The sequence below is a fragment of the Scyliorhinus torazame genome, chromosome 21 (genome assembly GCF_047496885.1).
Source record: "Scyliorhinus torazame isolate Kashiwa2021f chromosome 21, sScyTor2.1, whole genome shotgun sequence".
Taxonomy (NCBI): Eukaryota; Metazoa; Chordata; class Chondrichthyes; order Carcharhiniformes; family Scyliorhinidae; genus Scyliorhinus; species Scyliorhinus torazame.
This window is the reverse complement of record NC_092727.1, coordinates 122,109,254-122,397,611: the sequence shown is the minus strand read 5'-3', so window position 1 is coordinate 122,397,611 and position 288,358 is coordinate 122,109,254. Positions and strand designations below refer to the sequence as shown.

Sequence of the window (288,358 nt, the reverse complement as noted above, 5' to 3'; positions counted from 1 at the left end):
TGCTCCCCAATTGTTACCATGTTAAGGGGCAAAAGAAAAAAAATCCTTGCGACTGAGAAGAAATGGCTCCAAGGGGTTAAAAAGTTAGATTCTTGGATCTCTAATTCAGTCAACGCACCTGCTTTCTGACACGCAAACATGTGCGGCAGGAAGTTACTGGGCCAGCAGTGTTAGAAAGTCCAATGCAGACCCAAGTATGAATTTATATTCTTCAGGATATGCTAATTGGTATGACAGGCTACATCTGTACAGTGCCACCTTGAGAAAGGAATGAGACATGAGCAACATCCATCAATTAGGATCAGGCCTGTGTTAATGGAAGGAAAAGAACAATGGTTAGGTTGTCTTCTAGTGAATTTAATGACTCATTAAAGAGAAGGTCTGGCAGGAATAAAAGAAGCTGATGAATGTAGGCATAGTTTTAGGTATCATAGCGGCTCAGCCTTTGTTTTTTTTTCAAGTAGTCTTCGCCATTGTTCATACTTAATCACATGCTATGGAAGCTTAATTGGCCACTTATTATTCTGGTCAGCTGATCAGAGTGCACAAATAGAGGCTAATAACCCCGTGCAGTATCGAGGGAGTGTTGCGCTGTCAGAGATGGCGGGCTGGATTCTCCACCTCGTGCCACTAGTGGCAGACCTCCTGACGCGGCGGAGAATCCAGTTTCAGGGGGAAAAAACAGCATTGGCGCCGGGTGCTGATCGATTTCCAATGTTCTGGGCACAGCTGCCGTCGTGATTGAGGTCCGAGCCCTGCACCAGTGAGAGGCTGGGTCATTAAGACGTATTTGCATCTAATTACCAGGCCAGGCACCATATTCTCTGGGCCCTTGTGATTCTCCAGTCCACTGGGCTGGGAATCACATGGCCAAGAATTAGTGCTCGTCCTGACAAGCGTCTATTTGACGCTGTGGACCTCATGGTGGGCCAAGGGAGTAACTCTTAAAGGGAGCTGTCCCCAAAGCCCTTCGAGGTCCACACTCCTCCCATAATGCAATTCCTGGAAAGAAGTTTTAAGTGTTGTTAGTTTCATAGGCTGACCACTTCAAAGTCACTCAACCTTGAAATGAAAAGATTGGAAAGCACTTAATTCTGTTTGAAGTGGTCCAGGTGCTGTCAATCAAGGTTTGATGTTTATAAACATTGCTGTTAATTTCACAGCTGACCATTTCAAAGTTACTCAACCATGAAGGGAGATGAATGGAACAATGCTGACAGCTGGGGGTGTGTGGAAGCTGTCAATCACAGCCCAGTAAAATCGATATGAAAGAGACATAAATGAGTGGGTTGCAAATCAAAGATCTGAGCGGATTTCAAACCAGCTGACTGATTTTCTCTTTCCAGGAATTGTCATGTGGCTACTTCCTCTGCCTGAGGCAGCAGGTGTATTGCTCAGGTGAGTGTTAAAGCAGTGACTTTTTTTCACTGCATCTGCCTGGACTGCTCTCTAGCTTCCAGACAGGGGTGGGGGTGGGGTGCTTCTTGACAGGCATTTCTCTTCGAGGGCATCTGTGGGGGTCTCTTTATTTAGGGGATCTGTGAGGAAGTCTCGTTATTGAGATGGTCTCTGTTGGGTGGGGGGTGGGGAGAGGGAGATGACCCAGAAAATCCCAGGGGGTTGGGGCTGAATTGCATTGCGGAGGGTGGGGCAGCTGTGGGACCTCGCTATTGGGCCATCTGCTCAAAATGGCTGCTCATTGGGGAATTCCCTAAGGAATCCCTCGCAATCCTCGCTATACTTAAATTTACATGGCTAAGGATTGGGAATCGCTGGGAGCGCATATCAGGTGCAATTCAGCCTTGGCAGGAGAATAATAATAATCTTTATTGTCACAAGTAGGCTTACATTAACACTGCAACAAAGTTACTGTGAAAAACCCCTAGTCGCCACACTCCTGCGCCTGTTCGGGTCCACAGAAGGAAAACTCAGAATCTCCAAATTACCTAACAGCACGTCTTTCGAGACTAGTGGGAGGAAACCGGAGCACCCGGAGGAAACCCACGCACACACGGGGAGGATGTGCAGACTCCGCACAGACACTGACCCAAGCCGGGAATCGAACCTGGGACCCTGGAGCTGTGGAGCAACAGTGCTAACCACTGTGCTACCATGCCACCCAATGTCTCCCAAAACAGAGAATCCTGCCTGCTGTCTTTCAGTTGTAATTTTAAACTGAGACCCACTCTGCACTCTCAAATCATTGCAAAAGATCCCATGCCACTGATTTGAAAAAAGGTCAAGGAATTATCCCTGGTTTCCTGGCCAATGTTTATTCCTCAATCAATATCACATAAAACAGATGATCTGGTCATTGTCGCATTGCTGTTTGCGGGATCTTGCTGTGTGAAAATTGGTTGCCTCTTGCTCACACTATCTGAAAGCACAGTGCCAGTTTTCACACATACGATGATGGGACACAGTGCCTGGTGTTTTACAGGCAAAAATTGATTTACTGAATTAGGCAACAGAAGGCATTTTGGTGATTCACACTGTTTTATTGTGACACTACAATTCAGCGCAATCACTGGTTTCAACTCTTCCCTTCCCTTCTGGAACCCCCAGCCAGGGAAACCCTAACTCAGAATTACGTGTTTTGATGCGCCTCACCTGCTCTCAAATCACTTTGAGGCAAGGCCTCTTCTACTCTTAAAGGGACCTGCATTTCTAATGTTGTCACCCATTAAGGGGGCTACAGATGGTGCCAAATAGCGGGGCCCGCAGTTTGACGGGGTGCCTGGGGCCGGAGTTCTCAAGTTGTTCGGCCAGGCCTTAAAGGCCAGCTTCAAAACTCCAGAAGTGTCAGGCTGTACGTTTTGTTTCTTTTTTTTTTTAACAGTTTCAGGTTAATCTCACCAGTTGCTGTATGGCTGCTTCCAACCTTCAGACAGCACCAAGGTAAAGCCTGCCAGAAAAAACACGGAACTGGCCAATGGTCAGGAGCAGCAGGGCAACAGCTGTCGAGAAAGTGCTTTCAGTTCACAAATGGCAAGCAGATTTTCGAACCAATTGGTGCTAGGTGTGGGGCGGAGGAGGGGGGAGGTTGCAGAATGGGGGGAAATTGGAGGATGGGGGAGGTTGCAGGGGAATGGCTGGCGTTTGGGAAGGGGGCAGTTGGAGGGCACCTGAGGGTGCGGGTGCCCCCTTTAAGGTTTACGACATCCAGGACTGGTGCAAGGTCAATCCCAGCCCCACAGACCCCGGAGTCCCAACACAAGTGAGTTAACCAATAATTCGGATGCAACTCCCGAAGACTTTGGCCCTTGGCTAGCCAATAATTTACGGTCACCCGGTTTGTAATTTGAAACACAATTAATGTTTATTAATAACAGAAATAAAGATGGAATATGCAGTGATTATAATGGTTTAATGGCAAGCTAACCCATTCCAAACCCCCCAACCCCCCCACCCCCCACCGTTTAACTGTCCCACCCTCTACCCACCCACATCCAAGACAGAGTCAACAGAGGGGTGGAAAGAGATGAAAATAATAGGGGTTAAGGGCAAAAGATAAAACTCCTTGCTTCAGTTGAGGATTTCTTCAGTGCACCTTCTTCCCAGTAAAAGTCTTTAATGTTGGAGCCTACACTGGCTTACATGCAGTTTTTAAAAACACTGAACTCTCAATTTTCTGGAGTGACAGAGGCTTTGTTCCTTCAGTCATTGCTCTCAGCTCTCCTCCAGGCCCTGTTTTAGGGAAAAAAACATTCACAGGCTTATTGCAGGGAAAGAGCTGGCTGGATCTTTCCATGCAGAGGCCTGGCTTTCGTTTTCCTGGCGAGAGTTCAGCTGGGGTCTTTCACCTCCCCTGCCACAATTCAAACTGAAAATAAAAATAGAACCTTACGGCTCTGAAGAACAGTCCAGAGAAGTCAGAACCAATCACCACTGGGAACAAAGCCCCACCTTTTTGAGCCAGCTCATTGGCCGTCAGCCAAGTCCATCACTCTGAGTCATCACTGATGTCAGTCAAATCGTTCTGGAATCTGCTGTTTGGAATTACAGACTGAGTTCTTGTAGACTGCTTTGCCTTAGGGCCAGAGGTCAATCTTCAGTATAAACCAACACAGGTTTCTGCTCAGATTAAAGGCAAAGTCTGCATTAAAGTCTGAGGCCCATTAATCGTCCATGGAAAAAAATTGTATGAACAAAAATAAAAGAAATAAAAGAAAGGAGAAAACGGGGAACAAATAGGGTTTAAACAGGAGGATTCTTACATAACACAAAATTAAATAATGTATGCTTCTCAAAATTCTCTTCTGAGTGGAAACCAGCATATAAATAGCAGTCTAAATTTCCATTACGCCCCAAGTAGACACATTTCTGATTGCATGCTTGAGAACCCTGGGCCTCATCGTGATATTTTTAAGAAACTACAAACTGGGAATGATGCAAAAGAGGTTGATGACTCACTAGCGCCCGTTTTATTACTGGTGCAAAGTCTGGGGTTTAAATCCTTACTTCGACACATTAACAGTAAGCACTTAAATTGCTCAAGATTGGCAATTCAAAAGCCTCTGTTTCCCCATAACCCCTCCATTCCCCAAACAACATCACAAATCTATTGTTCAAATCTAGCAGTGCCTACCACACCGGGCAGCTTAGGTGACCAGGACTTGGGAGTGATCTTCGGTTCAGTGAAGAAAACAGTCTTTTGCATAAACTAGCTTTTGCCTTCAGTGTTTCATCTCTAGCTGAGCTGTTTCATGAGGTATGCTGCCTCTCTCCCCCTCTCTCTTCCTCTCTCTCTCTCTCCTGCTTTTGCTTCTTCAACCCCTCAACAGTGACTAACCCTATTTCCTGGCTCACAGCAGTCTGATGACTAATTGTATCAATTACAAAGTACACCCTGTTCCCTATTCTTTCCTAGTCCTCCCTTTGTCTTAGTGGCTGCCCATAAATGGTTTACAAAATACATAGCAGTTTGATTTTACTTGTGCAAAAAAAAAAATAGTTTTAATAATTTCACCAATACTGCAGTCACCCTGTCCATGTGTAATGAAAGAAATGCAAAAACCTACACTTATACAGCACCTTTGACAATGCCCAGAATCACTTTACAACCAGTTAACTACTTTTGAATTGTAGTCACTGGTATAACATATGCAATGTTATCGAATGATGGAGCAGGCTTGAGGGGCCGAATGGCCAACTCCTGCCCCTCATACTTATGTTTGTATGTCATTCTGGATGCATGAGATAACTATGGATAAAAGCAAATTACTGCGGATGCTGGAATTTGAAACGAAAGAGCAAAATGCTGGAAAATGTCAGCAGGTCTGGCAGCATCTGTAGGGAGAGAAAAGAGCTAACGTTTCGAGTCCGATGACTCTTTGTCAAAGCTAACACAGAGAAAGTGGGAAATATTTCTACTGTGGAGTGAGAATGAAAGAAATGAACTCATAACCATATTTATCTTTTGAATGGAGGGCGGAATCATAGTTGAAGCTCTGTTTATTTTGTTGCTAATGAAGGTTTACCATGAGCAGTCTTTGTCGGGTGAAATTCTCAAGACAGGAGTGCATAATGGGCACATAGTGAATCAGTAACTTACTGCACATGATTCTCAAGAGTCTTTTCCATTGACTTGAACCTTGTGCCTTTGTCTACTGTCATGTGAGGGTCCCTTTAAGAAAAGTGTGTTTATCAAATGGCTGCAGTGATGTCATTGTGTGGGTGGAGCTGGGCTGTGATTCTGTCTTTTCCGTTCGTATTGAGCTGGAAGCTGCTTTACGGCTTTGAGTTTTTTTGGTTTCGTTTTCAGTTGGGAGCTGCATTCAAACAAAGAAGGTGTATTTTTGGTCTCTCTCTCTGCATGCTAAAGAATGTCTCCAGACCACTTGATAACTTTAAAGTAATACCTGTTTTCTGTAAGGAATTCAAACCTACTGTTTTTGTAGAAAAAGGGTGTTTGGCTTATGGATGTTGTTAGGAAAGTTACGAAGGGTTACCTATGGAATACTGTATCTTTGGGGGGGGGGGGGTATTTGTGTTGGTAGTTGATAAGATGTTTACTGTGTGTTTGTAAAATGTTAACTGGATTCAGAGAATAAACATTGTTTTGTTTAAAAATACTTAAGATCTCTGTTGCATAACACCTGGAAAGTGGGCCCTTGTGCTCCTCATAACCAAAATCTCTTAAAAGTTGTGGGTCAGGTGAACTCCATGATATACTTTGCTGTTCTCTAAATCTTGGCCCATAATACTACTTATCCGACTATATCTTTGTCCTTTTTTGAATTTTTGAGGTATTGAAATATTGTGACAAAGTCATGTTGCATAGTAGACATTGAAAATACATTGCAGTGCGAAACTGCAATCAGCAGAGTTTTCAGACTTCCTGATCAAGATAGCATAAAATTGTGAACCATTAAGCCTTTGTCCTCTGGCCTCTTAAAAGTTATGTCACAGAGACACCCAAGGGCTCCAATGCTTCTCACTGACAGTGACAATCTATGTTGTTCAATCATTCCACTTTGTTGCTCAGGCATCATTTGACCTTTCTATTCTGTGAGATTACTGATAAAATAGAATCCAATTACACCCCCTGTATGAAATAATTATGTGGAATAATATCATGCACACAGGCAGAGGAAAGTCTTCTAATTCTTCTACAGAATGGTAAAATGTTGTGCAGTGTTAGGACAAATAAATAGAATTAATTAAAGTGGGGGTTAGAGCTAAAACCCTTGCATTATAATAAAATCACATGCTAGTCAAATGCTTATACCGAGTGAATTTTACACATCCCAAGAATTTGAGATCAGCAAGAACCCCCCAGCAAAGCCTTGGCTGTTTACGTCAGAGCAGATAGTCTCCAGCCAGGAGGAGTTAGCAATCCTGCTTTTGGACAAAAGATTTAATAATACAAGATTGGAAATTAAACAATGTTCTGTGTACTGTTTAAACAGTGTGCATCTGTGACTTGGAGCTTAGCATGCTCTCCCTTTGAGAGGTGTATTAGAGTGCTCTCTCCCTGTGAGAGCTGTATTCGAGGAGAGTGCTGCTTCTGAGGTTTCCCTGGGATGGTGCGCTCCATGCTTGAATCATGAATAAACAATTGTAGCCTGTCTCTGTGGTTAGTTGTAAGAAGTCCACCGCAACATGCAGTTTAGCTGAATTGGAAGGATTGAATCTTTCCCTCAAATATGAATTTACTGTCACCGTGTCCATGTGGAGCAATGTGGCCGAACATGTTAATGAGGCTGAGGCGGTCACTAAAATCAGTGTTACCATCTGCACAGTGTCATAAATAACTAATGGCATATTTTCCTGTCAAATTAACAATATTGCACGACACTGTTAAAGTACAATTTGTACTCTCTGGTTTGTTTAATAGTTGCACTGGGATCACCTATAAGGCACTTACAAGCTAATATTGTATTATATTATTCCTGCTCCTAATATTAACGACCCATGCAGCAATTATATTTGACTGTATTAGTAACCAAGGGCTGGACTCTCCGTTTGGAAGACTATGTTCTTCCGGGAGAGTAGAATCGTTCCTGGTCGTTGGTGTTAGGAGCGGCACCCGGGAGCCATTCACTCTCCCTTGCCATGTAAATTTATGCATGGCGGGAACTCCTGAAATTCCATTCCGAATCCTGCTATTGGACCACCATTTTGAGCGGGCAGTCTGATACTGTGACCTGGCAGCTAGCCCGTCTCCCACAATGCAAATCCTGCCCCCTCCCACCCCCCCACTGACAAGTAGGGGCACCCTCCGCCCGCCCCCGCCCCAACACAACAAGAATTGCTGCGTCATCTACTCCCACAGCACGCAAGCATGAGAGTGACCCGACCCCCTCACCAGAGAATCCCCACATCAGACACCCCACCCCCCATATCAGAGATGCTCCCCATGTCAGAGACCCCATCAGTTACCCTTGCCTGAAACTAAAGAAAATGATTTTAAAACAACGGGGGGGGGGGGGGGGGGGGTGTAGCTTCCAGACAGTCAGGTGTTGGGATTGTTTATTTTCATCTTCCTTCACGCTTGAATGCATCTCATATACAGTGAATGGTAGAACCCTCAAGAGTATTGAAAGTCAGAGAAATCTAGGTGTACAGGTCCACAGGTCACTGAAAAGGGCAACACAGGTGCAGAAGGTAGTCAAGAAGGCATACGGCATGCTTGCCTTCATTGGCTGGGGCATTGAGTATAAAAATTGCAAGTCACGTTGCAGCTGTATAGAACCTTAGTTAGGCCACACTTGGAGTATAGTGTTCAATTCTGGTTGCCACACTACCAGAAGGATGTGGAGGCTTTAGAGAGGGTGCAGAAGAGATTTACCAGGATGTTGCCTGGTATGGAGGGCATTAGCTATGAGGAGAGGTTGAATAATCTCGGTTTGTTCTCACTGGAACGACGGAGATTGAGGGGAGACCTGATAGAGGTATACAAAATTATGAGGGGCATAGACAGAGTGGATAGTCAGAGACTTTTTCCCAGGGTAGAGAGGGGCATAGGTTTAAGGTTCGAGGGGCAATGTTTAGAGGAGATGTACGAGGCAAGTTTTTTACACAGAGGGCAGTGGGTGCCTGGAACTCACTGCTGGAGGAGGTGGTGGAAGCAGGGACGATAGTGATGTTTAAGGGGCATCTTGACAAATACATTAATAGGATGGGAATAGAGGGTTATGGACCCCGGAAGTGTAGAAGATTTTAGTTTAGATGGGTAGCATGGTTGGCGCAGGCTTGGAGGGCCGAAGGGCCTGTTCCTGTGCTGTACTTTTCATTGTTCTTTGTTCTGAGTACCCTGCTATGAACCTAACCACAATTTTTATAAACATCTGGCTATAATTGACAGATCGTCACCAGTTAAGTGCTGTCTTCTTAGAAAAAGAAAGTGAAAGCACTTTACCCGAATAGGCGCTGGAATGTGGCGACTAGGAGCTTTTCACAGTAACTTCATTGCAGTGTTAATGTAAGCCTACTTGTGACAATAATGATTATTGTTGTTATTATCTCTTAGCTGCTGATACTAGGAGTGACACAGATGTCCATAGAACATAGAACATACAGTGCAGAAGGAGGCCATTCAGCCCATCAAGTCTGCACCGACCCACTTAAGCCCTCACTTCCACCCTATTCCCGTCACCCAGTAACCCCTCCTAACCTTTTGCACACTAAGGGCAATTTATTATGGCCAATCCACCTAACCTGCACATCTTTGGACTGTGGGAGGAAACCCACGCAGTCACGGGGAGAACATGCAGACTGCACAGACAGTGACCCAGCAGGGAATCGAACCTGGGACCCTGGCGCTGTGAAGCCACAGAGCTAGCCACTTCTGCTACCATGCTACCATACCATAGCACTTCAAATTTTTTTTTTAACCAGTATTGGTCTTTTCATATCATTGCATGGCACTTAGTAAATAATTTAGAGAGGATTGGAATTTGTGCTGGGACCTGAGGCTTCTCCAATAGGCCCAGCTCCTCCGATATCGGGCGCCACTTTAAAAGGCCAGCTCGATCTGGGAATACTGCTGCAGCAACCCCCTCCTACAGTATTCCCCTCTCAGCCCACCCCAGATCACTGGCAAGGCCCCCATCAGTCTCCCCCTCCCCCTCTTGGTCTAACCCCCTCGGTCCCTGCACAATTCCCCCTCTCAATCCCTCCCTCAGCTCCACCACTCAGTTACACCAGTCGCTCCAGTCTCCCCCCTTTAGACTCCACCCCTTGGCATTGCCAATCTGGCTCCTTGCATTCTGAGGGCTGGCAAGAGGGTGAGTACCTTCCCTGCACGTGTCTACAGGGTACCAAGGGGGGTCCTTCATGGGAGGTGAGGGCCAGGGGGTTTGAGCTGGAGGGGCTCAAATCAGGGGTGTCGTTTGGCTGGTCTTTCCACCAGCAGCCTTTAAACCCTTTAAACTGTCAGCATGCCAAGTTCAAAGATCACTGAATTGCAGAAAACGCTGTGCGGACGAGGCCCTTGGACCCATTGAGTCTGCACCGACACATCAAAAACACCTGACCTGCCTACCTCATCCCATGAGCCATAACTGGGCCCATAGCCAAGTTCTCATCCAGGTACTTTTTAAAGGACGTGAGGCAACCTGCCTCTACCACCCTCCCAGGCCGTGCGTTCCAGACCCGCCTCTACCACCCTCCCAGGCCGTGCGTTCCAGACCGTCGCCACCCTCTGGGTAAAAACTTTCCTCAAATCCCCTCAAAACCCTTCAACTAAGAGGAACAGCTGTTCCCTATCCACCCAGTCTATGCCCCTCATAATCTTGCACACTGATATGATTGCAATTACAAGGCTGGAAACTGAACATCTAAGGGGAACATTTAGGATGGACAGGCAAAGATGGAAAAGGAAAGTGGGGTGGCGCTGTTAGTTAAGAATGAAATCAGTACAATAGAAAGAGAGGATTTTGGCTCAGAAAATCTAGATGTAGAATCAGTTCTTTCCCTTTTGATCTCTCATTATCTCACGGGGGCAGCAGGATAGCACAAATGGCTAGCACTGTGGCTTCACAGCGCCAGGGTCCCAGGTTCGATTACCCACTGGTACACTGTCTGTGCAGAGTCTGCACGGTGATGGGGTGGAAGTGAGGGCTTAAGTGGGACGGTGCAGACTCGATGGGCCGAATGGCCGCCTTCTGCACTGTATGTTCTATGTTATGTTTTATGTTCACTTCGATCAGGTCACCCCCTCAGCCTTCTCTGCTCCAATGAAAACAATCCCTTCTCCAGCCTCTCTTCATAACTTAAATGTTCTATCCCAGGCAACACCTTGGTGAATTTCTTCTGCACCCTCTCTAGTGCAATCACATCCTTCCTATAATGTGGGGACCAGAATTGCAAACAGTACTCCAGCTGTGGCCACACCAAAGTTATATACAACTCCAACATGGCTTCTCCGCTTTTGTAATCTATGCCTCGATTGATAAAAGCAAGTGTCTGTGACATGAAGATAAAAGTATTCTCTTTAATGTGGTGGAAATATTTGAAGTATTTTTTCACTGTCAATTCCATTGCCTTATATGTTTTTCAAACAAATGTGCATGCCTAGAAGTGTAAAAGCTTTGAACTTCATTGTTTACATTCAATTTCACAAGCTATTGCCTTTTAAAAGTCTTTTGATTGACAGGTCCAGGCAGTATCAAAAGAATTTTACCATTGTTTGGTTATATAGCTCTACAGGGATCCATTAACTCTAAGGAGCAGCTGTTTTTCTAACCCCAGTGTTTTAAAGAGGCTGTCTGCTTGTTCTGAAGAGTTATCCTGGAAAAAAGCTGGTGCGGAGGAACATTCATATATGCCGACGACATCTGCCTCACAACTCAAGGCCCTGATTTGGACCGAACCCGAAACAAGATTTATCAAAACGTGGACAATACTGCAACACATGCCAACCCCAGCAAGGCTTGCCAATCAGTATCCAGCTTTTTCTATCTGAAGCCACTAAAGAGCATAACTTTAAAACGAATGGCTACAAGTTAAAGCACCACCCAACTCCAGCATACCTTGGAGTCACCTTAGATAGGAAACTGACTTTCTGAGTTTGGTCAAGGCACACACAGACACACACACACACCTTCCATGCAAATTCCACCTGGACAATAAATGGGAATCATTGGACATGATCAAACCTGCGATCAAACCCAACCTAGCAGCTAACTGGTTTTAACTTCAAAGAGTGGTTCATCCTTAACAGGCTCAGGACTAGCCATGGTCCCTGCTTGGCCAACCGTCACAGATGGGACTTTAGTGCCAGCCCCCTCTGTGCCCATGGGAGAGAGCAAACTACGTATCACATCATAGAAGGATGTCTAATCCACAGACTAGTCAGAGGCCTATCTGCATTCAACGCAGCAGGGCTGGGAGAAACTGCTTGGCTTAGGGGCTTTGCATTTGTTAAATAAATAAATAGTGACTTGAGCACCAAATGGGATAACACTCCTGCATTGTGGGACTCCTGTATTATGGGAGTGCTACACTGTCAGTGGTGCCTTCTTTCGGATGAGAAATTAAACACACGTTCCCATCCCCTATCAGCATTTCATGAGCACCATTCTCTCTGCAACACCCTCGTCACCTTCCCATCTATTCATAGGATGTGTAACACCTGCCCTTTCACCTCCTCTCTCCTCCAGGTTCGAGGCCCCAGCTATTTCTTCCAGGAGAAGCAGCGATTTACTCGTATTTCTTCCAATTTAGTATATTGCAGCTCACAATGCGGTCTCCTCCACACTGGGAAAATCAAAAGCAGATTGGGTCACCACTTTGCGGAACATCTTCACTCACTCCACAAGCCTGACCCTAAGATGCCAGTCGCTGGCTATTTTAATGCACCACGTGGCCCTCTCCCTCACATCCCTGTCCTCGGCCTGCTACACTGTTCCAGTGATGCTCAATGCAAGCTTGAGGAACAGCAGCTCATTTTCCATTCAGACACTTCACAGTCTTCTGCACTCAAAATTGTGTTCGACAACTTCCGATCATGGAACTCTGTCCCCCATCTTGAATCCATTTTTATTTGTTGCCTTGTGCCAGCCTGAATGTTGTTTTTCATGTTTTTGCTTTTGGGCAGAACTGGTTCTGACTCTGGCATTTACGCTCACTCTGGACAAATGCTTTGTCCCTTTATCACAGACATCACCATTCCCTTTGTCACTCGTTCCATGAAACTGTCATTTAATCTCCCCCGTCCTGTACTTTCCCCAGACTTTCCCTGATTTTCTTCCTCTCCTTTCCCCTTTCAAAGCCATATAGCCCTTCACATTTCTCCCCTCCTGCATGCCTGAAGAAGAGTCATATTTGGCTCAAAACATTAACCCTATCTCTCTCTCCACAGGTGCTGCCAGACCTGCTGAGTATTTCCAGCATTTTCTGTGTTCATCCCCCTCCCATTACAGGATGTAGAAATTCTCTTCATTACTTTGAAGAGCAGGCATGATGTGGAGATGCCGGCGTTGGACTGGGGTGAGCACAGTAAGAAGTCTTACAACACCAGGTTAAAGTCCAACAGGTTTGTTTCAAACACTAGCTTTCGGAGCACTGCTCCTCCCTCAGGTGAATGAGGAAGGAGCTGTGCTCTGAAAGCTAGTGATTCGAAACAAACCTGTTGGACTTTAACCTGGTGTTGTCAGACTTCTTACTTGAAGAGCAGAGGAGTGCTGTTTGGCATCCTGGCCAATAGTTATCACCGAATCTACATCACGCATACTGCGTGAGTTCACAGTTCCTCAGATACTGAGCAGTGTGCAGAAAGACCGAGATGACATTCAGCTTTGGGCTGATAAGTAGCAAGTAGCACTGGTGCCACACAAGTTCCAGACAATCACCACCTCCAGCAAGAGAAAATCTAACCATCTCCCCTTGACATTCAATGGCATTGCTATGGCTGAATCCCCCACTGTCAACATCCTGGGGGTTGTTATTGACCAGAGACCGAACTGGACTTGCCATATAAATACTGTGGCTTTGTCAGAGGCTGAGAATGCTGCAGGGAGTAACTCACCTCCCGACTCCCCAGCGTCTGTCCACCATCTACAAGACACAAGTCAGGGGTCTGATGGAAAGCTCTCCACTTGCCTGGATGACGGCAGTTCCAAAAACACTCAAGGAACCCAACACTATCCACGACAAAGGACAAGAGCAGCAGGTGTACGAGAACACCAACCACATTCAAGTTCCCTTCCAAGCCACACCATCCCAACTTGGACATATATCGCAGTTCCTACACTGTTGCTGGGTCAGATTCTCGGAAATCTATTCCTAATTGCCCGTGGGTGTACCTACAGCACATAGCCTGCAGCGGTTCAAGAACGCGACTCACCACCACCTTATCAAGGGCGATTACAGGCGGAAAATAAATGCTGGCCTTGCCCAATGCTTACATCCCATGAAAGAATAAGAAAAAAGATTAGTTGGTCACATACTTCACTGGGTTAATTAACAGCTTGCTGTAAGCTAATTGACTGCAGCATTTTTTTACATTACAACTTCAAAAGCCCTGGAGTCATGAAAAGCATTGCATAAATCCTTTATTGCTGCTGCATTGTGATAATGACATGCTAAGAACCAAGTCTACCATCACTCTCAAAGTAGTTTCCGTTTTAAACCTTAACTAGTTCTACAAATACCATTGTATCAATATTATGGCTATTTTTGTAGTGCAGTTTCACCTGTTTGCTTAAGATTTCATCTACTACTATTCCAAACATTTATGGATTTCTTCTTTTGGTCCCTGACTTGAATTTACCTTCACTGGTGTACAGGAATCTGTGGAATTTAACCAATTTGTGTTGTGTATTCAAATCCAAGTTTTCATTATGAGTTAAGAATAGCACCTCTGCCCTACCTCAGTCTAGTCTAAACCACACTGCATCGCTAACAAACACCATAATAATAATCTTTAATAATCTTTATTATTGTCACAAGTAGGCTTACATTAACACCGCAACAAAGTTACTGTGAAAAGCCCCAATCTGTTCGGGTACACTGAGGGGGAATTCAGATTGTCCAATTCACCTAACAAGCACGTCTTTCAGGACTTGTGGGAGGAAACCGGGGCACCCGGAGGAAACCCACGCAGACACGGGGAGAACGTGCAGACTCCGCACAGGCAGTGACCCGAGCCGGGAATCAAACCTGGGTCCCTCGTGGTATGAAGCAACAGTGCTAACCACTGTCCTCCCGTGCCAGCATCATTGTCAATACCTACCCCACAAAATAAAATAAAATTGCTTGTTGAGAGAGCTTGCTATACACAATATTGCTGCCAAATATCCAACATTGCAAAGTGTAACTACATTCCAAAAGGGTTTAATTGATTGTAAAGCATTTTGGGACATCCCAAGATCCTGAGAAGCACTGTACAAACAAAAGTCTCTTTTTCATTCTTCCCTTTAGGCAATCTTTTAAAATTTAGATCTTGAATTTCTATTATTTTTCAGCTTTAGAGGCAGCCTGCATGAGTACGCTGCTGAAGACCTTCTGGGATTTAAGAAAAAAAATCATTCTTGGGGACCGTCTGGGAATTGACTTGTACCTTGGCAGATGGCTTTCCACCATCCATCTGGGAGCTCGCCTCACCAACATTTTCTCTTACTTCGGAAGTGAAATTTCAAGCGGCTAGTTGGAATCTACTCTCTGTGTAACGCCCAGCATCTATTATTTCCTTCAATAGAAGTTCAAATAACAAAATTTGAAAATTGTCCCCTTTTGATTACATAATACTTTAATTAACACTTAAGATGTATAAGCAACATTATTAATCCAAAAAAGGTCACAGATCAGTCCGGCTCTTGATGTGCCTATGGCAATATTGGAATAGAGCAATTTGACAAGCTGTAGAGAATTGCATGCTTAATATTTAATTGGTTTTATATCTTGTAGCATCAGGGAATTGAGTGTTTTCTAATTAATATTTTGCTTTAATTTTACAGTTATTAATAAGTTTAATCACTAATGATTATATTCATTTAGTGCTTGCATTTTTCAATGTCATATATTCAAGACTAAATTTCCTACCCTAGTGTCAGCAGTGTCGATAACAACAATTTCTGTTCCTATAGCGTGTTTTAACACCATAAAACATCCCAAGACGCATCAGAGGAGCATTTTGTAAAAACTGTTTGCTAGAGAGGCTCCTGCAAACAATCTACACCTCGCAGAGCTCACGATGTATCAATAGCAGCAATCATTTGTCTTTCTATCGTAACTCAGAGAATGTCCCAAGGCATTGAGCCACATAAGGAGCTATTGGGTCAGATTGCCACAAGTTTAGTCAGAGAAGCAGAGTTAAGGTGTGTCTTAAAGGAAGAAAATAGGGGCAGCACGGTGGCGCAGTGGGTTAGCTCTGCTGCCTCACGGCGCCGAGGTCCCAGGTTTGATCCCGGCTCTGGGTCACTGTCCATGTGGAGTTTGCACATTCTCCCCGTATTTGTGTGGGTTTCGCCCTCACAACCCAAAGATGTGCAAGGTAGGTGGTTGAACACACTAAATTGCCCCTTATTTGGAAAACAACTAATTGGGTATACTAAATTTATAAACAAAAAAGGAAGAAAGCGTAGTGATATCATGGTTGTGTTGTAATTCACCAACTGACCACTAGGAGTCTCACTAGTGTGTAAGTGAATGTTAAAGTCAGCTGATCTCAGACTGGTTGGAGGATGTTGAAGGGAAAGGTTGCTTGGCATGGTTTTACTGTTTTTCATCTGTTGTCTTGAATATAGTTTACCCACAGTTAATGTTAATAAATTGTTTATAGCGGTAGCTACAAGTGTTCTTGTAATAAATCAGGCCATCCAACAAGAACATTACAGAAAGCGAGGCAGAGAGTGGAGAAACATAGGGAGGGAACTCCAGGACTTGGGGCTTAGATAGCTGAAAACACGGTCACCAATGTTGAAGCAATAAGAATCAGGACTGCTCAAGAGGCCAGTATTAGATGAGCACAGCTATCTCAGAAGGTTATGGGGCTGGAGTGGATTATAGAGATGGGGAAGAGTGAGGCAGTGGAAGAATTTGTAAACAATGATGACGTAGCCTGACTGGGAGTCAATATAAGTCAGTGAACACAGGGTGATAAGTGAATGGGACTTGATGTGAGTCAAGACGGGAAGAGTTGTCAATGCCTGTAGGTTTCTGGGGTATAGAATGTGAGTGTCCAGCCAAGAGTTGCGATGGAAGAGTCAAGTCTAGAGGTAACAAAATAATGAATGGGAGTTACAGCAAAATATGGGATGGGGAGATGTGGGCCGGGATTCTCCGAGCCCACGCCGGGTCAGAGAATCGCCGGTAACGAGGGAAATTCCTGACACACTGCTCCAACGCCGGGACGCGATTCTCCGGCGACCAGAGAATCAACGGCAATCACGCCCGCGCGGTTGGCGCGGCACCGGTCGGGAGGCCACTGAAAGAGGCCTCCGCGGCGATTCTCCGCGGTCAACCGGCCGAATTCCCGCCGAGTCCCGCCGGCGTGGTTCCAACCTGGTACCACCCGGCGGGAGCTCGGACCCGTGGGCACGGTGCCCATCCTGGTGGGGGGGGTGGGGGGGATCAGACTCCGTGGAGGACCTCCACGGCGTCGAGGCCCGTTGTAGGGCTCCGCCATGTTGCGCGGTGCCGGCGCGGAAACGGCTACCACACTCATGCGCCAGCACGGAGATGGGCGGCGGGTGCACGCGCGGACTCACGCCGGCAGTGCAGGGCCGTTTATTGGCGGCAGAGCAGCGTGGAGCACTCTGGCGCCGTGCTGGCCCCTTGAGGGCCGCTGAATCGCTGAGCTAGGGGCTCCGTTGACGCCGCAGCGCACTACTCCGATGCTTACGCCGGCCTCGACACTTGGCCGGGATTTCAATTACAGAGGTGAAAATAGACAGTTCTGGCAATGGTCTGAATATAAGTCAGAAGCTCATCTTGGGGTTATTGCAAACTGTCCAGCTTAGTCTGAGGCCGTTCACAGGGAGAGGGATGGAATCTGTAACTAAGTAACAGAGTTGGGAGTGGCGGCTGAAAACAATGGCTTCAGTGTTCCCAAATTTAATTGGAGAAAATTTCTCCTTATCTAGTTCTGTGTGTAGCAGTCTGATAATTTAGCAATAGTGGAAGAGCTGATAGAGGTGGTGATAAGGGAAAGCTGGGTGTCATCAGGACCACGGAGAGAAATCATGGGTTCTGATGCTTCTCCTGTTTTTGGATCCATTATTCCACCTCCCCATTTTGACCCCCATCCTCAATCGTACACAATACCTTTTCCCCATCTTAAGATTCACCAATCAATTCACCAAACAGAATCACAGAGGACTGAGTAAAATGGTAACACCCATTAGGAGGGGTTTAAAAGTCTCTCCTTGTTTTGTTGACTCTTGACGGCTTTCTGGGATGGTCTTCACCCACTGCTCAATAGATTTGAACACACAGCATGGAACAATCGTCTGACTCCAGATTGGAAACTTACATGAAGGATGGTGTGACAGAAAAATGTCAAACTTGGTCCAATTCATTCTGATTTTTGGGGCCATGTCGCATTAATGTGGCAAAATAGAAAGAGCATTATTCTATATCTGTGCTTGATCCGGAAGATAACAGATGACAATAATGCGCCTTCATACTGACACTGCGTGTCTGAAATGGAAAAACATTCAATACACTGTAGAAAATCTCCCTCGGCTTGATCAGTAGAAATTCACCCGTACACAGAGAATGTGGCTAGAGATTATACAAAGAGAGGGCGGCACAGTGGTTAGCACTGTGGCTTCACAGCGCCAGGGTCCCAGGTTCAATGCCCGGCTTGGGTCACTGTCTGTGTGGAGTCTGCACGTTAGAACATAGAACATACAGTGCAGAAGGAGGCCATTCGGACCATTGAGTCTGCACTGACCCACTTAAGCCCTCACTTCCATCCTATTCCCGTAACCCAATAACCCCTCCTAACCTTTTTGGACACTAAGGACAATTGATCGTGGCCAATCTACCTAACCTGCACGTTTTTGGACTATGGGAGGAAACCGGTGCACCCAGAGGAAACCCACGCAGACACGGGGAGAACGTGCAGACTCCTCACAGACATTGACCCAGCGGGGAATTGTACCTGGGACCTTGGCGCTGTGAAGTCACAGTGCTAACCACTGTGCTACCATGCTGCCCACGTTCTCCCTGTGTCTGCGTGGGTTTCCTCCGGGTGCTCTGATTTCCTCCCACAAGTCCCGAAAGATGTGCTGTTAGGTAATTTGGACATTCTGAATCCTCCCTCAGTGTGCCCGAACAGGCACCGGAGTGTGGCGACTAGGGGATTTTCACAGTCACTTCGTTGAAGTGTTAAAGTAAGCCGATTTGTTCCAATAATAAAGATTATTATTATATGGGGAGTAGGAAGAGTGTGTGTGAATGAAAACAAGGGGAAAGAAGATATCAGGTTTGTTGGAGTAATGACCATTGTGGTATTGATTAACAATAGAAACAAGTTAAATTTGTGTAGGGGAGTAAAAGGCTTGAGGCTAACAATTTAGAGGATGATTACATGGTAAAATAAGAGAAGTTTCAGGAGATCATAAACAGGAGCTAGATTAAACTGATAGAATGGGAGGCCATAGAAAGACACCATCCGGGTTACCCTGAAAGTGCGATCAAATACTCCCACTCCCCGGCTCTTTCCGAGCCGCCATGCAGTTATCTTCATTATAAATAGAGATTCAATTCCCTTTTGAAAGTTACTGATTCATTCTCTTCTTCCATCTGTTCAGGCAGTACATTCCAGACCAACGCAACTCACTGAATAAAAATTATTTCTATCTCCCTGCCTTTTCCCAATGATTTGTTACTGATCCTTCTGAAGGTGGTTTCCCCTATCTACGCTATCAAAACCACTTATAACTCTGTTAAACCTCCCCTCCACTTCCTCTGGTCTAAGGACAACAATCCCGGCCTATCTAGTCCGTCCACATGACTGAAGTCCCTCATCACTGGTACCATCGATCATAAATCTCCAATGTAAGCTCTCCAGTGCCATAAAGTCTATTCCACATTGCAGTGCCCAGAATTGGACACAATACTCCAACCAATGATCTATACAGATTTGGCAAAGGGTCCTTAATTTTGTACTTTATGCTTCAGTACATGAAGTAATCGGGTTTTGGCCAAATTAATAGGGAATCAGCCATTTTAGGTGGCTACACCTCCTGTGGTGGTGTCACCTCTATGTGTATCGTGAATGCCCATTGGTCGTGTCCTATCTTACTGACCTAATGGTTGACTGTCTGTGTGTCATGTCTCTGGTGTTCCCTCTAGTGTCTAGCTAGGTGTAGAGTATGTACATTAACTCTTTGTGTACTTACAGTGATGTATATCACCACAGGAGTGTCAGTGGTTAACACTGGGTGCCTGAAATTGAAACTATTCTATTCTGCTTTCTAGCGAGGACAAAATCACCCCGCCAAAATTAAAAAAGTATATTCAAATAATGGTGACAGAACACCCTTTTGCTTGGAAAATTAAGTGCAATTATTTCAATGGCAAGAAATATGTCTAAATGAAATGGTCCTACTTCTGACCTTGATGAAGCAGTGAGACACGTATTGCTGACATTTTAAAAAATATAATGTAAAACTTTAAATAGTGTGACCGACTTCAACAATGTCACTTACACAAGAAAGGCTATTGTAATAACTGGGACCTCATTCTAATCAGCACTCTTGCCTTGAAGGGCATTCATAAAGGGGCTTTCGGGAATGTCCAGTTTTGCCCCCAGGCCCCTGTTATTATTTGATAATTTGATAATTTTCAGTCCGGGATGATTGAGGGTAACTTAGAACCTCGCGCTTACTGTCCCCCCACTCTCAGTGCAGATAGAGTGCAGTATCTCCTCGTGACTGATCAAGGATTCACTGTCTGGGAAGCTGATGCTGGTTTTCCTGCATCTTGCTGTAATGCAACATAAAATGCACCAATCTACAACATCCTTGCAGAATTGCACCATGTATCCATAATGCACCAAAATGCAAAATCTCTGTTTCATTAGGAAGTCAAAGAGAGTGGAGATTGCCCCAAACTGTAGAGGGAAACCCAGCCATAGTGAATCAACAGTTCCATGCAATGGAAATCAGACGGGGTTCAAAAGGGGATCACGGAAATGCCACTTCCCACTTAGTGCTTCCAAACACAACACATTTCGACCTCAAAACCGATTTACACACCATTGTATTTTTCAGGATCTGTTATGACGCCACACGCGTTATTAGGACTCACGGTACAGGCGTAGAATCAAACAACAAAGGAAAGGCTATTCGCCCCATTGCTTCTGTGCTAGCTCTCTCAAAGAATTACCAATAAGTCCCACACCCCTTCTTTCTCCCTGTAGCTAATGAAGGAGGTGCAGACCACACAAAGTTGGGTAAATTGGCAAATAACACAGAAGAGGTAAATTTAGAACACAGCTTTAAATTGAACCAAGGGCGTACAAGTTGAAACTAGTAAGGGGCTAATGTCAAGGTGATTTTCCACAGAAAGAGTGGCTGACGAATTTACTAAACCTTCAGAGAAACCATTCTAAAACAAACTTTTAGAAATATTCAAATAGGGATCAAAGGAGGGACTGAAGCTAAGAAGAATACATGGCCATGGGGCAGAGGGAGGGAGTGGGAGTAGATTTCTTCAAACAAAAGAGTTAAGGATAGACTGACTGACCCCCCACATTCATCTATATAGTGTCTTGGCTAATTGACCAGGATGGTTAACGGGCCAATTGGGTCATTCATTGGAGTGGTTAGAGGGTCAAGGGTCATTGATCAGGGAACGCAAAGGGACTGTGCCAACCTCAGGGAGTTTATTGCGGGAGGAAGGCGGTATTATTTGGTACACCATATTGCTTCAATGAAAACAACAATATGATTTGCAACACCCAATGCTCAAAGAGTTACACAGATTACAGGAAGAGTAACAGTTAAACCAAATTAATTTTATTTAAATGTAATCCTTAAATTTAGGAATTATGTTTTTCAGCTTTATTAAATTTGTGATTTATTTATTTTGTCATTGTGTGCAATACAATAATGATGCATGAAATTAAAATTAAAATACCCCAGGTGTCTCGAATGATTTGTATCATGTACAATAATTAAGATGCTCTGTGCCTGCAGAAGGTAAGTCAATAAAGATTCAAGTACTGTTAACAATGGATAGCTTTGCATCAATAATATTTTGCTCAGCGCCCTAAAAATTGATTTTATTTTGTCTGCGTGAATGCATTTTTGAGCTGATATAGAAATAAAGAAACCCAGTTCAAACGCAACCTAAAACTAGGCACGTAGCTCAGCGATGGAGCATCTGATTACAGGTCAAGAGCTCCCTGTTTCAAACTCAAGAGCTTTTTGCAACCAAGAGATTAACATTGGGCTAAGTTAGTGGAACCTGCCAGGGTGGCCATGATGGCAGAGGTCTGGGAGAATCGGGCAGGTTCAACCCGCTTCTGATCGGGTTGGTAACGGTTAATGTGTGACTGGGGAAAGATTATCACCCACATCATGATGTAGAAAGTCACAATAGAGTAGACTGTTTCTAGAGAGTCTGTGAGAAGTCGGCATGAAGCTAGCACCCAGCCTGGGCGATATGTGTTTTGCTCTGTATTAACAATAAACAGTTTATGTCCACCGACATAAGCCTCTTAGTGAGACACCGACCAACCTTACAGCTGTCCCCAATTTAATCGGGGGCAGGAACAGCCCAAAGCAGAAATTCCACCTGGTATCAGTTTTGCCTGACACTTCCTCCCCCTCCACTGGCAAACTGCTCCCATTGAATCCATCCCACCCCATTCACCTGTCTCCAGGACCCCAGCGTTGACCCTCTGGGTTAGCCTTGGAGAATTACTGGCGATAGCCACATCTCCCAGTGGTGTTGGCTGCAATGGAGAGCTGCCATCAGCTCTTGAGGGCAGGCTTTCTACCCTCCAGGATCCTCAACCGCATGGGAAGCCTGTTGTTTTGTCTTGGGTTCAGGGTTTGGATGGTCTTTCTTTAGGGTTTTCCTGTTATCCCAGGATTGCTAGGGTAGACTGTTATTAATAAAACCATTATTATTTATTTACAGAGACATATACATCTCAGCACTCGCCATGAAATTGTACTTCTGCTTCCCGCCTGATATCAGTCTCTTAGTCATGTGACATTGCATCAGAATCGTGCTCCTGGTGGTAACTCTTTACTCTACTGAATTCTCCCGCCGTAGAGGAATCGCTCCTGGTCTGCACTGACGCTAGGAGCGATGCCCAGGAACGATTCCCTCTCCCTTGCCATGCAAATTTCTTCATGGCAGGAATCACAGGATTCCATTGGAATCCGGGTATCGGGCTGCTATTTTGAGTGACGGCCCCATACTGAGTGCTGGCAGCTGGCCCCCTCCCCCCACAGCGCAAATCCTGCTGTGGATTTGCAAATCCACAGATTGCAAATTTGTCCAGCGCAAATGCCTCCACTGACAAGTGGAGGCATCCTCTCCCCTCCCCCCCCCACCACCACCACCGGAGTTATGGGTCACTCACCCCCCCCCCCCCCCCCCACCACACATGCATTAAGGTGACCCGACCACTTCCCCATCAAACCCCATCATAGGCTCCCATCAGTGACTCCCATATCAGAGACCCTCATATCAGAGATCCCCATATCAGAGACCCCCATATCAGGGACCCCCATATCAGGGACCCCCATATCACAGACCCCCATATCACAGACCCCCATATCAGAGACCCACATATCAGAGACCCACATATCAGAGACCCACATATCAGGGACCCCCATATCAGAGACCCACATATCAGAGACCCACATATCAGAGACCCACATATCAGAGACTCACATATCAGAGACTCCCATATCAGAGACGCCCCCACCCATCAAATACTCCCCCATCCAAGACCCCCCCCTCCGCAAACAGTCACCCTTGGCTGGAAGATAAACAGCAGTCCAGGCAGAAACAGTTTAAAATCACTGCTTTTTCACTTACCTGTCCCTTACACCTGCTGCCTCAGACAGAAGTGTTGAAATCAGCAGCTGTTACTTCATAGAATGTGAAATCATTTCACAAGACGGTAAACCCCCACAGATACTTTGATTTGTTAGTCTCTATTCACTTTCAAAAATAAATTGTTTTTACCAGGCTGTAATTGACGGGGTAATAGTTTCCAGACAGCCAAGTGTCTAGATTGTTTATTTTCATTTCCCTTCATGTGTGAAAGCATCTCAAACACTGTCTATAAAAATCTAGGGGGATAAGTGCTTTCACTTTCTCTTTTTCTTAGCAGAAGTGATGAGACCTGTCAATCATAGCTAGATGTTTATAAACATGGTGGTTAGATTTGCAGGGTACTTGAGAAGCATTCAAGAGTATATTTTGTTCAAACCTGGGGCCAACTACATGTACTATAATGGCCATTTCTGGTCCTTTGTGTCCCTATTAAGACCATGAGAACTCTAAATAGGGTGGATAGAAATAAATTGATTTCATTGGCGGAAGGGTCAAGAATTAGAGGACACTGATGGTAGTTGGCAAAGGAACTAAAGTCAATATGGGGAAAGACTTTTTAATAATAAGAATAGGAATAATAATCTTTAGTGCCATAAGTAGGCTTACATTAACACTGCAATGAAGTTACTGTGAAAATCCCCTAGTCACCACATTCCAGCACCTGTTCGGGTACACGGAGGGAGAATTCAGAATGTCCAAATTACCTAACAGCACGTCCTTCGGGACTTGTGGGAGGAAACCGGAGCACCCAGAGGAAACCCACATAGACACAGGGAGAATGTGCAGACTCCACACAGACAGTGACCCAAGCCGGGAATCAAACCTGGGACCCTGGCGCTGTGAAGCAACAGGGCTAACCACTGTGCTACCATACCGCCCTAAGATTCCCCATGGCGCCCTATACTTTTTATATAGTGGATAGCTAGAATCTTTCCTGAGAGGCTACTGCAGGCAGATTTAATCATGGCTTTCAAAGGGAAATTGGATTAGCATCAGAAGGGAAAATATTTGCAGGGCTATGGGAAAGGGTGGGGTATTAACCATTCCACTAAGATTGCATGACTTTATTGTCTGGGCAGTAGACCAAAGTAACCAAACACACAGCGTCCGATTTTCACGGAGTTGGGACAACTCCAGAGTCATTTAAAATGGCAGGCGGGAGCCGATTCCAGAATTCCTTCCCTCATTCCCGGACCCACTATTTCTTGCTGGCACAGTATAAGAGTGTGGGTGGGGAGCCCAAGCTCTACACTCCTAGATGACCAGCTCCATTGTGGGAATAGGCACCTCCTAGCCTCCTCGAAATTGTCATAGAGCCAGGCCAGCTTTTCCATGGCTTACAAGGAGCAATGAACCAGAGTCTGGATTCGGGAATCATTTAAGAAGTCAGTTCAAAGAGTCTCACCCAAGCACCCCAGCCACTCCCCATGGCCTGTCATCTACTCCGTGCTAACTCAATGCCAACTCGTGCATTCCCCATGGCCCCATCATACTCTCCATCCCAATTCAATGCCAACTCCTGCACCCCAGCCCCTTCCCGTGGCCCCTCATACTCTGAATCACAGCTCAATGCCCCTTCCATGCCCATTCACTCAGCATGCAGTATGTACATACCGAATGAGCCAGATAATACCAGTAGCAGTGTAGAACTGTTGAGAGAAAAGCACCTATTCAGAAATGTTCTTTGGGGGAAAAAAACTGCCATTCCTGCAATGCAATGAAAGTGTTAATCAGACAGACCAAAGTGTCAGTAAGACACTTAATACCTAACACTAACAAACATTAACTCCCTCCACCACCGACACAGTGGCAGCAGTGTGTACCATCTACAAGATGCACTGCAGGAACCCACCAAGTCTCATTAGGCAGCACCTTCCAAACCCATGACAATTACCATAAAGAAGGACAAGAGCAGCAGATACCTGGCAACATCACCACCTGTAATTTCCCTTCCAGGCCACTCGTTATCTTGACCTGGAAATATATTGCCGTTCCTTCACTGTCGCTGGGTCAAAATCTGGTTTTTGGGGCTGGTTTAGCACACTGGGCTAAATCGCTGGCTTTTAAAGCAGACCAAAGCAGGCCAGCAGCACGGTTCGATTCCCGTAACAGGCGCCGGAATGTGGCGACTAGGGGCTTTTCACAGTAACTTCATTTGAAGCCTACTTGTGACAATAAGCGATTTTCATTTCATTTCATCTTGGAATTCCCTCTCTCACAGCTTGTAGTTGTACCTGCACCACAGGGATTGCAGCGATTCAAGAAGGCAGCTCGCTACCACCTTCTCAAGGGCAATTAGGGATGGTCAATAAATATTGGCCTAGCCAATGATGGCCATAACCCACAAATGAATTTGAAAAATCTTGCCCAAATAACCATTGAAACATTGACGAAAGAGATCACAGAAACAATTTATTCTAACCACTTTGTATCAAGACAAGCTAACAATTCACTTCACTTGACAGGCAGCATGGTGGCACAGTGGTTAGCATTGCTGCCTACGGCGCTGAGGACCCGGGTTCGAATTCCGGCCCTGGGTCACTGTCCGTGTGGAGTTTGCACATTCTCCCCGTGTCTGGGTGGGTTTCGCCCCCACAACCCAAAAGATGTGCAAGATAGGTGGATTGGCCACACTAAATTGCCCCTTAATTGGAAAAAAAAATAATTGGGTACTCTACATTAAAAAAAAATTCACTTCACTTGACAAAACAGATTCCTGCTGAGCTGATGATTTTATTGGGCTCGACTCTCAGTCAAGCATGTGTGACAAGGACAGATGAAAACCTGGATGGGAAAAAGCACGGACAAAATGATAACATTTCACACAAGGCGGAAATAATTTGTGCAGCATAACATTGAGGAAAATGGAGATAACCAAAGTGATCCTGTTACAAATAGAGGAAATAAATCTGTTATTTGTGTCTCCTTTTCTGGAAATTTACAGCAAAATATACATGCGTAATTCACATTTAAGTATATATGTGGATGTAAATATACATTACACATGTGCAATATTCAATGGAAATTCTCATTCTTTCCTGTAGATCAGATTTTCACCGGCAAAGAATTCTTCCTCTACATATGTGCTGTTTTTCATGGCTAATCTGCTGTGTTTGTACACAAGTGTGAACACTCTAAAACAAATACAGGAAACTGAAACGCAGGACTTTTCCTCTCGCTCGTCTGCACAGATTTTTAAAACACCATATAGATTTTTAATAAATGATAAGGTTGGATTTCTGTTCAGCAAACAAGGAGAAGAATACCATTGGAATTCACTTCTGTCTATCCCTTTCTACGGTTTTTGGTCTGGGACAAAAAAGTATTCGGCAAAGATTTTGCAGTTTATTAGGCACGGTAGCACAGTGGTTAGCACAGTTGCTTAACAGCTCCAGGGTCCCAGGTTTGATTCCGGGCTTGGGTCACTGTCTGTGCGGAGTCTGCACGTTCTCCCCGTGTCTGCGTGTGTATCCTCCCAGGTGCTCCGGTTTCCTCCCACAGCCGAAAGATGTGCACGTTAAGTGGATTGGCTATGCTAAATTGCCCTTAGTGTCCCAAAACGGTTAGTTGGGGTTATGGGGAAAGGGTGTAGGTGTGGGGATAGGGTGGAGGTATGGGCTTAGGTAGAGTGTTCTTTCCAAAGGCTGGTGCAGACTCAATGGGCCGAATAGCCTCCTCTGTGCTGTAAATTCTATGATTCTAGGATTCTAGGAGGGGGACATGGTAGAGTTGAGATGCAGGAGGTTGTTTTACATTGTTATCTCAATGGAATGGCAGACGCAGCATGGGTTCATAACTAATTTAGTGGAATTTTTTGAGGACATTACCAGTGCGGTAGATAACGGGGAGCCAATGGATGTGGTATATCTGGATTTCCAGAAAGCCTTTGACAAGGTGCCACACAAAAGATTGCTGCATAAGATAAAGATGCATGGCATTAAGGGGAAAGTAGTAGCATGGATAGAGGATTGGTTAATTAATAGAAAGCAAAGAGTGGGGATTAATGGGTGTTTCTCTGGTTGGCAATCAGTAGCTAGTGGTGTCCCTCAGGGATCAGTGTTGGGCCCACAATTGTTCACAATTTACATAGATGATTTGGAGTTGGGGACCAAAGGCAATGTGTCCAAGTTTGCAGACGGCACTAAGATGAGTGGTAAAGGAAAAAGTGCAGAGGATACTGGAAGTCTGCAGAGGGATTTGGATAGGCTAAGTGAATGGGCTAGGGTCTGGCAGATGGAATACAATTTGGACAAATGTGAGGTTATCCATTTTGGTAGGAATAACAGCAAAAGGGATTATTATTTAAATGATAAAATATTAAAACATGCTGCTGTGCAGAGAGACCTGGGTGTGCTAGTGCATGAGTCGCAAAAAGTTGGTTTACAGGTGCAACAGGTGGTTAAGAAGGCGAATGGAATTTTTACCTTCATTGCTAGAGGGATGGAGTTTAAGACTAGGGAGGTTATGCTGCAATTGTATAAGGTGTTAGTGAGGCCACACCTGGAGTATTGTGTTCAGTTTTGGTCTCCTTACTTGAGAAAGGACGTACTGGCACTGGAGGGTGTGCAGAGGAGATTCAGTAGGTTAATCCCAGAGCTGAAGGGGCTGGATTACGAGGCGAGGTTGAGTAGACTGGGACTGTACTCGTTGGAATTTAGAAGGATGAGGGGGGGATCTTATAGAAACATACAAAATTATGAAGGGAATAGATAGGATAGATTCCACATTGTTTCCACTGGTGGGTGAAAGCAGAACTAGGGGGCATAGCCTCAAAATAAGGGCAAGTAGATTTAGGACTGAGTTTAGGAGGAACTTCTTCACCCAAAGGGTTGTGAATCTATGGAATTCCTTGCCCAGTGAAGCAGTTGAGGCTCCTTCATTAAATGTTTTTAAGATAAAGATAGATAGTTTTTTGAAGAATAAAGGGATTAAGGGTTATGGTGTTCGGGCCGGAAAGTGGAGCTGAGTCCACAAAAGATCAGCCACGATCTCATTGAATGGCGGAGCAGGCTCGAGGGGCCAGATGGCCTACTCCTGCTCCTAGTTCTTATGTTCTTATGAATGGAAAGCCCTGGTGAGCTGGGTATTGGCAAATGGAATCATCCAGTTCCCCCCATGCACCCCATCCAATTAATAGGGTTGCCATTGGTTCTTGAACCTACTCCTGGAGCTGTCATCACATGACCTCCTGTCTTGGACCATCCGGCCCCCCACTACCTGCCACCACTGGTCAGGCAGCTTGTGTACCCTTTGTGCCACACTGCTTCCCCAGCCAACTGGGATGTAAACAGACCCTTCCTTGTTTACAGCCCCCAGTCAGTCAAGCAACCTTTTTTTCTCTGCCCCTGCCTCCGCCATGTCCAGTATTTTTAAAACTAGCAATCAAAAGGCTCCAATAGATCTCTACGCCCAATTCGTCTCTCAAGTGGCTCGCAACAGTGCCCTGGCCATCGCTCGTTAATCCCTGGAGACTTCACGACAATCCTCAAGGGTTGACAAGCCTACCATTTGAACTGAACCTGCATTGCTTGGTGAATGGGCCTGTAACCTGCTGAGTACAGAAAGAAGCATCTGAATACAGACAATCCTGCTTTGTACATCAGTGGGAATGGTTTCCAAGACTGCTGCATAAGGGAAGGGTTGCCCTTAGTAACAAGTTAAAATGGCACAAAAGTTAAGGAAGCAAACGTAATAATGAATTCAGCAGGAATATCATACAATCAGGTGGTGGTCATTAATTATGAAACTGTGATAATTTTCTGAGGAAACAACGGCCGATTAATCAAGCAACCAGCTGCAGGCACAATCAGGTATTTCCAGATTGAGTAATCATATTTTCAGACCAAGAGAGAGATAAAAGGAGAAAATTGCACAAATGGAGGAATCATCGTTTTTTAACGCTATCCTTCCGGACATTTCACACTTTAACATTAAAGGCATATGCCCTCTAATAGTGACGAACCACTCTGAATTGTTTGGAAAGGCACATAAAATTAGAACATAAGAAATGGGAGCACCATTAGGCCATTCAGCCCCTCCAGTCTACTCTGCCAGTCAGTAAGGTCATGGTTTAAAAGAAAATATTTATGGGATGTGGGCGTCGCTGGCTGGATCAGCATTTATTACCCAGCCCTAATTGCCCTTCAGAAGGTGGTGGTGAGCTGCCTTCTTGAACCGCTACAGTCCCTGAGGTGTAGGTACACCCACTGTGCTGTGAGGGAGGGAGTTCCAGGATTTTGACCCAGTGACAGTGAAGGAGCGGCCGATATATTTCCAAGTCAGGATGGTGAGTGACTTGGAGAGGAACCTCCAGGTGGTGGTGTACCGAGGTATCTGCTGCTCTTGTCCTTCTAAATGACAGCGGTCGTGGGTTTGGCAGGTTATATCTAAGGGGCCTTAGCGAGTTCCTGCCGTGTCTCTTGTAGATGGTACACACGGCTGCCATCGATCGTTGGTGGTGGAGGGACTGAATGTTTGTGGAAGGGGTTACCAAACAAGCTGGCTGCTTTATCCTGGGTGATGTTGCACTTCTTGAGTGTCAGAGCTCCACGCATCCAGGCAAGTGGAGAATATTCCATTACACTCCTGACTTGTGCCTTGCAGGTGGTGGACAGGCTTTGGGGAGTCAGGAGGCGAGATTCTCGCCATTACATGGCTGGTCCAGTTTCTGGTCAATGGTAACCTCCAGGATATTGATAGTGGGGGATTCAGTGATGGTAATACCATTAAATTCCAAGGGCTGATGATTAGATAATCTCTTGATGGAGATAGTCATTACCTGGCACTTGTGTAGCGTGAACATTGCTTACCACTTGTTAACCCGAGCCTGGATATTGTCCAGGCCTTGCTGAATTTGAGCATGGACATTCTTCAGTATGTGAGGAGTCACGAATGGTGCTGAACATTGTGCAGATATCAACGAACATCTGGAATCCTAACCATATGATGGAAGAAAGGTCATTGATGAAGCAGCTAAATTGATCATAGAATTATAGACTTCACAGTGCAGAAGGAGGCCATTCGGTGCATCGAGTCTGCACCGGACCTTACAAAGAGCACCCTACTGAAGTCTATGTATCTACCCTATCCCCCGTAACCCCCACTTAACATTTTTTGGACACTAAGGAGACTTTAGCATGGCCAAGCCACCTAACCCGCAACTCTTTGGACTGTGGGAGGAAACCGGAGCACCCGGAGGAAACCCACGCAGGCACGGGGAGGATGTGCAGACTCCGCACTGACAGTGACCCAGCTGGGAATTGAACCTGGGACCCTGGAGCTGTGAAGCAACTATGCTAACCACGATGCTACCATGCTGCCCTACTATGCTACCGTGGCCCTAAGTCTACTTTTCTGTCTGCCCTTGTAACCTTTGACACCCTCGACAATCAAAAGTATGTTGAACTCGAATATATTCAATGACCCAGCCTCCACTGCTTGCTGGGGGAGAGGATTCTAAAGATTAATGGCTCTCACTGAACAACACTTTGTTACTCACTCGTGTCAGACACCATTATGCCGCAGGGAGGAGCAGCGAGAGCGATGGTTGTGAAATACCCCTGTTCTGATTCATTCTGTTCCGCTCCATCCTAACCTCACAAACAAGTGAAGTGGCCTGGTTTTCAAAGCTGAAACTATAGAACCTGAAAGGTTGTTAATCCAAACCCTATAACTCTGTGTCTCTCTCCACAGATGCTGCCAGACCTGCTGAGCAGTTCCAGCATTTTCTGTGTTTTTATTACACTAATGAATCTGTATCTGTTGGACAAGCAAAAAGTTTGGCAAGGACTTGATGAGCGCAAAGCAGCATCTGCCAAGCTGTGTTTTGCTTGAATCAGCATACTGAAGTCCCTAAGATAACAAATTGGCAATTTGCAGCATTTGCACATTCTGAAACTAATTCTAAACCACAACAGTGCTTCCACTGTACTAGAAGCCAAATGATTCTCACCTAAAATGCATTAACATTAGACTAATGCGTGCTGAGACCTTTTGAGGACATTAAGGAACAATTTTTACTGCAGCCCTTCCTGCAATCAATGCCGAAAATATGAAATAGATTGAAGTTGAAAATGTCTCTTGCTGCGCCCATCTCAGCTGGACTACTACAATTTGCCTCGATTTCCCTCATTGTGCAAAGGTGGGGGGGGGGGGGGGGATAAAATTATTCAGCGTATCAGGCCCTGATTGTTCTCCAGTGAGGCTCGCTGGCAGGAAAGAGAGGGAAGTGCAGAGAAAACTTGCCCAAAGTTTTTGGGACATCAACAAGGCCCGTATTCAAACCGCTTCTTTCTGAGACCACAACCATTGTCAAGACGCCTGGACTGCCTGCCCCTTTAAGATGCTGCAGGTAGTCATTTTCTATCAGAGCGGCTTTTCCTACCCCCTCCCCCATTGCTCTTTTGCCAGGAGGGGCATCACAGCTGACCTCAATTCTTTCCTCCTCTCGCCTAATGTCCAAAGTCATACAATTGCCTGTGGGTTTGGTCAGATAATGATTTTGGGCGGGGACACTATCTAGTTATCCCTCCCTAGTCCTGGAACACTTAAGCCACTCAGAATGTCCCATCACCAGCAGAGCCTGGATTGACCTCAGACTAGAGATTGAACCTGCAGCTTAGAACCACAATCACAAACTGCACAGAACAATCGATGGCAGCAGTAGCGAATGCAAGACGGTAGCACAGGGGCAGCATGGTAGCACAAGCGAATAGCACTGTGGCTTCACAGCTCCAGGGTCTCAGGTTCGATTCCCGGCTTTGTCACTGTCTGTGCGGAGTCTGCACGTTCTCCCCGTGTCTGCGTGGGTTTCCTCCGGGTGCTCCAGTTTTCTCACACAGTCCAAAGATGCGCAGGTTAGGTGGATTGGCCGTGATAAATTGCCCTTAGTGGCCAAAAAGGTTCGGAGAGGTTATTGGGTTACAGAGATAGGGTGGAAGTGAGGGCTTAAGTGGGTCGGTGCAGACTCGATGGGCCGAATGGCCTCCTTCTGCACTGTATGTTCTATGTTCTATGTAAGACAGGGTAGGTGTTGGAAATCTGAAATAAAACAGAAAATGCTGGAAGAACGCAGTAGTTCTGATTTTCCAGCACTTTCTGTTGCATTAAACATGGTGGTTCACCAGTTTCTTTATTTAATTCACTCTGAAATTTTGCAAAGCAGTGAGAATAATAAATGGGGTCCAAAAGTAAACAATTTAGTTGTAGGGTTAGAGAGCAATTTTGTGCTGGCTTGCAGTGAATTTGAGCAATGCACATCAAACCTTCAGCAGAGCTCAGCTGAATGGGCAATAGCTTTTTGTGTCACTTCACATCATAGGAACAAACCTTTTACTTATTGATAGCGGTCCCTGTGTGAGGCAGGAAGTGCAGGGCTTAGATAGCCTGAACAAGTGAGAAATGGAGCTCCAGGAGCTTTGAACTTTGGGTTGGTTTACAATGGGATAAATGTTCAGCGAGTGTGGACGCCATACCATATCGTGGGGACTTGAGTGCCCATAAATCCCCCTCACTGGCCCATTAGTTGTTGCAAATATGATTACTTGCATAGAAGGTGCCAAATGACCCCCAACGCAGCCACCTTCTTTTGGAGTCTGTACCATATTTCCTGTACCATTACATTCTGGTCAGAATGTTCTGACAAATCCCCTTTCCAAAGGCATCATTGAACTAAAAGAGTACATTTTCATAAAACCCAAGGGCGTGAAAGGATTAATGTATAAAAGCTAACATCGCAAAATTGAACTTAAACCATTTGTTTATCAAACAGAACATTCTCAAGGATGCACCAATGCCCATTAAATTGTGGAGAATATAACCCCAGGTTTCAACAACAAAGAGTAAAGAAACTTCTATCCAGCCTCCCCGTACCAGCCTCCCCGAACAGGCGCTGGAATGTGGCGACTAGGGGCTTTTCACAGTCACTTCATTTGAAGCCTACTTGTGACAATAAGCGATTTTCATTTCATTTCATTTCATGTTTGTAACTTGCCAGCTTTAATCTTAGAACTGAGAATTGAATTTTACATTACCGAAGATGGCCATTTCATAGAATTTACAGTGCAGAAGGAGGCCATTCAGCCCATCGAGTCTGCACCGGCTCTTGGAAAGAGTACCCAATCCGAGGTCAACACCTCCACCCTATCCCCATAACCCAGTAACCCCACCCAACACTAAGGGCAATTTTGGACACTAAGGGCAATTTAGCATGGCCAATCCACCTAACCTGCACATCTTTGGACTGTGGGAGGAAACCGGAGCACCCGGAGGAAACCCACGCACACACGGGGAGGATGTGTAGACTCCGCACAGACAGTGACCCAAGCCGGAATCGAACCTGGGACCCTGGAGCTGTGAAGCAATTGTGCTATCCACAATGCTACCGTGCTGCCCCAAATTGGCCCATTGCGTCTGTATTAACCCTTTGAAAGAGTTCCATATAGCCTTGCAGGTCTAAGGCTCTCTTTCATTAATCACTGTTGATAAATGAGCCTACTCTCACCTTCAGATCCAGTATATCATAGAATTTACAGTGCAGAAGGAGGCCATTCGGCCCGTCGGGTCTGCACTGGCTCTTGGAAAGAGCAGCCTACTTAACCCCAAACCTCCACCCTATCCCCTTAACCCTGCAACCCCATCTAACCTAAGGGCAATTTAGCATGGCCAATCCATCAAACCTGCACATCTTTGAACTGTGGGAGGAAACCGGAGCACCCGGAAGAAACCCACGCAGACACAGTGAGAAAGTGTGGACTCTGCACAGACAGTGACCCAAGCGGGAATTGAACCTGGGACCCTGGTGCTGTGAAGCCATAGTGCTAACCACTATGCTACCGTGCTGCCCTTGAGGTCTGCTGCTTTGCATTTCCTTGCCACGTTGCTCCCATGTTTCAAACATGCCATCCTTACACACTCTTCCTCTTCCCTACGAAACAGCTGTTGCGCTTCAAAGTCATCCATCGTGTAAAGTGCTCCAGAGATGTTTGACACAACAGAGAGCTGAATAAGTGCGGGCATTCATTTTATCTATCTCACTGTGTTCAAATTGAAGTCTATCACACCACCTCCTGCCGTAATGTTTGGACCTAGTACCTCCGACAGAGTGTAGCCAATTAAAACCCACCCATTAGGCATCCCCCCAATGGTACATTTCAAGTTACCTAATCTCTCTTGTTCTTCGCAGCTTTGGTGGATGTCCTGCACAAACAGGACTTGTCATTTTGATTTTTTTTTAATGTTCTAATTACTGTCCTACGCAATTCGGAATAAAGGCAACGGTGGCTGCCACAACAATGAGTCATGCATTCAAACCACACAAAGCAGAATAATCGGCAACACGTTGTGCTTTTTTGGTGCAAGTTGAACCTGCTGTTCGCCCTAAAGAATGAATCATGATTATGCATTGCTCCTCAATATGACACAATTTTTCCCTTCAGAGAGCGAAAAAAATAATTCCAAACACCAAGAACTTTCCAATATGATTTTCAATATAATTTCAGTCATGTTAGCCGAGCCAAGGTGAAAAGATTTGAGGCGCAATTTAACGCACTCAACAGTTGCAGTCAGATATAACTCACTGTCATCTTGCCCTTCTTGGACTCGGAAATAAAGGTTACGGTGCCAAAGCCTATGTTGTTCTTTCATTCACAATAGTCACGCATCTTGCTTTGTGCCGCAAAAGATGTAAACGGAGCCTTTTAGATTGCAATGGGATCTGTCACCTGTCTCACTCACTCAGTTCACCATTTCCCTTCTGGCAATGGCGGCTTCTCAGCACTCACACCCGGATCTGGAGAAGAAAATAACAATTCGAGAATCTCTTTGGTGTTTTCTTTCATTTGAAGCATGGGGCGGGGGGGGGCAAGGATGGCAGAGTGATGCTGCCAGCTTCACCACGTTTGCCCTCTGAACCGAATCCGACCTCTCGCAACTCCCGAGGCACTTGGGGGATATCCCCTATTCTTCCAGTTCACGCTGTGAGCAAGCAACACCTCTAAAATAAACTCTGACAGCTGGTTACGTAACCTACGATGTGGCAACCTGGTTGCCGCTTGTTCATACTGTGAGTTAAGGCAAAACCCTCGAAATCATCCTCCCACAAGTCCCAAAAGACCTGCTGTTAGATAATTTAGACATTCTGAATTCTCCCTCTGTGTACCTGAACAGACGTCGGAATTTGGCGACAAGGGGATTTTCACAGTAACTTCATTGCAGTGTTAATTAAGCCTACTTGTGACAATGAACATTATTATTAAAGAACACAAGGGAGATGTGAAGCATCTCCTCTTATCAATAGATTTACCCCCAAAATGTTTGTACTCGTTTATTTATTTTTTCCTGGGAGATTTATTGAGAGAATTCCACCCCAAGGTGATTATTCCTGACCCTTTCCCGTCACCATTCCACCAACTAATCTTGCACATATTTCATAGCTTTATAACTGCCTTTTCTGGGCACCAGGATTCGCACTAAAGTGAAGCTTGCTGCAGACGGGTATTACTCCTGAGGCCTCCTTCCATAAACTGTCACTCCTCAAAGAAGCTGCTTGGAACTAGGAAGCAGTTTTCCCTTCAAAATGGATCAATCAAACATTGGACAGATAATATTGCCGAGGTCCTATTGACCTTTGTGCAAATTATTTGTTATTTTATCACAATTTGATTAACAGAATCAGATTCGACGTCTTTTACCCCCATTCAATTCAAGCTCCCGCTGCCTCAGCAAGGCAGACAGCATTGTCAGAGACCCCTCCCACCCAGGCATTGCCTTCTTCCAGGCCCTTTCATCAGACAGAAGATACAGAAGTCTGAAGACCCGCACATCCAGACATAAGAACAGCTTCTTCCCAATAGCTACTAGACTCCTCAACGACTCCCCCTTGGACTGATCTGTTCCCTGTAAGAACACTATTCACAACGTCCAATGCTGTTCTTGTTTGGCCCTTGTTTCGCATTGTAACCAATCAACAAAATCCAAAATCACTATTTGTTGATGCACCACTGTCAATGTGCTCTGTCGATTATTCTTATGTCTACTATGTAGATATTGCGTACATGCCCTCGGCCGCAGAAAAATACTTTTCACTGTACTTCGGTACATGTGACAATCAATCAATCAATCAATCAAGCTGGCTTACATTGTTTTATTTTTTTACAGGAAATGGGTGTTGCTGACGAGGTTAGGGTGAGGCCAGTATATGTTGCCCATCCCCCATTGTCCTTGAGAAGGTGGTGTTGGGCCAACATCTTGAACTGCTGCAGTCCCTGTGGTGTAGGTACATCCACAGTGCTTTTAGGAAGGAAGTTCCAGAATCTTGACCCAGAGACATTGAAGGAACGGCCGATATATTCCCAAGTCTGGAAGGTGTTCCCATGTGTCTGCTGTCCTTGTCCTTCTAGCTGGTATTTGTCATGGGTTTGGAAGGTGCTGTCGACGGAGTCTTGGTGAGTTGTTGCAGCACATCATGCAGATGGTACACACGGATGCCACTGTGAGCCGTTGGTGTAGCAAATGTGTGTTGAAGGTGGTGGATGGGATGCCAATAAAGCGGACTGCTTTGTCCTGGATAGTGTTGAGTTTCTTGTGCTTTGTTGGAGCTGCACTCATCCGGGCAAGTGGAGAGTATTCCATCACACTCCTGACTTGCGCCTTGTACATGGTGGACAAGCTTTGGGGAATCTGGAGGTGAGTTACTCAGCACAGAATTCCCTGCCTTTGACAAGTAGCCTCAGTATTTATACAGCTCGTCCATTTCAGTTTCTGGTCAATGGTAGCCTGCAGGATATTAATCGTGGGGGGTTCAGAGATGGTAATGCCATTGAATGTCAAGGGACGATAGTTAGATTCTCTCCTGTTGGAGAATAGATCTCCATCTTACACATGGCACTAGATTTGGTTCTGCCATTATGGCACCAGCTGACAGGACTGGAGGTTATTGCGACCTGACATGAGTCCCAGGTGAACCGGATTATTTGGTGGCAAGTTCATGAATGAGTGCGGGGCTGCCACTGGAACAGCAAGCCAGTTCTGTGTTGAAGTTGGAAATTATCTTGTTGGCTTTTTAAGATAAGTCTGCAGTTTAAATCTTCAGCATCTGAACTTGTGTTATTCCAGCAGAAACAGACATTCCAAAGTCCATGGAGAGGAATTCTCAACCTTCACACAAGATCATTTAGTGGAAACAATTAGTTCACGTGATGTCTGGGATGTCACACTCCGTTGACCACATCAAAGTGAGGTACGTGCAGTGCTATCACACGCTTGAGTGATTGGAATGCACTCAGTGCTTGTAATGCACTTACCTCTCTTTGATGTGGTCAATGTTTGTAAACATTGGGGTTCACCACTTAGGCCAGTTAACGTGAAGGGATATTAATGAATCAAAGCTGCAGATGGTTTATCGAAGCTGTCAATCACAGACTGCCACAAGAAATCTATGAATGGCTTGCAGGTAATGGATCAAGTTAAGTGTTACAGCTGTGATTCTTCTCATTGCCATGTCTGGACTGCTCTCAAGCTTCCAGACAGGGGACTCTTTTCTGGGGAGGGCATGTCTGTGTGTGTGTGGGGGGGTTCCCTTTCAGCAGGGCGTCCCTGTGGGGGTCTCCCTATTACAGGGGTTCCTCTGAGGGGGTCCCCCTATTACAGGGGTCGCTGTGGGAGTGTCCCTATTACAGGAGTCCCTTGGGGGTTTCCCCCTATTACATGCATCCCAGGGGGTCCCCTATTACAAGGGTCCCGGGGGACAGGGTGGGTCGGGTCACCCCCCATACTTGGGGGTAGGGGGGACACCCAGGTAATATGGGGATGGGGGCAGCAGTGTAGTGGGGGTTCAGGGCCGATTTGTGGTGCGGGGTGCTGGCTGGCGGTGGGACCTCACTATCGGGCTGCCCACTCACGAATACGGCCCGATAATGGGATTCCTCTGGGAATCCCTCATATTCCATGCCATGGGTAAATTTGAGTGAAAAGGAATACCGAATTGCTTTCTGATTTGTGCTCCCAGGGGGATCGTAAACCGGTTACAATTCACCTCCGGTGGGAGAACATAGTCTCCCAAATGGAGAACCCAGCCCTTAGTCACTAATACCACCGGGAGTCTGACCCCCTCCTCCCCTGCAGCCCTTGGAACCTCCTGGGAGGAGGAAAGGTTATGGAGGAAACTAGCCCAGAAAAGTTCTCTCCAACCCCCTCGGGTGATCAAACCTAGAGCAGGAGATGATCACATGGATCATATGTCGTTTGTTAATCCACCTGCCTTCTATACGATGCACTTTCTGCCCTGGTCAGGAACCGGTTCATCCCCCTCTTGAGGACGCGAGTCTGCGCCAGTCTACAATGCATTCCATTCCCTATGTGCATCCCACAAAATGGCTCTGACTGAACCTTGTGCTGAATATAATGGCCACTGTTAAGTCTTGGCTCATTCCTTACTGGTGCTCCCCATTCAGGTGGAAGTGGAAGCCATTATGGCAGAGGATGCTGCATCACTGAGGGAGACCAAAATAACGTTGTGCTGAATTATTAATCTGCTCAATGCTCGCAATCAGACAATGGGTGAGGTGGCACTAGTCCCATTGGCCAGAACACTGCTCAATTGTCTATCAGTGGGCCTAACTATAATCTCCACTGATCACCCATCAAAACATGAAAAAGCAAAGAGCAGAAGGAAAGTTTAAGGCCCGTAAAATATTTGCCGGCACTATCTGCCTTTCCTTAGTTAAGCAGTCCCCACCCCGATTTCTACTCCACCCCCCTCTCCCCCGCCCCATTCTCATGATTGACTATCAGACACTGGTCATCATTTGCAGTGCAGAACACCCCTGTACCTCCAACCCTTACTCTTCCTGATATATCAGCCTGCTCCCTATCCTGTCTGAGGTCCATTCATCCTCAGCCTCCTCTACTCAGCCTATGAGCAACATGGCAGGAAGATGCGCCTGTATTATTCAGCAAAACCGCTCTACTCGACAACATATAGATGCCGAGAGGTTGTATCACCCGACTGACGAGCCCAGAACTGAGGGTCACTGTCTCAGGGTAAGGGGTGGGCTAGTTAGGACTGAGATGAGGAGAGGTTTCTTCACTTGGGTTGGGAATCTTTGGAATTCTGTGCCCCAGAGAGTTGTAGATGTTTAATCATTAAATATATTCAAGGCTTAACTCGATAGGTTTTTGGAAGCTAAGCGATCAAGAGATACAGTCAAAAAAAGCAGTAAAGTTGAATCAAGGTGTGCCTTCTGTTGACTTGGTCCTGAGCTCTGAATATATCAATCTGCCTCTCTATGTCTTTGAGATGCCCCTCATAGAGTTCAATTCTTTCTGAATGGTTGGCCAAAGCATGTCCTCCTGCAACTACTCCAATCCATTTCTCTTTCTGGACCCAGTGGTGCTCTCAGGCAGACTTTTTGTCCGTTTCCATGGCTGGTAATCCCTGGAACAGGCCGCTAGGGGCTCATAGCTTAAGGAGCGCAGCTCCACAACAAGTGTGGCCGACCAGGGGTCTCTCCTGTTCTCACCACGTGTTGGCAAGGACTTTCAGCTTGAGCACCACCGGTTTGAACGCACCTTTCTGAGCTCTCAAATTCTGGGGTGGGATTCGAACACCGAAGCCTTGACGCTATCCACCGGCCCATCAGACCTCCCTCCTGCAACTATCCCTTACGTAATATTTATTGACAATTTTGAACTACACAGATCAATTTTGCCGCGGACAGCGAGGAAAATGCTGCAATCTAATCTATCACACCCAGCCGACTGTTAGTGCAGGCGCTGGGTCAGGTATAAATGTATGCTCTATTTATTATATCAGTGACGAGAAAGGTTAAAGCAAGACAGCTCCAGAAAACACAAGCCTAACCACAGAGCTACAGCCCTGAAAATGTTTGCTTTTATCATTCTAAGAAAATAATGAAGCCTTTCTTTTATTTTTTTACTCCCACCCCTTTAGTTTGAATTGAAGATTGCTTCAACATTTCCTGTCATATTCAGCTGCATTTCCACAGGTCATGAAATCAAAGCGGGGGTATTTTTCGATCTGAGAGCTGTCGGATGCAATAAAAACGTACATCGTGTCGACACAGCCCCTGAAGTGATTCGACGCAGATGATGCCCGCTGAGAACTCATTTTCTTCCCAGTCTCCCGGAGTAAATCAAATCTTCCATCCTCCTGTTCTTGGCAGCGTTCTGTCTCTCTGTCTGTCACGCGACGGGTCAGGTTGGGAAATTCACCGTGCAGAATGTGGCTTTAACATTAGGAGAGTGGGGGGTGGGGGGACCTGGGAGTACTGCTACATAAATGCTTCCTCGAGCACTAAAATGACTTTGCTGACATTTGACAGTGACTCTCAAGCAGGCCAGCTTCAGTGGCATTGCTAGTATTGCGCTGATGTAGCAATACATTACAGTGTAGCAATACGGTGACCAGGGGAATAATGCAAACTTGTTCACACCAACTCCTCACTTATCACCCCTATACACATTGGTCCACATTGGCCTCTTGTCTGGCAACACCTTGATGACAAAATTCTTATTCTGCTTTTCCAATCCCCCTCCCTCCCTTTCCCAGTAACAAAGAAAAAGGAACAAAGAACAATACCGTGCAGGAACAGGCCCTTCGGCCCTCCAAGCCAGTACCGGTCATGATACCACCCTTGGCCAAAACCCTCAGCACTTCCTTGTGCCGTATCCCTCTATACCCACCCTATCCATGTGTTGGTCGAGATGCCCTTTGAACGCCTTTAATGTAACTTCTTCCACAACCTCCCCTGGCAACGCGTTCCAGGCGCTCACCACCCTCTGTGTAAACAAAAACCTGCCTCGCACATCTCCTCTAACCTTTGCCCCACGGACCTTAAACCAATATCCCCTAGTGACTGGCCCCTCCTCCCTGGGAAAGAGTGCCTAAACATCCATATTGGATTTGGTACTGGGTAATGAACCAGGACAGGTGTTAGATTTGGAGGTAGGCGAGCACTTTGGTGATAGTGACCACAATTCGATTACGTTTACTTTAGTGATGGAAAGGGATAGGTATATACCGCAGGGCAAGAGTTATATCTGGGGGAAAGGCAATTATGATGCGATGAGGCAAGACTTAGGATGCATCGGATGGAGAGGAAAACTGCAGGGGATGGGCACAATGGAAATGTGGAGCTTGTTCAAGGAACAGCTACTGCGTGTCCTTGATAAGTATGTACCTGTCAGGCAGGGAGGAAGTGGTCGAGCAAGGGAACCGTGGTTTACTCAAGCAGTCGAAACATTTGTCAAGAGGAAGAAGGAGGCTTATGTAAAGATGAGACATGAAGGTTCAGTTAGGGCGCTCGAGAGTTACAAGTTGGCTAGGAAGGACCTAAAGAGAGAGCTAAGAAGAGCCAGGAGGGGACATGAGAAGTCTTTGGCAGGTAGGATCAAGGATAACCCTAAAGCTTTCTATAGGTATGTCAGGAATAAAAGAATGACTAGGGTAAGAGTAGGGCCAGTCAAGGACAGTAGTGGGAAGTTGTGCTTGGAGTCCGAGGAGATAGGAGAGGTGCTAAATGAATATTTTTCGTCAGTATTCACACAGGAAAAAGACAATGTTGTCGAGGAGAATACTGAGATTCAGGCTACTAGACTAGAAGGGCTTGAGGTTCATAAGGAGGAGGTGTTAGCAATTCTGGAATGTGTGAAAATAGATAAGTCCCCTGGGCCGGATGGGATTTATCCTAGGATTCTCTGGGAAGCTAGGGAGGAGATTGCTGAGCCTTTGGCTTTGATCTTTAAGTCATCTTTGTCTACAGGAATAGTGCCAGAAGACTGGAGGATAGCAAATGTTGTCCCCTTGTTCAAGAAGGGGAGTAGAGAAAACCCCGGTAACTATAGACCAGTGAGCCTTACTTCTGTTGTGGGCAAAATCTTGGAAAGGTTTATAAGAGATAGGATGTAAAATCATCTGGAAAGGAATAATTTGATTAGAGATAGTCAACACGGTTTTGTGAAGGGTAGGTCGTGCCTCACAAACCTTATTGAGTTCTTTGAGAAGGTGACCAAACAGGTGGATGAGGGTAAAGCAGTTGATGTGATGTATATGGATTTCAGTAAAGCATTTGATAAGGTTCCCCACGGTAGGCTACTGCAGAAAATATGGAGTTCAGAGTGATTTAGCAGTTTGGATCAGAAATTGGCTAGCTGGAAGAAGAGAAAGGGTGGTGATGGATGGGAAACGTTCAGACTGGAGTCCAGTTACTAGTGGTGTACCACAAGGATCTGTTTTGGGGCCACTGCTATTTGTCATTTTTATAAATGACCTGGAGGAGGGCATAGAAGGATGGGTGAGTAAATTTGCAGATGACACTAAAGTCGGTGGAGTTGTGGACAGTGCGGACGGATGTTACAAGTTACAGAGGGATATAGATAAGCTGCAGCGTTGGGCTGAGAGGTGGCAAATGGAGTTTAATGCAGAAAAGTGTGAGGTGATTCATTTTGGAAGGAATAACAGGAAGACAGAGTACTGGGCTAATGGTAAAATTCTTGGTAGTGTGGATGAGCAGAGAGATCTCGGTGTCCATGTACATAGATCCCTGAAAGTTGCCACCCAGGTTGAGAGGGTTGTTAAGAAGGCGTACGGTGTGTTAGCTTTTATTGGTAGAGGGATTGAGTTTCAGAGCCATGAGGTCACGTTGCAGCTGTACAAAACTCTGGTGCGGCCGCATTTGGAGTATTGCATGCAATTCTGGTCACCGCATTATAGGAAGGATGTGAAAGCATTGGAAAGGGTGCAGAGGAGATTTGCCAGAATGCCTGGTATGGAGGGAAGATCTTATGAGGAAAGGCTGAGGGACTTGAGGCTGTTTTCGTTAGCGAGAAGAAGGTTAAGAGGTGACTTAATTGAGGCATACAAGATGATCAGAGGATTGGATAGGGTGGACAGTGAGAGCCTTCTTCCTCGGATGGTGATGTCTAGCATGAGGGGACATAGCTTTAAATTGAGGGGAGATAGATATAAGACAGATGTCAGAGGTAGGTTCTTTACTCAGAGAGTAGTAAGGGCGTGGAATGCCCTGCCTGCAACAGTAGTGGACTCGCCAACACTAAGGGCATTCAAATGGTCATTGGATAGACATATGGACAATAACGGAATAGTGTAGATGGACTTTTAGAGTCTGTAGGGCCTGTACTGCGCTGTAATGTTCTATGTTCTATGCCCCTCATAATCTTGTAGACCTCTATCAGGTCGTTGCTCACCCTCCGTCGTTCTAATGAAAACAGTCCGAGTCTATCCAGCCTCTCCGCATAGCTAATACCCTCCAGGCCAGGCAAAATCCTGGTAAACCCCTTCTGCGCCCTCTCCAAAGCCTCCACATCAACCTCCACCATTTAAACAATCCTTGGTGATCCTGAAATTCCGGACTCTGGCACAATCTTGATTTTCATTGTTCCAATATTTGCAGGTGTGCCTTCAGTTGACTTGGTCCTGAGCTCTGAATAAATCAATCTGCCTCTCTATGTCTTTGAGATGCTCCTCATAGAGTTCAATTGCTCTGTCTTTGATTTTCTGAGCCTGTTACTTGACGCTCGCAGTAATTGATTGATTAAGCCTGGGTGTGGACTGAGAGAAATCTAAACAAAGCTGTAGAAAGAGCTAGAATCTGGAGCTGATGTGTGGAGTTGGCATTTTTAAGCTGTTATACACATAGAGTGGAACCTTGCTCAGGCATTGGGTAACTTGCCTTCTGGCTGGAGAAAGAGAGCTTTACAGCCTCTCGTCAGGTAAACCCACTGAACCACAAGCCAATCAGGCAGTGGTAAGTAATGGGGTGGTGGCGAAGGGGGGTTTTCAGGGTGGATGTTGTGGGGAGAGGGGGGTGTAGTGGAGACGGCAGTGAGGGAAGGTGTGTGGTTCTCAGTGGGCCCAGCCCTTCCCTCGATCAGGAACTGAGTTCATTTGATTGAGGGACACTCATTCCCCCGAGGTGACAAGCTGGCCACACAGTTTTACCTGTTGTGCCCGCTGCATAGCAACGGACCAGCCACAACTGGGTTAATCCCAGCGGCGACAGGATGAGGCCCTTAAGTGGTCACCAATTGGCACTTAAGGACCTCAGTAGGCAGTGGGGCGGGAAGGTTGACCATGCGCCGTCGTGCCCACAGGTTAATTCTAGCGGGGATGGGCCTAGTAGGCTGCTATCCCACCTAATGACATGCCCTTCCACCTCCAATCTCACCACCAGCAAAGCAGAAGATTATGCCAATGGAAACTAGTGCCATCTCATTTACAACACTCCTAACTAGTGACGGTGGAGCTGGACAGTAGAAAAGCCTTAAGGCCTTTGGGAGTGGAGAGAAAACAACATGACATCAAGTGAACGCACATTAGCTCGAGTTGGCCGTCTATCGCCTCTGCCAGAATGGCTGCATATTAAACCAGATTTGCTGCTTTATTCGGTTCCAAAAGCAATTTCTCTTCTTCACCACCTTTAGTTTCCCTATTGGCTCATCATTGACTTACAGCCTTCTACTTACATATTTTACAAAAACAAATCTTGAACAAAGCTACTGGAAATTATTTGAAGCAGGTACAATAATTAACTTAAGCTGCATGAGTTTCTAAATGAGTTTAATTCTCTGAGAAAGACATCGCTCAGTGAACACTTGCCTGAAACATTTGTTGAGTCCTACTTTATCGCTGCCATGTGGACACTATGTGGGGTTAATGTAAACCCCCTGCATTCAGCCATATAACTGACTATCTTTTTCACTACTTAAGCTGCATTTACAAAGTGCTTTCGACAAGTGATTTTACAGTAAATATTACCATCTCAGAAAGCCGTCCCATTCAGCAGTTATGTATTTATTAAATAGGATAACTCTGGAGCAGGTCTCATTAATCTGAACTAATCTGGGGCACTGGCGCAGTTCAGGCCCAAGAAGGAGGGGTTGGCACATTTGAGGTTCTCTGTGTGTAGAGTTAACCTAGATTCCACAGAAGCCTGCATGTGACCGCTGGTGATAATAGCAGTGGAAACTTAATCCATTTGTATGACATTTCTTTTTCCACTATATTCAAAGTGTTCATTCATTTATTTGGCAATGATTTGAGTCTTCATGTTTTGATCCTGGACCAGACCCTCATGTGTTTGGCACAACCCAGTTAGGGACCTGTAACTGTTGGTTTAAAGTAGACAAAGTTTGGGATCCAACACACATATTAAGATAATAAAAACACAAGGTTCCACAGTTTTTGAACAAACAAAATACACACCACTATACAAGGTCAGAAAGATAAAACAGTTTACAAGATCTATCTTATACTCTAACATTCGGGGTTAAAATGAGGTAAACAGGAACTAACAGGCAACCTGCAGTTGGGCACACCACACTACACACTAAATAGAAATTAATAATAATCTTTTAGTGTCACAAGTAGGCTTACACTAACACTACAATGAAGTTACTGTGGAAATCCCCTCGTCGCCACATTCCGGCACCTGTTCAGATACGCAGAGGGAGAATTCAGAATGTCCAAACTACCAACAGCGCGTCTTTCAGGACTTGTGGGAGGAAACCGGAGCAAACCCATGCACACACAGGGAGAACATGCAGACTCCGCACAGACAGTGACCCAAACTGGGAATTGAACCTGGGACCCTGGCGCTGTGAAGCAACAGTGCTAACCACTGTGCTACCGTGCCGCCCACCAAAATGTGTTAAAGACAGATCCCATGGACTTGTCGGTAACCTACCCCAACATGAGTAAACACGTTGGGCGCAATTTAACAGCACCATTGTGCTCGACTAGGAAGACCAAATGATTAAATTGCAGCCTCGATGGGGCAATTCCTTGCCAAGACTAAAAAAACAACAAAATGTCGTTGAATTGCGAGGCCTTTCTCTGTGTCTGCAATGCTGAGAAACACCTGCTAAATGTGCTCGATACCCGATGGGTCAACCAATATATTGCAAACTCTGTCTCTCTCACAAGGAATTCCAATCTTCACCCTTGAAGATTTTGCCATCTCACAAGCCCAGTTTCCATTCTTCGTGTGCGCCAAATAAAATACTACTGTTCCAAAGGGGTACATTTGCCCCAACAGCACGCAACATGTAATCACCAACATACTGCGACCTTCTTTGAGCTTCAGGGCTTCTCCCTATTGCTCCTTACTTAAAGCCTGCCAACCACAGCCCTTTTTCTGCTCGGACTCTCTTACTCTGCTCCACTCCCCTTCTTCTTAACTGGGACACCGCCTTGTCTCCTGTTTGGGACTCTTTTCCAATCATGGTGCCTGCTCCTCCAGTCACATGAGCGGGGTCTTCGCCATTTTCGTTTTTCTTCGTGCATGCGTCTCGAGAACTCCAAATGTTGTGCTAAGCATACGCAGTCCACTCCCAGTCCATGCATGTATGGAATCTGTTGGTACTATGAGTTCCTGACCTCCGCCCAATGATAAGGTAAGTTGGACCTACTAACAACCTTTCACCTGGGAGAATGAAAGCTTGACCATAATGGAGGTTTCTTTACAAAGGCTTTATCATTTCTTGAGAAGAAGCACTTAACATCAAACTTCGAACAAATAGCTTATCAAGTAATGCACAGATAAACCATTCATTTTAATCCACAATTACACATCTCGTATTATAAAGGTTGAACCAGAACAAAGCCAGAACATGTAACAAGTGGGATTATCAGGATTTAAACATCGTAGAATTATCACAACTCAGGATCTGCCTTTTCAGTTCACAGAATTGCAGTGTCTGCACTGGCACCCAAACAAGCAACATGACTTAGTGCCATTTCCCTGTCTTTTCCCCGAAACCCTGCTCATTCAAATAATCATCTAATGCCCTTCTGAATGCCTCGACTGAACCCACATCCACCACACCTTCAGGCAGTGCATTCCAGACCTGAACCACTCATTGTGTGTAAAAGTATATTCCCACATCCAATTTGTTTCTTTTGCAAATCATTTTAAGTCTATGCCCTTTCGTTCCTGATCCTTTTATGAGTGGGAAAAATGTCTCCCTTTCTACTCTTGTCCGTCCTCCTCATGATTTCGAACACATCGACCAAATCTCCTCCAAACCTTCTTTTCTCCAAGGAGAACAGTTTTGACCTCTCTAATCAATCCACATAGCTGAAGTTTCTCATCCCTGAAACAATTCTTGTAAACCCCGGCTGCACCCTCTTCAATGCATTCACATCCTTTCTATAGTGTACCAGCCAGAACTGAATACAGTGCTCCAGCTCAGGACTAACCAGTTTCTTGTATAAATTCAGCGTAACCTCCTTGCTCTTGTACTCTATGCCCCAATTACTAAAGCCTAGAATACAACAATCTTTATTAACTGCTATCCTTCTGTCCTGCCAACTCCATTGATCTATATACATACACACCCAGGTTCCTCCACTCCTGCACCCTCTTGAGAATTTTACCTTTCATTGTCTCACCAGGCTCTTCCTACCAAAATGCAAAACCTCACACTTCTCTGTATTGAACTTCATCTGCCACCTATTTGCCCACTCCACCAACCTGTCTATGTCCTTTTGAAGTTCTGCGCTGTCCTCTTCACTGTTTACTACACTTCCATCTGCAAACTTTGAAAATGGCCCCTGTGCGCCAAGATCTAGATCATTAATATATATCAGGAAAAGCAAGAGTCCAATACCAATGCCTGAGGAACATCACTACAAATCTTCCTCCAACCCGAAAAATATGCATTGACCAGAACTCTCTGTTTCCTATTATTTAACCAATTTAGTATCCATGTTGCTCCTGTCCCTTTTATTCCATGAGCTGTAACTTTTTGCACAAGTGTGTTGTGTGGCGCTGCCTTTTGAAAGTCCATGTGCACCACATCAACACCATTACCCTCATTGACCCTTTCTATTACCTCCTCAAAAACCTCCAGCAAAGTTAAACATGATTTCCAGGTGATCATTAATTCTATCTCAAATAATTGTTTCCGGAAGCTCGCCCACCACTGATGTTTGACTGTACTGTAATTTTTTGAACAATTGTGTAACATTTGTAATTTTCCAGTCCCCTGGCACCTCTCATGAGTCTAGAGAAGACTGGAAGATTATGGCGAGTTCTCCTGCAATTTCCATTCTCACGCCCTTCAATACCCTTGGATGCATATCATCTGGTCCCCGGTGCCTTGTCAACTTTCAGTACCGACAGTCTATTCAACACTTGCATCAACACTTGCATCCACCTCCTTGGCAAAACCAGATGCAAAGTATTTATTTAATACCTTGGCCATGCCCCCAGCCTGCATGTGCAAATTCCCCATTTGGTTCCCAATCAGTCCTACTCCTCCTTTTACATCCTTTTACTATTTATATGCCTGTAAAGGATTTAGGGATTTGCCAATATATTGGCTGCCAATCTTTTCTCATCATCCCTCTTTGCTTCTCGAATGTGCTTTTACATCGCCCCTCTGAAGTTTCTGTATTCCCCTTGGGTCCCTTACATCCTTTCTTTAAAGGTTGGGCAGAACACCCACTGTGCTGTTAGGGAGGGAGTTCCAGGATGTTGCCCAGCGACAGTGAAGGAGGCGGTGTGGCTGGCACGGTTGCTTCACAGCTCCAGGGTCCCGGGTTCGATTCCGGCTTGGGTCGCTGTCTGTGCGGAGTCTGCACGTCCTCCCCGTGTGTGCGTGGGTTTCCTCCGGGTGCTCCGGTTTCCTCCCACAGTCCAAAGATGTGCAGGTTAGGTGGATTGGCCATGATAAATTGCCCTTTGTGTGCAAAATTGCCCTTAGTGTTGGGTGGGGTTACTGGGTTCTGGGGATAGGGTGGAGGTGTTGACCTTGGGTAGGGTGCTCTTTCCAAGAGCCGGTGCAGACTCGATGGGCCGAATGGCCTCCTTCTGTACTGTAAATTCTATGATTCTATGATTCTATGAACACAAACAATTATATTGTTCTACATCCTCCCCGAGTTTGTGTGGGTTTCGCCCCCGCAACCCAAAGATGTGCAGGGTAGGTGGATTGGCCACACTAAAATTGCCCCTCAATTGGAAAAAATGAATTGGGTACTCACAATTTATTTAAAAAAAACAATTATATTGTTCTTTTCCCATAATCATAGTCAACCAAAGTTATGAAGATACATTAAAGTTTTCTTTAGGACGACATTGACTCGTTTATATTTCTGTTTCGTTCCATGGTTTTTTCACCTTTCTGGTCTAACTGCAAACCAAAACTCTGGCAGTCTTCCCCTCATCACATTATGGATGCATAGTCATCATGCAATAAAAATCCAAATGACTTCTGCATAGATTTCTCAACTTTAATACAAAAGAATGTTGATGGAAACATGCTTTCAATAGGTCCTTTTGTTGTTTCATGGTTTCACAGCTATCAAACTCATTAAACAATTAGTCTGTGTAAAAGTTAAAGTTTTCCCATACTAAAGTGAAAGTGTACTCACCTGTACCCCTATACCATTTACACAGTCACTCGTTATGTCATAAATACACATCCCTAATAATAGTGAAAGTGTTCTCATCTGCATACCTCAGCCCTTTAACATTAAGTCAGTATGTAAGAAGTAAAGTTTTCTCATAATAAAGTGTAAGTGATCCCATTAATGTACCCCTAAATCCTTAAAAGAAAATCTGTCAGCAAACCAAGTTTAAAGGTCTGTGAGAGAAAGGTGAAAATTATGCCTTTAAAATGGTGGAAACCTTTGAAGTGGTTTGCACACAGTCATTTCATTATCTTTTGAAGTATTGAAGTCACTGTGTATGGTAAGGAGGCTGACTGCTTTGAACTGGATTGTTTACACTGAATTTCACACTCCATTGCTTGCTAAAATCATTGCAATTGACAGCTCACTAGAACTTCACCGGTTAGAATCAGATTGTTTGTTTTTATTGCTCTGCAGGGACTCATTAAGTCAGGGTAACAGCTGATTTCTAACCACAATTCTTTTACTATGTCTGCCTCTTTGTTCTCAAGTGCTTCATAGAAAGTGACGAGACAGCCCCCACAGCGGTTCTTTCCTCCAGAACATCTCTATTCTTTTTACACAGTCCTATTATTTGTTGATTTATACCCTATCCTACAGTGCGGCTGCGGTTTGGGTGTCTATACACTTTTCCTACAAATGTCTTTTTTCCCATGCTGTTTTTTACCTCCACCCAAATGGACTCTACATCATTCAAGTGTAGATCGTCTCTCACAACTGTCCTCATTTCATCCCCTGTAAACAGTGAACCCCAACTGCCTTTTCCTTTCATCCTGTCCTTGCAAAAGGTCAAATATCCCTGCATATTAACTTCCTATTTTTCATCTCCTTATAACCATGTTTTGGTATTGGCTATCAGATCATATCCATTTAGCTCAGTTTGCCCTGTCAGTTCATCTACATTATTCCAAATGCTTTGTGCATTAAGATTCTAAACCTTTAGGCTTGTCATTTGGCCATTTTTAATCATCCTAACTTTTCTTTGCACTGTGTCCCTCTTTGCATGGTGGTTAGCACTGTTGCTTCACAGCTCCAGGGTCCCAGGTTCGATTCCCGGCTTGGGTCACTGTCTGTGCGGAGTCTGCACGTTCTCCCCGTGTGTGCGTGGGTTTCCTCCGGGTGCTCCGGTTTCCTCCCACAGTCCAAAGATGTGCGGGTTAGGTGGATTGGCCATGATAAATTGCCCTTAATAATAATAATCGCTTATTGTCACAAGTCGGCTTCAATGAAGTTACTGTGAAAAGCCCCTAGTGTCTGAAAAAAAGGTTAGGTGGAGTTACTGGGTTACGGGAATAGGGTGGAGGCATGGGCTTAGGTGGGGTGCTCTTTCCAAGGGCTGGTGCAAACTCGATGGGCTGAATGGCCTCCTTCTGCACTGTAAATTCTATGATTATGATCTACCGTTTTTACATTTTATTGTTCTTTCTTCTATTACTGTCCTTGTTTCCCTTTCCCGTGTCACCTTGTTTAGGTGCCAATCCCCCTGCTATTCCAGTTTAATCTTTCCACAACCACACTTGCAAATACTCGCCCTAGGACATTAGTCCTGGTTTCAGGTATAACCCGTCCAGTTTGCACTGGTCACACCTTCCCAGAACCAGTCCCAATCTCCCAGAAATCTGATACTCTTCCCTTGCTCTATCTTTCCAGCCACATATTCATCACATATATCGTGTTATTTCTACCAACTAGAATGCGGCGCTGGTAGTAATTCTGAGATCATGACGAAGTTTCAACTGTTTTTCAATCTTGATTTTTAATTAGTCTTTCAACGAATCATTCTGATTTATCCGCAATTCCTTTTCCTGTTTAAGGCATTTTTACGATACTTAATAGAGACTTTTGGTACTTGACGTTAATTGAAGATCTGTCTTCGATTAATTTGCTTCCACAAGTTTATCATTTATATGTTTACAGTCCTCATTCAGGTGTTCTACTTCCTGTGACTAGCACTCCAATGTTCTCCAGCTCTTGTTTTGCATTTGCAAACTCATCTCTACATAGATCCAGCCTTTTCTTCAATTGCTCATTTTTGGCTATAACCTTCTCATGTTTGGCCACAGTAAGTTTGGGGAGTTTGGCAAGTCAGCATGATCTAGCTACTGCTGCAACAAAGATGTTGCCATATTTCTATCTATACTGGCCACATCATTACCCAATATAAAAGCTACCCCTCCAATTGATAAACTAGGAACAATTGCAACAGTAACAATTCCGCTTATGAAGTCATTTCATAAATTGACATTATATGAGGGAACAGGCAGGTTCATTAACTCCATGAATATCCCCATTAATACTTTCCCCTTCATCAAACCATCTAGAATACAAATCATATGATCAGCCACCGTCAATGACTAAATTGCACAATATCTCTCAATATATTAATTTATTCACTTGTTTCATTGGAAGAATAGAGGGTCATTTCTCCCAATCTCTGAAACCTACACTTACCTGAATCACTTTATCAATCGCCTTGACTATCCTAAGCCACATTCCCCAGTCCAATAGATACTGAAGGAATGTGTTTCACTTGTACTATTGCCATTGTTTTAACATCCATTTCCTTTTCAGGTACAGCCTTTTTTGAAGACTCTTACTACTGCCACTAATTTACCATTCAGCTTCCAACAATTAGCTTTGAGATGCCCTGTCATATAGCAATATAAGTGAGTGCAATGGTTTCTTTACATCACTTTTATCCTCTACACTGTCATTTCTATTGAATAGACTAGCTTCTGCCACCTTTCTAAAGGTAAACAGTATTTTATTCTTCCAGCATCCCAGTAAGTTTACAAATGGAGATCTACTGCCCCCCAGAAGCCTAGGTGATATATCATACCCATCTTCCAAGACCACTGATAACCGTACCTAGAAATACTAGGATCTTCCGGGGCAGAATATTATGGGGCGGGGGGGGTGATGGGATTGTATCAGCCTCAACCTCAGCAATTACCAGCACTCATATTATCTGAGATTTTCCAGTATTTTCTCTTTTGTCTCAGATTCCAGCATCCACAGTAATTTGCTTTCTATCTCATATTATCTGTCCTCCGATTATGGTGCCCCACTCCTCAGGTCACGTGAACAAGGTTTTCATGCCGTTTCCTCTTCCTTTTCTTTCTTCACACAGGTTCCCTGAGAACCCCAAATACTGCACCATGAATGTGCAGCCAGCTCATAGGTAGGAAAGTCCGAGACCAGTCAGGTCTTGGAGTACCTGACGTCTGCCCGACGATACAGTCGATAATGTGCAATACTGTGCAAATGCACTGAATTCTGCCGCCTAACATTGGCAGCAGACATTTCTAAACTCATGAGCCTAATGGTGGGAGTGTATTTGAACAAATAAAGGAACAAGTGGAAGTAGTAATTGTCAATCTTCTGTCATGTTCACTTATTGTGTGGTCAAGTCAAAACAGACAACTCAATCTTTGCTTGATGATATCGGGAAGCATGGGCGGGATTCTCTGATCCTGAGGCTAAGTGTTGACACCGTCGTAAATGCCGTCGTGTTTTACGACGGCGTCAACAGGCCCCCAGGAGCAGCGGTCCTGTGCCCCACAGGGGGCCAGCACGGCACTGGAGCGACTCAGGCAACTCCAGCTGCCGATATCGGCATCAAACGGGCGCCGCGGGTCTGCGCACGCGCGCTGCGACCGCCGCGAACTCACGCATGTGCGCAAATTGCCTTCCCCGCGCTGGCCCCGACGCAACATGGCGGAGAGCTACAGGCGCCCGGCGTGGCGTAAAAGAGGCCCCCACCAGGAAAAGCCGGCCCACCGATCAGTCGGCCCAGGTCGCTAGTGAGGCCACGGTGGAGCCCCCCCCCCGCCCCCACCGGGGTCAGAACCCCTCCCCCCACCAGACCGCCCCCTGCAGGATGGACGCCGAGGTCCTGCTGGGTAGGGCCACATGTGACCGGCGCCGGCGGGACTCAGCCTATCTCGGCGGCCACTCGGCCCATCCCGCGCGGAGAATGACCGGCCACAGGAGAATCGGCGACCGGCATCACGTGAATCCCCCCTCCCCCCCCCCCGCCGATTCTCCGACCCGGCCCGGGGTCAGAGAATCACGCCCCATATTCCCCCAGAAACTATTTTGCATTCCCTTTTTTTTTCTCAGAGTCTCAGCATTTTCCCAGTTTCGCTGTTCCTCAGCGGAATCAATACAAACACTCCGACAGGATGATTGTCTGATTCAAGCATTTGTCAAAGGAACCAATTAAAAAAAATACTTCAATGGGCATTTGACCGCTTGTCACTAACCAATTTCAAACGCAACAAGCCCCTCTGTGCCGCAGTGTTATTAACTGAGGATAAAATCCAAAATACAGAAGTGATGTTTTAACCAATCTGAGTTTTGCTAGATTATTTCCAAATTCAAGAATTAACTACTGTGCATTAATGTTGGAATGCTCTGTCATTGCAGATGGAGATCATTAACCACATGGTTGGTTGGGGTGTAATGTCCACTTTGGATGCTTGGAAAAAGTTTGGTTCAAAGATCTCGGGTGTCATTCTCCGACCCCCCAGAGGGTCGGAGAATGGCCGTTGGCCGCCGTGAATCCCGCCCCCGCCGGCTGCCGAAGTCTCCGAAGGGAGAAAAGTCGGCGGGGCGTTAATGTCGCCGCTGCCGCGGAGAATGTCACGGGTCTGCGCAAGGCAGCCGATTTTCGGCCTGCCGATATTCTCCCTTCCGGATGGGCCGAAGTCCCGTCGACGTGATGACCGTTCACGTCGACGTAAATTAAACCTCCTTTTCATCGGCGTGACCCGGTGCCCCAGGCTCACGCCGACCAGCGTGGAGGTGAGTGACGGCCTGGGGGGATGGCTCTGGGCAGGCAATGGCGTGGCCGCAGTCTGAATGCGTGAGGAGAGGTGTGTCTCGGGTTGTGTGTGTGTGTGTGTGCGGCGGGGGGGGGGGCTGGTTAGAGTAGGCTGGGCTCCGGGGGAGTGCCGGGAGGGGGTCCGTGCCGGGGAGGGGGGTGGGGGGGGGTCCGTGCCGGGGTGGTAGTTGGGGGGGGTCCGTGCCGGGGTGGAGGTTGGGGGGGGGTCCGTGCCGGGGAAGGGGATGGGGGGTCCGTGCCGGGGTGGAGGTTGGGGGGGTTCGTGCCGTGCCGGGGTGAGGTTGGGGGGGGGTCCGTGCTGGGGTGGAGGTTGTGGGGGGTCCGTGCCGGGGTGGAGGTTGGGGGGGGGTCCGTGCTGGGGTGGAGGTTGGGGGGGGGTCCGCGCCGTGCCGGGGTGAGTTTGGGGGGGGGTCCGTGCTGGGGTGGAGGTTGGGGTGGTCCGTGCCGGGGTGAGGTTGGGGGGGGGTTCCATGCCGGGGTGGAGGTTGGGGGGGGGTCCGCGCCGTGCCGGGGTGAGGTTGGGGGGGGTCCGTGCTGGGGTGGAGGTTGGGGGGGTCCGTGCCGGGGTGAGGTTGGGGGGGGTCCGTGCTGGGGTGGAGGTTGTGGGGGGGGTCCGTGCCGGGGTGGAGGTTGGGGGGGGGGTCCATGCTGGGGTGGAGGTTGGGAAGGGGGGGGTTTCATGCCGGGGTGAGGTTGGGGGGGTCCGTGCTGGGGTGGAGGTTGGGGGGGGGTCCGTGCTGGGGTGGAGGTTGGGGGGGGTCCGTGCCGAGGAGGGGGATGGGAGGGCAAGTGAGTTGGTCCACCTGGCCAGGTGCCAGCCTCCAACAGTTGGACCCATGCGGTCCATGCCACCTGGCTGGGGGGAGGAGGGGATATGGGCAATGATGACATGTCGTCGTTCCCCTCCCCCCCACCAGGCCGTCATGTTTTCAGATCATCCAGCGATGTTGGCCGCCGTGGTGGAAGCCGCTCATGTCTATGTTGCCCTGGATGAGGAGGAGGAGGAGGAGCGTGCCAGAGAGGCGGCGCAGGCTGCCGCAGAGGGGCAGGCGGCAGCCGCCCAGGCTGGAGGGACACCTGACCGACAGGACGAGGAGGGGGAGGAGGACGTCGCGGCCCCACGGCAACGGAGGCACCCGAGGACGCCCCGTGTGTACCGGCCCCGGCAGTCATACCAGGACCTCACGGACCGGGAATGCAGGAGGAGACTCCGGATGAGCCGGGAAACCGTGGCACACATCTGCCACCTGCTGGCACACCTGTCACCGCGTGGCACTGGCGGGGGATACCCTCTCCCCGTGTCCGTCAAGGTTACGCTGGCCCTGAACTTTTATGCAACGGGGTCATTCCAGGCACCGAGTGGGGACCTGTCCGGCATATCGCAGACATCGGTGCACCGGTGCATCCGGGCAGTGACAGATGCCCTATATGCCATGGCGCACCGCTACATCCGCTTCCCCGTGGACCGGGCCAGCCAAGATGCCCGGGCCGTGGGCTTCTCTGCCGTGGCCGGGTTCCCCATGGTCCAGGGCGCGATCGATGGGATGCACGTCGCCGTGCGGCCACCTGCAGATAACAGGGCTGTGTTCACTAATAGGAAGGGGACCTATTCGATGAACGTACAGGTGGTCTGCGACCACCGCATGATGATCCTGCACGTCTGCGCCCGTCACCCAGGCAGTGTACGTGACTCATTCGTGTTGTCGCGGTCATCCATCCCCGGCATGTACGAGGGACGCCATCCCCGGCTGAGGGGCTGGTTGCTGGGCGACAGGGGCTACCCATTGCGATCGTGGCTGATGACGCCTATACGGAGGCCACGCAATGAGGCGGAGAACCGCTACAATGATGCCCATGTAGCGACAAGGGGAGTGATCGAGAGGTACTTTGGCGTGCTGAAGATGCATTTCAGGTGCCTGGACCTCTCTGGGGGCGCCCTCCAGTATCAGTCAGATAGGGTCGGCCGCATCATTGTGGTGTGCTGCGTCCTGCACAACATAGCCCAGCAGAGGGGCGATGTGCCGCAGGCAGAGGAGGGCGGAGTGGAGGAGCAGCAGGAAGAGGCCCAGTCCTCCCCAGATGAGGGGGATGGGGGCAATAGTCAGGGCAGACGGGGTAGACACAGGCGGGTGGCTGTCCACCGTGACCGGCTGGCCCAGCGGGCACGGGACAGACTGATAGACGCCCGCTTCACTGACTAGATGGGCGTGGGAATCGGGTAGTATGGCCACAGACCGCACACCATGGCAACAGCCGACCACCCACACCCCCCACCCATCCACCCACCCAGCACCCTCAACCCCCTCCCCAACCCCACCCACCCCACCCGCATGCACCCCCCCCCCCAATTGCCGATCCACCTGCGGCACAACGGGCCGGGCTCACACAGTTGCGGGTGGACGCGTGTCTATCGCAGGCCATGGAGGATGATGACAACCCGCCCTGCGATGAACTCCTGGCTCTACATCGTTGGACTATGTCTGACCCATGGCCACAGTACCACCATCCACCCGGACCATCCCTGCATGCGGCTGTGACACTGCAGCGCACGGTCCCATCCTCTGCCCGGGGGATGTTGATGGCGGCCCAGGGGGAAGGGGACAGACTCACCTGGGGCTGAGGTAAGACCACCCCTCACACACACACTTGCGCTCAACGTACATGACACCCCCGCACACTTTGGACAGAGCACAAAGGCAGCTTCGGTAGGTGTAACATTGACTTTAATAACCAAAGGAGTTCATGCACGTGCCCTAGCCCCTAAAACTCATCTGTGCCCTGCACCCATGCCAACTTACTCAGTGTCTAATTGTTTGGCCTTACGGGCCCTTTGACTACGTCTACGTGGTTCCCCAGACGGTACAGCAGAACTGGAGGTGGACTCCTGTGATTCCTGCCCTCTGACACTGGATCCCTTTGGCGGCCGTTTCCTGGGGCGTCCTGGCCTAGATGGGCCAGGCTGCGGCCCGGGCGACTGGGATGGCGAGCTGCCAGCCTGTCCTGCCCGTTGCCCACCCGATGCACCTGGGACGGAAGGGGGGGTGTCCGAAGTGTCGCGGTGTACCGGGACCTCCCCTACAGAGGGAGCCGGGACGGACCACACCACCTCCTCCTCCCTCGGGGTGCCCAATGCCCCCAGGCCTCTACATGGGTGGGGGATGCGAACGGACTGGCCATCCGACGCCCCCCCCGACATCTGGCACTGCCAGTCCTGGAGGCCCGTGTTGGTATCGACAGGGGTCTGCAGGTTTGCAGCCATGGAGCACAGGGGGTTGGCAAACCCTGTCTGTGACAGTGCGACGCCGGCTCGCACATGGCCACTGGCGCCGATGCCCTCAGCGATGGCCTGCAGAGACTGGGCCATGGCCTGCTGAGACTGGGCTATGGCGTTGAGCGCTTCTGCCATCTGGCGCTGGCACTGGCTCATGGCCTCCTGTGAGAGGGCAGCCATTTCCTGGGCCACAGACGCCGCCTGCACGGAATGCCCCAGGCCTCGCAAACCGTTCCCCATGTCTGACACCGTCGCACCCATTGCCTCCACCGCGGACGCCACCCGTGCGGTGTCGGCCTGGGTGGCACGCATGACCGGCACCACTCCCAGCTCCTGGACGCGGGTGGACTCCTCCACCTGCGACCGCAGCCGCCGCAAGCCGCCCGTCACCCTCTTCGCTCGTCTCCGGGTCGGTGGTTGCATCGGATCTATGTGTGGGTGTGGTAACTGCAGGAACCCGGGATCCATCTGGGCGGCAGATGTTCGCTTGGGCTGGGCTGCCCTCCGACCGCCCGGTCCCTCTGCTGCTCCTACCTCCACCTGCTGTACTGGGACGGCTGTGTTGTGCGCACCAGTGAGTGTACCAGACGCCTCATCACTAAAGTGCCCAACCGTGGTGAGTGTTTCTACGATGGTGGAGGGTGTTGGTGACAGCAGTGGCGTTGTGTCGTGCTCTTCGTCCCACTCTGAGTCCATGGCACTTTGGGGTGGGGGTTCGTCTCCACCCATCCACTCTGAGTCACTGTCCGGTATTTCGTCTTCCTGGGTAGTGCTGTCCCGGGTAGGGGTGTCCTGGGTAGTGGTGTCCTGGGTAGTGGTGTCCTGGGTAGTGGTGTCCTGGCTCGGATGTGACGGGGGCCTGTGGCTGCCCCCCTCGTTGCTGGGTGGTCGCTCCCGCACATGACGGGGGTGTCGTCTCCCTGTTGCTCCAGGTCTCTCCGTCTCCCGTGGTGTGCGAGGGGCATCCTGCGGGCGTCGCATGCTGGAGGGTCCGGGTCTCTCCGTCTCCCGTGGTCTCCGAGGGGCATCCTGCGGGCGTCGCATGCTGGAGGGTGCGGGTCTCTCCGTCTCCTGTGGTCTCCGAGGGGCATCCTGCGGGCGTCGCATGCTGGAGGGTGCGGGTCTCTCCGTCTCCTGTGGTCTCCGAGGGGCATCCTGCGGGCGGTCTGCATCTGCGGGGATGGGTGCCTGGACGTTTGGTCCTGCGATACACAATGAAGCATGCATGGTTAGACATCAGGCAGTGATCAGGTGATACGGGGGAGGGGGATATAGGGGAGGGGGGATATGGGGACGGGCTGTCGGTGGCTCACTTGCTAGTACGCCCCGACCTCTGCATCAGCAACCGCCCGGTCCTCAGGTCCGCCAGCCAGTTCCAGGGCCCTTTCCTCGTGTACGGTCAGTGGCCTCTCATCAGCGGGGCCTCCTCCAGTCCTCACATGCTCCCTATTGTTGTGTGCGCGCTTCTCCTGTGGGGGGGGGGGGGGCAGGGGTAAAAGGCAACAGTGTTAGGCAGGTATATGAATGCACGCCATCGGTTGCGCGTGCATTGCAGAGGTTAAGGTTAGGGTTGGATTCACTTGGGGATATGGGGGAGGGGGGATATGGGGGAGGGGGGATATGGGGGAGGGGGGATATGGGGGAGGGGGGATATGGGGGAGGGGGGATATGGGGGAGGGGGGATATGGGGGAGGGGGGATATGGGGGAGGGGGGATATGGGGAGGGGGGGAAATGGGGGAGGGGGGGAAATGGGGGAGGGGGGATATGGGGGAGGGGCGGATATGGGGGAGGGGGGATATGGGGGAGGGGGGATATGGGGGAGGGGGATATGGGGGATATGGGGAGGGGGGATATGGGGAGGGGGATATGGGGGGGATATGGGGGAGGGGGGATATGGGGAGGGGGGTTATGGGGAGAGGGGATATGGGTGAGGGGGGATATGGGGGAGGGGGGATATGGGGGAGGGGGGATATGGGGGAGGGGGGGATATGGGGAGGGGGATATGGGGGCTATGGGGGAGGGGGGATATGGGGGGGGGGATATGGATATTGGGCAGGGGGGAAGGCTCACCCTGCCTGCTCTGACGAGGTCGTTCACCTTCTTGTGGCACTGGGTGCCTGTCCGTGGTGTCAGGGCCACAGCGGTGACGGCCTCTGCCACTTCCCTCCACAGACGCCGGCTGTGGCGTGGGGCAACTCTGCGGCCATGCCCGGGATACAGGGCATCCCTCCTCTGCTCCACCGCGTCCAGGATCGCCTCCACATCGCGTGACTTGAACCTCGGGGCTGAGCGACGGCCAGCCATCCAGTCGTGTGTTGCGGTCGGGTGTTCCGGTCGGGTGGGGGGGAGCAGCGCAGCCTTATGAGCCGTCACGCCGTGCGGCGTGTATGACGCTGCACGGCGTGAACCACTGCGCAAGCGCGGATCCCGTTACGTCGCTGCTAGCCCATTTCGGGCCGCAGACTATCGACCCATTTTTCCGACGTGACGCAAGTGGGATTTGCGCCGATCGGCGGACTTTCCGCCGATAATGGAGAATTTCGCCCCACATTCAAGACTCTAGTTGCACCTCAGCTGGAATATTGTGTAGAGTTCTGGGCACCAGGCTGTAAGAAGGATGTGAACGCATTGGAGCGAGTGCAGAAAAGGTTTACAGGAATGAGAAGCTTGAGTTAGGAGGGTAGATTGGAGAGGTTGGGGCTGTTCTCCGTGGAGAGTAGAGGTCTCAGAGGAGATTTGACAGATATGTTCAAAATCATGAGGGGGGGTTGACAGAGTAGATAGGGGAAAACGTTTTCTGCTTGTAATAGGATCAAGAATTAGAGGGCATAGATTTCAAGTGATTTGCAAAAAAAACAAATGTGGGGCGGGATTCTCCGACCCCCCGCCGGCTGCCGAATTCTCCGGCGCCAGGGTTTTGGCGGGGCGGGAATCGTGCCACGCCGGTCGGCGGCCGCTGGCAGCAGCCCCCCCCCCCGGCGATTCTCCGGCCCGCGATGGGCCGAGTGCCCACCCATTTGCGGCGGGTCCCGCCGGCTTAAATCACAACAGGTCCTTACCGGTGGGACCTGGCTCCACGGGCAGCCTGCAGAGTCCTCGGGGGAGGGGGGGACGGGACGCGGAGGGATCTGGCCCCAGGGGGGGTACCCCCACGGTGGCTTGGCCCGCGATCGGGGCCCTGTGCCGTGGGGGCACTCTTTCCCTCCACACCGACCGCTGTCAACCTCCGCCATGGTCGGTGCAGAGAAGAACCCCTTCGGCGCCGGTTGGCGCGGCGCCAAACCCTCCGGCTTAGCCCCTGAAGGTGCGGAGGATTCCGCACCTTTGCGGCAGCCCGCGTCAGAGTGGTTCACACCGCTCCTCGCCACCGGAGTGGCCCACCCCGCCGGTTCGCGGAGAATCCCACCCATGATGTGAGAAAACACTTTTTCACACAACGAGTGGTTCGGATCTGGAACCAGTTTCAAATTCCTTTGCACAGCTCCAAAAATCTGTCCTGGTCCACCCAAGTCGATGCTACCACCAAGAAAGCACAACAGCGCCTATACTTCCTCAGGAAACTAAGGAAATTTGGCATGTCCACATTGACTCTTACCAACTTTTACAGCTGCACTATAGAAAACATCCTATCTGGCTGCATCACAGCCTGGTGTGGCAACTGCTCGGCCCAGGACCGCAAGAAAGTTCAGAGAGTCGTGAACACCGCCCAGTCCATCACACGAACCCGCCTCCCATCCATTGACTCCATCTACACCTCCCGCTGCCTGGGGAAAGCGGGCAGCATAATCAAAGACCCCTCCCACCCGGCTTACTCACTCTTCCAACTTCTTCCATCGGGCAGGAGATACAGAAGTCTGAGAACACGCACGAACAGACTCAAAAACTGCTTCTTCCCCGCTGTTACCAGACTCCTAAATGACCCTCTTATGGACTGACCCCATTAACACTACACCCTGTATGCTTCATCCGATGCCAGTGCTTATGTAGTTACATTGTATATGTTGTGTTGCCCTATTATGTATTTTCTTTTATTCCCTTTTCTTCTCATGTACTTAATGATCTGTTGAGCTGCTCACAGAAAAGTACTTTTCACTGTACCTCGGTACACGTGGCAATAAACAAATCCAATCCAATCCAAATTACAAGCAGAACACGTGGAGGCAGGTTCAGTCGAGGCATTTAAGATAATAATAGTAATCTCAATAGTGTCACAAGTAGGCTTACATTAACACTGCAATGAAGTTACTGTGAAAATCTCCCAGTCGCCACACACTCCGGCGCCTGTTCAGGTAGACTGAGGGAGAATTCAGAATGTCCAATTCACCAACAAGCACGTCCATCGGGATTTGTGGGAGGAAATGGAGTATTAGATGATTTAGAAACATTGTGCAGGGGTACGTGTGAAAGGCAGGGAATGACACTAAATCACGATGCTTGTTTGGAGAGCCAGTACACACATAGTGAGCTAAATGGTCTCCTTCTGCACAGTAGCAATTCTGTGAGTCTGTGAGATGTTGGATGAAATTCTCCGGGCATGATCCATTTCTGATTCTCTGGTCCCCTGCTGGCAGCGGGATCGAGCTTCGTGCCCCGCACCACTGGGAGGATACAAATGGATCATTAAGACCCATTTACATTCACTTTGAGGGTCAGACAGCATAGTCTCTGGGTCCACGTGATTGTCCGGTCCTCCGGATCGAGAATCACATGGGCAGGAATCACCACGATTGGTCAGGTTCTAGCTGACCACTTCAAAATCACTCAACCTTGAAGGAAGGTGATTGGAAAGCACTTAATTTGTTTTGAAGTGGTCCAGGAGCTGTCATTCAAAGCTTGATGTTTCTAAACATTGCGGTTAGAGCACTCAAGAGTTACTCAACCATGAAGGGAGATGAATGGTACAATGCAGACAGTTGTGTGTGTGGAAGCTTCAATCACAGCCGAGTTAAAATCAATATCAAAGAGAAAGGGATGAATGGCTTGCAGATCATAGAGCTGAGGGGTTTTAAGCATAGATGACTGGTTTTCTTTTTCCATGAATTGACAGGTGCTGCTTCCTGTGTCTGAGTCAGTAGGCGTGTTGCCCAGGTGAGTGTTAAAGCAGTGATTTTTTTCCTGCCTCTGTCTGGACTTCTCTCTACCTTCCAGACAAGGGGTCCCTTTTCTGGGGGGCTTCCTAACGGAGGTCATTTTTCTTGGGGGGGGGGGTCTATGGGGTGTCTCATTATGTAGGGGATCTCTGGGGGTGTCTCTTTATTTACGGGGTCAATGTGGGGGTTGGGTCACCCCCGTACTGTGAAGAGGGGGGACCCAGAAAATCTTAGGGTGCGAGGCTGAATTGTGCTGTGGGGTAGGGGACTGAATCGTGCTGTGGGGTAGGGGACTGAATCGTGCTGTGGGGTAGGGGACTGAATCGTGCTGTGGGGTAGGGGACTGAATCGTGCTGTGGGGTAGGGGACTGAATCGTGCTGTGGGGTAGGGGACTGAATCGTGCTGTGGGGTAGGGGACTGAATCGTGCTGTGGGGTAGGGGACTGAATCGTGCTGTGGGGTAGGGGACTGAATCGTGCTGTGGGGTAGGGGACTGAATCGTGCTGTGGGGTAGGGGACTGAATCGTGCTGTGGGGTAGGGGACTGAATCGTGCTGTGGGGTAGGGGACTGAATTGTGTTGTGAGGGATTGGCCAGCTGCTGGACTTCGCTATTGGGCCGCCTGCTCAAAATGCAGGTGGGATAGCGGGATAGCGAGGATAAATTTGCATGGCGAAGGATTGGGAATCTCTCCCAGCAGGAGCGCAAATCAGGGGCAATTCAGCTCCGGGCAGGAGAATATAGTATCCCAAACTCGAATTGCCCTGTTATTTGCCACAACAGCATTTTAATTTTGAAGTAAATTACGCTCTAATATTACAATGTTGGATACACATATATAGGCTTTCATAGAATCATAGAATTTACAGTGCAGAAGGAGGCCATTCGGCCCATCGAGTCTGCATCGGCCCTTGGAAAGAGAACCCTACCCAAGCACACACATCCATCCTATCCCCGTAACCCAGTAACCCCACCCAACACTAAGGGCAATTTGGACACTAAGGGCAATTTCTCATGGCCAATCCACCTAACCTGCACATCTTTGGACTGTGGGAGGAGACCGGAGCACCCGGAGGAAACCCAGGCACACACGGGGAGAACGTGCAGACTCCGCACAGTCAGTGACCCAAGCCGGGAATCGAATCTGGGACCCTGGAGCTGTGAAGCAACTGTGCTAACCACTGTGCTACCTTGCAGATCAAAATCTTTAATTAATACATTGCCCTTTTAATATATTCAATTTTTCTGTTTATTTTTCTTACTCTAAAACAAGATATGTAAAATTATTCCATCACTCTCAGTGTGCTGGATCACAACACCTCTTCAACTGAGGGTGGATAGCCAAATATTACTAATTCTCACCATTAGTATTTTTAATACAGGGAGCATTAGTAATAATATCCCGCAGGCAATATTTATCTCATGATTACCTGGTCTTTTCTGTTTGTGGGACCTTGCTGTGCACAAATTGCCCGTCACGTTTCGTACTTTATAACTGTGACCACGTTTCCAAGCATTTAATTGTCTGTAAAGGACTATGGGATGTCCTGGGGATGTGAAAGACATTACATAAGTGCAAGCTCTTTCAGGGTTTTTTTTTGTTTGTGATTTACACAGGCTGGGATTTTCCACTCCTCTTTTCGTTTGGGCAGGTTCGGAGATGGGAAGGACAAGTCCGCGAGACGTCCGAATCACGTTTCACGCTGACGGAAAGGTGTGACAACATTGTCCCCTCCCCCTGCCAGGGACATAGTGCGTTTTCCAACCTCACAACGTTGGAAACATTTTCATGCATTGGTATGTAATCATCAGGCTCCTGTGCCAGAAACATCCCTCCCCTCCCTCCATAAGAAAGTCCATTCATGTCGACTTGAGCACGGGCTGGTGTGAAACCCACCTGGTCTCCCAAGATGTATATCTGATGAGCCGCCCTCCCAGAGGAACTCAGGTCAGTGCATTGCTCCGAGGGGAGGTTGGGAGGGTTTGGGGGTGGGGGGGGGGGGGGGGGGGTGAACCACTGTATTAGGGGATGTAAGGTAGAACCTGCACTACAGATTCGCCGGTAGCCCCTGCCGGCTGGCTCCGCCCACTAAGATCTGTATAAATATGCGTGACCTCCAGTGCCCTGCCATTTCACCAGCTGCAGCAGGAGGCCACGCATCTGACTGTAATAAAGCCACAGTTGTACCCAATCTGTGTCTTTGTGCAATTGATTGCGCATCAGGAGGGGCTGGTGGTTGTGGGGTGGGGAGATGCATGTTGATGGGGAGTTGGATAGGGGGGGGGGGGGGGTGTATGGGGGAGGGGTTCCTGGAGAACTGTTGTGCACAGGGGCAGCCTTTAAAAATGGCGCCTGATCTTCAAAGAATGAAGTTGCGAGCGGGACCAGCTCAACCAGAGCCTGCCCCGCCCCATCTCGCCAGTGTGGGACCTGCCCCTTGGGGCTGGATTCTCCGATTCTGGGGCTATGTCCCCACGCCAGCGTGGGAAGGGTGGCGTTTTACGCCAGAAAAACTGGTGCAAAACGGCCACCGGTTCCCCGTTTTGCTGGGGGCTAGCAAGGCGGCAGTGTCGAGCATCGGGCTCTAGCTGCTGATACGGCCCTGAGAATTGCCCGGTCCGTGGCCGCACATGCGCAAGGCGGCAACCTGCAGCGGCCGCGCCATGCTACATGGCAGACGCAGCCCACAGACCCGGCCCGCAAAATAGTGCCCCTCTTTGGCCAGCTCCTGCGCCACGGATCACCCCTCCACAGTGCCCCAAATAAAGCCCTCCCTGCCCTCGGGTCGGCCCTCCCCCGACTGTGGAGGCGCTGGACTGAGTCCGCAGCCGCCACGCTGAGTTCCCGGCCGGTGAGGCCATGAGAGGCCCACGCCGTCGGGAACTCGTCCGATCGGGGCGGAGCGTCGGGGGTGCGCCTCAGGCAATGCCCTGAGGCCGCCGATACGTGGCGTGGCGTACTCGGAGGGTACTTGGAGGGGGCGGAGCATCACGAAAGTGGTGCCGCCCCCAATTCTGTCAGAAACATGAATTCTCTGGCCGTTCGCCGAACGTGACTTTGACATCGGCGACTGGAGAATCCAGTCCGGGGTTTCTGAGCCTCAGCCCCAAACGATATGGTGGAGAAATCGCCGCCAGTGCCGGCGGCTTCAGCAACGCTCTTCCCGCCAGGTTTCTGAATGTACCTCTTGGGGTGTTTTCCTCCTCGCCGCTGTTTCCCGTTGAATTTCCATTTGAAAAGTTTGCTTTTGAATTATAGTTGGAATGATAAGAGATTTGTAGCAAGTCTCTGATTCCAGCCAGAACAACACTAGTCCCTGCACCGACAAAATTAGTCCACAATTTCCCTTTGACAAGGAAGCCCCTCAGCCTGAGATTTTGGAAAGACAAACAAACAAAGTTATGATTAAATATCAAACTTGGACAATGTTAAGAGTGCGGAAACCATACTGTCATATTGGGTGTTCCGATACACAAACGAACCAACGCGGTTGTAGATGGTACAACTCTGTTTTATTATTCTGTACAATAATAACTATTAACTTCTGGCTGAGGTTCGTGCTTCACCAGCTAACCTGTGGACCCAGCCCTAGCACTATCTTGGTGAGGCACTCAGCACATGGTGTATGTCTGAGTGGCACGCTGTGAGCTCTGTGCTCTGAGCTATCTCCTGGTAGAATGAGCGGGAACTGTGGTGTTCCCTGTTTTATAGTGTGTGTGCTCTCACTGGTGATTGGCTGTGATGTTGTTTGTGTGTTGGTTGGTCCATCTACCTGTCCATCAGTGTGTGTGTGATTGCACCATGATATGTTAATATGGATATCATGACACATACTAGTTCCTTCTCTCAGCATTCCAATAACTAAAATCAGTGCACATGGAGGCAGGTTACATTACATTTCCCATAACTTACAGTGATTTGTAAATAGTGTCTGGGAGATTCCCCAAGGATGGATCTCAAACTCATTTCTGATTTCCTCAGACTTTGACCCCCTGGAAGGTTTATTTTCCTGTTTCTCGCTCCACGAATATATGAAGTAGGCTGAACTACCCCATCCTGTGACTGCACAACAATTGGGACAGGTAAAGCAATGGGAATTGTTTTAGTTGTGAACCAACTTACCCTTTCCACAAGAGCCAGGCTCCTGCGGCATTGCTCAGGAAGTGCGACATTTACAGGAAATGCAAACCAGTTTCTCACCAGAATTAATCCGGGGCTAAAAGGGTTAAATGACGAGGCCCGATTGCATAAAGAAGGCTAGAGTCCCTTTGAGTAGAAAGTAAGGACTGAACTAGTTGAGATGTTTGAAATTGTTAAAGTTTGTACGCAAAGAAAGAGAGACTGTTTCCTTTGATAGGGGAGGTCAGAACAAGGGTCTATAACCTGTGCTAGTGTTAATTTGTGCAGGGGTGATGTATGGAAACACTTTTTCTTGCTAAGGGCAGAAGAAATCTGGAAATCTCTCCCCCAACAAGCAGTTAGGGAGGGTCAACTGAGATTGATTGTTAATTGCTAGGCACGGACATTAGGTATGAGGGAACCAAGGTGGGTAGGTGGAATTAAGACACAGATCAGGCAGGGTTGAGTGGCTGAATTGCCTTCCTTCTGTCCCTGTGTTCATTCCTATCAAAGCTGCTGAATTTACTATTAAACTACGAAAGGTATATGGAGGGGAATTTTAGCATGTGTGAGTGGGTGGCAGTTCCCTCGTACTCTGAGGTAGCATTGGTTGATGTGCCGATGTCACTCATGCTCATCAACAAGATTCTTCCTGCTCAGCTACAGATAACCCTGAAAGTCGGAACTGCGCTTCAGGTTAAACCAAATTCCCAATTCACTAAACTAAATCCTAATTCCTAAAATCATGGAATTTACAGTGCAGGAGGCCATTCGGCCCATCGAGTCTGCACCGGCCCTTGGAAAGAGCACCCCACTTAAGCCCACTGCTCCACCCTATCCCCGTAACCCAGTAACCCCACCTAACCTTTTTTTTGGACACTCAGGGCAATTTAGCATGGCCAATCCACCTAACCTGCACATCTTTGAGAGGAAACCGGAGCACCCGGAGGAAACCCGCGCAGACACGGGGACAACGTGCAGACTCCGCACAGACAGTGACCCAAGCGGGGAATCGAACCTGGGACCCTGGAGCTGTGAAGCAACTGTGCTAACCACTGTGCTACCGTGCTGCCCTATAGATTGTGGTAAATGGGGAATATCCTGACAGATCAGGAAAATGGAAATGTTCCCAGGTGGATTTCACAGAAACCAGTATTTTCTACAATCATTTTTAGAAAACTGGCCCTTTAGAGGCCAGTTTTTTTGGCATTGTAACAGCAGCAATATAAACAACGTACATGAGAATATAAACATAGTGCAAATACCACCTCCCTCCCCCACAGATCCCACCATTAATTAACCCCCTAATCTACACTAACCTAACCCCCCCCCCCCCCCCCCCCCCCCGTGCTGACGATTAATTCTCCGCGAAGAAGTCGATGAACGGTTGCCACCTCCGGGCGAACCCTAACAATGACCCTCTCAAGGCGAACTTGATTTTCTCCAAACAGAGAAAGCTAGCCATGTCCGCTAGCCAGGTCACCGACTTCGGGGCTTTGAGTCCCTCCATGCTAATAGTATCCGTCTCCGGGCTACCAGGGAAGCAAAAGCCAGAACGTCTGCCTCTTTCTCCTCCTGGATTCATGGTTCCTGCGACACCCCGAAAATTGCCACCTCTGGACTCAATGCCATCCTTGTTTTTAATACCCACCCTTGTTTTAATACAATGTATGTAGTTTCTGATGCGACCTCCAACCAGCTGGTGGCGATAGAGATCTACCACGTGACTCGAGACATCCAGCAGTTTATAGTAAGTCGTACGAGAGGACAGTCGCACCATAAGTAGCTCCAGGAGAATTCACTGAATTCATTTATTTTGTTACTGTTTGTGTCATAGTTTGTTAGTTACCTTTCAAACTACCACGTGTTCATCTTGTTAATAAAACTATCTCACCAGTCAAAGAACTACATGTTCTGTGTGCATCTGTACTACGGCCACAACACAGAACGTAACAAGCACGACTGTGACATTTTTTTTGAGGTATCCAACACAAGGTGCTACTTTCCACCAGCCATTTCATAATAGAATGACTTTCAATCAAAATCAATCATTTACTCTTGCAGGGAACAGATGCTCCAATTGTGTCAGGATTGGATTCCCAACTTGTCATTTAAGAGCAGCTGTGCCACATTTGCATCAAACTGATACATCAAGAGAAAATGATGGATAATATGTCCAGGAAAATGTAATGTTCATTTTTAGCGACAGCGAGCAGGCACTGTAAATAAAACAAGCAAAATTATTCCGAAAAAAGATCAACTTGGACCAAATCCCAACTTTACCACAAATACGTTGCTGACAACAGAGAGGAGATCAGACCACTGACATACACAAGTGAACAGGGGGGTCGTTTTAAGTAAGGGCAAGATTGGATCACAACTTTCCGAGTTTCAATTTCCATTGAACTCATTCATTGTCAGCCATTTTGCACCATATTGTTCCAAATCAAAATGGCCGCACCCGCGTGATCTGAAAAGAGACTGTTCGCCAGAATAAAATAGAAGTATCCATAGAACATTGAAGCACAGAAAGGGGCCGTTCAGCCCATCATACCCATGTTAGCTCTTTGAAAGTAGGCCCAAACATGCACTCCCACATAGTCCTGCAAATATCTTTTATTTTCAAATATGTACCCAATTTCCTTTTGAAAGTTATTAATGAATTCCCAGCACCCTTTCAGGTATGTATTCCAGTTAATAGAGTACTCCAATGCGAACATTGGCACCCCTCCTACAAACATTCACTCCCTCCACCAACCACGCACAGTGACAGCCGTGTGTACCATCTACAAGATGCACTGCAGCAACTCACCAAGGCTCCTTAGGCAGCGCCGTCCAAACCCACGATCACCACCACCTAGGAGGACGAGTAGACATCTGGAAACCCCACCACCTGGAATTTCCCCTCCAGGTCACTCACCATCCTGAGCCCTGCTCGCAGCGGCTGTGATTCAAAATGTTTATGGGCGGCACGGTAGCACAGTGGCTAGCACTGGTGCTTCGTAGTACCAGGGTCCCGGGTTCGATTCCCAGCTTAGGTCACTATCTGTGCGGAGTCTGCACGTTCTCCCCGTGTCTGCGTCGCGTCACTGTCCGTGTGGAGTTTGCACCTTCTCCCTGTGTCTGCTTGGGTTTCACCCTCACAACGCAAAAGATGTGCAGGGTATGTGAATTGGCCACGATAAATTGCCTCTTCATTGAAAAAAAATAATTGGGGACTCTAAATTTTTTTTTTTTAATCCCAAGATTCCTCCCAATCACCGAATCTGGGAATTGAGCAGATGTGTGACACTTGGGCGTGATCCTCAGCCCATGATGCGTGGGAAAGCGGCTCGCCGTGGCACAGCGTGGCTGATGAAAGCCGGGAGACCCCGCTCCTGGGATCTCCCTGGCTCGCAATGCCTCGCGTGATTCAATGTGAGGCGTTCAGCATGGGTGGCATCACTTTTTAGCAAATCTGCATATTAGAGCGAGGTAGCAAACGCCATTTGGTACAGTGGCAGTGCCAACCTGGCACTCTGGCAGTGCCAACCTGGTACCCTGGTCGTATGAGCCTGGTACACTGGTAGTGCCAGCCTGGTACTCTGGCATGCAAGCCTGGCACTCTGGCAGTGCCAGCTTGGTCACCTGGCATGCAAGCCTGGTCCCCTGGCATGCAAGCCTGGTACTCTGGCAGTGCCAGCCTGGTACCCTGGCAGTGCCAGCCTGGTACCATGGCAGTGCCAACCTGGTACCCTGACAGTGCCAGCCTGGTACCCTGGCAGTGCCAACCTGGTACCCTGGCAGTGCCAACCTGCCAACATGCTGGCATTTTTGCACTTGCGCGATTCGGCCGGGGGTTCCCAGTGTGGGTGTTGGTAGTGCGGAGGCGGGGTGACTGGGAGACCCCCCCCCCCCATGTTTGGACTGGGGGGAGGTCAAGGATTCTTTTCGGGGACTCAAAGATTGGGACGTTATTTTAGATCTCTCTCTACAACGGGGAATTGCGGCGGAGCTCCCCACTGTAAAAACATGGCTATGTGCGGCCTCGTCTGTGCGTTTCCTGTTCAGGCCCCTTATTCAAAGCGAGTAGCGTTGACTAGCCATGTGCTTCTCGGCACTGCGAGTGCTGAGAAAGACGCAGCTAAACACGCTCGCTCAGGTACTTTGTTCCCTTTTGGGAAGATCGTGCTCACTTTCTTCCTCCTACCACTCCACCCATCTGATGTGTTGGGTGTTCTGGATCACATACAGGTCACCAACACTTTGAAGTAGTGCAACACTATTTTATTAAAAGGTTAACTATTTAAACATACATGAACTGTGGGTAAATACGATACCAGCTTTAACTAAAGACCTTTGCCTTGTCCTAACCAGTCGATGCACTCAGCACATGGTGAATGTCTGTGTTGCAGGCTGCGAGCTCTGTGCTCCTTGCTGGCTGCTACTCCCAAGAGCGGGAACTCTGATGCCCCCTGTCTTTATAGTGCGTGTGTTCTCACTGGTGATTGGCTGCGGTGTTGTGTGTGTTGATTGGTCCCACTGTGTGCCCATCAGTGTGTGTCTGCACCATGATATACTGGTGTATATTATGACACCATCTTCTTACTTGCGGCTGAATCCCAGTATTCTTGCCGCCCCCTTCCCCAATACCACCAACCCCTGCCCGTCCAACCTTGTCAAACCTAAAACTACCACTTTAAGCCAAAATGTGGGCAGCATCACGCTACGCTCTTTTCAACCCAATGGCACTAATAGACATTTTGGGGCTGATTGCATCCAGCGACTAAGGGCGTGCCTTCCAAAAATCCTCTTGGAATTCAGTTGAATGAGTTTCGGCATTCTGAATGACATTCCCCGGCAGTCATCGGCATGCAATTCCTAATCAGCACCAATTTAGGAAACCTCATTCAGAAACCGTGAGTAAGATGGAAAAATGTCAAAGATAAACTGGTTGTGTCTGAGATGATTGAGGCAGCAAGAGCTTTACTCTGCATCTAACCAAATCCAATTAGGACATGTTAGGTCCTAACATGACCCTTTGGCCTTCATTGCAAGAGGATTTCAGTACAGGCAGAAAGAGGTCTTGCTGCAGTCAGGAAAGAGCCTTGGTGAGATTGCAGCTGGAGTGTTAGCTAGAGTTCTTGGTCCACCGATCTAAGGGAGGTACACTTTCCACAGAGGGAGCATAGCAAAGGTTCACCAGGCTGAATCCTGGGCTGGAGGGATTGTTCTAGGACTGGAGATTAAGGAAACTGGGCCTGTATTTTCCAGAGTTTGGAAGAATGAGAGGTGGGTCTCCTCCGGGAGGTCTAGAACCAAGGGCTACAGTCTCAGAATTATCCATTTCAGATTAAAGTGAGCAGGAATTTCTTCACTAGGAGGGTGAATCTTTGGAAGTGTGCCCCAGAGGGCTGTGGAGGCTCAGTCATCGAATATGTTCAAGGCAGAGATCAATAGATTTTTTGATAGGCATCAAGGGATATGGGGGTTGTGCAGAAAAATAATAATAATTATCTTTTATTGTCACAAGTATGAAGTTAGCGTGAAAAGTTCCTAGTCGCCACATTCCGGCACCTGTTCAGGTAAGCCGGTACGGGAATTGAACCTGCGCTGCTGGCCTTGTTCTGCATTACAAACCAGCTGTCTGAGCTAAACCGGCCCATAGACACTGAGCACTGAGGTAAAATAGCACTGAGGTAAAAGATCAGCCATGATCTAGTTGAATGGTGGAACAGGCTTGAGGGGCTGAATGGCCTAGTCTTACTTCTCATGTTCCTATGAAGTGCCCCAATTAAAAAGTTGTGTTCTCCAGCCTTAATGCCCTTCAGCTTGCTGAGCAACTGAAACAAAATTAGAAATAGAGTGTAATCCTGATAAATACTGAATGACTTCTGAGCAGATTAAGCAGTAATTGCGAGTAGTTTCCTGTGAAATAGTGGTCAAATGGACTGGGCTTACCAGCGGTGCTTTGTGCTATTTCAGATAGATGCAATCTAACAAAGAATCAATGAACAGTTTATCACAGTCAGTCTCTTTGCCAAGTTTGATCAGCGAGGAATCAAATTAGACAAACCTCTGATAAAGGCAGATAAATGGAAGAGGCCGACAGGTGAAGCTGCCTGGCAGACACCCTTGTCAACCAGTCCGTTCAACACCTGGAAACATCTGGAATTCCCTAACCTCTAATTTACCCACATCCTGAGGATGGCTCTTGGCCTGCTGTCAGTCCCAATTTATTTTAAAATCACAGCTTCTGGAACCATCCACTGTGTCCGAGGTCCGAGGTAAGAGCAAATAGAACAGGCTGAATTCTTATTTCAACGAATCTTGGGAGGAAACTGTTACTCATCTGAACTGTCCCTTCCATCACCACAAACTATCTTTCAATCTAAGCTGGTGGGAATCAATGTCTCCTTGCTTTTGTTGAGAAAATTGGATGCCTCCCAGCAAATTATAACGCAATGATTCAATTGAGAGATTCCAATAACATTATCCGAGATCGGAAACGAGATTCCTATCTTGTAATTCACTGAGGCATCCAGTAATAAGATACTGAAATTTTCATACATGGAAAATAAAAGAAATGTTTCTTCCGTTGCAGCTGTGTGCAACTGAAGAATTCCATATCTATGGCTGCATTAGCAGGTTTCAATTTTTTGGTGACAGTTTCTTCACATCTCCTGAAAGCCCAATCAAAAAGAAAATGTCACTATTTATTCTGATCACTTCACCCTCAATCCCTCTTCATCTGGAGGCATTTGGGGCCTCACTATCACCCCAATCTCAAACACGCCACCTCAAGCCCCCGCACCTCCAACATTAAATTCACATTCAAGGCAATTTCATCTTTCATACAAAACAGTTGTGTGCCTTTCAGCAGCTCTCGACCCTATGTAGATCATCGGCCTAAAATTCCTGCTTCCAGGCTGAAGGAGGGCGGGATTAAAAGTTGGGTGTCCTCCTGCCGCTGGAGGAACAGGGAGTCAGCAGAACAGGTGGATACCCTTCCAGATAGATGTACCCCACATGCTGCGCACAGCTGCCCCATTGATAAGCACGTCTGCATGTGTTACATTCAAATTCTGGCAGACCGTTATGCATGCAACTGCATTAAATACCAGTTTCCTAACCGTGATTGGCAATCACAGTCATCACTGGGTAGATTTAAAATGGCTAACCGAAAAGGCTGATGGGAAAAGCAGCCAACAGGACACAAACGGACAGCTGCAGACAGAATAGCGTATTCGGCTCTGGGGAAGTCGGCCCAGATCGATACTCAAGACCATTAGCAGCACATCAACCCAGACATCTGCAGTTTAATCAGCTATCCCCGGGAACAATTGCAACATATTAGCAATTGAATGCCGGGCCAGACCTGTCGGCGCCTGCAGTGGCCGAAACAAAGACAGGTGAACGACCACCCCCCGATCGAGGAATCGCCCCATCATTGGAGCATATCGAACCCAGTGATTGGGAACAAGTCCAATCACTTGGGACTCAGGGTCAAGGGCCGCCCCGAGAGGCGGGAAGCCCCTGGGCCCTATAAAGTGAGGGGCCAAGTTCAGATCGCTCTCTCTCTCCCTTCTTCGCCTGCTCGAGACCTTCGCAAGAACATCAACCAGAAACTGTAAGTTTGACTCCAGCGATCGCTACCCGATAAAGACTCCTAGCCATCGACCTGTATCAGCCTTTTTGAATCCCGCGGGCCAGATCCGATTCGATAAGCCATTCGTTTCCCTGACCTGGTGGGCCCTTCCTAAAGTTATGTATTGGCCAGTAGTGGTAGGGTTCTATATAGATAGTAGGATTATTGTATAAGCATTACTTGTTGTATATAATAAATGACTGTTGATTTCAATCTTACTAAGCGGTGTGCTGATTATTAATCATAACTCGAGCTTGAACCACGTGGCGGTATCAGAAAGATACCTGGCGACTCGTGAGCAAAGGTGACATAATCAGAGGTAATAAAACTAAGGCTAAAAAGAGCAACATAGGGCATTACATTAACCCATATAAAAGGACACATCACATATGCTCAGTCTCTTTCCAGTGGAGACTCTCAGTGAGTACAGACACAGGGTTGATTGAACATCACTCCCACCATGTGGATTGTAGCAGACTGGTTAGTCAGTCTGAGTAGCAATAGCAGGATTAACAGTAGCATTGAATCCAAGTAGGAGAATTGTTAATAGTTCAATAAACGTGTTGAAGCCATCTCCAAGTCTGAACCGTCGTTTGTCAGAGTGCACATCAAGGAAGCAGCTTATGCTACGTCAAGAGCATAACAAAACAACTCCTAGGTCAAGTACAGCACGGGTAAGTCTCCAACCACATGCCTGAGATCCAACCTCAGAGAAAAGCCTTACTCAATTTTCCTACACCTGCCCATCCTCTGGTCTTTTTGAATGATGTAGCCACTTTTATGTAATAATAATGATCTTTATTAGTGTCACAAGTAGGCTTACATTAACACTGCAATTAAGTTACTGTGAAAAGCCCCTAGTGTCCACACTCTGGCACCTGTTCGGGTGCACTGAGCAAGAATTCATAATGTCCAATTCACCTAGCAGCACATCTTTCGGGACTTGTGGGAGGAAACCGGAGCACCCGGAGGAAACCCACGCAGACACGGTTTGGGTCACTGTCTGTGCGCTGTCTGCACGTTCCGCGGATCGGTGGGCCCCGATCGCAGGCCAGACCACCGTGGGGGCACCCCCCCGGGGCCAGATCACCCCGCGCCCTCCCCAGGACCCCAGAGCCCGCCTGCGCCACCTGTCCCGCCAGTAAGAGAGGTGGTTTAATTCCCGCCGGCAGGACTGGCATGACAGCAGCGGGACTTCGGCCCATCGCGGGCCGGAGAATCACCGGGGGGGGGGGATCCGCCGACCGGCGTGGCGCGATTCCCGCCCCCGCCGAATCTCTGGCGCCGGAGAATTCGGGATTCACGCCGCCCCCCGGTGATTCTCCGACCCGGCAATGGGTCGGAGAATCCCGCCCATTCTTTTCATCAAATGGCTGAATAGGAATCTCTCCCACTTTTACCATTTGTCACTGGAGTGTGTTGGAAGCATTTGCAGACTAGTTCTCAAACTGCTTGGTCCTATCATGAGCGTATCTGCCTTGACCATCAAGTCCTGGATGGGACTTGAACCCGGGGCTTCTGGTTCAGAGTCAGGGACATTACCTGTTGGGTCATAACATTGAGGGGGGGAGGGGGAGCTAAAAAAAATAGTTACCGATCAATCCAATAGGGAAATAAGGGAAATGAGCAAGAGTAGCTAGGATCGGGAACTCACTGTCACAGGAAGTAGCCGAGACAATAAGCTTAAATGCTTTAAAAATGAAACTAGACAAGTCCATGAGAGAAAAAAGAATAAAAATATAGGCTGAAGGGCTGAGATTAAATGGATCAGGTGGAAGGTTTATGTGGCGTACAAGCAGCACTGACTGGTTTGCCTAAATGGCCTAGTTCTATGCGCTATATTCAGTGTAATTCGAGGTACTTAGTTTTGATATAATGCAGTGAAGTACCTTGGATGTTTAGTCACTGTTATAATACAGGCAGAAGTGACAGCAAGTTAGTACACAGCAAGGCCCCACTAACAGCAATGTTATATATGACCAGACAAACTATCTTGGAGAAATATTGGCAAGAATATCGGAGAAACGCCTCTGGCTTTTTTTCTCAATGATCTCATGGAACCTTTTGCATCGACCTGAGTGGGCCTTGGTTGAATGCCTCATTCATGTCTGTGCAGACTCCCCGTTGGCCATTCCGATTTCACAAATCACAATGCTCCATCATTGAACGTATTCGTGAGAATGGCCAGGTCACCTGGCCTTAGCTTATCATTTAATGAATCACCCTCCTACACCCATCCAGGGTCAAGACAAGGATAGAAATAAAACAGCTCTCACACCCTTTCAGTATTGTGGCTTGCTTGCAAGCGCCAGTTTAAGGACACTTTGATTCCCTTGTTGACCATTCTGTACGAGACTTTACCATCTGTTTAGAAATTGAAGCCAATAGCTTGGAGCTAGCTGCTTGGCAACCTGGCTGGCTTAACTCTGTATCGATGCTTTTTATTTTCTATGTGAGAATCCAATGCAAACAATTCCAACTAATTACCATGCAGATTTTATACAACCTCTGAGCAGAGGAAAGAATTTAGTTTATTATTGAGATACTTAGTTGAAGGGTTAATGTTCATAGTTTTTACCTTGGCTCAGTGGTAGCATTCTTGCTTTGGTGCGAATGGGTCATGAGTTTGAGCATATAAGCCAGGCTTTCACTTCACTGCAGTACTGAAGGAGTGCTGTACTGTGAGAGGTGCTGTCTTTTGGATGCGATGTTAAGGCCAGCTACCCACTCAGGCGGGAGTAAAAGGTCCTATGGTGAAATATTGAAGAGGAGCAGGGGATTATTATCCTGGCCACCTGGCTAACTATTGCGCTCCTGCCCGTGGGTTTCCAGCGGAGTCAGTGGCTTCAATGGGAAATCCCATTGGCAAGCGGCGGAAGTAGAGTATCCATCCTTGCTCGCAGCGGTAGTGGGGCAGACTCGCAACGGAGAATCCCAGCCAAAGGATTATATGGTCGTTGTTGATTCTAAGAACTTGCTGTGTGGGGGTGAGTTGCAGTGCTGCCCTGCATCTCAATCATGACTACCTTTCAAAAAGCACTTCATTGTACATTGAACGAAGATGATGAAACACTGAACAAACCATAACACAGGTGCCTGGTTCTTTTCCTTCCCAAATGCTGCACATTCCTGTTACACCCCAAGATTACACCACTACGGTGTGAACATACTTATTTGAAATGAATGAATACCCTCTATTAGATGAGTGGAGTTAAGTGTTTGCCCACTGAGGTTGAATATTGCTTGCATCAGTGCAATTCAGACAGTACATACGGCATGTTATTTTGAACACAAGGCAGCTGTCTCAGCTGGGACCGGCACCTGAGATGTAGACAAAGGAGGTCATTTGTAATGTTAGAACATTCTGCGAGGCCTGCCTGAATTATAAAGGACAAAGATATCTCTAGTGGGCCCTCAACTCTAAGCATGTGCAATACCTAGCAACATTCACAGGGGAAACAGTAACTATTAATATTAATGACAGTTTGGATATGGGCCTAAAGGAAGGTTATTTATGTCACCCTCACCATCCAGGAAGAAATTGTCCTTTGTTAAATTAGATATCACGGTCATCGTTAGTTTTACGAGCCTAATGTACTTCCACATTGCACCGTAGAATTTTTATGTCAAGAGCTTTCACAAGGATTATTCCAGGCTGTGGCATCTTTTCAACGCTGTTAATTAATAATAAAAATCAATTGCACTCAAATGCCAATAATTTTTAATTGTCAATAACCTGCCATCTTTGAGCAGGTTACTGACAGACTCAAGGGCAACGGTTCTATTTTTCTTGATTCTGGAGTCACCTCATACTAGGTTAATCAAGGAAAGAAGTGAATGAGCCCAACTTTAATCCTTATTGAACTATGATGTTAGCGCTAACAGGACATCATTCCATTGTTGCACATTCACTCAAGTTCAATTTATGCAGTCAATTGCAGTTGGAGAATACCTAGTGGCTAACGGGAACGTATTGTTAGGTACTTATAACTGTGCTGCTACAGAGTAATAGAGTCATAGAGCTTTACAGCAGAGAAAGAGGTCCCTAGGTCCATCATGTTTGCACCAGCTATCAAGCACCTATCTATTCTAATCCAATTTCCAGCACTTGTCCTTTTATTGTTGGGGAGGTGGGGGTGGGTGGAATGTTCATGAGAATTGTGTGTCAGGGAATCGATCCGATTATGATGGGACTGTCATAATATACACCAGTATATCATGGTGCAGATACACACACACACTGATGGACACACAGTGGGACCAATCAACACACACAACACTGCAGCCAATCACCAGTTAGAGCACACTCGCTATATAGACAGGGAGCATCAGAGTTCCCGCTCATTCGGGACACAGCCTCCTACAAGGACAGAGCTTACAGCTTACAGCACAGGTCCTCACCATGTGCTGAGTGCATAGACTGGTACGGACAGGCATAGGTCTTTAGTTTAATCTAACATCGTGTTAACCCACAGTGAAAGTATGTTCAACAGTTTCTGACTGAGTAAAATAGTGTTGCACTATTTTAAGTGTTGGTGGCCTGTATGTGTTCCACGGATCCAGAGCACCCAACACATCAGGGACCATGGCATCATTTAATACCTTGTGGGACTGCAAACCAGGGCGTGCCCTGACGTATCTCAGCAAAGGCAGTGGTGTGAGCACTATGATTTAATGTGATTTAATGTGATTTAAACTATGTGATTTAGTGGGTCCAGAATGGGGAAGTGTGGAAAACTTCAGCTCACTCTCTGCAGAATCTTCGAGGCTGGACAACAGGGCCAGGCTGCACTGGTGGAATACTCGACTTGATACTCTTCAACCTGGCACACAAGAAGGAATATTCACTTAAAACAAAGCACAAAAGTGTTGTTGACGTCCATGGCTGCCCATCCTAGCTTTCTCTTGGGGTGATGACGATCCGTCATCTTCTTGAACCGCTACAATCCACGTTGCTGCGAGTGAAGGAGTTCCAACATTTGAACCCAATGATGTTGAAGGAATGGTGATTTATGTCCCAATCAGGATGGTGTGTGACTTGGGAGGGAAATGTGGAACTGATGGTGCCCCCGCTACATTTATCCTTCTGTCCCGGTAGTCCCGGGTTTGAGAGGGGTCTTGCCGTCATGGTTCGCCTTTGGTGGAGAGAATTGGAGCTGGTTGATGTTTGGGGAGGGGGGGGTTGTCTGACCAAGTGGATTGCGTTACTCTTGATAAGTCACCACCTTGTGGAGAAACAGATTGAGGAGAAGAAATTGGGTTGGGCAGAATTAGTCAATAGATCGTAACTGGGGGCAGCAAGGTGGCGCAGTGGGTTAGCCCTGTTGCCTCACGGCGCCGAGGTCCCAGGTTCGACCCCGGCTCTGGGTCACTGTCCGTGCGGAGTTTGCACATTCTCCCCGTGTTTGCGTGGGTTTTGTCCCCACAACCCAAAGATGAAATGAAATGAAAATCGCTTATTGTCACAAGTAGGCTTCAAATGAAGTTACTGTGAAAAGCCCCTAGTCGCCACATTCCGGCGCCTGTTCGGGGAGGCTGTTACGGGAATTGAACTGTGCTGCTGGCCTGCCTTGGTCTGCTTTCAAAGCCAGCGATTTAGCCCTGTGCAGGGCAGGTGAATTGGCCACACTAAATTGCACCTTAATTGGAAAAAATTAATTGGATACTCTAAATTTTTTTAAAAATAGATCGTAACTAGCTTTTAGAATCGATTGTGAGTTTTTATTCACCTCACAGAAATAGTTGCATAGTATTGACGTTGGTGGAGTTGTCTCAGTATGTGTGAACACGAGTTTGATATGTCACCTGGGAAGTCCAATCCTGATGAATGAGGCTTTTCATTATATCTCCATATCTTGCGCAAGCCACGTTGTTAGGCTGTCCTGAGCTGAAGTCACTCTCTAGAGTGTATGCACAATGATTGATGCCCTTAGCACTGATGCAGTGACACTAAAAGATGGATGGTTATTAAAAGTTTCAATCAATAATGCAGTATCAAATTGCTCCTGTTTAGAGACAATCTCTAGCAATTATTTCAGGTTGTCTATTAAACGCAGTTTCTGGAGGTACATGTCAGACATTCACAGATGTTTGGCTGCTGTCTAATGCAGTTCTTTGTTAGATATAAAGGTTATCAGTTGCTGGCAGGCTGTACGACAGACATGAGGAATTGAAGCTCACTTTTGTTTGTATGACGGGCGGGGTGGTGACGGGAAGTGTTGCAAATTGTGTTTGTTTCTGGTGCGAACAATATGGCTCAAGATCGTAGTCACCAGAATTAACGAGCAGCATGACCAGACCTTTTTAGGAACAAAATGGCGACATGCGCATCTTGATATGAGCACATAGCCATGGACAAGACCAGGCATCCACTCCAACACACTAACATCATCACCCCAAAACACCCTTACTCTTTTCCACAAACCTTTTCAAAACTGCTTCTGCCGTGAAGCAACAGTAAGTCTTACAACACCATTAACCTGCTGTTCAGTCAAGGGCATTCAGCCTCTGATCTTCGGGTAAGCGTTCTCCAAGGCGGCCTTCAGGACGCGCGACAACGCAGAATCGCCGAGCATAAACTTATAGCCAAGTTCCGCACACATGAGTACGGCCTCAACCGGGACCTGGGATTCATGTTGCATTACATTCACCCCCCACCATGGTGTGGGGGGGGGAATTTAATGAGGCTGGATGATGTCCTGTGGGGACCGACTCACCTTCCCGTCTCCACCCTGATTAAGCCTATGGATAGCCTTCCTACTCTACTGCCAATTGAAGCCCTCAAGTGGGTAACTAATACACAGTTCATGGCTTCATTCGATGGTGGGCCTGTCGTCACAAGGGGAGCACAACAAGCAAATTTGCACAGGTTACTAATGGTTTTCCAGCATTCAAAGGCACTCAGCTCCTGATCGAGGGAGCCAGCATTGCGATGTGGTGGGGGCCCATTGAAAGCCACCCCACTGCCCTTGTTGCTGATTCTCCTCCCCCATGTCCTCCATTTTGTGAATCCCCTCCTGCTATCGCTTACCCCCGGCCTGGGATGCTCTGCGATCCCAGGCTTCAGGTGGATGTCATCATAGAATTTCATTCTGGCAGCAGCCACCGCCTCCCCTGTGGCGCTGCTGAGCAGAAGAATTGCTGGTCTCTGATTGGATGGCAACTCTTGGCAGGTAGGCAGGTAGGACTTCCCACCCCTGGGGTCCTGATTCTCTGGAAGTGCCTTCGGATGGCCTGTCTGATTGGCTTGTAATTTGGCAGCTGATCCCCTAAGAGGGCAATGCAGTCTCTCACTGGAAATTCAGCTAATGGTCGAGACCTCCACCACCTTCATAAACCCCCCTAACATGTTTGGATCTTTTACACGTGAGTTATGATCAAAACTAATCTCATACACTCTGTGTATAATGTGTTCCAATTTATTAAATAATTGACTTGATTTAATAAAGCGTATTTATCAGATGTTGCATTGTTTTCATAGAATTTGCAGTGCAGAAGGAGGCCCTTCGGCCCATCGAGTCTGCACCGGCTCTTGGAAAGGGCACCCTACCCAAGGTCAACACCTCCACCCTATCCCCATAACCCAGTAACCCCACCCAACACTAAGGGCAATTTTGGACACTAAGGGCAATTTAGTTTTCTAGTCTTACAACTTGTATTAGAGGTAAAAGGTTGCTGTCAAGATTCTATAACTCCACACGTTATTCATGAAGGCCCCACCTTCTCAAACTTGCCCCTCACCTGAGGTGTGGTGGCCCTCAGGTTAAATCGCCACCAGTCAGATCTACCCCCTCAAAGGGGAAAGCAGCCTATGGTCACCTAGGACTATGGCAACTTTACCTTTACGTTACCGCTTAACTCCACATAGAGTAATAGCAATTTAGGACAATATCCTGTATCAACCCAGCAGTCAGTCAGCATCTGAAAAGGAAAAGTAGGTTAACAGGATCACTTAACAACCAATGCTTTGCTTTACTAAGTGACTTTCAGACTTGTAGGATGAGAATTAATGGTATAGTCAGAAAGAGCAGACACGGCTCTCCAGATTTTCCAGCGGTAGTCCCCCTGAATCAGAAAGGTTTTGTCCATACCAGCAGTTGGAGTACAAACCATTTCTAACTAAAGATTTATGCCGGGTGCATTTAGAATGTGTCGAACTTGAGATATTTTGGATGACACAACGGGCTTGATGTTTGCAAGATTGGACCTGAAGCAGCAGACTCCACTGGCTACTGGCTGTTATAACCTGCCTACTTACCATTGGCTGGGGACTAATGACTATCCCACAATCCTGTGGGAGTATGAGCTTCCCCAATGAGGGGGGTGGAGAAACCACTAGTAAACTCCTAGTATAAGTAAGCTGGCCAGTTCAGGAACCAGGAGGAAGGAGTATGTAGCAAGGGAGGTTACTGCTACTGTTATGTATATATGTTATAGTAAATAAATGTTGTTACTTTGTATCCTTAAAACTCGTGCTGGATTCTTCGTGGGCCTTACAAAACTGGCCCATACTGGAAAATTGTAGGCATGTTGCTGGGGATTAGATCCCTTAAATCCAATGATTTTGAAGGTTCCCAGTGACCAGCAGACACTTGCGCAATTGGCCCCATTGTGTAAAGTTGCCCCAAGTAGTTGCACTGGCAATGCGTTGGCTAATCACTCATTGCACAGACTCAGCACACTATGAGTCATATAATCAAAACTCGCTCCATTACTTTTTCTGCATTTGTCCCATTAGCAAGGTCTCCATTATCTTTAATGTGAAATGCTGGAAGTCTGTTACTTCGGGGGGTTGCGGGCATACACACAAATTCCAGTTTTTAAAAAATGATTTCCAATTAAGAGGCAATTTAGCGTGGCCAATCCACCCACCCTGCACATCTTTTTGGGTTGTGGGGGTGAGACCCACGCAGACAGAGGGAGAATGTGCAAACTTCATGCAGACAGTGACCTGGGGCTGGGATCAAACCTGGGTCTGCAGCGCTGTGAGGCAGCAGTGCTAACCACTGCGCCACCGTGCTGCCTCAGTTTTTTTAAATTTAGTTTCTGGGATGGGGGTGTCACTGGCAAGGCCAGCATTTGTTGCCCATCCGTCATTGCCTTTCAGAAGTGACGGGAGCTATCAACCGCAGTCCGTGTGGTGTAGGTACACCCACTGTGCTGTTAGGAAGGGAGTTCCTTGTTTTCTTCCGGCAAGAGTGAAGGAAATGAAATGAAAATCGCTTATTGTCACAAGTAGGCTTCAAATGAAGTTCCTGTGAAAAGCCCCTAGTCGCCACATTCCGGCGCCTGTTCGGGGAGGCTGGTACGGGAGGCTGAACCGTGCTGCTGGCCTGCCTTGGTCCGCTTTAAAAGCCAGCCCTTTAGCCCTGTGCTAAACCAGCCCCTAAACGCTCATTCCCTGACCGGGAATCGAACCCGGGCCGTGGCGGTGAGAGCGCCGAATTCTAACCAGTAGACCACCAGGGAAGCTGGAATGGAAATATAGTTCCAAGTCAGAATGGCATGTGTCCTGGAAGGCAACTTGCAGGTGGTGCTGTTGCCATGTGTCTGGTGCCCCCGGCCTTCTGGGTGTAAAGTTTGGAAGATGCATGGAGGCTTGACAAATTCTGAATTACTTCCTATAACCAAAGTCAGTGATTCTGGAAATGGGTCAGAGAGCACAAACTGCAAAAAAATTAGACAGTAGGATATTGCATTAATTGCCCCTTTTATATCCCCAAGTGGAACTTACTGTCAAACACGGCATGCAACAGGCAGCCATTGCAATGCAGCTTCGTTAGCACTAATGTTTAAGGTACGTTCTTACGTCAGTCGTCGCTCTTGAGACTCTTCCCAAGGCAATTAGGAGTTACACTGCTGACCTCTTTTCTGCTAATTTTCTTATTCTGCCTCACTGCACTCCCAGTGTTTTGGACACATGGCTGAATCAATCGCTTGGCTCAAGTCTTTGAAAATCTATATTTGCCTTTTTCACGCCATACAACTATTTACGGCATCAGAGAGATCATTTTTTGCAGGCTGCCCAATCAATTAAAAATAAAAAGCAGTCCCGTCAGCAGTTTCAAAGATCTGGCGAAGGAGACTATAGCTAAGAAAGCAAAAAAGAAATTGGTGAATACCTGAGGCCAGTCCTTTCTCCATGCAGTGTTTTGTTCCTACGTTTGAAAAACAGCTTTAATTCTATGGGATGAAATTCTGCATTTATTTATTTATTAATGGGAAGTGGGCGTGGCAGGCTGTGACAGCTTTTACTGCCCATCCATAATTGCTCTTGAGGGGCAGATAAGAGTCAACCACATTGCTGTGGGTCTGGAGTCACATGTAGGCCAGACCAGGTAAGGACGGCAGATTTCCTTCCCTAAACGACATTAGTGAACCAGATGAGGTTTTTTACGACAATCGAAATAATTTCATGGTCATCGCTGGACTTTTAATTCCAGATTTTTATTGAATTCAAATTTCACCCTCTGCAAGGGTGGGATTTGAACCTGCGACCCCAGAGCAAGATCCCACAAAACAGATTGAGAAACATGGCTAAATGACCTGCTTTCATAGTGTTAATTGCGGGATAGACGTTGGCCAGGGCACGTGGTGAACTCGCAAGCTAATCTTCGTCTGCTGCAGACGCTGCTATCCTCAGGTGAGGCAGTTGATGTTGTGAGTTTGAACCGTACCATCCAGGAGACCCCAGTTTTGATCCCCAGTCTGTGTAGAGTTAGTCGAAGGGCGCCAAGGCAGTAAGTGAAGTGCTCCTGTTGGCCTCAAACCCCAAGCTTGGGGAAGGGGGTCAACACTGCTTCTGATTGCTAGCCAGTGTTGCGATCTGCAAAATGCACGTGTGCATTGGGGTGTGTACCTGGGAACCCCACCACCTGGAGGTTCCCCTCCAAGTCACTCACCACCCTGACTTGGAAATATATCGCCGTTCCTTCACTGTCGTTGCGGGGAAAAATCCTGGAACTCCCATCCTAACAGCACAGTGGGTGCACCTACATCTCAAGGTCTGCAGTGGTTCAAGGAGGTAGGAGAGCACTTTGGGGACAGTGACCACAATTCGGTGACGTTTACGTTAATGATGGAAAGGGATAAGTATACACCGCAGGGCAAGAGTTATAGCTGGGGGAAGGGCAATTATGATGCCATTAGACGTGACTTGGGGGGGATAAGGTGGAGAAGTAGGCTGCAAGTGTTGGTCACACTGGATAAGTGGGGCTTGTTCAAGGATCAGCTGCTGTGTGTTCTTGATAAGTATGTACCAGTCAGGCAGGGAGGAAGGCGTCGAGCGAGGGAACCGTGGTTTACCAAGGAAGTGGAATCTCTTGTTAAGAGGAAGAAGGAGGCCTATGTGAAGATGAGGTGTGAAGTTTCAGTTGGGGCGATGGATAGTTACAAGGTAGCGAGGAAGGATCTAAAGAGAGAGCTAAGACGAGCAAGGAGGGGACATGAGAAGTATTTGGCAGGAAGGATCAAGGAAAACCCAAAAGCTTTCTATAGGTATGTCAGGAATAAGCGAATGACTAGGGAACGAGTAGGACCAGTCAAGGACAGGGATGGGAAATTGTGTGTGGAGTCTGAAGAGATAGGCGAGATACTAAATGAATATTTTTCGTCAGTATTCACTCAGGAAAAAGATAATGTTGTGGAGGAGAATGCTGAGCCCCAGGCTAATAGAATAGATGGCATTGAGGTACGTAGGGAAGAGGTGTTGGCAATTCTGGACAGGCTGAAAATAGATAAGTCCCCGGGACCTGATGGGATTTATCCTAGGATTCTCTGGGAGGCCAGGTAAGAGATTGCTGGACCTTTGGCTTTGATTTTTATGTCATCATTGGCTACAGGAATAGTGCCAGAGGACTGGAGGACAGCAAATGTGGTCCCTTTGTTCAAAAAGGGGAGCAGAGACAACCCCGGCAACTATAGACCGGTGAGCCTCATGTCTGTAGTAGGTAAAGTCTTGGAGGGGATTATAAGAGACAAGATTTATAATCATCTAGATAGGAATAATATGATCAGGGATAGTCAGCATGGCTTTGTGAAGGGTAGGTCATGCCTCACAAACCTTATTGAGTTCTTTGAGAAGGTGACTGAACAGGTAGATGAGGGTAGAGCAGTTGATGTGGTGTATATGGATTTCAGCAAACCGTTTGATAAGGTTCCCCACGGTAGGCTATTGCAGAAAATACGGAGGCTGGGGATTGATGGTGATTTAGAGATGTGGATCAGAAATTGGCTAGCTGAAAGAAGACAGAGGGTGGTGGTTGATGGGAAATGTTCAGAATGGAGTACAGTCACAAGTGGAGTACCACAAGGATCTGTTCTGGGGCCGTTGCTGTTTGTCATTTTTATCAATGACCTAGAGGAAGGCGCAGAAGGGTGGGTGAGTAAATTTGCAGACGTTACTAAAGTCGGTGGTGTTGTCGATAGTGTGGAAGGATGTAGCAGGTTACAGAGGGATATAGATAAGCTGCAGAGCTGGGCTGAGAGGTGGCAAATGGAGTTTAATGTAGAGAAGTGTGCGGTGATTCACTTTGGAAGGAATAACAGGAATGCGGAATATTTGGCTAATGGTAAAGTTCTTGGAAGTGTGGATGAGCAGAGGGATCTCTGGTCCATGTACATAGATCCCTGAAAGTTGCCACCCAGGTTGATAGGGTTGTGAAGAAGGCCTATGGAGTGTTGGCCTTTATTGGTAGAGGGATTGAGTTCCGGAGTCTTGAGGTCATGTTGCAGCTGTACAAAACTGTGGTACGGCCGCATTTGGAGTATTGCGTACAGTTCTGGTCACCTCATTATAGGAAGGACGTGGAGGCTTTGGAGCGGGTGCAGAGGAGATTTACCAGGATGTTGCCTGGTATGGAGGGAAAATCTTATGAGGAAAGGCTGATGGACTTGAGGTTGTTTTCGTTGGAGAGAAGAAGGTTAAGAGGAGACTTAATAGAGGCATACAAAATGATCAGGGGGTTGGATAGGGTGGACAGTGAGAGCCTTCTCCTGCGGATGGATATGGCTGGCACGAGGGGACATAACTTTAAACTGAGGGGTAATAGATATAGGACAGAGGTCAGAGGTAGGTTCTTTACGGAAAGAGTAGTGAGGCCGTGGAATGCCCTACCTGCTACAGTAGTGAACTCGCCAACATTGAGGGCATTTAAAAGTTTATTGGATAAACATATGGATGATAATAGCATAGTGTAGGTTAGATGGCTTTTGTTTCGGTGCAACATCGTGGGCCGAAGGGCCTGTACTGCGCTGTATTGTTCTATGTTCTATGTTCTAAGAAGGCAGCTAACCACCACCTTCTGAAGGGCAACTAGGGATGAGCAATAAATGCTGGCCTAACCAGCGACGCCCACATCCCTTAATTATTTTTTTTTAAATGTGACTGCTCGTCAATGTGCACATGTACTCTGATGTTGGGTGAGGTCCACCATTGGTGGTTGTGCCTGGAGTTGCCATAGCCCCAAGTTCTCCAAACTTGTCTGCCTCTCCACCTGGCTCTCCTCCTGTTCAGATCCTCCGTAACCTCTTTGACCCTCGCTGTTTGTTACCTGCCCTAAAATCTGCTTTAATGGCTCAGCACATGTTCTTTTGCCATTCACCTGGAGAGTCCTAGATCATGCTATTACTTTCTAGGCACTCACAGGATTTGGCTATGCAGGCTAAGGGGTGAGCTAATAAAAGTATTTTAAATGCTGAGAGGTTTTAATGGAGTGGATGCAGAGAGAATGTTTCCGTTTGTGGATAAGAGCATAGCTAGAGGCCGTCAACATAATTTAGTCACCACGAAATCTAGCCAGGAATTCAAAAGAAACCTCTTTACCTAAAGAGTGGTGCGATGGGGCGAGATGTCACTGGGATAACTGTAATAACTTCAAACAAAACTGTCATAAACATAACTGGATTTATTTATCATAGAATTAACAGTGCAGAAGGAGGCCATTTGGCCCATCGAGTCTGCACCAGCTCTTGGAAAGAGCACCCTACCCAAGGTCAACACCTCCACCCTATCTCCATAACCCAGTAACCCCACCCAACACTAAGGGCAATTTTAGACACTAAGGGCAATTTAGCATGGCCAGTCCACCTAACCTGCACATCTTTGGACTGTGGGCGGAAACCGGAGCACCCGGAGGAAACCCACGCACACACGGGGAATATGTGCAGACTCCGCACAGACAGTGACTCAAGCCGGAATCGAACCTGGGACCCTGGAGCTGCGAAGCAATTGTGCTATCCACAATGCTACCGTGCTGCCCTATATATATATATCCAGGTTATTCCTGTACCTCATTCCCAGTATAGATCCTACTGAGAGGATCGACCAGAACCACTAGTCTGACAAGACAAAGGTGGTGGGTCTCCACCCCCTATCCGGAGAGCTCGTATTCAACATAGTCCGATTGGAAGATCATTAATTGTTGTTTCATAATCCTCGTGGGGTTGGAACATTAACAAAGAGGTTTATTGGGAATGACAATGAGGTCTAACTATACGCAGGCACAGGAATCGTACTGGCTCACACTGCCTGGGCCCCTACTCCCAGGGTCCCATACTTTTCCCCATTGGTCAGAGTTCACACACTCCGGTATGAAATGAAATGAAATGAAAATCGCTTATTGTCACGAGTAGGCTTCAATGAAGTTACTGTGAAAAGCCCCTAGTCGCCACATTCCGGCACCTGTTCGGGGAGGCTGGTACGGGAATTGAACCGTGCTGCTGGCCTGCCTTGGTCTGCTTTAAAAGCCAGCGATTTAGCCCAGTGTGCTAAACCAGCCCCTACCAATTTCCTGATAGGCCCCAGGCGGGTCATGTGGTCATCTTAAAGGGGCCACGCCACCATATCACTCGCCAACCCCCACCCCACAACGTCCCTCACCACTTGTATACATAATACAGGTTGTTACAGTTAACTATGTACAATGAGGACCGGAACACCATTGGAGGTGATACAGTACAGTCCTTCACAAAGTCAATCTGTCAGGGGACTTCTTAGACCTGGTGAAAAGTCTCAGTTCCCTGACTGGTTCCTCCCCCAGTGAAGCAGTGTCCTCGTCAACAGCCTCAAGGTGTCGAAAGGTGCGTTGGGGGTACCGCGTCCCCCATTCCAGTCTCCTCTGGAGCAGTTTGATGGGTGTCTACTGAACCCTCCCCCCCCCCAACCCGGTTCCCTTGCATCAGGCTCCACCAAAGGGGCATAGTGTAATGTCCACCGGAACCACCTGATCAGTCGCTGGAGCCACGGCCTCTGGGATCCTTACATGGTCTTTGTGTTTCCGCACCCATCTCCCCTGTCAGTCACCCAGGTATGAGACTGGGCGTCCCGGAGGGGGCCAGCAAAATCAATGTGTAACCGTGTCCACGGACAAACAGGCCACTCCCATGGGTGCAGATGAGCTGCAGACGGCAAGGTTTGCTGTGACTGACAGAAGCCACACCGAAGGACTAGGTTCTCAATGTCTCTGTCAAACGCCGGCCACCAGATGTCGCTCCTGGCCAACATTTTCATCTTAGTCTGGCCAGGGTGCGCACCGTGCAGCTTCTGCAGCAATGGCTCTCTTGCTGGAGGTGGTACCCCCACCCCGGAACCTCAAAGCAGAACTCCGTCCTCACAACTGAGTTCATCTTTCCTCAGCTGGTACTCCTTTAGTTGATCTGACTTGTCACTTGGAACCTTTCATTTGACCTCCGAGAGGTTCGTGTCCCACTGGGTCCAGTTCCTGATGTGAGCCAAGGAGACCAGCAGGGCATCCAGAAAATTGAATGCCAGGGCAAGCTTCTGTGGCACAGGTGGTGGTGCCAGACTCTGGGAGAACAGAAGCTGGCGTCGGCATTGGAGATTTGCGTCCTCAGTTAATGATGGAAACCGTAGCTCTCAGCCACCAATAGCAAGACTCACCTCAGCACCCTGGCAGGTGGAATTGGTGGAATTGATTTATCTTTGTGAAGTAGATCTAGTAGTGGCTTGTGGTCAGTTGCAATGGGGAACCGATGGCCAAACACGTACTATATCATTGCACATTCTCGCCGCGTCTGCGTGGGTTTCCTCCGGATGCTCCGGTTTCCTCCCGCAGTCCAAAGATGTTTAGGTTAGGTGGATTTGGCCATGTTTAAATTGACCCCTGGGTTGGATGAGGTTATGGCGATACTGCGGGGAGAGGTTAGTGTACTCTATTGGCTCCAATCTTCGGCCCCCTGGTTGAACAGATCGAGTTTCCCTATCATTGGTATGGTTCCTCACTCACTTTTTCTGCCGACCTCGTCTATTTTGTTGCAGTTTTCCGATGCAACCCCTTCCCCTACCAATTTCCAGCCTTGCTATTGTTGCCTGATTTACTCTCGTTGCCAGTGTAATAGTGCGAGGTATCACTCAGGGCACTACTAGTATAAGGTTTATTGGAAACAACAATGAGGTCTAACTATAAATGGGCACAGAGGTATCACATACAGGTCTCTACTCCTTGTCTCGCGGGGCTACACTGTCCAGGCCCCTGCTCCAAGGGTCCCGCACTTTTTCACCATTGGTTGGGGGTCATGGGCCCCCGAGAGGGTGACGTGGCCCATGAAAGATTGCCCCTTAAAGGGGCTTCGCCAGGCTACCACAGGTGGCAAGAATGTCACCGCAGGGAGTTGTTGAAGAGAACAGTATCAATACATAACGAGAAACTAGTAAGCGTATGAGGGAGAAGGAAATCGAGGATTATGGTCGATTTAGATGAAGAAAGGTGAGGAGGCTCAAATTGAGCTGGCAAGGATTGGATGGGCCGAATGGCTTGTTTCTGTGCCGTATATCCTATGTAATCCTTTTGTGATAGCTCATCATGGCATCACTAACTCGTGCATGAGGAATTAACATTTGGATGAGTTACCGGAAGGTTGCTGGTGGCTATGGAACCATAGCCCGGGGATAAATCAGTCCCTGGACAGAGTTGACGATGAGAATGTTGGGGGTGGGGGGTGGGGAGTGAAGACATCTGGTCTATTAATTACAACTATCTCACTGCAGTGAAGAAAACTGTTATTTGAGCAGAATGCAGTGTCTTAGCGATAGCAAAGCAGGCGTATGTACCGTTGTAGGCCGACTAACTGCTGTCTTTTCACGTTGATGCTTTAAGTGTTGTACGCACGTTATTATTAGTTTCTTTAATTCCCGTGACAGCAATCATACGTGATGTCAGCTGATTGCAGAATTCAAACTTGTTCTCAAAAGAAGGTTTTTCAGTGTGCGAGTCGAAAATGTTGGGCTGATTTTGAGGCTCTGTCCGCAGCATGTGTCTAGTCTTATGACCAAAATGTCAGTGCCGCCCCCGCACCATTGCTATGGGGGCTAGCAGCCGCGCCACGTAAAACCCCCGACTTTATCTGCCGATACGGACGGAGAATGTCCAGGTCTGTGGCCACACATGCACATGGCGGCGACCTGCGGCGGTCGCACCGTACACCATGGTGCCGGCTGCGCGCGGACCTGGCCTGCCAGACAGTGCCTCCCTGTAACCCCCCTCGCCACCCCCCACCAGTTCCCCCCCCCAGCCAGCGGAATGGCTCCCCGCCCCCCCCGACTATGGCGGCGCTGAACTGAGCCCACAGCCAACACGCAAGGTTGACGAAACCTCAGACCACCAGTGATCCACGCTGTCGGGAAGTCGGCCCATCGGGGGAGAGGGACGCCGGTGACGTCATGAGGCCGCCCCAGCGCCGTGCGGCGGACTCCGCGATGATGCCGTTTTGGAGGGGGTGGAGCATCCGAAAAACGGCGCTGCCCCCCAATTTCGGCGGCAAAAGGCATTCTCCGGCCAATCGCCAAATGCGATTTTGGCGTCGGCAATCGGAGAATCCAGCCTGTTGTTTGTCAACAGCAGGGCACCTTACCCTCTCTACCCTCCCCCACTCTGAATCAGAGCAGCCCATTTCTTTTCCCTCTTAATTCCTCTGGAGTTCCTTAGACTATGGCCCACCTGTGTGAACATTCACAGCAGCTCGTTGGACCGGTACAGTTTGCAAACACGGTGCTACAAGGGAAGAGAGCTCCTGGCACATCAAAGCTTTTGTCAGCTGCTAAAGGTGGCAGAGATTGGTGTGAAATTGGAACTGTCAAAATCTACATCAGACAGCAACTTACAGCAGCAGCCAGAGAGCTCTGACTGAAGAAAATGTCATAGAATTCTTTTTTGAAATTGTTTTTGTTGGAAGCCTATTATCTCTATTGCACAGTATGACATGAAAGAGAAGTGTTCCTTTGATGAAGCTGAAATGTCTTTTATATCAGGGTCTCGCTTCAGTGGCCCCTGAAAGTTCGACAGTCTGCAGTAATGTACCCTTTCTCCCCCAATCAAATCACCACATCCCAACTTAGCCAAGTCCCGTCCTGCCCAATTACACAGCTCACAAGTGAGTTCAAAGTTTGGGAGCAGATTGTTTCGGCTTTGAGCACAAGTACTGAAGTGTTTGCAGACCTGCAAAATGCTGGGATGAATTTCACCTTTTGACTCGGAGCCATTGTGAGGGAAAGGCTTTGGGAGTGGGTCCGGACGTGTTCCCAACATCAGGGAATATTTCCATACGGCAACAGTTCAGCCTCTTGTCAACCAGAACCTAACGTCTAATTAATAGAAATGAAGACAGAAAGTGCTGGTAATACTCAGCAGGTCACTTGGGCCGTGATTGTCCGGCCTCGTTGTGCTCTCGCTCGGTGAATAGCGGGAGAGGCAGAAAATGAGAACCGCGACAGATGGCAAACAGTTTTGCGATGCAACCAGCCCGCTCCCGTAGGCGAAATCAGGATCTTCCCGTAGCGCCACGTGATTCCAGTCGTGATTCGCGGCGGTGTGATGTCATGCTGGCTGGGCGGGGCGATGCAGAGAGGGCGGATGTAGCGGCATTAACCCCTTTAATTAAGCCCTTCAAATTTGATGAACCACTATTTAGCTGCACCACAGTAATAGAATGGCTCAAAGCTAAAGTCACAGTGAATCTGAGGGTCTGAGACAGTGCGGGAGGAGCACACTGTTGGGCTAAGGGACCCTTTCTGGGGGCCCCCTCGAACTTGTCTCTCAGGATATAAAAAAGGGCCCAAAAAAGGCTTACATTTTGACATGCCTGCGTAAAAATTTGATTGGACAATTAAATATTTCAGAGCAGTGCACCAAACCCAAAAGTGACCGAGCTCGATAGTACAGAAGCAACTGTACACACCTGAACATGCTTCCTTTACTCACTCCTTCATCCCAAGAACAATTACTGACTGGAACAATCTCCCACAAACCTTCATCTCCACGTACTAAGGACTCAATTGTGGGAGAACTTTTTCAATGAATATGACCATCAATTGCACTCATTATTTACCTTGTCTGACAATTCCAAAGACTATGGAAGGACACCTTCCAGAATTTTCTGCCGTTATGTTAGATTTCCTGAATTCACAGTATTCCTGGATCGATCCAATTAATTGGGGGCAGATGACAGGCATTTTACGACTGCCAGGATTCCAAACTCCACCCCGGCCTCAAAGTGAGGTTGCCTCCCAGGGTGGGAGGGGCATACATTTCTGGAGGCTTCATGGCCAAAAATGGGCGCCCTTGCCCCCCCCCCCCGTCCCCGCCGTCCCCCCGTCCCCCCACCACCCTCTTCACCAATGGCCGCCCCCAAGGTCACACAGACCGAGGCTCGGTTTCTGTTCTGTTCTGCATTAAGTGGTCTCAACTCACCAGGAAGGGATTTTCCGGCCCTTCCACCCAGTGGGATATTCCAGTCCCGCCGACGGCGAACCCCCGGCAGTGGGGAGTGGATAAAGTGGGAAATTCCATTGACGCCGACGGGACCGGAAGATCGTGCCAAAGGCTGCCGCCGGGCCGCCGGGAAACACACCGCGGAGGCGCGCAGAAAATCCCCCCCCCCCGATCATCTTAATTCCTAAATAAATCCCCCCTAATTCGATTCCCCACTAAAGTGTAGCATCCCAGTTCTTTGAGCCTCGCTTGGTAACAGAAGCCAAAGGGTGGCCTGATGGAAGTCTATAAGGTAACGAAAGAGTTTGATACAATAGACGTGAAGAAAGTGTTTTCACTTGGAGGGGAGACCAATACTAGAGCCCCAAGGTATTATATAGCTAATAAGGAATCCAAAAGCGAGTTCAGGAGAAACCTCTTGACCCAAAGAGTGATAGGAATGTGGAACAAGCTGCGACAAGATGCTTTTGAGATAAACTGCATTAAGCGGAAATTAGATAAGAACATGAGGGAAGAAGGAAATAGCGAAGTATGTTGATAGGGTTGGATGAGGAGGAGAGGGAGGAGGCTGGTGTGGAGCAGAGACCAGCTGACCCGAATGACCTTTTCTGTCCTGTAAACTGAATGTAAAATGCTTTCAAACAGCAATCCACATTATTCCATAGTCTAGTGTAAATCTACCCTAGCAAACAGAATGGTATTATCGATCTGTTGAAAGATTCATGATTTGTGCCATGAAGTAAAAGTTAGTACATCTAAAGGAGTGCAGGTAAGGCGGATTGGCCGTGATAAAATTGCCCCTCAGTGTGCACGTTAGGTGGGGCTACGGGGATAGAGCGGGGGAGTGGGCTTGTGTAGGGTGCTCTTTCAAAGAGTCGGTGCAGACTCAATGGGCCGAATGGCCTCCTTCTGCACTGTAGAGATTCTATGATTCTAACCAACAGCGAACATCCCCATTTCTATGATTCTATATATTTATTGGACAATTCGCTTTAAAGACAAAACATACATTCACAAGACCTAAGTGAAGCCTCAGTTAGATACCAAGCAGGCAATAGCTTCCGCAATGGCTAAATGGAGCTCGCTGAGCCTCCGCTGAATTGTGTCAGGGGGCAGTCCTCAGTGAAGTGAGTCATTGATTGGGGGGCACCACAGCTGCCATCTGGGCTCCCTACAAGGCCCCACTTGTGCCAATTTATTGCACAAAGGCCTTTGCCAGTTAGGCACCAGAGTCCAGTTTTGATCTCCTCACAAGTTGGGTGATATTGAAGCTTTTTTGAAAGGGTATAGAGAGAGCTAAAAATTAATTCTATGTTTAAAGCATAAAAAGAGCGAAAAGAGCTGAGCATTGACACTTTGGAAGTGCAGACTGAGGCGTGATTTGGTCAGGGTATTTAAGATGATGAAAGGTGCAGGTTATGTTTGTATATAGTTTGTTCCTCTTAAGTCGGCTTGAAAAGGCCCAGAGTACGATCTCAAATCTGTCATCCTGGTGACCACCTTTGGTTGCGGCTGCATCAAGTTGTGTGTAGACCCTGGGTTCACAAAAAACCCCAAGTATGTGCTGAGGAATGCTCTATCTAGCCCCAGCATTACGAAGGATAGGTTTGACCATGTTGTCACAGAATGCCCCAGCCTGTTGGACAGTGCGGCACCAAATATCCCTCATGAAAACCTTTATGTAGAAAAACACGTTTGACCATAAGTCCATCAGGTAGTGGCCCACAATGTCCTTGAGGTCCTGTGGCAAAAGGAGATGAAAGATCCTACTGGATGTGTCCTGAGCAGACTGTCAAGGTCTTTTGGCAGAACGCCTCATCATTAGAATTTCCAAACAAGAATCAAGTCATAGCTTGGCCGGTAGTGAGAAGGACCCTTCCCATCAAATCCTTCCAGCATGTCTGGAGTCTCATCCCTTCCCCAGGCTGGCTTCAAGGTGGCTGCTGTGGGGAAGATACCATTGTCTATCTCTTTCTGGAGTGAGGCTTTGGTACATCAGCTGCTGCTGGAGGACCATCAACTCAGTGAAAGACACTCTTTGGTCTGCCCAAAACCTGTTGATGTTCTGGTGCAAAGAATTGTCGAACATGTTGCAAAATGGGATGCTCTGAAGCTTGGGACAACTTCTGCAAAGGGGAAAGTGGGTAGAACCACAATCTATGCCCCTCCCATCATAGCCAGATACTCCAGCTCTCTGACTTTCATCTTTCATATGTCTCAAAATAGTAATGTGTGGTGGCAAACACACTGAGAATGAGAATGCCCCCACCCTTCCAATGTTGACCTACAAACACTTCTCTTCCATATTAAAACTAACGGAGGTCTGGAAGTGGACAAGGGAATGCATCACAGCACGAGCCAGGGAAGATCTAAGTTGTTAATCTGTCTCCTGTAATAATTGGATAAAATGGATAAGTATGAAATAGATCCTTTTTGATTCCTCGGGGTTAGATAATAAGCTCACGGTGAAAGCTACCAGAGAAATTCTCTGATTCCATTATTGGCACAAGGGAGCCATGTAGATTTTTAATGTGTCATGCTATTAAGAACAAAAATGAAAAATAAAGTCCATTCACAGCTCTGGAAAAATTCTAATTTGGTTTTATGTACATAAGGCTGAATACTCATTGAACTGATGTTTATTAATTAGATTGGGAGATTGACCTTTCCTGCTTTTGTACAAAAATGATGATATGGAGCTGTATTAGAATGAATCAGCGTCTAACTGTAAATATGCTAGAGGAAGTGTTATAAACCGCATGAGACCTACAGGGACCAATTATCCCCCCTCCCCCCGTGAGCCTCGCAGAATACTAGCTTCCCGCTGAGGGATGGAGGCCTATCAGTGGAGTAATGGTCTCTGACATAAACACCGGCCCAGATAGGTGCTGGGTTACAGTAGTCCTGGCTGCGACCTGGAGTATACGGTGTGTATAGTTTGCTTTGCAATTAAATAAGTTTCTTTACGCCTCTTGTTTTGGACTCCTCTGTGGCCACGAAAGGAAGGTACCTTAAATGTGCAAAGCTAACCAAAGCACAGAAATGGGTCAATCAACCCAACTGGTCTAAGTCGGTGTTTATGCCACCTCCTAACTTACTTCATCTAAACCCTATCAACACACCTTCCTTTCTTTCATGTGCCTATATCTACCTTCTCCTTAAATATGCCTATGTTCATCGCTTCAACCATTCCATGTAGTAGCGAGTTCCACGTCCTCACCATTCTTCAAGTGAAGAATTTTCTCTTGAATTCACTCCTTATTTTGATCTCCCTCCACAAGGAGAGATATCCGGTCTCCTCCAGCGGTCCCCAGTATCACAGATGTCAGTTTTCAGCCAATCCAATTCACTCCACATGATATCAAGAAATGGCTGAAGGCACTGGACACTGCAAAGGTTTTAGGCCCTGACAATATTCTGGCAATAGTGCTGAAGACTTGTGCTCCAAACCCTCCCGCATTCCTAGCCAAGCTGTTCCAGTACAGCTATAACACTGGCATCTACCCTGCAATGTGGAACATTGGCCAGATGTGTCCTGTACACAAGAAACAGAGCAAATCTAACCCAGCCAATTACTGCCCTGTCAGTCTACTGTCCATCATCAGCAAAGTGATGGAAGGAGTCATCAACAGTGTTATCAAGCGGCACTTACTCATCAATAACCTGCTCATGGGCGTTCAGTTTGAGTTCCGCCAGGGTCATTCAGCTCCTGACTTCATTCCTGCCTTGGTTCAAACAGGGACAAAAGAGCTGAATGCCAGACGTGAGGTGAGAGTGACTGCCCTTGACATCAAGGCAGCATTTGAACGAGTGCGGCATCAAGGAGCCCAAGCTAAACCAGAGTCAATGGGAATCAGGGCAGAAACTCTCTACTGGCTCGAGTCATACCTGGCACAAAGGAAGATGGTTGTGGTGGTTGGAGGTCAATCATCTCAGCTCTAGGACATCACTGCAGGAGTTCCCCAGGGTAGTGTCCAAGGCCCAACCATCTTCAGCTGCTTCATCAATAACCCTCTCCCATCATTAAAGTCAGAAGTTGGGATGTTCACAAACGACTGCACAATGTTCAGCACCATTCGCGACTCCTCAGATAATGAAGCAGTCCGTGTCCAACGCAGCACGACTTAGACAATATCCAGGCTCGGGCTGACAAGTGGCAAGTTATATTCGCACCGCACAAGTGCCAGGCAATGACCATCTCCTACAAGAGAGGTTACTATTGATCAGAAATTGAACTGGACAAGCCATATTAATACTGTTAATACTGTGGCTACCAGGACAGGTCAAAGGCTAGGAATCCTAGGGCGTAGGGGCTGTTTAGCACACTGGGTTAAATCACTGGCTTTGAAAGCAGACCAAGGTAGGCCAGCAGCACGTTTCAATTCGCGTAACAGCCTCCCCGAACAGGCGCCGGAATGTGGCGACTAGGGGCTTTTCACAGTAACTTCATTGAAGCCTACTTGTGACAATAAGCGATTTTCATTTCATTTCATTCAATAACTCACCTCTTGAAACCCCCCCCCCCCAAAAGCTTGTCCACCATGTACAAGGCACAAGTCAGGAGTCTAATGGAATACTCTCCACTTGCCTAGATGAGTGCAGCTTCAACAACACTCAAAAGCTCGATACCATCCAGGACAAAGCAGTCCACTTGATTGCTACCTTTTTCACAAACATTCAACCCTACACAACCAATGAACAGTGGCAGCCGTGTGTACCATCTATACGATGCATTGCAGGAACTCACCAAGGTTCCTTAGGCAGCACCTTCCAAACCCACGACCACTACCATCTAGAAGGACAAGAGCAGCAGATACCTGGGAACCCCACCACCTGGAGGTTCCCCTCCAAGTCACCCGCCACCCCGACATGGAAATACATTGCCGTTCCTTCACTGTCGCTGGGGCAAAATCCTGGAACTCTCTCCCTAATAGCACAGTAGGTGTACTTACACTTGAGGGACTGCAACGAGTCAAGAATGCAACTCACCACCACCTCGTGAAGGGCAACTAGGGATGAGTAAGAAATGCCGGCCTAATGAGCGACGTTCACATCCGGTCAATGGATAAAAGAAAAAGATGGCAACTGGTGGAATGTTAATTCAATTGATAAATTTGGAATTAAAAGCTGGTCTCAGTAATAGTGACCATGAAAACATTGGCAATTGTGGTAAACACCTATATGGTTCATTGTTGTCCTTCAGGAAAGAAAATCTGCCACCCTTACCCGATCTGACCTACATGTGCCTCCAAACCCACAGAAAAACGGTCGAGCAGGTCACTCAGTTCAAGGGCAATTAGGGATGGGGACCAAATGCTGGCTTTGCCAGCGACTCCCACATCCTATGAAAGAATAAAGAAAAAAAATCTTCTTTCCATGAAATGAAATGAAATGAAAATCGCTTATTGTCACAAGTCGGCTTCAAATGAAAAGCCCCTAGTCGCCACATTCCGCCACCTGTCCGGGCTATCCTATCGAACTCCCTCATGTTTTTTAAGGTATCTATCACGTCACCTCTTCTTTTTTTTAAAGCATAGTGCCCCAGCCTGTTTAGTCTTCCCTGATAGATGTAGCCTCAAAGCTCTGGTTTCATACTTATACATCCTTTTTGCACCTTTTCCGGTGCCTCTATATCCGTTTTGCCATTTGAAAATCAGTACTGTTAAGTGTGGTCTCACCCAGGCTCTATACAAGTTTAATGCCATTCCCTTCCATTTCAATTCTACTCATTTGGAAACATCCTCGTTCTTTATTTGCATTTTTGTTTTTAGATGAAGGAAAGTTCTGAGCAAATGTCTGCTTGAAGGCTGCCTTGTTTGAACAATTTAAAAGCATGAAATCTTAAAGCAAATAGAAGCGAGAGGCAAGGGCAGCCTGGTAGATTTATTTGAGCAATGAGATTCTTTGATAATTGGGGTGAATATGGTTCGTGTTTAATGAGCAAGTCACTCTCCGCTGCTTGAAAGTAGGCTGATGTGCCTGCAGTGTGCCGGGAGAAAGAAAATCTGCCGTAGCCGCACAAAGCGGAAGAGGCTGCTTCTGACATATCAGACCTTCAGGGTTGATTAACGTCCATGCAATTAACCACATTCTCACTGATGTAACCTGGCGAAGGAATGGATTTCTGGATAAACTGGCCATGGTGCAATGTTAGGACGTCAGAACTGTTCAAGAATGAGTACCTTCATTCTGTAAGATGGTTGTCAGCTTGCCAAGAACAATCATCTTCTTATCTTCTCTGTATTCACTCGTGGAAAAGAACATGTGCTATTGGAACATGATTTTAATTACAAGGTGGCCGCTGAGGCTGTGTGATTGTTACACATGGAAAGAAAGGTCAAACCTCTCAGGAACAGCAACTTGCGTTCGTGCAGTGCCTTTGCTGGAGTCAGACATCTCAGGGCAGACGTCAACATTTTAAATATTGAAACGAGGCGCAGCAAACCGTCGCTGCCTATTTCAGGCCAGTTATTTAAAACAAAGGTTCACAGCAACCTTGCTGTAGTTTACGCGAACCCAATGAGATGCTTCTTGTGGAAGGTTGCTCTCTGGTGTAGGGTTGCCAATTCTGGTGGGCTGTTTCCCTGGAGAGGTCATCACGCGACCCCCCCCCACCCCCCGCCCGTCTCCAAGCATCCAACTGGTCTTGCCAGCAAGGCCCGCGTTCCCCGCATAAAGAAATAAATAAGAAATGTCCAGAATGGTAGTGCTTCACCAACTGGGACAATCTGAAAGACAACAGGCTCTTCGTTACTCAATTGGATTGGAGAACAATCAGCCTTGGCTTAATCTAACTAAAATCCATAAATGGGACTCTCCGTTTCTGAGACTTAGTGTTGATGCTGGGCAGGATTCATGGCATTTCACAACTGCAAAACTGGCACCGAACCTGGACTGATTCAGCTACTGTTAAGGGGCTAGAACCGGCGCCACGTGAAACACCATCGATTCCAATGAAAAATGGTGCGGGATTCGCCGGGTCCGTGATTGACACCCGGGAGGCTGACATGCTGCAGCCGCACATACACATTACAATCCCCATCCCAACTCATTCACACTCACCATCCCAACCAATGAGATGGCACCGTTTGTGCTGGAGCGTGCCCATACAGCTGATGGGTCGACTGGGGCCAGAGGGCACCTAGGGGGGTGGCCTGGGGGGGGACACCTATACGACCTGTGGACCTACGTTCACCAAAGAGAAAATGCTGGAAAATCTCAGCAGGTCTGGCAGCATCTGTAGGGAGAGAAAAGAGCTAATGTTTCGAGTCCAGATGACCCTTTGTCAAAACTCGAAGTTCATAGCGGGCAGTCAGTGGTGTGCGCAGCTGCATGGCTGCCTTGCCGACTGCGGCAATGGTGTCCGTGCCCGTCCACCCAACCCCACAGCCCACCTCCTGGCCTCTCCCCGGCCCTGGCAGAAAGCTCCGGCCAGCGGCATAAGTGTCAGCCCACGATGGCGATGTTGGACACTTTCCGTACCTCTCTCTCTCCCTCAGCAGCCTTGACCCCTTTTTAAAAGCACAAGTCAACCGCGCCATCAGGAACTCGGCCCGTCGGAGGCGGAGCATTGCGGAGGCCCCGGAGAATACAGGGTCTGGCCCACTAATGATATGCAAATGGTGTTTACTGTACGTGCGTTATGGACCGCATTGACCCCGCTGTTGAGGTGGCGGAGAATTGCGATTTGGCGTCAAATCGACGCCAGCTGCAAATTTGGCACTGGAACCTATTCTCCGCTCAATCCCGTTTCCCGATTCCCGTGTCTGTTTTTATGTGTTGTGGAGATTAGTTCTGTGCATCGACAACTTTGAACTTAAAAAGGAGCTTCCTTGGGACTCTTGCTCATTGTTTACAGTGTTTGGAGTTGGTATTTTGAGGAGATTCTGCTTTCATGTTAACTCTGGAATCACACTTCACACTTTTGCAGTCAGCAAAACATATTTAGTCAATTGAGTGGGCTGCAGCCTGTGACTTTTGGAATGAGGATTTTGCATCTGTGCAACTAAAGCTGAGATCAAAAATAAAATGCTGGAAAGACACAGCAGGCCAGTCAACACCTGGGTAGTCAAAATGCAGGCTAACGTATTTGTTTGTGTGTCCTTGATCAGAACATTATTGTGCTTTTCAACTGAAATGTGGGTTTCTTTGCAGACTCAATTGCGTGCGTGTTTATTCTGATATTGTTGCAACTTATTTGTGTTGATTTTCATTTAATAATGGATTCTTTTAATAATGTTCATGCTAATTTTAATATTTGAATGGTATTTCTTGTTCAATAAGGTTTATTATCCCCTTTTCTAAAGGTGAAGGTTTATGCCAGTGTATAGATTCAATGGCTTAGAATTCCCTGATATCTTGTGCACTCCTCACTTACCGAGACTGTGAGCAAACCCAAAGGACTGAATGTTCCTGTTTTGTCCAATGAGAGTTTTGGTGATCTGCTGTATCATATCTGTGGGAGGGGGGTGGTGCGGGGTGCACTGTAACATGGGGTGCAGGTTTGAGGGTGTGGCCCGATATTGTTTTCAGCTGCTCCACAACAATGCTAACTTGCACTTCTGGAGAATGTTTAATGTTGTAAAGCCCACAGGAGCAATATCAAACAAAGATTGACACTGAACCAAAGGAGATGTTTTTACAGGTGGCCAAAAGCTTGGTTGGAAGCTATGTTTTAAGCAGCGTCTTATAGGATGAGAGAGAGGGTCCAGAGGAGGTTCACAAGAATGATCCCTGGAACGAAGAACTTGTATGAGGAACGGTTGAGGACTCTGGGCCTGTACTCGTTGGAGTTTAGAAGGATGAGAGGGTATCTCATTGAAACTTACAGGATACCGCAAGACCTGGATAGAGTGGACGTGGGGAGGATATTTCCACTTGTAGGAAAAACTAGAACCAGTGGACACAATCTCAGACTAAAGGGACAATTCTTTAAAACAGAGATGAGGAGGAATTTCGTCAGCCAGAGGGTGGGGAATCTGTGGAACTCTTTGCCGCAGAAGGCTGTGGAGGCCAAATCACTGAGTGTCTTTAAGACAGAGATAGATAGGTTCATGATTAATAAGGGGATCAGGGGTTATGGGGAGAAGGCAGGAGAATGGGGATGAGAAAATATCAGCCATGATTGAATGGCGGAGCAGACTCGATGGGCCGAGTGGCCTAATTCTGCTCTATGTCTTATGGTCTTCTGGGCAGTGTCAGGGGACAGTGCCAGGACACTGCCCCGGCATTCCCCTCACCCCTCTGGGCCTATACCTACCTGTGGGCCCCCCCCGGAGGGATCCCCACAGGTGTATCTCATCTTTAAAAAGCTGTTGTTAACCTCGCCGGTGTGACTTCACCTCGGCGCGGAATGAATATTTAGCGATTGGGATCATGTGGTGGGTAGGCCCGTTAATAATATTATAATTTCTTACAATTTATTTAAATGGGGTTCCCGCTGCTTGTGGGCATGAACCTCGTGAAGTCGCCGGCAATGGGCGGGGAAAATCGGGAAACGCGATCTCTCTGGAGTGAACCGTGTTTCCAAATTCTTTCCGGAATACCCGACCGTGTCTCCGTTCTCTCTGATGGTGATCACCGGCCGAACGTCACCTCCATTATTTCACCCAAATCGTACATGAAGCCAGAAACGGTGAGCAAATCCAAAGCATCAGAGCTGGCAACCCGCGCTGCCTCTCATTGGATTGCGTGAAGCAGTAACTGTAGTTCCTCCGCATCTCTCACAAGTTATCCTCAACTCCATTCATTTCAGTGCCTTTAACATCTCTCAAAAGAATCTCATTGTTAATGATGAGCCCATCTCAGCAATTATGTGCAAGAGCATCAGGCGAGATGATTATTTCCTTTCAGGCAATGTACATTCTCTGAGTTTTAAGGAAAATGTACAACAACCTGACCTCTACCTGGAATTTAGCTCACTCCCGCTGTAAAGAGATCTGGATTGAGCCTGAATCAGAGCAGATATATAGAGATGTCGGCTGGAATCCTGCCGAGGTGTCGGGGGTCTAACCTGCTGTCTGGAAGGTGGAGAGAGACCCACGCTGCCTCGTTTCAGGAAGGCCTACCAAACCACGAGCCAATCAGGCAGTGACAAGGTCAGCAATGGGCCTTCTGCTGGAATCGAAACCCCGGGAGCAGAAGTCTCACCACCAAGGAGGGTGTGGGGGCTGCTGGACTGGCATGAACTGCAGTCCCAGCAATCGAGGGGGAGCAGGCAGTGGGAATCGAGTTCGCAGGGTGGGGGTTACAGGGAGAGGGGCAGCAAGGGCAGTGAGGTGGTTCTCAGCAGGCAAAGCCCCCCCCATTCCCAATATCCACTCTGTCTATATTAGGCATTGAAGGTCCCCCTCACCCCCCACCCCACCCACACTCCGCTCTCCTCAACCCCCCCCCCCCACCCGCACCCCCCTCACCTGCCCACCATCATCCACCATCATCCCTCATCACCCCCTGTCACCCCCTCACCCAAACCCTCACTCCCCTCACCCCCGCAGCTCCCTCACCTCCCCACCCAACACCCCACCCCCATCCCCTCACCTCCCCCAAACCCCCACCCCCTCGTCCCCCCGCCCCCTCACCCCCTCACCCTTTCAGCCCCCACCCCCTCATCTCCCCCCTCACCCCCTCACCCTCTCAGCCCCCACCCCCTCATCTCCCCCCACCCCCTCACCCCCCTCACCCCCTCACCCTTTCAGCCCCCACCCCCTCATCTCCCCCCTCACCCCCTCACCCTCTCAGCCCCCACCCCCTCATCTCCCCCCCTCACCCCCTCACCCTCTCAGCCCCCACCCCCTCATCTCCCCCCACCCCCTCACTCCCCTCACCCTCTCAGCCCCCACCCCCTCGTCTCCCCCCTCACCCCCTCACCCTCTCAGCCCCCACCCCCTCATCCCCCCGCCCCCTCACCCCTCACCCTCTCAGTCCCCACCCCCTCATCTCACCCCCTCACCCTCTCAGCCCTCACCCCCTCATCTCCACCCGCCCCCTCACCCCCTCACCCTCTCAGCCCCCACCCCCTCGTCTCCCCATTCTGTAATGGATGTTTATTTCTGAGAAACATGGATGTAAAAAGAAATATCTCACATTGAGTTTAAGTTTGCAGTATTCATCTTAACTTGGATTAAGGGGAAATTTACGCTACTTGTTCCTGGAGATAATTCAGTTCACTCAGCTTGAGGGGGAGAAGTGAGGGTCCAAGACTGGTGTCTTCAATTTAAATAAGGGCAATTGTGAGGAGATGACGACTGAGCTGGCTGAAGTGAACATGGGAATTTAGGCAAAGCAATATGTTAGTAGCGATGCAGTGGCAGACATTTCAATATAAGAGAGACCCTGAACAGAGACCCCCCCATTACAGAGACACCATCAGGGTCTCTGTAATAAGGGGCTTCCAGGCAGGTCTCTGTTATGGGTGGTCTCCGGTGGGAGGTCTCTCTTTTGGGGGTTTCTGGTGGCGTTCTCCCTTATGGGGGGGGGGGGGGTCTCTGGTGAGGGCTTCTCATATGGGACTATTTGGTGGGGTCTTTTATGGGGGGGTCTCTGGTGGGTGTCTCTGTAATGGGGGTCACCAGTGGGGGGTTGGTGTCCCAGAAAATCCCATGGGGGGACGAATTGCATTGCGGGAGGGAGGGGGCCCAGCCGATAGACCTCCCTATCATGCCGCCCGCCCCATGTGGTGGCCGGATAGTGGGATTCATGACGGAGTGAATCCCCCATCTTATTTGCACAGTGAATCACCTCTGATTCTGTTCCCAGCACTGACCGCCTTGGCCACCCAATCCCAGGCGCTGTTGAGAAGGGTGGGATTAAGTCTCTGCCTCACGTCTCCTCAACTACATCCAGCATTCAGTCAATCTCTGACTCCCTCCGCGGAATCTGGGAACTGACCTGCGTGCAGCCATCTTCCCGGCTGGAACGACAGCCTGAGGCGAGTGGAGCGGATAAAAGCTGCTCCAGCTGGTGGAGCTTTTCACGCCAATCATTATCCCAGCGAATCAGATGCCAGTGGGGCTGGGAATCGCTCAGGTTGCCTGGGGGCAGAGTGTTGGCCCATTTGCATCACCTGAATTTGAACTGACCGGTGCACCTCACGGGCGCGTGAATTCCCCGCATTTCAAATCCAACGAGAGGTGTAATGGCAAAAGGTGGTGGCTTGGCATGAGCTGGCACCAAGTTGGCATTGGGACGATAAAGGACCTTGGATGCGGACAGAGGGGTCTTGGTTGACATGGAGGGTGTGGGAGTGGGCAGAAGGTCATAGATTGGCATGGATAGTATAAGGGGCCATGGGGGTGGGCATGGGGTGGCATGGGCTGTCAGGGGCTGTGTGACGGCTGGACCAATTTTATTTTTGTGTATTTATTAAACCTCTGCGGGAGGCATCCAGGAGTCTCTGCAATCACTCCGGGATTGCCTGGCCTGACTCTCGGAGAACCTTATCATCCCAGCAGGAAAAAACAACCTTCTGGACCACTTTCTCCAGGATTGGGTTTGTGGAGTTGGGATATGTCCTGACACTGTGCTTCTACCCGTGAGAGAAAATTCAGGGCTCAATGTTTTAAACTAACCTTCTTGGGATTCAACTGCACTTGGAGAGCACCTCCAGAAGTGAGGTGAAATTGATTTGGGAGTGAGGTGAAGAACAAATCTAGAAAAGTTTGTGAAAGTAGCGGATTGGAAGTAATGGAAATATGAATGAAAATTCATGCAATTGCATGTTTCTTAGTGACAGTTTAATATTCATGTCAAGCACACACTTCACAGAAACGTCTACATGTAAAGTTACTTTAATTTTCATATAGTTACTGTCATTCCTTGATTCTTGTGCTGCCTAGCAACGGAATTCAAATGATTGGCTTTCAATGATAGGGGGATTGCCATCCTTATGAACAGACAGAAAGCATAAAACATATAATTTTTCTATCTATTCCTTGTCCTCTTGAAATGTCCGAAGTATGTGGTGTTGATTACAGTGATGAGCCAGAAGTCAGATTTAGTCAGAAGGATTGGATATGAAGAACTGCGCATTTAACCCTATCTATACTTGAATGGACTTGGGACTTATGATATAAATACTTTTCACCATGTAAGTGCCTGAATTTGTATTCCCTGCAAGAAAGGATGTTCATTTATATCCTGTCTTTCAAATATCCCAAAGTACTTTATAACGGATGGAATACTTTTGACATTCAATCTCCTGTTCTGCAAGCAAGCGCATAAATTCCACCTATTCAGCTTCTAAGCCTCTTCTTTTGGGTTTTAGTGCTATTTTTAGAAATCATAGGAAAAGGGTGACAGGTACATGTGTCAGTATATGTGGCAGTATATGTGGCAGATATATGGGCAGCATGGTAGAATAGTGGTTAGCATAATTGCTTCACAGCTCCAGGGTCCCAGGTTCGATTCCCGGCTTGGGTCACTGTCTGTGTGGAGTCTGCACATCCTCCCCGTGTGTGCGTGGGTTTCCTCCGGGTGCTCCGGTTTCCTCCCACAGTCCAAAGACGTGCAGGTTAGGTGGATTGGCCATGCTAAATTGCCCTTAGTGTCCAAAATTGCCCTTAGTTGTGGGTGGGGGTTGCTGGGTTATGGGGATAGGGTGAAGGTGTGGGCTTGGGTAGGGTGCTCTTTCAGAGAGCCGATGCAGACTCGAAGGGCCGAATGGCCTCCTTCTGCACTGTAATTTCTATGATTATATGTGTTAGTATGTGTCAGTATATGTGGCCGGTATATGTGTCAGTATATGTCACTGCATGTGTCAGTATCTGTGGTAGGTATATGTGTCATATATATATATTTGTGATGCTGCCACCTGACCCAGCATTCACAATTGTACGCCTACTGGTTTTATTTTCATCCATCAAATTTAGAGATTGTGGGCCAGATTTCTGCTGTCAAAATAATGAGGAGGCAGGTGATGAGTAACTCCAGGCACCGGACAGATAGGTAAGGCTGAATATAACAGGTTGTTGTCAGTCAATCTCACTGGCACTGAAAATTAATTGTTACAAATGTGGAATCTTAATACTTTAGATTTGAATTGTCACAGATCTTCAAAATGTAAATTTTTTAATTGATTTGTTTCAACTTTTGCTTTCTGTCTCTTTTCTCCATCAAAACAATCTTTCTTTCTCCTTTGAATTTAACAAAAAAGGCAAAGAGTCAGGTTTTGTCTGAAAAATGGTGTGTTTCCCTCCAGAAACACAGCCGGATTATGCTCTTCTGACATTCTGTCAAAAATAAATTTGTGGGGTGGCGCCCCGATCTCTGTGTAGCCGACGTTGCTGGCTCTTTGCTGGTTTGCACCGTCGCCCTGGCAGGGCATGGCCTGATAGAGCCAGCAAGCTCAGCTGCACAGAGTTCGGGCACCATCTTCAAACGGTGACCCATTCTGCGAGAAAGTGAACTCTTTACTCATTAATTAATATTTCTCCATTTTGAGCCAGGGAGGTGGGATGGAAAATTTCGGAAATGGGAGGAGAAGGGGATTAAGACACTAAAAGATTTGTTTCTTAGGGGTCGGTTTGCAGGATTGGAGGAGCTGGAAGCGAAGTATGGGCTGGAGCAGGGGGAAATGTTTAGATGCACGCAGGTTTGAGATTTTGTCAGAAAGGAAATAGAGAGCTTCCCGGGGGAGCCGGCCTCCACATTGCTGGAGGAGGTGCTGACGAAGGGAGTAATGTCAGCAGTTTACGGAGCTATTTTGGAAGAGGAGAAGGCACCACTGGAAGGGATCAAAGCAAAGTGGGAGGAAGAGTTGGGAGAGGATATGGAGGAGGGGTTCTGGTGTGAGGAACTCTAGAGAGTGAATGCCTCCACCTCGTACGCGAGGTTGGGGCTGATACAGCTGAAGGCGGTATACAGAGCACAGCTCACGAGGGCGAGGATGAGCCAATTCTTTAAGGGAGTGGAAGATGTGTGTGAACGTTGCGGGGGGGGGGGGAGGCCCGCTAATCACGTTCATATGTTTTGGTCCTGTCCAAAGCTAGACGATTACTGGAAGGAGGTTTTTAGGGTAATTTCTAAAGTGGTGCACGTGAAACTGGACCCGGGTCCTCGGGAGGCCATATTCAGGGTGTCGGACCAGTCAGGGTTGGAAACGGATGCGGAGGCAGATGTTGTAGCTTTCGCCTCGTTGATCGCCGAAGGTGGATCCTGATGGGGTGGAGAGCAGCCTCTCCACCCTGTGCCCTGGCGTGGCGGGGGGACCTGTTGGAATTCTTGACTCTTGAGAAGGTTAAGTTTGAACTGAGGGGAAGGATGGAGGGGTTCTACAATTCATGGGCATTATTCATTATGCACTTTCAAGAACTGGATAACATCGAACATTAGTTGGGGGTGGGGGGGGTGGTGAGAGGGTTGGGGGGAGGGGGGGCGGTGTGTGTTGATGGTGACTATGGGTGATTCCTGATTCCTTTTTGTCATTTGTTTATGTGAACATGCGGGCTAATGTTTGGGGTTTGGTGGGAGGATGGGATTGTTGTTATTGATATGGAGATTGACATATTTGTTACTGATTATTGTTTATTGTTGGTGGGTGTAAATTTGGGAGAAAATGTGAAAAAGGAGGAGATTTAAAAATATTTTTTAAAAAAATTAATATTTCTCCATGTTCAAAATTATCATTGCCCCCAACCCGTGCCAGAGCTTATGGATTGGAGACATCATTATAGCATTTAGCAGAACTAAATGGACAATGTCACCTTTTGTGAAACCCAACATGAAACAGGAGTAGAGTGGAGGATGGTGTTAAGAATGGGTTTGTGGCCAAAGTTATACAGAACCATAGAATCCCTACAGTGCAGAAGGAGGGCATTCTGCCCATCGAGTCTGCACCGACCCTCTGAAAGAGAACTCTACCTAGGCCCACAACCCCACCCTATCCCCGAAAACCCACCTAATCTTTAGACATTAAGGGACAATTTAGCATGGCCAATCCATCTAACCTGCACATCTTTGGACTGTGGGAGGAAACCGGAGCACTCGGAAGGAACCCACGCAGACACGGGGAGAACGTACAGACTTCACACAGACAGTCACCCAAGGCCGGAATTGAACCTGGATCCCTGGCACAGTGCTAACCACTGTGCCACCATGCCACATTTGTTTGCATTGATGAGGAAAGTCTTTCGGGAGCCTTAATAACGTTAATTTAATTAATGGTGCCATATCACAAGACAAAAAAGGAAATGGGCAAATAGAACTATTATGCCAGTCCTCTAACACACAGTGAAACCAGGGACACTGCACACATTGGTAGCCGAGAAGATCACATCCTGTAGAATTTCCATATCCAGCACATTGAAAGAGAACCCTAGGTATGGAAGTTGGGGGATTATTAAGAATCTTGACATTTTGGATTTACACTACCTGCACTGTGGATGGGATCCTTGTCACTGAAGAATGCCAATTTAAAACTCAGAGACTTCCCACAATACGCCAACCATTTATTCCAGTGGGCACAAAATGCCTGAGTTTCCAATATGCCCAACCACCTGCATGAGATTGTAAAATGACCCTTATGTGAACGAAGATAAGTAGAGTCCAAATAACAGAGGGACCACCAGTGCGATGTCATCCCATGCTTTGCCCCACAAAATTTCTGGTGAAAGGCAATATGGATAAGGAGCGCATTTTAATCCCCAGGCCTTTGCCACATGACGAGACCGAATGCAAATGAATCGGGTGAATCAATCAATCGCTGAAACTGTGCCAAGTAAAATATCATCCAAGTTATTTAGTAAGACAAGTGAAAGCAATATTGACATTTGATATGTTTACCTGATCTAGTTTTCTGAGGGCAGCATATCAGTAAGTTAATTTAATGCATGGCAAGCACTAAGTGCTGTTTCTTGTCATTTAACATCGGCTGTCATTCCTTTGAAAAATTCTCCAGGCTGGTTCCCAAGATGATTCATGACACAAAATGGTATCATGGCTGTTGCTCTAAATTTTGACCAACAAAGTGCAAATTCAATCGTTCAAGTCGTATATTATGAAGCATTTCCTCCGACTGCTTAGAAGTTTTTTAATTAATTTGCATTGCCGTGGAATGTGGAATATTTTATGACAGTGCACATAAACAGCCCTGGCTTTGGATTGTCTCTTTTTTTTAATAAATGTTTTTTATTGGGGTTTTGAACAAAGTATATTTACTGTTATGTACACATGATAAGAAACATATATAAATATATATATATACACTCATATATAGAAGAGAAGGGCACAGCCAAACATACCAAAGAGAAGAAAATAGTAACAAAAAAATATGTACAATAAAAAAAATAAAATCGGATAACTGGTTAGGGTATTATGCACCAGCTCAACAGCAGCAACTCTGTACACCTGGCAAGATTATTTACAACACATAAGTAGGCGACTGTTTGTGGGAGGGAGGGAGCGGGGGGGGGTGGAGGTGGAGACCGGGGAGGTAAATATACACTCGGCACTCGGGTGCTGGAGAGACAATTGCAGTGGGCAATACCCGAATGGGTTTGTGGTGTTGTCGCTTCTCCCGGATGGATCTCGCTGCCGTCTCGCGCTCACCGCCACTTCTGCCGTTCCTCCCGTCTTTCGTCTTCATTCTCCTCGTTCCCTACTCCTGGAGATGCCCTGTTCGTTACTGTATCCCGTGCCTTCCTTCCGGCTCTCATTTCCCTGCCTCCCCCCCCACCTCCCTGATTCGCCTCTCTTGTTCCCTGTCTCTTCCCTCCCCACCCCCCCACTCCCGCGGTTCACCTTTCTTTCCTCGTAGGTTTAGGGTCTCCCCACCCCCCCTTCCCGGTCCCCCCCCCCCCCCCCCCCCCCCCCCCCCCCCCCCCCCCCCCCCCCCCCCCGCCCCCACCCCGGCTACTCCCCCCTGATTCTTGGCTACCTGACTATTCTTCTTCTCGTTCGTTGGCCACAAACAGGTCCCAGAACAATTGGACGAATGGCTCCCACGTTCTGTGGAAGCCGTCGTCTGGCCCTCGGATGGCAAATTTGATTTTCTCCATTTGGAGAGATTCTGAGAGGTCGGACAGCCAGTCTGCAGCTTTGGGTGGTGCTGCTGACCGCCAGCCGAACAGGATTCTATGGTGGGTGATCAGAGAGGCAAAGGCAAGGGCGTCCGCCCTCCTCCCCAGGAATAGATCTGGCTGGTCTGAAACCCCGAAGACCGCCACTCTCGGGCATGGCTCCACCCAGATCCCCACCACTTTGGACATTGCCTCGAAGAAGGCTGTCCAATACCCTGCAAGTCTGGGGCAAGACCAGAACATGTGGGCGTGGTTGGTCAGGCCTCCTTGGCACCGTTCACATCTGTCCTCCACCTCCGGGAAGAACCTACTCATCCGGGTTCTTGTTAAGTGGGCTCTATGTACCACTTTTAGCTGCGTCAGGCTGAGCCTTGCGCACGTGGTGGTGGAATTGACCCTATGCAGTGCTTCGCTCCAGAATCCCCACCCTAGGATTGTCTCTTAAAGGCTCCAGGAACTGCACCAAAATACTCCACGTTTAATGGAAGTGTCCAGTTTCCTGGAGATCATTCATTGATTCAGTGGCTCAACACTCAAGACGCGTGACACTATCTGGGCCAAACGCAGCCCACTTAAAAACTCCCTCCCTCCACCACCAGCGCACAGTGGCAGCAGTGTGCACCATCTACACAATGCACTGCAAGAACACAGTGGAGGCTCCTTTGACAGCACCTTCTACCCCCTGCAAGCACAAACAGGCGAGTGGGAAGACCACCACCTGCAAGGTCCCCTCCCAAGTCAATCATAATTCTGACTTGGGACTATTTCATCGTTCCTTCACTGTTGCTGGGTCAAAATCCTGGAACTGCCTTGCTAACAGCACTGTGGGTGTACCCACACCACTTGGACCGCAATGGTTCAAGCAGAAAGCTCACCACCGCCTTCTCGAGGGAAATCAGGGATGGGCAACAAATGCTGATCTTACCTGCAATGCTCACATCCAAAAAACAAATAAAAATGATGGATTATATGTATTTGTGAATGGCTATTGTTTGGATAAGAACTTCAAGAATTCTATACTTCACACATGAAATTAATAAATGGTTCCCTCAATGATGTAAAACCAATTTATGTTTTTATATGTTATGTGAATGACTTAGAAAGTTTAAGTGATCTGGAAGTCCTCCTTCGATAGTAGAGTTGGTCAGTTATGATAGATGGGGGGGGGGGTTAGGGCGGCGCAGTGGTTAGCTCTACTCCCTATGTCACTGAGGACCCGGGTTTGATTCCCGCCCTGGGTCACTGTCCGTGTGGAGTTTGCACATTCTCTCGGTGTTTGTGTGCGTCTCACCCCTACAACCCAAAGATGTGCAGAGTAGGTGGATTGCCCCTTAATTGGAAATAAAATAATTGGGGACTCTAAATTATTTTTTTTAAATGATAGATCGGGGACGAGATCTTTTGGTTCTTCATGCCAGCGGGATCGACTGGCACGTGCCGATGATGCACCCCTGCAGCGTAGAGTGGATTCAGTCGGATATTCCATTGAGAGTGGAAGGGTTAGATAGAACATTGGGCCGCTTCTCATCGCTGAGAGACACGCCGCGGAGAGGCCAGAGGATTTGGGTGGCGCGGTGGTTAGCACTGCTGCCTCACAGCGCCAGGCAACTGGGTTCAATTCTGACCTTGGGTCACTGTCTGTGTGGAGTTTGCACTTTCTCCCCGTGTCCCTCCCACAGTCCAAAGATGTGCAGATCAGGTGGATTGGCCATGATAAATTGTCCCTTAATGTCAAAAATGGTTAGGTGGGGTTACTGGGTTATGGGGATAGGGTGGGAGTGTGAGCCGAGGTAGGGTTCACTTTCGGAAGGTCAGTGCAGACTCGATGGACCGAATGGCCACCTTCTGCACTGTGGAGATTCTGTAAATCCCACCCGGTATCTTTACTGAACTAGTTTTCTTAATCCAATCTTAATTGGCATCACAATCACCATATTCATGTAGCTGTCAGCTCAACATCAAATAAATCAGTCTATTTGGTGTTTAAACAGAATAATTTCTTATTGTTTTGATCAATATGTTTACTCAGACCAGTGTTGCCATTCAAATACATTTCCTAATTGTTTTGAAACTTGCTGTTTGCAAATTGGCTGAATGCAGATTACCACAGAACAACAGTGACTATACTTCGACATTAATTCGTTGGCCCTGAAGTACTTTTGGAACATCTTGAGGTCATAAAAGGCACTTTATACACAAAAGCCTCTCTTGTCACTGTAAGAAACCTATTGCTGCTGGCACAAGGTTGCCAGCTTCACAGCACTAAGAAACCAGTTTGTCTCTCAAAGTTCAGAGTTCAAATGTGTAGTCTTACTATTGATAGTTGGAAAATTGATTGTCCAGACCAGACAGCTTTTTAAGCAGCATGATCAGCTTTTATTTCTGCTGTACTGAACAGTGAGCATCACTTGCAATTGCATAAGAGGTGCTAGCAAATAATATGCTTGTTTTCCACTGATTATTGCATGGGATTTGCTGAGTGTAATAGTTGGTTGTGTTCTCAGTTCTCAGGAGACCTGTCACTTCGAGTAAGAATAGGCTGTAACACGTTTTACTTTGAAGTTCTATGAAGAACAACCAATATTTCCACTAAAGCCAAATGTGAATTACATTATTATAGCAGAAGAAAAGGCCTGGCAGATTTTCCTCTCAATGGTGTTGCGTTATTGGAACAAATTGTTATTTGAAGTACCCTCTGGTTCCAATTTGTTCAAGTGAATCAACATTGTGTTGTCCGTTCATGAGCTAGAACATAGGGCTGGTGAGGGCTGGCGAGGGGGTAGCCAGGGGTTGTCCTGTGGGGCAGTATTTGGCAGGTCGGGTCCGGGCACGGTCCCAGGATCGGTGAGGGCACGGCACCAATTTTGGCATCGTAAAAAGTCACAGTTCCCACGCCGATGCCAGTACTTAGCCGCAACATCGAAATACCCACAAATGACAGCCTTAATCTGCATTGAACATGTCGGGACGCAGGGATAAATGTTCCGGTCCAGTCCACCACAGGAATCATCAGGGGCAGAACGGAAAATCTGAAGGACCATTTAAAGGTCCGTTGAACTCCGGTGGGAATTTCCTGTCTCGGAGCGGAAAATCCCACCCTTAATCTGGGAACGTTTGACATGTGCATGAGCCCAGAAGCACAACATTATTCTGGCCACGCGGTCACAGACAGCAGAATGAGGAATATATTCCTGGAATGTGTCAAGCGTTACAAAATAAAATCAAACCAAACTCTGCCATTCTGATGGACAGAAGTAAATGAACTGACTATTTTTTAAAATTCATTTACGGGGCGGGGGCATTGCTGGCTAGGCCATCACGAGTTGCCCTTGAGAAGGTTGCGTTGAGCTGCATTCTTGAACTGCTGCAGTCCCAGAGGTGTAGGTACACCCACAGTGCTGTCAGGGAAGGAATTCCAGGATTATCCAGTAGCTGGTATTTGACTTGCTGTGCCCAGTACTGCTCAGTAGAAGCAACAGTCATTCAGTGTGAAACCTGTTACTTTTCCTAACTAAGTTCTCACGTTATACAGGATCTGTGTTCATATCACACCTGCTGTGATCATTATCAGTTCTAACAGTCCTGTGATGCTGCCAGTTCTGTTTGGGTAGCACAATAACCACACAATACAAGAGGGTCTCGGTTTAACTGTTCACATGAAAGATGCCAGTTTGACGAGTAACAATAATCTTTATTATTGTCACAAGTAGGTTTACATTAACACTGCAATGAAGTTACTGTGAAAAGCCCCCAGTCGCCACATTCCGGCGCCTGTTCGGGTACAGGGAGGGAGAATTCAGAATGTCCAATTCACCTAACAAGCATGTCTTTCGGGACTTGTGGGAGGAAACCGGAGCACCCGGAGGAAACCCACGCAGACACGGGGAGAACGTGCAGACTCCGCACAGACAGTGACCCAAGCAGGGAATCGAACCTGGGACCCTGGTGCTGTGAAGCAATAGTGCTAACCATTGTGCTACCGTGCTGAGTAAAGATCAATGTGAAAATGTAAGACCTTGAAGATGAAAGAATATTCTGAGTTTCACGACTGGCTCAGTTTGCAGTGTTTAAAAAAATAAGTTTGAGAGTAAGTTTTTTAAAATTTGTTCATGGGACTTTTGGGTATCACAGGTGAGGCGGCATCACCCTATCCTGCCCGCTGCCCATGAGATGCATCAGTGACAGGTGGATGGGATTCAGAAGCACTGAGGTGTTCCAGTGGGAGGCACCAGCATGGGCCCCATCACTTCCTCCCCCCTCGGGGTGCTCGATGCCCCTGGGCTTCTCCATGGGATGGGGCTGAGGTCGGAGTGAGCTCGGGGGATTCCAATGCCACCTGGCACTGCCAATCCTGGAGCCCCGCTCTTGTCTCAACCACTGTCTCGATGCTCTCAACCATGGAACACAGAGACTGGGCCATGTCCCTCAGCGAGTGAGTGATGTCCCGCTGCACCTCGGTCATGTTCCCCTGTGCCTGATCCAGGTCAGTCAGTGCCCAGCCAATGCCCCCGGCACCCTCAGCCATGACCCTTGGTGACTGAGCCAAGCTCTGAAGTGCTGCAGTAATGTCAATGTGGGCCTGGTACGTGGCTGCCTGTGACTGGGCTCCCCTACCCTAAGCCTCAGCCATCAACTGCACAGTGTACCCCAAACCTTGAATGTCTTGATCCATGGCTGTGACTTCTTGCTCCAAGCCTTCCATCGCGGATTCCATGATCAGTGTTGATCTGGATACCGTGCATTTTTGGCACCATCTCCTCCGCCTGAATGCAGCTGGAGTCCTCCAACCACGCCTGCTGGTGCTGAAATGTCGCTGACGCCCCCTCCTGTTGATCCTGGCTCTGCGTCTGCATCTCAACCAATGATGGGATTATTATTTCCAGAAGCGCGGCACCTAGCCTGACTACAGCTGATTCCTGGGAAGGGGCAGCCCTCCAACTGTCCGCTCCCTCAGGAGTTCCTACCTCCACCTGATGTGCTGCAGCCTGTGTGAAGTGCTCACCAGAAGGTGACCCAGGAGCCTCTTCACTAAATTGCCCCACCGAGGTGATAGTATGTGCGTTGGTGGCAAGCGCTAGTGAATGCAGTGCCCAGATGTCGGTGCCATCCGCAGGCTAGTCCTCTGGGGTGGGCTGGGGTTGTGACTGGGGACAAGGTACCCCAGATGGGTCGGCTTGGTCTGATGGTGATCCTGCAAGATGAAAGACACGAGACATGATGTGATCTTGGGAAGGAGTGGCCTAAGGGAGAGAGGTCAGACACTTGCTATAGGGATGTCACTGTGCATTAGGGGCTCACTTGGTTGTCCCAGGCCAACGTCTGCCTCGGAGATAGCCCTCTTCTGCACCTCTCTGGACCATTTTTGTGGGGGCCTGACCACAAAGAGAGGGAAAGAGTGCCCCCACGGCACAGGCCCGCCCGCGGATTGATGGGCCCCGATCGCGGGCCAGGTCACTGTGGGGGCACTCCCCGGGGCCAGATCGGCCCGCGCCCCCCCCAGGACCCCGGAGCCCGCCTGCGCCGCCTTGTCCCGCCGGTAAGAGAGGTGGTTTGATTCTCGCCGGCGGGACAGGCATTCCAGCAGCGGGACTTCAGCCCAACACGGGCCGGATAATCGCCGGGGTGGGCCCGCCAACCGGTGCGGCGCGATTCCCACCCCCGCCGAATATCCGGTGCCAGAGAATTCGGCAACCGGCAGGGGCGGGATTCACGCCAGCCCCCGGCGATTCTCCGACCCGGTGGGGGGGTCGGAGAATCACGCCCCTGGTGTGTGAATGGTCTCCTGGTCCCACCTTCAGGCTCACCCATAGTGGGACCAGTAAGCACCTGTTAACTCAGTTGCTGTGGAGAATTACAGCATTACCTGCTTTAATTCTATTTGAAGAGTTGGTGATAGCTAACATTCTGAGCTGCCACACCTATAGCGTCAGGTCTCTTCAAAACTTTGGCACGAGTGCAATGGACCTACAATGGTTCCTTCAGGTCTGTCTGTTCCAATCGAACCTTCCTGATTTCATTCACCTTCTCTCCTAATCTCTTTAATTTTCATGATGTCCCAAACACTGGTCTTGATGTTTCGATAAGAAATAGTTTGCTTCGGTAAAGAAATCTAGACAATGAACAATTCCTCACCAAGATATTGCAATTACCATATTTCAGACCCGTCTCTATGTTAGAGGAATTTTTTTTTTTTTACATTATTTATTCAGAACCTTTTTGCTTTTACATGTAGCATATATTGGTCAACTCAAGGGCTGGTGACAGGTGAGCGCTCAGGCAGCAATTATACCTGCAGGTGATGTGGATGCTGTTGGGTTGACAAAGCATTCATTGGGACTGTACAAGGAACTGTTCACTTTGCCAGTCAACGAGTGGAGTTTAATGAGCTTCTGCCAGCAAAAATGGAGAGAAAGAGAAATAAATTAAAAAGTAGCTCACATGGTAGTTATTATCTCTTTCCAGGTCCAGGGGGGCTGACACATCACAAACCGCAGGTACCTTTTACACTGGTGCTTCTATTTTAGCAGGAGCGTTGATTAAAAGGGAAGGTCTCGGATGTGCTTTGAAATTATCTTTGTTTACTGTAGTGCATGAATGAGGAATGGTCCTTAATATCTCACCTCATCCAGCTATTTGTAGCAAGGGCAAAGAGCGAAGCCACTTATCTTCTTGTTTTTCCGATTAAACTGTGTGATGGATAATTCCTTGTTAAAATTTCTTGTTGCAGCAGCATTTTATTTTCAGTCCACTTAGTTTTCTCATCGCTTCCCCTTTAGGCACGGCTTACGTTGGTATATGGTTGCATACTCTCGGCTTCCCAACAATAATGAGTAAAAATATCTTGCTGCAGTTGTATGGAGTCTTGGTGAGACCGTGCGTGGATTGCGTACAGATATGGGGCGGGATTCTCCGACCCCCCGCCAGGTCGGCGAATCCCCAGGGGCCGGGATTCCCGCCATGCCGGTCGGGGTCCCCGTTGGCAGCGGCCCCGATGGGCCAAGCGGCCGTCCATTTTTGGCCAGTCCCACCGGCGTGGGTAACTCAGGCCCACACATGGCGGGACCTGGCAGGTGAGTATGCGTGGGCAGTCCTCGATGGGGAGCGGGGGGGGGGGGGATCCGACCCCGGGGAGGGGGCCCCCACGGGTGCCCTGGCCTGCAATCGGGGCCCACCGATTTGCAGGCGGGCTGCACGTCTTCCTTCCGTGCTGGGCCCTTGTACGGCTCCACCATGGCCGGCGCGGAGAGGAGAACACCCGCGCATGCGCCAAAATATGCCGGCAGGTCTGCACGTGCGCGGAATCACGCCGGCCGTTCCGCGCGTGCGCGAACTCGCGCCGGCCCTTCGTCGCCGGCTGGAGCAGCACCAATCCCTCCGCCATCCACCTGGTCCCCCAAAATGCGGAGAATTCTGCACTTTCGGGGGCTGTTGGCGCCGGAGTGGTTGGCGCCGGTTCTCCCGCCGGCGTGGGGACTTAGTCCCCAGAAGGGAGAATCCCGGCCATGGTCTTTTTATCTAAGGAAGGATATACTTGTCAGAGAGGGAGTGCAACAGAAGTTCACCAGACTGATCTCTGGAATGGCGGAATGTCTAATGAGGAGATATTGAGGAAACTGGGCCTGTATTTCACGGAATTTCGAAGAATGAGCGGTGATCGCATTGAAGCATTCAACATTCTCACAGGGTCGATGTAGATGGGGGGGGCTGGATTCTCCGTTGCGCCAGCAGCGCATCCACGTCCGGGGATTTCCCGACGGCGTGGGGCTGCCCTCAATGGGAAAATCCCATTGGCCGGCTGGCAGGGCAGAGAATCCCACTGCCGGCAGAGGCGGGCCGCACCAACAAACTGGTGCGACGGGACGGAGAACCCCGCCCAGAATGTTTCCCCTGGTGAGTCCTCTCTGGATAAGGGGCAGGCCATGCAAGAGGTGAGATGAGGATGAGTTTCTTCACTCAGCGGGTAGTGAATCTTTGGAATTCTCTATCCGAGGCGCTATGGAGGCTCAGTCGTTGAGCATGTTCAAGACAGAAATTGACATATTTCTGGATACTAATAACTTCACTGGATATGGGGATAGTGGAGAAAAATATCACAGAGGTAGATGATTGGCCATGATTTGTTTGATCCTACACCTGCTCATAGACTCCTAATATTCCATCCCCAACAAGGGGTTATAATTTAAGTGTAACCCTTGTAATGATATGCATGTAGGTTACGCCAGTGAAGGGTTAATTATTACATCTCAGTGTAATTCAAACACAAGAGGGCTCCACCGGTTCCCAGTATAAATATCAGACCTCAGGGAATCTTGGGTAGTTAAGTGTTATCGGAGAGCGAGAGACGTATTGATCACAGCTCAGGGAGTAATTTAGATTAGAGAGAAGTATCACTAATACATCATAGTTAATATTAGATTATAGATTACTGTATGAATAGTTATAGCTCTGTAAAGTGTGCAAACTCCATTTAATTTGATCATTATTCAATAAATTAGTTTTTCTTTAATCTAAAGATTGCTGCTTTCTTTAACATCAACTCATCAGACAATTCTGGATCACAAGGCAAAGAATAACAACATATTTCCACAAAGTGTAATATAACAACCCTTACACAGTGAGGGCCAGCAGACTGTTCGAACCTGGAGGCTGCACCAAACCAAATTTGAAACGGTTGTGCTCATTTATTATGCCCAGGCTGAAAAGGAGCAGGAATCTTGGCTGAGTTGACCACCCTCGCCACCCTTCCGTCCCAACCCAGTGATGTTGAGACTAAACCACCAGTGACCAGGACTGGCCTCCTGACTCCAGCAACTACATTGGCAGGAGCATTCATCAACTGAGCTGTCAGGCCACTCCCATCAACTCTTATTGTTTTCCTCACCAGTTTCAGATAGAAATTATTTTCTCGACAAAGGACAATATCAGAGGTTAGTGAGCTTTTCCTGTCAATGACATTTCTGGCTGAAACACAGTGGGTAGCTGTCGGTGACTTGCCGTGATTGAGAAACCAGCCAAGGCTTTGCTGAAAGTGAGGTAAGCAGCCGGCTGCCACCAACTCTGATGTGCGTCCTGGGGACACCGCTAGACGTAGCAGTAGAGCCAGGAGGGCACAGCACATCGAGGATCACTGAGGGGGTGTAGGGGTAGGTAAGGGGGTGGGGGGTGCGGGGTGGTATCATCTGGGGAATACAATAAACACCTTTGTGCACAACCATTATGATGCCTCTGTCACTTTCTTCCTCAATGTGGGCTGACCTCCGAACTCTTGGCCCATCTTTCCAGGCGTCTCCCCCTCCCTGGGACACCCACCCACACCTCTGTTTTTCCCCCCCATTGCCTCGCACATTTTCTCCCCCCAAGTAGTTGTCTCTTTTGAAAGTTACCATTAAACCTGCTTCCCACACCCGTTTCGACACTGCATTCCAGATCACTAACTCACCGCTTAAAAAATGTTTCCCCATGTCGCCTCTGGTTCTTTTGCCAGTCACTTTAAGTGTTTTCTGGCTACTGACCCATCTACCACTGCAAAAACATTTCTCCTTATTTGCGTTTATTAGAGCCATTCGTGATTTTGAACACTTCTATCAAATCTCCTCTTAAATTTCTTCATGTAAACGGTTGTCAAAATCTGGAACTCTCTCTCTCTTTAAAAGCTATGGAGCCGAGGTCAATTGCAAACTGAGATTGCTAGATTGCTGTTAGTCATGGGTGATAAGGATGAGGAATGTAGGTCGATGGAGTTGAGACTCAGATCAGCCAGGATTTGACCAAGAGCGGACCAGCTTCAAGGGGCTGAATGGCTCAGTCCTGTTCCAATTTTCCCATGGGAAGACTGCGGTAGGTTTACAAAATGACTGAAGGTCCAAGGGAACCCGGTTAGTATTTTGGAACTTTTCCAGGAAGTATGTGTGCAGCTTCCAGCGATGTTGCTGATTTCAGGTAAAGTGTCCCAGGCTGGAACTTAAGACCCGGGACTCCTGAGTTGGCCACGCTCCTCTTTCCTTTGGCTCTCCAAGTGGAAGGGGAAGGAGGTGGGGGTGCAGTCAGGTAAAGAATATTGTAGATGATAAAAATACTGAGCATGGCCTTTTCCAATTGTAGCTGCATCACTCCGCACACCTTGATTCACACCTCAATGGAGTTAGATTGCACATGGTGCATGTTGAGGTGGCTGGTTCATGATACCAATGGGATCAGCTCTCATTTCGAAAGGTAAAATTGTGCCAACTGGAAATAGAATTAATCTGAATGATAATTATGACCCATAGCGCGCACCTGCCCCTACATTGAATTGGAAATCTCGGACACGGTATAACGGGAGTGTATAGCGGGCTGTTTCTCTGTCCCTGCAGTGCCGAGAATGACCATGCATCTCACGGGACCCTGCTGTTTATTTATGCCTCAGCGAAGAACGCACGGCCGAGGCCACACTTCCCTCATATCGTGTACTGACAGGCTCAGCTCATCAGTGCAGGAAGAGTATTCGCCAATATTAAATGCCGTCCCGATCCCAGACCATTAGGGGGATCTCTGCTCCCCCACTGCAGCCTACAGACTCCCCCACTGCCTCAACATACTTCTTAGAGTGTTCTCACCCCACCTCTTAAGGGCAGGGCACCCTCGTGACCGATCCTTGGCATGCGCAACCTGGAACCCGGACACTTTGGCACAGCCAGTTTGGCAACCTGGCAGTGCCCTGGCTAGCCTGGCAGTGCCACCTAGACATGCTGGAAGTGCCAAGGGGCCCAGGTGCCAGTGGGAGTGCTAGGGTACCACCCTGCCCAGAGCCTGACTACAGGGGGTCTCCAATGGTCTGGGAGACACCCCCCCAGGTACTGTTGTGCGTGGTCCACGTTTGTGTGGACCAATATTAAACGGTGCCATAGCGAGGGCTTCCAGGTGAGCTGAATAGCTCATTTAAATATGTTAATCTGGATCAACCCCAGTGAGGGCGGGATTCAGATTGTGGCGAATCGCGCAGTTTCGTTAAATCTTGCAATGCATTCTGAATCTTGCCGTGTACCACGTCGGGCGGGACCATTAAATCGCATCCCTCATTTGGAGAGGTCACTGTGGTGATCTGCATCACAGTAAATACACAAGGGGTTAATGTAAATACACTAAGACTAAGTAAACACTAAAGGGAGCACCAGAGACATCATGACATGCAGACATGCAGCTAATGAACACTTAGACTAGGACACGACCAAAGGGCAGTCAAGACACCCAGAAGTGACACTGCTACAAGGGGGCATTACAACCCATATAAAAGGACAGGGCACACATGCTCTCTCTCTTTCCACAGGCGACACTTAGAGAGACGGACAGGGGCAGATCAGAAGCATCACACCCACCGCATGGATTAGAGCAGACTGGTTAGTTAGATTGAGTTACTATAGCAAGATTAGCAGGAGAGTCGAACTCAAGTAGGAGAATTGTTAACTGTTCAATAAATGTGTGAAAGCTATCTCGAAGTCTGAACCTTCCTTTGTCAGAGTGTACATCAAGGAAGCAGCTTATGCTACATGAAGAAGCATAACACAAGTCACAAAATGGTTGCAATTGTGAATGAGAATATGTTCCTCCAGTGTAGGAGCAGAGCAGGGGGAGCTTTACAAACATACAAACAAGAGTAGGACCAGGCTATCCAGTCCCTTCAGCCTGCTTCACCAAAGCAGCAAGCCGTTTGATACAGTTAGGCTGGAGTTGTTTGATTCTGGCACTGTGAATGGTGAATGTAAAATGTGAATGTAACATTATTTCATCCCAAAAAACCCGAAGATAACTGAAAAATAATTTCAGGCCATAAGTGTGCGCTTTTGGATTGTATATTCTGCCCCCTTTCTGTGCGAATTCCGGGCGTCATTCTCCGACCCCCCAGCGGCCACAAAAAGGTGAACGACCTCGTCAGAGCAGGCAGGGTGAGCCTCCCCCATATCCCCCCTCCCCCATATCCCCCCTCCCCCATATCCCCCCTCCCCCATATCCCCCATATACCCGTGATACAGGGCGTCCCGCCTCTGCTCCACTGCGTCCAGGAGCGCCTCCACATCCCGTGACTGGAACCTCGGGGCTGAGCGGCGGCCAGCCATCCAGTCGGGTGTTGCGGTCGGGTGTTGCGGTCGGGTGGGGGGAGCAGCGCGGCCTTATGAGCCGTCACGCCGTGCATCGTGTATGACGCTGCACGGCGTGAACCACGTGCGCAAGCGCGGATCCCGTCACGTCGCTGTTAGCCCATTTCGGGCCGGAGACTTTTGAACCATTTTTCCGGCGTGACGCAAGTCAGATTTGCGCCTTTTTTTGCGCCGATCGGCAGACTTTGCGCCGATAACGGAGAATTTTGCCCCCCATTTGGAATCTTTGGAGACCAAGGGCGTCATTCTCCGACCCCCCGCCGGGTCGGAGAATGGCCGCCGTGAATCCCGCCCCCGCCCCCGCCGAAGTCTCCGGTACCGGAGATTGGGCGGGGGCGGGAATCGGGCCGCGCCGGTTGGCGGGACCCCCCGCTCAATTCTCCGGCCCAGAAATTGCCTGTCCCGCCGGCGTAAATCAAAGCACCCGGAGGAAACCCACGCAGACACGGGGAGAACGTGCAGAGTCCGTACAGACAGTGACCCAAGCCAGGAATCGAACCTGGGACCCTGGAGCTGTGAAGCAACTGTGCAAACCATCGAGCTGCTCCTAGTTCTTATGTTCTGATGAACTCAGGTGAAACTCCCAGAGGGTGTTAGAATGTGCTGTTTGCTATCACACTGGGGTGTATAGCACCGATACGTTGAAAGGGAATTCAGATATCTAATTGTGGAAGGAAAGTATAAAAGGAAATACCGATAGTGTTGGTGAAGTAAAATGGGAAAAATCACCGTGAGGAGCATGGATACCTTCAGAGGGCTGTCGAGTTGAATATCTGTGCTGCAAATTCTACTTAATGTGAACTCAGAATCTCTCCACACTTCACAAAGAAAAGTTTGGGTAGGACTTCACTTTTAGGAGCACTTTTGAAAAATAATTCCATTTCAGCTCCCGTAAAGTCTTAGGATCTTTGGTAGATGGTGTGGTTCTGAGTATTGTGGATTTTGGTAGATGAGTATTTGGTAGATGGTGTGGTTCTGAGTATTGTGGATTTTGGTAGATGAGTATTTGGTAGATGGTGTGGTTCTGAGTATTGTGGATTTTGGTAGATGAGTATTTGGTAGATGGTGTGGTTCTGAGTATTGTGGATTTTGGTAGATGAGTATTTGGTAGATGGTGTGGTTCTGAGTATTGTGGATTTTGGTAGATGAGTATTTGGTAGATGGTGTGGTTCTGAGTATTGTGGATTTTGGTAGATGAGTATTTGGTAGATGGTGTGGTTCTGAGTATTGTGGATTTTGGTAGATGAGTATTTGGTAGATGGTGTGGTTCTGAGTATTGTGGATTTTGGTAGATGAGTATTTGGTAGATGGTGTGGTTCTGAGTATTGTGGATTTTGGTAGATGAGTATTTGGTAGATGGTGTGGTTCTGAGTATTGTGGATTTTGGTAGATGAGTATTTGGTAGATGGTGTGGTTCTGAGTATTGTGGATTTTGGTAGATGAGTATTTGGTAGATGGTGTGGTTCTGAGTATTGTGGATTTTGGTAGATGAGTATTTGGTAGATGGTGTGGTTCTGAGTATTGCAGCTCAGGAAAATCTTCGATTAACTCACGGCTCTGTGCTGATTTTGGTTTACGTTGTTGGTCCAAGATCAAAGTGGAAGCTTGCAGAATGTTCACTCAGCCTCTTAACCTCTCCTTCCCAGCTATTTGTACTCTCCCTTTACTTTCCTGTTATTTCCAAGAAATTCTGTTTGCATTGGCGTTCTAATCACCGGTGCCATTGAAGTCCAAAGTTTTCCATTTCGACCCCTTCTCCTCAACGTCACAAACTCTGATCTATTTGTTTATCTCCTGGAGTTCAGCCAGTGGAAATATCTTGTGTTAAACTCTTCAAGCTTTCTCAGAATTTAAACACAAATTGGCAACTTTCTCAATAAATTCAAGGTTACTCAAAAGCACAAAGTGGTGGAAAGTCAATTATACACTAAGTAGAAACAAAGGTCAAAGAACCTGCGTTTCTATAGTGCCTTGTGTGACTTGGAGTTGTTCCAAAGTATTTTACCATCAATGAAGTGCTTTTGAAGCATAGTTACTGTAATTTGTACACACCAATGTCCAACAAACAGCAATGAGATAAATAACCAAATACTCTGTTATGGTGGTGTTGGTTGAGGGCTATGTACTGGCCTGGACACCAGAGATAACTTTGAAAAAAGAAACATTCATGGGCATCGCTGGCTGGGTCAGCATTCATAGAATCATGGAATCATAGAATTTACAGTGCAGAAGGAGGCCATTTGGCCCATTGAGTCTGCACCGGCCCTTGGAAAGAGCACCCTACATAAGCCCACACCCCCACCCTATCCCCGTAACCCATTAACCCCACCTAACCTTTTTGGGGGGAAACTAAAGGCAATTTAGCATGGCCAATCCACCTAACCTGCACATCTTTGGACTGTGGGAGGAAACCCACGCACACACGGGGGAGAACGTGCAGACTCCGCACAGACAGTAACCCAAGCTGGGAATCGAACCTGATACCCTGGAGCTGTGAAGCAACAGTGCTAACCACTGTGCTATCGTGCCGCCCCTCTCACCATCCCCCATTACCCTTGAACTGAATGGTTTGCTGGCCATTTCAGAGGGCATTTAAGAGTCACCCGCGTTGCTGTGGGTTTGGAGTCACATGTAGGCAAGACCAGGTGAGGACAGAAAGTCGCCTTCCCTAAACGACATTAGTGAAGCAGATGGGTTTTAAGGACAATCAACATCATTAGACTTTTAATTCTGTTGTTAAAAAAAAAAACATTTTTTAAGTGTGCCTTAACTGATTGCCGATCCCTTGCAAGCAAGCATGAGAAAGCCAGAAGGTTGCGCGACAGAATTTAATTTGCTCAAAATCATTATTGTTTGATGGGGGTTCAGCAGGATCATTCTCAGCTCTTGTCGCTGAGAAGGAATTTGAAATGTCAACAGGAGTCATTGTCCATGTCGCCCTCTCCCTCGCACAGACGGTGAATGGATTGCTCCTGCAGACCCTCAAATGCTACATTTTGTTTCTGAGACATGCAGCAGGTCATTGACGGCTTGGTTGAGTTCGATTGTAGATTCCCTTTCGTGAGCAGAATTATGTTGACATTTGATGATAATTTGCACCTGTGTTGTTTAAAGACCAATGCCAAGAGCGCGAGAGTCTAATTATTACAGACCTTTCATTTATAACAGACTTTCTTCTTTGGCTTTTAATGAGATTGTGATGAAAATAGAATTATTAGCCTGTTTGGCAGGTATGCGTTGGATGGATGTGTCCTCAAAAAATGGTAGTAGCCTGTCACAGAAATTGTTGTCTATTATTTTACTGGAAAATTGTATGATAGCATATCTGATTCTCAGTTACAGCATTTCTTTTGTCTTGCAAGAACAGTCATCACTATTCTTGTTAGTGTAGTGGAGCAAACTAACATGATCATTTGGTAGCGCAGGCCTCGAGTATTGCTGAAAAAAAGAGACATGTGATCAAAGCTTTTCACCTTGCATTGGCCAGGACAGATCGCCAAGAAGGCCAATAGTAAAGCAGACAACAATTTTTATTGCATGAGAAGAGATTGATTGGTTAGCAAGTAGACTCTGATTGGTGGAGGCTTTGCCACGGAGAATGCAGCATGGAACAGTTAGCTGCCCCAGTTCAAACCAGGCAGGTCGACTCTGAATGTCCAAAGCATTGCCCTGCTTCATCCCCTATGCTTGGCTGACAGTCCAGACTGATAAATGGATTACCCTGCACTCTTTGGGAGGCACGTTTACACAAATGAAGAGAACTGTTGACTTTGCTTGATTGATATCTTTATGAGTTATTAGTTATTTTTCAGTGTTTTTTTTTGTCAATGTCTCAAAGTTTATTTACACAAGATTAAAAGGGGAGAAGCTTAAAACTTATGTTAGCGATACTTTAATGGCCTGGTGGACAATTTTATAGAGCTGTTGGCACACAAGTTTTCTTTCACGACTTATGAATGTTTTTTTAAGTGATCTCACGCATGCCATTATTACTAAAGGGTTAGTTGGTTCTGTGCATCCTGTAAACTGTGGAAATAAGTTTGCATGAAGGGTTTGAGTGGCCATTAGGGGTGAGTGAGGGCATGAGCTGGAATTGAGCCAGCATGGGTTGGCCATTGATGAGACCTTTTGAACTTATCTTTTAGAAAGGTTTCCCAATCCAGCCGATAGCTCGCGATTCCTCTGAGATCCGTGAAGCACAAGTCATTGAGAAAGTGGCCCAACGCCACAAGAATTGTGGGAAGCTCGGAGATGATTACTCCTGAAATGGAGTCGGCCAGGTCGGGAGTGTGGGGCGTGGGTTTGCTACCCACACCCTTATCCCGTAAAAATTGGGAGAGCTGGGAATAGGGGCGGTGGAAATGCTGGAATCAGGTTTGGCCCATCTTTTTTAAATGGCTCTGGAGTCCATCCAACTCTGAAAATCCGGGTCCTAATCCCTGATCGTTTTGTTTTGACCTTCCTGGTTCAAAGTGAATAACTTCCCATTTTCACACATTAGAACCATAGACAAATTTACAGCACAGAAAGAGGCCATTCAGGCCCCCTGTCAGCGCTGGCCAAAAAGTCCTGACCCCATAGGATGCAGGCTACAGCATCCCAGGTGCAGATCCAGGTACCTTCTGAGGGAGTTCAGCCTTTAAATCCTCAATCACCAATTTGGTCGGTGAATTCCAGATGCTCACTACCCTCTGGGCAAAAAGGTTTTCTTCATGTCCCCTCGAATCCTTCTACAAATCACCTTGAACCTATATCCCCTGATAATTGACCTCTCAGCCATGGAAAAACAGATTGTCCCTGTCTACCCTATCTAGACACCTCTTTATCATGAACACCTCAATTAGATCACGCCTCAACCTCCTTAGTTCGAAGGAAAACAACATGAGCCTAACTAGTCTTCCCTCATGGCTGCAATTTGCAAGCCCTGGCAACATTGATCTCCATCTGCCATTGTTTTGCCCACTGGAATCCCAAATATCAAACTTGAATATACCGCAAGAGATGGCATCTTTTAGAAAGCTTATTCGAAAGTGATGGCTGAGCAAAAAGAAATATTTTTAAACAAGTAGCATCGGTGGAAGTGGAGTAAATTACACGTAATATTGTGTGCTGTCCTGGCTATATTTTTGCTTCTGTGAAATGTTATTTGTAAATAAACCAGGACAGTACTTTAGCCTGTACAGTGGTTTAGCAATGATAATGAGATGTGCAGACAAGGTGGATTGGCCGTGTTAATTGCTGCTTTGTGTTCAAAGCTGGGTGGGCGAGGGGATAGGGCGGGCAGGTAGACCTAGGTAGGGTGCTTTTTCAGGGTGTCAGTGCAGACTCGAGGGGCCGAATGGCCTCCTTCTGCACAACAGGGATTCTCTGGGACTCTATGGAAATTCCACTCTGGGTCAGTTATAGGATCTACATGCATTAGGCGAAACATCTTGAGCGTTGAAAATTGAACAAGCTTGGTGGGTTGAAACTACTGGGATCACACCAGTCATAGTGCGACAACAGGAGAAGGCATGGATTGGGGAGATTAAAGGGACAAAGAAGAAATCAGGAGTGGATTCTTCAAGGTGATCCTAATGGAACAGGCTAGAGGGGCTGAATGGCATTCTCCTTGTTCCATGTTCTGAACAGTCCACTAAGTTTCATCCATTCCAAAGCATTGTTATGAGGTAGTGAATAGGCTGGGGCAAGGGTCATGCACATTGTGAATGTCATGTGATTTTGTCGGCAACAGCTCACGTATGGGCAGCACGGTAGCATAGCGGTTAGCGCAATTGCTTCACAGCTCCAGGGTCCCAGGTTCGAATCCCAGCTTGGGTCACTGTCTGTGCGGAGTCTGCACGTTGTCCCCGTGTGTTTCCTCCGGGTGCTCCGGTTTCCTCCCACGGTCCAAAGATGTGCAGGTTAGGTGGATTGGCCATGCTAAATTGCCCTTAGTGTTGGGTGGGGTTACTGGGTTATGGGGATAGGGTGGAGGTGTGGGCTTCGGTAGGGTGCTCTTTCCAAGAGCCGGTGCAGACTCGATGGGCCCAATGGCCTCCTTCTGCACTGTAACTTCTATGATCTATGAACTATCGTCATGAGAGTTCAATATGGGTTGCCATCACATTCAATGTCAATATTTAGATAACACTTAAAATGTTTAATACACTTAAATGATGCCATCAAATGTGTACCACTCTTAATAGCATGCAGCATTTAAATATCCATTTACAACAGTATTCCTCGACCACTTTTGTTTTCTTTGCTTTTATTGCTTTTGTGAGATCAGTAGCTATAACCGCACAGTAAAGAACCTTTTTTTACATATATATATATATTCTCATACGTAATTTTGTTCTGGAGTGGCAATGGTGAAATGAAGACATTTTATTTTCCACTCCTGTCTTTTCCCCCCTTCTTGCTGACCTTTCCTTGCCGCAGGTCCTCTTCCTGGGAGGGCTGGGCACAGGTCATCTTCCTGGGAGGGCTGGGCAGTCTTGACTCTGGGTTGCCTCTACATTTGCCACCCATGTTTCACTGTGGTGTAATTAGGTTCTGGAACAACGGCAGTCAGAGAAATCCTTGTAGACGGTAGAGTTATAAGAATTGCTTGTTGCACAAATCTGCAGTGTCATCTGTGCAAAGCCTTGTTTTTTGCTATTCTCTGTAATCTTTCGCACCTATTCTCATAACACTTTCGACTTCTCCTGTGGAACCAAGGGCCTCATTATCATTTGGACATTTGCACAAGATCCTTCCTGCCCCCACCTGCTAATAATCTTTATTGACGCAAGTAAACTTACAATTAACACTGCAATGAAGTTACTGTGAAAAGCCCCTAGTTGCCACATTCTGGCGCCTGTACGGGTACTCAGAGGGAGAATTCAGAATGTCCAATTCACCTAACAGCACATCTTTCGGGACTTGTGGGAGGAAACCGCAGCACCCGGAGGAATCCCACCTAGTCACGGGAGAATGTGCAGACTCCACGCAGGCAGTGACCCAAGCCAAGAATCGAACCGGGGACCCTAACTCTGTGAATGAACAATGCTAATCATTATGCTACCGTGCACTCTTTCCCCCTGACTGTACACCCTTTAAATTTAGACATAGACACCAACTGTCTCGACATATGTATAGACTCTGGGTATCATGGCAGTGTCGCCATGTTTCAAATCCTTCTCTTCACTGTTGCTAATTGTGGTTTTTCCATTGCAGACATTGTTTGTCTTCCTATTGTACCTTCCTGCGTGTCTGAACATCATAATTGTTGAGCTTATAGAACTCATCTGATTGTAACAGCCACTTTATACAATGACTGCATAGGGACTGGGGTACAATTTGTTTCAGAAAATGTAAAGTACCAGGTGAATTGTATGAGTTTCTTTGGCAGGAAGTTCGGTCATAATTGATCTCAGGGCTTGGCATTCACTGCTATCTCTAAACGCTCACCTAAATAGCCTGTGTTACAGAGCAGAGAAATTTAAATGTACTAATCCTCGTTCTGTCAGAAAATGAAATGTTAATTAGGGAAAGCCAGTGATATTTACAATCTTCTGCTTTAAATTGTTGAAACTGCTTTCTAATGTGCAATGAATTTTGCTACATATCAATGATCATGCCATTTCCTTTCGCAGGTGATAACTCTCTCATTATGTTAAGTGTGTCAAGTCTGGAACTTATTGTGAGCAGTGCTAGTAAATTGGTGCTTAACCAGACTTCATCAAATTCTCCTCTTCCATATTTCCACCAAGATTTCATTTGAAATGGGTTAATGCCACTGTTAATGTAGCCGAGGGGGTGACTGTGTGTTAAGTGTTCACGAAGAGTCCCAGACTTGAAACACCCGTGGACTGTGACTTTGTTCGTGGGTCAACAGCATTAAACGGGACTCTGGCACCTGGATCAAAAGTAAAGGGAACTTAAGAGTCTTTAGGATTTGCCTGTGAGATTCTGGGGGCAGGTTACCAATTTGAGAAGCAAAACAAGCCTGACCCTAGTTTTGTGCGTTAGGTTAAATGACTTCACAGAGCCCCAGAATTGCTACAGCACAGAATGAGGCCATTTGATCCATCATGTCTGCCCCAGCTCTCCGAATGAGCAATTCACTTCGTGCCATTCTACTACTTCTCCCCATATCCCTGCACATTCATCCTTTTCAGACAACAGTTTAATTCCCTTTCGGATGCTCCCATTGAACCTGACTTCACCATAATCTCAGGCACTGCACTGCAGACCTTAACCACTTGCTGCATGACGTGTTTTTTCTCAAATCACTTCTGCTTCTTTTGCCAATGATTTTAAATCGGTGCCCACTCATTCTCAATCCTTTCATGAGTGAGAACAGTTTCTCCCCATCTATTCTGCACCGCTCATGAATTTTAAATACCTCTGACAACTCTCTTCTCAGCCTTCTTTAGAAAACTGTCTCACTTCTCCAATCTATCTTCAGAACTGAACTTCCTCATCTCTGAAGCCATTCTTATGAGCCTTTTACTGCACTCTCTCCAATACTTTCACAGCCTTTGTGAAGTGCTTTACCCAGAGCTGGACACAATACACCAGCTGAGCCTGAGCTAATGTCTTATACAAGTTGAACATAATCTCCTTGCTCTTGTGCGCTATGCCACTAGTAATAAAATCAGGGATATTGTATGCTTTATTATCCATTCCCTCCACCTGTCCTGCCACCTTCAATGACTTATGCATAAATACAAGCAGGTCCCTCTGCTGCACCCCCTTTAGAATTGTATCCGTTATTTTATATCGGGCGCGATCTAACCGAATTGCAAGAGTTCCGTGTCAAAGAACAAACAAAGAACAACAAAGAACAAAGAAATGTACAGCACAGGAACAGGCCCTTCGGCCCTCCAAGCCCGTGCCGACCATACTGCCCGACTAAGCTACAATCTTCTACACTTCCTGGGTCCGTATCCTTCTATTCCCATCCTATTCATATATTTGTCAAGATGCCCCTTAAATGTCCCTATCGTCCCTGCCTCCACTACCTCCTCCGGTAGTGAGTTCCAGGCACCCACTACCCTCTGCGTAAAAAACTTGCCTCGTACATCTACTCTAAACTTTGCCCCTCTCACCTTAAACCTATGCCCCACCTATGTCGAGCATGTTTAGCCAGGCCTTCCCCGGCGCTCGCAGTACTGAGAAAGACCACACTATTGAACGGGACTTTGTTGCAATCCAGGGCCTCAGTTGGGAATGCCCCACCGAGGCCGCACTTAGTCCCAGTTTCCTGCACTGAAGAGCTCTGCTCAACAGAACTCTTAGTGCAGGAGGCGATCAGGATTCCATTTTTTAATGGCTTCCCGATCCTTCGAACACCCCCCAACACAACCCCAGGACCCCCGACTCACCGATAAAGTGGTTCTCAGCAGCCCCTCCCCCTCCCAAGCACCTCACTTCACAGTGCCTCTGCCAGCTCCACCAGGGCACTGCCAGGGTGGCAGTACCAGAGTGCCACCCTGCCCAGAGGACAACCACCTGGAGGCCTCCGATCCCCTGGGAGACACCCACTTCCAAGTGCCGATCCGTTCTGTCCCCATTTGTGGAAGCCAGCACAGAACGACGTGCGCCTAAAGTCTCAGAGGTGAAGGAGTTAGCTCCCAAAGCTTTGGTAGATCAGACGAGCTGCATATTATAGTCCTTCACTCTAATATGCAGATTTGCCATAATGGGTGGGATTCAGATCGCGACATCTCAGAGATCCCGTTAGATCTCGCAAGGCATGGAGAGGCAGGTAGATGCCGGAAGAGACAGGCGGCTGTTTGATTGTACCCATTGTCTCTCCATGTTCTTCCTAGCAAAGTGTTTCACCTCACATTTCCCTGTATTGAGAACTTCATCTGTCACCTATACCTCCCCCTCCACAAACCATTCCACCACCTTGTCTATGTCCTTTAAAAGCTCTACATTAGCTCCTCACAGGTTTCAGCACTTCAAAATCTAGTATCACCCACAAATTTTGTCCCTGCACTCCAAGATCTCAGTCATTAATATATGTCAGGAAGGGCAAGGGTCCCAACATCCCGTAACAGCCTCCCCGAACAGGCGCCGGAATGTGACGACTAGGGGCTTTTCACAGTAACTTCATTTGAAGCCTACTTGTGACAATAAGCGATTTTCATTTCATTTCTTTAGAACCCCAGTATGAATCTTCCTCCAGCCTGGAAAACATCCATTAATCACTACTCTCTGTTTTCTGTCACTTAACCCAATTTCATATCTACGTTGCTATTGTCACCTTCATTCCATGAGCTCTAACTTTGTTCACAAGTCTGTTGTGCGGCATTTTATTAAATGCCTTTTGGAAGTCCATGTACACCACATCAACTGCATTGCTCTCATCAACCCCCTCTGTTATGTCACCCAAAAAGTCCAGAACGTTGGGCTTCCTACTGTGTTCCTGCACCTCCTACCCACCAACTATTTTACACTGGTGTGGGAGAGGACCAGCCTTTCCCCAATTAAGGCCCATAACTGGCTAATTACTGACCACAAGGGGCTGTTTCTTGCCCAGCCTCAATTTGTAGGCAGTTGGAGGGTTTCCCGGGTGTGGGGAAAGTCTGAAAATGATCAGGTTTAGTTAGGTGTCAGGTGGGAAGGGATGGGGAGCATCCATCAGAAATCCCCTTTTAACTTTGGGGCCTCCCCTCCCCTTAAGGTCTGGTGTCCGCTGGACCTCCCCCCCCCCCCCCCAACTCCCCTAGCCTCTACCCCGATATCCCAATCCTTTCCTAACCACCCAACTGGCCGCCCCTACCCTCCTTACCCAGAGGCCAGAAAAACTGAAATTTCTGTCCACTCCCAGGACCTGGGCTCCATGAACCTCAGCGTCTGTCCACTGCAGCTTCTGTCGCTGGCCGGACTAGAGAGCTGCCGGCCAATCAGACTTTCCGGCATCTCTCAGCGGCAGGACTTCCTCCCAAGTGAGGGGCGGAGGTTGTACCTGCAGCCAGTACACGTCCATTGGAGCGTGAAATGGCTGCAAGACCGGCAGTGTCGGCGGGAAATCCCACCATCCGAAATATCCTGGCCCAAATCCTGAGTAATAGCAAAGTTCCAGAAAAATGGACCCGTTGTCAACTACATAATTGGCACCTTGGGTAAGAAGAAATGGTTCCATTTGCTTTAGCTCCCAAACTGTATTCACAATAAATGGGTAAATAGCAAGTGGGCTGGGATTTGTGCTTTTAAAAAATACAACGGTTCCAAGAAGGGCGGGGTGGTCAACGTAGTGAAAGCTGCTGCAAAATGTCTTCTGATCATTGCTTCCGAGGAGAGTGTGCAGCTCTGTGCTATGAGTTTATCAATATGATGACAATGAGTGAAGAGTGTGTGTTACGTGGACCACATTTTGTATTATTTTGGACCCACCGACCTCCAGCATTTCAATGTGGTGCAGTAAGTGAAGACACAGTGTGGGACACGGATGCTATAAATGAGCTAAGTGTTCAGTCTATAACCGTCTGCATATTTTCTGTTTTGAAGAAGGAGGCCACGGCCTTGAAGTCTTGAAGTTTTTTAAAAAAAAGTCAAATTTCCTCGAGAATGTTGGCAGGCACGACTCCGCGTTTCTTCCCGCTGAAAACCTTGACGAAGCCGCTGGTCTCCTCGCCTCGCCCCACACAGATCTGGAAAGGGGAAAACACCCAACATTTTATTCAGCACCCTTCAGTGTAACAAATGTCCCCCAAAATGCTTTGGAGTTGGGTCGCGTTCAAAGACTGGTAGGCAAAACAATTGAACAATTAGGAGACCGTCATAATACCATAAATTATAGGAGCGGAAGTAAGGCCATTCGGCCCATCGAGTCCACTCCACCATTCAATCATGGCTGATTTCAACTCCATTTACCCGCTCTCTCTCCATAGCCCTTAATTCCTCGAGAAATCAAGAATTTATCAACTTCTGTCTTAAAGACACTCAACGTCCCGGCCTCCACCGCCCTCTGTGGCAATGAATTCCACAGACCCACCACTCTCTGGCTGAATAAATTTCTCCTCATCTCTGTTCTAAAGTGACTCCCTTTTATTCTAAGGCTGTGCCCCCAGGTCCTAGTCTCCCCTGCTAATGGAATCAACTTCCCTACGTCCACCCTATCTAAGCCATTCATTATCTTGTAAGTTTCTATTAGATCTCCCCTCAACCTCCTAAACTCCAATGAATATAATCCCAGAATCCTCAGACGTTCATCGTATGTTAGGCCTACCATTCCTGGGATCATCCGTGTGAATCTCCGCTGGACCCGCTCCAGTGCCATTATGTCCTTCCTGAGGTGTGGGGCCCAAAATTGCTCACAGTATTCACAATGGGGCCTAACTAATGCTTTATAAAGCTTCAGAAGTACATCCCTGCTTTTATATTCCAAGCCTCTTGAGATAAATGAGATCAAAGAGGTAATTCTCCAGATGAGGCTAATTAGGCGCTAAAAGGGCGATGTTGTTGAGTCAATAGGCACGGCTGAGGTAGTAAATGAGCACTTTGCATCTGACGTCACGAGGAACGAGGCTGCCGCCAATGAGCATTAAAGGAGATAATAGCCATATTGGATTATCATATCATAGAATTTACAGAAGGAGGCCATTCGGCCCATCGAGTATGCACCGGCTCTTGGAAAGAGCATCCTACCCAAGGTCAACACCTCCACCCTATCCCCATAACCCAGTAACCCCACCCAACACTAAGGGCAATTTTGGACACTAAGGGCAATTTATCATAGCCAATCCACCTAACCTGCACATCTTTTGGACTGTGGGAGGAAACCGGAGCACCCGGAGGAAACCCACGCACACACGGGGAAGATGTGCAGACTCCGCACAGACAGTGACCCAAGCCGGAATCGAACCTGGGACCCTGGAGCTGTGAAGCAATTGTGCTATCCACAATGCTACCGTGCTGCCCCACTGGATGGGGACAAAAATAGAGAACGTGGAGGTAATTAATAAGATTGACAGTATTCAAATACGAAAGTCGCCAGGTCTAGATGGGTTGTATACCAGATCACTATAGGAAGAGCAAGGCTTGAAATTGCAGAGCCTCTGCTCCAATTTTACACTTCTCTTTAGATATGGGGGAGCTGCCAGAGGACTAGATGATTGCAAATGTTACATCCGCATTCAGAAATAAGAGGGATAAATCTGCGAGTTCCAACTCCAACTCTCTTTCCACATCTAGTGGTGTATCAAGGCAGACTTTTGTCTGTATCTATTCGCTATGATTCCTGGAGCAGGTCACTTGCCTCTCGTCAGAGGCTAATAACTTGAGGGGCTCTGCTCCGCATCTCTGTGGCTGACCAGGAGTCTGTCCCGCTCTTACCGTCAGCCATTGGTGTGTTTGGAAGGATTTGCAGGTTGACACACAACCGGTTTTAAAAATAAAAAAAATTTAGAGTAGCCAATTATTTTTTCTTTTCCAATTAAGGGGCAATTTAGCGTGGCCAACCCACCTACCCTGCACGTCTTTGGGTTGTGGGGCGAAAGACACGGGGAGAATATGCGGACTCCACACGGACATTGACCCAGGGCCGGGATTCAAACCTGGGTCCTCAGCGCCGCAGTCCCAGTGCTAACCATTGCGCCACATGCCACCCCACACTCAAACCTGTTTGACCGCATTCTGGACGAACATTCCTTGACCATCAAGTCCTGGGGCGGGACTCAAACCTGGGACTCCTGGCTCAAAGGGAGGGATGCTACCCACTGTCCCACAAGGTCTAACCTGACAGCTACAGACTGGTAAATTTAACACTGGTGCTGGGAAATGTTAGTAATAACTTTAACAATAATAATCCTTGACAAAATTAAGTGGCACTTGGAAAAGTATGTGCTGCTAAATGAAAGTCAACACAAATGTGTTAAAGGTAAATAACGTTTGGCTAACTTGACCAACCTTTGGTGAGGGTAATGTGATTAGTGTTGTGCAGATGAACTTTCAGAAGGTGTTTCACAAAGTACCACGTAGTAGTCATGTTCGCAAAATGAAAGCCTATTGGATTAAAAGGGCTAGTGGTAGAATGGATACAAAATTGGCTGAGAGGCAGTTCCAATTGGTGAGCGGTTGTTTTTGGACTGGATGGAATAGTGTTCCCCAGGGCTCATAATTGGACCACTGCTCTGTTTGATACGCATCAATGGCCTGTACTCGGGTATAATTCCAAAGTTTGCAAATTGTACATAACTCAGATGTAGTAAACAATGAGGATGATGGTAACAGACTTCAGGAGGATGTAGACAGATTGGTTCTATATATAGGATTTCTGAAGGAACAAAGCATTAGTGTAGTGAGTCTGAAATACACGCCCCTTCGGGCTCTTATCCTGCAGTTTCACATCTGTTTTGCTGCTCTGGATTTTGCACAAACAAGTCAAGCAGATAGCGCTGAAATTGTAGGTTAGATCTCTCCAGGGGATCGAATCACGGGTTACACCAATTGATTTCTTCCACCCAGCCAATCCCTACCAGCACATGATGTGTTATTTGTCACCCCCAAGGATACATATCATTCCAAATATAGAAATAAAGGTGCAAGGTGTGGAATATTGGAACTAGTGTAAAGTTTTGGGATGTGGATAAAGATGTTGGCTATGGTTTGGATGCATTCCTGGAGCGCAAATGACCAAGGATCTCCCTTCAACCTCCCCAATTCTGTGCTCTATCTATTGATTGACTGGTTCGCCAACACATCTGTCCCAGCGCTGCCCATTTCTGATGAATGAAGAGCCACCCAAATGGCATTCACCCACGCACACACCCAACCCCCTCCAATCTCCAATAACTCAGAAGAACCTTTGAAGACAATGAAATCCCACTTTTTTTGATGTTGGACGATAGTCCCTGGAGCAGTCCCTGGCGGGTTGGTGACCCTCAATGCGAACTGTTGTGACCGGTACCCATGTCGGGAAGGTTTGCATTCAACAAATGCTGCTAGGTAAGAGCCCACAGAGATAAAAGCAAAAGCGCAATGTGTGCATTAGTCCTGACATTGTATTCTTTTCATTGATTATTACCTGGTTACTTAATAATCTTTATACCAGTGAAGATCAGCGGTCTTTCTGCTACAATTCCATTGGGACTGGAAGCTGAGAACAGAATGTGTCCTGAGCTTTTACACAGATCCAGTTGTGTTTACAATGGGACCCGGGGTCAGTACCAGTGTTCGGCTCTGATATCACCGTGTAGCTGAAACTGGCAGGCAACCAGAACCATTTACATAAAACAGCAATGGACCATCTGCTGCAGTGTCCTGTTAAACACAGCTTCTAATCCAAAGTCACTGGCTAGGCATATAAATTAAAAGTATAATCTGGATGTTGCAGTAACGACCTTACAATATGGCTGCTTATTAATAGACCAAGGATTATGACAGTGACCTCCCTCTGATCCACCATTACTCATCTTACACAAATAACAAAATTAATTCATCTGAATACTTAAGGTTGTATTTCATTGTCGAAAATGGAAATGAAAATTCTAATCACTCTCCTCCACTTGGACGTGAAGCTTTAGTTGACCTTTGTTTTCACTTGACAGTTAATTCTGTTTTTATTTTTGGCGGTTTAAGACAAACCTTTGACTTCAGGTAAAGTGTTGAGCCCTTTCCACTAATAGTTAATCAGCAATCAAATAGAAATTTAAACTTTGCAGATAGATTTACCATTTTTAAATTTACATTTCAGGTAACGGCTGGAAACCATCCTACTGATCAGGGGCGTCATTCTCTGACCCCCCGCCGGGTCGGAGAATCGCCGGGGGCTGCTGTGAATCCCGCCCCCGCCGGTTGCCAAAGTCTCCGGCACCGGAGATTCGGCGGGGGCAGGAATCGCGCCGCGCCGGTTGGCGGGCCCCCCCGCTCGATTCTCCGGCCCAGATGGGCCGAAGTCCTGCCGATAAATTGCCTGTCCCGCCGGCGTAAATTAAAGCACCTATTTACCGGTGGGACAAGGCGGCGCGGGCGGGCTCCGGTGTCCTGGGGGGGGGGGGCGCGGGGCGATCTGACCCCGGGGGGGTGCCCCCACGGTGGCCTGGCCCGCGATCGGGGCCCACCGATCCGCGGGCGGGCCTGTGCCGTGGGGGCACTCTTTCCCTTCCGCCTCCGCCACGGTCTCCACCATGGCGGAGGCGGAAGAGACTCCCTCCACTGCGCATGCGCGGGAAACTTTCAGCGGCCGCTGACGCTCCCGCGCATGCGCCGCCCCGATATGTCATTTCCGCGCCAGCTGGCGGGGCAACAAAGGCCGTTTCCGCCAGCTGGCGGTGCAGAAATTCCCCCGGTGTCGGCCTAGCCCCTCAATGTTGGGGCTCGGCCCCCCAAGATGCGGAGCATTCCGCACCTTTGGGGCGGCGCAATGCCCGTCTGATTGGCGCCGTTTTGGGCGCCAGTCGGTGGACATCGCGCCGTTTCGGGAGAATTTCGCCCCAGATCAGTATGTCGAAAGAAAGTTAGAGGATTTCATTTTTGTTTCAACCATCCTTAAGCTCGACAGCAAGATGGATCTCGAGGTTTAGATAATGTAGACACAGCAAGGTTGTTCCTTTAGCTGATGGTCCGAGGACTCGGGGGGGGGGGGGGGGGGGGGTTATGGGAAAGAGATACAAGGAGAATGTGAGGAAGGGCCCGTTCAGGGTAGCAAGTGATAATGACCTGGGGCTCATTGCTCCTGAGGGTGGTGGGAATGAAGATGATTCATGATTTTAAAAGGAACTGGATGGGCACTTGGAGTTTAACTTGCAAGGTTACAAGGAATCAGCATGGACTCAATGGGCCAAATGGTCTCCTTCTGTACTGGACCTTATGGCCTAGATTTTCATCATCAAAATGGGTAGGGGTATCAGGAAATTTCCCAGCTCGGCCTGCCTACCTTGGGGGAAAGTGCGCGTGAAGAAGAGATCATCATTGTTGGGATGGGCTGCGGCCTGGTTGTCAGGCTGGCTGACCGAGGGAGGGGGAAGCGAGGTGGCCGCCACAGGGAGTGCTGCGTGCGGGGGCAGTCTTGGTGCTGTGGGGCTTTGCCCCTCCCTCCCAGTGAAACAAATTACACCAAAGGCCTTCCAGTACTCACCCTTCAAACCGCCTTCACCCTCCAAACACACTCCACACCTCTTGTATCTTCTCATGCCTCCTATGCCAAGCCCTGCTCTTCCACACTATTTCTTAGGCTCCTGATGCCCCTTATGCCAAGGTATGACACTTCCATGCCCACTGACCCACTCTACACTTACTAGAAACAATGAATCACATAGGGTATAGAAGTACGTATTAAGAAAAAGTTTCTAAAAGGTAATCCATTGATATCTTTCTCCTATGCTTGAAAACAAAAGTCTGGGCTGCAAGCTAATGAAAGAACATTAGAAGGAGGAGCAGGAGTAGGCAATTCAGCCCCACAAAGCTGCTCCGCCATTTAATATTATTCAATGTTAATCTAATCTCGGCCTCATCTCCAACTTCCTGCCCACTCCTCATAACCCTTTGTAATCATAATCCCGCTACTTATTTTAAAAATGGGCGGGATACTCCGACCCCGGGCCGGGTCGGAGAATCGCTGAGGGGGGGGGGGGGGGGCGCAATTCACGCGACGCTGGTTCGTCGATTTTCCGGTCACGGCACGGCGCCTGTCGGGGGCGGCTCTACGCGCCCCCCCCCCCCCCCCCCCGCCCCCTGGCGATTCTCTGTGCGGAATGGGCCGAGAGGCCGCTGAGATAGGCCAAGTCTCGCCGGCGTAGTTCACATGTGGTCCTACCCGGTGGGACCTCGGTGGCGTACATCCTGCGGGGGGTGGCCTGGTTGGTGGGGGGGGGGGGGGCTAGTGGGGAGAGGGGTGATCTGCCCCAGAGGTGCCTCCACCGTGGCCAGGCCCACAATTGGGGCCTACCGATCGGCGGGCTAGCTTCCCCTGGTGGGGGCCTCTTTTACTCCGCGCCGGGCCACTGTAGCTCTCCGCCATGTTGCGTCGGGGCCGGCGCAGAGAAGCCAACTAGCGCGCATGCATGAGATCGCGCCGGCCGCAGCGCGCATGCGCAGACCTGCGGCGCCCGTATCGGCAGCTGGAGCTGCGCGAGTCACTCCAGTGCTGTGCTGTCCCCCTGTAGGACGCAGGATCGCTTCTCCTGGGGGCCTGTTGATGTTGTCATAAAACGCGACGGCGTTTACGACGGCATCAACACTTAGCCTCAGGATCAGAGAATCCCGTCCCCTATCTATCTCCTCAAATATGTTTACTGTTCAGTTCCCCACTGCACTCTGGGGTAGAGAATTCCATGGATTCATGACCCTTTGAGTGAAGTGATTCCTCCTCATTTCAGTTACAAATCTGCCACCCCTTAGACTAAAATAAAAATGTCAATCATCCAGGCTCTTTCAAAAACAGAAACTCTTGAAACCACTTAACTTGTGTAAACAGACATTGTGAAATTGACCACAGACACCAGAGAGCCTGTGATGTCAATAAAACAATGTTTCGTCTGAGGCATCGGTGTTCTCATGTTATAATAGCAGTCTGGCCTCTCAGCCAAGCATTCATAATGATGGGATCCTTCACAAGGGCTGCTTAATGTGCATTATTCATGTGATAATACCCCCAAAAATGTCCTTTCTGCCGAGATGTGATAAGATGTGAACACGACGCCGGGATGCCCCAGATCCAGGGGGTAATAGATGGCACGCATGTCACCTTGCGCTCATTGAGCTGTCTAAGAATGTTCTACGTCAACAGGAAGGGGTCGAACTCCCTGAACATCCAGCTCGTGTGCGACCGTCACGTGACAATTATGCACGTGTGTGTACTCTTCCCAGGGAGTGTGCACGACAGCTACATCCTGGGGCAGTCAGACATCCCCAGCCTCTTCGAGGACCACCCCTGGATGGCCGGTTGGCTCTTGGGGGATAAGGGGCACCCGCTCAGGACCTGGCTAATGACGCCAGTACGGAGGCCGGTGACCGATGCGGAGACCCGATACAACGAGGCCCATGCGGCCACCCGAGATGTCATTGAGCAGTGTGTTGGACTCCACAAGATGCCGTTCCAATACCTTGACAGCTCTGATGGTGCCCTGCAGTACACCCCCTCCGTAGGGTCGCCCACTTTGTGATGGTCTGCTGTGTCATCTACAACCTGGCATAGCAGTGGGGTGACGGCTGGAGGTGGAGGGGGGGGAACATGTGACCACCTCAGAGGAAGAGGGTGAGGATGAGGAGGTGCCGGACCAGGAGGGGCTGGAGGATGAGCACAGGGAGGACCCGAAGCACCAGATGGCAGATGGAGAACAGGCACGGAGGCGAGGATCCAGCAATCCCGGAGGACCAGCGAGGCCCCCGTCCTCACCCGCTTCACAGAGGAGGATTTGAACTCATCCCCTCCTCACTTTCCTACCCTCCAGCCTCCCTCTCCCCGCCCTAACCCGCTGAGTGCTGGTGCGTCTCTATATACATCATAGTGAGTGCTCGCCCTCACCCATCACCTACATGTGGTGTGCCTGGGGTGGGGGGGGGGGGGGGGGCGGCTTTTTTTAATGCTGTGCGCATGTGTCCCCAACTGCCCCAATGGTGCCGCCCCACTCTCCCAGCCCCTCCCCCAACTCCAACCGTCCCAACCTCAACGCACCCTCTCTCTATCTCCCCTCCGCCCTCCCAGTGATCCTCCACCTGCCCACCTGGGACATGCCCTGCAGTGCCTCATCAAGGTCCACTGGGTCATGGGACACATCCCCCAGCAACTGGAACATGCTGGCGAGGTGCACAGCCTTGGCCCAAAGCCAACTGAGTGAAGCCTGGGACGCCTCCAATCATGCTGCCGACATGCACCAGGCTCTCCACTGCGATCGTCACCCTAGCAGTGTTGGCCTCGGTACCACGCATTATTGGCGCCATCTCCTGTGCCCATAGCCTCGGGGCCTCCACCAATCGGCTCCGGACCTGCTGGAATGTCGCTGACATTCCCCTCGGAATCTCTCGGTCACTCCCTACCATCTGCATCAGCTCCGTCCGGGTAAACCTGGTCGAGAGGCTCAGCATCTGACTGGGACCCAACTGGGTCCTGGGATCCAGCAGACCTCCGACTGCTGCCTCGCCCTGGGGGGTTCGTGCCTCCGCCTGATGTGCATCGGCAACTGTGTGGTGCTCACCAGATTGTGCCCCAGAAACCTGTCCACTACCGTCGCCCACCAAGGTGTGCGTCTCTGTGCTGGTGTAGGGTGGGGATGATAGTTGTGCCATAAATATGCTGGTGTCCTCGGAGCTCCCCTCTGGGGTGTTCTCATGGGAGGGGGGGGTGGAGTATGGGGGCGATGGAGTGTCTGATGGGTATGGGGAGAAGGGGCGTTCGGAGAGTGGGTGGGGAGGGCAACTGAGATCAACTAAGCCAGGACATTTCCATTTGCCAGCAGTTCAACAGTGACACTCGTGGGCTGTACAGTTGAGTGGTACACCAGGGAGGGACATCTGACCACGCTTCCAGTCAGGGCGTTCCTGTTCTATTGTCTTTTTAAAGCTTTCACTGACCTGTAATTCTTTTAGGGGCAACTGCCCCTGCTCTTTGCTGCCCTGGAATGTTGTGTTGCATTGCCAAACTCTTTCTCCAGGCCGGACACGCTGAACAAAATTTGCAGGGAAGAACCCGACTCTCTCCCCGATTTTGCCCTGGAACAAAGCAGAAGAGAGCGGCTTAAGAATTCGGAGATTCTTTGCCGAACACACACTGGGCAGTTCTCGAACAATGTTGATCGGTTTTTTTCCAACCAGTCCTTGGGGTAATGGATGAAAATCAATCATTAAACAGCAGGCGGCGTATTGTAGACCGGGATGCTACGCGTGGTTTCTCTTTTAATGTTCAATGTAACATCAGAGTAAGAGATGGTCCAATTACAGAGCTCCCACATGACACCATCACCGCATCATCTAAAATGTAAGCAATTAAGCGCCACTGTGAAAAATATCTTTGCAACAGTGAATGTCCAAAGCCTTCAGCCATTTCCTTGATATTATAGAACGGTTTGAAGTAGGGGCTCTTTGTAAGTCAGACTCTTTTTGCCATGGAATTCAATACAATTATTCTGTGGGGCAGATTTCGCAGAGCCCACAGCAGCAGAAGAATAACAGAAATGGAACAATTGCTTAAAAGAAATAGTTAGCACTTCATTTTCGGGCCTCGACTCGATGGGTCGCACGCCTGCCTCTGATTCAGAAGCTCAAGGGTTGAAGCTTCACTCTAAAGACTTTAGCACTTAATTCAGATTGAGGGTCCTGTGCAGTGCAGAGGGAACGTTGCGCAGTCAGAGGAGCCATCGTTCGAGTGAGGCCTCTAAATCAAGATGCAAGTCAAAGATTCCAGGCCATTATCTCGAAGAAGAGCACTGAAACGGATTGACTGGTCATTATTCTATTGCTGTTTATGGGATCTTGCTGTGTAGTTATTGGCTGCCCCCATTCCCTACTTTCCAACAGCAACCACATTTCAAAAGGTACTCCATTTGGGGTGCTTTGAGGTTGTGAAAGGCAGCATGTAAAGGAAAGTATACATTTAATGATTTCTTAAGTATCCAGGCCAGTGCTTGTCGACAGGCAGTTGCAAATGAGTAAATACATTAGTTGGAATTAATGATGTAACATGAAAAGCTGACATGGTTCTGAGGTTAAAACACCCACCAGTATCTGAAAGGCTTCTTATTAAAGCAGGGTGAGTATTAAGGGAGGAAATTACTGCGGTAGTGATAAAGGAATAGATTCCTTTTACTGTAGGGATTGCAAGAGACAAGTCATTAAACACTTGCACAACAAAGAACACGTTTTGAAAGAGCAAAGAGAGGAAGCAAAAGTACAGCGTAACTAGACAAAAGATCGACCATTATTGTCAAACAATTTGTTCAATGATTTAAGGGTCATAAAGAAACATTATGAACTGCACATGAACTAAACATTAAAAGAAAATTGTATTAGAAAGAGGTAAAACACAGTCAGTTATGCTTATCTTCATTGTGAGGTACCATGGACCAGCCACGAATAAGCAGCACTCGACTCTACCTACGAGGGAGCGGCGTGTATGATCTGGGCGGCACGGGAGCACAGTGGTTAGCACTGTTGCTTCACCGCTCCAGGGTCCCAGATTCTATTCCCCGCTGGGTCACTGTCTGTGTGGAGTCTGCACGTTCTCCCCGTGTCTGCGTGGGTTTCCTCCGGGTGCTCCGGTTTCCTCCCACAAGTCCCGAAAGCCGTGCTGTTAGGTAATTTGGACATTCTGAATTCTCTGTGTACCCGAACAGGCGCTGGAATGTGGCAACTAGGGGCTTTTCACAGTAACTTCATTGCAGTGTTAATGTAAGCCTACATAATAAAGATTATTATTATGGGGTCGTAATGACTGATGTTAATTGCCGGTCATATTATTCCTATCTTTTCAAATCAATTTTTAATTAAAGATCTGGGAAGGAATTATTCAGGAAAGGACGCGGAACATTGAGCCACATTCTCGTGATGTTCAAACCAATACTCCGACTCTGCTGCCCCTGAAAATCAGGTGAACCCGATGATGCAACAACGCCACCCCAGGATTTATCTTAATTCTGGGCAGCATCTACACATTGGCATATGGGAGCTCTGAAACAGGTCCTTCACCCTGAATTCAGAAATCTCACCAGGCTGATTTTAATATCTGAAAATGGTCTTCCTGCCCAAATCTCATGGTAATAAGGTTGATGGACGGGAGTGGGATGGTCTCTGTTGGGACCCAACATAATGGAGCCCTGCATAAGACAAAGGGTTGGCCGGTGGTGGGATGGATACCGGTGTACCGAGAGCTGAGGAAGGAGAAATTTAGGAATTTCTTCCAAGGTCTGGAGGAACACTTCTGGTTCTAACCCAGGAATGGTCCCGAGGGAAAAAAAATCCTTGTTGCACAAGCAGCTGATGGATGTTGTGCAATATGAGCAAGAGTAAGAAGATTCAGAGACTCTCTCTTAACGCCAGTCAATGTTTGACTGCAGCAACTAATTAGGTGCAGACAAGAGCAATGAGATAGTCTGGCAGGATAAAGTTTGTGTAATCGAGTGGTGCGCTGGCAGCATGCAGAGTTGTTGAGTGGTGATGAGTTCAGCGACGCTGAATTACTAGCAGACCCGAAAGGAATGCAATGTAACAAACGCACAGGAAAGGACAAGAGACGATGAAAAAAAGTCCTGCCTGCTTTTTGTATTGTCATTTGAACTAATGGGCCCTCTGTAAATCAGAGCAGTACTTATTAATGCTGGTCGTGCATGTCTCGACCTGTCTATACATCTCCCTCTGCGAATAATTTGAAATAAATGTCAGGCCATCTTCACACAGCGTCACGGTTCCTGCAGGATTAATTAGGCACCAGGCGCATGTAATCAGTCACTGTTACCACCCCAACTAATAGCTCCCTGGAATTCTAAAAAGTAGCAGAACAAGTAAGTTCGAATCTATTACAAAGTGTAGGAGGAGAATGTGGTAGTGATGGTTAGGGTTGTCAGCTCTTATTGAACATATTTTCTGCAAGATTCATGGTAGGTCTTTGTACCTCCAACACTCCACCCTCAGATCCCCACCTTGGATTGTCTAAAACATCCATCCTCTTTGTCATGATATTCAAACACACACATCATGATAGACACACCAACAGACAAATCAGAACACACAACGCCTCAACCAATCACAGACAAGGACAGGGACAGTATAAAAGGACAAACACGACACCTGGTGGCCAGTAGAGCTGGAGACCAGGACAAGGACAGGACCTGTTACACTACACACTCAGGGAAACACCACGTGCAGAGTATCCAGACCGAATTGTATAAAGCAGTTGAAATAAAATAGAGTTGTACCAAATACAACTGTGTTGGCTCATCTATGCATCAGAGCACACTCATGGTTTAAGGCCTTTTCCCAGCAGTTCAAAAACAAACAGACAGCACATTGCTGGGGAGATGCTTCTTGATTGCCTGAAGACATCTTTTCTCCCCCCATTTCCTTCAGTTTTTGTAAAGAATAAATTTCAGCGTTCAAACAACCCCCCCCCCCCCCCAAAAAAAAATACTAAACAGTCCAACGATTCTTCTGCTGGGTTGTCGATTAATCTTTCATTCCTGAAAGGCTTGTGACTTGAGGGAGGAGGGTGCAATCCACAAAACAGGCAAAACTCCCTTGGAAAGTGAGCATGTGGAGGACCAGTCTGTATTAGTGGGTGGGCTGGGGGGGTATGGGTAAGGAGTAGTCACTGCTCCCCTGCCCTGGGACATTGGCTCCAGAAGTAACTGTGCTGTCTCTGCCGGTTCACCCGACCAAACCTGACCAATACACTTAAATCAGAACTCTGCTACATGCCTGTGAGTGACATGCTTGCCTGCTAAAAAGAACAGGTTACAATCAGGATATTGTAGCAGGCGGCCACATTTAAGTCTAAGTGACCCTTTAACCAACGTTTATATAGTGAAAAAAAACTTGCGTTTACATTGCACTTTTCATGAGCACGGGCTTTCTTTAAAGCCAATTAATATTTTGATTCTGCAGTCACTTTTCTAATTATAGGAAACATGCCAGCCAGTTTTGCGCACAGCAAGCTCCCAAAAGCAGCAATGTGATAACACCCAGATGCTTTTGTGACGTTGATTGAGGGTGAATATTGACCAGGATACCAGACACTCTTCTTTGAAATAGGAATCCTTCACATCCAGCCAACAGGGCGGAGGGGTCCTTGGTTGAACATCTGACTTGTAGCACTCCCTCAGGACTGCACTGCAGTGTGTTATAAAGGTTAGTGGCACCAAGAGCATTTTGACTCTGTAAATGTTTGCTATCTTTATATTCCCAAGTCAGTATAGGATTGTTCATTTTTTTAAGAATGTTCCCCAGATATGCAACTGTAAACCAGCTGTTACAAATAAAACTCTTAGACTAGTGAGCTTGAGGTGCAGACCCTGGAGGGCCTGTCTGTCAAAAGATGGTTTGAAGGATTTCTGGTGCACGAAGGTATCAAAGCTCTCAGAGGGTAGGATACGGAGAGGTGGTACTATGGTGAATGCAGAGAGATGGTGTCCTGAATGTTCAGTCCCAGCCAGGGCCTTTGGGGCGGACTGACGCCGGAGTGGTTCATGCCACTCTTCGGCGCCAGGACTCCTGCCTGTTCGGGGAGAATCCTGCCCAATACCTATAGTTAGATTAATGTTGGTCAAAGGTGTTTTTATGTGGAGGGGTTGGTTCAGTTCCAATTGTGTTTCTATTGTACTTAGAGAGGGCTATGACATGAAGAGTAAATAAACTAGCAGTGGTTGCTTAGCATCTGGGGGACTTGTAAGGTAGCAAAGTTTTTAATTTTAGTTTTAATTGGATATATTGCAGTTGAAGGAATACACCAGTGAGTGAGCAGCTCTCAACTCTGCCAGGAAAAAGACTGGACAGAAAGACTGGACAGGACAGGACAGTTGCAACAGGGTAGGCTTCCCAAAGAACCAGTTACTGTCCAGATAACCAGGGAATTGGGACAGAAATAATGCCTCAAGACGACTGAAATTAAAAGAACAGAGACAAGGTATTGTTCAGAAGAATTAAAAGAGCAAACAAAGTGTTCTGAGTGAAAGAGACAATTGCAATAACCAGATTTAAAATGGGAAAGCAGATTTCAGAGGTAAATCAAACGTTTGATGCCATTTTAATAGAGTCTGGGAACTGATAGTTAAAGCAATTGCGGATAGTTTATACGGCATGCAAGACAAATGAATCCTAAAGGATGGTGTTAAAACCTAGATACTTGATTCATTGTTAAACGTGGAGTGGAAGCTTTGTTTAAAGGAGTCATTTGGAAAACCTGGACTGGATATTGGAATGCAAACCACTAATGGAAAGCATTATCGTGAAAGAATATTTTAAAGCATGTTTTGGGAGTGGAGTTTGGAAACTCTCATGTGACAATTATCTGGGCAATATCGAAGGAGAAATTCACTGACACTAACTTGGGTTCAGAGTGGAGCTTGTATCTGACCACAGCCGATCTGTGTGCTTAAGGGGCACCTTGTGTTACTGAGACTGCTGTCGCTTAAGAAATGCTTTGTAATCTGAGTTAACCTGAACATCTGTGTATCATTGTGAAGCTAAGAGGGGAATAAATGAGTATTGTATCAGAATTCAATGCTTCATGTTTAATGACTTTTTTTTACTTGTTGTTGAAACTAATTAGCAGCCCTGTGATTCTGTTCCTCCACATTTTCTAAAAACAACGTAAATGTTATGTTTTTTTGAGCCAGAGTTCCATTCTGGGATCTTCTTGTCCAGTTAGAACATTAATTGGGATCATAACAGTAGATGCTACTGTGATTTCAGTAAAATATAATGATCATACAATCATAGTAATGTACTCGCAGAAGGAGGCCATTCAATCCATCATGCCCATGTTGGCCCTATGGAAGAGCTGTTTCTTTTCCCCTGAAACGCTGCTAGTTCCTCTTTCTCAAGTACCTGACCAACTCTCATGAAGGCAAGAAAAGGAGAAGAAGTAGTCCATTTGGCCCTTCAAGCCTGTTCTGCCATTCAGGACAATTATGGCGGATCTTGGGTTTCATTTCCCTGCCCACCCCCCATTTCCCTTAATACCCTGTGAAAGGAAAATCCCAAAGCTTCTGGAACCAGGAAATGCTGGGAAAACTCAGCAGATCTGGCAGCATCAGTGGACAGAAAAACAGCGTTCACATTTCAAATCTCATATGACTCTTCTTTGGAACTGGAGGGAGGTAGAAATGTGACAGGTTTTATGCTGTTGACAAAGGAGGGAGGGCCAAGTGCAGCAAAACAGATGATCAGGGATAGGTTGGACGGCAGGAAACTGACAAATATGTCAAGGAGCACAAGACATAGGGAGTGGCAATGATAGTATTAAAGATGAAAGCTTTGGTCCAGCATAGGTGTTAACAGCAGAATAAAGGTCAGCAATGTCTGAAAGCTAAATAGCAGAGCATGTTAATAGCAGAAATTGGTCATCATTGCAGGTACAGACTGGCATTTGGGGGAATAAATAAAATGGAAGGCAAAGTTTACGGTCTGAAAGTGTTGCATTCGATGTTAAGTGCAAAAGGCTGTAACGTTCCGAATGAGGTGCCTCCAGCTTTGGGCTTCACTGGACCATTGTAGCAGGCCAACGATAGAAATATGAGCATGAGAGCAAGATGGTGAGTCGAAGTGACAAGCGACAGGATGATCGGGGCCCATGGATGCTTGCGGCCCAGTGAAGCTGTTCCACAACACGGTCACCAGTCAATGTGGGAGAGACCACATTGTGAACAGAGTACAGGAGACTAAATTGAACAAAGTGCAAATAAATCACTGATTCACCTGGAAGGAGTGTTTGAGGCCTTGGATAGAGGAGGAGGACATTTTTTTAAAAACTCTTGCATGGGGTATGGGCTTTGCTGACTGGGCCAACGATTATTGCCCAACCCTCATCTCCCTTGAGCTGAGTGTCCTTCACGGTGGTGTGGGGCCGGACTGGGCAGCTTTCCTCCTCCAAAATACGTCAGTGAACCAGATGGGTTTTTGTGACAATTGTTTCATGGCCATCATTAGACTTTTAAGTCCAAACTTTTACTGAATTCAATGCCACCATCTGCCATGGTGGGACTGGAACCCAGTTCCCCACAGCATTACCCTGTGTCTCTGGATAATGATAATAGCTTATTGTCACAAGTAGGCTTCAATGAAGTTACTGTGAAAAGCCCCTAGTCGCCACATTCCGGCGCCTGTTCGGGGAGGCCGGTACGGGAATTGAACCGTGCTGCTGGCATTGTTCTGCATTACAAACCAGCTGTTTAGCCCACTGTGCTAGTCTCGTGCCACTAACACTATCCCACCGCCTCCCCTGCCTAGGAAGGTAGCATGGGAAGGGGAGGAAGTGTTGTGATTGTGGAGGAGTGGGCCAGAACGTCACGGAGGGAATTGTCTGTTCAGAACGCTGACAGCGAAGGTAAAGGGAAGATATGTTTGGTAGGAGCATCACGGTGGAAATATCGGAGGATGATCCTTTGAATTCGGAGGCTGGTGGGGTGGAAAATGAGAACAAGGGGGATCCATACATGGTTCTGGATGGTGGTTAGCACTGTTGCCTCACGGTGCCGAGGACCTGGGTTCGATCCCGGCCCTGGGTCACTGTCCGTGTGGAGTTTGCACATTTTCCCAGTGTCTGCGTGGGTTTCACCCCCACAACTCAAAGATGTGCAGGGTAGGTGGATTGGCCACGCTAAATTGCCCCTTAATTGGAATTTTTTTTTTTTAAATTTCCAGTTCCAGATGGGAGCATGAAGCAGCATCAATCCAGATGTTCCGGAAAAGGAATTGCGGGAAGGGTCTGAGTAGGACTGGGACAAGGAACATTCCACATCACCCACAAAACAAGCAGCACAATTTAGACCCTCGCGGATACCCATAGCCACATCTTTCATTTGGAGGATGAGATAAATTAAAGGAGGAATTGCTCAATGAAAGGCAAGTTCAGCCAGGAGTAGAGTGATGGTGAATAGAGATTGTTCGGACCTCTGTTCAAGGAAGAAGCAGAAAGCTTCCGGACCAGCCTGGTTGAGGTGAAGAGGGGTTGGACATGCACCATGAAGAGGAGGCAGTTAGGGACAGGAAACTGGAAACTGCTGAAATGATGCCAGGCATCAGAGGAATCACGAACGTAGGTGGGAAGAGGCCGGGCGAAGGGAGCGAGAATAGAGTCAAAATAAGAAGAAATGAGTTAAGTGGGGCAGAATCATGATGAAATGATGGGTCTAAGAGGACAGTCCTGTTTGTGAATTTGGGGTAGGGAGTAAAGTGGGCAGTACAGGGTTGAGTGGGGGGGGGGGGGGGGGGGGGAGTATGAGGTTGGAGGTTGTGGAGGGAAGATCTCCGTAGGCGATGTGGTCAGTCACAGTCCTGGGAACAATGGTTTGATGTTCAGTGGTGGGGACATGGTCCAGGAGGAGGTCGGGAGAAGTGTCTAAGGGTTGGCGTTCAGCCTCTGCAAGGTACACCAGACAACACTGGTCAGCAGGTTTGATAACAAAATCAATGTTGGGCTGAGGGAACAGAGTGCAGCAAGTTCAGAGGGAGACAGGTGGCAGTGGGTGAGGAGGGCAGAGAATTTGAGATGCCGATGTTGCGGCAACATTTCTCAATGAAAACATCAAGAAAAGGTCGCAGGCCAGAGGGTTGGGCCCAGGTAGGGGGAGAACACTGGAGGTGGGTGAAAGGTTACGTTGAGCAGGGGCTGATGGGAGAAGAGTTCAACATTAAGCTAAACCTCAAATTAATTGAGATCAGGACGTAAGGCGATAAAACGGAGTCCTTTGCTGAGCTCAGAACATTCAGCATCAGAGAGGGGAAGGTCAGAGGGGATAGTGAATACACAGCAACAGCTGGGGTTAAAAGAAAGAATGGGGTCAGAGGGAAGGCAAGGGTAGGTTCCGGAAGGAGGGTAGGTTCCGGAAGGAGGGAAGGAAGGTTCCAGAGGGTCATCGGTACCAATAAGTTGCTGAAGCTTGGCTTCCTCAGCATCTGAATAGTGAGAAAGTTTTTTATTAAACGTCAGATGAGACAAATAATTAAAATGAAACTGGGGACATGGACAGCTTTTGGGAGAGCTGTCGCTACTAGAGAGAGAGAGAGAGAGAGATAGAGTGTGTACACGTGGTGGTGCATGGCACAGAGTGTGGATCTCAGGGTGCCTCGAGAACAGCAGTTCGAGGAGCATCGTATAGCCCGGATACCTGTAATCCTGGGCGGATTCAAAACATAAGGAATGGAACATCAGTTGGAATCCATGTCAGGAACAGAGACAGTTACTGAGGACAGAATCATGGTTGTGAGAGGGAGTACATATTCAGATTTCTTTGTAGTTATGCATAGTAATTTACAGGTTTCTTGAAGGAAGAAAAAGAGAGACAATATTTGATCATCAAAATAGGTTAAAATGCTGCAGTCCCATGAAGCAAAAAGAGAATGACTCATTCAGTCACTATAAACCTGATCAAAAGTAAATTGAATCACGGATTGTGATGCTCAAGTCCCTGGGGAAAGAATTCTAGAATCCTACATAATTAAAGCAGAGTTTTATTTATGCATTCACCGTACTTAAAGGACCTCATTACAGAATTGGGGTTTCCGAATTTTGACTGTGTTTGGAGAGTGGTGATTTACTGATGGTGATGATGCTGCCATTGGTGGTGACAGCAGTGGGAGCAATTTGAGGAGATGAATAAAGAACGTCATTAAAACATCACGTCGCATTATGCATAATTGTCTTAGGTTCTTTTGTCACATATACAATGAATTGTCACATATACAATGAATCAGCCAAGTGATAGCCCTGCAACTAGTATTAGAGTCATAGAGTCACAGAGGTTTACAGCATGGAAACAGGCCCTTCGGCCCAACTTGTCCATGCCGCCCAGTTTTTACCACTAAGCTAGTCCCAATTGCCCGCATTTGACCCATAACCCTCTATACCCAGCTTACTCATATAACTGTCTAAATGCTTTTTAAAAGATAAACCCTCCTCTACTACTGCCTCTGGCAGCTAGTTCCAGACACTCACCACACTCTGTGTGAAAGAATTGCCCCTCTGGACCCTTTTGTATCTCTCCCCTCTCACCTTATGGGCAGCATGTTAGCATAGTGGTTGACACTATGGCTTCACAGCGCCAGGGTCCCAGGTTCGATTCCCAGCCCCTGTTCAGGTACAAGAGTATCTAATAGCACGTCTTTCGGGACTTATGGGAGGAAACCAGAGCACCCGGATGAAACCCACGCAGACACGGGAAGAACATGCAGACTCCGCACAGACAGTGACCCAGCCAGGAATCGAACCTGGGACCCTGGAGCTGTGAAACCACAATGCTAACCACTGTGCTACCGTGCTGCCCCTTGGGAACAAGGTAATTGCAGCTATGGGCAGAGGCTGGAGAAACTGAGAGTGTTCTCATTCAATCACGGAAGGTTATGAGAAGATTTAATAGTGGTGTTCAAAGTCAAGAGTGCTCTTGATGGAGCTGGTAAGGAGCAACTGTTTCAATTTGTAGAAGGATTGGAAAGATTAGGGGAGGGTGTTGCATAGTGGTATCGTCATTGGATTAGTAGTCAAGAGATTCAGGTATTACTCTGGTACCTGGGTTCAAATCCTGCCATGGGCAGATGGTGAACTTTGAATCCAATGAAAACTGGAATTAAAAGTCTAATGACGACCATGAAATCATCTGGTCCACTGGTGTCTCTTATAGAAGGAAATCTGCCACCCCTGGTCTGTGACTCCAGGTCCACAGCAATGTGGCTGACTCTTAAATGCCCCTTCCTCAAAGTCAATTGGAGATAGTCAGTGACCCTATGTACCATAGAAAGAATTTGTAAAAAGTGAACAGAGGCAAATTTAAGATGATTATGAGAAAAGTCAGAGAAGGTGCTAAGAATTTATTTTATTTCCGCAACAAACTATGATAATCTGGAATGCACTGCCTGGTTAGTGGAAGCAGATAGAAAAGTAATTTTCATAAGGGAATTGGATGTGTATCAAAAAAGAAAAAGATTGCAAAGATTTACCAGAATGTTGCCTGGTATGGAGGGAAGATCTTATGAGGAAAGGCTGAGGGACTTGAGGCTGTTTTCGTTAGAGAGAAGAAGGTTAAGAGGTGACTTAATTGTGGCATACAAGATAATCAGAGGATTGGATAGGGTGGACAGTGAGAGCCTTTTTCCTCGGATGGTGATGTCGAGCACGAGGGGTCATACCTTTAATTTGAGGGGAGATAGATGTAAGACAGATGTAAGAGGTAGGTTCTTTACTCAGAGAGTAGTAAGGGCGTGGAATGCCCTGCCTGCAGCAGTAGTGGACTCGCCAACACTAAGGACATTCAAATGGTCATTGGATAGACATATGGACAATAAGGGAATCGTGTAGATGGGCTTTAGAGTGGTTTCACAGGTCGGCGCAACATCGAGGGCCAAAGGGCCTGTACTGCGCTGTAATGTTCTATGTTCTATGGTGAAAATACAGGGGATTTAGCAGAGGCTTTTTGAAGGAGCCAGCCACAAGTGTGATGGGCCGAATGGTCTCCTTGTGTGCTGTATGATTCTCTTCTACGATTGAAATCTTTTGTTATATTTATCTCTTGCTATTGGTTACTGTTCTTGGAGTTTGAAAACTTGTGGACAGACTAATGGTTAAAAAAAAGTCGCCCTATTTTTAACCACCATAATAGGAAGTTCGCGTTTGTAATGAAGTGGTCCAGAATCAGGCGTACAATCAATGAGGCCGAGGCAGTTCACCTTATTCTCCCACTGATCTCATTTGCAAGCTTGTTTCTGTGCAGGCTGCTGACACTTTAACGATACCACTGACAAGACTGATATTTACCTTCCACCAATCTTCATTGGAGTCGTCTGTGACCACGATTCTGTCTCCTTGCCTGGTAAAATAATAATGAGATTATTAAAAATATGCTCACTCTGTGTGGTTTGAGTTTATTCCAAGCTTGCCTTGAGCAATGATTCACACTTCCAGGCCCATTAAGGTAATTGAGCAAGGCAGGCAAGAGTCTTCATTCGTAATGTAGGTGTTAACACGTCAGTGGTTTCGAAAGCAGACGTCTTTTTGCGAAGATAGATTTAAAAAAATTAGGGAGGACAATTCGCACACCAATACGCCCGACAGTGAGCTGTGACAGCAACGGGGCAGTCATTACAACCGGCAGCTCATTACCAGAGAAGCTCCTGTTGCTCCCTGTCGGTTATTGCTCCAGTTCTGCTTGCAGTTGAAACCGCTTTGGAAGATTTTTCTGAGAAAGTCCGCTACTTTCCACTTATTGAACCACAATTGCCACCAGTCTTTGGGCTGACAGTCCGGTTTACTAGAATTAAAATTTACAGTGCAGAAGGAGGCCATTCGGCCCATCGAGTCTGCACCGGCTCCTGGAAAGAGCAACCTACCCAAAGCCCCACACCTCCACCCTATCCCTATAACCCAGTAACCCGACCCAACACCAAGGGGAATTTTGGACACTAAGGGCAATTTAGCATGGCCAATCCACCTAACCTGCACATCTTTGGACTGTGAGAGGAAACCGGAGCACCTGGAGGAAACCCACGCACACACGGGAAGAACGTGCAGACGCCGCACAGACAGTGACCCAAGCCGGGAATCGAACCTGCGACCCTGGAGCTGTGAAGCAATTGTGCTAACCACCATGCTACCGTGCTGCCCAAGGTTGCTGAATGAAATAGCCGAGATCAGGAACTGACTGTGTGCTGGGGCACAAAGCAAACCCCATTGCTACGTGCCATCGTATCTTGGGTCGGTAATAGGTCATTTGGACACGCAGCAATTGCAAACCTTCACCAATAAAATAAGTGAGCCCGGCATCATCCACTGATAAAAGATTATCTTGGTGTGAGACCTGAAGCCACTCTGTTCCTCTGACACAAGATTGTCCTCAGGCCTTGCCTCCTCCACTCCACCAGCAGTTGCTGCTAATCCAGTCATTGAGTTCCTGCCAACTGTTCCCTTTGCTCCTCACCTTCCTTCTCTCGTCTTTGACCATATTTTTGGGTTGTGAACTGAGCTGCTCCAGTTCTTCCCCATTCCCCAATGCTTCCTTTCAATTCAATCCCTCTCCTATTCATTTGCTCCCTGCTTGTGACACAGGTACTGCAGATATACAAGTTTGGCGTGCATGCTTATGTCCGAGAACTTAGCTATGCAGGGTTTGAGGCCTCTTATAATCTACACTGACATAACTGTCCTTCTACTCACCCACCCCACCCCAAGATGTCCTTATGTCCCCACCCTCCCACCCATTGAATGGTTGTTGCTCCAAGTGTTCCAGAATGAGTATGAAGACAGTGCTAGCTTGCTCTCAAAGTCGAACACCACACTCAGAATTTCCAGCCCACTTATATTCAAACGGGATTGAACGCAATCCATTTCTTTTTTATTTTCTTATGAATTTATTTCATTTTTTCCCAATTAAGGGACAATTTATCATGGCCAATCCACCTAACCTGCACATCTTTGGGTTGTGGGGGCGAAACCCACGCAAACACGGGGAGAATGTGTAAACTCCACACGGACAGTGACCCATAGCCGGGATCGAATCTGGGACCTCGGCGTCATGAGGTAGCAATGCTAACCCACTGACCCACCGTGCTGCCCTCATCCATTTCATCTTCACGTTTGGTTTTACTGCACTTATCGACGAGCCGCATTTTCCCCTCTGGTACCTGTCATGTGAGAGTACCTTTAAGAAATGGATGTTTAAGAAATGTACCTTTAAGAAAACAGTGATGTCAGAGAGTGGGTGGAGCTGAACTCAGTTCAGCCATTTTGAAGTTTCAGTTTGAAAAAAGAGCTTGGGGCGTGTCTGTGTTTGCAGTGAGCTGGATCTGCTGTGATCTCTGCCATGAAAGTCTATCTCTGGATCATTTGGGTGATTTAAACTCATAATAGTAAAGCCTTTAACCTGATGTGTTTCTGTTTAAGGATGTTAAGTCTCATGGATGTTGAAAGGAATAACTGAAGGATTATTTAGTGTTGTAATATTTTCGGGGTTATCTTTGAAGTAAGGGATGTTAAGAGAGCCAATGTTTATTTAAGAGGTTAAGTTGAGTTCATGGAATAAACAGTGTTTTGTGTTTAAAAATCCACGTGTCCATAATTGTAATATCACACCTGGAGAACAAGCCGTGTGCTCGGAAAAGCAACAAATCCATTAAAGGGGGAGGTTGGTTGAACTCCATGATACATTTTGGGGTTCTGAAAACACCTCGCCCATAACATATCTAATTGGAAGTTAGTTAAAAGGAGGGCTCTGGTCGTGAGCATTGCAAAGCAATAGGCTCACAGTGGTTTGGATGTGCTAAGACTATGTTCCTTTCCTCCGCTGTGCTGATGCAGAGAATCATGTTTGGAGATCACTCCAACCCTTAATTGGCAGCCCATCCACCACCTTAAACATCTACTCACTCCAGCACAGGCACAATCTACAGGATGCGCTGCAGCAACTTAACAAGATATCCTCGACAGCACCACCCAAACCAGTGACCCCCATCTAGAATAACAAGATAAGCAGATGTATGGAAACACCTCAAGGTTCCCCTCCAATCCACATATCACCCTGACTTGGGACTATATGACTGTTCCTTGCTGGATCAAAATGCAGCCATTCCCTTTGTTAACAGTACAGAAGAGCCATTCGAATGAAGTGCTGACGGAGCCTGTAACAGAAAGAAAATCAGGGCCGCGAGCCTGAGGAGGTGAGAAAATTGGATGGATAATATCAGAAGTCACTACCTTTCCTTGCTGCGAGGAGACAATCATTTTTCATGCATTATTGAGCAGGACACACACGATACAGCTAAAGATGTACTTACTGCAGCCCAAGGTCATTATGTTCCTGCGGTATAAACTTGTAGAGTGCCACATATGTGTGCATCTGCAGCATATCCTTACGTACCGAAGGCTTCCTAACCTGCAAGACAAAACAGGTTTTCAGCATGTCAGCTGTACACCAGATCAGGAAAGATAACAATGTTTGGCTCCCTGTTGTTGCAACAAAGAATATAAGGATTTTTCTCCCCAGACACCGTGGGTTAGAAATCGGTCTTGTGCAGGAGTGGAAATACATCTTGCCCAATATGGAGTTACACTGGGCAGAATTTTCTCCCCCTAAAAAGGCAGAGTGACACAGTGGGCGGGACATATGGCGAGGAAGCTGCCAACCCCATAGGCAGCTTTCCCTGCTGCATCATACCCAAAACAAATGAAGGGACGGGTCCCACCATATCATGTTGGTAGGATGTGACACAACATTAAAAAGGGCCGATACAATAAATTAATGCTAGAACCCCCCGCCGCCACCCCCTGCGAACACCCTTTACCGCAGAACCTCTCCCCCTCCCCCCCCCCCCCCCCCTCCCACCGTTAACACCCCCCACGGAACACCACCCAGGCAACAGACCCCCGCAAAGAAACATCCCCCTGGCACTCTGCCCCCTGCCAAGACGTGACCCTCTTCCCCCTGGGAGATGTACCCACGTGTGCGTCTCCAGTGGCTCTGCTCACCAGGGGCATGTGGTGGGACCTATCATGATTCACATCATTGATGGGGTTGGGGTTGGGGGCGAGGACAATTTGCGGAGGAAATTCCGCCGGCAATTTCCTCCTCAAATCTGATTGGAGAATCACACCTTTAGCACAGGGCAGGGGGCCCTGCCGCAGGAGGCTTTACGCTGCGTGTCTGCTAGCCCACCACCAGACGGAGGATCGGTGCAGCTTTTGAGCCGTTTTTTGCGGGCATAAAACGCCACCGTTCCCACTCCGGCATCAGCACTTTAGCCTTCAATTCGGGGAATCCTGCCCCCTGTCTTCAGTTTAAAAAATAGCAAAGAATGATTTTGGCTTTCAAAACAAGAGCTGCGTCAGGAAAAATTAAACCTACAATTCTTTCAATCAGATTGGGACTGTACTTGCATCACTTTGCTTGTTGAGGTTTTGTCGATTATTTATGTACACAATGCCTCCAGGATCACACAAAATTTAAATCCAAACTCATTAATTAGTGTAGATCTCAATGTGCTGAAGCCAAATGATCCTGAAGTCTGATTTAAGATTTATCCATTACGGAGGTAAAAGTGCCAACTGGGGTTGAGCAGTCTGGTCAGATCTCAAATGTGATGTGTGGCTCCAAGGCATTTGGTTAGATAACTACAAATGCCGACTGTCAAGCTCTTCCCTGTTCCTCTGTACAGGAAAGTGCACAACAGTTTTCAATAACAATCACTCATTCTAATCCCTTGTCCAAACCATCTAAAGCACCGGCTGGTGACTAGGTTTGCTGTCACTTTGTCGAGTTCAAATCTCTTGATGCAGTGGGCAGGACTTGAATCAGTAGACTGCGGATTCAACTTCCGCTCCAGGACTTCAGCCCAACAATCACGGTCGACACAATAGCGAGGGAGGGCTGCCCTGTTGCTTGGATTGGATTTGTTTATTGTCACGTGTACCGAGCAGCCATTTGTTTGAGATGTTAAACCCTCAGGCCTCATCTACCTTCTCAGGTAGATATAAAAGATCCCATGGCAGTACTTTGAAGAGCAGGAGGATTGTCCCCAGAGTCCTGGCCAACATTTATCCCTCAAATCAACATCGCTAAATCAGATCATCTTCTAATCACTCTTATGTTTGGGGAACCTTGCTCTGCACAAATTGGCTGCCATGTTTCTTACATTACAACAGTAACCACATGTCAAAACAATACTTCAATGGCTATAAAGTGCTTTGGGATATCTGGTGATCATGAAAGGCGGTTTATGATTGCAAGATTATCTTTTTCTATGCTGTTTACTTTTAATGAGAAATTACTGGAATGAATCGAAGTGGTGTTCCCGGCACCGGGACTAATGAGAATGTACATCGAGTTTAGCCGCTTTTCACAATTCTTTCATTACTAAAAAGGTACATTGGAATTTCACAGGACATACAGGCTTCCTTAACTTCGTGGATCAGCCGAGATTTCATTGAAAATGTCATCACCCATATTCCAAATGCTGTTTCCCTGGGAATGCTTCCCCTCAGGAGCAGCTGATCATTTGCATTAGTTTGAATACAACATATGAAGAAGCCTTTTGATACAATAAGCCTTCCTTGGCATTTCATTAGCCACGGAGCCTGTTTATCTTTATAATCCCAATTCCCTGTTCTTTCTCCGTGTATCGTTTTACTTTCAAATAAGTCCGTCGGGAAGTGGCTGAGTGAAGTTGCATTACCGCAGGCAAACTGCTGCACAGTAAGCGTACATCATCCTGCTTAATCATATTATGTTTCATTAAAAATGCTTCAAAATAAGTACCTCTCAGAGGCGCAGAATTGTGACACTGCGGAGGCCATTAGCTCCATCGCATCTGTACTGGCTCTCAGAATGAGTAATTCACGGAGTGCCATTACCCCACTTCTTACCATAACCCTGCACATTCTCCCTTTCCAGATAGCAGCACAATTTCCTCTGAAAGCCTCAATTGAACCTGCCTCCAATCACACCCAGGCAGCGCTTCCCAGACGCCAACCACTCGCTGCATGGAAAATATTTTCCTTATGTCGCTTTTCATGATTTTGAGTACTCAAATCTCCCCTTAGCCTTCCCTTCTCCAAGGAAAACAATTCCAATTTATCTTTATCACTGAAGTTTGTCATTCCTGGAACCATTCTCGTGAATCTTTTCTGTACTCTCCCCAAAGTCTTCACATTCTTGTGTTATGGGCGAGGCTTTTCAAAACCCCAAAATGTATCATGGAGTTCAACCAACCTCTCCCACTAATGGATTTGTTGCTTTCCCGAGCACACGGCTTTTTCCCTAGGTGTGGGATTACAATTATGGACACGTGGGTTTTTAAACACAAAACACTGTTTATTCCATGAACTCAACTTAACATCTTAAATAAACATTGGATCTCTTAACACCCCTTACTGCAAAGAAAACTCAGAAAATATTGCAACAGTAAATAATTCCTTAAAATATTCCTTCAAACTTCCAAGAGACTTAACACCTTTAAACAGCATCACATCAGGTTAAAGGATATATATTTTTTCTGTAGAATGACAGAGACTGTCGCAAACTGGCTTTCTACTTTTAAACTGCTCTCAGCAAAACCAGCCAGGCACTTTTTAGCTGCTCTCAGCAAAACCAAACTGCAAAACTTGCAGCTCTCTGGAAACACACAGACACTGCTTTTAAACTGAAACTAAAAACCTGTAAAATGGCTGACCTGAGCTGAGCTCCACCCACTCTATGACATCACTGTTTTCTTAAATGTACATTGCTTAAACATCCAGTTCTTAAAGGCACTCTCGCATGACACTTGCTAAGGTGCGACATCCAGAACTGGACTCCAGCTGAGTCTTATACAAGTTCAACATTACCTCTTTCCCTTGTACTCATGTCCCTGTTAATAAAGCCGAGGGTAGTGTATGCTTTATTAATGCTCTCTTAACCTGTCCTGCCACCTTCAATGACTTACGCACATGTACACCCAGCTCCCTCTGCACCTACACCACCTGAAGAATTGTCCCCCTTATTTTATATTGTCTCTCTATGTTCTTCCGAGCAAAATGAATCACTTCACACTTCTCCACATTGAACTTCATCTGCCACCTGCCTGCCCATTGCACCAACTTGCCTATGTCCTTTTGAAGTTCTGCACTATTCTCCGGTTAGGAGTTGGGGAAACTTAAGATTAGAAAACAAAGAAAATCAGGGAGTTGATTAGAGACTAGACGTCTGGAGAAATTATGAGATGCGATTTCACCTATCAGTGGAAAACACTTATTTTACATTTGTGCAAAAGAAAACATTGGGGCAGTAGAGGTGGGAACGTCAAAGTTGGAAGTTAAGGAAATGGACACAGACCTGCCAGCTCCACAGAGTTAATAACGTAAAAAGGAAATAAATAATATAACTTTTGGGTCAATCCACCCTCCCCCTCCCCCCCACCCCGCACAGCTTGCACACATGAGGGTGACCCGACTGTGCCCCCCCCCCTCCCTCCCACCCGACGACCTCCCCACCAGATGCTCGCAACAGGCCCCCCCCCATTTTAAGTAACTTGCTGTGAACCCAACCATCATGTTTATAAACATCTAGCTATGACTGACAGATTGTCGCCACATCAAAAGCAGTTACATGCTTTCTGCTGAGAAAAAGAGGAAGTGAAAACACTTTTCTCCTAGATGTTACAAACATTGTGGTTAGCTTCACAGCAGGGTATTTGAGATGCATTGGTTGTCTGGAAGCGATTATCCTGTCAATTGCAGCCCACTAAAAGCTATTTCTCTTTGAAAGTGAGCAGAAGCCTCGCAGATCAAAGGATCTGAGGGGGTTTAAAGCCTTGTGAGTAACAGCTGCTGTTGTCTACACTTCTACCTGAGACAGCAGGTGTAAGGCAGTGATTTTCCATTCTTTATGCCTGGACTGCTCTTTCGTTTCCAGACATAAGTAACTGATGGGGCGGGGGGCAGTGGACAGGATTTGTGTTGTGGGGGAGGGGGCCCTCCGATGGACTTTGGGCGCACCTGCATTACATACTTGCTGGCTTGATTCACCGCGAGGTGCACCGCATCAGGGCCATGTTTAAAATTACTCGGAACAATCCACACCCGTGTGAATCCCAGCTGAGGGGGCGGAGCATCATGGAAGGGTGAAAAATCGGGCGCCCAGTCATCAGGTGCAAATGGGTTCAAATGACCCACTTGCATCCTCCCAGCGACGTGGGGTGTGTAGCTCGCTGTCTCCGCCAGCGGGGGACTGCAGCATGCCGATCCTGTTTCTTTGCCCAACGCACAATCTCCGCTGCATCAGGAACTCTGCTACCGCAGGGGTTGGCCGAGATTCCACCCTATAGTCTCCCGAAAGAAGCAGCCATTTTGCACCTTCGCTGAACCTGGAGACTATTTCCTAAACGTGGCCGCCTTAAGCTGGTTGTGGTAATTATTTGCTGGATTTGGCTCATAGTTACTTAATATTGGATATTGTTTGGGAAAAGGGGTGTGTCAGAGTTCAGGTAACTTAGAGGACCAAGGGATAGTTTCATGTAAAATTATGTGCGCACAGTCATCAGTATACTCAAGTGTCATAGTGTACTATAGTCATTCTTGTCATGTGTATTTTTGTCTTTCTTTGGAGTCTGCACGTTCTCATGTCTGCGTGGGTTTCCTCCCGGTGCTCCGGTTTCCTCCCATAGCCCCAGTTTGTTAGGTGAATTGGACATTCTGAATTCTCCCTCTGTGTACCCGAACAGGTGCCAGAATGTGGCGACTAGGGGCTTTTCACAGTAACTTCATTGCAGTGTTAATGTGAGCAAAGATTATTGATTATTATTATCTATTCACACATGGAAGCAGAATTGGTGCCTCTCCCACGCCCTTGGGAACTCAAGCTATGCCCTTGGTCCCGCACTCCTCTGTTGTGATTATGTTTGCTGGGTGATGTCCTTCCCCTGCCAATCTGGCTTTCACAGACACGTCACCTACCATCCACAGATTCATTGCTCCTTCCAGTTTTAAAACCCAATTATAATTTTTTTCTTTGATTGAATGTGGGCATTACTGGCAAGGCCCATTTTTAATTGCCTTTGAACTGAGTGACACAGGAGGTCATTTCAGAGGGCAGTTAGGAGTGCAGTCAGATGTAGGCCAGACCAGGTAAAGACAGTAGATTTCCCTCCCTGAAGAGACAAGAGAACTACTTGGGTTTTTACAACAATTGTTGATGGTTGTCATGGTCACCGCTTACTGCTAACAGTAACCAACTTTCGGTTCCAGAGTCATTAGTTGAATTCAGATTTCATCAGCTGCCATGGTTGAAGCAGAACCCAATAGAAACTCCAAAGCCGATTCAAAAATATGCAACATGTCCCCTGAGTATTAGCCTGGGCCTCTAGCCCAGAGACATTACCACTCTGCCACCTTCTCCCATAAGTTACCTGAACGGGGATGGCACTCTCTTTCTTTTCCTCTGTCTCAGCTGTTCCATTCTCCAAAGGCGCTTGAAGAGAAAAACACGTTAAAAAAATCAATGCCAGATTCAGGATGTAATAGACAGCGAAAGAATCTATGATCAAAGTGATCCATTTCAGGCAGCTTAATCTTTAACCTATCTTACCTTTGATCAGTAGGCAAATGCATCGACAGTTGTACTATTGGGATATTTGATGTCTCACACACCACTGGGTGTCAGCAATGCCTCATTAAGTAACACTCTGACTCAGATGGCTGTGAGTTCGAAAGCCCCACCAGAGCTTTTGAGTGCAATATCTGGGCTGACACCCCAGTGCAGTACCGCACCTTCAGAGGTACCATCTTTCGGATGATAAGGTCTATCGGTCTTCTCAAGTGAACTCAAAAGGTTCCGTGACCTTATTTCAAATAGGAACACGGAGCTCGTCCCAGTCAATAGTTAGCCCTCAACCAACATCAATAAATGATCATTACCCGACAATGATCACATTGCTGTTTGTGGGAGCTTGCTGTTGGCTGCTGTCTTTCCTACCTTAAAACAGAGGTTACACTACAAAAGTACTTAATTGGCTGTTAACTCACTGGTGTCTTCCTGGCTCTCACTCTTTTCCGAACAGTTTGTGCTCAGGTCTGGTTCCTCAGCAATGTCTCCGTTTTCACCCTGCATTGGACACAATAAATGGGAATATACTAAGAGGGGTAGATGAAGTGAGAGATCTTGGCGTACAAGTACACAGGTCCCTAAAGGCAGAAGTTCAAGTAGACAAGGTTGTAAAGAAAGCATATGGAATGTTCTCCTTAATTGGCAGAGGTATAGAATATAAAAGTAAGGGTGCATTGTATGGAATTGTATAAGGCATTGGTGAGGCCGCAACTGGAGTATTGTGGGCAGTCCTGGTCACCACATTACAGGAAGGATGTTATTGCTCTAGAGAGAGTGCAGAGGAGGTTTACAAGAATGTGGCCAGGGATAGAAAAGTGCAGCTAAAGGAGAGATTGGATAGGTTGGGGTTATTTTCCTTCTAACAAAGAAGGTTGAGGGGTGGTTTAATTGAGGGGTAGAGATAGAGTGGACAGGATAAAATAGTTTCCCTTGGTGGAAAATTCTAGAACCAGGGGACATAGATTCAAGATAAGTGGCAGAAGGTGCAGCGGGGACACAAGGAAGAACCTTTTTTATGCAGAGGGTAGTGAGAGTCTGGAATTCGCTGCCCGAGTTGGTGGTGGAGGCCGAGACCCTAATAAGCTATAGGGTTATGGATTGGCTGCAGGTAAGCCGGTTTCCAGTCACAACACCATGGCCAGCTGTCCATGTAGCTCAGATATGATCAGACCTTTGGCAGTGAAGACAAACTCCAGATCATAGGGACACGGAATCCACGAACGTTGAAGCGGAACCCAAGAGAAACTCCAATACCAATTCAAAATATGTAACACAGTTTTAATCGAGACAGAGGCTCACGGCCATTAGAAGAGGCATTCATTCATCCTGGATAGAACTGAAGCAGAGACTCGTTTGCAAACTCAGGACATGGGCAAGTCCCCCATTCTGATTTTAAACCCAATTGTGAAACCTGGGATATCAGCACAGTGATGAGACCCTCTTTCTGGTATCATAGAATGTACAGTGCAGAAAGAGGCCATTCGGGCCATTGTGTCTGCACCGGTCCTTGGAAAGAGCACCCAACCTAAGCCCACACCTCTACCCGATCTCCGTAACTCCACCTAACCATTTTGAGGACACCAAGGGCAATTTATCATGGCCAATCCACCTGACCTGCACTTCTTTGGACTGTGGGAGGAAACCGGAGCACCCGGAGGAAACGCACGCACACACGGGGAGAACGTGCAGACTCCGCACAGTGACCCAAGCTGGGAATCGAACCTGGGACCCTGGAGCTGTGAAGCAACCTTCATTTGACACCATCAGCTCAAGCCACCCGGCACAATGCAGTAACTGATGGTGGTGGAGAGTGGCCCTCATTCTGGTGCGGTACCCCTTTGGAGGTTTCAAAGATCTGGGATGTGAAGCGAGTGGATATTTTGGAGCATCGTCCTTCACTGGGACCCTGGGTGATGGCCATAAACTGGTACGAGGTTTCATACTTACCAAATGTTTCGTTGGGGATTCGGAGAAGCTGCCAAAACTTGACCGGCTCATCTGGGCGAGAGAGGTCCCAAATCGGAGCGCTTCATACACTGGATCCACTTTACTGCTTGTGGCTTGGACAGAGAGGGAGAGACAGTGGCGATCAGAATACATCCGAGACACAGGAAATCTCCGCACTTTTCCTCATATTATTGACAGATCAGTGCACCTTCACTCACTGTTTATTTATTTTACTCAGACCTTTATTAGTCCCATATGAACGTGAGGAGACCATCCAACCCTCGAACCTGCTCCAACGTTCAATGAGATCATGGCCGATTTTCTAACGAACTCCATATACCCTGCTCTGTAAATTCTAGGATTCTATGACCAGCCTTTCCCCCCTATCCTTCAATACCTTTGGCTGAAGAAAATCTAAAATCCATCAGTTGTAAATTTCAAATTAATTATTGATCCAACATAAATTTCTGCCCGAGGAAGAGAGTTCTAAACTTCGATCATCTTTGTGTGTAGAAATGTTTCCTAATTTCACTCCTGAAAGATCTGGCTCGAATATTTTTGACTGTGCCCCCCCCCCCCCCCCGAGCCCGGGAGTGCCCAGCCAGTAGGAACAGTTTCTCCCAATCTGCCCTTTCTTCTCCTTTCAAATCTTCAAATCTTTGCACAAATCCTCCTTTAACTTTCTAAATTCCTGGAGTACCACCCAGAATTGGGTAATCGGATGGCACAGCAAGACGCCATTCATCTCATTGGGTCTGTGCCAGCTCTTTGAAAGAGAAAGTCAATCAAGCCCACTCTCCTAACTCCTCCCCCAATGTCCTGCAATTTTTTTATTTTATTGTATTTCTCCAATTTCCTTTTGAAATGTATTGCTATAACTGCTTCCACCCGCTTTTCAGTGCATTCCAGATCATAATCCACTGGTAAATAAAATATATTCTTGCTTTCTCCCCAACTCTGGTCCTTCTGTCAATTATCTTGAATCTACATCCTCCAGGTACCGACCCTCAGCCCTCTGGGCACTGACCCTCAGCCCTCTGGGCACTGACCCTCAGCCCTCTGGGCACTGACCCTCAGCCCTCTGGGCACTGACCCTCAGCCCTCTGGGCACTGACCCTCAGCCCTCTGGGCACTGACCCTCAGCCCTCTGGGCACTGACCCTCAGCCCTCTGGGCACTGACCCTCAGCCCTCTGGGCACTGACCCTCAGCCCTCTGGGCACTGACCCTCAGCCCTCCGGGCACCGACCCTCAGCCCTCCGGGCACCGACCCTCAGCCCTCTGGGCACTGACCCTCAGCCCTCTGGGCACTGACCCTCAGCCCTCTGGGCACTGACCCTCAGCCCTCTGGGCACTGACCCTCAGCCCTCTGGGCACTGACCGTCTCGGTACTGACCCTCAGCCCTCCGGCTACTGACCCTCAGCCCTCTGGGTACTGACCCTCAGCCCTCTGGGCACTGACCCTCAGCCCTCTGGGCACTGACCCTCAGCCCTCTGGGCACTGACCCTCAGCCCTCTGGGCACTGACCGTCTCGGTACTGACCCTCAGCCCTCTGGGCACTGACCGTCTCGGCACTGACCCTCAGCCCTCTGGGCACTGACCCTCAGCCCTCTGGGCACTGACCCTCAGCCCTCTGGGCACTGACCGTCTCGGTACTGACCCTCAGCCCTCCGGCTACTGACCCTCAGCCCTCTGGGTACTGACCCTCAGCCCTCCGGGCACCGACCCTCAGCCCTCTGGGCACTGACCCTCAGCCCTCTGGGCACTGACCCTCAGCCCTCTGGGCACTGACCCTCAGCCCTCTGGGCACTGACCCTCAGCCCTCTGGGCACTGACCCTCAGCCCTCTGGGCACTGACCGTCTCGGTACTGACCCTCAGCCCTCTGGGCACTGACCGTCTCGGCACTGACCCTCAGCCCTCCGGGCACTGACCCTCAGCCCTCCGGGCACTGACCCTCAGCCGTCTGGGTACAGACCCTCAGCCCTCTGGGCACTGACCGTCTCGGTACTGACCCTCAGCCCTCTGGGCACTGACCCTCAGCCCTCCGGGTACTGAAAATTGTTTCTCCCTCTATTTGCTGCTTTTTAAAACTGTTGAATCTTTTTTTCAGTGCCTCAATGATGAGTGCGACCTGACAGACCAGAAAAGAAACACATCAAAATAAAACCGTAGCTATTCGATTTTGTCATAAAAAGCAAAAAAATCTATGCTCTTTCTCAGAAGCTATGTTTATGAAAATTCTGTGTTCTAATATTACCTTTGATGTCACTCTCGTAAAAGCTTCTTTGTAGCTTGCAATCTGAAGTTCATTTATATTTGATAAGCTTTCAGTCCAGGAGGTAGTCAGTGTTCAATTCCCGTAGTGCCAAGTGCATCTCCCACCCCCATTGCAGCTGCCTTGTTCACTGTGGAGGGACCAGCTCCCGTCTCATTAGTTTTACTTTGGACGCGAGAATCGGAGTGCAAGCACCTGGTTCTCCCCTGATTCCTGCTCTTGAAAATGACCCGCTTGGCCGGAGTCTGCAAATTTACCGTAAGGTTATTTCAAGGAGTTAAATACTTGGAGCTGATCCCGCCCGCTTGACAGTCAAGACTCTCTATTTCCCAGTGGGGCCCAGAAGGATTGCGAAGCTGGAACTGACCAACAAATATAAATTGTAGAGAGTGTGACACATGCAGGGGGAGGGCGGGGGGGGGGGGGTCACTCATCTCAGACTGGAAAGAAGTCAGGTGAAAGCATAATCGAAAGCCAATATCCACCATTTATATAATAATTGTCCCACTAGCCTTGTCGTATCATTAGCAACTCTGTACCGACTATCACTCCCAGTATTTTTTAAATATGTGAAAAAACTTATCCCATCTGTGTGTGTACAAAACAATGAGTGTGGCTATTATACCAGTCAGCTGTTGACACTAAACATAATGGCACACACGAAGCAAGTGAGGGAACCATAGAATCCCTGCAGTGCAGAAAGAGGCTATTTGACCCATCGAGTCTGCACGCTACTATTATGGGCCAGGGTTTAGAGAACCCCAAAGTGTATCATGGAGTTCACCTGACCCACAACTTTTAATAGATTGTGGTATGGGGAGACACGGCCCACTCTACAGGTGTGGTACAGCAGAAATGGAAAGGTACTTTGTAAAGCAAAACAATGTTTATTCTATGAAGTCAAGTTAACCTTTTTAAAACATAGTGAACATCTTAGCAACCATTAATTCAAATACAACCCCTAAAGAATACAACACTAAGTAATCCTTTAAGCTTTCCTTTTAACATCCATACGACTCAAAAACACCTTTTAACAGAAGCACATTAGGTTTACATTCACTACGGAGAACATTTATAATTCTGAATTCACCAAATGATCAAGAGAGATCATGGCCGAGATCAACAGTACACTTGCTCTGTCTGGCTTCAGCTCCAACACTGAAAACAAAACTAAAACACGCCCTGCAGCCTGCTCAAAAACGAAAGTAAAAAGCTGAGAGACAGCCCAACTCCACTCACTCTCTGACATCACTGCAGTAATAAACACCCATTTCTTAAAGGTACTCTCACATGACACTGCCTAGGCCCACTCTCCCACCCTATCCCTGTAACCCAGTAACCCCATACCCGCCTTACCTGCATATCTTTGGACACTAAGGAGCAATCTTAGCATGTCCAATGCATCTAACCTGAACATCCTCGGACTGTGGGAGGTATCCAGAGCACCCGGAGACACGGGGAGAACATGCAAACTCCACACAGACAGAAACCAAGGTCAGAATTGAACTCTGGTCAGTGGCACCATGAAGCAATAGTGCTAACCACTGTGCCATTCAACTGAATGGCTCAACTGACAATACTTTTCTGATATCATAGATAACTGCACGGTTGACTCTACGAAGCTTTGTTCCACATCTAAACCAGGGGTGACAAGGAGTGACAAAAGACTTCTATTCCCCAGTACAGCCATCTCTCAGCTTAGTGAGCAGAAAATGTAGAGTTTCAACCTTAATACCAGCATTAGAAAACTTACGCAGACACCAGGGGCGATATTCTCCGACCCCGCCGGGTCGGAGAATCACCGGGGGCTGGCGTGAATCCCGCCCCCGCCGGTTGCCGAATTCTCCACCACCGGATATGCGGCACGGGCGGGCTCCGGGGTCCTGGGGGGGGGGCGCGGGGTGATCTGGCCCCGGGAGGTGCCCCCACGGTGGCCTGGCCCGCGATCGGGGCCCACCGATCCGCGGGCGGGCCTGTGCCGTGGGGGCACTCTTTCCCTTCCGCCTTCGCCACGGTCTCCACCATGGCGGAGGCAGAAGAGACTCCCTCCACCGCGCATGTGCGGGAATGCCATCAGCGGCATTGCGCATGCGCCGCCCGGAGATGTCATTTCCGCGCCAGGTGGCGGGGCACCAAAGACCTTTTCCGCCAGCTGGCGGGACGTAAATTCGTCCAGCGCAGGCCTAGCCCCTTAAGGTTGGGGCTCGGCCCCCAAAGATGTGCAGCATTCCGCACCTTTGGGGCGGCGCGATGCCCGACTGATTTGCGCCGTTTTTGGCACCAGTCGGCGGACATCGCGCCGTTTCCGGAGAATTTCGCCCCAGATGTGGACAGGTTTAGGATTGAATCGTGATGGAGCTCCACAGATTCCAGCTCATATGATGCTAACTCAATCAGGTGAAACACTGAAAAATCATTGCCGATCACCAGCAAAGAACTAGTCACGAAGGAGCAAACTGGATGGAAATAGATAGGGGGGGGGGTAATTATGACTTTGGGAGGTGGTGCAAACGCCATTATACCTATCTCCCAGATTTGTGTTCCCACTGAAGTCATCAATACCAATTTTATACTATCACCCAAAATCAAAATTAGCCCCACTGGCTCTGCACCGCCCTCTGAATCCTTGGGCTCCACTGGTTAAAGATTAGCACTGGCCAACACCTGTACACTAGTCCATTGCAAATGTGATTGTCAGGGAAGGGCAGTCTGCTTGGGAAGAGATATAAAAAGAGGGGAAGGAAAAAAGCAGCAATTAGCAGCAACGATAGGAGCAGCAGTATTGACAAAGACGTATCTTTCATCTTGGTCCAAGGAAAAATCATAATGTAAAGGGGGTGAAATAGGAAATATGTAGAATATGTTACAAGATAGTTCGAGAATATTCCTTCCACAATATCAATCATTTCTCGTTACACCACTTATCGCTTTCTTAAGGTCCCAAGATAGGCTGCAAAAGATGTGACAAAGGATAGTTTGGATGGGATTAATATTAATATTGGTTTACTCACCAATTGGCATGGCTTCCTTAACAAATCCATATTGTTCATGGATGAGTAATGGAGAGCTGAAATTCCGTCGGAATCCCATGGGCTTTCAATCGTGACATGAAATAAGGAAGAGAAGGGGAGTTAAAGTTGACAGTGATTATTGGATTCGGATTTCGAAGTCAAATGACCAATTGACTCCAACAATGTGAAGCACGTCCAGGCAAATGAGAGATCCTGCATGAAAATCATCACGTTTAATCACGTTGCACATATTTTTTACTTCCATTATTTCTGCAAACTGATGATTTTGTAAGCTGACCACAGGCCAGTTTCACCTCCATGACGAGAACAAAACTAAACTGTGACTTGGTGGGGCAAGGGGAGGAAACTGAGAAAGAGAAATTCATTATACACCTAGTCAGATTGAGTCACATGGAAAGTTAGATGGTCTGTAATAGATGAAGGATTCAGCACCACCCACTTTGAACCAAAGTTGAATTTTACCTTCTACATGTTGAGATCTATTCTGATTTTCTCTCACTACAGTGATTGGACACATTGGTAAAAGTCCAAAAGAATGTTGACTTACAGAATGGGGTCAGAGGCCATTGATGTCATTGGGGGGCGGGGGGGGGGATTTATGTAATTTGGGCGGGGCTTGATGCCATCGAGGGCAGGCCACCTTGTCACCAGGGGGCGGTGTGATGTAGGGACACTGCAAAGAGGGAGAGAGCGGAACCTCCAAAAGTGTAAGTCCGCCTCTACCAGGGTGTCCATTTTTGAATTTGGTTTTCACATAGCAGTGCTATCCCACTTTGCAATTGGTAAAACCCCACAGTCAGGTAGAGTTGTTTGGAAAGGGTAAGAAAAAGGCCTGAATTAGGTCTTATTTTATTTTGCAGGCGGTTCCTTTCAGATGCTAAATTCAGGAATTTAAAAAAAAAAAAAAATTTAGAGTACCCAATTCATTTTTTTCCAATTAAGGGTCAATTTAGCGTGTTCAATCCACCTACCCTGCACGTCTTTGGGTTGTGGGGGCGAAACCCACGCAAACACGGGGAGAATGTGCAAACCCCACACGGACAGCGACTCAGAGCCAGGATCGAGCCTGGGACCTCGGCGCCATGAGGCAGCAGGGCTAACCCACTGCGCCACCGTGCTGCCCCTAAATTCAGGAATAAGAAAGTTTACCCACTTACTGCGCCTATGCACTGATGATATACAGCTTTGTCCGCTGATAACTAGTACAGGACGTGGCAGTTTAGCAAGTGAAAAAAAGTTCTTTGTGATCAGTGCTCAAATTTCCGATATATGTTCTAATCAAATTAGGAAATATTAGTCAGATGACTAAAAGCTTGGTCAAATAGATGGGTGTTAAGGAGTGTCTTGAAGGAGAGAAGTGAGGTGGAGGGATAAAGGGTGGATTCTCCGGCCGCGCCCGCCCGGCAACCGGACATTCCCATCAGAGGTCAATGGATATTTTCCATTGTCCAGGTTCCCGTCCGTGGCGATATTGTGGCAGGCGGGGCAGAAGAACCCAGCCCACAGAGAGAGTCGGTGAGATCTACTGGGATCTTGCGAGTCGTCTCGATCTGGTTCATGCCCTCGCTGGGCGGGATCCAGATTTACATATTTAAGTGAGCTATTAGGCCCATTTAAATATTTCTGCGTCGGATTATCCCAGCGCCCAGCCTGGCAGCGGCACTGCCAGGGTGCCTGGCTGGCCATGCCAAGATGCCCAGGTGTCAGGTCACTCGTGGTGGATTGGGCCCAGCACTGCCCTGCCCTTAAGAGATGGGGTGGGGGGCTCGATGACCCCGTAGGTTGTGGGGGTCCGGAGGCTGCGGTGGGGTGGCTGAGGAGTCGAGAGATCAAGGCGGCATTTAAAAATGGCAGCCCGATCTCTTCCTACACCGCGGAGCTGCAGGAAGTGAGGTAATTGCGGCCTCAGCGGGCATTCTTCACCGAGGCCCCAAAAAATAAACAAAGTCCTGTTTGATAGCGAGGTCGTTCCCGGCGCCCACTAATCAGACCCAAAACGGGACTCTTTTCTTTTTTGTTATATCATGTCCAGTAATCCAGAGCTTTGCCCTTAGGTAGCTGAAGACATGACTACCAATGGTAGAGCAATTATTATTGGGGATGTATAAGAGGCCAGAACGAGAGGAATGCATATATCTCCGAGGGTCGGAGTGTACGATATGGAAGACCAGCCCGGTGTGCATCGAAATGGTCAAGTCTAGAAGAGATGAAGGAATGAATGTGGATTTCAGCAGCTGGTGAACCGAGACCGGTGAATTTGAGTGATGCAATGGAGGTGAAAACAGGGAGATGTCGAAACGTCGCCTGTACATATCTACTTACAAATAAATGCATTCTGCCACTTGTAGACACAGTCGCACTTAACTTGCTGAAGCTAGTGCAAGCTGTTAAGATCTAATTTATCCTATGATCCTCGTATTCCTTGATGAAAGATGCCTACATCTCCCATCGACTTGGCTGGAGGCACTGCCACTGGGTCCATTTGTTTTTGCTGCCTTAAACAAGGTTGACCCACCTTAAAATAGCATGTCAGATTGTAACCACTTCTCTCATCCTTCACACCAGTCACATAAGTCCCGACTGCCAAAGGCAGAATTGCTGAGGAAATGAATGCGCCCTACAAAAAGGTCAAAACTTATACTCGTGTCACTTTACGTAAAAAGAAAGAAGCCCATAATAAAAGGGCTTACATAATGATGAGAAGTGGCATGATTTATAAATGTCCCTGGGTAGTGTAATGATTATGACAGCGTGGGGAGAAGCGACAAGCTCCTACATTAAATGAGATACCAACAGGCAACATCAGGCCTTGGCACAGACCAAGGCAGCTGACAGTAATCCCGTCTGCTTTTCCATTGAATCTGAACTAATCCATCTCCAACACGCGAGTGGATCTGTTGAGTTAAATTTGACATCTGAGTACTTGACTGGCTTTTCACTGACATATCCGTGCTACTGCTTCTGCAACAGGTTTGTGATGGATGTTATTAATCCTCTGATTTACAAGGGTGTTCGTTCATATTTCATACTTAGGATGGCAGAATGGTTGGTTGTGTGGATGAATATTTATGTGGATGAATATTTACTGTCGGCAATGACAGCAATATCTTGCGAACCTCAAACTCAGTAAAGATTCCTTTCGCATCCCGTGCCATTTCACTCAAATACTTTCCAGTTTTGAGAACATCAGGCTTTGTCCTAATCGAAGCTGACATTAGAGGCGGGATTCTCCAGTTGCCCCAGCCGCGTGCTATTCTATCCGCCCGCCGCTTGTTAAAGGGATTTCCCATTGAATACACACTCCAGTTTTTGAGCACTGGCACAAGGTTGTCCTAGGTCAGCAGTAGAACACATTTCTTTAAAAAAAAAAAAAAAAATTTTTTTTAAGAGTACCCAATTAATTTTTTGCCAATTAAGGGGCAATTTAGCGTGGCCAATCCACCTACCCTGCACATCTTTGGGTTGTGGGGGCGAAACCCACGCAAACACGGGGAGAATGTGCAAACTCCACACGGACAGTGACCCAGAGCCGGGATCGAACCTGGGACCTTGGCGCCGTTAGGCAGCAGGGCTAACCCACTGCGCCACCATGCTGCCATGTAGAACACATTCCTGACCATCATTCACTAAAAACACATCTGCTCACTTTCACATTGTTGCTTGTGGGATCTTACTGTGCACAAAACTAGCTGCTGCATTTCCTACATTACAACAGTGACTACACTTGTTAGTAAAGTACTTATTTGGCTGTAAAACACTTTGGGATGTCCTGAGCTCATGAAAGTTTTATAAATATTTAAAACATTGACGTGCGTTTTGTTTTCTCTTTCTCGCTGGTGGAACACATCAGAGATGATAGCGTTACAATGAAAACCCTTTCAGGATAGGACAGTAGAAAGCAAATCTTTTTGGAAGACTGAAGTTTTGGCGCACCAAATCTGCAGCAATTGCCCCATGGGCTCGCCGTATGATTCAGCAGCTCGTTAACTGAGTTTCTGAACACCACTCACCAGTTTGCCGACACACTGTTGTTGGGAGGCGTCCTCTCCGCATTGCGGGTGAGCATTGATTTTACAAAGTTTGCATCGCCATCCGCGCTTAGAATATCCTGAAAACGCAAAACAGAAAAATAAGCAATACTGTCGGCTGAGCCTTGCGCGCTGCCCACTTCAGCTGCTTCGCGTCTCCACCTGTTCTCTCCTCTCTTCAGTCTCTGGTTGACTTCCCATACTCCCATTCCCGACCATTCCCATCACCACCTGTTCATTATTCACTTGAAAAAACTCTTCCCTCACCTTTCTGCCCTCTGTCCTCAGGTTCAAAGGTTTATTTTAGATCTGCTTCCTTGGTCACAAAGCCTAATTCACCACCTTCCACCTGCTTGGTTCTGATCCCTTCCTAACTTTCGGAATCATTTTGAGATATTTTTATTCGATATTAATGTTGCTATATCAGGCTGTAGCCTTGCCCTAGATTGGTCCGTTGATGTGGAAGGTTTAAATTTTGCACCAAAATGACCTGAATACTGATGCAATGTTTAGTTTGTCTTTGGCAAGGCTAGGCTAATGACCGTTAAACTTATTATAACCCCTTAAGTAAGATTTCAATGTCACCTTTTATTGAGTTTACATTGGACAGGTGAGAAATCATAGATTGAGCTCTAATGGTGTCAAAAGGTCATCTGGGATTAAAAAATAAAACTCCTTTAGATTATTTGACCTCATCCGTCTAAAATAATGGTACTGCCCCTCTTCCTATAAACTAACCCAGCGTCCTATACTTCTTTCACTGGTACGGCAGAGAGAATTGTTCCCATTCATTTCTCCTCATTTCAAAGCTGAAGCTGATGGAATGGTTGCTGTTGGCTTGCTCTGAGGAATATTGTTGTTCTTCTCCGCATTGCCTTCAGGGTTTGGATGGGCAAGATACAGGACTGTGTACAATAGTTCATGTGCAAGTTGGTCAGCACGGTGTCAGGGAATGGAGTTTAATGTCCTTTAAGTTTGTTGCTGCCTCTTCCTGTTTACAGAATCGTCGAGTGATTTTATGACAGAAAGTGGCCATTCTGCCCCTTGTGTCTGTGATGGCCCTTCCAAGGTGTTCACCCAGTGTCATTCCCCCACCTTCTCCCCAGCACCCAGCACATTCCCCTTTTCAGATAACAATTCCCTCTCGAATCTCGAATGAACTTGCCTCCCCCGCACTCATGGGCAGTGCATTCCAGACCCCACCCGCTCGCTGCGTGAAAAAGCTTTGCCTCACGTCGCTGTTGCTTCTTTTGCCAATTACCCAAAAGCTGCTTCTCGATCTTTCCACCAATGGGAACAGATTCTCCCCATCTACCCTGTCCAGACACCTCATGATTTTGAACCCCTCTCTCAAATCCCCTCCCAGCCTTTTCTTCTCCAAGGGAAACAGCTCCAGCTTCTCCAATCTTTTGACGTAACTGAATTTCCTCACCCCTTGGAGCTATTCTCGTGGATCTCTTCCGCACCTTCATATCCTTCCTAAAGTGCCAGCCCAGAACTGGACAACAAAGCTCCAGCTGAAGCTGGGCCAATGCTTAGATACAGTTGAATGGATTAAATGTCATCAGAGGGGCAAATATTTTAATTCTTCCCAGATCAGTGGGAAAGCAATGGGGGAGCCATTAAATCAGAGCTTCTCCAGGGTGGCACGGCGGCACAGTGGTTAGCACTGCTGCCTCACGGCGCCGAGGACCCGGGTTCGATCCCGGCCCCGGGTCACTGTCCGTGTGGAGTTTGCACATTCTCCCCGTGCCTTCCAGGCTCTCACCCCACAACCCAAAGATGTGCAGGGTAGGTGAATTGGACCTTAATTCTGATGTTTTAAAACATCAGAGCTTCTCCATTTTCTGCTCCGTTGCCTCGGATTTGTCCATTTTAATGCTGGCAGTTTTGGGGGCGAATGAGGCTGTCGCATTCAGCAGTAAAAATCCGCCACATCTCCAATGGCATTGCGTGGGTGACGTGGGATTGCTGATCGCTCCGGTTGGCTTCGTTCTATAGTAAAATCAGCGCTTGGGCATCTTTCAATGTGCCCCTTGCCAAGTCCCACTGCAGTGCATTTGCCTGTTGCACGGCGCTGTTTGGATTGAAGGTCATTTGTCATCGATTATCTCAAATGAAAACCTCGTTGAGCTTTGCAAGACCTTGGCTGCAGGGCTGCGAGTCCAGAGTGTGGGTTATGGTGCCATCTGCACATTAAAAGCCTAAGGCATTTCGGCTGTTTTTCTGAATAATTTGCATGGAACTAAGAAGGTTGGTAAATGGCCTGACAGAGGTCTTTAAAATTATGAGAGGGTTTGATAGGGCTGATGGAGAGACATTTCTATTTGGCGGCCAGACCAGAAGGTGGTGTGATACATACAGGATAATCACTACTTAATTCAGGAGAAACTTTTAACCAAACAGTGGTTTGAATGTGGAAGTCACGACCTCAAAGAGCAACTCTTTAGATGCATTAAAGGGAATGATCGAAAAACTCTATGAGGGAGAACGAAATGGATGCGTCGATATGATTAGGTAATGGGGTAAATTTACCATTCCGGCCTACCACAGGAATCATCGCGGCGACGCAGCCAATTTGAGGGATCATTGCAAAGTCAGTTGACTTCAGGTGGGAATTCCGGTCCCAGGGTGGGCGCGGCAGGAAAATCCCACCCAATGAGTGGGATGGAGCTATCATGAAGTATATAAACACTGGCATGGACCTGATGGGCTGAATGGCCTTGTTTCTGTGCTGTAAATAAGCACGTCTACAATGCTGCAGAAGAAGGATACCAGCTTAGACACCATCCTCTTCCCTCCCCCTCTCCCCTCCCCCTTCCTCTCCCCTCCCTGCCCCCCCTCATCCCTGCCCCCCCCCACCCCCACCCAGGCTCATTACAACAACCTTCTGCTAACTTCCTTTCAGCGCATACCCTCTATACCCACCCATCTTAAGCTTGTCCTCTCACTCAGCTCTTTGTCGAAGAGTATTTTTAACAATATAATTTTGCAGGATGTGGGCCTCGGCGGTCAGGTCAACATTTATTGCCCATCCTTAATTGACCGTAGGAGGACTGGTGGGTAACATCTCCGATTCAAAACCAGAAGCTCCGGGTTAGAGTCCCACCCCAGGACTTCATAGAATCCCTACACTGCCGAAGAAGGCCATTCAGCCCATCGAATCTGCACCGACCCTTCGACACCAATCCCCTGTCCTATTTCTGCAATCCCACCCAAAGGGGCAATTGATAATGGCCAATCCACCCAAGCTGTACATCTTCGGACTGTGGGAGGAAACCGGAACACCCGGAGGAAACCCACGCAGACACGAGGAGAACTGCAGACTCCACTGAGGCAGTGACCCAAGGTCAGAATCGAATCAAACCCGGATCCCTGACTCTCTTGAGGCAGCAATGCTAACCACTGTGAAACCGTGCCGTTTATGGCTAAGGAAGGTGCATTCATAGTGCGGCCAAAAAGTTTGAGTGTCAAGCTGCAAATCCTTCCAAACATGCCAATGGCTGGTGGTAAGGACAGGAGGCGCTCCTGGTCAGCCAAACTTGATGCAGAGAGCCCCCCCTCAAGCCATAAGCCTCTGGCAACGGACTAGCGACCTGTTCCACGAATAACTAGAAATGGAAACAGACAACAGTCTGCCTAAGTCCACCACTAGGTGAGGGAAGAGAACTGGAATTGGAATTAATTGCCCTTGAGAAGTTGGTGGTAAGTTGCCTTCTTGAACCACTGCAGTCCCCGAGGTGTAGGTACAGCCACGATGCTGTTGGGGAGGGAGTTGCAGGAGTTTGACTCACTTTGCAAGTCTAGATACCATGTGAGTTCACCACCCAAGGGTCTGGGAATTAAACACCCCCTTTGACTTGCTGGTGCCAACGATTTATTGCATGATCCAATCCACTGACAGCCATGATGTGCTCGGCACTTCAGCACAATTAAAGCCACCTAGGGTCTAAGTACCCAGGGACATACCCCACTGAGAGCCAAAAACAGAGGGGCAATCAACATCCGCTGGAGAGAGCACTTTGAGGACCTCCTCAACCAAGTTGCAGACTTTGAAGCATGTGTCCCCAACGCCATTCCACAACACACTACCCGCCACCATCTCAGCACAACTGGTGCAGTCTGTGGCTCCAGGATTGGGCTATTCGGTCTCTGCAGAACCCACCCCCTCTCCCCAAAGTGGAAGCAAGCCACCCTCGACCCCGAATCAAAGAAGTTCCATTTTAATTTGCTTATATTGGCTCCCTGATCATTTGAGGTCATTTTAATGTGCGTGGAGCAGGCAGGATAAGCTTTCATGGTGCTTCCAAGACGTACATTGAACTGTTTTCTTTCTTGTCGATTAAATCAGCGATTTGCATTCAGTTAACAGGTGAAAAATTTGTTTAGTCCAAAAACAAATTAGCGGTGACCTCAAATACTGAACAATTCTGCCAGGAATCAAAGCCCAAACAAAAACCAGCTGTTTTGACAAAAGATTCTTTAGTTGCAACAACAATATTTATTGCAATTTTTTAGCAAGTAGAACATAGAACAATACAGCGCAGTACAGGCCCTTCGGCCCACGATGTTGCACCGAAACAAAAGCCATCTAACCTACACTATGCCATTATCATCCATATGTTTATCCAATAAACTTTTAAATGCCCTCAATGTTGGCGAGTTCACTACTGTAGCAGGTAGGGCATTCCACGGCCTCACTACTCTTTGCGTAAAGAACCTACCTCTGACCTCTGTCCTATATCTATTACCCCTCAGTTTAAAGTTATGTCCCCTCGTGCCAGCCATATCCATCCGCGGGAGAAGGCTCTCACTGTCCACCCTATCCAACCCCCTGATCATTTTGTATGCCTCTATTAAGTCTCCTCTTAACCTTCTTCTCTCCAACGAAAACAACCTCAAGTCCGTCAGCCTTTCCTCATAAGATTTTCCCTCCATACCAGGCAACATCCTGGTAAATCTCCTCTGCACCCGCTCCAAAGCCTCCACGTCCTTCCTATAATGCGGTGACCAGAACTGTACGCAATACTCCAAATGCGGCCGGACCAGAGTTCTGTACAGCTGCAACATGACCTCCCGACTCCGGAACTCAATCCCTCTACCAATAAAGGCCAACACTCCATAGGCCTTCTTCACAACCCTATCAACCTGGGTGGCAACTTTCAGGGATCTATGTACATGGACACCTAGATCCCTCTGCTCAGCCACACTTTCAAGAACTTTACCATTAGCCAAATATTCCGCATTCCTGTTATTCCTTCCAAAGTGAATCACCTCACACTTCTCTACATTAAACTCCATTTGCCACCTCTCAGCCCAGCTCTGCAGCTTATCTATATCCCTCTGTAACCTGCTACATCCTTCCACACTATCGACAACACCACCGACTTTAGTATCGTCTGCAAATTTACTCAACCACCCTTCTGCGCCTTCCTCTAGGTCATTGATAAAAATGACAAACAGCAACGGCCCCAGAACAGATCCTTGTGGTACTCCACTTGTGACTGTACTCCATTCTGAACATTTCCCATCAACCACCACCCTCTGTCTTCTTTCAGCTAGCCAATTTCTGATCCACATCTCTGAATCACCCTCAATCCCCAGCCTCCGTATTTTTTGCAATAGCCTACCGTGGGGAACCTTATCAAACGCTTTGCTGAAATCCATATACACCACATCAACTGCTCTACCCTCGTCTACCTGTTCAGTCACCTTCTCAAAGAACTCAATAAGGTTTGTGAGGCATGACCTACCCTTCACAAAGCCATGCTGACTATCCCTGATCATATTATTCCTATCTAGATGATTATAAATCTTGTCCCTTATAATCCCCTCCAAGACTTTACCCACTACAGACGTGAGGCTCACCGGTCTATAGTTGCCGGGGTTGTCTCTGCTCCCCTTTTTGAACAAAGGGACCACATTTGCTGTCCTCCAGTCCTCTGGCACTATTCCTGTAGCCAATGATGACATAAAAACCAAAGCCAAAGGTCCAGCAATCTCTTCCCTGGCCTCCCATAGAATCCTAGGATAAATCCCATCAGGTCCCGGGGACTTATCTATTTTCAGCCTGTCCAGAATTGCCTCGTTGCCAAATTCACAGCAGATTCCTCGGCTGGGGTATACCCAGTAGTCTTTATTTTGTGTGTCCGCAGGAGGCACTGCCTCAGCTTTCTCACTGATCCCGCATAACAGCAATGCTGAGGAACGGCAGTCCTGGGAGATATAACCAATGGGAATAAGCGAGACAGTTACCAAGAGAAACTTCAAGCCACCACTATAATCTCCACACTCCACTGCTGTGGAGTGGCAACTTCCACACACCCTCAGCTGTCAGCATTGTTCCATTCATCTCTCTTCATGGTTGAGTAACTTTGAAGTGGTCGAACCTCAATAATTATAAACTTCACGCTTTGAATGACTGCCTCTGTCTGGACTGCTCTCTAGCTTCCAGACGGGGGTCTCTCTTCTGGGGGGGGGTCTCCTTATTTAGTGGGTCTCTTTGAGGGTCTCTTTATTTAAGAGGTCTCTGGTGGGGGTGGGCAGGTCTTGTATTCAGGAGGGGAGGTGTGTGGCCTCCCTTGGATTTTGGGGGCAACAGATTGTATGTCACCCCCTTGGCCCACCCCCGTCAGGGCCACGTTGGTCAGGACCAGCAGTCCTTCTCCCAGAGGACCGGGGAATCACCTGAGCCCAGAGAATATGATGCCGGACCTGTTAAGTAGAGGCAAACGGGTTTCGATGCCCGCTGGTGCAGGGTGCGAACCCCGATCCCCAAGCCAGCCGGGGGCAGGAGCATCAGAAAAGGAGGGTGCCAGATGCTGATCCAGTTTTCTCCCCAACGCTGGATTCTTTGCCTCATTGGTAACTGCGCACCAGGCAGTGCAAGGCGGAGAATTCAGGCCATTGTTTGACAAGAAGTTTAATGCTCCCTCGCCCATTGAGGAAATTTCTCCCTTCATCGTCATCGCAGCTCATTATGGACCATCTCTGGTCGGATTGTGCGCACTGCTATATTCTCAGACCCGAGTCAGGGAAGGGTCCAATTTTGTCTCTCTCTCTCTCTCTCTCTCTCTCCCTCTCTCTCGGGATTACTACAGGGAGGTAGCAAGTACAGTGCTGGGGAGTTGGGTGGACATTGGGCTAATACTGTTCTCAGACTCATTCCCTGGATGCCAAAATGGAAGTTTTCAACAATATCGCAGGCGTCACACACCCTGTCACGGTGTGTGTGTGTGCGCGCACAGCCCGCCATATTGGATGCTTGGGACTCCCATCATTTCCCATAAAAGGGGCTCAGCGTTAATAAGTTTCTCGGGCAACTTGAGTGGACGTTACCCATTTTACCCCATTATCGGAAGTCAAAATGTCCTCTTACATCTTCTGAAGGAGAAAGATAATTGGTGGCAGAAAGGGCGGTTCAGGAGCACGAGCAGCAAATGCCAGAGAGAAAATAGGTTACTGAGGCACGGTCTCAATCGACAGGAATGCAGGGTGGAAAATCGCTGCCGCTGATTCCCGGTGCTCTGCATCTCCAGTCTGCATTCTCTCAAATAAGCCGCTGCCCACTGTGTCTTTCCTCACTCTGTGTATCCTTGTATCACACCACCTTTAAAAATCAAGACTAAGCACGCCCCAAGGGAGAACATCATCCTTCCTTTACTTTTGGCTCAGGAATGCAATCATAACCCTCTCAAACACTGGGCGCAGAAACCCAAAAGGAATTGTACAACAAACCTGTTATTCTGAATGAAAAGGCGGCTCTGGAAGTGGAAGCTGCTAGAATACCTTTAACATCGGAAATAATCCCAGGGAGCTACAGAGCAGCATTATCTGACAAAAACCTCACTTAAAGGGGGATATCAGGACACGTGACCAAAAGCTTGGCTCCGAGTGAGATTTAAGCAGCGTCTTAAAAGCGGGGAAAGGTTTAGCGTTGGGACATCCTAGGGTTGACATCGAATCACAGAATTTTATAGTGCAGAAGGAGGCCATTCGGCCCATCGAGTCTGCACCGGCCCTTGGAAAGAGCACCCTACCCAAGCCCACACCTCCACCCTATCCCTGTAACCCAGTAACCCCACCCAACCTTTTTTGGACCAAGGGCAATTTAGCATGGCCAATCCACCTAACCTGCACATCTTGGACTGCGGGAGGAAATTGGAGCACCCAGAGGAAACCCACGCAGGCAAGGGGAGAACGTGCAGACTCCGCGCAGACAGTGACACAAGCCGGGAATCGAACCTGGCGCCCTGGAGCTGTGATGCAACTCCAGGGTGCTAAACACGGTGCAACCGTGCCTTCTTCGAGAAGAGCATCTGATCTTCCTTTCTCCTGAAGAAAGTCAGGATAGCTAACAGAAATTATTGGTGAGCGAATAAAGTAAACCTGTCCTTAAGATATGACCTTGTCTTGTTCACTTTGCTGCTTTCTCACCCATTCTCCCAGCAGCTGCAGTATGTGAGCTACCGGCAGCAACTAATGCTTTAAATGCCTGCAGTGCTACAAAACAAATTGTGTCAGGAAAATGTATTCAGCAATATCAGTATAAACGTCTCTATCCAGATCCTTCTAAAAAGGTTAAGATGTTTACAGCCTCCTGATTTCCTTTTTTAAGATTAACAAAGAGATACTCTTGACTAACCACAAATATAACCGGAATTGCATTCAGACCCAAATGGAACAATTTGTATTTAATTGGGGAAAAGTCTGAATTTCAGACGTTTTCAATTTGAATGCACCTTTTAAGGATTCGCTCCCTCTGCATCGAGTTGGACAGTTCATCAATCTCTATTATCTATCTCTGTGTGTCAGCATATTGGAAGTTTCGCCAGCATTTCCACTCCAGGCAGCTGGATCACAGTTAACATTAAAAAGTGATGTCTTTGCATCCAATGCACGCTTTGGAGAATGTCAGGTACCAGGTTTGCAGTAAAAACTGTTTGCTAAAATTCTACAGGTCCTTGATTAGACCGCACCTGGAGTGCTGTGCACTATTTTAATCCCCATATAACAAGACCGATATAGGGACACTGGAAAAAAAAGCAACAATGATCTACCATGTTGAAACCAGGACTGAAAGGTTGCGGCTATCGAGAAAGACTCAATGGTTTTGTGGGCAGCACGGTAGCATAGTGGTTAGGACAATTGCTTCACAGCTCCAGGGTCCCAGGTTCGATTCCCGGCTTGGGTCACTGTCTGTGCGGAGTCTGCACATCCTCCCAGTGTGTGCGTGGGTTTCCTCCGGGTGCTCCGGTTTCCTCCCACATTCCAAACATGTGCAGGTTAGGTGGATTGGCCATGATAAATTGCCCTTGGTGTTGGGTGGGGTTACTGGGTTATGGGGATAGGGTGGATTGGTGGGCTTGGGTAGGGTGCTCTTTCCAAGAGCCGGTGCAGACTCGATGGGCCAAATGGCCTCCTTCTGCACTGTAAATTCTATGATTCTATGAAGTTGCGATTCTTTCTTTGCCAGAAGGAATTGATTGGTAGGAGATCTAATAAAATGTTGATATGATAAATAGAGAGACGAAATCTCCACTTGTGGGAGATTTCAAACTTAGGGTGATAAATATAACATAGTCACTAATAAATCCAATAAGGAAAGAGGAACCTCTTTACCCAGTGTGGAACTTGCTACCACAGGAACTGGTGAGAATAGCAGAGATACAGTTCCGGAAGTGGTTAGATAATCACACAACCCTTTCCCCATCTCACTTCCTCTCACCCGAACTGTTCGGGTTACAGGAAGTGAGATGGGGAAAGGGTTATGTGAAGCATAACCACTGGCACAGACCAGTTGTGGATGAATGGCAGGTTTTGGGAATTTCTATGTAAGTACAATAACCAATAGTAAGTTTCCTATAAAGGTCCAGGAGTCGAGGAAAAATTATTAGAAAAATAGCACACATTTACCGGGCGTAAACGAAGAATACATGATGGGTGCACCATTCAAATCTATATATGAGATTGCAACATCACGGGTGTGATTTAACCTGAAAAATCTATGTCTGGTTTGGGCGTATTTGACCTCCCCGCAACCTCAGGTAGCCCATGGGAACTCCCCCTCCACCTGGTAAGGTCCCCCTAGGCCCGATCCCTGGCAGTGCCAACCTGGCACCAAGGTACCACCCTGGCAGTGCCCCTGTCAGCCTGGCAATGCTACCTTGGCACCCTGGCAGTGCCAGGTTGGTGCTTTCAGGGTCCCCAGGCATCAGGGGGAGTGCCAGGCTGCCACCCTGCCCTGTCCTCGTCCACCCGGGGTCTCTAATGGCCTAGGAGACCACCAGCAGGTGCCATTGCGACTGGTCCACAATTGTGGAAACCAGTACTAAACGGCACACTGGCGAGGTCTCCCGGGCGCAGCCATTAGGTCCCAGGTGCCGAGGGAATCCCAGGAACATATATATCTAAATGAGCCAATACATATGCTGACCTGGATCACGTCCAGTGAGGCCGAGATCCAGATCGTGATGTCTCCTGAAACTCCGTTAAATGTGGCGAGGCGTTTCAAATGTCGCAAATCTAGCGAGAAGCCTCTCGTGAGATTCAACAGCCTCCTCCCAACACTAAGTTTGAGCGTGACGAGGCTATTAAATCGCGCCCCACAACATTAAAAGCAAGACTCATCCTGCAAGTGAAGCCTGGATGGCAAAGCTAACATAAACCTGGGGTGACATCTTAGTCTCCAACAATAAGCGAGAGAGTAGCTACTGGGCAACTATTAATGTTAATGATGAATTGTCGATGCAATGATGATTCATTGATGGATCAGAAATGTCGCATGGAATCTCAAAAGCCCAGCTATTACTTAGTGAGCACCACTGAGGTGATGCATGTCCCAACTAACATGGAAAACATACCTACAATCATGTGATGGCAGATGTCACAAAATGTAGGCTTTTTGAAGACAAATTCTTGAAAGTTGTGCGTCCTTACTGGTTTGAGAGGTAAAGAGACCTGGTGGGACCTCCGGGATGGCTGTTCATTGATGGGTGGACCGTCTGGCAGGAAAGTGGTGGGTGGAGTTGGTGGTGGAGTCGGTGGAGGAGGCAGTATCTCTGCTGGGAATTTCACCTCACTGTTTGACCGCTGAAAGAAATTCTCAACGCTTTTGCTCCTGAGGATTGTCTTGAAGGACAGAGATCTCTTCAACCGTTGAAGCTGGAGAATGAAAATGGAACGGACATTATTTAATTTAAAAAATATTTTTTTTTTTTTTTTTTTTTTAAAACTGAATTTGACCTCTGAGGACTTATTTAAATGGCAGTAAGTAAAACTGCCCATGACACGAGTTAACAATCAGAATGTTGTTGTTTCGGGGGAGGCTTTATCAATATATACAAAGAAGAACAAACAAGATCGGGAAATTATCTTTTATTCCCACAGTTACCAGGCACTGATTTACATAGACAATAAAAATGGTCCCTCTTCAGCTCCAAAAGATTTGCAGTGAGTATAATCATACAGCACTGGAAGCCATTCAGCCCATCAGATCTATGCCCGCACTGTCCAATTAGCCCCATATCTTTAGCTCTGCAAACATTATCCATTTTAAAGTATTTATCCAACATGTAAGTTCTATTAAATCTGCTTTATATTAAATGTGGTGGATGGTGGCAAGTTTCTGAGTGTTGTTGGAGCTGCACCCATCCAGGCAAGTGAAGAGCATTCCATTACACTTCCAACTTGTGCCTTGTAAATGGTGGACAGTCTTTAAGGAGTCAGGGGGCGAGTTACTCATCGCAGAATTCCTAGCCTCTGACCTATGTGGCAGGCCAAGTTAAGTTTCTGGTCAATGGTGATCCCCATAATGTTGATGAAGGGGAAAATGCAGCAACGGTAATCCTTTCAAGTGTCAAGGGGAGGTTATCTTTCTTGTTGGAGATGGTCATTGCCTGGCAGTAACCTTTCCCTCGGACATACCACACAAGACAGAGTAACAAGAATGGAAGTGAAACATAAAAATAACAATGTATGCATTTATATCGTAATTTATCATGTTCAATGCCTCAAGGGCTTTACAACATGAATTATTACCAATGTTGAGTGCAGTTCTGTAGGCAAACCACTATTCAGTCTTATTTTAAGCTACAAAATCCCACAGGTCTCACACCTGAAGACCAGATATGAGGTTCTCATGAGTTTGCAGAAATTCATCATAACACTGCCTTCTTTTGGAGAGACACAACGTTCTATTCCTCCAGACTTTAGTCCAGGATTGAATGCGTGGCCTGGATTTTCACTTCTCAGTCATGGTAAAAATGGCGGACGGGGTTCCGAAATTGCAAGTTCCGCCCCCAAACATGGTACTGCTCATGTTCCCAGGGCCAGGAATTGGGGTGGTGCATGGAGGCCATTTAGATTATTAGTTGCCTCCACTGTGCGCAAGTCTGAACATTGTGCACCCCTTTGGATCTGGCCCCAGGATCAGATGCCTTTTAGGGGGAGTTCAAGTTCCTTTGAAATTGTTGAAAGTGTGCAGGAACATTGGAAACCTCTGAACCATCAACCTCATTGGGGCAGCCAACAGACCCGTCAAATCATCGAAAGCGTCAAGAGGATCTGGCAAAAGTACATGTGAATAGGAGCGGTCAAGATGTCTAACCGTTTAAAATTCCTGCCTCTAATTCTCTGAACTAATCGAGTGGAATGTTAAAAATAAAGATTGGACTAGCCCGAGAGTTTCCATTATCGGATTTATGCTGCATGACTGATTTCACAGCCACTCATTATCACAGGTAGCGTGCCAGCCATTTCACTGATAGCTGCCAGTGGGACGATGAATTCCAATGCTTGTTGTTGTAAGGGACTGTGCAGTTCAATGAAATACTTGTTGGTATAAGGTTTTATGCAGTTGAAGGAATGTAAAGGTGGTTATTGCTTTTTTCAGCATAGTGAAGTCTGCACTGGACACTTAGAGCTTTATTGGATAGAGCTTTATTTTGGCCAGGATTTTCCTTTTGGGAGACTAAGGGCACAATTCAGCAGACTGAAGTCCGCTGGACGGTGCGTTCAGTGGGGGATTTCCTCGACGGCTGCAGGTCTCAGAAACATCCCACTATCCAGCAGCCATTTTTTTGGGCCTTAGGGAGTTTCCCCCCATCAAGGCCTCACTTGGGAGATTTTTTGTTGTCATCTTCGCTGACCTTCTGCTTCCTCTGCAGTGGGGAAACGCTTTTCAGGAATGCCAACACCCGGTGGCCACAGATTGAGCTTGGCCATGCCCATCTGGGGTGGCACGGTGTCACAGTGGTTCAATTTCGGCCTTGGGTGACTGTCTGTGGAGTTTGTACGTTCTCCCTGTGTCTGCATGGGTTTCCTCCGGGTACACCGGTTTCCTCCCACAGTCCAAATTTGTGAAGGCTAGGGGAATTGGCCACGATAATTGCCCCTTCGTGTCCAAAGATGTGTAGGTTAGGTGAAGTTATGGGGTTACAAGGATAGTACATAGAGAGTGGGCCTAGGTAGGGTGCTCTTTCAGAGGATCGCTGCAGACTCAATGGGTTGAATGGCTTCCTTCTGCATTGTAGGAATTCCATCACCTTAATGAAACAGCTGGAGTATGAGGGTTTCCAGACTGGCAGCCTGAGTAAGCTCCCAGGTGACCAGAGGCTCTCTGACCATTCAAAGGACACAATAAACGGTCAGCAGTTGAGCAGCCAAGAGCCTGGATGTAGCACCAACATGCTACCGCCATGGTGGTTGTGAGCCAGGCTGATCCCAAGTGGGACATCCCAAGTCCACAGACTTGGCACCAAGCCGTTTCCCGCTACTGCTCCGCGCCCGGGCCATCCTACAGCAAGTCCCGCAATGTTTGAGGCTTTTTGAGAGTTCTGTTAATCTCCCGCTCCCCCTCAGCAGCCAAGGCACCCAATGCCCGCTTGTAAATATTTGTACCAATTTGAGCCCACAAGACCTCCACCTAAGAGGGGGCGGAGCATAGTGGGGTGGGGGGGGGGGGGGGTGGAGCATGAAATGTCCAAGCCGCAAATGATATTTAAATCTATGCAAATGGTGGTTTTGCATGGACCTGCTGGCAGGGGGTGCAAACTTTGATATCACCACCATCAAGGGACCGGAGCATGGCTTCGGAATCAAAACGCATTTTTTCCATTTTGCGTGATTCTCGTTGCCGACATCGCAAAGCTGATAATTCAGCCATTTATCTATACGTGGACCCAGAGGTCTGTCTATGGTGGGTGCTGGCTAAGTTGGCATGGTGAGCAAGAGCAACAGGAAGTGGGTGGGATGGGCATGGGCTGGCATGAGAAGACATGGGGTCTACAAAGTGCCTTGGGTAGGTACAGCACCATAAGCTGGTATGGAGGGGAGAGGGCCATGGAGTGACTTAGATTATCAAGGAGGGGCCACGGGGGCAACTGGGGGGAGCAGTGATGCTCTTTTAACATTTTTGATAACGTGTTTGAGCTCCGATTTCGACCTGCCCACTCTGTATCCTCTTCACTACTTCTGGGTATGCACATCCTGACTTCTAAGATGTAAATCAAACAGCCAGGGTAGCTATTTTTTAAAGTTGGCTTTGCAGAGTGTAGGACCGTCAATATGACGCAAGGCAGGTTGAGGTAACATCAATTAAAGGCTTTATTGAGCAGAACTTGTTCCCCAGCAGCTCGGTTACAGAATGCAGCTGCTGGGGGAAATCAGGGTTCTTATACCGGCATTTCTGGGTGGAGCCCAGTAGGCGGCAGATCCTATCAGGACCTGGTATCCATCTACCAATAGCCTGTCGGCATCGTGGTGTACCGTATTACCCCTAATACATACCACCACATTCACCCCTTGTTGAAAAAGAACCCGGCGGGATGGTGGTTCGCACGGTGGTAGGGGTTTACAGGGTCGGTACTGTGCCGTAACTCTGAACTATAAACAAAATTGTCGCTTTAACTGGGCCAACGGGCCAAACAGGGTCGACATAGTTTATAGTTATGGCACAATCTACAATAATGCTGCTTTTACCGGGCAACACGGGCCAAACAGGGTCGGCATTGTGCCAGAACTAGAAACTATACTCAATAATGCCACTTTTACCGGGCTACTGAAACGTTGAGATGAATTAAAGCAATTCGATGAGCCGGGTGGGTGCCCTGGTCGTCCTTTCCGATCGTCTCGGGCATGGTGGTGATGGCGCTGGCTCGAGTCCTGTCGTCTCTGGGAGCGTAACGCTGTCCCCTGTTTCCTTACTCCTGGGCGGGTCTGGGAGAAGAACCGAACCCCCCGGGAAGGGGGTGGTTGCGGGATGAGCCGGCGGGAGTGAGGGGGTGATTGGTGTGTGGAGGGTGTGGGGAGCTCCAGCGGGCGCCAGGTCCCGCAGGGAGACCGTGTCCTGTCGGCCATCGGGGTACGCCATGTAGGCGTATTGCGGGTTCGCGTGAAGGAGATGCACCCTTTCCACCAACGGATCTGACTTGTACGCCCGCACATGTTTCCGGAGCAGGATGGGTCCCGGAGCTGCCAGCCAGAGGAGGACTTCCTAGGGAAAACAAGGAGGTGCTCGTGAGGTGTTTGGTTAGTCGTGGTGCACAGCAGGGACCGGATAGAGTGAAGGGCATCCAGGAGGACTTCCTGCCAGCGGGAAATTGGGAGACTCCTAGACCGGAGGGCCAGTAGGACAGCCTTCCAGACCGTTCCATTCTCCCTTTCTACCTGCCCGTTCCCCCGGGGGTTGTAACTGGTCGTCCTGCTCGAGGCTATGCCCTTGCTGAGCAGGAATTGACGCAGTTCGTCACTCATAAAGGAGGACCCCCTATCGCTAATGGATGTAGGCGGGGAAACCGAACAGTGTAAAAATGGTGCCGAGGGCTTTAATGACCGTGGCCGCGGTCATGTCGGGGCAGGGCGAAAGGGAAACGGGAGTATTCGTCAACGACGTTCAGAAAGTACGTGTTGCGATCGGTGGAGGGGAGGGGGCCTTTGAAATCCAAACTGAGGCGTTCAAAGGGTCGGGAGGCCTTTATCAGGTGTGCTCTATCTGGCCTGAAAAAGTGCAGTTTGCACTCAGCGCAGATCTGGCAGTTCCTGGTGACTGTTCGGACGTCCTCGACAGAGTAAGGGAGGTTGCGGGCCTTGAGGAAGAGGTAGAAACGAGTGACCCCCGGGTGGCAGAGGTCCTCGTGGAGGGCTTGTAGACGGTCCACTTGTACGTTGGCACATGTGCCGCGAGATAGGGCATCGGACGGCTCGTTCAGCTTTCCGGTACGGTACAAGATCTCATAATTGAAGGTGGAGAGTTCGATCGTCCACCGCAAGATCTCGTCATTCTTGATCTTGCCCCGCTGTGCATTATCGAACTTGAAGGCAACCGACCGTTGGTCAGTGAGGAGAGTGAATCTCCTACCGGCCAGGTAATACCTCCAGTGTCGCACAGCTTCCACTAGGAGTGGCGAATTTCTGAAGCGTGGAGGGTTCGGGAGAAGGCGGCCACGGGTCTGCCTGCTTGGTTGAGGGTGGCCGCCAGAGCTACATCTGATGCGTCGCTCTCGACTTGGAAGGGGAGGGACTCGTTGATGGCGCGCATTGTGGCCTTTGCGATATCCGCCTTGATGCGACCGAAGGCCTGGCATGCCTCTGTCGACAGGGGAAAAGTAGTGGACTGGATTAGTGCACGGGCCTCGTCGGCGTATTGGGGAACCCACTGGGGGTAGTAAGAAAAGAAGCCCAGGCAGCGTTTCAGGGCTTTGGCACAATGGGGGAGAGGGAACTCCATGAGGGGGCGCATGTGTTCAGGGTCGGGGCCTATCACTCCATTACGCACTACGTAGCCCAGGATGGCTAGATGGTCGGTGCTGAACACGCATCTTTCCCTGTTGTAAGTGAGGTTGAAGGCGTTAGTGTCTGGAGGAATTTGCAGAGGTTGGCGTCGTGGTCCTGCTGGTCGTGGCCGCAGATGGTGACGTTGTCGAGATACGGGAACGTGGCCCGTAAACCGTGCTGGTCAACCATTCGGTCCATCTCTCGTTGGAAGACCGAGACTCCGTTCGTGACGCCAAATGGAACCCTTAAAAAGTGGTATAGCCGCCCGTCTGCTTCGAAGGCAGTATACTTGCGGTCACCGGGGCGAATGGGGAGCTGGTGGTAGGCGGACTCGAGGTCCACGGTGGAAAAAACCTTGTACTGTGCAATCCGATTGACCATGTCGGATATGCGGGGGAGAGGGTACGTATCTAGCTGAGTGTACCTGTTGATGGTCTGACTATAGTCGATGACCATCCTCTGTTTCTCCCCGGTTTTAACGACTACCACCTGGGCTCTCCAGGGACTGTTGCTAGCCTGGATGATGCCTTCCTGGACTTCAGACCGGATGAATGCTCGGTCCTGGGCGCTGTACCGTCTGCTCCTAGTGGCGACGGGCTTGCAATCCGGGGTACGGTTCGCAAACAAGGAAGGCGGTTCAACCTTGAGGGTCGCGAGGCCGCAGACAGTCAGTGGGGGTGTAGGGCCGCCAAATTTAAATGTTAAACTCTGGAGGTTGCATTGGAAGTCCAACCCTAGGAATGTAGGTGCACAGAGATAGGGGAGGACATACAGCCGGTAATTTTTGAACTCCTTCCCCTGCACCGTTAGGTTAGCGATGCAGAACCCTTTGATCTCAACGGAGTGAGACCCCGCCGCCAGGAAAATGTTCTGGGAGCTTGGACGAATTACGAGGGAACAGCGTCTTACCGTGTCCGGATGAATGAAACTCTCCGTGCTCCCAGAGTCGATAATACACGGCGCCTCATACCCATTCACCAGGACTGTAGTCGTTGCTGTCTGGAGCGTCCGGGGCCACGACTGGTCCAGGGTCATCGATGCCAAGCGTGGTTGTCGCAGTAGATCATAGTTGTCAGGCAGTATGGGGCCGTCTGTGTCGGGGTCCTTTCCTGTCAGCCAAGATGGCGGCGTCCACGGATCGCACGCGGTCGGGGGTGGACAAAATGGCGGCGCCCATCTCTCCCTCGTGGCGTCCGGGGCCCAAAATGGCGGCGTCCGTTGGCCGCACGTGGATCGCTGGGAGGGCTGGGTCTGCGGTCCCGTTTCTTCCATGGAGATAGCGGCGACCCCGCGGGACTGGCACACCGCTGCGTAGTGGCCCTTTTTGTCGCAGCTTTTGCAGGTAGCCGAGCGGGCCGGGCAGCGCTGCCGGGGGTGTTTCGGTTGGCCGCAAAAATAGCAGCGGGGCCCCCGCGGTTGGTCTGGTGTTTTGGCCGCGCAGGTGGGGGGGGGGGGTGCCAGAGAGTCGATCGCAGCGTGGGCCCACGGAGCCCAAGGGGCTGCAGTGTGGTCGGGGGCGTAGGTGCGGGCGTTACGCAAGGCCACATCGAGGGATGCCGCCAGGGCCTGAGCTTCTATGAGACCCAGAGATTCTTTCTCCAGAAGCCTCGGGCGGATCTGGGATGAAGCCAAACCTGCCACATACGCATCGCGGACCAGGAGCTCGGTGTGTTCATTCGCCATTACCGCCGGGCAGTAGCAGTTTCTTCCCAGGATCTGCAGGGCGTTATAGAACTCGTCCAGCGATTCTCCGGGAAATTGTCGTCGTGTGGCGAGCTGGTAGCGTGCAAAAACCTGGTTGGTGGGCCAGATGTAGATGTCTTTCAGTGCGGCGATGGCATCGGGGAAATCGTCCTCGATGAGCGAGTAGACGTCGGGACTCACCCTGGAATAGAGGACCTGCATCTTCTGTTCATCCGCTGGTTTGCCGGGGATAGCCCTCAAAACACTCCAGCCAATGTTTAAAGATAGAGGTCGAGTTAGCTGCTTGGGGTGCGATTCGCAGGCACTCCGGGGTGATGCGGAGCACCATATTCCTACATCGTTTTTTATTTAAGTCTGCTCAATAAATTGTAGGACCGTCAATATGAGGCAAGGCAGGTTGAGGGAACATCAATTAAAGGCTTTATTGAGCAGAACTTGTTCCCCAGCAGCTCGGTTACAGAATGCAGCTGCTGGGGGAAATCCGGGTTCTTATACCGGCATTTCTGGGTGGAGTCCAGTAGGCGGCAGATCCTATCAGGACCCGGTATCCATCTACCAATAGCCTGTCGGCATCGTGGTGTACCGTATTACCCCTAATACATACCACCACACAGAGCTGTCGATTCTTCCAACTCTGTGCAACCAACTTGCAGATGAAAATCCAGACCTATGTGCTCATTTTTAACACATCAAGTACAGCCGGAATATAACTTTAACCCAACTGGACTAATGGCTGGGGGTTCAGATTAGGAACCAGTCCCACACCGTGTCCGATTTCATACTCCATCGACTCCCTGGGAGACTAAAACCGGACTGGGTGTAAATCGGGGGTCAGACCCCAACCTGGTCTAGTCTCACCTGGTGGGTTAGATTAATATCGGTGCTAAATATCTTTCAATGCAACAGTTGTGATGTGTAACAATATGGTGATGTCCTGATACTTGGCATTTTTGACCACCTGCTTGGCCCGAGAGTATTCAGAAGGAGCTGGCAGCTCTTCCATTTTTAATATAAGGGTCGATGCAGAAAATTGATAACAAGCGATGGTTGTGAAATTGGAGCTCACATAAAACAAAGAGAGAGAGAGGAAAAAAACGATACATGCACCACTGGTTAGCTTGTTGGTCTGTGAGTTGATCAAGAGATCTGAACTCAATCAACAACAGTGGCCTTTCCTTACTGTACAATTAAGCCTGACACCTCACTGTATCGATGCCAAGGGCATTGAGAAGTGCTGTTGTAAGCCATTTGTATCCTGCTCCAGCTTGCTGACCTTGAGCCAGTGCAATTAAACCAGGATGTAACAGTGTCATGTCAAGCGCAAAATCTCAATGACATCTTCGTCAGGGTTGATCACTGAAGCAGGTTATGACAGGTGAAAGCTGGCATTAGCTCTGCATGGATGCACGGAGGGGAGGAAGGTGTTTATAGTTATGATGTTGCAACCATCCTGATACAGGGCAGGATCATTGGATCAGCTGGCCGTTTCCTGCCCACCAATTTTGTATATTTGTAAGCACAAGTTATTGTATTCGCCCGAGGCTAGGAGAGCCTTGAGGAAGAACAGGTTACCACTCAAAGCCAACAAGCCTGATGAAAATCAAATGTGCTGCTTGCACTATAGTGTCTTGGCTGTACAAATCCCCTCTGAACCTGAGTGAACCAGTCCTGCCTTGTATAGCTGGGTTTGCATTGAGAGATCTGGAATGTTGCTGAAACTGGGAGAACCAAGGAAATGATAATAATAATCGCTTATTGTAATAATGGAATTCCTTCAAGTTCCACAGCCCTGGTCACAACACCAGTGGGCCCCAAAGCACTGCACAGTCACTGTAGGAAATACAGCCGCCAATTTTCACGCAGCGATGGTCGCCTTAAAGAACAATGCGATAACAAGCAAATGATCTGTTTTTTCATGATGCTGGCTGAGAGATATAATTTTGGGCCAGGGAACGGGGGTCAACTCCCCAGCTTTCTTAAGACAGACAAGGGGCACTATTTAACGGAAAAATTTCAAAAGCCCGATCTAACCAAATGGGAACAGAGTCCCATAGTGAGCGTGTTCAGCCGCCTGTTTCCTGGCCCTCGCAGCGGCGGGAAACATCCCGCTATCGAACGCCCCTCCAGTTAGATGCGGGGCCTCAGCAGGGAACGCGTGCCCGAGGCCGCACTCAACCCCGTTTTCTATACCTATTTAAAAAAGGTGAAGGTAGCACAATGGAGGTTGAGGTGACCGAGGGAGGGGAGTAGCCATCTTCGAAATCAGGCAATCAGCCCTGGGGCACTGGAGATACTGCCCCAGTGTTCGGGTAGGGGGTGGGGCGGGGGGGCAACAGGCACCCTGCCTCGGATTGTGCATACCCATTTTGCTGGGGCAACTTCAGCTGCTGCCCGTCCATACCTCTGAACACGCCCAGGACAGAGCCCTGTCCGTGGTGATATGGTGAAACATTGTAAACTCCTCTGACTGTGGCGGCCTCTGGCTGCACAGCTGAAGGCTATTGTCAATGGGGAATTGGCATTGCTAGTTATAGGAGTACTTCACAGCTCTCAAGCGGACTCCTGTGGGTAGATGTGCCATGTCACTGGCGAGTGTTACTGCGTGGCATCCCAACCAGACTGTGAGGCCTGGACACTTGGTCTGAACACTGGGAGGTGTCAACACCGCAGAGGCAGCAGCCAACAACCAAACACCCAGAGAGCTGGGCTGCAGCACTGGGGATATCCCCGCACCCAGAAGGTGGGTGTGTGGATCGGGGAGGGAACCCGAGCTTGGTCCAAGTAATGTGCCTGGCAGGGATCTGTGGTCTGTGATCTGGTGCCCAGACGCTGCGGCCGTTGGTGTGTGTGCAAGGCAGTGTCCCCCCAGCACAACCGGCTTGTTGGATGACACCCTGAGAGATGGCAGGGAGTGCAAGAGTGGGGGATACTTGGGGGGACCCGAGGGTGCCAGGGTGGAAGCCCTAACCAATTGTTGGTCTCTCACTCTCTCCAATTGCTTGCAGGTATCACATCATGGATGGTATTGTGGACCCCACAGCAGCTGCCCTCTCGGTGCTGGTGGCAGGCCAGGAGGCCAGACACTGGAGAAGGCTGCGGCAACAACGGCGACGGAGGCCCGAGGCGGCAGCCCATGAGCAGGGGCCCGGCCCATACCCCGAGGACCCGGCTGCCCATCAGGCTGGGCAGGGAAAAAGAGCGGAGGGCAGCAATGAGCCAAGGTGTACAGGCATCGCTGGTCGTTTGAGGAGTTGCCGGACAGTATGTGCCGCAGGAGACTCCGCCTCAACAAGGGGACGTGTGGCACCTGTGCCTTATCCTTGCGGATTTAGCAGCACATGGAGGGGGAGGTTGCCCACTCCCATGGCCATTAAGGGCACCGCAGCCGTGAACGTCTATGTTGACAATATAAACTTTGATCTGGACCAATCCCATCAAGATGGCCGGGCTGCCGGATTCTCCATCATCACCGGGATAGCTCCGGTCCAGGGAGACCCACATCCTCACCTGGTTCTCAAAGGATGTTGCTCAGTCTGTCATCTCCCCCTCACCCCCCCTTCCCTGATAGGGCACTCACCTAACACTTGTATGCGGTATGCCTCGGCAGGGGCTGGGGGGGAGGGGGGGGGGGGGGGGGGGCTGGTGGAGGCAAATCTAGTACCACCGTGCCCGGGACGGGCAGACCGGCCGTAGTGCGGAATAATGCGACAGAGGTTTCACATGTTGTGTATTAATGGTGTACAGTCATTACCCGAATTGTCCCGAGCTACCAATGGTGCCGCCACCCCGCTCTCCACCCCTGAACTCCACCATGGCTTCTCAGTGACCCTCAAACTGCTTAGCCCTTCGTGCTCTGCTGCTACATCTAGGTGTGTCCCCAGGATGCACATCATCGGACGTGGAGGCAGCCTGCTGCTTATCGGGCCCCGTGGCCTTTGAAGCCCCTCGTGTGCACCCTCAGGAGGGCCCGGCTACCTTGCCGTGTCACCCTGTTCCGCCCGCTGACCCCAAGATGCGCCGTTGTCAGCAGGGGGGTACTTGGGAGAGCCGGTGACTGCCATTGTCTCCCTGGTGGGAGGCTCTGGATCAGTTTCTGGAGCTCCCTCCTCCCAGGCGGTGTCTGTAGGGCTCTGGGGGTCACCTTGAGATGGAGGGGCAGCTGGAGTGAGCATCAGTGACTCCTGCATGATCTAGCCTTGCCAGCCCTGCCTGCTCCCCCATTTTTTGCACCATGGTGTCAACACCCCCCTCATCTCGGCAATGCCCACCTGAGACAGGGATATGTTCCTCAGTGCCTCTGCAAGGTCGACCTGCGTCAGGAACACATCCCCCCCAGCGATTCGGACGTGCTTCCGAGGCCCTCAGCCATGGCCGTCACTGACTGAGCAAAGCCTTGGACTCATGGTGCTGATGTTGTGCTGCAGGCTTTCCACTGCGGTCGCCACCCGAGCAGTGTTGGCCTTGGTGCCACGCATTGCCGGTGCCACCATCCTCACCTGTAGCCTCCAGGACTCCTCCAATCGGCTATGAAACTGCTGGAGTGTCGCTGACATCCCCTCTGAATCTCATAGCCACACCCTACTGTCTGCATCAGCTCCGGGATAACCGTGTCCAGAGGCTCAGCATCCTGGGACCCAGCTGGGTCCTGGGATCCTGCAGACCCCCGACTGCCGTCACCCCGGACCATTGGGGGGGCAAGATCTAGATTGCTACGTCTTGCGCGATCTCGTTTGATCTGGCAAGGTGCTCCGAGAGTTGCAGAGCTTTGACGGCCTCGTTGCATCACTGAGTCGGGTTCAACGAGGCCATTCGATTATGGAATTCAGAGTGGAGATAGAGTGGCAGAAAGGACCACGGGGAGGCCAATGCAGTATGGTATGTAGCTGATTCTCTCACGTGTACAATATGAATATTGGGACAGGCAATTTAACAATAATTGTATCGGCCCTCAAATCCCAAACCAATGATAGCTGCTCACAAAGAGCGCTAACTGTCCAATTAAATCAGCATAAACATATGTTGTAGGCCACAGATTCACTGTTGGATTGTGGTGCTGCCTGTTGCAAGTGTTCATCTATTGTATCCAAATGTGATGAAAGTAGAGCTGACTGAATCATTGGTTGGGAGTAAAAGCTCTCAGGATAAAGGAGGAAATGCTGAATTAGATCATCAATTGGCTACATAATCATAAACAGGGGTAATGATCCATGATAATAGCTCTAATTGGACAACTATGGAATACCAGGAGTCAATCTTGGGGCCCCGGTTCACAACATTTTAAGGTGACCCAGGGTCCTAATTGCCCAAATGGTCCTGATCATGCAGTCTTATGGGGATCCTGCAGATGAGAATGAATTGGCTGGGTGGTAAATTGTCGAGGATAAACTTGCCTCTAGTTGAATGTTGTTTTCTCTGTTAAAGTGGTTTCCTGGTCGACAAATGAACATGTCCACAGTGTCCAATATCATTCAGTCTACATTGCTTTAAATGACACACTAGAGATAGTTGCTGGGTAGCAGAATCATGTTCATGGAAACTGCATTCTTTATACAGAAAGAAAATCTGCTTCCATTTCTATCTTGTGAATGTGACTTACTTGGGATACGGAAGATTTCAACCGGCCAGTGGTGGATCCTCAAGTGTTTGTTCTCAACTCATAAACCCAGACGACCACTTGATCTTTTGATGGCGGGGGTATGGAGTGCGTGTGTGAGAGAGGTGGGGAAGATTATTTCCTCTTCTCACCTATCCTTCATTTGTCACACCGAAAGAAAGGATTTCCTTTCCCCACCTCCTAAAGGGGAGGTGATGGTGTAGCAGTGGTGGCACTGGACTAGTAACTCAGAGACCAGGGAAATGCTCTGGGGTCCTGGATTCGAATCATAGAATCAAATGAATCATTACAGTGCAGAAGGAGACCATTCAGCCCATGGAGTCTGCACCGATCCGCCAAAAGAACACTCTACCTAGGCCAACTCCCCAGCCCAACCCCCCCACTATCTCCATAATCAAACTTGCATATCCCTGGGCATTAAGTGGAAATTTAGCCAATCTACCTAACATGCACATCTTTGGACTGTGGGAGAAAACAAGAGCACCCGGAGGAAACCCATGGGGAGAACTTGCCAACTCCACACAGTCACCCAAGACCGGAATTGAACCCGGATCCCTGGTGCTGTGAGGCAGCAGTGCCAACCACAATGCCACCGTACCACCCTGAATCCCACCATCACAGGTTGTGGAATTAGAATTATTTTTAAATGTGGAATCAAGAGTCTAATACTGACCATAAAACCATTACAGACTGTCACAAAACCCCATCTTGTTCACTAATATTCGTTAGGGAAGGAAATCTGCCGTCCTTACCTGGTTCATAGATACTTAGATCCATAGAAGATAGGAGCTGGAGGAGTCCTTTTGGCCCTTCGTGTCTGCTCCGCCATTCATCACGATCATGGCTGATCATCCAACTCAATAGCCTAATCCTGCTTTCTCCCCATAGCCTTTGATCCCATTCTCCCCAAGTGCTATATCCAGCTGCCTCTTGAATATATTCATATTTCATAGATTTCACAGTGCAGAAGGAGGCCATTCGGCCCATCTAGTCTGCACCGGCTCTTGGAAAGAGCACCCCGCCCAAAGCCCACACCTCCACCCTATCCCCATAACCCAGTAACCCCACCCAACACTAAGGGCAATTTTGGACACTTAAGGGCAATTTATCATGGCCAATCCACCTGACCTGCACATCTTTGGACTGTGGGAGGAAGCCGGAGCACCCGGAGGAGGAAACCCACACACACACGGGGAGGATGTGCAGACTCCACACAGACAGTGACCCAAGCCGGGTCATGTATTCTTGCCTACATGTGACTCCTGACCCACACCAATGTGGTTGACTTTTAAATGCCCTCTGAAATAGCCCAGCAAGCCGCTCAGTTCACGGGCAAGTGCTGGACAATATATGCCGGCCTTGCCAATGGTGTCCACATCCCATGAGAGAATAAAGAAAAGCCTATGGGGAGAAATTAGTCCCTCACCCATGGAATACGTAGAATCCCCACAGTGCAGAAGCAGGCCATTCAGCCCCTCGGGTCTGCACCGACCCTCCAAAAGAGCACCCTACCTAGGCCCATTCCCCTTTCCTATCCCCATATCCCTCTACACGGATCGTAGCCAATCCACCTAACCTGCCCACCTGTGGGAGGAAACCGGAGCACCCGGAGGAAACTCTCGCGGACACGGGGAGAAGGCGCAGACTCCACACTGACGGTCACCCAAGGCTGGAATTGAGCCCGAGTCCCTGGCGCTGTGAGGCAGCAGTGCCAACCACTGTGCCAACCATTGGGAAACTTCTCCTCACCTCTTCTCTAAACAACATGGGAGATAATTTACTCTCTCACCTGGGGGCACTCTTTCCTCTGAATGTTATTTCTAGTGCAAAGTTAGCCAGCGACTGCCGTCTCACATTTGCTTACAATGTCACCACATATATACAGAAATCTAATTATCCCAGTGATGCTTCTTTATTGTTTCCAAAGACTTACACTTATTTCATGTTTTTCGTCACCTCACGACAGCTCAAAGTGCTTCAAGGCAAATTTTGAACTGGAGTCAGATAAAATGAGGCAAGGGGTTTACACAGCAAGATCCCACAAACAGACTGTGACAATGACCGGGCAATCTGCTTCAGTTATGCTAGTTGAAGATCAATATTGGCCAAGAGAGCAAGCAGAACCCTTCTTCTTTGAACAGTGCCATATTGGATCTTCACGTTCATGCGAGAGGCCAAGTGGGACCTCGGTTCAACGTCCCACCAAAAGATGGCACTTCTGAGAATGCAGCACTTCCTCGGTGCGGCGCCAAACGTGTCAGCCTGGATCATGTCTCAAGCCGCCAGGGTGTCTCCGGGGCAAGTCCTCTTCAGTCAGTGAGAGCAGACGGTGATTGGGATAAACACTGCTGGCAAGGACATTCCGTGCAGTTTCATGCATGACGGTTCCACTGGAGGACTAGTAATCATCATATGCCCATTGCAAGTTTGATCCTCGTGGGCTGATTTACTGGTAATCAAGAGCTTAACTGGTACTTAACCATTTGATACCAATTTGATTTAAACGCAGATCTGGACCTAAATGTATACTTTCCATCTGAAACAACCTTAGGAGTTGCTGATCATATGGAGGTGTTAATGTAGAAGATAATTCCAATATGTCCACATCATGGACAAGACAATTCTAATATGTGCACATCGTGGACAAACTATAGACCTTTTCTGTATGTTTTAAGCTCCCCTCTCATGTGCTTGCAACAACTGAATAAGCGCTGCAAAAATTCAGAAGTCCCAGTTCTTGATCAATCTTCTTTGTGTAGCTTTAAATATCTCCCTGCGTGCGACCAATAGGTCAAAAATAATGGAATGGAAACATTGAAACTGTGGTGCCTTTCTGCAAAATTATAAATAGACGTCTTATAGCTGATTATTCGCGCTTAATTTACACTAAAAATTACTTCCCTTTCCCGATCACATGCAGCTCATCGCTCTGAAGTTGGAATGCTCACCTCTGCTGTGAGAGCACCAACTCAGATTGCTGCTAGGAATTGCTCATAAGACTAACCACTGCCTGTAGAAATTTCAGAGTAGTCTGCGACACCCGAAAGTTTTCACAGGAAAAGACTTGCATTTATGTAGAATGTTTCACAACAACACAAAAGGCTTCATTTCAAGAAAGCACTTTGAAATGCCTGTCTGTCCATCTGTAATTAGCCACAGGCACTAGAGGCAGCAGGTATCACTCTCTGTTTAAAGAGAGACATGTGTTTGTAGACTGAGGCAGTCTACACCAAGCATGGCTGACCAGGAATCTCATCCGCCCTTACCACCTGCCATGGGCACGTTGGAAGGATCAGCAGGTTGGTGGTTAACCTGTTTGACTGTGTCATGAACATTGTTCCCATGAGGGCAGCACGGTAGCACAGTGGGTAGCACTGTTGCTTCACAGTGCCAGGGTCCCTGGTTCAATTCCCGGCTTGGGTCACTGTGCGGAGTCTGCACGTTCTCCCCGTGTCTGCGTGAGTTTCCTTGGGGTGCTCCTATTTCCTCCCACAGGTCCCGAAAGACGTGCTGGTAGGTGAATTGGGCATTTGACATTCTCCCTCGGTGTACCCGAACAGGTGCCGGAATGTGGCGACTAGCGGGCTTTTCACAGTAACATCATTGCCGTGTTAATGTAAGCCTACTTGTGACAATAAAGATTATTATTATAATAAAAGGCCCTGGAGTAGGACTTGAACCCAAAGCTTCTGGCACAGAGGCAGAGGCACAACCTCCTGAGAAACAAGACTTCATGTAGGGAAATAAAGTAGCCAATTTGCACATAGTAGCCACAAACAACAATCAATTTTACTAATAGCGACCAAAGCACAAGTGTTACCCACAATATCATTGTATCAATTAGCAGAATTTTGGCACGATTGCGGGGGTGGGGAGAACCCACATACTTAAGTAGCCACGCACTGTTTTCGAACTTTGTTCCTTCAAAGGTAAAAGTTTGGATAAGATAACGGGTAAAGTTTCATATGTTACTTTCCTGTCACGAGGTATCATCTTCCAGGATCATCCACTGGAAAATCCCATGTGTTCATCTCACACCCATCCACAAATATTAACATAACCAGGGGCTTTGTATGCAAGTTCCTAATATGTCTCAAATATCTTCACATTTATCAAGGCTTTAAAAAAAAATTGTTTTATGGGATGTGGGCGTCGCTGGCTGGGCCAGCATTTATTGCCCAGCACTGATGGCATTTTATGAGTCAACCACATTTCTATAGGTCTGGAGTCACATGTTGGCCAGACCAGGTAAACATGACGGATTTATTTCCCAAAAGGACATGAGTGAACCAGATGGATTTTTAGGACAAGGGTTTCATGGTCATCATTAGACTTTTAATTCCAGATATGATTTTTTATTGAATTAATTGGGATTTGAACCCAGGGCCCCAGAGCATTATCCTGGGCCTCCCACTACGCCACTGCCTCATGATAGGGTGAACAGGGAGAACCTGTTCTCGGTGGCAGAAGAATTGATAATCTGAGGGTACAGCAGTCTGCAAACAGAGAAAACTTACCCTGGTGCAAGTGTGGCAAATGTCTGAATTTGAACAGTGGCTCCTGGAATTTCTGCTCTTAATGTGTAACTCTTAATGGGCAGCAAGGTAGCACGGTGATTAGCACAGTTGCTTCACAGCTCCAGGGTCCCACGTTCGATTCCCGGCCTGGGTCACTGTCTGTGTGGAGTCTGCACGTTCTCCCGTGTCTGCGTGTGTGTCCTCCCGGGTGGCTTCACAGCGCCAGGGTCCCAAGTTTGATTCCCTGCTGGGTCATTGTCTGCGTGGAGTCTGCATGTTCTCCCTGTGTTTGCGTGGGTTTCCCCCGGGTGCTCCGGTTTCCTCCCACAGTCCAAAGATGTGCAGGTTAGGTGGATTGGTTATGCTAATTCGCCCTTGGGTTCGGTGGGGTTGCTGGGTTACGGGAATAGGGTGGAGGTGTGGGCTTAGGTAAGGTGCTCTTTCCAAGAGCCAGTGCAGATTTGATGGGCCGAATGGCCACCTTCTGCACCGTAAATTCTATGATCCTAACACTTTCATTCTTTGTTTATCTCTATGGTACCAAACAGCCCTAAACATGTTTTTTTCTTGATTGGTCCTCGTCGCATGATGAGGCTCAAAGACAGTGGATGGTGTTTTCCATGCCCTGTAGCTTGTTTTGCGGTGGCAGAGGCAGCCGCCATTGGCCAGCGTCGGGATCTCCTCTGGACTGGATGATCCCGCTGGCAGGAACGGTGGGAAAAGTTCGGCCAATGGCTTCAGTCTTCCCAATATTTAACTGGAGGGCATTTCTGCTGATTCGATGTTAGATGTCAGACAAGCAAGATGACAAATGCGAGGCAGTTGGAGGGGGGGGGGGGGGGAAACAGTGAACGCAAGATTGCAATGGCTCAGTGAGAATATCCAGACCGTAGCTGAGTTTTATCAAAGAGGAGTTAGGTTAGATGTGAGGAACTTCACAAGAGTTACTGCCCTCGAGAGCAAATTCCCAAAGGATGGGATGAGTAGACACGGTACTGCCTTTGAACAGATAGCTAGACAAAGTTAAAGAGGCTAAATTGTAAGTTAGCTGACATTCAGAGATTTTTTGTGGAGGCCTGAGGCAAGAATTCCCCAGAGTATTTTCCGGAATTGCCCTCAATTTCCTTGGCTCTTTTAGGAGATTGCATGACTGAATGGAGGGATGGGTATACTTAAGTGTCGTCAGGCTGCATCATGTTTGGATGGCGGAGCGGGGACGTTGGGGGCGAGGGGAGGGCAAGGTTTGATGAACCGATTCCTTTTTGTTGCCCCTAGACCTTTGTACCTATCCCCAGTCTCTTAAAAACGTGAAGGCTGGCCATGCTTTTGGCTCCCGAAAGCCAGCTGGGAATCCAGTAGTGCGGGCGCGTGAAGCAAAGTAACAATATCTCTCAGCATTGAGTAGACTGGGGATACGCATGCTTAAAGATCACACATAATGAAGGGGCCCTTGGGTGAAGTACAGTTAGGTGGATGGAACCTTCGCCCGGTCTTCCTGTGGTTGGGAGAAGGCAAGGGGAGGAAACACTGAGGCTCATTGAAGATTTCCTCTTCGTGGAGCTTTTGGACAGTAAGAGAAACAAATGTGAAAAAGGATTAAATTCATGCACTTGAGGGATACGTGGAATTCTCACAATATCTATATTTAATAGGAATGTGCTGGCAAAGTAACAGCGATTATTAAGACTGCATGAGAAACAGCCTGATTTATACAAGTATGAAGGGGAGCAGAAAACCCTTTAATCCATTTGCCCAGCTTCCTCAATTTCAATTCACACACGCTTTGTGCCTGATTATCCTGACTGAGGTGGAGTTCGAAGAAATTTGAAAGTGGTATGTACGCAGTCTGCAACCTTCGCTCATCTCGCTGCATATCAGGTTCAGGGTTGTACTATCTAGCCAGTGGTGTCTAGAGAGACAGAATGGAGCCAAAGCCAGCTAAACCAAGCTTGTCCGAGTGAGCAACGACTCAGCCACTGGGAGCGAGGTTGACGAGAACGATTTCAGACCTCCTTCATCAGCCACAGGACATTCTACACAGGGGCAAGTTCACGTGTAAAGCCAAGTACATCTCAGATTACAGGAGGCCTGGCAAAAATGGACAAGGCAGCAATTCAATCGAGTGACTTTGATTAATTATAAAAGGAAGAGTGAGCAAAGCTCATGCATTTTGACAGACCTGAATTTACTGCCCAGAAGCTGCCGTCATAATCTCCTCGTTCTCATTCTCCTTCAGTTGACTTTAATAGATGAAAAGATGAACAACAATGTTGGGGGCTGGGGGGAGTTCTGTTATTCAGCATAGGTGGAAAGATAGGAGATCTCCCTCCCTTCCTTTGAACAATATAGTTGGATTTTTAATGTCCATTTGGGGAACTGAAATAAGCAGATCATAACTTAACATGAACACTCCATTTTGACAATAGCACCGCCAACAACAATTTTCTGTATTGAATTGTTAACCTGGGTTATGCACTCAAGAATCTTCACTGCATGCGAACATATCCCAGTTTATAATATTTGCAATGTCCTTTATTTGCCGTAAGTTTCTAGTCTTTTACTGATGGTCCGGTTGCTTGGGTACAATTCCACAGGTATCTAAAGCTGCTTTCTCATGTGGTCATTCTTCAGCTGAACTAATGAAGATGTCAACAGGTCCATTTCATTGAGTCCACAATATTAACAGCATCAAAACAGGTAATTCACGCCACAAGAACCATGCTGGTCTTTATGTTCCGCGTGAGCCAACTCCCACCCTTCTTGATCTAACCCATCAGTTCGTAACACACTTGCCTCTGAATCACAAGGTTCTGGATTCAAGTCCCACTCCAGGGCTTGGCATGAAGATCAAGGCTGACATTCCAGTGCACTACTGTGGGGTGGTGCACTGTTGGAGGCACTGTCTTTCGGATGTGACAAAAGCCCCATCTGCCTTGGCCAATATCGCTCCCTAAATCAGATTATCTGGTCATTATCACATTTTTGTTTGTAGGAGTTTCCTGTGTGCAAATTGACAGGGGCGTTTCCTACAAAAAGCAACTAAACTTCAAGAAAATATCTCATTGGCTAAAAAGCACTTTGAGATGTCCAGTGGTTTTGGGCCCTATAAATACAAATCTCTCTTTTCCATTTTATCACATCCTTCTATTGCTTTCTCGCTCATATTTTCATCTAGCTTCACCTGAGCTACATCGCTGGGGTTGGCTTAGTTCAGTTGGCTAGGCAGTTGGTTCGTGATCCAGAGTGAGCCCTACAGGGCGGGTTTTCAATTCCCGAACCAACTGACGTTATTCATGAAGGACCCGCCAAAGGTGTGATGATCAGGTTAAATCTCCACCAGTCAGCCCTCCCCTCAAAGGGGAAAGGAGCCTCTGGTCATCTGAGACTATGGCGACTTTACTTCTAGTTCATCACCCCCATTCACCTCAACCAGTCCCTGCAGTAGCCAATTCCACATTCTAGCTGCTCTCTGGGTAACAATGTGTTTCCTGAAGTTACTACTCAATGTATTAGTGATAAATTTGTGGCCCCCGGTTCTGGTCTCGCCTTGCAAGTGAAAACATCTTCTCCACGTCCATCTTACCAAACCCCTTTCACAATCGTGAACACCTCTTTCGGCTTTGTACTGATATATTTGTAGAATGTTTTACTATCCTTTTAATATATTTGAGGTCATCTCTCTATACTGGCCCGACTTTGCTTTTTTTCTTGTATTGTCTCTTACCGATAGATTCCGTGTTCACTTTCCCCCAATTTCAGTTTAATGCTAACCTCTTTATTGGTCTACGCCATGCCAAAAATTGTTTTTCTTTTTTAAAGTGATGCATATTTGTCCTGTAACTTTGCAATCTCTCTGTTAAAAAATCCAATCATTAGCCTACTGCTCTGTGGGCCAGTCTCTCTTTCTATCTCACCCCTTGGGCGGAATATTTCACCATCACCAAATGACTCACTCGCAGTCTGGAAAAGTGGAGCGACACCCATGTTGACGCTGAGGAGGAAAGCCCACCTTATCTTCTGCCCATTGGGCATTTAAGTGGACAATGGTGGGCCTTCCTCCGACTGACGACCCCAGGAATCGACTTCCTGCCCATCAAGAGCTGCCTGTCAATCAGAGACCCGGCAGCTCTTGTGCTCGGAAGCAGGAGGCCACAGGTGGTAACGAAACATCTCTCCCGCGCACTCCCCCCTCCCCTGAATCCCAGGATCGTGCAGAAACCCAGGCAACTGGTGCTGTTGGGGTGGAGTGAGTCTCATGGATGGGAGTGTTCCACTGGGAGGGGCCATGGGGTTGGGAAAAAGGAAAGTGGGGTGGCTGTCAGCGGCCGCCCCATGTCCATGCTCCCGATCAAGCACTGGTTAGTGTAGATTGAGGGAACCACCCCTCCAGCTGATATGCAGTCCACAGTTGTACCAGTCGTGTGGGCAACGTGCCGGCAAACCAGTTTGGACCTGGGAAGATTACAGTGGGAAATGATATTGCCCGTATTGAACTGAGGACCGCTCGCGTGTGAAGTGAATGTGATTACCGCTACACTGCAGAAATATTGGGAGGAGGCCTTTAAGTGGTTGGTCATTAATTGGCCACTTAAGGGACTCGAATACAGGCGGGGAGAGACACTTGACCACCCAGAACCTACTTCCAGTAGGCAGCACGATGGCACAGTGGTTAGCACTGCTGCCTCATGGTGCCGAGGACCCGGATTTGATCCCGGCCCCAGGTCATTGTCCGTGTGGAGTTCGCACATTCGCCCCGTGTCTGTGTGGGTCTCGCCCCCACAACTCAAAAAGATGTGCAGGGTAGGTGGATTGGCCATGCTAAATTGCCCCTGGAGTTTGGAGTCTGGACATATTTTCAACCTTCATTCTTTAACTTTTCTCTCATCCTTTTTCTGTAACATGAGGCCAACATAAATAAGCCGCGCAGTCTGCAATGTAGAATGTCAGAAAGCAACAGGAAATGTTTCTGCCCATTTTCGAACACAGGACCTTTTGCATGCACGGCAAATGTGGTAACCACTACACTACAGAAACAGTGGGAGATAAGATTTTGTTTCCAACTCACCCATTGCTACCTACTTAGGTAGGACCCATGCCACCTACTGTGGTAGGATTCAAGCCAGGAACCCCAGAGCATTGACCTGGGTTTGTGGATTACCAGTTCAGAGACCTGTACCGCTAGGCCACAGGGGAGCTCGCCATACAGGATCACAGCTGGATCCTGTCCCATTAACTAGAGTAGGTCAGGATTAACAATCAAAGCCCAGTAGTTTTGAACTGGCAGACATGCGCTGAATCTGACTGAGCGAAAAAATATTGGAGTGAAACACAGCTAAGCAATCAGAGTAAGTGTTAGCACCAGGACTGCGAGCAGCAGCTGTCTTCACCATTAACCTTTCAATTACTAAGTCAATGGCCTGATGTGCTGTCCAGTGCCTTGATTACATGGGCCAAGGTCTCAGCTGTAATTTCATCTCAACCAGTTGGAACTGTCACCAGCAGAAAGGAATAAATCTGTTTCAAAATCCAGCAAGGCACAAACTGTGCACAAATCAGGATTAAGTACCGTAAATTCTAATGCATATATCAGAGCTCCACACTCACTATGACATTTCCAGACCCTTGATTCTCCAAATCCTTTGAGTCACTTGAAATTGAATTTTCACATTTAATACAAACTTGAACACTTCTGTGATATTGGTGACACCCAAATGTGGGAGAGCGCACTTGCATTTGTACAATGCAAAGGGGGTTAATCAAGAGCCAAATCAATCACTCGGTATAATTCAGCAAAATGCACAAGAATATCAGCACGGAGTTATCAATCGCACATCAATGTGCCTCTCTGAAAATCCGGCGAATGTGTTTTGCCTGCTAATGACAGTGTCCGGTCAACGTGACTTGCAGTGTGATGTGAGGGTGTTTAACATGGTAGCGAGAGGTTGGTGTGTCGGTCCTGTGCAATCCCAATTTTCTACAATTCATCTTTCGCGGCAGTGTCTTCAAACTGTCCAGGCCCCTCGCTCTGGAATCCCCTCTGTAAAACTCTCCGCTCCTCTTTTACGATACTCCTCAAAACCTCAACTGCTTTGACCAAGCTTTTTGGTCACCAGTTCCAATATCTCTTGATGTGACTCGGTGTTGAGCTCGATTTGATCATCGCTCTTAGGCCTTTCTCTGGCTGAAATTTTCCAGCCCTTCCCGCTGGCCTGATCTCCAGGCCCTGCCGAAGGCAACACACCCCGTGTGGATTCCTCAGCAGTGGAGGGTGCGGGCCACGGACAAAAACATTAATATCGACGGGACTGGAAGATCTCGCTGGCGACCAATGGTGGGCTATCTCCACGCCACAAAACACGCCACAGGAGAGGAAGTCCTTCTACAAAAAGGCGCAATATAGATGCAAGTTGCCATTGTTAGTGGTAGGAAAAGGTTCAAAAAGGTTAATACGCATGTGTTGTTTTTTTTTGTTTCTCATTGTTTGTTTCTCAGTTTTCTTACTGAATAATACGATATTTAAAATTTTGTTAAGCACCTTGCAGGTTATTGTTACTCATCAAGCTAAATGATTTTAAATTTGATCTGTCTAGCTGGGGAAATCAATATTTAATGATAATTACAAGTAAAGGCTAATGGTGTGATTGCATTATACAAAAAAAAAAAAAAAAAAAAAAAAAAAAAAAAAAAAAAAAAAGAGTGCAGCAAACCTGTACCCAAATTGCCAAGAACCTGTTCCGTTTCTTTCCTTCACATACACAAGGCACCAAATGTGGCGGAAGGATTAGGGATGTATTTATATTTTGTGCGCAGTCTTCTTTCATTCAGAAGATAACGAAGAATGAATCCACAATAAAGCGATAGAAGATCAATCCTTGAATTGTGCAAGTGTTTAGCAAATCTGAACTCGTGATCCAGTCTGCTCCAATTGTGTGCTGAATGTAAGGAAGTGGCGTATACATTGTATTGTATGTATCTGGTGCAGTAATGCTTTTAAAAGCCAGGGTTAGGGTGTGTACTTATCTGCCGCAGTAATTGTTTTAAAAATTCTGGTTTAACGGACAGATAGACTTTGTGGCTGTAAAAAGGTGCAATTAAAATGTCTTAAAAGTGAGATCATCATTCTTTCAAGCCATGTTTATGTTTACAAGGAGGCGCCTAATGAGGTTTTTCATGATTTCTGGGGGTTCCCCGAGGAGTACATAACTGGAGACATTGGGCTGGATTCTCCATTTGGGAGACAACATTCTCCCCTTGGGCTGAATTGCTGGCGCTGGCGATGGGAGCGGCACCCAGAGGCGATTCACTGTCCCTTGCCAAGCAAATAATGCATGCCGGGAATTGCAAGGGATTTCCTCGCAAATCACGCTATTGGGCCGCCATGTTGAGCAGGCAGCCTGATAGCAAAGTCCGGCGCCTGCCCTTCCTAGCCCCACAACACAAATCCCGCCTCCACCCCGACAAGTAGGAGCATCCTCACCCCCCAACCGACCCCCAGCAGAGACCCCCAGCAGACCACCCAACCGGAGAACCCCATCAGACCCTGAAGCAGAGACCCCCCCAACCGACCCCTCTCCTCATAGCAAAGAACCCCTCTCCTCCTATAGCAGAGAACCCCCCCCCCCCTATCAGTCACCCTTGCTTGGAAACTAACGAACAGTCCAGGCAGAAACAGCAAAAACAATCATTGCTTTTTCACTCACACGTGCCTTATACCTGCTGCCTCAGACAGATGTCTAGAAAGCAGCAGCTGTAATTTAATCTAAAGCCAAAGCCACATCACAAAGCTTTAAACCCCCTCAGATACTTTGATCTGAAGGCTTCTATTCATTGAATTCTTGTAATTGTGGGGCATTCTAGAATGATAGGGCAAAGTCTCAAGATAAATGGTAGCAAATTTACAAAAGAGATGAGGAAAAACTATTTCTCCCAAAGTGTCGTGAATGTGTGGAATTTGCTACCCTAGAGTGCGGTGGATGCTGGGACAGTGCGTAGATTTGAGGAGTTTTACAGATTTTATAGTCTTATGGTAATTGACAACTTGCAGACAGCCAGATGTCTGGATTGTTTATTTTCATCACCCTTCACGCTTAAATGCATCTCAGGTAGCCTGCTTTGTACTTAACCACAATATTAAAAAATATCTAGCTATAATTGACAGGTCATCGCCACATCAAAAAGCAGTTAAGTGCTTTCTGCTGAGGAAAAGAGGAAGTGAAAGCGTTTAACTCCTAGATGTTTATAAACATTGTGGTTAGGTTCAAAGCAGGTTCCTTGAGATGCATTCAAGTGAGGTCCACGTTGGCGAGGAAAACCAATGTCCAGCCCATTAATAGAATACAAATGGGTCATTCTAACCGATGGCACGGGACATTAACCTTGATGCCACTACCAGTGGGGGACCGGAACATCAAAAACAGCACCAACCCCGTTCGTTCCCCCACATAGGATTCTCTGCCATATCGGGAACTTCAGGTTTTTTTCTCTGACAGGATCTCTACATCTTCAAACAATCTTTTAAAAGACCTCTTTATCCAGAGGCCAAGTAATCCTGTGTTTGCTAACTTTATTTATAAGTGTTTTTTGACCTGTGATGGGACCTTGATTGGAGAGAGATAAGGCACACAGAATGTAGTGTTTCCTTTTATTGTTAAGCATTGTTTAACTGGTAATTAATTGTAATCTATATTTCTGTAATGATAAGGACACGCACACACACACGCACACTTCAACAGTGACAACACTTGTAAAACTATTAATTGGTCGCAAACTGAGTCTAAGGACGCAAAGATGTGCTTAGTAAATTCTTTTTTTTTTAAATTTAGAGTACCCAATTATTTTTTCCAATTAAGGGGCAATTTAGCGTGGCCAATCCACCTACCCTGCACATCTTTGGGTTGTGGGGGTGAAACCTATGCAGACACGGGGCGAACGTGCAAACTCTACACGGACAGTGACCCAGGGCCAGGATCCGAACCCGGATCCTCAGCGCCGTAGGCAGCAGGGCTAACCACTGTGCCGCCCATACTTAGTAAATTCAAGGTCGTTCTTTCAGCAGGGTTCATTTTCCCCTTTTTTGAGAAAATAAATCTGGGCAGGATCCGGATTGAATCAACAGACAAATAGATTGAGTTTGGATCCAACGTGAAACGTGCTCTCCTGCACCACTATCAGCTGCAACTAAAAAAAGGTACAACATGAATATGTGCAATCCGATTTGAATATTTATGAATGAATATGTAGACTCCGTTCTAATATTAATGTTTTGACTAATTCGAATGCAGAAGAACTTAAATCTGAGATCCCTGCTAATCAAAAAGTGATTTAAAAAGACATCCATGATATTAGTTGTAATAAGATTATCTCACAATTGTTGGCATCCTTTGAAATTTTGTGGTTTAAAAAATTCAGAGGGTAACTCTACATTAATTATGCAGGTTTCTAATTCCCTCAATTGCCCTTGAGAAGGTGGGAGTGAGCTGCCTTCTTGAACCACTGCAGTCAATGTGGTGTAGGTACACCCACAATTAGGGAATTCCAGAGTTTTACCCCAGCGACAGTGAAGGAACGGTGATGTATTTCTGGATGGATGGTGGGTGACTTGGAGGTGAATGTCCAGGTGGGGGTGTTCCCAGGTATCTACTGCCTTTGTCCATCAAGATGGTAGTGGTCAGAGGGCAGCACGGTGGCATAGTGGTTAGCACAGCTGCCTCACGGCGCTGAGGTCCCAGGTTCGATCCCGGCTCTGGGTCACTGTCCGTATGGAGTTTGCACATTCTCCCCGTGTTTGTGTGGGTTTCGCCCCCACAACCCAAAAATGTGCGGGTTAGGTGGATTGGCCAAACTAAATTGCCCCTTAATTGGAAAAAAATAATTGGGTAATCTAAAAAAAAAAAAAATTAATTTTTAAATATGGTCGTGGTCATGGGTTGGTGTAAGGAGCCTTGGTGAGCGCAAGCGGTGATTCCTATAGGTGGTACACTCTGCTGGTACTGTGTGTCAGTGTTGGAGGGAGTGAATGTTTGTGGATGGGGTGCCAATCAAGCAGGTTGCTTTGCCTGAATGATGTCAAGTGGTTTGAGTGGAGCTGAACTCACCCTTCATTGAAAGGGACTGGGGACATCAAAGTAAAAGTGATGCCTTCAGTGCATAGGAGAAGCAAAGCATGGAGGTACTTGCACAGTGGCATGATCTAGGCAGGCATGCCAGATTTATATTGCTGCTTAACAGACTTGTACAACACGCTGATTGGCAGGTATCCACTCGATAGTGCAGTGCATCTGACACGAGTACAGGACCATTGTCTGCTAGTTAAAGCTGGTTAATAGAGGGCCGGTTTTCTCACCCTCCGATATTTAGGCAACAGCACACACTTGTATATCGCATATTGATTCTGATTAAAAACAAGCAATTCAGCTCGGGTTTGGCTGAGTTTGAGATAGCTCACAGTTTGCAGTTAACAGAGATTTGGAACCCCACAGCACTGATCTAACCCCAGGTAGCTACGCTGCTGAATCCGACAGTGTTTGATTTGAAACCACTCATGCGAGATGAGAGCTCTCTTTTTCAATTTTGCTCCTGAAAGTCTTGACATCAAGGAACGCACACTTTAAAATTGTAAAAAGGAGCCAGTAAGCTTTCAAGTGAAAGGGTAGAAGGCTCAAGAGTCCTTCAGCCCGAAGCAAAAGTCAATAGCACTGTCTCTTTTAATCTGCACTGTCTCCAGTCTCAGTGTGAAGTTAGATAACCTTCCCATTTCTAGTAGTATCATCTGGTATTACAAGAGTCACAAGTGTACAGGCACAGCAATTTTGGATGTCTTTGCCTTGTCGCATACTAAAATCTTCATGAAATAAAGACAACCGCATTAAATATTACTTACGTGGCTGACATTACATTAGATAAATGGGCACGGAGATCAAATTAGACATTAATAACAGAAACAGGGGTCAAATTAATCCCATGTTTGAATGCTCAACGAGTTAACGGAGGAGCACTTTCTAGGACAAGACCTGGCTATGACGCATGCCAAGTGCGATTAGCTCACCAACAACTCATGCCCACAATTCACACCTTAATAATGACCACTTAGGAGAGGAGGAGGGAAGATTAAGGTGGGGGGGGGGGGGGAAAAAACCTGCTTTGATATTGGAAATATTTAGTTCCCCGAGCCAGAATGGCCCTCACACCAGTTCAAAGTAAATATCGTACCATCCTGTTTAATGTATATAAATTACCATTTGAAACAGTAAAATTGAATGAAGCTTTCACCAGCCCACAGGATAAAAAGTTAATAGCTGTTAACGTTATTCTTTTGACATTTCACAGAGAACTACATTTTTATTGGGAAAACCAGACCTGTCATAACAGACTCCCACACAAACATATGCAAAGTTGTGTAACCCGCTCACTGTAATATAGGGTTATCAAACAAACAGCTCACTGAATTAAAAAAAAAAAAGGGATTGTTGGCTTTATATAAAGTGACTCCATCGTCTGAAGTCTGGGAATTTCGGGTGCGATTTAACCACCGCATTGCGCCCGGCGTGGATCTGGGCACACCGGTTAAATAACGGGAAAGGCCAAACATCGAGAATCACGGCGGGTACGACTCAGTTTGCGATTTACCCGGCCTGCTCCCGACGGGGAGTTCCACATCACGCTCAAAAATGGCGAGCATATCATTCACCCTCATTTACATTCATTTCAATCTCATTAGCGAATGCAATGGCTTCCCGGGAATTAACCGGCTCCCCAGCGAGAAATCACGCGGGCGCCGTTCAGTGCTCCTGTTTAAAAACATGAAGCTGGCGCAATGGCTGCTGAGGGGGAAGTGAGGAGGTGAGCAGCCACCGTCATTTTCAAACATGCAGCTCAAGGGCACCGGAGCTGCTGCCCCAGTGGTCGGGGGGGGGGGGGGGGGGGGGGGGGGGGATTGATCGGGAGGCTTAAGTGCTCCAACTTGGGGGTTGCCTCTGGCCTGTGGGGGGGGGGGGGTGCAGTTTGAGGGGAGCAGAGAGTCTCGGGGGTGGCCTGCGATGAAGATTAACGTGACAGAGACGCCGCATGGATCAGGTGTTACATGTTTTGATAGTGAACATTGGACATTTCCATTTCCACCCTGCCCCCCCGAGCCCACTCAGTGCTCCTCAATATTCTCTTCTCTGGTCTAGTGCTATGTCTAGGTGCGTCCCCAGGATGCACATCAGAGTGGAGGTAGCCTGCTGCTTTCCGCCCACTTGGCAAACATCCTCTGAAGGACCCTGTCCGACTTACCCGTGTAACTGACTTTGCCATCCTATTCCGCCTGCCGCGCCCATGTCAGGAGGGGGGGGGGGCGGGGGGGGGGGGGGGGGTTCAAAGAACTGGAGGCCACCGTCAGCTCCTTGGCAGCAGGCCTTGGGTTGGCCGTCCAGTGCTCCCTCCTCCCGGATGGTGCCCACATGGATCTGGGGGTCTCCATGAGACAGAGAGACAGCTGGAGTAAACTCCAGAGGCCTCAATCCTGGCGACTCCCCATTGTTTGCACCATGGTGTCGACGCCATCAGTGATGCTCCTCAGTGCCTGGGACATGTTTTGGAGTGTCTCAGCAATGTCCCCCTGCGTATGGCACATGTCCCTCAGCAACTGGGACATGATGTCGACGCCCTCAGCCATGGTCATCACAGACAGAGTCTTGTGCTCCAGGCTTTCCACTGCGGTCGCCAGCCTAGCAGTGTTGGCCTCAGTGCCACGTATCATCTCCTGCGCCCATAGCCTTATGGACTCCTCCAATCGACTGTGCACTCGCTGGAATGTCGCTGATATCCCCTCCTGAATCTCACGGTTGTGTCGTGGCAGCTGCATGAGCTCTGGGCGAATATTGTCCAGAGACTTGGCATCTGCCCGAGACTCAGCTGAGTCCTGGGATCCAGCAGACCTCCGACTGCTGGCTCCCTTGGATGTTCCTCCCTCCACCTGATGTGCATCAGCAGCTGTGTGGAGTTCAGCAGATTGTGCCCCTGAAGCCTGTCCGCTAATGTCGCCCACCAAGGTGTGTGTCTCTCCGCTGGGGGGGGGGGGGGGGGATTGGCAGCTGTGATGCCTCGATGGTGATCCCCTTGGAGCTGTTCTCCGAGGTGGTCTCTTGGGTGACGAGCTGGGGGCAGGGGGGGAATGACTCCGGATGACCCGGCCCCATCAGATGGAAATCATGCAAGAGAATGGACATGGGGTCAGTGAGAGGGAACGATCATTTTGTCTGAGAAGTAATCTGAGTGAAGAGGCAGTGGATCCTCACCTCTGGGGCGCAGGCCTACCTCGCTGGCGGTGACTGCTCACTCCTCGAACAAACCTGTGATCTCCAGGGGCCGTTCCTCGTGGGGCTGAGGACTCAGATCTCTGATACTCCACCCCACCCCCCATCTTGGCTCTTTCCTGCTTTTTTCTCCAAAGAGAGGACTTTGTAGACCCCACACAGGATGGATCAGGGGTGTCTTTAGCATGTCGCACGTGTGGGCACCACACCTGGACATGAAGAGGTTGTGCTGGTGGGTGCCAGGGGGGGTTTATGATGAACAAGTAAGAAGATCGGATGCGAGGGGTTAGTCAGTGATTTGTTGGGGGTTGGGAATTTGAGGATCGGCAGGAGGAAGTGATGCCAGAAGAGAGAGGTCGTAACGTACCGCTGCAACTCGGTGGAGGTAGTTTGGCTCCTTCCGACATTGATGCCAGTCCTCCTTGCTGCCCGCACTGACATCCGCTGCCAGTGTCTCCCAGGCTGTATGGGTGACCCTGTTGCTAGTCCTCCAAACACCTCGGAGGAATAGGATGTCCTGTCTCGCACCAACAGCATGGGGAAGTCTGGCCAGGTCGACATCCCCAAAGCGAGGAGCAGGTCTGCGCGCTGCCACGCTTGTGTATTTACTGGGAGTGAGTGGTGAGGGAGCGTTCAAAAGCAGCTCCCCTGGTTAGCACCGAGAAGCCGAGGTGTGAGTCAGAGGGCGAAGCAGCCAGTAATGATGGCAAGCTTGGCTGGACTCATTTTTGGCACAAACGTGCCGTTAAATACGGGCCGCGATCCCGCCAACGCGACCGTCGAGAAACAACCCGCCAATCGCTCCCAAAATGACATTTTGGAATGTTTCCATTAAATTGCGCCTGTCAAGTTTGTAAACAACAGAATTTGCAATGATGCAAATAGGTCACTTACCCTTGGATTGTGGTGTAAAACAGAAATATCCGATTGGCCATTCATTGTACACACAATGGGAAGGAGAATAATGGAGTCAAAGGTTAACATTGGAAGTGTCCATGGTGCTGATGTAGTTCAGGTATCCAATCACATTACTGCAAAGTAAGAGGGGTCTGGAAGGAGGCGAATATCCAAACTCGTGTCGAGGTCCAAATTGGTCACTATTTCCTGAACGTAACGAGGAACGAGGGTAGATTGTCCAGGGCCGCCTGCCACGGGAACCGCCACAGGTGGGACAGAAAGTGTGACGGACCATTTAAAGGTCTGTTAACCTCGGATGGGAATATCCAGACTTGGGGCAGGCGCGACCAGAAAGTCCCGCCCCGTGGGTTCAAGAAACTGCTTTGGGAGAACAAACAATCGCCCAAACCCTCTAACCACACAATCAGGAGAGAATTAGGCACCTGATCTGATATTGCCTGTTTCACATGATAACTCAAAAATCTAAATTACTCCCCTCAAGAAAAGCAATAACAACCGAGTCAGCAATTGTGCTGATCTTAAAATAGTACTTTATCCAATTATATTTAGAATCATATGCCTGCAAGCGTTTCCAGACTACAAAATGTTACCTCCTGCTGTCACCTTTCTGTTACTTGTGTGTATTTTTTGCTTTGTGTCTCACTAAGTGCATAGTTATATTGACACGTGATTGTGGAAATTTGACACACTAATTACAAACTCCTGTCGCTGATTGTCATAGAACCCCTACAGTGCAGAAGGAGACCATTCGGCCCATCGGGTCTGCACCGACCCTCTGAAGGGGCACCCTACCTAGGCCCATGCCCCCAGCCTACCCCTGTAACCCCACCTAACCTTTTGGACACTAAAAAAGGGCAATTCAGCCAATCCACCTAACCCGCACATCTTTGGAATGTGGGAGGAAACCGGAGCTCCCGGATCCACGCAGATAGGGTGAGGAAGTGCAAACTCCACACAGTCACCCGAGGCCAGAATTGAACCCGGGTCCTAGGTGCTATGAGGCAGCAGTGCTAACCACTGTGCCACCCTTCGTGCTGTAGCCCCTCTCTCTCCTCCTTTCCAAAGCTTTTTAAAACCTACTCCGCTGACCCAGCTTCACCAGCACCTTCATCCAAAGACTCGGAGTCAGCTTCCACATGAATGCTGACAACCACCACTTCTCTTGCCCCCTAGCTCTGTGATGTCAATCTGCATGCCCAAAATCCACTCTTGCACGAGCCACAATTCCTTGCAGTAAGACATTGGGAAGACCAAAGCCATTGAGCAGAATTCAATGTTCTCCCGGAAGCAGGATGAGAGATGGAGAAGGCCGGTGTCCGAGGTAGTGGTCCAGCAGCCATTATGGGTGTACCAGAGGGGTGTCCCTCACAGGTCCAAGTGTGGCACACCTACCCCTTTTCCAATCCAGGTCTACCACATCAATCCAGATGTGTGTTGCCCACACATAGACTAGAAATCCCAGATGTTGCTGGAATGGGTCCATACAACGTTAGAGACCTCCAAATGAATTTTATGGCCCCATCACGGAGAGGGTGGGGCTAAACAAAGTGATGAGCTGCTCACATTGACTTTGGCGGGAGTAGAAAATCCCGCTGGCAGAAAATTCCACTCGTAGAGTTTTATAGCACAGGAAGAGGCCCTTCAGCCCATCGTCTGTGCCGGCCTTCAAGCACCTATCTATTCTAATCCCATTATCTAGCACTTGGTCCATAGCCTTGTATGCTATGGCGTTTCAAGTGCTCATCTTTTTCTTAAAATACATTTAGAGTACCCAGTTGTTTTTTTTCTCCAATTAAGGGGCAATTTAGCATGGCCAATCCACCTACCCTGCACATATTTTTGGGTTTTGGGGTGACACGGGGAGAATGCACAAACTCCACACGGATATTGACCTGGGACCAGGATCGAACCCGGGTCCTCAGCAACGTAGGCAGCAGTGCTAACCACTGCGCCACCGTGCCGCCCACAATGGAGGGCGAGGCTTCAAGTGCTCATCTTAATGCTTCTTAAATATTATGAGGGCTCCCGCCTCCACCATCCTTGTGGCCAGTGAGTTCCAAATTCCCTGCACTCTGGGTGAAAAAGTCTTTCCTCAAATCCCCTCTAAAATCTCCTGCCCTTACCTTAAATCTATACCTCCTGGTTATTGGCCACTCTACTGTCCCCTGGTTATTGACCACTCTGCCAAGAGGAAAAGTTCCTTCCCTATCTATGTTCTTCGTCAGTTTGTACACCTCATCAGGTTCCCCCTCAGTCTTCTCTGCTCGAAGTGAAACAACCTCAACCTATCCGGTCTCTCTTCATTAATCTGATCTAAATTGGTTCCTGCTGCTTGTGGGTCTGTCTGCCTCCAATCCTCCCCCTAACCTTCTCTGAAGATTCAGTCACTGGTGTCAAACGTCAAGTAGCTCTATTGCTTAGCGCCCAAAGTATCGAAGAGAAAGTTGAAACATTGACACAAGCAGCATTAAAATTGGTGTGTAGCTCTCGACGTTCTGTTCTTCCAGGAGTGTGACTAGAAAGTGCAGCTACAGCATTAATGAAGCCCGTACGTGCCAGAATATTAAAAAGTTGTAAATGCTTCCATGAATTTTAATGTGCCTGTAACACTGAATACATGTTTTGAGGCAATTGATTTTTTTTTTTTTTTTTTAAAAAGAAAAACTGCAAGCACGTCACAACTTTATTTTTAGGACAATAAATGGCAACACAGCCCCTGAAAGGCAAGGTTACGGTTCTTTCGAAAGCGCTGAGAAAGTCATGCATGTTTTTCCAACTTAGCCTCGCATGCCTTAGCATGGGCCACCACCAGGGCCAATGCGGCAGGAAAGGGCCCGCCTTGGGTAACAGCCACCTCTGCCTGCTCCTTGGCATCGCACATTAATGATACCTGCAGCAGTGGGTCAGCATTGTTTATCTTTATGGCATGGAAGGAGGTGTTGGATTAAGCAGGGGGAGGGGGAGATGGTGGTAATGTCACTGGGCTTGTAATCCAGAGAGCCAGGCTTATCCTCTGGAGGCAGGGGTGTAAATCAGTGTTCTTAAAAACTTTTTTTCCGGGGACCTATTTTTAGCAACCGGCCGACCTTCGCGATCCACGCCGGCCGACTTTCACGACGCACTTCGGCCGACCTGAGCGACACACGCCGGCTGACCTGAGCGACCCACTATTTTCTCTTACCTTGTTTGCTGCTGATAAAAATGGAGGAAATGGTTTTGGGTCCCTTTGGCCCTCGTACACACTCCTCCAATGGAACCTGTTGGATGAAGGTGAAGCCTTCCTGTGTCGGAAAGTATGGAGTCTCCATCTGTCCAAAGTTCTGCATTTTTTTCCTGTAAACTTTTATCAAATAAAACTCCCTCGAACTTGTAAAAAAGAATTAAAAATAAAATGAATAAAATAAATGAGAAAATAAAATAAAATGACTAAAATAAATGAATAAAACCCCCCTGAACTTCAAACAAAAAGCTGCGACCGTTTAAAAAAATAGCGGCAGATGATCATGCGCGCATGCGCAATGCGGCTGAATATCTTTAACATGTTCGCGGGCATTTTAAAGGCCGCTTGCAGCCGGCGTTATTAAAAGCCGGCTGCTGCGCGGGTATTTGCGCGATCGGGAGCGCCGCGAATGAGGGCTCCGCGACCCTCCCGACACCCGCCCGCAGGTCGCACCCCAGAGTTTGAAGAACACTGGTGTAAATCTCACCCGGACAGCTAGCAGGATTTTAAAGGAAATCTGGAACTGGAAGTTGGGGCTGGATTCTCCATTCTCCCGGCCGCGTGTTTCTTGGCGGCGCGCCGCGCGCCAGCGGCGGATTCTCTACTCCCGCCGCTTGTCAATGGGATTTCCCATTGAAGCCCACCCCCGCGTCGTCGGGGAGACGCCGGCGGGAATGGAGAATCCGGATGGTTGGAGAATTCCGTCCCTGATCTCAGTGATTATTGAATTGTTAAACAATTAACTTCACCGATGAATCTGCTTCACTCATGTCCGTTAGGGAAGGAAACCAGCCACCCTTACCCGGTCTGGCCTACACGTGACTCCAAGGCCTGAATGAAATGTATTCAGGGGTGGGTAACAAATGTTGGCCAGCCATGCTCACATCCCATGAAAAAGCTAAACTAAAGTAACATCTAACACTTGGCGTTTTTGTTTTGCAGTGAATTGGAAAAGCTGACTGCAACCCAAAATGTGACACAAGCTACGTGACTAACCGATTAGGTACAGGGATTTACAGGGAAAGATCATCACCTTGTTTTGGAGGGATTTTTCTAGGGCGAGGATTTTTTTTACAGGGTGAGGCATTGATTGCCGAGTTGAGGGCTTTATTTGGGGGTATTGGCGCTGTGGTGGGGTGGGGGTCTTTAGAACAGTGGTAAGGGGGGGTTTGTATGATGTTGAGGTGCTGTTGGAGGGAATTAGTACGGTGGTGGGAGCTTTTTGGGAGATTTTCATGCTGTGACGGGGCTTCGGTGATTTGGTATCCAAGTGTGGGTTTTACTCAGGGGATTAAATTGATGAAATGGTGATCTGGCGAGGATGTTTAACTTTAACACAATTTGCCGAGATGGATCAGTGGCAAGGCTGAGCCTTCACCAGGATGCACGAGAGGACACCTGGAGGACTAATTAAATTTATGTATGTGGCAATCTGGATTCTGCCTGTTGGGGCCTTTCAACATTAAACAACAACATCAAGAGTTAATGAGCAGGATCTAACGTCTGCGTCATGCCAGGTGAGAATCCGAGAAAGCCAGTTGGATCGCGAGAGAGTCCGAAATCGGTGTAGCGAGACGCCATTTTAACATGGTATCCCAATCTCTGGACCCCTGAAGTAACTCCCAATGCCCCCCGTAAGCCCCAACGCACAATGGGAATGTGCCCCAGGCACCTCCCAACACCCTTGCAGGGCACCCCTGGCCGGATAATAATCTTTACTATTGTCACAAGTAGGCTTACATTAACACTGCAATAAAGTTACTGTGAAAATCCCCTAGTCACCACATTCTGGCGCCTGTTTGGGTACACAGGGAAAATTCAGAATGTCCAAATTACCTAACAAGCACGTCGTGGGACTTACGGGTGGAAACCGGAGCACCCGGAGGAAACCCACACAGTCACGGGGAGAACGTGCAGACTCCACACAGACAGTGACCCCAGCCGGGAATCAAACTGGGACCCTGGAGCTGTGAAGCAACAGTGCTAACCACTGTGCTACCGTGCTGCCCTTTGGCCACTGTGCAGAAACAAAAATGCCAGCTTGACACCTTGGCATGCCAGGGTGTCCTGGGGCACTAGCAGTGCCAGGGTATCACCCTGTCCAAAAGGCATGCACCTGGGGGCCTCGGATCCCTTGGGAGACCCCCTTGAGTGCTGTTCCAACTTGTCGAGTGATTACACTGGCCCTGGACAAAGCATTATTTGGTGACGGCAGAGCCTGCGACAAGGGCTGGAATGAGACCCACTTGGCTGAGATGACACCTGTAATTGGTGCTAAAAACAAAGTCTCCATGATGCACAACATTAAATCCAACAGCCAAAACACTGCATGACTTGAAAGTCGCCACGATAGCTGCACAAAAGATGGGGCGATTGCGCAAATAAACACTGGATTAATTTGTCAAGAAATGCAACTTCCTGTGACAATGGAAATCTAGGTAATGGGGGACCAAGAGTGCACTTCGTCCCACCATGACCAATTTTAACCCCCCCTGAAGTCAGCAGATGACAAAATACTCTCCCACAGAGGAAAACAGAAGCTGAACACTCCTGTGAGATAATCTGTGAGGTGGCTGTCTCCCAACCCATGCTTGATGCATTCCTGCAGTTTCCGGTCTTGGATGATGATGAAGGACACACACCACCCAAGCTTGAGACGGGTCATCCAGCCAACAGAAAGGCACTCAGCAAGGATGGACCAAGCTGATCTTCTCAAGCACAGGAAGTCCCATCTACTGTCACATCTATTGTCACATGACTACCAGTGGCTACAGCGGCTTGGCAACGGAGAACAAGCCAACATGGCACCTGGTTAATTCATGTGAGGCCCTTCTTGTGGCTGGACCCGTCTCTCAAGGATTGACCTCTTCAGCAGTCAGCAAAGTTGAAAGACATGAAGGCAGACCATTCAAAATGGACTGTTACTGCGTGTCGTCACCTTTCCTGGATGGAAAGATGACGACAATAGGGGTTAAATTCACTCATAACCTTCAAAGTATTTAATGTTCTTCTGAAAGGAAAGAAAAGCTTGGTTTGCAGGTGTATAATTTATACAAAGCAAATTGTGACTGTGTTGCTCCATGATTTTGTTTTTAAAACCCCCGAGTGTTATAAAACAGAATGACGCAAACCCACAGATTCATTTTGTGAAAGACAATAATATCCTGCAGGAGGGACTGGGTGCAGCAGATCCCTCAGCATTCAGATAAGAAAGGATTCATGCTTCGGTTGAAGACCTTGCTCAGAACTGGGCTCGGAGTTCAATGCTTCTGATGAAGGGTCAGCCCAGAAAACACCTTGCATTTGCTGAGCCGCATGGACAAGCCATTTGATGGGTGCATCGTCAAATGAAACCCGGCACCACGATACATACAGGGAGAGGTTAGGATGGCTGGCCAAGAGGTAGATTTTAAAGAGGGTGTTAATGGAGGGGAAAGCGGCCTTGTGGACAGATTACAGAGTGGGGATCAAGCCAGCTGAGGGCACGGCCAGCAATGGTGGAGCAAAGAACATTGGGATGCACAAGACAACAGAGAAGAGGAACGCAGTGTGGACTGGTAGAGGTCACAGAAGTGGGATAATTGTTACACTATCCTGCTTGGTTTAGATGCTGAGCAACAAAAGCTGTGCCTTTCCAGGATTTACAGGGTTTTCTTGTTGCAGAAAAGAGGTTTCATAGAATCTTGGAATCCCCACAGTGCAGCAGGCCATTTGGCCCATCGAGTCTGCACTGACCCTCTGAAAGAGTCCTATCCCGATCCCCACCTAAGCTCTTAGGATACTAAGGGGCAATTTAGGATGGCCAATCCACTTAACCTGCACATCTTTTTGGGTTGTGGGGGGTGAGACCCACGCACACACGGGGATAATGTGCAAACTCCACCCGGAAGGTGACCCGGATCCTCAGCGACGTGAGGCAGCAGTGCTAACTACTGCACCGCCATCTTGCCCCCCAATCCAGTTATTCTGCACATCTTTGGACTGTGGGAGCACCCGGAGGAAACCCACGCAGACACGGGGAGAAAGTGCAAACACCCGAGGCCGGAATTGAAACTGGGTCCCTGGCACAGTGAAGCAGCACTGCCAGCCACTGTGCTGCCTGTCATGATATGCAAACATGCAGCTAATGAACACATAGAATAGGACACGACCAATGAGCAGTCAGGACACTCAGGGGTGGTATCTCAGTATAAAAGAGATGAGGCACTCACACCCCGCCTCTTTCCACAGACCAACATCTACAGAGTGAGACAGGGTGTATCCTCAGCATCAGCACCCCAGCATGTGGCTTAGAGCAAGGCTGGTTCAGTTAGACTGAGTTACTACATTTAGATTAGCAGAGAGTCGAACTCATTGAGAACTGTGCTAATAGTTCAATAAAACACAGTGAACTCACTTCAAAGTCTGGAGCATCTTTTACTCAAAACTGCATCAAGTGGCAGCTTCTGTTATTCCAAATTACATAACACAACACTGCCCAAGTTTGTTTTTAAATCTTTGGCAGCACCAAACGTTCCTGGAGCACGGTGTGCTGCTCTGTTTATACGTAGTCCCAGCAATGCCTGCTTTTGTCAATCTCGGAAAACCATCCAGAACGGAGCCAGTATCCTGCGGACCATCTTTGAGACTACCATGCACCAGTTTAATCTGCATTTTTACTGAGCCGTGAGGCAATATTGCACTGCTGACTCAGTGACAAACTCACTTAAGATACAACTCAAAGAATCAGCAAAGAGACGGCCGACCTCTCATCACTCCTGGCTACATTCAAGCCCTAGATTTTAAACGGGTAATCTACTCGTCCTCCAAAAATCACTCTCCTTTGCCGAGATAACCCCTTTAACAACAGTGGACGTTTTTCCTTATTTTTGGTGTCCCAGGTTACTGTTGATTATAAAGAATGCTTGAATACAATAAACGAAGCAGGATTTATAATGAGTTATTGTCCCCCATTAATGTGGATTTCTGATATTCACTGCTGGACTCCTGACTGTAACCTCTCTAATCTGAAATGCATGGGACTAGGTTATTTCCGGATTTCAGAGTTTTCTGGATGATAGAAATAAACAAAAATGCCGAACAGAAGAAAACACCAAAAGATGTTTTTAAAAATTCCAAAACAGAAAAGAGCGATAAAACCTTGTAATTCAATAATAAAAATGGCTTTACTTATCCAAATACTGTTTCCGTTGCCAAAGTAATAGATAATGCTTGGATCTCCTCAACATGTTTCTGAGCAATAAATTTCCAATTGGAGAGGTTACAGTGGGCTTTATAATACGTCATCAGGCCAATAAACATGTTTATCGTGTGATACAATGTGGAAGGAGGTTATTCCCGTAATGCCAATGCCAGTCCTTTGGCAGAGCTATGCAATTAGTTCCACCTGCATACTCGTTCCTCAAAGTCCTTCAAACCTTTCTTCTTCAAACTTACCATTGAATCTGCTTACCCTGCCCTTTAGGGCAGCGCGTAAAGAAATGTGTTTCCTCAGGTCACCTCTGGTTCTTTGGCAAATCATCTTAAACGAGCTTTGACAAAGAGTCATCCAGACTCGAAATGTTCGCTCCCTCCTCTCTCCACAGAGACTGTCAGACTGTTGAGATTGTCCAGTATTTTCTGTTTTCGCATCTTAATGTTTGTCCTTCCCAGCTCCACTGGAGAGTTCCTCAACGCTATCCAACCACACTACGTCATTGTTTTGAGCCCTGGGGAGTTTCTCACCGGGCTAACCTACACTAAGGACGCGATCTATCAGCCGCGTTACGCCCAAAAGGCAGCGCGGTGCGGCCAATAGATGCCGGAGATCCCTCTTCCAGGCTCGCCACGCCTCGCGAGATCAAACATGATCTTGAGGGATGTTGCAATACGTCCAGTAGATCGCACCCAAGGAGTATTGGCAGATACACCAAGCCTTCCTACCTAATCCCAGGACAATGGAGCTTGCAACGCACAGGCTGAGAGAAAACACCAGTGTTTGGAGTTTGAATACTTGATGCTACAATTTGTCACTTGGGGATGCCCATTTTCATCCAAATTTGTAGCACAAATTCCTGGGACTAGCCTAAAGTTCCATCACTGATCTTCATATGCATGCCTGGATAAGAGTGTCAATCCGCTGTTTGTTACATTTGCTTAGGGTCAGAGAGTTATTACAACATTGAAAGAGGTCCTTCGGCCCATCGTGCCCGTGCTAGCCATCAAGAACCTATCTACTCTCATCCCACTTTCCAGCACTTGGCCCGTAGCCTTGCATGCTACATCATTTCAAATGCTCATCTAAATACTTCTCTTGCAGCCACAGTGTTTATGGCGGGAGGATTCAATGATGGTAATGCCATTGAATGGCAAAGGGAGATGGTTATGTTCAGTCTTGTTGGAGGTGGTCATTGCCTGGCACTGGTGTAACACGAATCTTACTTGCCACCCTTCAGCCCACGGAGACAAAGTTACACTGACACAGAGGTAGGAAAGGAAACTGGGACACCATCTTAATCTCTCAAAAAAAATGATGTGGAGATGCCAGCGTTGGACTGGGGTGAGCATAGTAAGAAGTCTTACAACACCAGGTTAAAGTCCAATTCACCTGAGGAAGGAGCAGCGCTCCGAAAGCTAGTGATTTGAAACAAACCTGGCGGACTTTAACCTGGTGTTGTAAGACTTCTTACTGTGCTCAACAACAAAAAACAACTGGTTGGCTTTCAAAAAAAGTGAGCATTCCTGACCGGGATATATGTGATATGCAGCAATGATGCGCAGGAACCCGAGTTAGACAACAAAAACTTCAGCTCGTCTATCAACCTGTCTACACTCAGGCAGACAGCTCACGACTCCCTCCAGTCCACTTGGGAACGGAACAGCTTTCACATTCAATTCCTCCCGGTAAAAGTGCAATCTGGCATCAACAGGATCATTAAACATGTGCATCAATAATGTAGCAAACTTTTTGTCACTGAACTATGTATGAGGGTAGAACTTGCTGCCATCTGCAGTGGCTGCGGAAAATGTCACTTAGGGGCAGCTAGAGGGAGAAAGGAATAGTTATATTTATATGGGATGAGCATGCATGGTGGGTGAAGCCTTCCCGCAAGGCCATCTTTAGCCAGTGGTTCCAAATTTCTAGTGGGTTTGATGCAGAATATGCCATTTTTTCAAAGGTGCACCCGAGTTGTTTTAATATAAGGATGGAGTTTATTGTGGTCGAGAGGGTGCGTCCAGCTGAGGAAGATTTAAGAAAACGGAGTGTGGTGAACAACTGTTATTGTAGTTCCACTGATGTTCCACTGTTACTTACAGCACTGAGCATGTTTTTCCTCAAGCGAGGAGGCTTAGGGAAGATTTCCAGGTTACGAAGAGGGTTAACAAATTATAAGACCTCAATCAATCGGCCCTTAGAATCTGCTCCACCATTCAATAAGACCACGATTGGCCATCTCCCCGTAACTTCCAGACCCGCCAACCTCTACCAGCTGGACGGCAAGAAGAGCAGACGCATGGGAACACCACCACCTGCCAGTTTCCCTCTTGAGGCGCACACCATCCTGAGTTAGAACATAGAACAGTACAGCACAGAACAGGCCCTTCGGCCCTCGATGTTGTGCCGAGCATTGTCCGAAACCAAGATCAAGCTATCTCACTCCCTGTCATTCTGGTGTGCTCCATGTGCCTATCCAATAACTGCTTCAAGGTTCCTATATGTCAGACTCCACTATCACAGCAGGCAGTCCATTCCACACCCTAACCACTCTGAGTAAAGAACCTACCTTGGACATCCCTCCTATATCTCCCACCCTGAATCTTATAGTTATGCCCCCTTGTAACAGCTACATCCACCCTAGGAAATAGTCTCTGAACGTCCACTCTATCTATCCCCCTCATTATCTTATAAACCTCTATTAAGTCGCCTCTCATCCTCCTCCGCTCCAAAGAGAAAAGCCCCAGCTCCCTCAACCTTTCCTCATAAGACCTATCCTGCAAACCAGGCAGCACCCTGGTAAATTTCCTTTGCACCCTTTCCAATGCTTCCACATCCTTCCTATAATATGAGGTGGCCAGAACTGCACACAATACTCCAAATGTGGTCTCACCAGGGTCATGTATAGTTGCTTCATAACCCCGTGGAAACATATCGGCCATTCCTCTACTGTTGTTGGGTCAAAATCCTCCCAAACAGCACTGTGGGTGTCCCGACACCACAGGGACTATTGTGATTCAAGAAATAAACTCACTACCACATTCTCAAGGGGCAATTAGGGATGGGCAATAAACGCGGACCTAGATGTGAAAGAATAAAAGAAACATCATTTTTGCCATCCTATCCCAATAACCTCAGATTCAGTTCATGTCCAAAAAAATGAGCAGTTTCTGTGCTTTAAAGTTTATTCAATTCTCAATGTGAAGGAGCACAGAGGGCGAGAGGAATTATCTGGGCAAATTGTTGACCACAGCAAAGGTTTCAAATGTCAGAGACACATGTTAGAAATTAGTGAGCAAGACCGTGAACAGAAGCCAGTTGGATACAAAGAGAGGTTGTGGAATATATTACCAGGAAAAATCACTGAGGCAGAGCATATAAATGAGACAAGTTGACGTGTTTGGAAGTTAACATTCCTTTCTTTCTGCCGTTTGTACTTTTGCTTATACAATGAGAACTGGTTGTACTGGATTTGCACTAGCAAGTGGAAAAGCTGTTTTGACGAACAAGCCCACTGATAGATAGTTGAAAGAAATCCCAGTTTTCCCAATTTTGGATGGGCATGAATTTCTGCACCAATCTCAAGGCTGCTTTCTTGCACATCTTAATATTCCGTGGATGGAACGGATGTCATACAACAACCGCTGGAGGGACTTTCCACTCCTGCCAGCGGCTGGTACCATTGCGGGCGGGCAGGACGGTGGAGAGTGGTCGAAAAGTCAAATCTCAGCCCGAGGGCAGGATTTTACCACCCCTCCCGCTAGCACGGGTTTCCAGTCCAGCTAAAGTCAACAGACTTGTGAATGGCTTCCTGCTCCATTCCTGCTGCGATTGAACTGGAAAATCCCCCCTCTAGTGTGCTTCTTTTGGGGTAACCAACAAATTGGGTAAATCAACAAATTGAGGGATAAATTAAAAAGTGGACCCTTAGAGTGTTATGGGCCAGGGTTTAGAGAGCCCCAAAGTGTATCATGGAGTTCACCTGACCCACAACTTTTAATAGATTGTGGTTACGGGGAACACACGGGCCTACTTTGCAGGTGTAATACAACAGAAATCTACAGTACTTCTAAATTAAAACAATGTTTATTTATGAAACCAGTTAACACTTTATAAACCCACAGTAAACATCTTAACAACTATCAACACCAATAAAACTCCAAAGAATACAGTACTCTATAGATAACCCTTAATAAATTCCCAAACAACATCCGGAAGACAAAAGACCCTTTTTAGCACAAAGATCAGGTTTAAATTCTCTACTGAGAGCAGTTATCACTTTGCAATCACCCAAATGAACATTCTTAAGCTTGTAGAGAGATCCATACACATGTGCTGGCTTTCACTGCAGCTCTTATCTCTGAAAACAAAACTAAAAACTCCCTGCAGCAAACAGCCTAAAATGAAAGTAAAAAGCTGACAGACAGCCCAGTGCCACCCACATTCTGACATCACTGATAAACACCCATTTCTTAAAAGTATAACCACTACAGATATTTTATAAACACCCATTTCTTAAAGGTACATGACAATAGGGATACTCCATCAATGTGAACAAAGGAAACATAAAACATCAAAACAAAATGCAATCAAAGGGGTTGATAAAACACCCCTGGTCCCCACGCGTTGCCCACAGGGCATGGAAGGACTTTGTTGTTCTGGCAGACACTACGTGCTCCCTTTCCAGGGGCACCTGGCAGTGAACATAGCAGTGAACTGCCCCTCCGGGTGAGTTCAGAGTAACAGTCCACTCCTTTAACATAATTAACAGCAGCCTAACTTCAGATTCAATCAGATTTTCGCAGAAAATAGCTCCTGCATTTTTACACATTCACCTTTAAATTAAAGTTTAAAAAAGTTAATAAGCCAAGCAGTTAAGTGAAGGATCGGAATCAAAATACAACATAAACATTTAGAAATAGGAAAAGGACACTCGAGTCCTCTTTGCTCAGCCCGGCCATTCATATCCATTTTCAGGAGCCACTTAAACCACTCTACTTTCTTGCTGCCTGCATGTTGACCCCATTCTCCATCCAGCCTCCAAGAAGTTCGTTTTTTGTTCTACCACATCAAATACTTCTTTGCCACGGGCTATTTCTTAACACTTTACAACTTTAACCCATTTGAGACTTGGATGTTGTTCCCACCTTGAGAAAAATAAACCATGATAGGATGTCCCAAAATATTTTATAGCCAACAAGGAACTCTTATTAGTTATCGCTGGGAGCACAGTGGTCAACTGGCATGTGGCGAGGCGCCATCAATAGGGAAGTGATAATAACCTGATAATCCATTTCAGTGATGTTGACTGAGGATAAATATCAGCCAGGGAACTAGAGAAAACTCCCTGCTCTACTGCTGCTGCCAAGGGATCCTTTACATGCACCGTAGAGATGGCAGGGAGGGCCTCGGAGTCAGCCCAGAGTCAGTGCTCACGTCTCTGGAGAACAATTTGAACGAGGGATGAGAGCTGAGCCAAGGATGGCACCAGAGGTGCAACGGGTTGCGGAAGTAATAAATGCGAAGCACAGTTGTTTAAACAGCACTTCTACTGGACTAAAGCCTGCTGAATCTTCCCTGATAAATGAGGGAAGAATTGAACACAGGTAAGAATGTGAAAAGTGCAACACTGGCCGATATGGGTGGCATGGTAGCACAGTGGTTAGCACTGTTGCTTCACAGTGCCAGGATCCCAGGTTCAATTCCTGATTGGGTCACTGTCTGTGCGGAGTCTGCTCGTTCTCCCCGTGTCTGCGTGGGTTTCCTCCCACAAGTCCCGGCATACGTGCTTGTGAGGTGAATTGGACATTCTGAATTCTTCCTCAGTGTACCCAAACAGGCGCTGGAGTGTGCCGACTAGGGGACTTTCACAGTAACTTCACTGCAGTGTAAACCTACTTGTGACAATAATATAGATTATTATACACTCTCCCCGCCCTGTAGCTGGAAGAAGCTGAAAGGGGGCGGTTTGCTAGAGCGGTTGGGGAGGGTTTAAACTCATGTGGCAGGGGGATGGGAACCGATGCAGGAAGTCTGAAGGTAGTAAAACAGGGACAGAAACAAAAGGCAGTAAGGAGGAAAGTGAAAGGCAGAGAAGCCATAGTCAAAAATCAAAAAGGGCGACAGTACAAGGTACAGTGAATGAGGGGAGCTCAGTGAATAGGCCCAGTAATACTAAAAGGAATAAAACGGGAAGTTAAAACATAAATGGAAAGCAACGCGGCAGGTTGCTACATGAAGATATGCGTTTAACGACAAGGAAAATTAGGAGAAAAGTTAGAGGAAAAATAAAGAGGAAAAATAAACTTAGGAGAGGTTACTGATCGAGGTGTTAAGTTTCAAAACAGAGGTAAAAAAGCCAACATATGAGTACTTTACCTGAATGCTCGTACTATTCGGAATAAGGTAAATGAGTTGATGGCACAAATCATCGTGAATGACTATGATTTAGTGGCCATTACTGAAACATGGTTAAAGGATGGTCACGACTGGGAGTTAAATATCCAAGGGTATCAAACTATTCGGAAGGACAGAGTGGATGGTAAGGAAGGTGGTGTAGCTCTGTTATTTAAGGATGACATCCGGGCAATAGTAAGGGATGACATTGGTGCTATAAGGTTGAATCCATTTGGGTGGAAATCAGGAATAGTAAGGCAAAAAAGTCACTGATAGGAGTAGTCTATAGGCCACCAAATAGTAACATTATGGTGGGGCAGGCAATAAACAAAGAAATAACGGATGCATGGAGAAATGGTACAGCAGGCGGGCCTTGGAGGGACGGATGTCGGCGGCTGCATTATGACTATTGTTCTTTGTACTCTATTTTTTATACTGTGGTTGTTTGTAATGCCAAAAATACCTCATTAAAATTGTTGGTTAAAAAAAAAAGAAATGGTACAGCAGTTATCATGGGGGATTTTAATCTACATGTTGATTGGTTTTACCAGGTCGGTCAAGGCAGCCTTGAGGAGGAGTTTATAGAATGTATCCGCGATAGTTTCCTAGAACAGTATGTAATGGAACCTACGAGGGAACAAGCGGTCCTAGATCTGGTCCTGTGTAATGAGTCAGGATTGATTAATGATCTCACCTCTCGGAAGAAGCGATCACAATATGGTGGAACTTAAAATATAGATGGAGGGTGAGAAGGTAAAATCAAACACGAGTGTTGTGTGCTGAAACAAAGGAGATTACAATGGGATGAGAGAAGAGCTAGCTAAGGTAGACTGGAAGCAAAGACTTTATGGTGAAACAGTTGAGGAACAGTGGAGAACCTTCCAAGCGATTTTTCACAGTGCTCAGCAAAGGTTTATACCAACAAAAAGGAAGGACGGTAGAAAGAGGGAAAATCGACCATGGATATCTGAGGAAATAAGGAGATTATCAAATTGAAGGAAAAAGCATACAACGTGGCAAAGTTTAGTAAGAGACTAGAGGACTGAGAAATCTTTAGGGGGCAACAGAAAGCTACCAAAAAAGCTAGAAAGAAGAGTAAGATAGATTGAGAGTAAACTTGCTCAGAATATAAAAGCAGATCGTAAAAGTTTCTACAAATATATAAAACAAAAAAGAGTGGCTAAGGTAAATATTGGTCCTTTAGAGGATGAGAAGGGAGATTTAATAATGGGAGGTGAGGAAATGGCTGAGGAACTGAACAGGTTTTTTGGGTCGGTCTTCACAGTGGAAAACACAAATAACATGCCAGTGACTGATGGAAATGAGGCTATGACAGGTGAGGACCTTGAGATGATTGTTATCACTAAGGAAGTAGCGATGGGCAAGCTAATGGGGCTAAAGGTAGATAAATCTCCTGGCCCTGATGGAATGCATCCCAAAGTGCTAAAAGAGATGGCTAGGGAAATTGCAAATGCACTAGTGATAATTTACCAAAATTCACTAGACTCTGGGGTGGTCCTGGTGGATTGGAAATTAGCAAACGTGACACCACAGTTTAAAAAAGGAGGTAGGCAGAAAGCGGGTAATTATAGGCCAGTGAGCTTAACTTCGGTAGTAGGGAAGATACTGGAATCTATCATCAAGGAAGAAATAGTGAGGCATCTGGATGGAAATTGTCCCATTGGGCAGACACAGCATGGGTTCATAAAGGGCAGGTCGTGCCTAACTAATTTAGTGGAATTTTTTTAGGACATTACCAGCGCGGTAGATAACGGGGAGCCACTGGATGTGGTATATCTGGATTTCCAGAAACCTTTTGACAAGGTGCCACAGAAAAGGTTGCTGCATAAAATAAAGATTCATGGCATTAAGGGGAAAGTAGTAGCATGGATAGAGGATTGGTTAATTAATAGAAAGCAAAGAGTGGGGATTAATGGGTGCTTCTCTGGTTGGCAATCAGTAGCTAGTGGTGTCCCTCAGGGATCAGTGTTGGGCCACCAATTGTTCACAATTTACAGAGATGATTTGGAATTGCGGAACAAGTGCAATGTGTCCAAGTTTGCAGATGACACTAAGATGAGTGTTAAAGCAAAAAATGCAGAGGATACCAGAAGTCTGCAGAGGGATTTGGATAGGTTAAGTGAATGGGTTAGGGTCTGGCAGGTGGAATACAATGTTGACAAATGTGAGGTTATCCATTTTGGTAGGAATAACAGCAAAAGGGATTATTATTTAAATGATAAAATATTAAAACATGCTGCTGTGCAGAGAAACCTGGGTGTGCTAGTGCAGGAGTCGCAAAAAGTTGGTTTACAGGTGCAACAGGTGATTAAGAAGGCAAATGGAGTTTTGTCTTTCATTGCTAGAGGGATGGAGTTTAAGACTAGGGAGGTTATGCTGCAATTGTATAAGGTGTTAGTGAGGCCACACCTGGAGTAGTGTGTTCAGTTTTGGTCTTCTTACCCGAGAAAGGACGTACTGGCACTGGAGGGTGTGCAGAGGTTAATCCCAGAGCTGAAGGGGTTGGATTTAGAGGAGAGGTTGAGTAGACTGGGACTGTACTCGTTGGAATTTAGAAGGATGCGGGGGGGATCTCATAGAAACATATAAGATTATGAAGGGAATAGATAGGATAGATGCGGGCAGGTTGTTTCCACTGGCAGGTGAAGGCAGAACTAGGCGGCATAGCCTCAAAATAAGGGGAAGTAGATTTAGGACTGAGCTTAGGAAGAACTTCTTCACCCAAAGGGTTGTGAATCTATGGAATTCCTTGCCCAGTGAAGCAGTTGAGGCTTCTTCATTAAATGTTTTTAAGATAAAGATAGATAGTTTTTTGAAGAATAAAGGGATTAAAGGTTATGCTGTTCAGGTCGGAAAGTGGGCCTGAGTCCACAAAAGATCAGTCATGATCTCATTGAATGGTGGAGCAGGCTCGAGGGGCCAGATGGCCTACTCCTGCTCCTAGTTCTTAGGTTCTTATGTTCAATGGCTTTCACCGCAGGCGTTCCGGTTTGTGCCATGACCCTGTTGGTATTGGAGGCACCCGAGGGCAAAGATAATCGGCCATGGCTTGTTGATAGCAATTTCAATGGAGTTAACAGGTTGTGGGTTCAAACTCCCAGGATGTAAGTGCAATACCTAGGTTGACACTTTGGGAGAGCTACAATGTCAGAAATGCCACCTTTCCTGAAAAAAAAAAGGTTGAACCGAGGATCCATCTAACCTTTCAGATGGACTGAAATGATCCTCTGGCATTGTTTTGAAGAGGAGGGTCATTTTCCCCTGGTGTCGTGGTCAAAACTATTGAAGTTAGAAGAATTAAAAATGTCACAACTGAGATTGATGTGAATATTGTCAGGCAAGGACGCTGAGGACTACGGAACAGATATGGGTACGGGTGCAAAGATACAGACAGATCCACCGTGATCGGATTGACTGGCAAAACAGGTGATGGGCTGAATGGCCTACTCCTATTCCTACCTTCCTCAAATCAACATCACTACCATGCGGATTCGGTGTTCATTATCACATTGCTGTTTCTGGGACTTTGCTGCGTTCAGATTTAGCTGCCAGGGTTTCCTCTGCTGCAACAGAGGCTGCATTTTGAAGGTTCTTCATTGGCTGTGTGGGAGTCCCGAGGTTGTGAAAGGTACTTTATAAACCCGCGTCTTTCAATCTGTCTGAAAGTCTGGAACCAGCAGTTTTATATCACTTCTAGTATAGTTGTTCCATCAATGTTTGGGGTGACACCACCACAATCAATAGGTAATTAACGGGGGAGGTTATAGTTTTCACCGTCAGAGGTGCGTCTTAACTGAAACGTGTCGACGGAGGTCATTTGAAGAAATTCTATTGTCTGGCTGAATTGCATTTTAAATTTAAACCGTGGACCTTCCTACCATGACAGTGTAAATATATATATATGTTAAAGTATTGGGGAGGGGAGCTACGGCCTTTTCAGTACTAGTTATCTTATTTTGCTAAATTAAAGAGTAGAATTAATTGTAACGTCTATTGACCATTTATAAACGGCAGATCTGCCCAGTGAACAGAGCGCAGCAATCATGCAGGGATGTGTGTTTAGATGCCAATTAGTGCTAATCATTAGGGCGATTTCACACCATCAGCTGATGTCCTGTGGGATCAGGTTAGACTGTCCACATTTTTGTTTCAGAGAAAGAACTTTTAATTGGCATCGGGGATATAGCTACAATTACAGCAAATAGCAGGGTGTCAAAGCATGCGTTTCCAATTGGATACAGGAAATAATTAGGTAATTTTGTGTGGTTGTCAAAATCGATCACATTCAGCAACTGTGAACCTTAAATTAATGTCTATCCAACAGATCAAGCAAAAGCTACCAAGTCAATCCACCGTTGAGCCACTCGCTGGTTGATGCAATGCAACCACGTCACAAATAGTGGGAGGGATTTGTGCCCCATCCGGTCAGTGGGATCTTCAGGCCCTGCCGCAGGTGACCCTCCCCGCGGCAGGTTCCCCGGCGAGATGGGCGAGACACGCAAACCATCGTCACCACTGACTGGAAGAACCTGCCAGCACATAATTCACCGCAGGGCGAGGCCAGAAAATCTCACCCAGGGTTTTTAGTCATATACAATAGGATTTAGATCCCAAAAATTATAATTACTATGAAGTGAATATTTGTGCATTGTCCTCGGAATAAGGTTGTTCACAATCGTGGCCTATTTGACCGGAGCTCAATCTCCAACCCCACATGTTTTCCATCACTCAGGCTGTTCACTTAGACCTCCATGGCATGATCCACGTCTGCTCTTGCACTCGTTACCTCCTGCCAAAACCCTCAATCACGCTTTTGTCACGATTCAGCTATTGCAACACTCTTGCAATCAACCTCCCATCCTGCAGGAACTTCAGTTTGTCTGAAACTGTGTCGATGTCCTCCCACACATCAAGTCCAACTCATCCATTATTCCTGTTCTTGCATTCACTTCCAGTCCCTTAACTCTTCCAATTGAAATCCCTCATCCTCTATTTAAATTCCTTTCTTTAACCTCTTCTGACCTTACAACCTGTGGGAAACTCCGTTCCTTTGATCCTTGTGTCCAGAGTACCTCTCCCTCCCACTCCTTTCACCCCATGATTGGTGACCATGACTTAAAGTCCAGAATTCCCTCCTGCAACTCTTCCATCTCGAAACCTGCAGTGTGCCAAGCTCTTGGTCATCACCGTCCGACATTCCCTTCATTTCAGTGTCCACAAATTTACAAAGTCTTATTCTGATCCAGAGGGAGGTGGAGTTTCTTGAAACGCTAAACTCAAACCATCAGTAGTTAAAATCATGCATAAATTAATTCTAATTTGATTGATTCGGGATCTTGCAGATAGGTATGTGTTTTAAGATTGTACTCCATCTGCAACATACTGACACCTGGACACATGCACCCAATGTACATATAGTCAATCTGATTATCCATTATTTTAGAACTGTAGTGATCTGTACATCTGTACATACACCAGGGACTGCAGACAGATGTAACAGCCACTAGAGGGCATAGAGTCGGGTATAAAGGGTCCAGCCCAAGGTAGGAACCGCCTCTTTCAGAAGCACAGGGCTAGGGAGCAGCAGACAGAGACAGCTCAGCATAGGCAGCTTACCTTAGCTACACTGGTCATACTCTGGACTGTATTACATCTAGTTAAGCTCTGGAAACAGAACAAACCTAATGAATAAAGTATTTGTATTAACTGGAAGTCTACAATCTTTATTCAGACTTGGAGAATAATATATGGTACCAGGAGTGAGGTAGCATCTTTCCAGTGCATCTTTCAGTTTTAGCGTCATCGAGGAAGTCCACATGCCAGGCTCAATGTGTTCCTGGAGGTTCACCTTCTTTCTTCAGGAGATGTATCTTCTTTCTTCAATGGTGGGCCAATGATTTCGGATGCTTTTCAATACGGCAGGCAGATATGATGACAAGGCGCATGTAAGCACATGACGCGACTGTTCACGACCCCTGTCAGTGATTGGGCATGTTTTCCAATGACGGGAACCTCTTTTGAATATATTAACATGTAATTATCAGGCCTGTACACTGGAATCAACTCCCCCGCTCCCACCTTCAAAAAGATCCATCCACAGCAGTGTGACAGCAGACCAACATGAAGCCCAACTGGTCTCCGACAGTGTACATCTGATGGGCAGACCTCGCAGGGGAGCTCGGGTGAGTGCAATGCTTGGAGGGAGAGGGTCATTCTCGCTAACTGATCAGTTTGTACCCTGGCACCACCCAGGCACTGCACTGGCACTGTCCAAGCACATCCTGGGCATTGTCATAGCATTAGTTTGGCAGCCCAGCACTGCCTTGGCACTACACAGGCAGCTCCCAGTGCCGGGGTATATTCTTTATTCAGACTTAGAGAATAATATAATAACGACAGAGGCACTGTACCGTGCAAAATGTGCTACACTTCCACAAAGATGGCATCTCACTAAGACCGCAAAGTCTAAATACATTACAGAAAAACAACTCGCAATCACTTGGTATAATTTTCTCAATGGTGAGGGAAATTTGCCGACTGGAATGCACTCATCTCTTTCAAGTTGTAATTCAGAGTCATTGAGAGTTGCAAGATTGTTTTGCATCTGTAAGAGATGCAAAGGGAATATGAGAGCTTCCATGCTGTGTACAGCTTTTAATGTGCTACGAGTGGATCTGCTGCATTGTTTATGGTAAATTCTTATTTTATAATGGCAGGACTATATAGCATTATGCTATGTAGGCATCATCATTTCATGCACAATTCTGCTGTGATGGTGGAGCTTTTTTTAAGGTGGTTTGCCTAGGCAGGGCCGTAATTACTTGAAGTAGGTACAATCCTATGTCAAACGGTTTAATTATTTGGTATGAGAAATAGGGAGGTGTGGGATAATCAGAGCCCAATCGCTTTACTGGCAGCAGGTCCAAATCTGGGATGACAGGTTGGCTTCCTTGCAGTAGAGCAGTTATATGCAACATAGGCTCGTGAGAGGGCTGCATAAGTGACCCTTCTTCATCTCAGTGGGTCGCAAGATTGAAATCAGGCTTGTTCATTAATTATGATCCTTGAATAAGATTGAATATATTTAATAGAGGCCGAAAATTTCATAATTTAATAATAATAATCTTTATTGTCACAAGTAGGCTCACATTAACACAGCAATGAAGTTACTGTGAAAAGCCCCTAGTCGCCACATTCCGGCGCCGGTTCGGGTTCACAGTGAGAATTCAGAATGTCCAATTCACCTAACAGGACGTCTTTCGGGACATGTGGGAGGAAACCGGAGCACCCGGAGGAAACCCACGCACACACGGGGAGAACGTGCAGACTCCGCACAGACAGTGACCCAAGCCGGGAATCGAACCGGGGACCCTGGAGCTGGGAAGCAACAGTGTTAACTGTTGCTGTGAAAATGCCCAATCATTCATATATTAATAGGACTGTCTTCAACGTCAAGTGGTAAAAACAAATAAATATTTACACTTCATTGGACATAGAGGGAGTGCACGGCTCTCACAGTCCGTGTTGTGAGCAATCAGCACACACCTCACTTCATATGTCCTTGTTTTACGTGCGTATCACTTCAGTCAGGCCAGTAAGAAAAAGATTACGCTGATGGAAACCAGCAGTTTGCGGCAACTCTGCACATCGGCAACAGTCAACACCATTGGCGGGATTTACCGAGCCACCCGCAATGTGCTTCGTGGCGGCAGAAAGCGGCCCCCTACTGGCCGGTGGCAGGATCTACTGATCCTGCCTTTGAAACACATGGCAGGGGGGGGGGGCTGTCAGTGGGACCACACGAACAGACCTAAAATCGTGCCCGATGTCTCGTGGGCCGAATTCAGGACCCTGTTGGGCCGCATATGGTCCCCAGGCCACAGGTTGCCCACCACTGCTCTAAAGTCAAAAACTGAAAACATTGGACAATCTCAGGAAGTCTGACAAAATTTGTGGAGAGAAGAGAGCGAACGCTTCGAGTCTGGAGCGTGATGATCAAAAATAGGTTAAAATCGTAGACCAGAGATATACAGGTTAAAATCGTAGACCAGAGATATACAGACAGCTCGGTATTTTTTTGTTGGTGGAAGAGAGGTGCCTCTATATGGTCTAAACTACTGCCTTTTTCTATTTTTTTTAAATAATTGATTGGTACGCACATTTCATCAATCAGTTGCAAAACATTTGACTATATTTAAACGTGTCTGAAAAACCTGACATGGCAAACATTATGCAAATGTTCCGATTTTTACAGTTGCCCCCTGATTAGGTTTCACCAGAAATGAAATAGTTCGGGCAGCACGGTGGCACGCCTCACGGCGTCGAAGTCCACGGTTCGATCCCGGCTCGGGGTCACTGTCCGTGTGGAGTTTGCACATTCTCCCAGTGTTTGCGTGGGTTTCACCCCCACAACCCAAAGATGTGCAGGTTAGGTGGATTGGCCACGCTAAATTGCTCCAGAGTTGGAAAAAATGAATTGGGTACTCAAATTTGTTTTTTAAAAACAAATGAAATAGTTCATCACACTCTTTGGCAGTGATGTTGAAGGGCTCTGGTTCCTTGTTTATCTCACATCGTGGGTGAGTTGCAGATGTTCAGCATTGGCAGGTGTAGCACATGAAACAATACCTTTAAATCCATTCCTGATATATTTGCTCAGGGTTTTGCTTTGCATGCTGCAGAGGGAGAATCTACCCCTACCGTGACTTCAACTAAAGGGCTTTGACTTCAACATCAATCAGGCTCAAGGAGCAGGTAACCAGACTGTGAACCAATGCAGCTTCTATGATGAACATGTGGGAGCTGGGGTGGGACCTCTCCTGCAGTGCGCGCTGCCTGTTTACTCATCATGTGGCTGCCTTGATCACATAAATATTCAGAATGAAATTCAAGTAATTACAATTAAAGGGGGCCCTGTCAAGTTGCTTGGAAAACTGCTACAATTATGTAATCACATTGATGATCTGTAATGTTATCTCAAGTCACCACGTGACAAGAAAGAGGAGGGTATTTGGGCACTTAAATGTTTATTTTTTGTCAGTTATTCATTTCAGGACAAGTCAGTCAAACCTTAATTTTATTGATCGGATTCTGGTATTTTTTATTTTGTTTTGGGTGCCACGTATCATGATTCTACCCACCTTAAAACCAACCGCATTGATTATAATTTAAAATGCTATTGAGAATAAAGGGGATATATGCTCTGTACAAGTATCTCGTCAGCAACGTATATTGTAGGTCCCAGAGTGGCTTCGTCAGTGATTGTACAACATCATCTTCTGCGAGTGTGGGAGGACTCGGGCATGTACAGGTCCTCACCATGGCGGAATAGCGCAACAACAAATCGGAGCATTTAAGAATGGTGATGTAACTAGGAACTGTGCCCCAGCACGAGGCAAACAGTGGAGGGGAGACAACTGCAAAGAGAAAGATAGTAATTTTAAAGCTGCTTTAAATCACTCTTTATCCATTCTCTGGATATGGGCATCAAGGGCAAAGTCGGTTCTTAATGCCCATCCCCGGGTTGCCCCCAAGAAGGTCGTGGTGCACCTTCTCCTTTGTAGTTTGAAGCAACTGAGCAGCTTGCTAGTTCACAGATAAGTGTTAACCCTTTCAGGATGGGACCACAGTCACATATAGAGCAGGCGGGTGCAGGTATGGGCGGCACGGTAGCATTGGTTAGCACTATTGCTTCACAGCGCCAGGGTCCCAGGTTTGATTCCCAGCTGGGTCACTGTCTGTGCAGAGTCTGCATGTTCTCCCCGTGTCTGTGTGGGTTTCCTCCGGGTGCTCTGATTTCCTCCCACAAGTCCCGAAAGACGTGCTTGTTAGGTGGATTGAACATTCGGAATTCTCCCTCGGTGTACCCACAGTAACTTCATTGCAGTGTTAATGTAAGCCTACTTGTGACAATAAAGATTATTATTAATATTATTATTAAGTGGGGGGCAGCACGGTGGCACAGTGGGTTAGCCCTGCTGCCTCACGGCGCCGAGGTCCCAGGTTCGATCCCAGCTCTGGGTCACTGTCCGTGTGGAGTTTGCACATTCTCCCAGTGTTTGCGTGGGTTTCGCCCCCACAACCCAAAGATGTGCAGGGTAGGTGGATTGGCCACGCTAAATTGCCCCTTAATTGGAAAAAATAAATTGGACACTCTAAATTTAAAAAAATATTATTATTAAGTGCAGATTTTTTTCCCTAAAAATGTTGTTGAACCTGTTGGGGTTTCACAGCAATCTGGCAAGAATTATCCTTTCCTGTTTTCAAATAATAAATGGAATTAAAATACTCAAAATCGCCATGGTTGGATATTGAACTCGTTCTCCAGATTATTAGTCTAGTAACAGCCAAACTATTTATAAGCATCATGGACAGTAATTTAATTTAAAAAACAAGCTGTTTCTGGTTCTAGATTGGGATTATTAAACCCGTGTTATGGGCCAGGGTTTAGAGAACCCCAAAGTGTAACATGGAGTTCAGCTGACCCACGACTTTTACTAGATTGTGGTATGGGGAGCACACGGCCCACTGTACAGGTGTGGTACAGCAGAAATTGAAAAGTATTTTTTAAAGCAAAACAATGTTTATTCTATGAACTCAAGTTAACCTTTTTAAAACATACAGTGAACATCTTAGCAACCATCAATTCAAATACAACCCCCAAAGAATACAACATTAAGTAATCCTTAATAACTTCCCAAACAACATCCAGAGACAAAAGAAACCCTTTTAACAGAAGCACATTAGGTTTACATTCGCTACTGAGAACATTTATAATTCTGAATTCACCAAATGATCAAGAGATAGTCTTTTCATGGCAGAGAGATCAACAGTACACCCGCTCTGTCTGGCTTCAGCTCCAACACTGAAAACTAAACTAAAACACACCCTGCAGCAAACAGCCTAACACGAAAGTAAAAAGCTGACAGACAGCCAGGCTCCACCCACTCTCTGACATCACTGCAGTAGTAAACACCCATTTCTTAAAGATACTCTCACTACAGATATTTATATACGCACCCATTTATAAACATCCATTTCTTAAAGTACTCTCACATGACACCTGTTATTCTCTGGACTCTGGAATCCCAATTAGCAAAATTTTAAATTGTGAACAAATAAATCTACATATAGAGGAGAATTGATCTCGGACTTATCAGAGCTTCCACTATACCCAAATACCTGTGACTCATCCCCAATCGTGATTTAACTTGCAGACTAACACTGGCGGCTCGCATTCAACTTATTCCAGTTCTCACTCCCGGCACCTGTTGTCAGCCACAGCTCAGAGAGCAGCATTCTTGTCCCAGAGTCCAAAGGTTGTCGGTTCAAGTCCCACTCCAGAAGAGTAAATTGCATAAATCTAGCTGACACCCCAGTGTAATACAGAGGGACAGATGCACAGTCGGAGGTGGATAAGGCATTAAACCAAAGTCCCATCTGCTCACTCAGATGGATGTTAAAGATCTCATGGCACTATTCCAAAGAGTAGGGCAGTTATCCTTAGGGTCCTGGCCAATATTTATCATTGAATTGGTGTGTGGGACCGTGCTGTGTGTATATTATCTACCACGTTTCCCGTGCTAAAACCATGGCTACATTTTAAAAAGCATTTCCCTGGCTGTAAAGTGCTTTGGCACATCGCAATGCTACGAAAGGTGTCATCGAAATGCGAGTGTTTCTTCGCTTTGGCCAGTGCTCGTAGGAAGTAGCCGATGATTCTTGACATATATGCATGCAGAGGAGAGAGGAATTTTTTAATGCACTTCAGCCAACATTTTAGCAGTAGGGCTTCCTCTGGGATCAGATTGGCAGAGTGTCTCACAGTGTCAAGCATTAAAAATTAAAGAGTTAGTTGCTTTAGGAATTTGGCCAGACTGCAAGTGGGCAATTGCAATGCAAGATTCCAAAATCTAATTTCTTGATGCGAGCTCTCAAATCATTATCGTAAACATTTTCATTCTTCTTCACCCAAGCTTTAATCTTCCCTCCTCCTTTATTCAGAGGCATTGGGTGTTAAGCAAATTAAACACACAGAATACCATTAACACCTTATCTCTACTCAATCTAAAAGCCTGTATTCGCATTATAATTTGATTCTCAGGATTATGTTTCTCTCAGTCTCACTGCAAATGAGAGAGCTCAATAGATCTTTTCCCCTTTTGCTCTTCAAATGGGATGGCACATCATCCAGAAAGCGTTTCATCTCCTCGGGCCACGTAGGGGGTTCCAAGCAATACAGTCCGCTATAAAAGTCCCTAAATGCCCTTTTTAGCCCAGCCAAGTCCCCTATCAGGTTCCCATCTCCGTCGACCACCTTACCAATTCCCCTGGCCGCCTCCCTCTTCCTCAACTGCTGTGCCAACATTCTGCTGGCCTTTTCTCCATATTCATACAGCGGCTCCCTTGCCTTTCTAAGCTACTCCACTGCCTTACCCGTGGACAGTACCGCAAACTCAGCCTGCAGCCTCCGGCGCTCCCTTAACAGTTCCGCCCCTGGGGTCACCGCACATCTCCTATCTACCCTTAGAATCGGTCCATCTCTGCCCTGCCCGTCCTATCCCTATGAGCTTGGATTGAAATCAACTCCCCTCTCACCTCTGCCTTCAGCGCCTCCCAGACCACCGCTGCTGAGACTTCCCCTGTGTCGTTGACCTGCAGGTAGTCCTGCATGCACTTCCCTACTCTTGCACACCGCCTCGTCAGCCAACAAGCCCATGTCCAATTGCCACTGCGGGCGTTGGAAGCTCTCCTCACTAACCTGCAGTTCCATCCAGTGTGGGGCATGGTCCGAAATAGTGATGGCCGAGTACCCAGAGTCCACCACCCCCGCCAACAGATTCCGACTCAAAATGAAAAAAAATCGATCCGGGAATACACTTTATCTCTTTTACACTATCCTTCAAAGTTTGATCAAACACTATGGTGTGGGTGACATGTGATGTAAAGTCTCGTCAACACACACCAATAATTTAGTGTGGTTCTGAATTCAGAACATTTTCACTGCATCAGTTGGACATTTCTATTTCCTTACTGCAAACAAAGTTTCTGGAGGTCAGATGATCTAATTAATCCTGATTAGCTGCATTCTCCTCATTTGTATTCACTGTGAATTGGAGTCAAGGACCCGAAATTCAGAAAAGAAAACTAGGAAAATACTTGTTTTTCTCCATAATTAATGTCTTTCTGATTAGATGCGCATTTCAAAACAGTCGATATCTAAGTATTCAATCCTAATGACCACCCCTTAATTCCAGGTATGCTCTCATTTAACATCAAGGCTGAATCTTGCATAAAACGTTTTGGAAATAAAAGGGCCGTATTCGAATCCGGTTTTTGCAAATTGCATGCATCATTGCACAGTGGTTAGCACTGCTGCCTCACCGGGCCAGTGACTGCCTGTTTAGAGTTTGCACGTCCTTCCAGTGTCTGCGTTGGTTTCCTCCGGGTGCTCCGGTTCCCTCCCACAGTCCAAAGATGTGTAGGTTAGGTGGATTGACCATGATAAATTGCTCCTTAGGGTGGGGTTGCAGGAATCGAATGGGGGGGGGGGGTTGCGCCTAGTTGGAGTGGTCTTTCGAAGGGTCAGTGCAAACTCAATAGGTCGAATGGCCTCCTTCTGTACAGTCGGGATTCTATGATGGTACCTTGACTGATGATTTTTGTTAAATTAAATTTTCAACTCCCTCGCCCTGATTTGTAAAAATGTGACCAGTGTAGATTTACAAGTGGTGCTGAGACTGCCTGAGTCCCCATATTGTATTTAGCAGAATTTGGTCCACTACACGTAGTGCATACTTATAGATAAATCCAATAGTCATAGTCTATCAATTTACAAATTAAGTTATCAAGTAGATGACGCCAACCTGGTCATTGTGAAAGAAAAGAATTTCTCTTTTTCCTCCACTCAACATTTATTTCAAGCCAACACTTGCTCTTGGTCACAACTTCAAAAACTTATTTTGAAAAATAGGAGTTACAGGGTACAAATATAGTTTTGAAAGGAGAGGCAGCAGAATCTGTGAACCTATCCCTTTGGGGCTCAACAATACAAAAAAAAAAGTGTCCTGGTTGACAGGCTTTACAAATGCCTCTGCTTCCCCCCCTGTTTCAAAAGCCCTTTTATGATGGGCAATACAGACAGGGACAATGAAATGTCAACGCCCAGGTCACTAACCATCTCTGACGGGGACAATGAAGTGTCCACGCCCAGGTCACTAACCATCTTGGATCTAAATGAAATGCGGATAAGAGATTGGCCAATGAGCTTTGGGCTCGGAACCAAGTTTCCAATGTAGATAGGTGTCAAAGTCTCCTGTTAGCTACAAGATTCCTACGTGAAATTAGCCTGGGTTATCTTTTTCAGCTCCTCAAACAACCCAAGCTTATGTCACAAGTTTGCTTTTAGCTCTTTCGGCATGAAGCACAGAGGAGGGATTAATTCTCTGCATTTGGTCAGCTAAGCGCGAGCAGAATCATTTGATGCTGAATCTGGGGTTGCTGAAATGGAAAAGTTTCCATTCCCTGGCTATTTTCTTATTTCAATGAATGCTAAAACTCCAAATAAAAAGAATAAAAAGAATAAAGAACTCTTGGAACGAATAAAGTGCATCATTAGTCCAGTTTTAATTTTTTCAGTTTTAAAGGCAGACCTTGAAACACCAAAGTTTCAATCTCTGGAAACTTGGTCAACTGATGGCTGTGTCACAGTGGATTGACAACTGACAAAACAAAACGCCAATCCTGTCGGTCATTGCAAATACGCTCATTAAAAAGATGAAAATACGAAATTCATATAAAAAAAAAGGTACAAATTTCACTGCACCACATTGTCCAACGCAAAAACTACAGAGAAACTTTGGAAACTTTCACAATAAATTCCAGGATTGCAGCCCCTGCTTGAAGCTTCCGAGTGTGGTAACACTTGTTGATTCCTGGGATGAAGAGACTATTTAATGAGGAAAGGTTGAGCAGTCTGGGCCTATAGTCATTGGAGATTAGGAGAATGAGAAGTGACTGTATTGAAAGCTGTACGATTCTGAGGGGGTTTGAAAAGGTAGATACTGAGGATGTTTTCCCTCGTGGGGGAAATCAAAAAATTGGGGGCACAGAAGACTTCTCCCATTTAAGATGGAGATGAGGAAGAATTCTTTCTCCGAGAGGGTTATCAGTTTTTGGAATTCTCTGCCCCAGAGAGCAGTGGAGGCTGGGCCATTGAATATATTCAAGGCTGAGTTAGACAGAATTTTGATCAACAAGGGAGTCAAGATTTATGGGGAGAGCAGGAAAGTGGACTGAAGGCTACAATTAGATCAGCCATAATCTTAAAGAGGGCATCACGGTAGCACAGTGGTTAGCACTGTTGCTTCACAGCACCAGGGTCCCAGTTTTGTTTCCTGCTTGGGTCACTGTCTGCTTGGAGTCTACACATTCTCCCTTGTCCGCGTGGGTTTCCTCCGGGTGCTCCGGTTTCATAGAATTTAGAGTGCAGAAGGAGGCCATTTGGCCCATTGAGTCTGCACCAGCCCTGTAACCCAGTAACCCAACCTAACTTTTTTTTTGGACACTAAGGGCAATTTGGCATGGCCAATCTACCTAACCTACACATCTTTGGACTATGGGAGGAAACCGGTGCACCCTTAGGAAACCCACGCAGACACGGGGAGGACGTGCGGATTCCGCACAGACAGTGACTTAGCCGGGACTCAAACCTGGAACCCTGGAGCTGTGACGCAACTGTGCTAATCACTGTGCTACCATGCTGCCTTCCCACAATTCCCAAAAGATGTGCTTGTTAGGTGAATTGGACATTCTGAATTCTCCCTCAGTGTATAGTGTATACTCCCTTTGAGTATAAGAATTGGCAAGTCATGTTGCAGCTGTATAGAACCTTAGTTAGGCCACACTTGGAGTATAGTGTTCAATTCTGGTCGCCACACTACCAGAAGGATGTGGAGGCTTTAGAGAGGGCGCAGAAGAGATTTACCAGAATGTTGCCTGGTATGGAGGGCATTAGCTATGAGGAGCGGTTGAATAAACTCGGTTTGTTCTCACTGGAACGAAGGAGGTTGAGGGGAGACCTGATAGAGGTATACAAAATTATGAGGGGCATAGACAGAGTGGATAGTCAGAGGCTTTTCCCCAGGGTAGAGGGGTCAATTACTAGGGGGCATAGGTTTAAGGTGAGAGGGGCAAGGTTTAGAGTAGATGTACGAGGCAAGTTTTTTTACGCAGAGGGTAGTGGGTGCCTGGAACTCGCTACCGGAGGAGGTAGTGGAAGCAGGGATGATAGGGACATTTAAGGGGCATCTTGACAAATATATGAATAGGATGGGAATAGAAGGATACGGACCCAGGAAGTGTAGAAGATTGTAGTTTAGTCGGGCAGCATGGTCAGCACGGGCTTGGAGGGCCGAAGGGCCTGTTCCTGTGCTGTACATTTCTTTGTTCTTTGTTCTTTTGTACCCGAACAGGCGCCGGAATGTGGCGACTAGGGGATTTTCACAGTAACTTCAAAGTAAACCGACTTGTGACAATAAAGATTATTATTATTGACTGGCAGAGCAGGGCTGAGAGGTCAAATGGCCTACTCATGCTCCTAATTCTTATGTTAATCTGGCAAATCCTCCCCTTTAAGTCGAGTGACATTTATTTTTGACTGTGGAATAAAGTCACCTATAATTATAATTCTGTGCATTTCTAAAGCTAGCTTTGCTCAAACATACAAATCCCTTCATTTTGCCGACTGATTTTACACCATGATGATGTCATTTGCACATAATATTTTTTCAGATTTAATTATTACAGTGTCAGTGCATAAAAATCCAAGTAGATAGAACTGCATTTGTTTTATAGAACGATAGGCATTTCAACACAAGAGGAAGGTACTCTCCTGCCAATGCTCCAGTTTGGAGCTATCAACATTAATCCGATTTACTTGCTCTTGATATTTTTCGTTTTGAAGTGCTTTTCTAATTCCTGATTAATTCCTGTGGAACATGTGCCAGATTCTGAAAGCAACACTGCATTGCCAGTAACCAGGCCCAAATCACCTTCCTGTAAGACTATCAACCCAGCAACGCTGCTGTTTCCACTAACTTTTCACCCAATCCACATAATTGAGGGGACATCATTGAAGTTTAGGTTTAGCAGTGAAATCAGGATGGTCGTTTCCACACACAGGGTAGCAGGAATCTGGAATTAATCAGCCTCAAAAGCTTGATGTTGAGACAATTGGAACTTTCAACACTGAGATTGAGATTTTTTTTCTGTTAGGTAATGGTATAAAAGGGATATATAGCCAAGACAGGTAATCAGAGGATTGAAAACAGACCAACCATAGAAGCCTGGACTCAGGGGACTGTTCCTAAATCTTCTGAGGAAAGATCCTGGATAATTTCTAAAACCTCGTCCCCCCCCACCCTTGGAAGAGAAGTTGCGAACCCCAGAATATTGTTCTGAGGAAAGGTTTAACAGTTGGGGTCTTATGCTCACTGGAGTTTTGAAGAGTGAAAGGTGATCTTATTGAAACATTCTGAGGGGTTTTGACAGGCGCTCCCGTGAGGAATTCCAGAATTAGGGGACACAGAGATAAGGAGGAATTTCTTCTTTCAAGTAATCCTTAGGGAGGGATTCTTCGTTGCCCGACCCCGATATCGTAATCAGCGATCGGGCGGAGAATCGATTCCAACGGTGGAATTGGGGTCGACGGCGGTTTGCGATTCTCCGCCTCCTCCAAACCGGCGTCATCGTGACACGCGCCGCACACAGTCACAACGCCGTTAGGGCCTCATCGGCTGACCCACTCACGATGCTTCACCCCCGGTGGACGGAGTTGCCCGCAGCGCGGGACACATGTCCTCACAAAAATCGTGAACCCGGCGTGGCGGCTGCAGACTGTGACCGGGATCCTTGCCGCTGGCCGGGGGGGGGGGGGGGGGGGGGGGGGCTGCTGGAGGGGTCGCCTGTGGGGTCACGGATGGTGGGTCGGGTCCGTGCATGGCCGACGCCATGTTGTACTGCGCGACCACTGCAGGACAGCTCAGGCTGGGGATCAACGGTTGTATTGAAAAACTAAATATATGTTTCAAAGAATGACAAATGTAGTCACTTCGAGTGGGTTCAGCTTAGCACAAAACCACCTGGATTCCAGGTCACATTCGAGTTAACTAAGTTTAGCCTCTATAATTGGTCTGAATGCTCCGTGGTTAAGAAAGAGAAACAAAATGCAGGGTTTCCACTTCCGAACCCCTGCCACCCATTACAACTGAAGGTGTATGCGTGGACATCAGGTGGGAACAGAATCAAGCTCAGATGTAGTGTCCCCCAATCTGCTGACCCTCACAACCAGGCTCACTTGAAAAATGTCACTGGAGGCCTGCTAGTCTTGTTAAAGGTGATCTGACAAGAAAGAGCACCTGAAGGGGATGGGGAGATATTTGCCACACCTGTATTGGGCGGAATCTTCCGGCCCAGCCGAGAGCGCACCCCCACCATGGGTTTCCCAACAGCGCGGGGCGGATTCGATGGGAAATCCCATTTGCAATGACGGGACCAGAGGATCCCAGCACCGCCCAATGGTGGGCCGTCCCGGCACCAATAAAAATGCTACAGGGAGGCCGGAGAATCTCGCCCATTGTATATATATATCACACACACACACACACACGCCGGAGAATCTCGCCCATTGTATATATATATCACACACACACACACGCCAGAGAATCTCGCCCATTGTATATATATATCACACACACACACACGCCGGAGAATCTCGCCCATTGTATATATATATCACACACACGCCGGAGAATCTCGTCCATTGTATATATATATCACACACACACACACGCCGGAGAATCTCGCCCATTGTATATATATATCACACACACACACACGCCGGAGAATCTCGCCCATTGTATATATATATCACACACACACACACGCCGGAGAATCTCGCCCATTGTATATATATATCACACACACACACACGCCGGAGAATCTCGCCCATTGTATATATATATCACACACACACACACACACGCCGGAGAATCTCGCCCATTGTATATATATATCACACACACACACACACACGCCGGAGAATCTCGCCCATTGTATATATATATCACACACACACACACGCCGGAGAATCTCGCCCATTGTATATATATATATATCACACACACACACGCCGGAGAATCTCGCCCATTGTATATATATATCACACACACACACACACGCCGGAGAATCTCGCCCATTGTATATATATATCACACACACACACACGCCAGAGAATCTCGCCCATTGTATATATATATCACACACACACACACGCCGGAGAATCTCGCCCATTGTATATATATATCACACACACACACACGCCGGAGAATCTCGCCCATTGTATATATATATCACACACACACACACGCGCCGGAGAATCTCGCCCATTGTATATATATATCACACACACACACACGCCGGAGAATCTCGCCCATTGTATATATATATCACACACACACACACACGCCGGAGAATCTCGCCCATTGTATATATATATCACACACACACACACGCCGGAGAATCTCGCCCATTGTATATATATATATCACACACACACACACGCCGGAGAATCTCGCCCATTGTATATATATATCACACACACACGCCGGAGAATCTCGCCCATTGTATATATATTACACACACACACACACATACATAGAACTGAACGTGTGGCATGTAGAAATATATTCTATTTTAAATGATAATGGATATTTTATCGATCAACACTTGGTAAGATTGTAATTATTCTTATCTTTTTCTCCAAAGTTTGTGTTGAGAGACCTAACCTCTTTAGATAGTCGTGGAAACCATTGCATTGGGTTGTCATCTCATGATAGGTTGAGTAATTTGGGCTTTTACATATTGGAGTTGAGAAGAATGGGAGGTAACGTTATTAAGAAATATAAGATTATTACAGGGCATGCCGGAGGAGATGCTGAGAGGTTGTTTCCCCTTGTGGAAGAGTCCAGGACCAGGGGGCATAATCTCAGAGTAAGGGGTCACCCATTTCAGACAGAGATGAGGAGGAATTTCTTCTCTCAGAGGATAGTGGGTCTATGGAATTCTTTACTGCAGAGGGCTGTAGAGGCTGGGTCGTTAAGTAGGTTCAACACGGAGATAGACAGATTTGTAATCAATAGGGGAATCTAGGGTATCGGGATAGAGTGTCACGATCCCAGTTGATGTTATAACTGGGCGGGAAGATCGCAGAATGGAACCCTGGCTCAAAAGGCCGTAACTTTTACCGCAGCATGGTAGCACAGTGGTTAGCACAGTTGCTTCATAGCTCCAGGGTCCCGGGTTCGATTCCCAGTTTGGGTCATTGTCTGCACGGTCTCCCCGTGTGTGCGTGGATTTCCTCCGCGTGCTCCAATTTCCTCCCACAGTCCAAAGATGTGCAGGTTAGGTGGATTGGCTGTGCTAAATTGCCCTTAGTGTCCAAAAAACATTGGGTTACGGGGATAGGGTGGAATGTGGGTATAGGGTGGAGGTGTAGGCTTGGGTAGGGTGCTCTTTCCAAGGGCCAGTGCAGACTCGATGGGCCAAATGACCTCCTTCTGCACTGTAAATTCTATGATTCTATGAAAACATGGATGAACAGAGTCACGGGACCTCGAATTAGATTTAACAAAAAGGAAAAAACATTTATTAAACATGAAATAATTGGATAATAATACAATACTCTTTTGTTCCCCCTTTATCTCAGTATTACACACAGGCTTTAATGTTAACACAGATTACAAAATACATCTCAATCTACTATGCTCCATTTTAAGCACACAAGATCACGGTGGGTAAATACACTCTCCATTATGAACTATAAATGAATATTTGTGGATGTCTCATCAGAATACCCCCCAGATGATTGCCACATGAGAGTTTCCAAACACCACTTCCATGAACACACTTAAAAATCTTCTCTCATAATTCTAATGCATTCCCTTGGCAGTTTGCATTCTGAAATCCAGACCAGATTTTCCAAATGACACTTTTAAACAAGGTTTCCGCTCCACTTTTAACAGAGAATCCAATCCAGGATTTCACATCAGCCCCTTTATGATTTATTTGTCTTAACTGCTGCGCTAACTGCTCACAATTGCTTCTACTCTCGATTCCCAGACTGTATTAAAATGGTATCAGACATTTGTTTTATCTTTTGACAGCTGCTGCCCCACTTTAAATCTAGTTACTGCAATTGTCTCTTTAACTCAGAACACTTAGTTTATGCTTCCTTGAATTCTTTTAAACAATCCCTGGCCTCTGTTCACTTTTACTCCAGACTTCTTGGACACTTCTCTTCATTTCTCTAGTTTCTTTAACTAGCTGCTCTTCAGATCTCTGTACTTGTTTTCTTAACCATTACTCTGTGATGTGGCTTTTCATCTGGCAAAGCTGAGAGATATTCCCTTTGTAGCCTTCTAAACCAACTGCTTCTGGCAGCGCTGTGAGAGCTGCCTTCTCTTACACTACATATATCTTACACTACATATCTTCAACTGCAATCAAATGAGCTAAATTAAAACTTAAAAGCTTCTCTAATTTCTACTAATTCCCTAATTTCTCTAATTCCCACATGTTGGTTTATGTCTTTTATTTATTCTTCATGCCATAGCACTCTCTAAGCAAAATAGAAACACAGTTGGAACTCAACTAATCCCCACACATACAAACACCCTTGCCCAGCATTAATCTAATTAACCCTTCCAGATACAGTAACATTAAATTAAACTCACTTCAAACCAGATCTTATTTCTACTGTTTACTGTGATGATTGGAAGATGTCAGGAAAATTGAATTAGAAATATAGTGGCAGGGATGCCCAGTGCGCAGTAGTTAGAACTGCTGCCTACACCGCTGAGGACCCGGGTTCGAATGCTGCCCTGGGTCATTGTCTGCGTGGAACTGTCACTGTCCTCGTGGAGTTTGCACATTCTCCTCGTGCCTGCGTTGGTTTTGCCCCCACAACCCAAAGATGTGCAGGTTAAGTGGATTGGCCATGCTAAATAGCCCCTTAATTGGAAAAAATAATTGGGTACTCTAAATTTAAATAAATAAATAAATAAATAAAATAAATGTAGTGGGCAATTTAAGGGTTAAAAGCCTGGGGTTAGAATGTGCTTGTTTAAAAACAAAAACTGGTTCTGCAGGGCCTGGGTGGTTTTAGCAGCAGGCAGGTGAAATTGACAACGGAATGTGTTTTTAGTCTGGGTTAATGCATAGTGTGCCGGGGTAGGTCCTTGGGGAATTATGTGTTTTGCAGTCTTCAGAGATAGGGGGCATGATTCTCCGTTTCTGAGACTAAGTGTTGACGCCAATGCAGAATTCGTGGACTTTCAGAACAGCAAAATTGGTGACGCACCTGGAGCGATTCCGTTACTGTGGAGGTGCGAGCACCGGCGCCTTGTGAAACACAATGAAACATGGGTGTGGGATTCGCCGGGTCCGTGATTGGCACTCGGGAGGCTGACAAGCTGCAGACGCATATACACATTACAATCCCAAAGCACACTCATCCCAGCCAACAAGATGGCACTGGTTGAGCTGGCCACCTGCAGGCAGCTGATGGGTCAGCTGGGGCCAGAGGACACCTGGGGGGGGGGGGGGGGGCGTAGGTGGCCTAGGGGGACACCCAAACGACCAGTGGCCCTAGGTTCACAATGGGCTGTTAGCAGCGTGCGCATCTGCATGGCTGTCTTGCAGGCTGCAGCAATGATGTTCCATGGCCGACCACCCTGACCCCACAACCCACCTCCTGGCCATTCCCCGCCACTCCCCTTGGCACTGGCAGGAGCGCTCCCGGCCAGTGGCAGAACTGTCTGCAAACTACGGCAATCTTGAACACTCTGCATACCCCCTCTCTCTCCTTCAGCAGCCACCACACTGGTTTCACAATTTTTAAAAGCACACGTGAACCGCGCTATCAGGAACTTGGCCGTTGAGGAGAACCGCGGAGGCCCCGGAGAATACCTGCTAATGATATGCAAACGGTGTTTACTGTACGTGCATTACGGAATGCATTGGCGCCGCCATCGTGGTGACAGAGATTGTGATTTGGCGTCAAATCGGCTCCTGCCAGGGGCAGCACGGCGGCGCAGTGGTTAGCACTGATGCCTCACAGCACTGAGGTCCCAGGTTTGATCCCGGCCCTCGGTCACTGTCCTTGTGGAGTTTGCACATTCTCCCAGTGTTTGCGTGGGTTTCGCCCCCACAACCCACAGGTGTGCAGGCTAGGTGGATTGACCACGCTAAATTGCCCCTTAATTGGAAAAAAAATGAATGGGGTATTCTAAATTTATTTAAAATCGGCGCCTGCCACGATTTCGGCATCAGGACTGATTCTCCGCCCAATCGCATTTCGCGATTTTGGTGCCGGCCAACAGAAAATCCCGCCCAATTTTTTTTTTGGCTTGGGGAGATGAGGCCAGTGCTGGGTGGAGCCAAGAGAGGCAGAGAGACATTTATTGAAAGCATTAGAGATGCAGTTGGAGGAGAACCTTTGGAGAGAGGAGTTGCTTTTTGATCTGCTTGATGTTGAGTCCACACTTCTCCCACAGTAGGACAGATTCAGATCTCTATGGTTCTTTTCTTGATGTTGAATGGAAAATTGAGTAGCAATGTTTAAGGTGTAAATTGTAAGCTGTTCTTTTTGGGTGTGAAGTTAAAAAGTTTAATATTGAAGTAACTATAAAGTTTTAATTTAAAAATAGCCAAGCCCTATTTTCTTCATGCAATTGCTGCTGGAGCGAATTATTCCTTCCGCAATCTTCCAAATGACCTAAAATATTGAGGTTTCGGTCCAGTAACCTAACCACTGTTGGGGTCTGGTCTGGGATCGTAATCTTACCAATACAAATATAAATCTATAAAAACTACTTTTGTTTTCCTAATAAAAGCAGGAAAGTGGATTATCATATCAGATGAATCATGATCTCAACGAATGGAGGAGCTGACTTGATGGGCCAAATGGACTACTACTGCTCCTACATCTTATGGTCTCCAGTTCAACCTTGGGAGTTTCCCTCGTAAAACGTCTTCCTCCAATGCTGCTCCTGGTTACACACTCTCCCTTCACCTGCCCCCATATTACAAACAAATGTCAAAGAAAATGATGAAAGAAAAGTTGAATGGCCTTATGATTCTTCCCTTGCATTGCTCATGGCAGTACTCTCACTCAAGACCATAGCTGAAGTTGGCAAACCTTCCAGCACAAAGATTAAGAATCTCTTTGTAACAGGGCGGCACGGCGGCACAGTGGTTAGCACTGCTGCCTCACGGCACCAGGGACCGGGTTCAATTCTGGCCTTGGGTGACCGTTTGTGCGGTTTGCACTTTCTCTCCGTGGGTGTCCTCCGGTTGCCTTCCAGAGTCTAAAGATGTGCAGGTCAGGTGGGTTGGCCATGCTGAATTGCCCCTTAAGTGTCCAAACAGGTTAGGTGGGAATACGGCGGGTGAGTGGGCCAGGGTGGAGGGTCAGTGCACACTCGTCGGGCTGAATGGCCTCCTTCTGCGCTGTAGGGATTCTATGATTACCTTTAACTTAATTTACATCTGTAAGAGATTTAATAGATAACACCCACAGTCATTAGTGTGCCCAAGGTTTCAATGCTTGCAAGTTTTTTTAATGGATGGTGATGAATATAAACACCGGCATTTTGAAATAAACGACTGTTTATTTATTTCAAGTGGAGGATTACAACAGAGATTATTGTGTGGGGCAAACCCACACATGAATAAGTCACACTTTAAAAAGCACATTAGAAAGTTGAAAGCAGATTTTTAAATTGGACATTAACGGTCTGTTGCACATGATAATGACTTCATGAAATTGATGTCACATGAACAGCTCGTGTCCTACATAAATATAACTTTTAACTCTTATTTCTTGCCCGCCATTCCAGCTTCAGGACCATATCCAAGTTCAACATCGCAAAATACTGTGTGTGGGTGCTGGGAATCTGGAAATGCTCTGACAGAGTCAAAACGTTCAGACTCTGGTTGGTCTCGCCACAGATGCTGCCAGACCTGCTGAGTTTTTCCAGCACTTTCTGTTTTTAGCTGAGCATTTGCAAATGCGTCGGTGTGAGTGTGTCTCTATTTGTCAACTCCTGGGCAGCGTGCACCTCCAGTGAGTGTGTGCAGGCGTGGAGAGAAATTCGGCACGCTTGCCAACAGAGGGCAAGGTGGCAAGGGCAAGGACAAGCGAGTGCTGACCAATTGGGTTTGAATGGAGTGAACCAGTGTCGATGATGACACGGTACAGTGTGCACACTGCTCACGGACTGCGGGTGAGTGAGTGAGAGGCTGGGGGGGTCAATATCATCGGGATTTTCAATCACTCTGATACAGACATCAGCGAAAGAAACTGCAGTGTCTTGTGCAAATAACCCCTTCCAGCCTTCCCCGTCATCCACCGTTTGCAGAAGACGCACATTAGTTTATCCCACATCTCATGTGGATTTCTGCAGCTGTTTTTGGTACTAGATATTGCAAACTAAATAGGATGGATTGGGGGTGGGGGTGGGGGGGATCAGAAGCACATCTTCCTCTCGCTTCTCAATTCTTTTTAAATTTCAATATTCAAAAAGAGAGAAAACACCTTATGTGGATAGTCCCTCTACCCGAACCTCACAGCTTCAGACCTCCAACGTTTGCAACAGTCAATACACTGACCCCCTTCCAGCTGGATAATTTTGTCACTTCAAACAACACACCTCCCACCCACTGGCTCTGCAATCTGCTGCTGCATCTGGTTCAGTCATTGCTTCAACAACAAAGATGCAGTTTTAAGTTCAAAATCTAAAAAAAAAAAGGTCTTCAATTTTAGATTCGGGCGCTGTTTTTTTTTTACACACACAGGAGCCAGCGTGACAATCACTTTAAATCCAGTACTGGGACCATATTGCACAGCAGGAGGCCATTCTGCCCGTTTCGGTTCTTTGAGAGAGGAGAGCTATCCAATTTGCGACCCAAGCCTTTCGGATCCCCACAAACCTGCTGTTAAATTGCCTCACCTTGGTTTCTTGGTGGCTGCAGACCGAGCCGGGGGACCTCTGGAGTTCTGTATTCTGTGGGTCGTTGCTTTCTGTCTCGCTGTTTTCGGTCATGGTCGCTTGGATGCGGGCTTTAAATCCCCCGTTTACTCTCGATGGGTTTTCAGGACCAAGTGGCCGCTTGGCGTGTTCTCTCCAACTCGCGGTCCCACTCTACAACTTTGCTACATTTCCCAATGTAACAAACCAGCCTCCCGGCCACGCCCCCTCGGCCGCTGATTGGGCGCAGCCGCCTAATTAGCATATGTCTCATCCGGACAGTCGCCCGTGATTGGCTGCGCGGGGCTTTGGACGGGGCGGGTCCAATGGGGGGCAGTAGTTGTCCTGGTCCCTGTCACCTCTGTGGGGGTCCAGAGGGGACAGGAGCAGTGGAGGGGCGACAGCCTCGGTGCCCCCTGAACTACCATGTGGATGGGATGGGATGGGCCATGGCTTTCAGTTTTACACCATTATCATAGATTATCATACAATTTACAGTGCAGAAGGATACCATTCGGCCCATCGAGTCTGCACCGGTTCTTGGAAAGAGCACCCTACCCAAGCCCACACCTCCACCCTATCCCCATAACCCAGAAACCCCACACAACACTAAAGGCAATTTTGGACACTAAGGGCAATTTAGCATAGCCAATCCACCTAACCTGCACATCTTTGAACTGTGGGAGGAAACCGCAGCACCTGGGAGGAAACACACGCAGACATGGGGAGAACGCACAGTCAGTGACCCAAGCCGGGAATCGAATCTGGGATTCTGGAGCTGTGGAGCAATTGTGCTAACGACTGCGCTACCGTGCTGTCCTCCTATCTACTGACCTCCATTGAAAGATTCCCTGTGTGAGCATTGCACTGAATAAAGCTGGCTGGGATGCATTCATTCAATGCAGCACACTAGCACAGTGGTTAGCACAGTTGCTTCACAGCTCCAGGGTCCCCAGGTTCGATTCCCGGCTGGGGTCACTGTCTATGCGGAGTCTACACATTCTCCCTGTGTCTGCATGGGTTTTCTCCAGGTGCTTCCGTTTCCTCCCACTGTCCAAAGATGTGCAAGTCAGGTGGATTGTCCTTAGTGTCCAAACAAAAAGGTTAGGTGGGGTTACTGGGTTATGAATGGTGTGGGCTTAAGTGTGGTGCTCTTTCCAAGGGCCAGTGCAGACTCGATGGGCCGAACGGCCTCCTTCTGCACTGTAAATTCTATGATTCCTATGGTTAACTGGATTAGGAAAGGTAATTTTCGCCTCAAATAGACAAGAGTAAATGGGCGGATATGTCAGCATTGATGCATCATCCTCAAGAGAGGGCCAGAGCTTACCATGCCTTTCAATTGAACATCACCTCTGTGCAATTAGTCCAATGAATCTATTCATTTCTGGTTGATGTTGAGTCCATGATTAAGCCTTAATTCTTGATTATCCTTTATCTCTATGAATATTCACTTTTAACCTATTGATAACCCACTTTCTGGCATTTGTTCTAACGGCCTTCCTAGGCAATTTTTTATTTTGCCCTGAAATATGGTCATGGTTTGACTGCTTTACGGATGTAAAATGGGCAGCTGAGTGTCCAATACGATGTCCTGCGTCACAAGTATTGCATTGAGTTGCTCATTATATGACATGTGGCATAAAATATGAATCCTAAGAGAGGAGCAGCGTGTGTGGAGTGATTGCAGGAGAGCTTAGAAAGTGGGGGAGGGGATTATAGTGAAGGTAAAGATGTGAGGAGAGGGGAATTGAGAGATCAAATTCTTACCTTGATAACCCGAGTGAGATCATTAAACCTTTCTTTTTCACATTGAAGCCATGTTTTTGGCACTGAACTGGTATTGATCCTTACTCCACTATCTTCTGAGGTGTCCCCTAAGGGGCATTCTGCCTCCTCTCCCTCAGGGTAGGAAAAGGGAGCCAGAACTCACATCTCCTGCCCACCCCAGATGAGAGTCTCCAAAACTTCACTGGACTTCTTGAGTGCCACTTGATCGATTGCAGCTTCTTCCCCACAGCTACTAGACTCCTCAACAACTCTCCCTCGGATTGGGCTGTTCCCTATATTCACGACGGCCTATGCTTCTTTTGCTCATGTATTTGCTTTGTTTGGCCCTTGTTCCACACTGTAACCAATCACTGTTTGTCGATGAACTATTTGTCAATGTACTCTGTCGATTATTCTTTCTGTCTCCTATGTACATCCTGTGTACGTTCCCTTGGCCGCAGAAAAATACTCTTCACTGTACTTTGGTACATGTGACAATAAATCAATCAATCAATCAACCTGTTTGTCTCTTTCTTTCCCTCTCTTCCTGCAAACACTGCCTGTCGTTGAGGGGCAGTTCCACAGATGGAGCCTTAATATTTCATGGCAATCTTTCATCAGAATAGTTTGATTGGATCATTGTCCTCTGACTTTCTAAATCAGGGTGTTGTTGGGGTTTGGAATGTGCTGCCTGGGAGAGTGGTGGAGATGGATTCTATAGGAGGTTTCAAAAGAGCACTGGATATATATTTGAAAGTGATTAATTTAGAGTACTACAGAGATAGGGCTCTGGAATGGGGCCAGCTAGGGTGCTCTTTTGGGAGCCGTTGCAGACACCTTGGGCCGAATAGCCTCCTTCTGTGCTGTAAATAACAAGCAATAACACGCAATCAGGGGTCATGCTTCTTCAGGATTGAAAGATGTTTGTGATTGGACATTGACCGAGAAAACCATCAGTTGACTCCACACTCAACAAGCCGCTAAGATTCATCAGGCTGATCCTTAAAGAATGATGAATTGGATGAGATGACGGAGGGAGAGCTGCCACCCCTGGAACTTACCCAGAGCCTTCGTTGGGAGAGGAAGAAAAGAGCAAAACAACTCTTGATCAATGCAAAAATATAAAAGCTTGAAACACAGCACAGGACTCCCAGCGTCTGAAAAAGGAGAAAGACATGAATGTTTTTGTCAGAAAGCAAAGGTAGTTTTCAGGGGTTTATATTTGTATTGGTAAATATAAAAAATAAGGTATAGATTTAAGCGTGTTTCATTTAATGTTTCTGCACCTAAAAATATTAAATTAATCATTAGATTCATGCTGGAAAAAGGTGTTTGTATGTGTGGGGGTTGGTTAACTGTATTTCTATTGTGCTCAGAGAGGGCTACGGCATGATGAGTGAGTAAATAAATAGGCCAGCAGAGATACGCGGGGTTGCTTATCAACTGCGGCATTGTAAGACAGAAAAGCTTTTAAGTGTTAGTTTTAGCTGAATTTGTGGGAAGTTGAAGACAGGATCTCAGGGAGTGAACATTTCCGCCAGAAGAAAGACTGGGCAGGATGGCAGTTGCAAAGAAGCAGATTTCCTAAAGCACAAGTTACAGTCCAGATAACCAGGGAATTGGGACAGAAAGAACATTTAAGACACCTGAAGTTAAGAGAACAGAGACAAGATATTGTTCAGAAGGATTCAAGAGGTAGATAGAACGCCTGATGCCGGTTTAATACAGTCTGGGAATTGAGGGTTGAAGCAATTGTGAGCAGTTTGCACAGCAGCTGAGACAGATAAATCATAAAGGGGTTGGTGCAAAATCCTGGACTGGATTCAGTGCTTACAATGGAGTGGAGGCTTTGTTTAAAAGTGTCATTCAGAAATCCTGGTCTGAATTTTGGAATGAAAACTGGAATGTAAACCCTCAAGTGAGAATCATCTGGGGGGATTCAGTGGAGACATCCACAAACATTCATTGGGGTTCATAGTGGAGAGTGTATTTGGCCACAGTGATCTTGTGTGCTTAAAAGGGACATTATGTTAATGAGACCATTGTGGATTAAGATGTACCTTGTAATCTGCATTAATCCTGAAACCTATGCGGATTGTTTAAGGTAAGGGGGAGTAAAGGTGTATCATATCATAATCCAATTTTTGGGGATTTAATAAATTAGAGCGGCATGATGTCACAGTGGTTACGGTGGTACGATGGTTAGCACTGCTGCCTCCCAGCACCAGGTCCCGGGTTCAATTCCGGCCTCAGGTGACTGTGTGCAGTTTGCACATTCTCCCCGTGTCTGCATGGGTTTCCTCCGGGTGCTCCGGTTTCCTCCCACAGCCCAAAGAAGTGCAGGTTAGGTGGATTGGCCATATTAAATTTCCCCTTAGTATCCAGGGATGTGCAGGTTATGTTATGAGGTTGCAGGGATAGGGTGGAATGGGTGGGGTGAGACAGTGTACCTGGGTAGAGTGTCCTTTTGGAGGGTCGGTGCAGATTCGATGGGCCGAATGGCCACCTTCTGCACTGAAGTGTTTTTATGATCCATGAAATGTTTTTTTTCTTGATGTTAAATCTAATTAGCAGCCCTGTGACCCTGCTCCTCCACATTATAAATAGGTTACGCTGCAAGATTCTCTGGTCTGCCAGCCATGTGTTCCTTGGTGGCGCGTCCTCACCATCCATGGGATTCTCCATTTTGGCCACCTGACAATGGGATTTCCCATTGTCGCTACCTCACGTTGCTGGGAAACCTGTGGGCTTGGGTACGCTACCGGCAGAATGGAGAATCACACCAACAGAGGATCACGCCCACGATCTTTTGTGCCAAGGTTCCATTCTGGGATCTTATCGTCCGGTTCTAACATGAACTGGGATCATGAATACACCAAATTCTGATGTAGGGATCTAGACCCGAACGATTTGCATGTATTTTCCCTTTTCCAGCATTTTGTGTCCTTTATTTCATATTTGCCTCTTTCTCTGAACTCGCTGATTGACATTTCAGATTTAATCTGTAGCCTCCCCAGTGTTTGATAAAGATGTTGACATCAGAGTAAAATATAGCGTTAAATTCAACACATATTTATATTTCTGTCAATGTTGATATGTCTGACATCAATTCCTGTATAAAATCAAGAATGTGGCGATCTCCCTGAAGACTTAAATGGGTTTGCACAAATAGTAGGAGTGTGTATTCATACATGGATCACATTGTAACGGAAGTATTCCTTTCCCCACCTTTAGACCTAGTGCGGTTGTCTGGAGCAAATACTTATGTTAAAATAACTTTTTTTTGTTGGCAAACTGATTAAGAGAATTATATAACATTTCATACTTTTTTTTAAAAATGGGAAGAGAATAGAGGACAGTAACCTCAACAGGTGTCTCAAATGTCTTCATTATCCAAACTCTGAGATGACATTATTAGCTCAGGGAGCTTAGGGAGCCACGAAACACAAGATTCCACTTGTTTTTCTCTATACCCTGGCTGTGGAGCTGAGGGAGAGGTAGAAGTTAAAGCTTCCACAACGTGGTGTGAAAATCAGAGGTGACAGTAATCTTGCACTGCCTGACTCAGCTCTTGGCAGCTAAGTTCAGCATGAGCAAAATGCTTGTGGTCATAGCACAAACTGAGGAAAAGGGAAGAATGTTGTTTGTAAATTCATTGTTGTAGTTCAGGTGGTAATGCTTTCGCCCCTGATTCAAGGGGGTTGTAGATTCAAGGCCAACACCATGACATGACCACACTCTAAACAGCCCCTGTACAATGTTGAGAGGCTTCTGCAATGTTGGAAGTTCTCTCCTCTGGGTGAGGCATTAAACCCAGTTCCCTTACGGCACGCCAGATGGCTGGAAAAGACCCTGCTGCACTATTTGAATAAGAACGTTGTCAAAATTAATCTCGTAATATCACTAAAACAGTTCTGTTGGTCATTTATCTCATTGCTGTTTGTGGGACCTCACTGTGCCCAAAAGGGTTGCCACGTTACCTACGTTGCGAAGGTGGTTATAACTCTAAATAACTTGCTGACTGCGAAGTCCTTTGGAATGTTCTGAGGTTGTGAGAGGTGAGATGTAAATCATTCCCATGTACCATCCACTACCAGCGCACAGTGCTGGCATTGTGCACCATTTCCAAGATGCACTTCAGCAACTTGTCAAGGCTCCTTTAACAGCATCTTCCAAGCCTTTGGCTTCTACCACCCAGAAGGAGTAAAGCAGCAGACGTAAGGGAACACCATCATCTGCAATTTCCCCTCCAAGCTTCATGTCATATTGTCTTGGAAACTTATCACAGTTCTGTCATGTTCTGTAGACTGGTCGATATTAATGATGCATTACAGCACATCTAGTTTAAATAATTTATTAGGAAACAACTGCGTGGTAAAGATAACTGGAATAAATAAATAACTAAACAACTAACATGAACTATTATAGAGCTACTGCAAAATACATCTGTCCACCAACACAACTTACTCCCAACTCCCTCGAGGTACAGAGCCACATGGCGGACTTACACTGCCACACTGCCACCTGCTGATTGGAGGTCATGTATAATATTATACACAGAATTGCTTTATGCATATCATCACTTCCCCCTCCTTTGGAAAATGTAGTTATTTACATTGATTAGATCATTTTTACAATTCAATATGATATGCATAATTATTTACATCTTTAAAGTATTTACAGTCTGTCACAAATTCAGTCTTTCGGGGTTGCGTCTTCGTAGATTCATCGTCAAAGCCCTTTGTGCATTCGGCCTGAAATCTATCCTTTGGCTCCCTTTTTTTGAAAGAGCGGTTGTCTCTCTACCTCTGGAGTACCGGACTCTTTCGACAATTGGAACTGAAGTGTGCAGTTTGTTTGCTTCCTGCACTATGTGCAGACGTTCACTCGCCTGCACAGTGTGCAGTTTCGTACTATTGCCTCAATACCTCAGGTGATATCCGGCCAATGGACTGTGTCTTCGGCACTTTCTTTACATTTTTTTCTTCCTGTGTGCCCTTCTTGGATTTTGCGCAGAACCACCGACCTTAATGGGTTCGGAATTACTAGTTTCTTATTTCTCAGCAAAAATCCATCTGCATCACTTAACTCTGCTCTTGCGTTAAAAAAACATGAGCAGGATTCTCTGGGCCATCGTTCGCGGAGATATTGTCTCACCATCTGCAAGACTGCTTCCTTCGTGGTTTCTTCTTTTATTCTGACACAACTGATACTGGTAATGCAGTCTGCTGGTTCTTCTATGCGCTTGACCACGCCCAAAGCTGTCATCCTCTCCAATTCAGCCTTCAGTTTGTCTCTCAGTGAGTAAGTCGTGTTGAAAATTTCAATTGCTTGGGGACCTGCTACAGTGAGCAGCAACACGATACGCCTCTCGTTAGGATGTGCCTGTAGACCAAGGGTTGCAACATAGACTTTGAACGGCTGCTTAAACACTTGCCAATTCTCATTTACATTATTGGTAATCCAAAACTGTTGAGGTGCCTTGATACCTTCCATCCTGGGCTTCGAAGGTTTACCACGTGTTGAGCACCAGTTTCCAGTAGTTTAAAAGATTAGTGGAAAAATTGTGTTTTCTTTCTCCTTCTTCGGAATAATCTTTAATTGTTCGGGTCGCTGCAGAATCGTCTTGTTCTTAGTCGATCATCAATCCTAGTACCATGTCATGTTCTGTACATTTGCCGATTTGAATGATGCTCTACAGAATATCTGGTTTAACTACTTTATCATGAAACAACTGCATGGTAAAGATGACTGGAATAAATAAATAACAAACTACCAACACTAACTACCTATTATCGAGCTACTGCAAAATATGAATATTCACCAACACGACTTACTCCCAACTCCCTCGAAGGCACAGAGCCGCATAGAACATACAGTGCAGAAGGAGACCATTCTGCCCATCGAGTCTGCACCGATCCACTTAAGCCCTCACTTCCACCCTATCCCCGTAACCCAATAACCCCTCCTAACCTTTTTGGTCACTAAGGGCAATTTAACATGGCCAATCCACCTGACCCGCACGTCTTTGGACTGTGGGAGGAAACCGGAGCACCCGGAGGAAACCCACGCAGATACGGGGAGAACATGCAGACTCCGCACAGACAGTGACCCAGCGGCGAATCGAACCTGGGACCCTGGCGCTGTGAAGCTACAGTGCTATCCACTTGTGCTACCGTGCTGCCCGCATGGTGGACTTACACAGCCACCTGCTGGTTGGAGGTCGTGTATAATATAATAGACAGAATTCCTTTATGCATACCATCACAAGTTCCTTCACTCAAAATCCTGGAATTCCATCCGCATCGCCAGCCCCCCTCCCCCCTACTCCCCTCCAACAGCACTGTGGGTGTACCTACACCACAGGGACTGCAGCGATTCAATCAAGCAGCTCACCATCACCACCTTCTAAAGGGCAATTAGGAATGGGCAACAAACGCCGGCCTTGCCAGCGACACTGACATCCCACAAACAAGATTTCTTGAAATATACCTACTGTGTTTCATTGCAGCAATATGATTTGCATGCCATATGGGATGGAGGGCAAAACAGTAAAAGGTTGCAGCGACGAAGCATCTGCACCTTTGATGAGGGTGGCTTGTAATCTCAGTTCCTGCCTTCTTTGAACAATGCTGTTTTTCATATGGTGCAGTTTGTGTCTTGGACTCTTTCATGTTGAGGAACATGAGCCGAACTGTCGATTCTGAGCTGGCTGCTGCTTTCCAAATGATAACTCAGAAACACTGCCAATCTAGATGATTACAGCGCTCTTATTGATGCTCAAATGTCATCCCTTTCTGAGCTCTGCATGTTCATTAGCAGGAATCCACCTGCGCAAACGGGACATTTCTACATTTTATGCTGCCCCTCTGTTATGGAAAGGAAACTATGAAATGTATCATTACATCAGTAAGTACAGGTGATTTAGAGGTGTGAAGAGCTCACAGAATGGCCCAAAATAGTTGTCACATTTAATATGTTAATAACCGGTGCTTTTGGAATTAACTCCTATGGTAAAGGCAAATGGTTTCTGTGATTTGTCTGATATAGCCATTTGCCTCTGATACGCCTCGTTAAGTGGGGCGGATGCTGTACGTTGTACAATTGACTGAACTGGTTATATCTCATGCAGGACCTTGTATTCTCATGAAGAGTCAGTGAAATGGGAGTGCTGAGCTCTGTAATGTTGATGACCGACAAGGACCACACTGAAGGATTATTGATTATGCCGTAATCACTGCTGGTTTATTGAGTGCTAATCCACAGTCGATAACCAAGAAACAGGACTGGAGCTGAAAATCAGTGTCTGTATGCTGAACGCACACAGTGAGCATATGGAATGCCAGGGACACTTTGTAGGTCTCTTCTTGTGTCCTAAAAAATGTTTTTTTTTGTCATGTGCCTGTCAAGAGATATTGAACTCTTGTCTTAAACAGCCCCGACACCAAGTTTTGTTGAGCAGCAATTATATCAAGTATTTATTTCTGTGATTGGTAATATACCTTAGTAACATGGTATAATGTTCTAATTCAAAAGCAACAGTAAGTTAAAGCAATTTCCCACAAATAGCTCAAAATTAATAATACATATTAACCTTCCCCATGTTCAGTTTCGATCCACCCTCAGTCTAGTGTGAGGTAACAGACCATAGCGAGTAACAACAATTGTATTGATACAATTATTTCATGTAATAAAATTTCCCAAGGTGTTTCCCCGGAGCTTTACAATGCATATCTTGACCCCAAGTCACATGAGGAGATAGTAGGGTAGGCAGCTAAAGGTTTAGTCAAAGCGGTAGGTTTTAAGGAAGATCTTAATGGAGGAAAGAGAGATGGAGAGATTTAGGGAGAGAAATCCAGAGTTCGTGGCCTTGGCAGCTGAAGCCACTAATGGTGGAATGACAAACAAAAGGGCTATTCAGGTGGCTGGAATTAAATGATCACCGTGAAGAAAGATGTTATTTTAAGAATATTTTTGCAGCTTATTGTGGTATTCTGTGAAGCAGGCTTACGGTTACATGTCTAAGGCCTGCTCTGGGGCCTCCGGTTAAAATCCCACCATGGCGGATGATGAAGTTTGAATTTAATCAAAATCCAGAATTAAAATGAAATTAGGCCAATGAAATTAGGCAGCATGGTGGTACAGTGGTTAGCACTGCTGCCTCATAGCGCCAGGGACCCGGGTTCAATTCCAACCTTGGGTGACTGTCTGTGTGGAGTTCGCACATTTCCCCATCCCCCACCACCCCCCCACCCCCGTGTCTGCGTGGCTTTTCTCCAGTTTTCTCCCACAATACAAAGATGTGCAGGTTAGGTGGATTGGCCATGCTAAATTGCCCCTTAGTGTCCAAAGGTTAGGTCGGGTTATGGGGATATGGTACGAGAGTGGGCCTAGGTAGGGTGGCCTTTCAGAGGGTCAGTGCTGACCTGCTGGGCCAAATGGCCTCCTTCCACACTGTAGGGATTCTATGATTCTATAAAACAATTGTCTTAAACTTCCATCTAGTTCACAAATGCTCTATAGTGAAGGAAATCTGCGAGGTTTACCTGGTCTGGCCTGTGTGTGACTCCAAATCCACAGCAATGTGGTTGACTCTGAAATGGCCAAGCAAGCCACTCAGTTCAAGGGCAATTAGGGATGGGCAATAAATGCGACGCTTGCATCAAACTATTTGAATTAAGCTCGGGACTGGGTGTCTACCAGATTGAGGATATCAAAGAAGTCTACATGTGAAAGGTAGGCACTTGAATTAAATATGGCCAAGTTAAATCTTCTACAAGTAATTATGCCTTGAGGAGAAATTTTCATGAGGAGATAAAGAAGGTTTGTTGTGTTCCGTTGTTGAATTTCAAAGGGAAGTAGGAAAAGGCGAGTTTCAAAGAAGGGTAAGGAGCATGGAGTAAAGATGAAAGGGGGGGAAACTAATTAAGGAGAGATGTGACAGCTGTGTTGATACTGTCTAGGTTAGGCCTCATGAAGTGGTGCTCTCTGCTGCGAAAAGAACTGTGAAGAGCCAAAGTGCGGCAGCTTTCCGGCCGAACCAGCAAAGTGTCTGTTTTTCAGAAAACAGGGTTTTGTTTTAAAGTCTCCTGAATTTCCACAAAAGAGTGGGAGTGAAGTCATGTTTTATACCTTCCCTGCAGCAACAGTGGATTTGCCTTGTGGTGATAGTACTTACTTTATAGATTAAATATCGACAAGAGATTGTTGCCCAAAAGGCTGTTTATTTGTGAATCTAATCAAGAAAGAAATCTTCTGGGGGAATGTTCTGTGTGGCTAATTTTAACTGTGTAATTGTAATCCTGTGTGTTTACATTTTATTTTATTTTGTTAATAAAAGTTTTAATTTAATAATTAAAATATCCAAAAAGGGTTACTGGAATTTGTGGCTTCTGACTTCAGTGCACAAAATTTCTTGTGGGCATAATACAAAACGAAAAGAGTTAGACCATAAGACCATAAGACATAGGAGCGGAAGTAAGGCCATTCGGCCCATCGAGTCCACTCCACCATTCAATCATGGCTGATTTCAACTCCATTTACCCGCTCTCTCTCCATAGCCCTTAATTCCTCGAGAAATCAAGAATTTATCAACTTCTGTCTTAAAGACACTCAACGTCCCGGCCTCCACCGCCCTCTGTGGCAATGAATTCCACAGACCCACCACTCTCTGGCTGAAGAAATTTCTCATCTCTGTCCTAAAGTGACTCCCTTTTATTCTAAGGCTGTGCCCCCGGGTCCTAGTCTCCCCTGCTAATGGAAACAACTTCCCTACGTCCACCCTATCTAAGGCATTCATTATCTTGTAAGTTTCTATTAGATCTCCCCTCAACCTCCTAAACTCCAATGAATATAATCCCAGGATCCTCAGATGTTCATCGTATGTTAGGCCTACCATTCCTGGGATCATCCGTGTGAATCCCCGTTGCACCCGCTCCAGTGCCAGTATGTCCTTCCTGAGGTGTGGGGCCCAAAATTGCTCACAGTATTCTAAATGGGGCCTAACTAATGCTTTATAAAGCTTCAGAAGTACATCCCTGCTTTTATATTCCAAGCCTCTTGAGATAAATGACAACATTGCATTTGCTTTCTTAATTACGGACTCAACCTGCAAGTTTACCTTTAGAGAATCCTGGACTAGGACTCCCAAGCCCCTTTGCACTTCAGCATTATGAATTTTGTCACCGTTTAGAAAATAGTCCATGCCTCTATTCTTTTTTCCAAAGTGCAAGACCTCGCACTTGCCCACGTTGAATTTCATCAGCCATTTCTTGGACCACTCTCCTAAACTGTCTAAATCTTTCTGTAGCCTCCTCACCTCCTCAATACTACCTGCCCCTCCACCTATCTTTGTATCATCGGCAAACTTAGCCAGAATGCCCCCAGCCCCGTCATCTAGATCGTTAATATATAAAGAGAACAGCTGTGGCCCCAACACTGAACCCTGCGGGACACCACTCGTCACCGGTTGCCATTCCGAAAAAGAACCTTTTATCCCAACTCTCTGCCTTCTGCCTGACAGCCAATCGTCAATCCATGTTAGTACCTTGCCTCGAATACCATGGGCCCTTATTTTACTCAGCAGTCTCCCGTGAGGCACCTTATCAAAGGCCTTTTGGAAGTCAAGATAGATAACATCCATTGGCTCTCCTTGGTCTAACCTATTTGTTATCTCTTCAAAGAACTCTAACAGGTTTGTGAGGCACGACCTCCCCTTACTGAATCCATGCTGACTTGTCCTAATCCGACCCTGCACTTCCAAGAATTTAGAAATCTCATCCTTAACAATGGATTCTAGAATCTTGCCAACAACCGAGGTTAGGCTAATTGGCCTATAATTTTCCATCTTTTTCCTTGTTCCTTTCTTGAACAGGGGGGTTACAATAGTGATTTTCCAATCCTCTGGGACTTTCCCTGACTCCAGTGACTTTTGAAAGCTCATAACTAACGCCTCCACTATTTCTTCAGCTATCTCCTTTAGGACTCTAGGATGTAGCCCATCTGGGTCCGGAGATTTATCAATTTTTAGACCTCTTAGTTTCTCTAGCACTTTCTCCTTTGTGATGGCTACCATATTCAACTCTGCCCCCTGACTCTCCTGAATTATTGGGATATTATTCATGTCTTCTACTGTGAAGACTAACGCAAAGTACTTATTTAGTTCCTCAGCTATTTCCTTCGTCTCCCATCACTAGATTACCAGCATCATTTTGGAGCGGCCCAATGTCTACTTTTGCCTCCCGTTTGTTTTTACTGTATTTAAAGAAACTTTTACTATCATTCCTAATGTTACTGGCTAGCCTACCTTCATATTTGATCCTCTCTTTCCTTATTTCTCTCTTTGTTATCCTCTGTTTGTTTTTGTAGCCTTCCCAATCTTCTGACTTCCCACTACTCTTTGCCACATTATAGGCTTTCTCTTTTGCTTTGATGCATTCCCTAACTTCCTTGTTGTGATATGCTTGTCAAGTTTCCCTTTGGGATTTGGTTTGAGCAGAAATTGCCACCTGCCAGATATCCCGAAGGATTGTGCGGCTGGAGGAGATTACCAATTTAGGGATGGTAAGGCTATGGTGGGATTTGAAAACCAGGATGAAAATTTTTAAATCAAGGTGTTGCTTAATTTGGAACGCACGGATGGTCAGGGCTTGCTGCTGAATGTGGGAGAGGAACCTATGCTCAGGATGTTTCCTTCCAGTTCATCCCAAGACAGGCTTCAACATGGCTATCATAACTGTTAACCTCTTTAACATGCTTTAGGAATGTGAATTCCCTTGTGGCAATGATCAAGGGTACATCATGAGTAATTCTGCTATGTGAATCTTAGCCTTGACCATGGGAACACCATAATGACGAGAAAATGGTTGCCTCCTTATAGTGTCCTTATGCCAATACCTCAGGTGTTTCCCTAGAAATGACTTGTGATAGGGAATTTGGGCAACATGGTAGCATTGTGGATAGCACAATTGCTTCACAGCTCCAGGGTCCCAGGTTCGATTCCGGCTTGGGTCACTGTCTGTGCGGAGTCTGCACATCCTCCCCGTGTGTGCGTGGGTTTCCTCCGGGTGCTCCGGTTTCCTCCCACAGTCCAAAGATGTGCAGGTTAGGTGGATTGGCAATGATAAATTGCCCTTAGTGTCCAAAATTGCCCTTAGTGTTGGGTGGGGTTACTGGGTTATGGGGATAGGGTGGAGGTGTTGACCTTGGGTAGGGTGCTCTTTCCAAGAGCTGGTGTAGACTCGATGGGCCGAATTGCCTCCTTCTGCACTGTAAATTCTATGATAATCTATGATATCTATGAACTCATCATCATAATCACAGTGTGAATTCCTTACCACTTGTTCAAATATAACACAGCCTTGTCTTTATGATATTCTAAATGTATTATTATGATATTATCAGTGACAAATTAATGACTTATATTAATATTAGATCTAATTTGCATAAGATAATGAGGCCAGCTTAGAAAATAAACTTTCCTTGAACTCCACCATACCACAAATCTCATCTCCAGAAAATGGGGAAGATATGTCGGCAAATCCTGCTGCCAATGTGATTATTCACTTTATAAATGCAACTTTGAGTGAGCTTCCATCTCACTCAATGTGCACCATTTGTCGACACCTTAGCTTGCTGACCAACACAATTATGGCAATGGGGTACCTGGGAGCAGAGTGAAAGGCAGTCTATCTCTTAAATCAATGAGTTTTGAGTCCTAAAAGAAACAGAGGACCAACAGAGAAGGAAGTAGAATGATTCCTGTGAGGGAAAGGAGGATTGGAGATCGAGAGAGAGAGAAGAGACAATGGAAAAGGGAGCAACAAACTTAAAAAATAAAACTTGCCCTTTTTAAAATCTCTCAAGAAGAATTTACCTGCGGGAAAGACATTGACCAGGGAGGGTTATTCACATTACATTAACAACTAGTAAAAGGATACTTTCACTGTTAAATACCAGACCGAACCTTCTGTGGTGAATTTAGACAGCAACTAATGTGTAAATTCAACTAATCATGTGGAGCAGGGACTTCAGTGAATGCCGTGATTTGAGCAGTTGCACATTTGGTGGTTCCCACTCGAGGTTCGTCGTCCTTTCTCACCCGAGTTTTGGGGTGTTTGCTAGTGTGAGGATCAGGGTAACTGAGGAACTGCAGTACTCTACTGGTGGGGCCAGTTTATGGCTTACCAGATGAGGAGTGTAACAAATAAGAGGCAGCAGCTTGAGCAAAAGTTTATTCGAGGTGCGACACAGGAAATGATGTTGGAGGGTGCTGGGGCGTTGTTGCCCACCCAGTGAGCAGCTTGAGCACTTGTTGAATGCAAAGTTCCAGCAACAGAAGCAGGAGGCCTCAGAAGACCTGGCAAAGGTGGTGGAGCCGCTATCGAGAGAGTGGAGCAGAGACTGGAGGGGCAGGGTCTGGCACTCCAGAAGGCGGAGGAGTAGGTGGGGGAGCATGAGGGCTGGCTGGCCTCGCTGGAGGCAGAGATGGTGCTCAGATAGCGAGAAGAGGTTGAGGGAAAAGGTAGAGGACCTTTTCCAGGATGCAGAATCTCCAGATCATGGGGTTGCCTGAGGGGATCGAGGAAACGCGTGCCTCAAAGTACGTGGCGAGTTTGTTGGAGAAGTTGGGTGTGGGGGAGGGGGTCTTTGACCGTCCCCCTGAGGTGGATCAAGCACACAGAGTGCTGAGGAGGAGGCCGAAGGCGGGGGAGCTGCGGAGGGCGATGGTGGTGCGGTTGCATCGTTTCCTTGAGAAGATATTGAAGTGGGCAAAGCAAACAAAATAGTGCACCTGGGAAAAAAATGTGCTGAGGATCTACCAGGACCTCGGTGTGGAGTTGGCCAAGCAGCGGGCCGGGTATAATCGGATCAAGGCTGCCCTCTATAAGGAAGGGGAGATGATTGGTTGGGTTGTTTCTGAGGTTGGAGTGGGTGGGGAAGTCTCCGCGGGTGAGGAGGGTGTTCTTGCAGAGGGATCGATGGGGGGGCGGAGTTAGCATTGCCGAGTTTGTTGAAGTATTACTGGGCAGCAGACATTGCAATGGCGAGGAAATGGGAGCAGGAGGTGGGGTCGGTTTGGGGTCGGATGGAGGCAGTCTCGTGTAAGGGGACCAGCTTGAGGGCACTGTAGTTGGCGGCCCTTCCGTTCCCGTGCGTTCGGTAATCCATGAGTCTGGTGGTGATGTCACCGGAACCAGTGTCGACAGCCATTTGGATTGGAAGGCCGCTGATTTGCGACAATAATAGGTTTGCACCGGTGGGGCTGGATGCAAGTTCCCGAGGGTGGCGGCAGATGGGGATAGAGTTAGAGATTTGTTTGTGGGAGAGAAGTTTGCCGACGTGGACGAGCTCGAGGAAGCAGACCAGTTACCAAAGTGGAATGGGTTCAGCTATCTGCAGGTTGGGGGCTTTATTAGGAAGGAGGTGCTCTCCTTTCCAGCGCTGCTGCCCCATGTGCTGCAGGATAAGCTTCTGTCCGAGGATGAAATTGGGGAGGGCAGGGTTGCAGACATCTATGGGGGCTGATAAAGAGGGAGTGTGCTCCCGTGGAGGCGGTCAGGCGCAAGTGGGAGGAAGAGTTGGAGAGGGGCGTTGGGGGCCAAGTAGGGAGGAGCGCTGGGAGCTGGAGTGTGGAGGGAAGCTCTGTGGAGGTTAAATGCGTCCTCGCCGTGTGCTAGACTAAGTTTTATCCAATTTAAGGTGGTGCATAGAGCTGACATGACGGTGTTCAGGATAAGTTGGTTCTTTTCGGTGGGTGGAGGATAGGTGGGGGCGATGTGCAGGCCCGTGAATCGTGTGCGCATGTTTTGGGTGTGTCCAAGGTTGAAGGTGTTTTGGAAAGGAATTTCAGACGTAATGTCAAAGATTTTGGGCAGTATGTGGAGATGCTGCCGTTGGACTGGGGTGGGCACAGTAAGAAGTCTGACAGCACCAGGTTAAAGTCCAACAGGTTTGGTTCAAATCACTAGCTTTCGGAGCACTGCTCCTTCCTCAGGAGACTCGAAGCCGCCACCGGCAGGGGTACGGCTGAGCGATTTGGCAGAGCTCCTGCACTTGGAAAAAATTCATTCACCTGAAACAAGCCTGCTGGACTTTAACCTAATGTTGTAAGATTTCTTACAAAGATTTTGGGCGCAGAGGTAACTCCGGGACCGGAGGCGGTGATTTTTGGAGTGTCGGAAGATCCGGGAGTATAGGTGGGGAGAGAGGCCGACGTCTTGGCCTTAGCCTCTCTGAGAGCCTCCCGGAGATGGATGTTGTTGTGCTGGCAGGACTCGAAGTCGCCCCCGGCAGGGGTACGGCTGAGCGATTTGGCAGAGCTCGTGCACTTGGAAAAAATTATGTTCGCCATTCGAAGGGTGAACGAGGGGTTCACCCACCTCGAGGTGCAAGCTGTTTATCGACTTCTTTAAGGAGTATTGAGTCATCAGAGGGGTGGGGGTTTACTTTTTGTTGGGGGGGCGCAATGAGTTGGAAAAGGGAAGCGGGTGCTGGGGTGGCAGCGAGGCACGTGGGGGCTGTTATTGGGAGGGATACAGGGAGGGGTTTGTTACATGTTGCCACAGTTGGCTTTTGTATTTTTGCGATTATGTATATATTTAAAATGCCTTCAATAAAATATTTTAAAAATAATTATTATGAGAAACTATAAGGCAGGGATGGTATTTGTGAGAGGCAAGTGACGCTGCAGCATGGATTGAACTGCAGCCGCTAGAGATTCACAATTCCTAGCGTAAATCTTAATGCCCTGAATTTGGTGGTGATTTGAACATAAATAAGACCATGCATCGTTAACACAGCATTATTGTTTGGGCCAGATCTGACCTATGATGATCATGGTCATATACACACCATATTCTTGAAGTATTCCCATTCATATGAAAAGTAGCATGTAGTTAAAAGTACTTTAAAAAGCCATTTGTCTTTTATTAAACGCTTGTGCTGTTATCTACAAAAAACACAGTATTTAATTGTTATTCCATTAGGCCTATCTTATCAACGAATTATGCTGATGAGACTGCATACGTATATGCAAATTGGATTAATTGGAAAGTAGACTTTGCCATACATAATTTGAACAAAACTCTTTCTCACAAAATTTGTCTGCTGTAATCATCACCTGCAGGCAAGAAATTATTTAATTTCGCTATAGAACCTTAATTTGCAGAATATACTAGTTACGGTGGTACAGTGGTTAGCACTGCTGATTCACAGTGCCTCTCACCCGGGTTCAATTCCGGCGTTGGGTGACTGTCTGTGTGGAGTTTCCACTTTCTCCCCGTGTCTGCGTGGGTTTCCTCTGGGTGTTCCGGTAGCACAGTGGTTAGCACCGTTGCTTCACAGCACAAGGGTCCCAGGTTCGATTCCCGGCTTGAGTCACTGTCTGTGCGGAGTCTGCACGTTCTCCCTGTGTCTGGGTGGGTTTCCTCCGGGTGCTCCGGTTTCCTCCCACAAGTCCTGAAAGACGTGCTGTTAGGTGAATTGGACATTCTGAATTCTCCCTCAGTGTACCCAAACTGGCGCTGGAGTGTGGCGATTAGGGGATTTTCACAGTAACCTCATTACGGTGTTAATGTAATTCTACTTGTATCAATAATAAAGATTATTATTATTAATAGAATCAAGTTGTGCAAACATAATTTAGTCCCCATTTTCTGCCTTTATCAATTGCTATCTTAAAAGTCCTGTCTGCGTGCTCTGAATACTTTTCCCATCACAGGTTACCACAAACTGACTATGTAAACATGTAATTCTGTAATTATGCACTCGTATCAAAGGTGATGATACAGTGCCCCTACGATAAAAGAATGCAATTACACTGTGATGATTCCCATTATAAAGATAGACCTAGGGGGCAGTACAGTAGTGTAGTGATCAGCACTGCTGCCTCACGGCGCCAAGGTCCCAGGTTCGATCCTGGCCCCGGGTCACTGTCCGTGTGGAGTTTGCATATTCTTCCCGTGTTTGCGTGGGCTTCACCCCCACAACCCAAAAGATGAGAGGGTAGGTGGATTGACCACGCTAAATTGTCCCTTAACTGGAAAAAATGAATTGGGTACTCTAAAATTTTTTTAAAATAATAAATAAATAAATATAGACCTAGGAAATGTGTAATGGAAATATAAAACCAGCAGCAGAATTTGCAATGGGAACTAAATTAGGTTCTTAAGTCCCGGCCCGATTGTCTGGTAGACCTGGTTGGTTTGGGTGGGTCACTGAGGTAATTTACTGTGTTGAGGCCAGGCTGCACAGCTGCCCTCATTGAAGTTCATGTCCATGTGTCCACTGTCCCTTTAAAAGCTCCTCTGTGTCTCACTGCAGTGCTATCTCGGGAGGGATCGGCACGGCACAAACAATCCTAGAATTAGCACAGATCCGGGATCAGAAGCTTGAAATACCTTCTCGTCGTGGGAGCATCTGCATCATCAACAAAATCAGGAAGGGGGTCTCACCATCAACTTCAGCAATAAAGGCTGGGAAATGGGCCATGTTCACTTATTTACCCTTTTTTGTTGAAGTTCCTCTGAAGCCCGTGGTATTCTCAGGAAGGAGATGATAAAACCAGCAGGGAGTTTGTGAGACACAAACTCTGGGTTTCCCGCAATCCCTGCTGGAAACGACCTGATCTCCCGACGGAAACAGGCCCGGGGCCAATAATGTGGAATTGTCGGAATTATCAGTTGCAAAGCTTCGGCACTGAGAGTGGCAGGATGCATCCGGGGCCAATCCACAGGACATGGGAGCTTGTGCAGAGTCTGTACATTGAGCTGGTAACAGCCTCCTGAAAGCATTTAAATCAGGGGATCCCCACAAAGCATCGAGGGTGCCTGTGTTGTTGCACAGCACTTCTACCCACTCCTGACAACCCCCATTGCCACCTCCTCCTCTCTTCCTCCTTGCCAACAAGCAACAACAACTTGCATTTATGTAGAAACTTTAAGGTAGTAGAACATCCCAAGGCACTCAACAAGAGCATTATCTGTAAAAAAAATAAGTTGACATTAAGGGTGTGATTTAACTAAATAGGTATAAAGTCCCATAGTGAGCGCATTTTGGATTTGGATTGGTTTATTGTCACGTGTACCGAAGTACAGTGAAAAGTATTTTTCTGCGAGCAGCTCAACAGATCATTAAGTACATAAAAATAAAATTAAAATAAACTGTATAATAGGGCAACACAAGGTACACAATGTAACTACATAAACACTGGCATCGGGTGAAACATACAGGAGTGTAGTGTGAATCAGTTCAGTCCATAAGAGGCTCGTTTAGGAGTCTGGCAACAGCGGGGAAGAAGCTGTTTTTGAGTCTGTTCGTGCATGTTCTCAGACTTCTGTATCTCCTGCCCGATGGAAGAAGTTGGAAGAGTGAGTAAGCCGGGTGGGAGGGGACTTTGATTATGCTGCCCGCTTTTCCCAGGCAGCGGGAGGTGTAGATGGAGTCAATGGATGGGAGGCAGGTTCGTGTGATGGACTGGGCGGTGTTCACGACTCTCTGAAGTTTCTTGCGGTCCTGGGCCGAGCAGTTGCCATACCAGGCAGTGATGCAGCCCGATAGGATGCTTTCTATGGTGCATCTGTAAAAGTTGGTAAGGGTTAATGTGGACATGCCGAATTTCCTTAGTTTCCTGAGGAAGTATAGGCGCTGTTCTGCTTTCTTGGTGGTAGCGACGACGTGGGTGGACCAGGACAGGTTTTTGGTGACGTGTATCCCTAGGAATTTGAAACTGCTAACCATCTCCACCTCGGCCCCGTTGATGCTGACAGGGGTGTGTACAGTACTTTGCTTCCTGAAGTCAATGACCAGCTCTTTAGTTTTGCTGGCATTGAGGGATAGATTGTTGTCACTGCACCACTCCACTAGATTCTCAGTCTCCCTCCTGTATTCTGAATGGTCGTTATTCAAGATCCGGCCCACTATGGTCGTATCATCAGTAAACTGGTAGATGGAGTTGGAACCAAATTTTGCCACGCAGTCGTGTGTGTACAGGGAGTATAGTAGGGGATGAAGAATGTAGTCTTGCGGGGCCCTGGTGTTGAGGACTATTGTGGAGGAAGTTTTGTTGTTCATTCTTACTGATTGTGATCTGTGGGTCAGGAAGTCGAGCATCCAGTTGCAGAGTGAGGAGCCAAGTCCTAGTTTTTGGAGCTTTGATACGAGCTTGGCTGGGATTATGGTGTTGAAGGCGGAGCTGTAGTCAATAAATAGGAGTCTAATGTAGGAGTCCTTGTTGTCGAGATGCTCTCGGGATGAGTGTATGCCAGGGAGATGGCGTCTGCTGTGGACCGGTTGCAGCGGTATGTGAATTGCAGTGGATCAAGGCGTTCTGGGAGTATGGAGGTGATGCGCTTCATGATCAACCTCTCGAAGTACTTCATTACGACTGAAATCAGAGCCACCGGAGAGTAGTCATTGAGGCACGTTGCCTGGTTCTTCTTTGGCACCGATATGATGGTGGTCTTCTTGAAGCAGGTGGGGACCTCGGAGTGGAGTAGGGACAGGTTAAAGATGTCTGTGAACACATCTGCCTGCTGGTCCGCGCAGACTCTGAATGCACGACCAAAGATCCCGTCCGGACCCCCCGTCGCCTTCCGAGGGTTCACTTTCAGGAAGGCCGATCTGACTTTGGAAGCTGTGATGGTGGGTATGGGTGTGTTATGGGCTGCTGGGGCACTCAACATTGGATTGTTGGTTTCCTGCTTGAACCAAGCATAGAATGCATTGAGTTCATCGGGGAGGGATGCGCTGCTGCTGGAGATACTGCTCGGCTTCGCTTTGTAACCCGTTGTGTTGTTTAGTCCTTGCCACAATCACCGAGAGTCTATAACGCTAGTCTGTGACTCTAGCTTGGTCTGATATTCTCTCTTAGCATCTCGGAGCTTTGCGGAGGTCGTACCTGGATTTCTTGTATAGGTCAGGGTCGCCTGACTTGAAACCTCTGACCTGTCCTTCTGTAGGGAGTCAATCTCGCGATTGAGCCATGGTTTCCGGTTGGGGAACGCACGGACTGCTTTCTCTGGCACGCAGTCGTCCACACATTTGTTGATGAAGTCTGTGACAGTGGTGGCATACTCATTTAAGTTGGTCGCTGAGTTCTTAAATATGGCCCAGTCCACTGTCTCCAAGCAGTCACAGAGCAGCTCTTCTGTTTCCTCGGACCAGCACTGCATGACCTTCTTAGCTGGATTCTCCCGCTTAAGTTCCTGTTTGTATGCCGGGAGAAGGAGCACCGACCTATGGTCTGATTTCCCAAAGTGCGATCTGGGGATGGAACGGTAGGCGCCCTTGATTTTTGAGTAGCAGTGGTCGAGAGTATTGTCGCCCCTGGTGGGACAGGAGATGCGCTGGTGGAATTTTGGCAGTACACTCTTGAGGTTGGCCTTGTTGAAGTCCCCGGCCACGATGAACAAGCCTCCTTCACTTCTGCCTGGGGTGGGATGTAGACCGCTGTGATAATGGCTGAAGTGAACTCACGTGGAAGATAGTATGGGCGGCACTTCACGGTCAGGTACTCCTGGCGCGGGGAGCAATAGGTCGCCAGGATCGCCACATCCAAGCACCAGGAGGAGTTGATGAGGAGGCAAACCCCTCCACCCTTCGCTTTGCCTGATGACGTGGTGCGGCCCGCCCGGTGAATTGAGAAGCCTTCACCGGCACGTTTCCTTCACTCACAGCCTCGAGAAACACAACGTTTTTAAACGTTACTCTGGTTAGATTGGGGGCTTCAGCGGGGAACATGTGGATGGGCTCACACAGTGCCCCGTTTTCTGTACAGAGGAGCTCCGCCATTTGTAAATGGCATCCCAATCTACCAAGACCCCGACACAACACCCGTCCCCCCAGTCACTGTGAGGGATCCCCAGGCACCACAACCCCCACACAGGGCACCCCCAGCCTGATAGCCACCACATGTAAAATGCAGCCTGGCACCTTGTCAGTGCCAACCTGGTACCCTGGCAGTGCCATCTTGGCTCCTTGGTAGTGCCAGACTGGCACCCAGGTGGCACTGCTAGAGGCCTGGGTGACACCAACAATGCCAGGGTACCACCCTGCCAAAGGGCAGGCACCTGGGGGCCTCCGATCCCCTGGGGGGATCCCTACAAGCACCATTCCATCTGATTTTCATTTGTGGTGACCAGTACTGAATGGCTCTCGCCCGAGGCCTTTGGGACAAAGGGGCTAGATCCCAACTCCTCGGGTGCCTCAGGAAACTGAATATTAAAGTGAGAGTAGCTCTAATATGCAGATTTGACAAATAGTTATCTCGCCCACAATGGGAGGGATTTACATTGCAACATCGCATGAGATTGCGTTAGATCTCGCGACACGCTGCGAGCTGGGTAGATCCCCCAGGAGCATGGTCTCCTGGCTTCCACCGGGAGCAGCATGGGCATCCGATCGCGCCCACACACATAGGAATACATACCAGATCAGCGGGGTAGAAATTAGAATTATCTCAAAGTGGGGGAGCGAGGTAACGAGATGGAAAGATTTAGGGAAGGGAATTCCACAGGGGGCGAGATTCTCCGGACGCCGAAATCGCAGCCGGGTTCGTTCCTGGTGGGTGGTGTTCTCACGTGTAATAGTGGCACCCATGTCGATGATCTGGCACGTCTTGCAGAGGTTGCCATGGCAGGGTTGTGTGGTGTTGTGGTCGCTGTACTCCTGAAGGCTGGATAATTTGCTGCAAATGATCTGTTTGAGGTTGCACGGTTGTTTGAAGGCAAGTAGTGGGGGTACGGGGATGGCTTTGGCAAGATGTGAGAACACCACCCACCAGGTATGTGGTACAAACTCGTGCGACTCGGCCAACGTTTTCTACCTCATACCCTGCAGGAAAGGATATCCCGAGGCGTGGTACATTGACGAGACCATGCAGACGCTGCGACAACAGATGAACGGACATCACACGGCAATCACCAGGTAGGAATGTTCCCTTCCAGTCGGGGAACACATCGGCAGTAAAGGGCATTCAGCCTCTGATCTTCGGGTAAGCGTTCTCCAAGGCGGCCTTCAGGATGCACAACAACGCAGAATCGACAAGCAGAAACTGATAGCCACGTTCCGTACACATGAGTACGGCCTCGACCGGGACCTTGGATTCATGTCTCAGTTTAACCCCCCCACCATCTGGCCTGGGCTTGTGAAATCCTACCAACTCTCCTGGCTTGAGACAATTCACACCTCTTTAACCTGTGATTATCCCTCTCTCCAGTCGCATCGTCTGGGCCTGTAAAGACTTAATTACCTGCAAAGATTCGCATTCAAAGTATCATCTTGCATCATTGGCATTGCCGCACGTCCTCTTTAACCTCTGATTATCCCTCTCTCCAGTTGCTCCGTCTTACATTCAAAGTATTGTCTTGCATCTTTGACTTTGTCGATGTATATGTTTCTGGAACCCACCTCTTCATTCACCTGAGGAAGGAGCAGTGCTCCGGCAGCTAGTGATTCGAAACAAACCTGTTGGACTTTAACCTGGTGTTGTAAGACTTCTTACTGCGCTCACCCCAGTCCAACGCCAGCATCTCCACATTTTGTCTCTATATGCTGTGTTTGTGTAACCTACCTCTTCACTCACCTGATGAAGGTGCTATGTTCCGTTGTACTTTAACCTGGTGTTGCAAGACATCTTACTGTGTATATTCAAGACAGAGATCGATAGATTGCTAGACATCAAAGGTATCATATGGGGACAGTGCATAAAAATGGCATTGAGGTGGAAGATCACCCATTGTCGAGATGAATGGGAGAGCAGGCTTGAGGGGCTGTGTTGCTAACTTTGGTTGGCTCTTAATTTGTTGCCCGTGGTGTCTTTACTCAATTTGCTCTGTTTCTATAACCTTTGCTCGAGAGTCGCCAGGTATCTTTATGATACCACCACGAGGTTCAAGTTCAAGTACTGATCAATAACTCGACACACCAATTAGTAAGATTCAAATCAAAACACATTTATTATACACAGTAAATCACTACTCATGCATAAACTCTACTTACTAGGCTATCTCTATCACTAAAAGGCCTATACTTAGCTTGGAACTGGCCCACCAGGTCAGGGGAACAAATGGCCTTTCGTTCGATTCTGAGTCTGCGGGATTCAAAAGTTGGTATGGACTGGTAGCTAGGAGCGCCTATCTCGTAGCGTGCGTTGACTGGAGACTTACTTGGTTGCTGCGGCAGCTAGGCAGGTCACTGTCAAGGGTTGTTTCGCGCTGCTGAGTGACCCTGCCAAGAAGGACGAATTGAACTTGGGGACTCTATTTTATAGTCCCCAGGGGCTTCACGCCCCTTCGGGGCGGACCCCGTACCTGGTTCCAAGTGATTGGACTAAGTTCGGATCAGATCGATTTCTCCAATACTGGAACCGTTCCCCGATCGCTGGGCGGTCCCTGAGTCTCCGTTGGCCTTCCTTTGTCTTGGCTCCTGCTGGCGCCAAGGAGTCTGGCTTGGCTTTATTCACCTTAAATGTTTCAATTGTTCCCGGGGATCGCTCATTAATATGCAGGTGGCTGTGAGTTTCAGTGCTGTCTGGGTTTCTGCAAGTTTTAATACACAGGAACTTTGCACTTGCTAGTTTTTGCCTGTGTTGGCTGAATTTCCCTGTAGTCTTTGCGGATCTCCATTTTAAGTCGGGAAGTGGCCAAACCAGGTGGCTACAGCTGAAATGCCTACTCCTGCCCCCATTTCCTAAGTTCCTAAATGTCTGTGCTGGATTGGAATCAAGATCCTAGAAAGGACTGTTTCATTCCCCACTGCACCACCCAGTGAGTCTCAGAATCGCGCAGCAGTGAACGGCTATCGTATCTATGACCACATTTTGAACTTTTAGCCCTGCCCTTTGACCTGTTTTCAGTGCTGTTGCACCTTTGAGGACTGCTTGTCTTTCCCACAGCCAGTAAGTAGCCTCTGCAAAACGATTTCCCATGCAGCGGAACTGCTGAACACCAAGTGGTGGGATTACAGAAATCACGTGGGGACCAATGAACATTTTGCACTTTATGAGATCAGTGAATGGAGGAAGTTCTGTTCCTGTGCTGCATCCCAAAATTGATGTGATTAAAGAAACCCGACTCCAGATAAAGTACTGAGAGTGCAGTGTGCTAATTACAAAAAAAAATTAAATCTCTGTGCGACCAGGGAAACAGGCAGTGCAGATGTGTAATCTGAAATGTTCTACAAGACAGACTGAGACATCCCAGGGGATTGACCCCATTCTACGCTGTCCAGACAGCTGGCAATTTTTTCCATGACCTAATCCATACAGCACTCTGTGGAGTACTGTACGATTGAGGCATTTAATATGTGGGAATACAGGGAATTGGATGGAGATATCACAAACAAAGGATATATATGACACAAAAATAGGACATTCTTTTTTTTTAACATAATCTTTATTGTCACAAGTAGGCTTACATTAACACAGCAATGAAGTTACTGTGAAAAGCCCCCGAGTTGCTGAGAGAGAATTCAGAATGTCCGATTCACCTAACAGCATGTCTTTCGGGACTTGTGGGAGGAAACCGGAGCACCCGGAGGTAACCCACGCAGACACAGGGAGAACGTGCAGATTCCGCACAGACAGTGACTCAAGCAGGAATCAATCCCGGGACCCTGGCGCTGTGAAGCCACAGTGCTAACCACTGTGCTACCGTGCTACCCATTCAACCCAACCAGTTCATACTAACATGTATGTTCCACACAAGCCTCCTCCAATCTTTCCTCATCTAAATCTATCATTGTAAACCCCCTATTCCCTTCTCCCTCATGTGCATGTCTATCTTTCCCTTGAATTCATCTTACAATATTCTCTTCAACTGCTCGCTTTGGCTTCATTACCTGGTTTTGACTTCTTCGTTCCTGGATGATCCTTGTTCTGTTTCCACAAAGAGGAGCCTTCAAGTCAAGACAATGAATGGGCACAATCTATTCAGTTAGAGAATGGCATCACAGTCCAGCATAATCATTCAATACCATATGCAAACTTTGCAACAGGAGCCAGATAGGTGGAAATCAGGAACTCTAATCCCCTCCCACACACATGCACACACACTCCCCCAACCCCTCCCCTCCCCCCACTCCCCAATCCTTTGTTCCTTGAATATTTTGGAGGTGGCAGCATAGATTCACCA

General features: G+C 47.5%; 1 protein-coding gene across 2 annotated transcripts; it reads right to left on the bottom strand.

The window, feature by feature from the left end:
• Positions 1–135,467: 135,467 nt before the first annotated feature.
• LOC140398595 (SH3 and cysteine-rich domain-containing protein 2-like) lies at positions 135,468–261,618 on the bottom strand. Of its 2 annotated transcripts, XR_011937511.1 has the most exons (12): positions 261,441–261,618; positions 188,582–188,882; positions 177,702–177,799; positions 173,671–173,752; positions 168,385–168,497; positions 166,857–166,935; positions 166,241–166,302; positions 160,139–160,236; positions 157,128–157,179; positions 145,247–145,384; positions 135,747–136,386; positions 135,468–135,701 (listed from the first exon to the last, which is right to left on the bottom strand). XR_011937511.1 is itself a non-coding variant. In XM_072487430.1 (11 exons), exons 1-11 carry the CDS (start codon positions 261,531–261,533, stop codon positions 136,288–136,290), a joined length of 1,215 nt encoding a protein of 404 aa, XP_072343531.1. In that variant the 5' UTR covers positions 261,534–261,618; the 3' UTR covers positions 135,468–136,287. The 2 variants fall into 2 exon arrangements, 1 of the variants encoding a protein (XP_072343531.1); XM_072487430.1 differs by having other exon boundaries at positions 135,468–136,386.
• Positions 261,619–288,358: the final 26,740 nt, after the last annotated feature.

Bases quoted from the DNA above. Each gene is read 5' to 3' on its own strand.
- LOC140398595 (XM_072487430.1), bottom strand. From the start codon at position 261,533: ATGACCGAAAACAGCGAGACAGAAAGCAACGACCCACAGAATACAGAA. The intron at 157,180-160,138 runs GTAAGTACATCT...TTATTTTACCAG, and splicing joins CATAATGACCTTGGGCTGCA to GCAAGGAGACAGAATCGTGG. The intron at 145,385-157,127 runs GTAAATATCAGT...GCTTTGTTCCAG, and splicing joins CCAATGAAGATTGGTGGAAG to GGCAAAATCGGGGAGAGAGT.